General features: G+C 42.0%; 11 protein-coding genes across 26 annotated transcripts in view; 4 read left to right on the forward strand and 7 right to left on the reverse strand.

Annotated features, from left to right (window-relative positions):
• The window catches only part of LOC129193976 (uncharacterized), a 4,053-nt gene extending 54 nt beyond the window's left edge, over positions 1–3,999 (forward strand). The window contains exons 1-6 of the mRNA XM_054798824.1: positions 1–273; positions 566–688; positions 772–836; positions 905–1,011; positions 1,091–2,244; positions 3,415–3,999. The exon at positions 1–273 is cut by the window's left edge and continues 54 nt beyond it. Of these exons, the coding sequence (XP_054654799.1) occupies positions 108–273; positions 566–688; positions 772–836; positions 905–1,011; positions 1,091–2,244; positions 3,415–3,527 (1,728 nt within the window). The 5' untranslated portion in view covers positions 1–107 and the 3' untranslated portion in view covers positions 3,528–3,999. The remainder of the gene's footprint in view (positions 274–565; positions 689–771; positions 837–904; positions 1,012–1,090; positions 2,245–3,414) is intronic.
• A 69,256-nt stretch (positions 4,000–73,255) lies between these two features.
• Positions 73,256–74,818, reverse strand: c1d (C1D nuclear receptor corepressor). 2 transcript variants are annotated; one of them, XM_054798904.1, is made up of 5 exons: positions 74,698–74,765; positions 74,328–74,469; positions 74,034–74,100; positions 73,881–73,936; positions 73,256–73,801 (listed from the first exon to the last, which is right to left on the reverse strand). In XM_054798904.1, exons 2-5 carry the CDS (start codon positions 74,463–74,465, stop codon positions 73,601–73,603), a joined length of 462 nt encoding a protein of 153 aa, XP_054654879.1. In that variant the 5' UTR covers positions 74,466–74,469; positions 74,698–74,765; the 3' UTR covers positions 73,256–73,600. The 2 variants fall into 2 exon arrangements, with proteins under 2 accessions (XP_054654879.1, XP_054654878.1); XM_054798903.1 differs by having other exon boundaries at positions 73,269–73,801; positions 74,633–74,818.
• A 600-nt stretch (positions 74,819–75,418) lies between these two features.
• dnaaf10 (dynein axonemal assembly factor 10) lies at positions 75,419–80,624 on the reverse strand. 2 transcript variants are annotated; one of them, XM_054798761.1, is made up of 8 exons: positions 80,337–80,624; positions 78,543–78,643; positions 78,279–78,409; positions 77,260–77,361; positions 77,077–77,192; positions 76,753–76,887; positions 75,927–76,024; positions 75,419–75,802 (listed from the first exon to the last, which is right to left on the reverse strand). In XM_054798761.1, exons 1-8 carry the CDS (start codon positions 80,622–80,624, stop codon positions 75,595–75,597), a joined length of 1,179 nt encoding a protein of 392 aa, XP_054654736.1. In that variant the 3' UTR covers positions 75,419–75,594. The 2 variants fall into 2 exon arrangements, with proteins under 2 accessions (XP_054654736.1, XP_054654737.1); XM_054798762.1 differs by lacking the exon at positions 75,419–75,802 and having other exon boundaries at positions 75,926–76,024.
• Positions 80,625–80,844: 220 nt separating this feature from the next.
• On the forward strand, positions 80,845–86,103 carry pno1 (partner of NOB1 homolog). The gene is made up of 7 exons (XM_054799024.1): positions 80,845–81,116; positions 81,201–81,347; positions 81,455–81,538; positions 82,977–83,037; positions 83,133–83,250; positions 83,324–83,394; positions 83,923–86,103. The coding sequence occupies exons 1-7, from the start codon at positions 80,931–80,933 to the stop codon at positions 83,988–83,990; spliced, it is 735 nt and encodes a 244-aa protein (XP_054654999.1). The 5' UTR covers positions 80,845–80,930; the 3' UTR covers positions 83,991–86,103.
• ppp3r1a (protein phosphatase 3, regulatory subunit B, alpha a) lies at positions 84,727–107,389 on the reverse strand. The gene is made up of 6 exons (XM_054799025.1): positions 107,173–107,389; positions 98,227–98,266; positions 91,115–91,291; positions 90,013–90,072; positions 89,628–89,812; positions 84,727–86,243 (listed from the first exon to the last, which is right to left on the reverse strand). The coding sequence occupies exons 1-6, from the start codon at positions 107,173–107,175 to the stop codon at positions 86,196–86,198; spliced, it is 513 nt and encodes a 170-aa protein (XP_054655000.1). The 5' UTR covers positions 107,176–107,389; the 3' UTR covers positions 84,727–86,195.
• A 1,379-nt stretch (positions 107,390–108,768) lies between these two features.
• Positions 108,769–116,281, reverse strand: cnrip1b (cannabinoid receptor interacting protein 1b). Its single transcript, XM_054798684.1, has 4 exons — positions 116,262–116,281; positions 115,098–116,169; positions 113,493–113,637; positions 108,769–110,946 (listed from the first exon to the last, which is right to left on the reverse strand). The coding sequence occupies exons 2-4, from the start codon at positions 115,274–115,276 to the stop codon at positions 110,782–110,784; spliced, it is 489 nt and encodes a 162-aa protein (XP_054654659.1). The 5' UTR covers positions 115,277–116,169; positions 116,262–116,281; the 3' UTR covers positions 108,769–110,781.
• Positions 116,282–117,818: 1,537 nt separating this feature from the next.
• Positions 117,819–201,001, forward strand: LOC129193899 (potassium voltage-gated channel subfamily KQT member 5-like). 4 transcript variants are annotated; one of them, XM_054798683.1, is made up of 15 exons: positions 117,819–117,966; positions 118,079–118,752; positions 164,213–164,303; positions 164,637–164,763; positions 167,751–167,926; positions 168,072–168,197; positions 169,529–169,639; positions 170,561–170,656; positions 175,103–175,191; positions 177,115–177,141; positions 187,175–187,416; positions 188,186–188,294; positions 192,570–192,701; positions 196,432–196,558; positions 198,247–201,001. In XM_054798683.1, exons 2-15 carry the CDS (start codon positions 118,406–118,408, stop codon positions 199,240–199,242), a joined length of 2,796 nt encoding a protein of 931 aa, XP_054654658.1. In that variant the 5' UTR covers positions 117,819–117,966; positions 118,079–118,405; the 3' UTR covers positions 199,243–201,001. The 4 variants fall into 4 exon arrangements, with proteins under 4 accessions (XP_054654658.1, XP_054654654.1, XP_054654656.1 ...); XM_054798679.1 differs by lacking the exon at positions 175,103–175,191 and adding an exon at positions 175,471–175,565; XM_054798681.1 differs by lacking the exon at positions 175,103–175,191 and adding an exon at positions 175,471–175,565 and having other exon boundaries at positions 117,882–117,980.
• A 164-nt stretch (positions 201,002–201,165) lies between these two features.
• On the forward strand, positions 201,166–211,375 carry ddx43 (DEAD (Asp-Glu-Ala-Asp) box polypeptide 43). The gene is made up of 17 exons (XM_054798041.1): positions 201,166–201,532; positions 201,726–201,781; positions 203,491–203,608; positions 203,675–203,827; positions 204,089–204,170; positions 204,257–204,416; positions 205,882–206,000; positions 206,079–206,189; positions 206,276–206,417; positions 207,344–207,444; positions 207,510–207,597; positions 207,732–207,859; positions 208,047–208,156; positions 208,235–208,373; positions 208,441–208,528; positions 208,616–208,789; positions 209,674–211,375. Exons 1-16 carry the CDS (start codon positions 201,226–201,228, stop codon positions 208,769–208,771), a joined length of 2,058 nt encoding a protein of 685 aa, XP_054654016.1. The 5' UTR covers positions 201,166–201,225; the 3' UTR covers positions 208,772–208,789; positions 209,674–211,375.
• LOC129193645 (elongation factor 1-alpha 1) lies at positions 209,937–216,852 on the reverse strand. Of its 4 annotated transcripts, none has more exons than XM_054798053.1 (8): positions 216,728–216,852; positions 214,363–214,521; positions 214,049–214,228; positions 213,656–213,952; positions 213,413–213,563; positions 211,669–211,925; positions 211,322–211,556; positions 209,937–210,727 (listed from the first exon to the last, which is right to left on the reverse strand). In XM_054798053.1, exons 2-8 carry the CDS (start codon positions 214,504–214,506, stop codon positions 210,603–210,605), a joined length of 1,389 nt encoding a protein of 462 aa, XP_054654028.1. In that variant the 5' UTR covers positions 214,507–214,521; positions 216,728–216,852; the 3' UTR covers positions 209,937–210,602. The 4 variants fall into 4 exon arrangements, with proteins under 4 accessions (XP_054654028.1, XP_054654029.1, XP_054654026.1 ...); XM_054798054.1 differs by having other exon boundaries at positions 214,363–214,548; positions 216,728–216,839; XM_054798051.1 differs by having other exon boundaries at positions 214,363–214,554; positions 216,728–216,816.
• A 1,436-nt stretch (positions 216,853–218,288) lies between these two features.
• On the reverse strand, positions 218,289–230,855 carry slc17a5 (solute carrier family 17 member 5). Of its 4 annotated transcripts, XM_054798048.1 has the most exons (12): positions 230,827–230,844; positions 230,285–230,406; positions 228,441–228,637; positions 228,109–228,342; positions 227,744–227,831; positions 227,557–227,643; positions 226,382–226,500; positions 224,866–225,030; positions 222,645–222,777; positions 222,403–222,550; positions 222,151–222,241; positions 218,289–220,958 (listed from the first exon to the last, which is right to left on the reverse strand). In XM_054798048.1, the coding sequence occupies exons 2-12, from the start codon at positions 230,367–230,369 to the stop codon at positions 220,824–220,826; spliced, it is 1,482 nt and encodes a 493-aa protein (XP_054654023.1). In that variant the 5' UTR covers positions 230,370–230,406; positions 230,827–230,844; the 3' UTR covers positions 218,289–220,823. The 4 variants fall into 4 exon arrangements, 3 of the variants coding, with proteins under 3 accessions (XP_054654023.1, XP_054654025.1, XP_054654024.1); XM_054798050.1 differs by lacking the exon at positions 228,441–228,637 and having other exon boundaries at positions 230,827–230,855; XR_008573580.1 differs by lacking the exon at positions 230,827–230,844 and having other exon boundaries at positions 220,944–220,958; positions 222,367–222,550; positions 230,285–230,451.
• Positions 230,856–231,549: 694 nt separating this feature from the next.
• LOC129193643 (protein FAM161A-like) lies at positions 231,550–242,478 on the reverse strand. Of its 5 annotated transcripts, none has more exons than XM_054798043.1 (8): positions 242,349–242,478; positions 242,201–242,251; positions 240,929–241,037; positions 239,705–239,758; positions 239,236–239,452; positions 238,043–238,284; positions 237,593–237,757; positions 231,550–236,663 (listed from the first exon to the last, which is right to left on the reverse strand). In XM_054798043.1, exons 3-8 carry the CDS (start codon positions 241,018–241,020, stop codon positions 235,949–235,951), a joined length of 1,485 nt encoding a protein of 494 aa, XP_054654018.1. In that variant the 5' UTR covers positions 241,021–241,037; positions 242,201–242,251; positions 242,349–242,478; the 3' UTR covers positions 231,550–235,948. The 5 variants fall into 5 exon arrangements, with proteins under 5 accessions (XP_054654018.1, XP_054654021.1, XP_054654020.1 ...); XM_054798046.1 differs by having other exon boundaries at positions 240,629–241,037; XM_054798045.1 differs by having other exon boundaries at positions 240,480–241,037.
• Positions 242,479–243,793: the final 1,315 nt, after the last annotated feature.

The following is a 243,793-nucleotide window of genomic DNA, read 5'->3' on the forward strand; positions in this document are numbered from 1 at the left end:
GCAGGGACACATTGATCTCGCTGAGCTTTAGCTTTTGAGTTTCGACGAGGCTACGAATAAAATAATGGTGAGCGGAAGTCGTGCCGCTTGCACTGTTTTAATCGAACATGTCCAAGCCGAGGACGCACTCGATTGCTGCTGCTGCTGCTTCTTCTTCTTCTGGGTCTCCTGCCTTCGCTGAGCTGTGGAGGTCTGTTTCGAAAGCCTGCAAACCACAAGACAAGAACACGACGCGACAGGACGCAGAGACGCCATCAGGGACCGTTTCCAAAGGTGACAATTTTGATGAACGTGTTTGTTCGTTATAAGGACATTTAAACTGGAGAATGAGCTGGATGAACAGGGGTGGGGGGAGGGGTCTGCTGACGTGCACATTCGTTGCAAAAAGTTACTCAAATTTTGTGACTCACTAAAATCATAGGTCTGAATTACTTCATTTGCAAAAACAATATTCACAAACACGAGTCGCCTTGGCAATTGTCTCAGACATCGTTTTTGGGGGGGGGGGGGCCCTGTCGTTCAAGTTAGCATACAAAGTTAGTAAAACTATGTTCTCTTACCACAGAGCTGCACAGTCCTCAGTGCAGAGGCTACAGCAGATTCTTTGGGCTGAACCATGGAGACTCTCCAAGTGATATGGAGCCTTCTCAGGACATCATCTGGGATTCCACGTCGCCCCCTAAAGCGGGTAAATAACTTTTACGCTCAGCACAAAAGCAATGTACTATTAAATAAATAACTTACTTACAAAAGTTGCTTACTTGTTGTCAGGGATGGACCCCAGGAATGTCAGATCAGTGGAAATATCCGACATTGTTAATCGCATCGCACCAAAGGTCAGTAGTTTTTTTCCACAGAAACATTAGTGTTGCCGCCTGGTGCTGACGTTGTGCTTGTCTCACAGGACGTGAAACTACGAGGGCCTCGGTCTCCCATGTGGCAGTGGATCGGTGATAGCACCACTTTGACCCCCGAGATGCCAAAACCAAGAGTGAGGAAGAAGTCCATTCGGTGAGTATAATTAAAAAAAAAAAAAAACGTACTTACACTTACTGGAGTGGAAATGTCTTGTGATCTTTCGCTTCTACAGGAAGAACAGCGTGGATGACCTCATGATGTTAGCCCGGAAGTTTGATGAGAACATGCAGCAGGACAAGGAGGCCTCGGAGCATCTAAACACAAACGACAACAACAACGAGTGTGACACAACAAAAACGCAGAAGTCTTCATTGAATCGGACAGAGGCGGAGCTGCACGCCCTTTTTGACTCTTCCACCCAAGGAGTCAGTGGCGGGCTCAGCCCAATCTCATCCAGACCGTCTCCTTCCCAGGGAGGAAGCAGTCAAGCAGAGGGACCACAACCATACAAGCTGAAGTCAGCGGGTACTTCAGCTACTGTAAGTGTAAGCAAGTGTGATGACTTTGACGACGACTGGGAGAATGACGACCTCCTTAATGACTCATTTGTACTGGCTATGACGCAGAACCCGGACAGCTTTAAAACGCCCTTGGCGTCAAACGCTAAACAATCTGTATGCCAGCGCACTGCCTCCAAAAAGCCTTCAGAGCCCGCTCGGTTACTCCAGTCCAAGCCGGACATCAGCACTCTTCAGCGACTGTGTCCCCAAGTCAGGACCACCAACAGACGCACTTTCAAGTTAGAGCCTAACCCTCACTTCCAAACATCCACTGAAGGTGCATCCAAGTCCAGCGACACTTCAATGCAACAGAAATTACAGGCATCGGAGAAAAAACCTGCAGCCTCAAAGACTATTTACACCAAAATCGCAGACCAAAAGCAGCCTTGTGTTGCTGCAGACGCGCGAAAGGACGTTTTATGGGACGACTGGGACGAGGACGACGCTCTCTTCTACCAGGTGTGCGACACCGTGGAGTGGCTCTCCAACAGCCAGCCTGAGCAGGAGAAACCAGCTGAGGCCACTGACCGACCGGCAAAGACAACCTCTGCGCCTCTGCCAATCGACAAAACACTTCCAACAAACACCAACAAATCACCTCGCGCTTTTGTCCGGTCTAACTCGCTACCTGAAGGACGGCGCGGTGCAGTGAAGGGCTGGACCAGCAGACCAGGAATGTCTCAGAGCCTACCAGAAGGCCAAAAAAGCAGTGATTCCTCTGGAAGTCATGTTGACGTGAAAACACGTACAGTGACTGCTGGTCTGCAGCCCTCCAAGGCTGCCTTCAAGAGGAGCGTATGTGACTCAGCAGCGAAAAGCAACAAAGGTAACGTATAATGTCACACAAACGTACAGCCGTCACATTCCTGACGAGAAACAATACTATGGAATGCGGATATACTTTATAGAGTAGTCAATGTGCAGCTTTGTACAGCAGTATAGATTTCCTATCCAATGAAAACAACAACAACACGCAGCCATTATTGTCTAAATAGCTGGTGAGTGCTAACACAAGTGAGTACTACCATAGCATGGTGGTGGTAGTGTAGTCGATAGAAAAGTATCTATCCATCTAGTGTCACAGTCTTGGACCGCACAAGTGCTGCCGGCACAGGTGAGCTGCGGCCCGTTGAGGGAAAGATGAAGCCCAAACGGAACTGTTGATAACATGATATAAGTCAAAACAATTCATCTGGCAACACAACCTCACAGTGAATATGTCCAAATTGTGTCCTTGGTGTGAATATTTAGTGTGAGCACCATTGTTATCCAGCACTAACCTTAATCCTCTTGGTCATGAAATGGCCAAAGCTGCACATGTTTTTACTGGAATCCTCTTCCACTCCTCCATAATGACATCACTGTAGAAGATGGTGGATGTTAGACACCTTGCGGTTCTCCACCTTCCTTCCTTCTGCTTGAGGATGCCCCACAGGTGCTCAATGGGGGTGTCATGCTCCGCTTCACAATGTCACAGCACATGTTGGAATTCACGTTCCCACACAACTCCCACAGTGCCGGCAGCACTCGTGGCAGCCCTGGATTGTGACAGTCAAGAAACAATTATTTTGCTACTCGCGTATGTTGCCAGCTATACAATGATGGCTGTGTGTTGACTCATCTATACTGCTGTACAATTTGTACATTGACTACTCTAAAGTACCGTGGCTGGCAGGGACCAATGAGGTAGAGCAGGTTGTGCAGAAACCAGTGGGCTGGCAGTTTGAACCCAGTTCCTTCCATCCCAGTCACTGCTGTTGCAGCTATATCACTATATAAATCCAATCCATTATTATTATTATTATTATTATTATTATTATTATTATTACAGGCTACCTAAAGGGAGGTAGACACAGTGCAGTGTGTTGACCAGATTGGCGTAAAAACACAAAAACCAAAATAATTTAGCCTTCTACAGTGTCCAGTGGTGTGTATATGCTACCAAAACGTCCAGGATGCACTCTCACCATCCTGTCATTTCCTCGCTCCCCTCCAGTGTTTGTCACCAGCCAGATGACGAGAAAGTGCTCGGCGGCCGAAATTGAGAGGAAGAAACAAGAAGCTTTGGCCAGGAGGCGGCAGAGAATGCAGGACATACAAAAACCATAGAAAGCAAAGACTGGATGATAGTGCCTTTTGTTGCAAGAGTGAAAAAACCGAGCAGAAAGACAAGTTTGCTGCTTGTGTGACACCAAAAGGACAATCGGAGAGATTAAACTTCATTCTGTCACACTTTGTTTGGTCTAAGTTGTTCTGATGTCTGACTGAATGCAAAAGATACTGTAGGCAGCTGATGAATACTTGAACATGTTGATACGTGGTTTACGTTAACTGTGACAGTGTTGTTCACCCATGCAAACACACGTCTTACATTGTTTTTGCTTTGTATGTCTTTAGGTTTTATCATCAGATTTGTTTTTGTTTTTTCAACGGCCCACTTTGATTCCTGTAGCAACAGAACGTCCATGCATGCTGTGCACTTTTGGAGGACCGTTTTAGTGACAATACGAGAATCTTGACAGCAGAGCTGAAGGACTTCTGTCATGATGTCTTTTTCTGACTACTAGGAGAAATAAACACATTTTGTAGGCATTTCATGCTGCACTATTGTTGTATTTTGCCGTTTAGGGGCACAATTATTTGGCAGGTTATACACCAGTTGTACAACTGTCCATCTAAAATGTTAAAGCTCAAAGTTCAATATTTAAGACATTTAGTGCACACATTTTTACTGCAACTACATTTAAAAAATCTACATTTTTCATGTTCCTTGCAACCCTACTGACCGTTTGCAAGAAAATGTTTGATATTTTGGTGACGAGACAAATACGCATCAGCAGATGTGCTTCCATCCAATAAGCATTTTCAACTTTATCCAGCTCGGACTGGGATCATCATGTGCTCTAAATACTCACTTGACTCATCATTGTGAATGATGGAGTCCTTCTGCTGCATTAATGGTGCTACTGTTGTGTTACACCTGGCACCTGTTCTATTTGGGGACTGTTGACAGCCTGAGCGGACATTTTTTTCAATTCATTGCTTTTTATCAAGGCTGCAGTTTGGAAAAAAAGATGATCATGTCATTGTTGTTGAGACGTGATGAATTATTTTCATTTGGGGTCTAATTTGTCTCCTGGCCTCCCTTATCAGTGCACTCAGCTGCCCGACTGAAAGCACAATGTTGCTTTTGTGATCCTCCTTAGGTTTTGAGTCCACCCCTGAGACTTCCCAGGTGTACAGTATGTGTGCTGAGTGCCAAATCTTCCACCAAAAGCTGCCCCATCAAGGCCGGGTTACATGAGCATGATTATGGTTATATTCCACCTATCTGATGGAGCCAGCAGCTGTCCTGGAGGCCCAATATGGCGCTCGCTGAAGGATTCCCCTGAAAATGTCACGCAGATGCAAATATGTGCAGATTGATTGTGATTATTGGACGACGATATCTATTTGTGGAGCGGAGTTGTTGCTTTTCATGATGTCAGGAAGAAAAAAAACTCGATCCTCATGGACGCCCACCATATCACAAAAAAAGCAGGCTTCACTACACATCTTAAAATGGCACCTGGCGCTCTGCCAATTATCTGTCAGTCAGCTCCAGACATGGGAGCTGTAGGGTTGTTTTTGTATTGTTTTTGTTCAACAACAAAAGCTAGCCTAGCATGACGTTGCTGTTCAAATGTGGCTGCAATTTAGCACAAAGCTAGTGTTGCTAACGTTTGCTGCTGTGTATATGTAAAACACTACTGTGGGACTTCTGACTCTTTTTACAAATTGGCGAAAAATACCATAATATGGGACCTTTAAGACGTCTCCCGGATGACCTCCCACTGAATGACGTCAGCTTCTTTTCTGCACAACAGTGTTTGTCTCTTCTCATGCTAGCACATGCACACACACACACACGCGAGCGGCAGCATGCTGTCAGCAGCGTCAATGACCCGTGGAGAGTTTCACGGTGCGTGTCATTAGGCGGCTTTAGATTTGTTTCAACAGCGCTTTACCTGAGGATTCCATTCATGGACCCCCAGGTATGACGCGCCCCCCCGCCGCACCCCCCACTCTGATCCTCACCAAATTCCCCTGCTCACCCACCTCCACACCCCCCACCCTCTCCCTGCGGAAGACAGCGATGAACAAGTTGGTGCAAAGCAGTAAAAAAAACAGTTTTGTTTGAACAGTTTCATGAAGCATCGTCATCAATAACGGTCCTTTTAAAAGTTGAAAAGTACTGATTGAACATGTTCTACTTCGCAGAACTCACTAGACCTAACCTGGTGGCTGTTACTTTATAACAGTGCTTCTCGAAAGGCGGGACGGGACCCCCAGGGGGGGCGCAGTGAACTGTCAGGCACAGTTGCCAACTTGGCGACTTTGTTGCAAAATCTGGCGACATTCCCAAACCCTCTCGGCGACATATTTTCTCAAAAGCGCCGAGCGACAAATCTAGCTGCTTTTTCTGGCGTCGTTGGCGAGATTTCTGGTATTTGGGGACTTAAATGTTGATATGCAGTTTGTGTTCTCAGCAGCGGGTGCTCCTGAGGCGTCCCCCCGCCCTCAAAGCAGGCACAAGCCGTCAGTGCACAGCTCAGTGAAGCTCCACGCGTCCGTGAAGCAAAGCATCGGCTTCAAGGTGTGCTGCTTGTGGACTGTCACGGCGAGCGGACTCGCTGCCGCCAGCACACGGGGTTCAAACTCATTACACTTTGCAGAGAAACAAGCCCACAAATGTTGCTCAGATTGAAGTTACAAAACGTCCGCCATCTCCTCGTGGAAAATAGTAACTGCATGAGGCATCACATTTGTCTCTACGGCTTGTCGCAATTTTGCGACTTTGGCGCTTAAAGGGTTGAAATTATTTTATTTTGATGAATTAATCAAATGTATTTGTAGTTCTAAATGTAATTAAGGTGTTTTTACTCACTTTTTTGTCTCTCCTACGAGGTTCTGCTTTTTTCCTACCGTATCAGTTACCACATCATGTGCAAATAATATGCTAATTATCTGATGACGTCATCTGGCAACTTCTAGGACAGTCAGTAGCTCCTTTTCTTACTGAGGAGTTGGCAACAGTTGCCAACATGTACAAATTTATGGTACTCAACATGCAACGTGACCCTTGACTACGCTTGTATGCTTCACAGCTCTCCCGTTGTTGCATTTTCCTGGTTTCAATTTCGAGTCCGGTCTGTGCCGGACAGATAAATAAATGGATATTATCAGCTCCTCAATAGTGTTTTGACGTGGGATTATTGAGAAGGCATGTGTTGTATGTAACTTTATTTTGTTTTTGTATACAAGTTGAGAACCTCCAGCACAGATTTCAATATCAACATTGTTGACCTGGCTATAGATGCTAACTAGCACATGGCAAGCCGGCCAAAAAGCAGTTAATCGGCCATTTAACACAATCTCCGCCACTAAATTATCCACAAAGTTCATTTTGATTTTGTGTGTAGATCCTGTAACAAACATCAACAAATCACCTGTAACAATGCTGTAACATCAGCATTGTTACATGGCGAGCAGCACGCGACAAGCTACAGTAGCTAAAAAGCAGTTAAATTGCTCTTTCATACATTCTACTACACAAAATTGCCTTAAAAGGGAATCTACAGTATGTTTCTATGAATTGTGTATGTGTGTTTGTAATTATTTGACAATAAATTGCACAAACTTCAATATTAACATTGCTTACCTGGCTAGTCGCAGACTAGCATTGGACATGTTAGTTAACAAGCTGTTAAGCTGTAGTTTTAAACACATTCTACTTCACTAAATTGTCTTCAAAAATGCTGTCATTGATAACTCTGTATCTGGGACCAATGGACCAATGGACCAGTGTATGTTTGTTTTGAGAAATTTGTCAATAGGAATTAGGTTAAATGCAACTACCTCAACTTCCAGCTTTGTGACGCAATGTCAGGGTTTATTTGCGGGGTCAGCAGCTAACTAGCATGTGGCTAGTTAGCTAACGAGCAGGTAATCAGAAAGAGAAAAGAACATTTGGTGGACAGTGTTTACAAACCGGCGCAAACTGTAAACTGTCCTTTTAAAAAACATCCACTGGTTTTGAAATGTTATCATTTTTAGACAAAAACAATCAACCCCTGCGGTTTTCATCATTTTAAGCAAAAACCTCTGAAAAAATAAGTTATGTGGAGGAGTTAGCACTAGCTTGCTAGTTTTCCTGATGAAAGCTACATTCATGCAGACAAAATTCATACTACATTATTAAAAGCGATCTTAAGAGTTGAGGATTTGGGAAAATGTTATGTTGCTGACTTGAGTAAGGTCATGTGAAGGTCAAAGTCACCCAGACGAAAGTGTTGACCGCCCCCCACCCCAAAAACGTGTTATTACAATTGAAACCAGGGCTTTGGAATGGAGGGAATAGCAGAAAAACATCTCTTTGGGAAGGATTTATGACGCCGAGTGAACCTATTCCACCGTACCACGTCTTGTTGGACGGCTAAGCTCCAGAGTGATGCCGCGTTGCTCTCCAGGCATTGCTGCGCTTTATTAAGCACGCTGATAAGGCCGTGTCGACTCGGGCCGTGTTTGGAGAAGCAAGACTAGCCAACAAACATCCCAGTTAGCGCATTCCTCCAGCTTATATCTGCCAACACCTTTGCGCTACAATGGCTTTGGCCCTAATGCACCCCCCCTCCACCCCTTCATCCTCCACCCCATAATAGTCAGCGTGGGACGTAATGGTCTGTTGACAGGTTTAGGCTGAGGTCATGCTCTTGCCGGGCTCTACGGCGACATGTCCAATCTTTCCCCGAGGACGAATGAGCAACAGATGCAGACCAGGCTAAATGTTAGCCATTTGTTGGCTAAAAATAGACGTACAGTACAAGCTGGCGCTAATGGCCGCTTTGTTTTGCAGGGAGACAATCTAAATGTTCAAAAGCGGCGCACGAGCTCCTGTCGGTTGTACACTCTCTAGTTAAAACACCCTCCCACTGTGCTGGGACACAGTTCATTATTTGCAGCAGGATTGCATGAAGGAGGAGTGGAAGTCCAGCTGTACAGCACACACACACACACGCACACACACGCACACTCATGCAAAACCACAAACAAGGCCTGAGGGGTTCCTTCAGCAATGTGGAAAGCACATCAACACACAAACACTTGCTAGCTGACCATCACAAACAAAGACAGTCCCAACATGCTGTAATGTATCAAACTGACTACAAATATACTGTATAAATGTGTTTTTTCTTGTATATAGCGCTTTTTTCTTGCAAATGTAGTGCAACAACATGCAGACTACTCCATCATTTAACTGAACCTTTAGTTAGAGACTCATAATAATTCAAATGCCATTTGTCTTGACCCTCAAGGTGACTCAGAGACAGTCAAACCTTTAAAACTGAATATTGGGCCGCTTTATTGTGCTGATCAATATCGTCAACGCTTTGTTTCCTGAAAGAAATCTGCTTGTTATGACTTGAAAGTGGGTCTCGACTTAACGACCATGGGGGCCAGTTGAAATGGGGGGACGAAAGTCAATCAAGTGAGTAAATAAAAGGATTCCGTAAACGAACGAAGGAATTCCAAAATAGTCGTTCAGCAGCATAGAATATAAAAATATTTCACCGTAATGTTCGCTAATGTTTGCTATCAGTTGCCCGCAAACGTGACGACGGTGCCAACGAGGAGACACAAACACAAAGAAAGACAGACGTTCCAAACGGGCAGCGTTTGCAAACACCATCCACAGCCCTCCCAGGCACAGCAGAAATCCCCAGTCAAATAAGATGCAATGATGCACTGTCAAATCCACCAAGCAGCTACAGATGCTGCTCCTTTTAGCTGCTATCTGTTGGGAGGGAAAGGAAAATTAAACATTTCCATCAAAGACGTTGCTCACAGGGCTGCTGGTGTGCTTTGGTTTCACACTAAAGTGCTCAAAAAGTCCATTTTCAACACTTATGTTACCAAACTTAGTTCCTTTCGACAAGGGACTACGCAGCACAGACACCACAGGCATCATCAATAACGACTTTTCCCGCAATTTCCGTCAACATGCCTCGATTGCAACGACGTTATTTCAATTTTTGTATTTGGTGCTGTCAGGGAACAGTTGGAGTAATCACATTGAAGGGAATAATACCCCAGTGTAGCTCAGGTTCATCAACTCTACATAACGACAAGTCTTGTCGTGGATGCCAACTCACAGGAGATTGCTGGAATGTTGCAAATTGTTCCAACACGGTAAGAAAAAAAATACCTTGTTAGTCAAAAATAAGCATCGTAAATCTTCCAATTAGCAAAAAAAAAACTGCATCTCAGCTTTGTGATTATAGGTGAAAAATCCTATTACTGGTGTGAAGTTTGGTCGTTTTTGGCCAATTTTGCTGGTGCTTTTTTTTTTTAATTTCCAAATATTTCAATTTTTTCATAAATTATCTTTGTAATGTTGTTTTTTGTCGTAATTTCTTTATTTCCATAATATTTTGATTTTATTCCTAATTAACCAAATTTTCCAAAATTTACAACTTTATTTTGTTTTGTTTCTCATAATATTACGACTTAAAAAATATATAAAAAATTCTTTAATATTTGAACTTTATGCTGCCAGAATGACATTATTTTTCCTCTTAATATTACACCTATATATAATATCATTATTCTTATTACTTTTTCTCATTAGAATACAACTTTTTCTCTTAATATTTTGACTTTATACTCATAATTTTTTTTCCACTTCTGCTGTGTGTGTTTTTTTTTTTATTTTCCAACTATTTCAACTTTCATCTTCTAAGTTTTCTTTCCGCAATATAAGAGTTGGCTTATGAATGAAAAAGCGACAAACTAGGGGCGCTGCCGGGACAAATACCGTGATAGTTGTTGGTGTTGCTAAAATATCACTTCAGTTGTGAGGCTTTGTAACGAAAACACGACTGATCTGTTAACAGCACATCAAACCGAACGAGGGAGTGCTGTAGTGCAGCGTAGATAATAGTGCATTGTGGTTGTGCTGAAGGAAGATATAGATTCAAATATAGAATTGAACCCGATACCCTCCACGTATTGCACAGCAAGTCAAGTGCGTACAGCAGAAGTCAACACACGCTGATGTTTATCACCTGTCAAACACATCTGAATGCATCAAGTTTGTCATGACCTGCCAGGAGAGCTAATTGGCAGCTGAACGCGTTAACACCTGCAAACAGCCCACGTCTTGTATCCATGCGGCCAGGCTGCATTCTCCCTGTACACACACACACACACACACACACACACACATTAAAAACAAAGGGCGAGCAGTGAAGCAGAAGAAAAGTGAGAAGCGGCGGTGGTGGGGGGGGGGAAGAGGCGAGGCTGACAAGCAATGATTGATGTTCGCCCATCACGCTAGGCCTTGTGTGTGTGCGCTGCAGACTAAAAGCAGCCATTCAATCAATAAATGGAGGCTGTGTGAATCAACGGGGCTGCAGCCAGATTGCTGACGAGACATGAGAAGAGGCGCAAGGGAGCATATTTCTCATGTAGATTACAATCCTGGCGTGATAACCTTTAGCGTGTATGCGCACACATACGGTGTGTGTGTGTGTGTGTGTGTGTGTGTGTGTGGCTGCATGTAAACAGGCCTTCTATGTCAAAGTGCTGTGTGTGACCTATGTTTCCATGCTATTGATAGACAGCAAGAGGCTGACTTACAATGACATGAAGGGCAACTGAAGAAAAAGTTGTAGTAGTACTAGTAGTAGTAGTAGAAGTGGGTATCTTTTGTATTTCCGGTATACTGTTCTAGAAAAGACAGAACAAAGCAGATGAAACACCTCTGGCTTCCTCTCATTCAGTCAATTCTGGAGCAAAGATGCTCTGTAAATAGCGAAATCTAAGCAATAATGAAATCAACATAAATACCAGAAATGCTCTAATTTACAGCTGGAACAGTTATATAGCTAAAGCGCAAAGAGGCTGGGTTAATTGGAAGCAGGTGATAATTGGAGAGAGGCTATTTATATGTAAGGAAAACTCATTATAATTCATATAATAAGTTCATTTGTATACTTTCATCATGATTTGGAATGCATGAGAAAGTGGAAAGGAAAACGTAGCTCGCCCTGACCACATGGTCATTTATTCACAAGTATATTGCACAAGACGGGGCGAGGTGGACTAGTGGCTAGCATGTTGGCCACACAGTGAAAAGATCGAGGGTTTGGGCATCTCTGTGTGGAGTTTCTCTGGGTACTCGTGCTTCCTTCCACAGTCCAAAAACATTCATGTTGGGTTAATTGAAGACTATAATTGTGTGTGTGTGATTGGCTGTCTACATCACCAGTCCAAAGTGTACCCCGCCTCTCGGCTCCAGCTCACCCGTGACCCTAATGAGGACAAGAAATATAAAAAATGGATGGATGGATTATACAACACAGCAGGAACAGAACCAATGTTGTAACAACGGTAAGAAGCAGACTACTCAGTCAACATTGGTGTGTAACACGCATGAGTTTCACGCTGACAGCTGAAGACCGCAGCAGACATTTAAAAGCGCATGCAGAGGGAGATAAAATAACAATATTTCAAATGCGGCTACTGCCATCTTATGTGGTGGTTCATTAACAAGTGTTTTGCACGACACGGCAGCAAGAGATCCAGTGTTACACTCAGCCAGTATAATCAGCGCTGCTTGCTTGCAATGCGTTCATTGCAAACAACAAGAGACACGCATGACTTTTGCACCAACAAATGTGTGAGCAGCAGCGCACGCAGAGGCAGATAAAGCTGCTGAATGCTGACCACTCTGACTGCCATCCTGTGGAGTTATTTAAAAAACATCAGGAGGTTGCCTACAGCCACAGCTGTTAATATTTTGTTGACCCGAGGCTAATGAGAAACCCTGGTGGCGATTTGCTTATGTAAACCACGCACCCGATGACTATATGAGACTCTGCGGTTAATTCAATGGAGGCGTTGATTTAGAGGTGTCCAAAGTGTGTTTGCGGCCCGTGGCTGTTTTTTTTGTTAGCCCACGGCACATACTAAAAATATTTACAACAAAACTAAAAAGACAACAACAGCCAAACTGGAAAAATCAGCAAGTATAAAGTCAAAATATTAAGAAAAAAGTTGTAATCTAACTGGAAAAAGTCGCAATTTCAAATATTAAAGAAAGTTATTTTTTTAAGCTGTAATATTATGAGAAACACACAAAACAAAATCAAGTTGTAATATTTGGAAAATTAGGCTGGGGAAAGAAATCACAATATATGGGAATAGTGTCAAATATTATACTTAACTTACAAGTCATTAATTCATATACTGTAAATGTATAAATTCAACTATTTCATCCATCCATCCATTTTTTATGCCGCTTAATCCTCATCAGGGTCGTGGGGGTATGCTGGAGCCTATCCCAGCTGGCTTTCGGCGAGAGGGGGGTACGCACTGGCCTGGTCACCAGCCAATCGCCAGCCAATCGCCAGCCAACCTATGGACAATTTACAATTAGGCGCACGGTGGCCAAGTGGGTATCATGTTGGCCACACAGGCAGAAGATCTGGGTTCAAATCTCCATTGGGCATCTCTGTGTGGAGTTTGCATGTTCTTCCCGTGCGTGCGTGTGGGTTTTGTCCGGGTACTCCGGTTTCCTCCCACATTCCTAAAACATGCATGTTAGGTTAGGTCAACTATTTCACGACAAATGTTTTTATTTTGTGATCTTTTGTATCATCTAATGATGTGTGTATTTTTTCAGTTGCACAAAGCATCCCTCCATATGAAATTATTTCAATTTTGATGCTACTCTGACATATTGCTTCATATTCCATAAGATAAATGACCTTCTATAAGTTCTATGTGTAACTTTTCTATGTATCATATTTTGTCGTGTTTAAAGGATCCACTTTCCAGAGCACTCCAGCTGGGATTGTAATGATTTATGAATGTTCCAGAGATTCATATATTTGTTGTTCATGTTTTGAGCCTCTAGCAGTCACTGCAAGCACGTTTTTTTCTCTTCATGTGCTGCCAAAGTCCTCCGTCCATCCGTCCGTCTATTTGAGTACCGTATATTGGTTAGCGAAAGAAGCCCATTGGGTCTTATTTGTAACAGGAGGGCTGCGGGTGGTTTCAATTACCGCTAGCTGGGATGACTGATGGCAAGCCAATGCGGCACACAGCTGCACCTTGATGCTGGAATACATGTGGGACTTTGTTCCATGGATACAAGACTCTTTATGTCTTCTCCATCTTTATGTGATTTCAAGAAGCACTCATTGAAATAATTGAGAAAGACACGACAATACTTCTTTGTTTCTATGTAGGGATATGATTATCCCATTGGTTGGTTAGCTAGTCTGTTAATTAGTGTAGTCAGTAAGGTGTTTGTTGCTTAGCGAGTTAGTCCTTGTCTTTAGTGTGCTAGCCAATCTGTTGGGGGGTCAGCAGGCTACTTGGTTAGTAGGAGTTGGTCCAATTAGTCAGTTATTTGGCTGGCTTCCAGTTTGGTTAGTTGCTCAGTAAATAATATAGTCAATTGGTAGTTAATTTGCTGCTTGGTGAGTTAGTCCTCTTTAGTTGGGTTGCCAGTTGGTTGGTAAGTAAGACAAGACATCTGGCTACTTGGTTAATTTGTAAGATGTTTACAATCAACGGTCAATGGTGGACAGTGTTTACAAACCAGTATTTTCGGCGCAAACTGTAAACCAGGGGTCACCAACGTGGTGCCCGCGGGCACCAGGTAGCCCCCCACGGCCACACGAGGTGCCCGCAAGCCTGATTTTCATTCAGGTTTTCAGTTAATAATGTGAGAACACTACAAAGAAAAGTATTCGTAAACATAAAATGTGAGTTGTGGATACCAGCATTTTGTGAATGTTTTGGTAAAACAAGCATATTTGATTTGTTTGGGTTGAAATAAGGTATAAAAATCATTTCTACAAAAATGAGTAGCTCGTGGCCATTTTCATTTTCTAAAAGTATCTCTCGCAAGAAAAAACGTTGGTGACCCCTGCTGTAAACTGTCCTTTTAGAAAACATCCACTTAGAATTTTTACACAAAAACAATCAACCCCTGCTGTTTTCATGCTAACCAACGGCCAAACGGACACAAACTTTGTACATTTTAAGTAGAAACCTCTGAAAAAATAAGTTATTTGGAGGAGTTAGCACTAGCTTGCTAGTTTTCCTGATGAAAGCTACATTCATGCAGACAAAAGTCATACCCCGTTATTAAAAGCAATCTTAAGAGTTGAGGACTTGGGAAAATGTTATGTTGCTGACGTGAGTAAGGTCATGTGAAGGTCAAAGTCGCCCAGATGAAAGCGTTGACCGCTCCCCCCCCACCTCAAAAACGTGTTATCACAATTGAAACCAGGGCTTTGGAAAGGACGGAATAGAAAAACTTCTCTTTGGGAAGGATTTATGATGCCGAGTAAGTAATGTAGTCAACTGGTAGTTAATTTGCTGCTTGGTGAGTTAGTCCTCGTTAGTTGGTTAGCCAGTTGGTTGATAAGTAAGACAAGACATCAGGCTACTTGGTTAATTAGTAAGATGTTTATTTGGTCCATTAGTTAGCCGGTTATTTGCCTGATTTCCAGTTTTGTCGGTTGGTCAGTGAGTTCTGTAGTTCATTGCTAGTTGAGTAGTTAGTTGCTAGAAAGTTAGATGCTAGTTGTTAGAAAGTTAAATGTATGCTTGTTTTTTGTGAGTTGTTTGGTTTGTTGGTCGGTGAGTCTTACAGATGCTGTACCTGTAACTATTAGTAAGTCGGTTGGTTGGCCAGTGGGTTAGTCATCATTGTTTGTTGGTGTGGTAGTCAGTCATTTAGTTAGAGTTGGGTTTGGTTATTTAATTAGTTAATTGCAAGTCAGTTTGTCTGTTAGTCTTTGTGTGTTTGTTGGTAAGTGATTCAGCAGTTGGTTAGTTAGTTAGCTATTTAGCCATTATTTTGGTTAGTTTTTTTGTTAATTGGTAGTTTGTTTGTTGGTCAGTGATTTAGTTACTGATCGATGTTGGCCGTGTAGTTAGTTAGATAATGGGTTAGTCAGTTAGTTGGTGAGTTAGTTGGCTGGTTAATCGGTTGGTGGTTTAGTCAGCATTCTGGCCTTGGTGGAGGTGTCCACTGCATGAACATCACAGTAGTTTGTGTACATTTTCAAGCCAAAACACTATTTTGTCATGATTATGATGTACCGTTGTTGGCTGATTGGCTTGGAGAAATCACATGGTTTACTGGCTCAATGCTGGAATGTGAAGGACCCACTTAGGTTAGCAAACATGGACCATTGATCAATAAAGGGCTACAACTTCACAGACTGGAAGACTCAATCAAATGCTATAGACAAGCGGATTCACTATGACTTTGTTGTGTGCAGCGATGTGAAGAAAGGCGTTCTTCCACTCCTCCATCATTGTACTTTAGACCACAGATGGAGCCTATGAATGATTCATAGCAGGTGATGTATTTCACAGCCAAGCAGCCACACGTCCAAGGTAATATCTGAATAATGAATTACCTTCTTGTCTGCCACTTTTAGGGCCCCTAAAGTGGGTAAAATTGCATAATCCGGAGCACAATTGTGCTTCTGTTTGGATAGTTTAGTTGATAAAAAGAAAAGTAGTATTTTTTGGTTAGTTTACAAAGCATGAAATGTAAACACATACTGCTTTGTGGTGGAGAAGGGACACATTAGAGCAGTATATTCTATATTTATGAGTGCAATGTAATGCATCACATTGACTCCATTTCCACTTAAAATATTAAAGGCACTCCTGTCTCGCTTGCTGCCAGTGCAACATAAGATTTTAAAGTGACAATAGAAAATATACAACACTATATGTTCTGTTTACACTTTCAGTTCTAAAGTTTAGAAACAATTATGTCGTTAAATGTAAAGTCCAAAGGAAGGGAAGGTCCCCACAGCTGCATAAGGGTTTGTTGTTTATCAAAAATGCATGCATTGTACTTCTTCTACATTCTTTACCTATAGATGGCCTGCAGGAAAAATGTATACATAATTAATAAATAATAGTTCATTTAGTATTCAGGTTGGTTCTTTCTGTTGTTTAAGTTACAACAGTGACCTCTAATGCTAAACTCTAAACTCCATGGCCCAAAAACAAGTAAAACAATATCATTCAATACAACTATTTCTATTTATGTGTGGTTTTGGGATGCATGGAAACAGTCACATGAATGTTAATGTTTCTGTTTTATTAAAATAAATTAATATATTTCAAATAATCAAATAAATATAAAATCTAATTATAGTAATATATGCATAAACCAGATACAAATATAGTTAAATAATGATGAATAACAATACCAATGCAGTGCAGTTGTACACCAGTGCAAACTACAATCACAATAACAATAATAAATATTGTTCAATTAAAATCACCTCATTAGATTGTGCAGGGATGAAGTATTGCAGAAGACACCATTAACAAACTACAACAAAAAATACCAGCTGACTTCGCACATACGTGCACGCTTATCTTCCGCCAGCAGCGAGCCCTTTAGCCTGGAGCGCCGTGCTATAAAATGCTGATGCAGCCACAAGGAGCCGTACTGGCCGTGGAGATTTACTAGAGCGCCTCCACATCCTGCAGGGGAACAACAGAGCCTGGATGCCATACTGGCTTTGCTCTACCAGGAGGAAAGATGCCAGCACTGCTTCTAAAGGCTACGGAAGCATTGAAAGACACCTTAAGTATGAAAGGACAAGTATTAGCAGGACAGCATGGCTTTATATTTAGCCTGCTATTGTCTACTGTGGGCACGTAAAAGCATACTGAGACAGGTGGAGCTGCACACTTACTGCTACCTCTACTGGTAGCAGTAGTGAATACAATAACAGACACATGCAACAGAGCACCGACAGATCTCTCTAATACACCACAAGGGCGCAGAACAGGATGCGCGCTGTTAAAAAAAATATATGCAAAATTGCAACTTAAAAATGCGTGAAACAGCGAATCCGTGAAAGGTGAACCGCTGTAATGCATGGCAGATGCAGGGCGCTACAGCCTAGCTAGTCATGTGTTGTTTACATGCACATTCCTTCACACGCATGAAGGTCTTCTAGTGACTCCAAAAGAGAAAGGTCATCTCTTCTCTGGCTGAACTGAATCACAGCCAGTGTCAGGAGAGCAGTGTAAACATCCAGGACCTCAGCTCGGTGGGCCCCCACCGGGCTTCAGCTGGCACGTTGCCCCAAACTCCCCTTCCTGCCGACCGCTTCGCTCCAAGAGCATAACAGTTGTCGCTTTGTTGGCCGGTGATTGATGACACACAGGAATTTCATTCATGGGCCGCCGCCGTGTTTTTGGGGTTACCGTGACGACCAGGTGAAAACACAGCACGCCGGGAGTATCGAGTTTCCCCGACCTTGATGGGGGGGGGGCATGAAGAGGGCGGGGAGGGGGGGAAAGGAGAAGCAAGAGCGAAGAGGTCACTGTTGACGTTAAACAGCCATCAACGTTATCTGGAAAGATAAACGCTGGGAATGTCGTTGTTGGTTTTTCACAGGTCCAGTCGATGCCGACGTTCCTCGTGTGTGTGATGACGCGCCACGGAACATTTCTTTATGGTTTCATCTTTACAAACAGAAGTCTTTGTTTGAGGATTAATATTTGCCACTGGAATAGACAAGTGACACACAAAGGGAAGCATTCTCATACTGTACGTATGCGCTAATGCTCATGAAGAAAAACTCATACGTGGATTTCTATTAAAGCTCCCCTGTTACGCAGAAGTGACTTTTTAACGTTCTAACACTTTTTGAGCACCAAAAATGAGGAAACTTACCTCCCTCGCTTGTTTGGAGAGGTGAGGCACTCAAACGCTCACTTTGGAAGTTGTGACTTTTCATGACGTCAACAGGCTTTGCTACACATCTTAAACTGACGACCTAAGCTCGTCGATCAGCTATAGATGTCGGCGCTGTGACTTTGATCATTTTGTTGTTCTTCAGCAAGTGGGCTAAGCTAGCATGACGTCGCTGTGAAAATGTGACAGTAATGTTAGCACAGTAGCACAGTTAGCACAAGGCTATGCTAGTGTTGCTCTTTAATGTTTACAACGTTGTTGTATGTGATGCAGAGGTGCTGTTCATCCACTCAACTAGCCTGCTGTCTGAAGGGAACCAGCAATGACATCAGCTATATAGAATGTGGCACTACATCCACGTTATGCTAACTCTTTGATACAACACGAGCACGAAAACAGGAGTTCAGAGCATTCAGAGATTTTCAATCGCATTAAAAACACTCACCTCTTGTTCATCGTGGTTAATTGGTTCCGTTCTGAGTCAGTTTCGGCCAAGTAGGTTTCCTTGTTTAGAAATGGAATATTTTTGCAGTTAGAGCAGAGAAAACCTGTTTACAACCTTCTAAATACGTTTTTTTTAACATTATTAGAGCCCTCTAGACATGACCTATGTCACCACACTCAGACAAAATAAGAGAAAATAAGTCATTTAAAACATGAAATAATACTCGTGCTCGTGTGTGTTGCTATAAATGTGTTCCCTATGGGAAGAGAGCGAGTGGCGGACAGGAAGTGACGTCGGGGGATCAGAGTTGTGTTTCAGCTTGCAGCTGCAACAGTAGCCCGTGTTTTCATTGGGGATTTTCATTTGATTTTTATTATTGTACCTGTTGTGATATAATTCAAACCTGCAATAAAAGCCTGTTGTTCTGGTCTGGTGTGTGTGTGTGTGTCTCACCAAACATCGAGTGAAGAATACTACGGCAACATGTTTGAATGCGCCTTGGCTAAGGGGAGTATATTGTGTGTGTTAGTTATGTTGTTTGTGAGACTTCAGTGTGTGAATCAGTTCTTTTTCAACATTTTGAGCCCATTCAACAATACGGTGATAATAATGACAACCAGGATCATTTTGGTCACAGTAATCGTGATATGACATTTTCATATGGTTACATCCCTAGGTTTAGGCCGTATTCAACCACGAATCAACAGCATGATTTATTGATAGATTTTTGAAAAACCGTGATAAAGTGAAGTCGCAAAATTCAAAGTGGCGAGGGACTGTATACGTAACATCAAAAATGAATAGGATAGGAAGAATTGGCATGCCTGTCACCTGTCAAGTATGGGGGGTCCCACCCTCTTACGGGCCCTCTCTTCTTGTTTCTCTGCTCAGGTGTTTCTAATCAGCTCTTATTACCTGCCATATATTTAAACATCATCGTGTTCTTCTTTTTTGCTATCTTGTTACTGAACTTTGCCTGCCCTTTTATCTTGTCTATTGCCTGTCGTTTATGCTTATGTTTTACATGTATGTCGATACTGCTGCCTTTTTGGACTGGCCCTGACTGTACATCAACCTAAACTTTCCGGAGATCTGCCTGCCATCTCTGCCTCTGAGTCCTCTTTCCTGAGTCCATTCATGACTGGCTGCCATCCTGATAGGTTTGCTACTTGGGCTAAAACACACACACACACACACACACACACATTTTGAGGCCTTTCATCAAGGCCGTGTTGACAACACGTCCCCTCCCTAAAGTGTACACACTGTATTTAAGCTATCATCATTCCAGGAACCGCAAGCGTTGGGCCTGCTATCACCTCCTCTCCTTTATCTGCAGCGACTCATCAAATGTTTGTTTTGCACACAGAACTCACTAATGCTCAGCAGAGGGAAGTAAAGTGACGTAGCGATGGATGCAATGGATGCATGATGACGGCTTTACCACGCCGTCAATTATGGAAGAAAGCTGCTACATTAACTACAGCACTATAGTAGTGTGTCTGATGGCTGCACCAACAGATTACGTTAAGAATCTTACGATTTGCATTTATTTATGAAAACATAAGACTACTCGTATGTTACATGTCATTCCTGCCTAGCTGTGATGCTATCAGGCCGAAAACGTTGCATCACGTTGCATGAAACATGCATGCAATCAACAGGGTCAACGCACTACTGACACGTTCCAGCCAAACTCATCCATCATGAGGGAAACCATCCACAGTGAGCACGACCCACCCGCCCTGAGCGCTCCATCACGCGCATGACTTCGGAATACGAGACGCAACGAGCTTTTGGATTTTTTTTTCCCATTGTTTTCATTCTTTCTTTTGTTTTTTTTCCTCACTGCGGCCTTGATGAGGTGCTGACTGAAACGTCAGCGGCTGTGACATTAATGCGACGTAGCGTAAAAAAGTCTCAAGGAACGGCTCCAATGTTCCGAAAGGAGGCTCATTTGATGTCTGACTCCTGTGAGCAGAGGCAAGAGCCAAGATACTTTTTATGAGCCCAAGTTGGACAAATAAATACATTTAAATAAGCGATTGTAGTTGGCCACACTCCAGCATGAAAGTCCATAAGAGTACCACGTACAAGACGACCCCACTTTTTCAAGACCTGTTTCTGGAATAATACATTTATTCGGCAAAATGGACTTTTTAGTGATGTTCTAGCTGTAACATGTGTCCCTTTAGCCCGTTTATGAGCACCAAACATGAGAAAAATCTATCATCTCCCTGGCTTTTGTGAGAAGAGGTGCTCTCATGCTCGCTTTTGTAGTTGCGGCTTTTCATGACGTCATGGAGGAAAAACAGCTTCCTTGTGGACATGAAGCCGCCTCCACCTGTACCATGTATACACCCACCACTCGACGGAGGACAGCTTAAAAAAAAGCAGGCTTTTCTACACATCTTAAAATGCACTGGAAAGAGAAAAAAAACAAAAACAGGCTTCGCTACACATCTTAAAACAAAACCTGGCACTAACAATCCGTGAGACATGGGAGCTGTAAGTTTGACCATTTTGTTTGTGTGTATAAGCTAGCCATGTTGCTGTTAGACTGTGACGTAGCCATGCTAACATTGAAAATGAACATCATAACTCCTCCTCTGCTGTTTGCTAACTTGCTAAACAACCTTTGAGACCCTTTTTTTTTGCAAGGGCGGCGCTGCGTCATGGCTGCATCTCTCGAGTCGCTGGTGTGGGTGTCTGTGAGTGACAGGAAGAAAAGCTCTGACTTTGACATGCTGTTGGTTTGCATGCATACATCTCTATCACATAAGGTGACATTTTTCTATTGGAAAAAAATCATCTTATTGATAAGTCAATATGGCACCAACAATTCCAGCAGCCAATAAAACAGTTTTGTGTCAAAGAGCAAAATTCCAGCAGTGCTCCTTTCATTCTTGTCTGCGTTGCGTTGCACAGGTAGAAGACAAAGTACGGTAAGTGGGGGCCGCCGATGCTCTCCAGCAAGCGACCCCTGCGTATTAGCAGCAGGAAGCGGAGCTGGCGCATGCGTTGCCCCCGGCTGACCCTCTTTAAATAGGATGTCTGGATGTGTTATGGGGGCTATTGTTTCCTATAAACATCTAGCACCAGGGCAATAACAACCGCATCAGGCCAAATGAAGTTATCCCGGAATGGAATTAAACTCGCCGTGACCCCCGCTGTCTGCTCGCCTCACAGGCCCTCCATTAATAACGTCTAATCTAATCAAGGCGCTCGGATGGATGGATGGCAGGGCTGGGGTGTGTGTGTGTTTGTGTGTGTGTCAGCACGGACATTTGTCTTCACTTAAGTTTGTGTTTCTTGCATCTGAACGTGCTTTTGCGCACATGCCTGCATATGCACTGTGTGTGAGTTGCACGTGAGCAGGCTCCACGCCAGAACAGCGTTCCTGTGTTTAGAACCCGACCAGCTGCGCTAACGAACGTGTGTGACGAAAGAGAGAGATGGTTTCATGCTATGTTATCTGGCTGGTGTAACTGATAGACTAATAACCTCCCTGTGGATGATAAGGCCTTGTTCCAGTATGGAAGGATGAAGGAGGCCGAAGAATGGAGTGGGAAGACAAGATGAAAGGAGAGCGCTAGAACAGATAGTCGAACTTGTTGCAAACATTCTTTCCATTAGCGTTTCTATTTCGTAATGTAGTCTAACAGTAAGTGTTTAGTTCATGTACTGCAAATCAGGTGGCGGAGTCACATTGCTCGCATGACTCAAATGCTTAACCCAAATATACACCGAGTCTAATTGTTGCTGTTTTTGAGCTTGGCGTTTGTGCGGCACAACTTATCGGAAATGCAAAGAAACAAAAACCAACATTATTTACTAGTTAGCTCCAGAACTCTCTCTCTTCAATTGCCATTGTTCACCAGCGATGGAAGCCAACAAGCTAAATGCTAAATGCACAATCCAGGTTTAAGACCTAAACATGCCTCACACACTTAAAGGGATAGTTGGGATTTTTTTGACAGGAAGTTGTATGACATCGCCATCGACTATGTCCATAGTGACTTACCCCCCCATTTGTCCAGTTCTGGTTGGATTTCCGTGACGAGGAACGTAGCTCTGCAATATGCGTTCAAGAGAAAACAATATGCGTTCAAGAGAGTAATACATTTGCATCATAAAAATGTATGTGTTCCACAGCGGAACACATAAATAAGATGCTCGTGGATGAAGATGCAAGCATCTTCATCACATACACACGAATGGGGAGGCGACAGTGTGCAGGGACACGGCGGGAGACAAATATAACGTTGAGCGATTTGTAAGGTCTGATTTTTTTGAGGAGGCATTTTTATGATGCAAATGTATCACTCTCTTGAACGCATATTGTTTTGAGAAGCCAAACTCTTTACTTCAATGACCCAGCAGCTAAGCCGAACTACATTCCTCGTCACGGAAACCTGACCAGAACTGGGCTCGTGGGACCAAATGGGGGGGTAAGTCAGTGCTGATATAGTCCACTGCTGGTGGGGATGTCATACACCTTCATGTCAAAAAATCCAAACTATCCCTTTAAACCCATTTTAAATGATAAAATGTGTAGGTACTCGCTACTAATGAATGATACTGATGATCAATAGAACTGATGAATCAGAGTCACGGGCTAGCTCAACAACCGTGCATATGTCTGTTGTGGGGCCGCCTCCCCCTCGCTCCGAAGCGACTAGCGGTAGTACGAGGCTCCCCTGCTCTGCAGGCTGATGGGTCGTCCCGGCTAGGTGCCGAAGAAAAATTGACAGGTTCGTAGTAGTTCGCTGTAGCAGCTGTTTTAAAACATATTATCTATAACGTGGTGACGAGCTGTGGTGAGATGTGGTGAACCGTGATCTTTATGTCTTTTGATACGGTCTGCAATAACATGGCATACGAAGAATAGTCAGTGAAACAATTCAACTAATGCTGCACATAAACATGATCATTATAAATAATGATTCCCGCAATCCCTACGACATGTGGCGTGCCCCGCTTTGGGATCCTCGACATCCGCAAGTGAACCAGGAAGTGGCATGCTGACAAACAAACACAGAAGCGTCACGCTACACTTCACGACTCCTCGTCATCTCCATAGTTTGGTCCCGTTCCATCGTGTCAGCGTCGACGCTGAACATCATGTAGACTGAAACTACAGTATTTGGGTTAGACGTTACTTTGCTTTGTGTTGGAGAACAATGGCTGACCTTCTTGTGGTCTTCATTTTTGACTTCATGGAAACAGCTGGCGCTCAAAGGAGGAGGCTAATGTGCAAGTTAAACAACTTTAAGGCCATGCTGGTTACTTCTGTAGAGAAGAACAGAGTGAGAGAAAGGCAAAGTGAAGGGACGGAGCAATAAAATAGAATTATGATTGGAAAAGAAGAGGGACTTAGAGAAAAGACAGACATACGGAGGGAGAAGGGGGAAGCGCAGACGTGTCCAAGAGCTCTTGGAAAGTTGATTCCATGCTAATAATAATAATCAGTTTCCTGCTCTAATGATGTAGAGAAGAATGCTTCCCAGCATCCAGACAGATGGGAGCGTCCAAATGAGAGCCAGGCCAGCTTGAAGTTCTTATAAAGTCCACTCCAAGTACTACTCACAAGGAGCGTCCACCACATGAAACAATGTTCACGCTCATAAAGAAATGCACTTTGGGAAAGATGGAGTCTCCACAGATGGTGGCACAATTTGGAAGAATTGGAGCAGAGTGCTTAAAGGTCCAATATAGTATTTTTCACTAATATTAAATAAGTCTCAGAGGTCCTACAATAGTGTATTGGAAGTGAAATCTAGCCTTCATGCTGAAATGTAGATCGTTTAAAAGTGCTTTTAGTAAGCTCCTGCTGTTTTGTGTGTCTGTAGCTTTAATGCTAATGAGCTGTGTGTCTCCAAGAAGCACTGTTGTGCACTTTTGACACATACCGTACTGTAACTCTGTGCTTGTCCAACGTAATAGACACCATGTATCTCATACAACAATGTAACATTAAGTCAAACTCAAGGCCCGGGGGCCACATTCATTTTATGTGGCCCTTGAAAGACACTTATTTTTTTGAATTACTATTACTTAATTTTATATTAATTATATTACCATTAATTAAATTATAACTTTTCAAAATATATTTGTATATATTTTAGAATTATTATAGGATTATTTAATTATTTTTTTAAATATATTACATTAAGTAAAAAATAAAATTAACAAATGGGGAAAAGAATTCTGTCAATTTTAATTTATATTTTATGGATTTTATTTATTTGTACTGCATGCAATTGGAGTTTTTGTTGTTGTTGTTGTCAAACCCCTTTTTTATATTAATTATTCAATAGTTGTATACTCAAATATTGACTTCTTCCATCCATCCATTTATCTATGCCGCCTCTTCTCATTGGGGTCGCGGGGGCATGCTGGAGCCTATCCCAGCTGACTTCGGCTTCGAGCCAATCGCAGGGCACATATAGACAAACAACCATTCCGGCCGCCAGCGAATGGCAATGTGTATAATATCATGAGTTGGTCATACATTTATGGTTTCACAGTTCCAGGCGGCCCTCGGAGGGTAACCACAACTGCCACGTGGCCCTCGGTGAAAATGAGTTTGACGCCCCTGCCTGAGTGGAACAGGAGGACACAAATGTTAGCAACACTAGCATAGCTAAGTCAGCTAAAGTGCTAACATTATAGTCATATTCTAGCCTATTTTGTTAGGAGACATTTAATTCTCATTCACTTCTATCGCATATTTGCGTGTCAAAATGTTCCGCATTAGTGCAAAGGCACAATGAAGGCTGGCGTTATTGCAGGTGTAGACGTAATAGACGTGAAGTCAACGACACATTAAATACTAGTGTTTACCTTTATGCTACTTCAGGTGTGTAAACCTTGGTAGTTTATATTTACAAGGCCTTACCTTCATATCTCCGCCCGTCTTTTTTTTTTTTTTTATGACATGGTTGGGAAGCATGGCAGGAGTCATTTCTCTTTTTTCCGTGAGAAATGATGCCCGACCACAACTAAGAAGTCAGACTTTATATGTCTTTTGTCTCTACTGGGGTTGAAATGACTTGTTACTATTCAATGTCAGTGCTGCTGTTATTTCTACTGCTTTTTTATTTATTTATTGATCAACTTTTGTTGAACTTTGGTTACATCCTGCTGTTAGATATTATAACATACGGTACTATTAAATAATTGCTGATCCTTTTTTCTTCTCTCCGTCTGTCCCCTTGGAGACAAACACTTGCAGGCAACCTTGTTGTGGCCGTCATTTTATTGTAATCCCTCGTTTATCACCATTATTTGGTTCCAGACCCGACCGTGAAAAGTGGATTTCCGCAAAGTAGGATTCCTTCATTATAAATGCAATATTTTTGTACTTATGGCATATAAAGCCTGCTTGCAATCTTCTAAATATGTTTTTTTTAACATTATTAGAGCCCTCTAGACATGAAATAACACCCCTATAGTCAACGTTACATTCGTATTACCCAATATAGTAGACAGAATCAGAGAAAATAAGCCATTTAAGACAAAAATAAAACTCACGCTCGTGTGTGTCTCGGTAAATGAGTTCCGGATGTGTGGAGGACAGGAAGTGACGCCGGGGTTCAGAGTTGAGTTTTAGCTTGTTTTGGGTTACGGCCACAACAGCCTGTTGTTCCGGTGAGCAAGTCTGGTTCTTTTAGCCATTTTTCTGCTTCAAAATACTTAATGCGGACAAAAAAAATACCTACAAAAAAAAAAAAGACAAGGAAAAAACTAATCGGCTCCCATTTGGCGCCCAACAACGCAAGCCGGCTTCTGACGTTCATTTCAAAGAGTCGGCTCTTGGAACCGATTCTTTCTGGACCGACACATCACTATTGTGTCCCATAGAGACCGACTTCTGTTTCTGTACCTAACTGTGTAGTGCAGTTGAGGCTTTGAAAGTGAAACTACACAATGAGGGAAAAAATGACATTTTTCAACAGGCTGAAGGCGCCATAGGTGAAGATACTGGAACAAAACAAAGCAATGAATGTGATACGATGTACAATAATACCAAAATAACCAAAAAACGTTTTTATTCTTAAAACAGTGATTTCCTGGCGGATAAGGAAGTTGATGCTGGCTAATTCCATGAGGGCGACATTCCACTCTGGCTGACGATAAGACGCTTGCGTTGGTCATCACGACATCAACAATCAGATCAACTGGACAACTAGCTTACCTTGCTCTTCCTTGTTCTGCACTTAGACAACACACACACACACACACACACACACACACACCCCATCCTCCCCTTCCCTTTTCTGACATAAACATCTATGTAATTTACGACCAATAATATCCTGATTCAATCACCCGATTGATTTTGGACTTGTGTCCACTAATAAATCTCAGCTCTTCCTCTCTTATTGAGTCCTCCATCGGATCTCCACTCGGACACACACCCACACACACACACACTCAGGGTCTAATGGTATTAGAAAATCAAAGTCTCTAATTTTGTCTCTGTGTATCCGCAGGGCCTCAGTAATAGATCCGGGTGTCCTTCTATCCGGAGATGAGGAGGACGTAAAGAAGAGTAAAAAGCGCCACAGTTATAGCGTGTGTGCGTGTGTGCGTGTGTGTGTGTGTGTGTGGATAATACACAGAATTAGGGGACAGGAAGAGTAAAGCACAATCTACAGTGGCGAGAAAGCCCCTTAAAGGCAGGAATAAACGCATAAACATGCATTTTCCGCTTGTCCGCGGGTGACGGGTAAGCTTGAGTCTATCCCAGCTGACTTTAGATGGGAGGCGGGGTACACCCCGGACTGGTCGCCAGCCAATCGCAGGGCACATATACACAAACAAAAATTCACTGCTATGATCATTTCCATTCTACAGCTAATCAAGCATGCGTGGTTTTGGGATATGGGAAGAAGCCGGCGTACCCGGAGAAAACCCACGCAACACGGATTAGTGTGTTAGCTTGTTAGAGGTCAGAGGTTATTGGGCTAATTCCCAACAAGCTTTCAAAATGCCCATTTGACATAATTAATAACGACGGGCGACCGTGCACGTCCGCCATCAATATAATGAAATTCAGCCACAAACTTTCCCTCTAAAGCTAATTAATGAGCGTGCTATTATTATTTAGCCGCGGCGAGGTTAATGGCGGCCATTAGTGACAAAAGGCCACGCGGCCCGGCGTCATCAGCCAAACTTGCATATTTGTTCCATTTTGCTTATTTACCGAGCGCAGAGACGGATGGCTCCCTCTAACAGCGCCAGACACTAATTAGCTCCTAAAACACAACACGCTCCATCACTGCCAGGGCCCCATGGAGCCAGCGCGCATGCAATCCCAGCATGCTTTGCTCACGACTCAACATATGAAGAAGGGAGAGGGTTTGAATAACAACATTCATCCTCAGCTCTAGTTTTCGTAAAGCTTGGCTTTCATTAACACGATAAATGACGTCGGATAAGCAAGTAAGTATTATTAGACTCCTGGAACACTTTTCAATATGCATTTATTAACAATAATGAAAATAATAGCAATATTTTAAAATTATATTATGTTTATATCATATTAGTCATTTTAAATTCACTGTTATTATTTTTATATCTAATGTTACTATTTTAATTATAAATATAATTTGTACTAAATAGTAAATTCATATTTGACATTGATATTTTAGTGTGGTTTCATTAGTGAATACATTTTTCTAATGGATATATTTTTTAAGCAATTACATTTAATACTTTGGTTGAATAAAACATCAAGTATAGTCAACAAATTGACCAATTTACTGCACAAAGAAATGAATTTGTTACAAATTTTGTTCAAATGTAAGACATGTAAATGAAACTAATTAGGCAAACTTGTGCATCCTATTATTTATTTTCAAGATAATATACTGTATACATAAATGTATATTTAGGACGGAATATATCATATCGAAATGATCATTTGCTTTATTTGAAGCGATACGTGCTTTTCAAATTGCATTTTGAAATTCAACACTTATTATTTTTGTTGAATTAATCTTAATTTGTTTTATTCGGTCTTTAATTCAGGTAGCCGTGCCAGATACATGCTCATGCTAGGTCCAACTACCACATACATGACATTCTAAACTAGCCATGTTATTGTTCTATTTATACATTATGATATGTCAAAACATATGATTTATTATAATGATCAATACAGACGTTAACATGCATATACAGACATGTCATTTTATGAAACTGGAAAACATGACGAGCGCCACAAAACAATCATTATTGGCAGCAACACTTTTAACACCTAAACACTTAACTGCGCTATTTTCACGGCCAGTTGTGATGCCGTCATTGAGGGAAGGTGGGGAACCGGGACCGGGGGGGTGGGGGGGTGTTGCCATGTCATATGAGTAATGTGCTCTCCAGTAAAGGTCATTGTAATGACATTGCAGGAATAACAAAAGTGATTGCCGAGCGCCGTGCGTGATTTTACGGCCACGCCATAAATGTTTATTAGCTTTTCTGCTGTTTAGAACTTCTCAGCGTCGGCCCGACTTAGTCCCCTTTTTTACATCAGAACCACTCAGGGTTGTTCGTGGTTACCTTCTTTTTGCACCTGTGTGATCGACACGAATATTCAAATGTGACTTGATGATGATGATCGCCACAGTTTCACCCCGGAACCTGTTTATTTACATTTCCATTATTTCCTATGGGGAACAGTTTTTACAAGTGGATCCGGAGTCCGGCTCCTGTGCTATTTGCAGCTCGTTTTTAACTAGCCCTCGGCACATTGTAAAAATACAAGAAAACAACAGAAAAAAATGGACAACAAAAGTTGAAACTACTGTATATAGCAAGGGATAGCCATCTTTTATTGGGTGTGCTTTTTCATCTTCTGTGGACCATGTATGTGTCTGAAATAAAAGGTTGATGATGACTAATGATAATAGAATTTGTCACCAACAAGACAAAACTGAGATGCAGGCTGTTTTTTTTTTTCCTGTGGGTGTTGCTAAAGTCTGGACACAAAGAAATATGGAGTTATTGCATCAAGTTACTGTCACGCTTTTATTTTGAAGCTTACTTTACGCTGAACAGGAAGTCACTGAGCGCACATTTTAATGCTCTGTAACTTGCCAATGGTCATGTTTCACGCTGCTCAGCGATAATGATGAAGTTAAATAGTAGGGGGGTCCCGATGCAGATATGGGGCCAGTATCAGCAAAAATTCGGATTATATCTACTGTATCTGTACCTATCATCTAAAATCTACGATACCGGCACTCCAATGCAAGCAGTCGATTCCAGACTCCGCGCCAGCAGTGGCTGGATGGAGCCTACATGATCATAACAACTGCATATGCTAGCGTGTTAAGCACGGAATTGGTGGTGGGCCGTGTCGACCGTGTGTATTTTTCGTTAAGGTCTGAAAAAGACGTCGCAGATGAGCACAACCTTGTCATGCACAAGTTTCCTGTGGTGGAACTTTAACACGACCAAACACATTGTGCATTTGAAGCCGCGTTACACCGGAAACTACCACGAGACGACAAGAAGTCATTAGCTGTAACAGAAATGATGACCATCCCCTGTCGGTGGTGAGTAAAGTCGCTGAACGCTGAATTGAGTACCTCAAACCTTTCTAGATTATGTCTGGCCGCCACTACATTGTTGATAAAACTGTATCCCAGATTAGGACTGAAATGGAATGGAATGGAAAAAATGATTAGACCATCCTTGTTTCTTCAGTTTATTGATCCATTTTAATGCCTGGTACAACTAAAGGTACATTTCTTTAGACAAATAGAAGGATGATAACAAATATAGCTCATAAGAGTTGAATTTAAGAGCTGATATCTAGCAGCACGGTGGCCAGGTGGTTAGAATGTTGGCCACACAGATCAGAAAGACCTGGGTTTGAATCTCTGGAATGTGTGGAGTTTGCATGAAAATGTGAAAAAATATGAAAATGGCCCCCGCATTCGTTAATTTTGCAGCCCTTGGTGGGAAAGGTTTGGACAGCCGTGCTTTAGAGGATCCGCTACACACCGATGGAAACCATTGCACCCTTGTTCAGTTTGCATGTTGCATCCCTCCCTCCTCCGTCTCCTAGTTGCCGTTAATCACTGGCTCAGCCTTTTAAGTGTGAGCCCGCAGAGGTGGAACTTCATGAAATCATGGCTTCACGGGCCTTCAGCGCAAGGGGAGAGCCCAAAATAAACAGCACTCTGGGAGAGACGGAAGGAGGAGAAGTCAAGAATGGACTCATCTCTCTCTCTCTGTCTCTGCGGGACAGATTTATGAGGGATGTGCATGACATGGCAGCCAATCCTCATCCCTGGTCTGATCCCAGGGCCACTGTTCCGTCCTACTTGCCCCACCTGCCCAAAGAGAAGCCCTCCATCACGGCTATAAGCACAAACACTTCCAAAAAGCTCTTAAAGGCACAACGCGGCACCTTTACACTCCAATGTAACTCATCCAGGATCAGACGTTGTGTTCCTGAAGTCCAAACATTACGGACTGAGAGGCGCCATGTTGGAACCATCTAATGTGCTGCGATCGCTGATGGCTATGTGCAACTCTCTGTCCACACAAAAGTATATTTTTCAGGGAGGTTTAATGGTCTTTTTTCCAGACTGTTTATATACAGCCATCATACTCAGTCAACCTTGCAATAAAATAAACAAAAATAAAGCTGTAAACATTACTAGTACATTGTATTGTATTAGCTTTATACATGTTAAGTACAGTAGTACTACTAATCAGAACAAAATGAACAAGAAATACATACGGTATGTAAATAACTATAATTACTTATTAATTATTAAATAGAAACAAAGATACAAATATATATATATATATATATATATATATATAAATATAACATATATAAATAAAACAGTAGACACTACTGCTACATACAATAGAATAATACAGGCTGCATTCAAGTCTGCACATATATTGTGCGGTTTTTTTTTACATTTTCAATTTAATGTACATAACATGAATACATAATATAAATATGTTCTTCTTTTTAACTTCATGTATTCATTTTAAGATATTTTTATAGGTTTATTATTGTAAATGTTTATTAAAGAATAAAATAATAATAAATAATAAAATTATAATAAAAAAATTAAATAAAATAATAAAAAAATTAAATAATGTAATTGTAATTATTTTTTAAATAATTCTTAAACTGATTATTTATTTATGAGTAATTAAATGTAACTTTTTTTAGTATAATGTAGGTATGTCTTACTTTGTGTGTATATTATATGTCTAGATTTTAAGGTTACTCTGAATATTATTCTATATTTTAGATAATTATATACTATACACGTATTTATTATTAAAAATAATCAGTATATTAATAAAAATACAGTATTAATATTAATATAAAACATTAGTAATGCATATGTACATAAAAAGAGTAACTATAAATTCATTCATTCATTCATTTTCTATGCTGCTTAATCCGCACTAGGGTCGTGGGGGTATGCTGGAGCCTATCCCAGCTGACTTTGGGCGTGAGGCGGGGTACACCCTGGACTGGTCGCCAGCCAATGGCAGGGCACATATAGACAAACAACCATTCACACTCACATTCATACCTATGGACAATTTAGAGTCACCAATTAACCTAACATGCATGTTTTTGGAATGTGGGAGGAAACCGGAGTACCCGGAAAAAAAAAAACCACGCGCACAAATGCAAATTCCACACAGAGATGTCCAACGCGAGATTCAAACCCAGATCTTCCAGATCTCCTGACTGTGCGGCCCGTTACTATAAATGATTACGAACTAATTATTATTATTATTATTCAGTTCTCCAGAGCTCGCTGAGAGTGTGCCACTGCCTCCCAGTGGGAGACCTCCTACAGTTAAAGTATGATGCAGTAAGAACGATGACGCTCTGAATAGAAGCATTAGACAGGTGCAACAGCGTCACACTCCCGTGTCTGACCTTCAATTACAGGCTCGTCATATCTGCTTCTGGCGCTACTCCGCTGTGTCACAGCCTATTTTGGACAAGCACACGGCAGGTTGGGACCGCATCGTTCACGGGTTGTTAAGTAGGTTATTAACACTTGATACAAGGTAATAATAACTTCTTGTGTTTGTGTGATGTCATCCAGCACACACTAACGAGACAAGTGTGCACTATGTGGTGAGTGCTGAAAAGCAACCAGTGTGTGTTTAAAGGGGCCCTCGCCTACATTTCCATACTGTGTGTACAGTATATGTTTGATATACTCTTGTTCTACATGTTGTGGAAGTGCCACGTCATGAGTTAGCCCTGGTTTCATTTTTATACCACTCATAAACTTTAGGAAGTCCGTGTAATACACTTCGACGCTTGCCTAGTAGGTGGGATCCGTGCATGTCGGTCAAGAGGAGAAGAATGCAGATTTACCCTGAACACAACTTGAGAGTTACGGAGTATTTTAGTTTCAAAAAAATCATTTTAAAAGCTTCTGAAAGGCACAGGAATACGACCCCTTTAAGCGATCTATCTAACTTTGGCTGATTGATTCACCTCTTTTTATTTTGAAGGGCCGCCAAAGCCAAGAACGAGGTCTGGAAGCTTGTGATCTGCCTGTGTGGTCGCATCACAGCACCAACATGGTATGGCACGGAGAGCAACATGAGGACGTGTGAAATATCCAGTTTTAAACCCAGTGGTGCTACATGGCCGTTGCACGTCAAGTTTGTATTTTAGCACGTGACAATGTTAGAGAACACATATAAAACTGGGAAATGATGAATACACTGTTGAACAATAGATGCAGTTGTGTCACAATTCACAAATACACTACAAAAAATGCCTAAGGTGTCCCTAATAAAGGGGCCACAAGTGTTAAAAGCTATTAGTGTACTTTTTAACACAGTAACACAGTTTTCTAAAGTTGAATAAAGTCATTCCAGCTTCAATCTTTTGGGTTATTAAAAAGTGTGCTGTGTGCATGCGTGTGCCTCTGCTGAGTCAGCACACTGGAAAGTGTTAAAGAGAGAAGCTTCCGTCGGCTACTTAGCGAGCTGCTGCAGGATTTGGGACGAACTCTAAGTAGCAACCTCGTCACAGGATGATGACTCAAGGTGGATATGTGGACATGTGGACATGTGACACGGAATTAAATGACGGGCATCCTTTTGGGTGTTATTTAAAGACACCGACTTACTGTTATGTCCACAGTGTTGCTCAAACACATTTTGTTTATCCAATGTAAGGTTCCCTATTATGCAAAAGTGACTTTTTAAAGATGTTCTAACAGTAATATGTGTCCTAAAAATCGATGGTCTGTCTCTCTTCCATTGTTAAAAGAAAACTGCACTTATTTAAAAATGTTGCCCATCATCCACAATCCTTAAGTGAAACATGAACACATATTTCTTTCCCTTTTCTGTGAGTTCTACCGAGAGAAAACGAGTTAGTATGAGCCAGCTAACAACGCACGTCATGGGAGGAACCTATTTGGACTATGAAGCCCCCTGAAAAAACCCTCTAACATCGTTTGATTGTTTTATATACGTGATGTGATCATGCAATAACAAGTACAGTGATGATAACATGTCATACGTACCGTATCTTGCCGTATTTTGATGATTTAAAACATTACGGAAAATTCTTTCCTAGGCGCATTAATTTCACATAGCCCATACAGCTAACGCTACGTCCGTCAACAACGGCAGCATAGAAACAGCGACGACATTTCATTTCATGTCTACAGGGCTGTAATAATGTTAAAACCTGTATTTAGAAAGACATAAACAAGTTTACTTTGCTGTAACCATGAAAATATTCCATGTATAAATAAGGAATCCTACTTAGCAGATATTCACTTATCACGGTCAGGTCTAGAACCGATTAACCGCGACAAACAAGGAATGACTGTAGTATAATATGGAACATTTAACTGAAGAAATACAATCCAGAAAAGTTTCTTTCAGCTCCACAAAAGACCTTTTCATTCCTTCTATCTCAACAGCCGTGAATCTCTAACGTTGTCATGTTTAAATGGACCCAGATTGGCTTTTAACAAGACATACATTCATTAAAAGTAAAGTTATGGGCTACTGTACGTGGCCTCTGTTGGTTGTGCTGCTATAAAAGTGGGTCTAAAGAGGTCTGGAAAGGTCAAGGGGCTGTTTGGGTACACGGAGTGCACTTGGCAACTCTTCTCTCACATTGATAATAAAAGATAAACAAATTAAAATGCTGTGTGCTGCTCTCCCAAGACGTGTGGCATTTACATGGTCTGCACTCGACCCACAAATATGACCTGCTAGAACCAGAATGGTACCGGTGTTTACACGGAGAGAGGTCAAATGAATCTCTGAGGACAAACCACAGGCCTAGCAGTAAAGTAAGAGGCCCGCCTCCGCCATGATAACTTTATGATGTGCCGTCTGTGTGGCTTTAAATTTGAATTGTCATCAAACTTTATTGACTATGAAAAGAAATGAAACACATGCTGAAAATATGACTGGGTAGAAAAAAATAAAATAAAGAGAAATAAACAATAGTGCTCCTGTGGCGCCATCATCTTCTAACAGCCCATTTGCTATTAAAGCAAGCATATGGTCATGTGCCATTAGCTTCATATGGACCCCCCCAAACACTCTGCTCATCATTCTGGTATCAGGCGGTGTCATTGCACGCCTCCTTGATCCGCTGATGGATGGCACATACACACAAACACACACACACACACACACAGGGCAGTAACACAACATCAGAATGCTAATAGAGACTCACAATGACTGGACGTCCACATATCCTCCCACAGGGGTGACCTCGCATGTGCCTGTTTATTTTTGTACCTAACGTTACGCTAGTGCAACACATGAAGCCTTACAGTGTTTTGTTAGGAACAAAGCAGGGCCACAAACTTTTCCCATAGAAAAGAATGCACAAGGAATGGATCCATTCCAGGGTCAAGCTGTCGCTAGCATAAAACCGTAATTAACGATACAGAAATGACATTTGTAACTGTCACACGTGTAAAAATAAGACCAAAAAACCATCAAGCAATGCACAAAAGTCTAAGAAGAAGTTAATCACCCTATCAGGTAAAAACTATGAAACAGTCTGCCTTAAAATTGCTGACCACCTGTCAAGTGATCAAGCACGCATGATGCTACTCTACTGTAAAGGCTATTTCTTATCTTCAGCCTTTGTTCCTGGTTCTTTGGACTGGAGGATCACACAAGGGTCACACAATTGAAAAGGTTTTCAAATTATATCGCGATATACAGAAATCCCTCGTTTATAGCGGATAATTGTTTCCAGACTCGACCGTGATAAGTGAATTCCCCCAAAGTATGATAAATACAATATTTTTGCAGTTAGAAAAAAACATAAAAACCTTTTTTGATCTTCTAGATTTGTTTTTTTTACATTATTAGGGCCATCTAGACATGAAATAACACCCATATAGTCACCTTTACATTCGTATCACCCAATAGAGTTGATATAATCATAGTAAATAAGCCATGTAAGACAGTTTACCTTGTAGGGGAGCAGACGCCATGGTGAACAGGAAGTGACATCGGGGGTTCCATGCCAAGTTTTAGCTTGTTGCGGGCTATGGCTGCAACAGTAACCCCGTAATGTTATTATTATTGCTGTGAGATAATTCAAACCTGCAATAAAAGCCGGTTGTTTAAGTCTGGTTCTTCGGTGGTGGTCTCACCGAACAATGACTGACACCTGGTGACCAATGTAGAAAACTACCTTCACATCTTGCTCATTATTTGTATTTTAGTGAATGTAGCCATTTTTATGCTTGAAAATGTTTCATTTGGGCAAAAACTATGTACAATTTGCATACTGTATGCATATTTTTGGAGTAATAATAGGCTGTAGTCAACCACGAAACATTAATGTTCCATTCCATTCCATTTTCCTCCGCTTATCCGGGTCCGGGTCGCGGGGGCAGCAGTCTCAGTAGGGAAGCCCAGACTTCCCGGTCCACGACCACCTCCTCCAGCTCCACCGGGAGGACACCGAGGCGTTCCCAGGCCAGCTGTGAGACATAATCCCTCCAGCGTGTCCTAGGTCTTCCCCGGGGCCTTCTCCCGGCTGGGCATGCCCGAAACACCTCACCAGGGAGGCGTCCGGGAGGCATCCGGACTAGATGCCCGAGCCACCTCAGCTGGCTCCTCTCGATGTGAAGGAGCAGCGGCTCTACTCTGAGCTCCTCTCGGATAACCGAGCTCCTCACCCTGTCTCTTAGGGTGAGTCCCGCTACCCTACGAAGAAAACTCATTTCAGCCGCTTGTATCCGCGATCTCGTTCTTTCGGTCATGACCCAAAGCTCATGGCCATAGGTGAGGGTGGGAACATAGATCGATCGGTAAATTGAGAGCTTTGCCTTCCGGCTCAACTCTCTCTTCACCACGACGGTCCGGTACAGCGACCGCATTACTGCAGACGCTGCGCCGATCCGCCTATCGACCTCACGCTCCAACCTTCCCTCACTCGTGAACAAGACCCCGAGATACTTGAACTCCTCCACCTGGGGCAGGACCTCATTCCCAACCCGGAGGGAGCAATCCACCCTTTTCCGACTGAGAACCATGGCCTCGGATTTGGAGGTGCTGAGTCTCATCCCAGAAGCTTCACACTCAGATGCAAACCGTCCCAGTAAACGCTGCAGGTCACAGCTCGATGAGGCCATCAGGACCACATCGTCTGCAAATAGCAGAGATGAGATCCTAGTGCCCCCGAACTGGACTCCCTCGACACCTTGGCTGCGCCTAGAAATTCTGTCCATGAAAATTATGAACAGAATCGGTGACAAAGGGCAGCCTTGGCGGAGGCCAACGTTCACCGGAAACAGGCTTGACTTACTACTGGCAATGCGAACCAGGCTCCTGCTCCGGTTGTACAAGGACTGAATGGCACGTAGTAGCGCGCCACCAATCCCATACTCCCGGAGCACCCCCCACAGGACACCGCGAGGGACACGGTCGAATGCCTTTTCCAGGTCCACAAAGCACATGTAGACCGGTTGGGCAAACTCCCAAGTACCCTCCAGGACCCTTGCAAGGGTGTAGAGCTGGTCCAGTGTTCCGCGACCAGGACGAAAACCACATTGCACCTCCTGTAGCCGAGGTTCGATTAACGGTCGTACCCTTCTCTCCAGCACCCTGGAATAGACTTTCCCAGGGAGGCTGAGGAGTGTGATCCCCCTATAGTTGGAACACACCCTCCGGTCACCCTTCTTGAAAAGGGGGACCACCACCCCAGTCTGCCAATCCAGAGGTACTGTTCCCGACTTCCACGCAATGTTGAAGAGACGTGTCAGCCAAGACAGTCCCGCAACATCCAAAGCCTTGAGGAATTCAGGGCGAAACTCGTCCACCCCCGGAGCTTTGCCACTGGGGAGCATTTTGACTACCCCAGATACCTCAGCCACGGTGATGGAACTGTCCGCGTTCGTATCCTCAGTCTCTGCTTCCTCTAGGGAAGGTATGTCAGTGGGATTGAGAAGGGCCTCAAAGTATTCCTTCCACCGCCCAACTATATCCTCAGTCGAGGTCAGCAGGCTCCCGTCCCCACTGTAAACAGTGTGGACCGGGCACTGCTTCCCCTTTCTGAGGCGCCGGACGGTTTGCCAGAACCTCTTCGAGGCCGACCGAAAGTCGTGTTCCATGGCCTCACCGAACTCCTCCCACACCCGAGTTTTTGCCTCGATCACCGCCGAAGCCGCGTGCCGCTTGTCCTGCCGGTACCCGTCAGCTGCTTCAGGAGTCCCACAAGCCATCCATGCTCGATAGGACTCCTTCTTCAGCTTGACGGCAGCCCTGACCTCTGGTGTCCACCATCGGGTTCGGGGCTTGCCGCCACGACTGGCACCGACCACCTTGCGGCCGCAGCTCCGATCGGCTGCCTCAGCAATGGAGGCACGGAATAGAGCCCATTCGGACTCGATATCCTCGTCCTCCCCCGGGATGCAGGAGAAGCTCTGCCGGAGGTGAGAGCTGAAGACTCGACGAACAGGAGACTCTGCCAAACGTTCCCAGCACACCCTCACTACACGTTTGGGTCTCCCGGGTCTGTCCGGCATCCTCCCCCGCCATCTAATCCAACTCATCACCAGGTGGTGATCAGTTGACAGCTCAGCCCCTCTCTTTACCCGTGTGTCCAAAACATGCGGACGCAGGTCTGATGATACGACTACAAAGTCGATCATAGACCTGCGGCCTAGGGTGTCCTGGTGCCATGTGCACTTATGGACATCCTTATGCTGGAACATGGTGTTTGTGATGGACAAACTGTGGTTCGCACAGAAGTCCAACAACATCACACCGCACGGGTTCAGATCGGGGAGGCCGTTCCTCCCAATCACGCCCCTCCAGGTCACACTGTCATTGCCCACATGGGCGTTGAAGTCTCCCAGCAAAACGACAGAGTCACCAGTTGGGGTGCTCTCCAGCACCCCTCTGATGGACTCCAGGAAGGCTGGGTACTCTGAACTGCCGTTTGGCGCGTACGCACAAACGACAGTCAGGACCCTTTCCCCAACCCGAAGGCGTAGGGAAATGACCCTCTCGTTTACCGGGGATGACTCCAACACAGAGGCACCGAGCCGGGGGGCTATTAATAAGCCCACACCAGCTCGCCGCCTCTCCCCTGCAGCAACTCCAGAGTAGAACAAGGTCCAACCCCTCTCGAGGAGTTTGGATCCAGAACCCAAACTGTGGGTCGAGGTGAGTCCGACTATATCTAGTCGGAATGTCTCAACCTCTCTCACAAGTTCGGGCTCCTTCCCCGCCAGAGAAGTGACGTTCCATGTCCCAAGAACCAGATTTGGCCGCCGAAGACCAGGTCGTCTAGGTGCCCGCCCTCGACCGCCACCCAAAACGCAAAACATTAATGTTTATTAATTAATTAATGTTTGTAAAGTGAGGGACGACTGTACTTGGTTGCAGCGTTGGATTCCATCGTCAATGAGGGATATTGAGGAAAGAGCTGAAAATGAAACTATTTACAGCAGTTGCCGCACCTCTCTAGAAAGTGAAACCTAAGCTTGTGTGCATGCACAGTGAACGTTAAGTTTGTGTAAAAGAGTTAAGCTGGTGTGAGTGAGAACAGCGCATCTATTATGTGTTACACTGTGTTTGTCCATGAGTCATATTTAAGTTTTGGGCAACTCTGATTGTGCTAGGTGAGTGTGTGTGTGTGTGTGTGTGTGTGTATCATGAAGGGTGAGTGTGTTGTTTGTAAAAAGCCTCTGTGAGAAGCAGACTGACATTGCACTGACCTATTAGGCTGTATAGTATCTAACCTATAAAATGCCTACTTTTTTGTGTTGTTGTGTAATTGTGTAAGTCTCTCTGCCCTTCCATGTATTTTTGGACAAATCAAGTTAAGTACAGTAATGCAATGGCCTTTAGCTTCCCTCCTACATGGTCAGCTGCTGCCCCCTAGAGTGCTGGCACACCTGCGTCTGCTACATGACACACTTACCCAGCTCCACTCCAAATAAGTCATGGCATGCATTCTTGCCCCACTTTTCCTTCAGTATGTTCACAGTAATGCATGAGGAATATCATGATGTGTCTCCATATGCAGCGTACGAGCAGCACTCCAATGACTCCAAAATACCATCATAGCAGTTTTTGCAGTTGCTGCAACATTAAAAGTAGCTCAAGTATCGCATGTACATCAGCGCTACAATTAAAGCCCTTTTAAAACATGACGGTGCCTGCGGTGAGGCCAGTCATCACCCTCTTCACCCCCCGTCCTTCTGCATAGCTATGCGCTGATGTCTCCATCAGGCAGACATGTAGCGAGCTGCTGCTGCCGCCGCCGTGATCCATCCCAAAGTCCCCTCAGGTGAGCCTCTGTCAAGGCTGCAGACAGATAAAGCTCTATGAAGAACAACAAAGCGGAAGAGAGTTCCTCCCGCAGGCGATGGGCTGGTTTATTTTTCCTCAGGAGCTGTCATATTGTGATGGAAGGCTGAAGAAGAGGAAGGCGGATAACACCCACAAAGATGATTGCGCAGACGTCCAGGTTATGACCTCTGTTATGTGGATATCGGTAGATCTCTAGAACTTTATAGGACTAAAGGAAGCATTTTTTGGTTACTTTAGGGCAGGGGTCGGGAGACTTTTTGCCTCAGAGAGCCATGAAAGCCAAATATTTTAAAATGCATTTCCGTGAGAACCATATCATATTTTTTTTACTTTGAATACAACTAAATGAGCGCATTTTTAAGCAAGACCATGAATTTTAAAGTATAATAAAGTCTCTGAATTGATTCTTTTTAATAAGGTTGTTATACTGACACTAACCAATAATAAATAATAGACTTATTACTACTGCTGCGTGGTTTTGCACCATACTCCTTGTCGTTCTTTCTTTTTGCCATCTTCTTCGTCAAAATAGGCTCTGCAGAATTAGCGAGGTGACTATTTAATGAAAGGAGGGAAGTTTACTTTTTGACCTCTCAATGACCCAGGTCGGCTACCGCATTATTCATTAAATAATCGACTTTTGGTGCCTAAAATATGGAAAGGCCAGCTGGCACTGGCTGTCCAACCAGCATCATCCAATACACAGCATCACCTCCCGACAAAAGGGCAGTTTCAGTGGCAGATTACTATCACTGCCCTCCTCCAGCGAAAGACTAAGCAGATCATTCATTGTTGAATGCACCAACCATTATGAGCTAAAGTGCTAACATTACAATCACATTTTAACAGCAACATATATATAGATATATATATATATACACAGTATATACCTTTATATACATATATACACAGTATATAGGCTGTCCAAAGCAACAGGTGGCGCTATAGCCCATCAAATTGATGCCATTTTAACCAATCATACACTAAGCATGAAAAGTAATTTCCGAAAAGGCATAATAACAACAACAGAGCAAAAGGTGCTATCATACTTGTGGACTCATACTGACGTGGACTAAATGTCAACTAAAAAACTAAATAACGTAAAGAAAAACAAACAAAGCACAGGCTGGAATATGTTTAAACTGGCTGCGGTTTCCAAAAAGTCAGAGATGTTTGCATGTCGTCAAAATGACAAACTTCATAGAAAAAGGTTGTTTTTTTAGAATAAAAGTTGTATAGTGTACACAGGATGTTCCTGAGTTTGTATGAGTTTGTTGTTGAACTGAAGGATTTAAAAATGGACAGTATTAATGGTGACGGTTGACACATTGTGGACTGAGTGACCATCCTGAGCGGGAGAGCTGTCAAGCGGCCCCTGGGGTCCTCGGGCCATCTGTTTGGCCGCCTATTTACCGACAGAGATGTGCGGCCGGCCGTTTTCTGCCTAATTAGGTCCGGTAAACAGGCGGCCATCAGAAAGCAGCTGCTAACATCACCATTAAGGCAAAACACACAGCAGGTCGTGAAAACAGAAGTACTGCACAGATTTAAAAAATGGCACATCAGTCGCCGATAAGGTGACGAGGAAGGTCAGGTCAGGGGGCGGAGCCTCGGTTGTTAAAGATGGCGCAGTTCCACGTTATCGTGCCAGTAAAAATGAGCGCGAGTCCCGACGATCAAAACCCTGCTGGCATCTTTGTGGAGTTTGGGGAATTGAAACCGAAAGAAAAGGCATAACGCTTGTTTGGGTTTTCGCACAACAAAGTAGTAAACTTGCGGCAAATAAAGTCAACCGCACTGGACCTTTGCCAAATTTCCACGGGGGCGTTAGCGAGCAGCCAACTGGCACAGGCTCATTAAAGAGCACAGAAACCTATAACCATTAAAAGGCCATTAGGCAGCATGTAATTTTGTGGAACTAAATGGCGAAGAGTAATCAAAAGCACATGAAGCCCAGCTGGGCGACTGACTGGGCAAACTGTTTGGATTAGCGAGGGATCCATCATTGGCAACGGCAGCTTTTTGGGGGGTCAATTTTCCCCCGTGTGCTCACTTCTAACACTTTGTGAACTGTGTGAAAGAGACCATTGACCACTTAGAAGTCCTGATGTACGATGGTGGCTTTCTTTAGATGTCTTTTGGGGTTTTTTCTTTAGATGATTTGGTTTTACTATAATGTTTGTGTCAAATTCAAACACGATATCTCCTACTTTTTAGTTGTTATACTTATAGTGATACAGTTATACTTGGAATGGTCAGCTTTATTGTTGGCTTAGGTTCGACAAGGTTAGCTTCTTGTAACAATGGATGACAATGTGCTATGTTTACAAAGTATAAAGTGTGTACAAAGCGTGTACAGGTAAACGAAGCCGCTAAAGTTGTGATCATCTATAGGGGGTGTTAGGAACGGAGTGAGCCGCAGGAGGGGATTCCAAGACGCGTGAGTCGACGTGAGGGTTGGAAATGGTTTACTCCAAGCCAAAAAAGGGATAACAAGGGCAGCAAAATACAAACAAGGATGCGGCAACAAAAGGTGACCCGAGTGCAGACGGGAAAAGGCTGAATAACTAAGAGAGCTACCAAAAGGTGTAGAGCAGGAACAAAAAGCGCTGCTGAGTGGTCAAGCAGGATAGTACTACACAATGCTTACGCTGCTGAATAATCCAAGCAGGGAAAAGAAACTAGCAAGGTCACTAGCACAGAGACAAATAGCATCAGAAGGTAGCAGGGAGCGCCTGGGTCGTGGATAGTGGATCAACGATCTGGCAACGGTGTCTGGAGATCTCGTGTCTTAAGACTGGTCTCGTTAATTATCTCCAGGTGTTGCCAATCCGCTCCTCATGATGGTGTGGCGAGTGCACTGCGAACATGAGCACAGGAGAGGGCAGCAACGCAGCACACAACACACCACAGTATCCCCCCCTCTTATAAAACGCCACCTGGCGGTATACCTGGCTTGGTAGGATGAGACGAGTGGAAGTCCACGAGAAGTTGAGGGTCCAGGACACAGGAGCGGGCGACCCAAGAGCGTTCCTCAGGCCCATAACCCTCCCAGTCAACCAAATACTGCACCCCCCTCCCCCTCTTTCTCGCGTCCAATATGGCTCTCACTGAGTATGCTGGCTGGCCATCGATGATGCGGGGCGGAGGTGGGGCCTTAGCCGGAGGGCACAGGGGGCTGGAGTTGACCGGCTTGAGACGGGAAACATGGAAGACTGGGTGTATCCTCAGTGTGGGGGGTAGCTTTAGTTTGACTGCTGACCTGTTAATTATGGAGTCTACCACGTAGGGGCCCACGAACCTTGGTCTCAACTTCCTGCGCGTGCCTGTGAGTGGCAAGTCCCGAGATGATAACCACACCTCTTGTCCTGGAATAAACGTGGGTGCCGGGATACGGTGCCGGTCCGCCAGTTGCTTGTTCCGAGCCGCTGTTCGACCCAAAGCTGTGCGGGTGTCCCGCCAAACGCGCCGGGCTCGCCTGAGGTGGGACTCCACTGTAGGAATGGCAATCTCCTTCTCCTGTGAGGGAAACAGGGGGGGTTGGTAGCCGTAGACAGTCTTAAAAGGGGACAACCCTGTGGCAGTGCTGGTGAGGGAGTTATGCGCATATTCCACCCATGGAAGGTGTGCGGCCCAGGAGGTGGGATGTAGGTGGCAAACGCAGCGAAGGGCTGCTTCCAGGTCTTGATTGGCCCGCTCTGTCTGGCCGTTGCTCTGGGGGTGATAACCCGACGACAGACTGACCTTGGCGCCCAGGGCTCGACAGAAGGCTCTCCACACCCGTGATGTGAATTGGGGACCCCGGTCCGACACGATATCCATGGGGATCCCATGGATGCGGAAGACATGTTTGACAAGTAAACGTGCCGTTTCAAGAGCTGATGGTAACCTTTGTAATGCGACGAAATGGGTCATCTTTGAGAAACGGTCTACAATGTTCAATATCACAGTATTACCCCGGGATGAAGGTAGTCCCGTGACAAAGTCCAGGGCGATGTGGGACCAGGGTCTGGGTGGGATCGGTAGCGGCTGGAGTAAGCCTGCGGGTGGGCGATGGGATGCCTTGCTCCTGGCGCAGACAGAGCAGGCTGCCACGTACTCCCTGGTGTTGGTAGCCATGGACGGCCACCAAAATCGCTGGGACACCAGGAATAGGGTGCGTCGAACGCCCGGATGACACGAGATCTTGGCTGTGTGGGCCCACTGCAGGACCTCGGACCTGAGGTTGGGAGGAACAAACAGCTTACCCCTGGGGCACCCCTTCGGCGCGTCGACTCCCTTCAATGCTTCGGACACTTGTTTCTCCACCTCCCATATGACCGCCCCCAGCACCTTGGCCCCCGGCACAATGTGCTCCGGACTCCTGGCCTCCTCCACTGTGCTGTGAATCCGGGAGAGTGCATCGGGTTTCGCGCTCCGGGAACCAGGTCTGTAAGTGATGGAAAATTCGAAACGAGTCAGAAACAGAGCCCAACGTGCCTGGCGAGAGTTCAATCTCTGAGCAGAGCGTATGTAGGAGAGGTTCTTGTGGTCCGTCATGACGAGGAACGGCTGGGTGGCGCCCTCCAGCCAGTGCCTCCACTCCCGCAGGGCAAGCACGATGGCCAGCAGCTCCCGATTCCCCACGTCATAATTCCTCTCAGGTGGTGTGAGGCGGCGCGAGAAGAATGCACACGGGTGCAGCCTCTGGTCGACTGGGGACCTCTGGGAGAGAACTGCGCCCACTCCTGTGTCCGAGGCATCAACCTCCACTAAGAACTGTAAAGACGGGTTAGGGTGCGTAAGAACCGGTGCTGAGGTAAACAATGTCTTAAGCTTGCTAAATGCTCTCTCCGCCTCCGGGGTCCATATAAAAGGTAGTTTAGTAGATGTCAGCCTCGTCAGAGGTTCCGCTTTAACACTAAAATCGCGAATGAACCTGCGGTAGAAGTTGGCGAAGCCCAAGAACCTCTGCAAGTGCTTCCTTGATCTAGGAGAGGGCCACTCGACCACCGCCTGTACTTTGGCGGGGTCGGCACGTAGCTTTCCCTTCTCCACTATGTACCCCAGGAAGGTGGTGGAGGCGGAGTGAAACTCGCACTTCTCGGACTTCACAAAAAGCTTATTCTCTAAGAGCCGCTGGAGGACCTCCCTTACATGCCGCACGTGCTCCTGTGGAGAGTTAGAAAAAATTAAAATGTCATCCAAATATACAAAGCAGCTCTGTCCGATCAAGTCACGTAAAACATCATTTATGAGAGATTGAAATACGGCGGGTGCGTTGGTAAGCCCGAACGGCATAACTAGATACTCGTAATGACCCATAGGAGTATTAAAAGCCGTCTTCCACTCGTCTCCCTCCCGAATGCGGACCAGGTGGTAGGCGGAGCGTAAGTCTAATTTAGTGAATATGCTCGCGGTGTGAAGGGAAGAGAACGCCGAGTCCATGAGAGGAAGAGGGTACTTATTCTTAATAGTAATATTGTTCAGACCTCTGTAGTCGATACAGGGGCGAAGGGAGCCGTCCTTCTTAGACACAAAAAAAAACCCGGCCCCCATAGGCGAGGAAGAAGGACGAATGAGCCCTGCGGCGAGAGATGACGAAATGTATTCCCTCAACGCTTGCTGTTCAGGTTGGGACACATGGTATAACCTAGAGCTGGGATAAGGGGCATCAGGAACTAGTGTTATGGCGCAGTCATATGGGCGATGAGGCGGTAAACTCAGTGCTGCATCCTTACTGAACACGGCTCTCAGATCATGATAAATAGGGGGAACTCCGACAAGTTTAATCCTTTCAGTGGGCTTCCTGGGTGGCGAATTCTTAGGGAACGCGGAGCATAAACACCGCGCGTAACAATTCCCTCCCCAGTTAATAATTCTACCTGACTCCCAGTTGAAGATAGGGTTGTGAAGTCGCAGCCAAGGGAGGCCCAGGACGACAGGAGCCGACTGAGAAGGCATGATATAAAATCTAATGTTCTCATGGTGATTACCGGAGAGCTGTAAGGATAGAGATTCGGTTTGGTGAGTTATGATTGCTAGTAACCTCCCGTCCAGGGAATGTACCTCCTTGGGGTTAGGCAGCCTAATCTTAACCAACCCGTGCTTCTTAACCAAGTTAGCATCTAAAAAGTTATCGTCGGCACCCGAGTCGACAAGCGCGACTACGGCTATGTGTATGCCCTGTCCTGTTAAAGTCCCAGCCAATTGGAGCCGTCGTTGGCCCGGGGGAGCTGTCCTATTGGACGACTCCCTCGCCGCATACTCACAAGCCGAAGGGTGAGAACGATCCCCTCCGGGGGGTCGATCCTGAAGTGATACCGGTTTCTCGGAAGTCTCTGAACTGGTTGGAGACCTGGGACGTCGTCTGGGCCGGTTGGGACATCTCGACAGCTGATGGCCGGAACCAGCACAGTACAGGCAAAGATGAAGACGCCGCCGGCGAGAGCGTTCCGTGGACGAGAGCCGTCCTCCTCCTAGTTGCATGGGTTCGTCGAGGGATGACGAATCCCAGCCCGAGTCCGCGTTGCTCCGGGTGTGCCCCTCGGAGAGGGACGTCTGGTTCCGACGTGGAGTCTCCCTAGTTGCCCCGCCATGGTTGGCTCGCTCCCGGTGAACGCGATCTCTTTCCCTCAGTCGATCATCCAGGCGGATAGCGAGGTCGATAAGTTGGTCGAGTGTGGTGGTATCGTCACGGACGGTAACCTCATCCATGACACGAACCTGAAGCCCCTTGCGGAAAACGGCTCGGAGGGCGGGTTCGTTGAAACCGCTCGCTGCCGCTAGTACACGGAATTCGACAGAAAAGGTGGCGACGGACTGGTTGCCCTGCCTGAGGTCCAATAGTCGGCTTCCAGCCTCGCGATCCCCCACGGGATGCTCAAAAACCTTGCGTAATTCGGTCAAAAAAAGTGGCAAGGAGGTGCGAATGGCCGGGTTGGATTTACTTAAGGCGATGGCCCAGGCAGCTGCTTTATCGACCAGTAGGCTCATGACAAACGCCACTTTGGCTGAGTCCGAGTCGTACGTGTGGGGCTGCTGGTCAAACACCAACGAGCACTGATGAATAAACTGTTCGCATGAGCTCTCGCTACCCGAGAAGCGGGGTGGAGGCGGTATGCTGGGCTCACGGCGTGTGGTGGGGGGTGAGTGAGAGGCTTGCGACTCACCGGTGGGGCTTCGGTCGGAGGGGGGGTTGGCGCCGGTGGCGCCGCTGGCGGCGAGCACCTGCTCCATCCTTGAGTCCAATGATTGAAAGTTTGTGGACATGGAGGACAGCGCTTCCATGATCTCCCGTAGAGTACGGGAATGTTCGCCAACAAGTGCGCCCTGGTGTGCTAGGGCGGAGCGAACCCGGTCGAACTCCGCGGAATCCATGTCTTTTGGCCAGATCGTTCTGTTAGGAACGGAGTGAGCCGCAGGAGGGGATTCCAAGACGCGTGAGTCGACGTGAGGGTTGGAAATGGTTTACTCCAAGCCAAAAAAGGGATAACAAGGGCAGCAAAATACAAACAAGGATGCGGCAACAAAAGGTGACCCGAGTGCAGACGGGAAAAGGCTGAATAACTAAGAGAGCTACCAAAAGGTGTAGAGCAGGAACAAAAAGCGCTGCTGAGTGGTCAAGCAGGATAGTACTACACAATGCTTACGCTGCTGAATAATCCAAGCAGGGAAAAGAAACTAGCAAGGTCACTAGCACAGAGACAAATAGCATCAGAAGGTAGCAGGGAGCGCCTGGGTCGTGGATAGTGGATCAACGATCTGGCAACGGTGTCTGGAGATCTCGTGTCTTAAGACTGGTCTCGTTAATTATCTCCAGGTGTTGCCAATCCGCTCCTCATGATGGTGTGGCGAGTGCACTGCGAACATGAGCACAGGAGAGGGCAGCAACGCAGCACACAACACACCACAGGGGGGGTGTCCACAGTGCGGCCCGGGGGCCATTTGCAGCCCATAGCTGTTTTTTTATTGGCCCGCGACGCATTCTAAAAATATAATTTAACAAGAAAACAGCCAAAGAGAAGAAAAAGCTGTAATCTAACGAGAAAAAGGTTGTCATTTTACGAGAACAATGTTGCAATGTTATGAAATATTACAGAAGAAAATGTCACAATATTATGAGAAGCAAACAAAACCATGGATAAAGTTGTAAATTGTGGAACGTTAGGTTGCGCAAAAAGTTATAATGTTAGGAGAATGAAGTCAAAATATGAGAATAAAGTCAGAATTACGAGAAGAAAATTTACAAGAAGAGAAGTTGAACTAGTTAGAAAAAAAAAAAACAGCTGTAATCCTACAAGAATAAAAGGAAAAATTCTGTTAGAATATTATGAGAAACAAAATAAAGTTGTAATTTTTGGAAAATTAGTTTGGGAAAAGTTGTATTAGTAATATTACGTGATGAAAGTCAAAGTATTATGGGAATGAAGTCATAATATTGGAAAAAAGTACAAAGGTTATTTATGAAAAACAGTTGAAATATTTGGAAAATTAAATAAAACAGCTTCTTAGCATACGTTACAAAATATCAACGTGGCCCTTGCATCCTTTCGTTTCTCAGGATGCGGCCCTCGCTGGAAAATGTTTGGACACCTCTCATGTAGAGTGCAAAAGGGGAGAATGAGGAAAGCAGATGACCTCATGGATGGAGGGGAAATGGAGGCTTTCTTCTTTCAACACCTCGTTTAGTGGCGCTCCACATCTGTCTGTTTAGGCAGCAGCAGCACGTTAAGAAAAACCTCAGGGCGTCACACGCGGCTCATTCCTCAAAAATTGAGACCGCGAGGCGGGGGGGGGAGAAAGGGAATCCCAAATCCTGACAGGAAGCACAGTTCTGTTCCATTCCCTGTGCTCCACAAGTGGAGAAAGAAGGCTTTAAACATGTTGAACTGTACAATTCTATTTCCTCCCTTTAGGATAAAAGCTAGCATGCTAGCTAAAATGTACGTAAATGTCTTTTCACGCTGGACAGTCGAGTGCCAGAGGACATTTTTTAATACCAAATGTAAATGTGTCCACTAGGCGGGTTTTTTGTTCACTCAATCTCGTACAGCAGGGGTGTCCATACTTTTTCCACCGAGGGCCACATGAAGAAACCTGAAAGGATGCAAGGGCAGCGTTGATATTTTGTAATGCTATGCTAAAAAAACTGCAACTCAGCTTTGATTCAGGTGAAAAAGCCCGTTATTAGTACGAATTAGTATGAACTTTGTCCTGCTCTTTTTTCCAATTTTTGTCGTTTTGTTTTTCAATTTTCCAAATATTTTGACTTTCTTCTTAAATAATCTTTATAAATGTTCTTTTTGTAATATTATGACTTCATTCCCCTAATATTATAATAACTTTATTTTTGCTTTGTTTTGTTGTCATAATATTCGGACGTAAAAAAAAAAAAAGCATACAGCATTTTTTCATGAATATTTCAACTCTATGCTACTAAAACGTTATTTTTCGAGTTTTCTCGTAAAATTGTGACTTTTTTCTTGTTAGACTGCGACCTTTTTCCTCATCATTTTTTTACTTTATTCTCGTCAAATTGTAGCTTTTTTCCCCCATTTCTGTTGGGGTTCTTTTGCAACTACTCCAACTTCTTCTAAATTGTCTTCTTGTAATCATGACTTCATTTCCATAATATTTGGACTTTATTCTCACAGCATAACTTTTTCCAGAACCTACTTTTTCAAAAATGACAACTTTATTCATGATTTCAAAAAAAAAAACAGCATCTTTTTTCTTTGATATTTCAACTTTATGCAACTAAAATGTTATTTTTTCTTAAACTATTACATAAGTTATTGTTGTAAAATTATGATATTACAACTTTTATATTTAGTTACTCTTGTAAAATTACTGCTGTTTTTTCCTTTTTTTGGTAGTTATTTTGTTAAATAATATTTTTAGAATGTGCTGCAGGCCAACAAAAAAAAACAGCCAAGGGCGGCAAATAGCCACCGTGCCACACTTGGGACACTCCTGTGTCCATCAAAGCAAGAAATTGCATTTGCACAATAAAAAAAATCATTCTAATCTTTCAAACCTTGTGAAAACGCATCCAACTTTGAAATATAAACAATGTTTTATATATTTAACAACACAAGTTGGCAAACCAGAAGTCCATTGAAGCTAATGCTAACATTGCATCTTCATCTTCTCACTATGAACCTTCTCGGACAGGATGAAAGCCCTTCAAGGAGGCTTGCAGCGTCCGCAGGCACAATCAAGTGATGCAACGCGTGATAAAAAGCGCTCCACGAAAGCCCGCTCATTATTTCGCTTGTTTCGCAGGTCATAAAGGGCGCCTCGTCGGGCTGCAAACAGCAGCTGTGAGCTTGTAATCGACTCCACGTTTCTGACTCTCTTCGTTTGAAGCGAGGGACGAAACGTGGCGAGTTTGAGTAATTTCAAGCCGGAGACCATCACACGTTCTACTGTCGAACTTTGACTGCTTAACACTTGTCAAGTCCAACACTTGACGGTGTTTAAAAAATAAAGTGTCCAGTCAGCATCATTTTTAACTCACGGGCCACACTGGGTTCAGAAATGTGCCAGATGAAATATCACTCTCCTGCAGAACGTCTCTGTGCCTCTCCGTCACGCAGGTTCACGCTGTAAAGCCTCTACACAGACCCCCACCCATTTGGTCGCTATGATTATCGTAATGACTGGAAAGCGCACACCCTCTAGCTTCAGGAACTAGTGGAATTATTTCCATAGTTCACAATTGACACTCATTTCAAAACATCATTCCAAATCCTATTGCCAGCTAAATAAATATAAATAAAAAATATTCCAATAAAATGAATAATGAATGAATGTTAAATCAAAAATTTGGCAGCCAAATAAAAAGCTTAAAAGGCTGTAAAAGGCCTGCGGGCCATCGTGTGCCATGTTTGCTCTGGTGTCTCAGTCTACCGTGTGAAGCTTCTGACTGTGAGGGTGGGCGATGGTGATAAGGTGTCGGAGGTCTCATCGCACCTACTACATCATCCACTCGCCCAATATGTCAGATTCCATGCGGTTTCACACAGACACCCCCTTAACCAAAAGCCACTTGTGGTTTCGGGGGGCACATGATTCACTGAGCAGGGACGTGTAATCTATTACTAATCTACAATCTGCAAGACGACTACGATGATGAAGAGGCTGTTTTCCTTGGTTTCATAACAGTCATGACTTTCAGTCCAAAAGGTTCCATATTATAGTATTTTTCATCAATTTTACTGTAAATGCGTCTCAAAGGCGCCACAGTAGGGTATTGCAGGGGTGTCCAAAGTGCGGCCAGGGGGCCATTTGCGTCCCGCGGCTGATTTTTTATTGGCCCATGGCACAGTCTAAAAGTATAATTTAAAAGTCAAAATGGAAAAAATCAGCAGTATTTTTTCAAGAATAAAAATTGTAAACTAACAAGAAAAAGTTGTAATTTTACAAGAATAACGTTGTACTATTATGTTGAGAAATATTAATATCATTTTAGTAGCATAAAGTTGAAATATTAAAGAAAGACTTTATTCTTTACAAGTCATATTATTATGAAAAACAAACAAAACAATGAATAAAGTTGTAATTTTAGGAAAATTAGCTTGCGTTAAATTCAGGGGTCACCAACTTGTCGATCGATAGCGACTGGTCCATCCTTGGGACTTTGCCGGTCAATCGCGAGGATGTTAGAAAAAAAAAATGTATTATTAAATTAGCGCCCTCCCCTCCCGGGGAGTGGCCAACATGCGTGCAACATGCAGTTTGCGACAAGTCGTAAATTTACGACTTGAAATCTCAGATAGCTGACTGACGGACAGTTTATTTTAAGATGCGTAGCAAAGCTTGTTTTTTTAGAACGTGGGGGGCGTACACATGGGGCGGGTTCATCCAGCTAAGGGTGGGTAGACGAGTGAGGGAGCCGATAGGTTTTTCTTACATTTGGTGTTCATAAACAGGCCCGAGGGACACATACAACTGTTAGAACATCATTCAAATGTCACTTTTGCATTTTAGGGCTACCTTTAAGGCAAAAGATAATTGGCTGACTGGTAAGTGGAATTCCTTTGCAGGGTGGGACCAACATACAGTATCTGTACTAATAATAATAATAATGGATTAGATTTTATAACGCTTTTCAAGGCACCCAAAGCGCTTCAAAATGAAGTGACCCCATTATTCATTCACTCTTCAGTCACGCAGTGGTGGTGGTAAACTACATCTGTGGACACATCTGCCCTGGGTTAGTCTGATGGAAACCTGGCTGCCAATTTGCACCTACAACCTCTCCGACCACCACGAAAACACACTCATTCGCTCGAGGATCGAGCCGCCAACCTTCCGGTTTCTGGGCATCCTGAGCCACAGCCGCCCCCAAATAAAAACCATTGAAATTACCCCTCTCAGGTTCACTCTGGAAGCCTCACAGGTCAAGACGTTTTTTCAAAGTCTTTTCTTACTGGCTGTAGTCCTCAGAACGCTAAAAAACAATAAACGGGCCACTGAGAAAGCTAATATTTAGTGAGGCAGGCAGTCACGTTACACACTACATCATCAAAAAGTGCTTTGTCGCTCTTCACCTTTTAAGTCGGCCCTTGTTCAAATAAATATGGAAAATGAGCTGAGGCTTTAAAAAATTACACACAGATGATGTGGGCGGGACACACACACACACACACACACACACACACACACACACACACTGTGAGAGTCCAGGAAAAGAAACACAGCTTTTAATTGATCCTGACTCGGCTGTTTGGGTCGGGTCAAGCCGTTTAGAGAGATTGTACGATTGAACGAGTGAAGGATTGTGCGCGTCAAACAGCACATCGCTCTACACGGTTTAGTCGATGTATTCCTTCCACGGAAAAACCTGGACTTTTTGGAACATTCCGAGGCCAGGGTGAAGCTTTTCTAAGATAGTGTGTAACGTCACAGTTTACAACTGTATCACGTTTATTTCTTGTTGTCACATTCTTCTGTAGTTTATCTGTGTTCTTATATGAATAGCACCCGCTTGGGGTGCATTTTATATTTTGATATATTAATATTGTTGTCTCTTACTGTCTGATATGCTCTTTTTAATTCAAATTTTAGGTTTTAAGGTTTTAAATGACCACATAAAATTCATTAAATAGTGTTCACTCTTAACAACTAAAACACATTATGAATGTTTCATTTATTTATGTTATTAGTAGTAGTAGTAGTATTACTATTATTATTGATAAACAAACACAAACTATGTTTTTTCATCTTAAAAATTAAAACAAAAACAGTTAAAAAAATCAAATTTAAATGAACATGAAAACTCTCCAGCAGATACAGTGTTGCTCCATTTTGCTGTTTTCCGTCACACATGGGGTCGGGTATGGTCTAGGTATTATCGGATACGAGTGCCAAATGGGTACTTTTGCTTGAACCAGGGGTGTCCAAACTTTTTCCACCAAGGGCAACATACTGAAAAATGAAAGGATGCAAGGGCCGCTTTTATATATGCTAAGAAGTGAAGTATAATTCAAGAAAAAACTGCATCTCAGCGTTGTGGTACAGATGAAGCCTATTCTTAGTATGAACTTCTGTCTTTGCTCTTTTTTCCCATTTTTGCTGGGGGTTTTTCCCAAATATTTCTCTTATTAAGTAATCTTCAGAAATGTTCCTTTCATAATATTGTGACTTTGTTCCCATAATATTTTGACTTTATTCCAATAATTATAACTTTTCCACAACCTAATTTTCCAAAAATGACTTTATTTAGTTTTGTTTGTTTCTCATAACAATACAACTTTTAAAAAAAAACAAACATAAATGACATAATTTTTTTCCCGTAATAGTTTAATCTGGTAAAATTGCGACTTTTTTCTTGTAATATTTGGACTTTATTTTCATAAAATTACAGCTGTTTTTTTTCCAATTTCTGCTGTTTTTTTATTTTCCGACTATTTCAACTTTCTTCTCGTAATGATGACTTTATTCCCATAATATTTTGACTTTATTCTCGTAAATTATCCATTTTCCACATTTTTACAAAATGTTCAAAAAATTACAACTTTATTCATTTTTTGTTTGTTTCTCTTATTACTACTTTACAATACTTTTTAGACTTTTTTCTTTAATATTTAAACTTTATGCTACTAAAACACTATTTTTCGTCATACCATTACAAAGTTATTCTTGTAAAATTGACTTTTTCTTGTCAGATTACAACTTTTTTCTCTTAATACTTTGGCTTTATTCTTTTACACTAATGCTGATTTTTCCATTTTTTTCCCAGTTTTTTTTTGTTTGTTTGTTTGTTTTTCGATTCCTTGTTAAGGTATATTTTTAGAATGTGCCGCGGGCCAACAAAAAAACAAATGCAAATGGCCGCCGAGCTGGACACCCCTGGCGTAAATGATGCCCCGCCTCCCATAAAAAAGCAACTAAAAGCAACCAAATATACTGAAAAAGGTCCACAGCTTCACTTCTTTTGACTGGTGACCATGACAAGTCCAACATGTAGAGGAACGTTTCCAAGTGATGCTCCACTCCCTGCTTTATTAAAAGTAGCACGGTGCATTTATTTACACCTCACCTGTTTACAATGCACTCTTATTAGAAATAATGAGCTCCCTCAGGTTGCTGCTGTTGCTCCCAGGTGGCCTGCAGAGCTACACTGAGCCACTGTATGTGTGGACATACAGTAGGTGTGCAGGAAGGACGTGCAGGTGTGTGCTGGTGTTCATGCCTCAGGGCCAGATAGAGCATGCATGTGTGACAGTGTTTGCAATGCACATATTTACATTAACACTAAGTGTGTGCGTGTGTGTGTGTGTGTGGGTGTGTGTGTGTGCAAAGAAGGTGGACAGCTGCTGAGGTACCTTGCAGCAACAATCTCAAGCAGCGTGTGTGCGTGTGTGTGTGTGTGTGTCAGCACGAGAACAGTCATTTTTCGGTGTTTAAATTTGGATGTGTTTTGCGGTCGTGCACGGCGAGAAGCTTCAATTCCTGCATCAACATCATCATAATCAGGTGTGTCGTCATATCATATATGGTTACTATACATACGTGCACACGTGTACCAGCACATGCTGGTTTAGTCGGCTTGTGTAATCCTGAAGCTTTCATGTATTTTGTGATGTGTCAAGTTTTTCTTAGAATGAATGTTTAAAAATACTTCACTGGCAGTAGTGGCCTTTATTTATCATCATTACGTTATTACGCTTACATTTGTTGTCAAGAAAATGACATCCGCGAGCAGTTCTTCAAGTGAACACCTTCCCATTGCTCAAATAAGGACGTAACACCGCAGCGTCGATCCGATAAAGAGACAGAAAATTAAAATGTTTAATTTTAAGTGGCGTTTCAGCTCCAGGAACTCAACTATGACTACAAAGATGTATTTTATCACTAATATCACATTACAGGTGGTCCTTGGGTTACGACATTCCGTGTCACTACGTTTCATGGCTGCGAATGCACCCCCAGAAATGATCAATACTGTACAAAAAGAAAAAGAGAATTAGTGACGTGCATGAGGGGAAAAACGTGTAGTTGCGTGCATCGCTACATTGTTTAGTTAACAAATTTTTAGGGCTGTCAAAAATAATGCGGGTAACTAATTTATTTTATTAATTACATTAAAATTTTTAACATCATTAGCGCATGTTTGTTACGTTGTGTATCTCACTACAACTCTGATACAAACGCTGTTGTCCTAAAATGGCACCCACGGCCCACTATGCATTGCACGATCAAGAATCGCGACATTTCGTCTTGTGCGCGTGATCCAAGATGACGGCCTAAACAAACTGGACGATATTTTGGATGCTGAACAAGCGAGTGGACGCGAGCCAAGGCGAAATGTTTTGCAAAAATTTTGGTTGTTAACCAAAACACGCGCTAACCGAGGCGGACGTTAACCGAGGTACCGCGGTATATATAATTGTGTCCTGTCATTTCTCTGTCTGTTCATCAAGTACAGCAAAAATGGCATATTTCACACATAGTGGTAAATGGTGATTAACACTTTCAAAACCAAAGACGTATTTATACCTTTTTATAATCCCAAACGCCAGATCCCAACTATGTATTTTAGAAGTCTTTTATGTTTTTTTGCGCAAGAGGCAAAAAGAGGTGATGACGTAACTCTCCTTAATGCATTCAACTTCAGAGCACTTTTAAGCCATAAAAATGGCCACAAGGTGGCAGAGGTGCATTTGATAAGAGCTCGGCATGGATTGAGTGAAGGGAAAATCACATGACAGGAAGGAGGAAGTGACACAGAGTGGAGGAGTGTAGCGTGCAGGAGGTTACGCATTGTAGGGACATTTTTTGTGTGTGCATTTTTTGTGCACACACATACTAAATAGTAAATAGTTCATGGCGTTATATTTGTACATAAATTGTTATTTTGATGTAAAACAACCCCTTCTTTGTGTTGTTTATGTTGTAGTATAGTTGTTTAGATATTGGAGCTGTCACAAAAGCAAAACATACTTGTGTCAAAGTGAAAGTTATGCTTGAAATATTTGTTTTCACAGAAAGCTGGTTTTCTCCCTTTTCTAGTCAGGAACTGATATTTTCCTGAAACTGACCAATGTTCTACTGCTGATTGCTAAACAACGGAAAAAGGCAGAAACAAACTTTTTTTCTCTGATGAAAGACAGGAGTCTAATCTTTCTTTTGGTAGGTTTACATAGCCATAGAACACAATATTTTGTGCTAGATCAGTAAAAATGGTCTAAAATGGCCAGTACCGAAGGGGTTGTCTTTTGAAAAATGGCTGGGATTGAATGAGTTAATCATTATTAATTCATTTGAAAACTGTGATTAATTTGAATCAAATTTTTAATCATTTGACAGCCCTAATTTTTTTTCCCCCTTATTATGTCTCCCAAGTGAGACTGACTTCTTGCAAAAAGACATACACATACACACACACACACACACACACACACACACACACACACACACACACACACACACACACACACACACACAAACTATAATTGCATGTTACAAACATTACAAAGCCACATTTGCAGTCACATTGACTGCCTCCCACTATTGCCACGAAATGACAAACTTGTAGAAAGACAAACACACACACACACACACACACACACACACACACACACACACACACACGCCAGTCTGTTTGACATTAAAGCTTCAGCAGAAGGCCATTGTTAATGTCGACATAAACAACCGCTGTAATTAGCCCATATGTAGCCCTCCAAAAACAATGACACTCAATGGTGGCGATTTAATGGCTCGCACGCACACACACACACGCACACACACACACACACACACACGTGACTTCTCATTTATCACAGACCGACAAATATAAAATGACTTTGCCTCTTTTCTCCTCCGGTAATAAGCTCAATATGTCAAGTATTTTTCATGGCAGCATTTAGTTCCAATCAACTACTGCACTTCTATGGTTGAAGTCTTCGAACAGTGAAGAAAAATAAGAATATTTTACGCAAACAGGTGTGCTCTCCTGCTGAATGTGTGGGTGGTCGCACGCCCTCTTCCTTAAATGAACAAACTTCATCACTAATGATCACATTGTCTATAAATAGCACCTCATCAAACTATAGAGACTAAAGATCGGATTTCTAGTTGAACTCTGGAAACTTAATTCCATAGAGCAACACCAATGAAGCCCTTATATTAACTTACATGCACTTAAATGCATATTTCTCTGTTTTTTCTACATTATATTCAAACTGCATCATCATTGCCGTCATTATAATTGCCATATTACCACACCTGGAACAGAAATACGCACGTTTAAACATCTAAATGGGTTAGTATGCATGGGATTCACATTTTATTTATTAGCGTACTGAATAAACACTCACACGTAGTTGTACGGGTGTACACGCTCACAGGCCACAACATTACGTACGGTCTACAACAGTGTGTCCTTAGTTTGCAATTGGGTAGAACGGGACTGCGTCACATTGGGAGTTGTTCCTAATATTCTAACCACAATAATAAAACATACAGTGTACCTCTCTGACAGTTCTTATTTGAAATACAGCTCTTGCATTGGATGCCACTTGCAAGTGTGCATAATATTATGGCCCATAATATGCTCATTTAATATTATATTTATACAAGGTAATATATATATATATATATATATATATACACACTCTATATATACTGTATAAATATATGCTTCTGATTAAATAATGTTCTGATTATCTATATGCTATATAAATATCATATAGGCCAATACATTTTTTAGTGGCTTTATTTTTGAAAAAGTCATATATAGTAGTAGATGATGGATTATTTTTCTACAATTTGAAAAAATGATCATAATTACTACCAAATGTATTTTTAAAGGCACTTAAAATTGTAGATAAGAGACTTTTTTTTTTAGAGTCGTTTTAGTTTCAATGTTATTAAAATTATTCCTCAATGTCCAAAACAAGGTCAATTATTTATTTATTTATTTATTTATTTATTTATTTATTTATTTATTTATTTATTTATCCATCCATTTTCTATACCGCTTCATCCTCATTAGGGTCGCGGGTTATTTATTTATTTATTTATTTATTTATTTATTTACGTTTGCTTGTAAGTTTTTTAATGTTTTATTTTCAGTGTGGCCCTAATCATCCTTGGTAATGTTCTGATGCAGGCCGTGTTTAATGTTATTTGTCTTTAAATACGCCGCAGGCCAATAAAAAACAAACTGAGGGCAGCGAATGGACGCGCTGGCCTACGAGGTATGTGCATGAATGTTTGCACACCTGAACAGTGTGGCCAGGTTCACACAGTTCACCGGTGTGTTTAAGTGAGAGCGAGACAATGTCACTGTTGTTATTTCAAGCGCCGCCCCGCCCCGTCCTCAGCAACTCCTCTAGAACCTTATGCTATCCTCAACTACTGTCGGAGGAAGTAAAAGTGCATGACAGGGTCTCAAACTCAACTTACCTGTGGGGTCGCTGCAGGTAAGAGTCTTATTGAGGCTGGGCCGCGTCAGGTATACTAAACTGTGACCACAAAATATGGCACTATAGGCCACAAATGGCCCACGGGCCGCAGGTTTGAGTGGTCGGGAGACACAAAACAAGACCTCTCTAAATGCCAGGAAGCCAATGCGTCGGGAGCTGATATCAGTTGCTTAGAAGTAGCCCTGTAGCTAAGCTAACATGGTTCTCTCCACCACAGTTTCCAGCAGCACTTCCTGCACGAGGCCAAACTGAGAAGTATAATACAGCCCGGCGGCGTGTTTCATTAAGGAGCACAGGTGGTTTTGATCGTGTGCTCGAGCTGGAAAAACACACGGCGACATACAAAATGCAAACTGTGAAAAGCTACAAGTTTATCTTGCATGAAGGTGAACAGTCAGTGGCTCGTCAAACACACTGGGGGTGGGGGGGGGGGGGGGGGATGGGGGGTACTTCCTGCTTTAAGCTTCATAGGAAGACATGACTTTGTCACTGTATAATCTTGCTAATGTACATACCTATTGATAAATGTAGACACTAAGACACAGACAGGAAGCCACTCCATATCTCAGTATCTTCATAGTAAGTCCACTGTTGGACACTGTAAACATTTCAGTCACTAGTTTGACCAGTGGTTCGATACGCCGCTTGGGTGTCCACCCCATCGATTTATCACCTGCCTGCCTCGTTCACCTTGACCCCTTTGACGGGCCCCGCTTCAGAAGGAGCACATTAATTAAACAAACATTTGATAACATGCATTCATTGGCAGATAACGGTGCTGTCAAAGTCATTTCAAACTATTTTCACACAGGAAACAATGGAAATACAAGTAGAAGCGGTCTGTTCCAGGGCCATCATAAAAGCTTCACTAAGTGAACAAACCACATTTCAACATTCATATCTGTCATACAAATGCGAGAAGAAGTTAACCCTTGTTGCAATTAGAACGTAAAAAGAAAAGAGAAGAAGAAGTAAAGCCTAATGTGAAGGTGACTTATAGGCATTTCCATGTCCAGTCATCCCTCCTTTATCGTGGGTAATTGGTTCCAGACCTGACCGCGGAAAGTGAATTTCCGCCAAGTACAATTCAATATGAATAAATGGAATACTTTTGCAGTTAGAGCATAGAAAAACCTGCTTATGGCCTTCTGAAAACATTTATTTAACATTAGTAGAGCCCTGTGAACATGAAATAACACCCCTATATTCGCCTTTACACTTGTATTTTAAGTAATAAAATAATACTAATTCACCTTTAACACTGGGAAAGTTCCTTGTTGTTGTAGTATCAGAAACGTAATGTATGTCGATCGCGCATGGCGTTCTAAAAAAGATGGCTGGCCATCAGCCTATCATCCACCCTCACTATGTTTGTCATTAGACTGATACATTCATGCCAGTCTCACACGAATCTGCCATACATGGACGTACACTCCGACAGCACTGCTAGCTTTCTTTACATCACATTGCACACCGCTTGAGCACAGGATACGGCATCGCTAAAGTGACAGCCGCCGCCTTAAGCATAGCAATATACCGAGCTAACTGGTTAACCTCCAATTTATTTATCCTAAACATAAGAATGGGTCTGAGACTGAGTGAGGAAGAAGGACAAACTAAGCAAAATCGTACCACTTCCACACTGAATAAAAGGCCATAGTCAACTACCAAACAGCGATCATTTATTCAATAATTAATTTTTGAAAACCCGGAAGGGTGGAGGGATATTCGAACGAGGGACAACTATCAACATTATGTCTGTGTAGATTCTCAGTCAGACAGGTCATGCTAGGTCAACCATCATTCTTACAATCCTCGTAAAAAGTGTACAAAACGAGTTAGCCACTGGTAATATTAAGAAGTAAACACAAACCAGAACAAAACAGTCTTAACTCTAATGATGAAGGCACAATGTGAACGCCACATCTCATTTTTCAAACATTCTTAATTGCTACACAAGTGTAAAAAGAAGTTAAGCTTTGTTCATTTTAAGGGGATCAAATAAGAAAACGTTTCAAACACACCTATCTTCACTCTGATTGCAAGCGAGAACGCTGGAGGACGCTTTCTTCACATAACTTCCTGTATATGTTCTTCTTCGAGTAACAATAACAGCTACAATGCATTTAGCTTTAATTGTGAATGTGGTCCGTTTTTGCTTTATTTGGCAACAATGTAGTTCCTACTCATGTATGCAGTGTTCCAGGTCCATGTATGTGGACCAGGCGGTGGGAACCGGGTCACACCTGCAGGGTCTGGCAGGGTGATGAATGATGTTGCTTTAAACTTTGGAGGCCATCATTTTTGGCAGCCACCATTGAAGTCAAATGGCGGCCTTTGAAGAGCACAGCGTGTCTGCTGCTTTGTTTTGGGCAAGAGGACAAACTAGTCAGTTAATGACACTTTCTGCTTCTCATAGGACAAGAAGTCCTCTTCTCTCAGACAAACAACAGCACGCTACAGTGTGGTCGTCATCCATCACGCCGCCGCAGCGCGACAGGAAGCGTCCGCAAACATGACGCGCGTCATTTAAAGCGTTGTTCTTCTCCGCTGTGATAAGAGGGAAGGAAGGCCAAACTCTGCCTCATGATCTTCGCTAATGCGAGCAGCAGCAGACCTCAGCCTGTCAATCAAAGCGCTGCAGCACAGATGGTAAAGCTGTGTTGGACTGACCCCCAGTGGCTGTTGGTGAGAACTACAGTCCAGCCGTGCATTGAGTTCAACTTCCGTTCTTTCAATGCGTCCTGCTTTAAAAAGAACAAATATGTCATTTCTCAGCGGATTTGTGCACAATGATGCTAGTTTTTTTTTAAATAAAAAACTAAAGAAAGACAATAGATCAAGGCAAAAAATATAAAAATGCTTTAACTGGGAAGAATAAATAAATATGTAAATATATAAAATCAATACATAATAAATAATAATAATAATATTACACTTTTATTTGTTTGCACCTCATTATTTGTTTATTTATTTGTTACCTCCTGTCCTCATGTTGAATTATTACTGTTAGTAAATAAAATGTAATAAAATGCATTTATCTAAATAAAGTTCAGCTGGACGAGAAGGATTTTCCTCACATTTACGTGCATGCAAATATGATAACTATACAGTATGTGATTATACTTAAATTAATTGATTGAAAAAAGAAAAAAATCATTGTTTTTACATGTATATTTATATATATATTTACATGTATATATATATGAAGTAATGATATACATATACTGTATATTTAAATTAACTGAGTGATTAAATAAATGGAAAAACAATGCATTTTTTTTCTTTTTTCAATAAATTATTTTCATTTTCAATATATATATTTTTCCAGCTAAACTGAACTGTTAAATTCATTTTTTGAAGTGTTTTTTTTTGGGTTTTTTTATCTCTCGGTCTCATTTTTGTCTAAAAACAGCAGCATGTTACATGGAGGTGATGACTTTTTGTATCGCGTTGCCTCTGCTATAACCGTCACGTCATGTTCTGGCACATTTCTTCAATTTGGTTCCCAGAACGTGCTTATTTTGGTCATGGAACAAAGTGAAACGTGTGCAATGAGCTGCTTAGGAGAAGGCATCAGGCAAGAGCAAAGACACTTTGGCAACGGTAAAGCATAAAGAACATGTTCCTCCACACTGTATACGTATATGAATAAGCTCATAGTGTTTTTTTCCTGCAGGCTCCATCATTCACATCATGCTCGTAAAAGTGGAGGCCCTTCACGGCTTTACGGTACCCTACACTGCCGTTACAGCAGCTCTCACGTGATGGAGGCCTGCAGGCTGCCAGTAAAGTTGGAGGCAAACGAGGGATGAGAGGCCTTATTGATGTGCAATAAAACTCTGGATTGTGTTTTGTTTTATATTAGCAGGAGAAAACGGTGTGTGTGTGTGTGTGTGTGTGTGTGTGTGTCTATTTCCAGCAGGTATGTCTTAACTTTATACGTGATCTGCTTTGCTTGTTTGCTTTAAACCAGAGTCGCATGACCGGCAACAAGCACACGAGCCATATGTGAAATTTGGACAAGGCAAGGAATTACTGCATTCATTCCATGCAAATGCGGCAACAAGCACAGAAGTTACATATGAAATTTGGACGAGGCAAGCAATTACAACATTCATTCCATGAAACATTTTAAAAATTGCAAGACACTTTCATATTTACAGTTTTTTTATCTGTTCATGTGCTTAGAGTTAATTTGTTAGTTGTCTTTTATATAGGTCATTTATTTTTATCCCCGGTGGTGTAAAGGTACACACCTCTGCCTTTCATGGCAGAAGGCATGGGTTTGAATCCTGGCCGGGGATGGGTCAGGAAGGGCATCGAGGCCAAAAACATTTGTGCAATTGACTCGCTGTGGCAGCCCATGACAGGGAAAAGCCGAAAGTGAAAAATGAAGAAATCCATATACATATTTATTTTATTTTATCTACGGCATTTATTAAAAACAATTAAAAACATATACGTATATTTATTTGCATTCATTATTTTCAGAAATAGATTAAATACACAGAAAAACACATTTCACTGCATTGTATATTAAATACGTGAAAATAAAATATCTTATTCCTGTTTTCCAGTTTTTTGGGGAAAAAAGAAGTCTCAAGAGAAATATGACCTCAGCTTTCAGCAGTAAATCTGACAGTGTTATAGTAGTTGAACATGCAACTGATTAAAAACAAATCACAAAGGACATACGATACTTTTCCTGTACTCTGAAAAAATACAACAAATGCGGATGCAATTTTATCCATTTGAAATATTTCTAAATATATAAGTAAATATAATATAATATATATAATAATATATATAATGTATATATTATATAATATATATAATATATATATATATATATATATATATATATAATATATATATACTGTATATAATATAATAATAATATATATAAGTAAAAATGGATCTGACTGTGAATTCTGCCTAGCGCTGGGTTACATTAACAAGCACAAAAGCGCAACTCATACAGCCTGAATGGCACACACACACACACGCACACACCCACACACACGCACACAGCCGCATTAGCATGCTCTGTTAAACCCAGCTACCTTATACTGGCTATTGCTGTATGTGAGCTCATGCTCACGTTCGATGGCCAGTAAGAGTATGAACGTTTTTTCGCCGACTTAGCCGATGTTTCCGGTTGCCGCCTCAACATGTTTAGTTCAGGAGAGGTCTGGTTAGTGTTTGTGAGGACATGAATGAGTGCTGTGAATGAGCGGTGCGCTGAGGAAATATTTCCACACACTCTTCCTGTGCAAGCTCCCCGCACCATGAGAGAGCAGTCTGGGGGAACAGTGGGTGGGAACTACAGTACCACTGTTGCTACGGAGCCGAATATCCAACTGCCAACATGAAACTAACTTCACCAATGTGCAGAGTGAACCCTCTTGTCATCCAGCCTGTGTGGTAAAGAGAGAGGAGAGGAGAGGAAAACAAACACGCATGCACGTGTCAATTTATTGAGGCCAGCAAAATGACCGACTTCATTTCATCGTTCGATTAATCGATTATCGTGACAGTTCGACATAACAGTATAATTGTAAGAGAAATTGGAGTACACCAGACAAGAAGAGGCAGTTTTCCTGGTCTGTCTATTTAAGTGGTGAGTCCCCATACCGTTTTTTGCCACCAATGCAACCTGCAACACTCTTCTTCCTCACCACTTGTGCACAAAGGCCTTCAACGTGTCTTTTCACACACACGTGTCCATAAAAACACACAAACAGTCCCCTGGGCGGCCATTTGTCAACTGGGGAGGAATCTACAGTCACGCTCTTTAAGCCTGAGTCTCCAACTTGAGGCATTCCTGTGGAAAATTTATGTCCAAACAGCTGTGGTCTCATCCGCCCCTGTGTGGACCTTGAAGACAACACTGTCCCAAGATTACGAGGGGGGATTTAATCCATTACACACCTCAAGTGAGTCCACTGGAGAATGGTGAGCATCTCCGTGCGTTGTCGGTATGCTAGCAGCTGCACGACAGTTAAACACAAGTGCTACAGCCTCAAAAAAAAAAGAGTCAGAGATGGTTTTGTGCTTGTTTCTTTGATGGCTTATACAGTTCAGGATATAAAAAGGTGAACCATCACAATCCTTGCCCTAGCTCACATTTAAGGGTGCGTTTACGTGACAACAACCTTGTAAAATCACCAGTTTTATCAACCAGTTCACACACACCTGCAAAAACAACAGAAACCACTGTAATGTGCATGCCAGGCCACTAGTCGGCGATGTCACTTTGTCTGTAATACACTTCATTGGGGCATACAGTGGACCCAAAAGCTGAACGTTCCAAAAGTGGGGATCAACCAACATCAATGTGCCTCTAAAGACAAACAACACCAACAAAAACAAACGCGAAGCTCGACGTCTGCAAATCCCGTGAAACTTCAGTTCAGTTAGCATCTAAAGGATTAACTCCACCAGTGACTTTTGCTTTTTCTTTGGCTTTTTTTAAATTTCAATTCCAAGACACCCAGTGAATGGGGAAAAAAAACACAAATAATGCACAACCATAAAAAGCCCTAAAAATACCTATTTTTGATACTCAAAATCAGGGGTGTCCAAAGCTCGGCCCGGGGGCCATTTTGGCCAGCATTTTTTTGGGGGGAATATGGCACATTCTAAAAGTGCAATTAAACAAGCAAACGACAGCAAAAATGGAACAAAAACAGCAGAATAAAGTCTAAATATGAGGAGAATAAAGTCATAATATTACGACAAAAAATTATCATTTATGGGGAAAAAAGTGATAATTTTATGAGATAAAGTAATAGTATTATTAGGAAAAACATGTAATTTTTAGAAGCATAAAGTAGATTTTTTTTATATATATATTTGTTTATTGAGTTTTAAGACATATACAATTTCAATAGGACAATTCTTTTTCCTCTCCTCCAAAAAAAACCAAAAAAACAGACAAGACAGAACCAGCAACAACAAAACACCAGTCAAATTAGTCTGACTCAGTCCATCAGCATGTAGCCACAGACAACCATATTTCAATCCACTTCATGCCCTCAAAAACAAATAAATGAATTACCGTATTACGAGAGACAAAACAAAGTTGCAAATTTTGGAAATTCGGGTTGGGAAAAAGTTATAATATTACGAGATTAAAGTCAAAATATTATGGGAATAAAGTCATTACAAGCAAAATAAAATGCAAATGTTGAAATATTTGGGGGAGGAAAAAAAAAACAGAAATGGAAGAACGAACCAAAAAAAAAAAAAAAGAGAAAAAGTTCATAGTACTTCTATGCTTTTTCACCTACATCACAAAGCTGAGATGCAGGCTGTTTCTTTCTTTAAATAGATATAACTTGTTTGCATATCTAAATGTAAAACATCAAAGTGGCCCGTCCGGTTTGGACACCCCTGCTCTAAACCCCAAGTGCAGTGACACAACATCACGTTTTACTCCTAAATTAATCTAACAGTGTAATCTCCAGTATAGAGTTCTTCTTACCCTGCGAGAGAGCCATAAATTAAACAAACTGACAGGGATGGAGGTACCACAAGTTGATGGAAAGCCAATGAAGTGTGTTGACGATGTGATGTGTTTTAAGTGAGGAGAGGAGAAGGGTTCAAGGCGTGGGCTTGCGCATGTTTTCAGCATGGCGTCACCTCTGTGGAAGAGGAGGAGGAGGCCAAACCTCACTGGGATGTGCAGCCGTGCATTGTTGGAGTCTTGGAAAGTCCGATGATGTTGCCCACACACATGCTGACACTTTTTTAATGGTTGTTGCAAAAATCAAGAGGTGAAATCATGAAATCTAAATGTTTAAAAAGGAGAAAGACCAACAGTAATGACGACCGGACCTCCGCCAAGGCTGAACCAAAGCTGCTGTGTTTGCCAGCAGTTCACTTGCTGGTGCTCAGGATGACGTAAGAAAAGAAGAAAGCCGACCAATACTATCCGCCGATATTGGCAAAACATGACATCATATTGGTATTGTTTTTTTCTGATGATAATGATATTGCCACGCTAATGAGACTATATCAAACTCCACCGTTCGTATTGTAAATATGCAATTTACAATGACTGTTAAGCGCTGGGGAGTCATGAGTCTTCCTTCCTTAGAAGTCTTGCTTCAGTACTTCTAATCTAATACCACACCTCAGGACAAATCACTCAGGCGTACATGCAACGATGCAGCGCTTTCATATTGCAGTATTTGCCTTATTTTGCACTGTTTGGTTTGGTTTGGTTTGGTTTGGTTTAGTTTATTTGAACATGAAGGTTACAATGGAATACATCTCGTGAATCATTCTTTGACAGTTCCACATGTCCAAAAGGAGTAGGAAGAAGCAAAGCTTATTTAATCCTACCCCCCATCCATTCTACATCTAGTACAGTACATGTAGTTCACTTCCTGCATTCCATGTCATGTTTTCAGTGATAGTCAGGATAACACATAATAGATAACGGTGGGATAACCCTCCCCCCCAAAAAAAGGAGAGAACATTCATAATAATTATAATAATGATGACAATACTAAATAAATAAATAAATAAATAAGAACAAAGCTTTTTTTTTTATTTTTTTTTAAACACAACAAAGAAAATTATTTTAAAAAAAAATAAATAAATAAATAAATAAAAATAAAATTTAATTAAATAAATAAAAAATAAAATAAAATAAAATAAAATAAAATAGAAAATAAAAAAATAAATAAAATAAAATAACAAACCTGACAGAACAATCAGGACTCTTCTGCCTTGTATTTAGCAAACATCAACTGCTTGTATTGTTTTTTGAATTTGCTCATCTCTGTACATTGTTTGAGTTCTTTACTCAATCCGTTCCATAATTTAATTCCACACACGGAAATGCTGTGGGTTTTCAGCGTTGTTCTCGCATATAAATGTTTTAGGTTTAATTTTCCTCTAAGATCATATTTCTCCTCTCTGATTGAGAAATACTTGATTAGATTTTTGGGTAACGAGTTATTATTAACTTTATACATTATTCTAGAGATTTGAAAGTGTACTAAATCTGCGAATTTTAATATCTGTGATTTTAAAAATAAAAGGGTTTGTATGTTCTCTATACTTGGCATTATGAATTATCCTCACAGATCTTTTTTGCAGTACAGTGAGTGAGTGAAGATTGCTTTTGTAATTATTTCCCCATATCTCCACACAATACGTTAGATATGGTAATACTAAGTGTTTATTTGTGAAATGCATCCAGTGGCATCACAGTAAAAGAAGCATCATGTGTTCATTACTCGGGGTGTCACAAGATCGTGCAGGATTTAAACTTGACAAGAGTTCTCGTTCAGAAAAAAAATGTCTCATGGGCACTAGGCCTGGGACGATAATAAAAAAATGTATTGAAAAATGAAAATGAACTTGATCATTTTACCAGTTTTAATATATTGCCATGTGCATGCGTGTCTGCTTTCCTCGTCTCTCGCCGCCTCCAAACAGGCGGGACGAGAGTTCACTCTGTGCATTGGTTTCACTACCTTGACATGTTTGTTCCATAGAGCAATGGCATGAACGGAGTGAGCCCTTTTGTCAGTCATACAGATTATTTGTCTCGGTGGGTGGAGGCAGGGCCGTTAGCATACACACAGGGTGCAGAAGAGTTTAACTGTTATATCAGGAAAAAGCTGCTGCCTATGTCAGTACCGGTTGGTATCGGAAATGCAAGTTCTGGACAATATCAGAAAGCGGTAAGAAAACCAATATCGAGCATCTGTAGTAATGATACAACCCGACCACGTGTCACGAGACACCCAACCCACGAGACAAGATTATACACGAGATTGGGTCCACAAGAATGAGACGAAATGAGATTTTAAAATTAATTTTAAGAAAAATTACAATGAAAAAAGGTGACTGAACAAACTTTTTTATATAACGGCGTCACAAAACAATGCAGGCGCATTTTGAGATGTTTATGGTCCCACAAACTGATGCTGAACAATATAAACCAAATAAACCACTAATGTTATGATGATATATAATAAAAAGAATAATAATAATAATAATAATATATCAAAATAATCCAGTATTTTTACTCTGTAAAGTGGTGGAATTGCCGATTTTTTTTTCAAGAAATGCTGGCTTATCAACCGTGTTAACGAGCAGCATTTCTTTGGCGATGTATTGAACGACACTCTCTGTGATGTATACCATTTTGAGCTGTTCCCTTTCAAGCTGTTGTGTTTATTTTACCGATCAAACCTTTCAGTGATGACTGCCAGTGTGTAGTTTTTTTTCCCAGGTGGGAAAAATGTGGTGATTTATTTTATTTTTTTTTTCAAGGGGCCCAGAATTCCTAGCGGCGTCCCTGATTGGAGCATCCCTAGTTTAAACACAAATAGAAACTTTTGCCATCACGGTTCATCTGCAGATGAACACACAACTGGCACAAAAGACCGCATGATGAAATAAAAGCGACATGTCCATCTTTCACTCACTCTTCATTCGACTGACTTTGTTGAGGGCAAAAACTTGTTCCAGGTTACTTTCCTACAGTTTGCAGGGCCAAAGTCAGCTTTGAAGACCCATTCCAAGTTTGTAAATATCAGAAATGTCCTGGCTCGGGATTGGCTTTATAAGCGATGTCATTGATTGATGATTGGGAAAAGTCACAGACCATTGAAATTTATTTTATTGTATTTTTTCAGATGGTACTTAATACAGTGTAGTGTAGTTTTATATTCCAACAATTTTCTTACCAATTTAATATTAACTGCTTGTTGGAAAAAGTCCGAGGCTCAGAGCTAAATATGTTGACATGAAAATACACATTAACTGTAACCAATACTGATTCTTGTTGAGAAATACTGTATGAGCATGTCAAAGTTGGTATCAAAGATGCTAGCATCACCGGTCTGGGGAACCTGACTCCATACACGTCCAACTACGTAATGTTTTGTTGTAATTTAGGATCATACGATATAAACGTCCTCACCCACACAATCAGTGCAAACAAACATGTTATGTGCAGCACATGCAGAGTTGAGATTGAAGGCTAAATGCAGGAAATGAGAGGAAAAATCAAACCTTTCTCCAAAAAAAGCCACACGCCAAAGTCTGACACGTCTTAGGGCCGAGTTAAGAACAACAAATGGGTGGAAAAAGTCAGAGGAAAGAGATGCCGGGCGGTTTGGCAGAACAAACGTCATCTTTGGACGCTGCAGCAGAAGGGAGGGATGATGAAAGGAATGAAAAGATCAATTCCTGAGAGTGGAGCTCAGCGCTTGCTTGCTTCCTGACCGTGATTAAAGGCATGCAGAGGCTGGTGGGCGCGTTGAGATAAAGATCTTGGCTTTCCAGAAGGAATCACACAAAGGAAGCAACGTGTGCGTCTTTATTAAATGTGACATTTCTTCTTAAAAAGTGAAGTCTCATTACTGCCTCACAGCTACACTGTATTGGACTATTTCCTAATCACATGTTTGACCCCCTCCAGGGCCCATCCAAATTGTTACCATGCGTGCAGCTTTCAGTGAGCAATTTTCTGCCTGATTTACAGCCACCACATTATTAGGTACACCAACAAATATAACGGCTATATAAAAGAAAACTGCTTTTACAAAAATAACCAAGCTTAGTTTGTCAGAGATGTATATAATATGTTTATTATTGTGCTGGTAGTTCTGCATCATATTGTGAAATGTCTGATATTTTGGTTACCTAAAGCTATGCAGATAGAATACATTTATTTTTAATATTAATTGAATGGGGAAATTACAGTTTTTTCATACTGCTCTTGTATTCGATCTAATGAGATTATACAAAACCTCACAAAATACTGACGTTAACACTACTGAAAACGTTATGATGTCATACAGAATTTACAGAAGAGTGTAAAAAGATATATCTCAGGGACAAATAAACTGGCATAATGAAATTTTAAAAAATCATATATATTAAAAACTCCACGAAATACATATTTAACATTTTAATTAATGTATCAGAATGTTGCAAACGTACATTTTGCTGCAAATAGTTATCACAAAGCTATTTGTATAAGCGCCCATGTCATATACGTCATCATGCTTGATTGGTTCCTATTCAGACAAGGGCGTGACGTCATCGTGTCAATTCGGGCGAGCAAATTAAATGGGAGTTTAGTTTTTCTGCAGTTCAAATGTGATTATTCGCACATAAATGTGACGTCGTGCTAAGAATCAGGAACATTTCTGATACTTGCCTTCAGCAGAAGAATGTGTGGCTGTTCTCCAAGTGTCCGAGCACCTTGAGCTTTTTTGGCGAGGCGCCGTCATCGACGTTCGGGTTACCTGATTGACGGAAAGTGTCATCATTAATGGATGAAATCAATAAATGTAGTTGTTTAGTGGATACATTTCATATTTAAACTTTTTTTTAGTTTTCTTACGGATTATAATGTAGTTTAACAGACTGTTCTTAAAACATTGACTTCCTGTTTTCCTCAGTCAATCCCCGGATGTTGGCTTCCTATACTTTAGCAATATGCACTCGTCTATTAGCCGGTTGTCATAGTAATAACTTTTTATCTAAATGGATCCAGTAAAAACGGCATATTAAAAATAAAACAGACGAGTATTCATTTGAACACTAGTTTCATTATTGTGCTTTTAGTGATATAAATATTGCATCAATGCTTTTATGTGCTCTTTGATATTATACTCAACAAAAACAAACGCAACACTTTTGTTTTTGCTCCCATTTTTCATGAGCTGAAAGATGTAGAACTTTTTCTATGAACACAAAAGGCCTAGCACTCTCAAATATTGTTCACAAATCTGTCTTAAATCTGTGTTAGTGAGCATTCATCATTCATAATCTATCCACCTCACAGGTGTAGCATATCAAGATGCTGATGACAGCATGATTATTTTACAGGTGTGCCTTAGGTTGGCAACAATAAAAGGCCACTCCAAAATGTGAAGTTTAAATGTATTGGGGGGTGTTCCGGAGGGGTCCAAAAACCTGTCAGTATCTGATGTGACCACCACTTGCCTCAAATACCATATACAGTACACCTATCCAGAGCATCCCACACATGCTCACTAACTTCAAAATGCCATCAATAGAACACACGTGTTTGTTGCCAATAAAATACGTGCCTGCCCATGCCAAGACCCCCCTGCCACCACGGGCCACTCCATCCACAATACATTTTACTGTATTGATAGCATTTTGAATGCACAGAGATACTGTGACGAGAACCTGAGGTCTATTGTTGTGTCATTCATCCACAAACACCACCTCATGTTGCAGCATGAAAATGCACGGCCCCATTTTCCAAGGACCTGTACACAATTCCTGGTAGCTGGAAACATCCCATTGCTTGCATGGCCATCATACTCAGCTGACGTATTACCCATTGAGTACATGATATTTGAGACAAATGGTGGTCATAGCAGATACCGAATGGTTTTCGGACCCCGCCAGACCATCCCCAATACAGTTAAACTGCACATTTTGGAGGGCCTTTTATTGTGGCCAACCGAAGGCACACTTAAACATCTTGCTATTCCACACCTATGGATAGATTATAAATCATGGATGGATGCTTACCAACACATTTGTGTACAATATTTGAAATAGGCAGGCCTTTTGTACACATAAAAAATGACAGCAAAATCATAAGTGTTGCATTTATATTTTTGTTGTGTAAGGAATATGTAGCCTTTTAAAATAAGTATTTCTGTCTTTGCAAAACCACTTTTGATATAGCAGTTGTATTCAATCTACTTATAAATTGTTTAAACCCCAGACATGGGATACATTGAATTTATGACACAAATGTTAGTGAGCCCTACAAAAAAAGCCATGTTTTTATATGAAGTGTCAATCCTTGAGAAACTCCCTGATTGTAGGTCTCCCTGAATTTAGGTATGACCACAGCAAAAAAAAAAAAAAAAATGGATTCACAGAATCACTTTAATAACAGAGAAATCATATCATTTCTCATTTGGACATCAGAAAAAAATAGCATTAAGATTACACAGATTACAACTAATTTTAAAACTTACTAGGACTAGTTTTAAAACTTACTACATACTAATAAACATTTGAAATTTAAATCATCACAGCTTTCCAAAAGCTTGCTTTTGAGGTCATTTAACAAAACTATTACTATGATATTTTACATTGTTATATTTTGGCGCAGCTGTACATCAAATTAATCAATAGCGGTGATGTCTCATCTCTTCTTTGCACGCTTCAATGGTGTCGCATCTGAGGTTTTGTTGGACGCTGCTGCTGCTTTTTTCCTGGAGCCTTTCTCATTCGGATCATAGAGGGCATTCCTTAGAAAGCGGCCGGCGGCTCCTTTATCCAGACGAGCCGCTTTCTTCTTGTCCGTGATCTCCTTCACTCTGTTCATGTATGTCCTTATACGTTCCTAAGCAGCCACACAAACGCTACACAGTGGAAAAAAAACACATAATAATGCTGGAAAAAGCTTACAAAATTATACGTACAAGTTCCTGTTTGACTCCATGATCTCTGGGATTGACACCTTGTGTTACCAAGTACACTGCAAAAGACAACAGAGTAAAACTAAAAATTTAAAAAAAAACATCCCTCAGAGTGGAAGCTTGAGCACTGATATTAGTGATGAGGAAAAAACTTACTCCAGAATAAAGAATTGAGGGTGTAAACCGACATTAGATCCAGCTTGGCTTGGTCCAGAGGGTCCAGCTGTTAAAATGTTTACACATGAGCACACGTACGGTATGTACTAAGACATTACTGGACGGTGGGATGCGTTTCATTACACTGCCATGAAGCTAAGTGTGTCATAATGCAACGTATGCATGCATGCAATGTATCTCAATGCTTGAAATGCCTGTCAGTTCAGCCTGATAGAATTGTAGTTGTAATTATTTTTAATTTGTATGTGCTGAAAGATGTTTAAACAGTGTTACCTTTTGCAGTTGATCACTCCTGGGTACTGACATCAGTTTGTCCAACATGGTTTTAACAGTAGAAACAGACGAATCGAACCCTTTCAGCTGCTCATCTATCTCGTAAGGGTAATCGTCCGTTTTGCCATCAGCTGCCATCGTTCTGTATGATAAAAAAAGATTAATATATAACTTGTTTCATTGCCATTCAGTGTTAATATGCTATGCCGCAGCTGAAAATGAGCATTTTACAAACGGAGGCGATCAATATATAATCAACGTATGGAAATTTAGTAAGTTAGGGCGCATGTGTTACTTATACTTACCTATGAAGACACGAGCTGATGTAAGTTATAGTTCATTCAGAAACAAATTTTAAGTTTATATTTACCTTTAACTATGCTAGTATGCTAACTCGCTGCTTTCCACCACACGCCACGCTGAATCAGGCCGGAAATGACGTTTAAGAAAGGAAGGAAGCATTTTACTTTGGCTATACTGCCCCCTGTCGTTGGGAAGAATGGTTTGTTCATTACTTTTTCGTTCTTTTAACCCCCCCCCCCCCCCCCCCCCCCCCGGTTTGTCTTGCTGACTTGCTAATCAAAATAAAAAATGCTGTCTCTTAAATAAACATACTTAAAAAAAAAAAAACTTGAGCCGTGTTCTATAGTTAGAATTTCCTTGTAAAACCATGGCGGATATCACGATGTGTCCAGCAGATGGCAGTAACGAATAGGTGGAATGGCGGGTTGACTGCATGTCTCCAGTTTTACATTTACTTTGCAGCTATTTATACCTTAAAGTTAAAGTTCTAAATTGTACTGTTTTTTATAGTTTTAAAAGGCTTTACTAGTTTTTTTTGTCGCCATGACACGTTTTATCCTCTCAATTCGTTCACAGTGATGCTCACTGACCAATGTTAAGTGCCTCTGAGTGCCTTTTATGAACATGTGCACTAGTGAGTGGCCATAGAAAATGACAAAATACAAGGATGTGACAGTGTAGGCGTCAGGATGTCCCTTGCTGAACGTCCAAATGGGCCCACAGGGCACCAGGAGGGAAAAGTCAGCAAGATATCAAACCCAAGCCATCTCGGTGGCAATCGTTGGCCATTGACGTTTCTCATCCTTTATTTAAAAGTCAGTTCAAAGAAACTAAATGCAGGTCACGTGCCACATTTTTGTATGTAAAAAAAAGAGAAAACAAATCAATCGAAAGGTCCAGTTCAGTTCAATGGTATGGTTTGGAAGTATAAATCCTGGTTTGGCATGTGTGTAGGCGAGATTTGTCACACCAAATTGAGTTTAGTGACAATGAGCACGCGCACAGACTGGTCAAAGCCGGCACACACACACAAGCCTTGCTTGTCGGGGCTCCAGTCCAGACTGGCGATTGGCTGGGTGGACAGCGTGACGTTTTGTAAGAGGTTAACCGTCCCGGCCACGCCCACACTGGTGCCGTCTGAATCTGGCTTGCTTCTCTGAGCAGGATACTCGCTGGGGGATGACATCGTAAGATACGCTTTAGATAAATTCAATAAATTCAATAAATTCAAGAAAATGAGCATACAAAATTGTCAATAGGTTAACAAGAGGAGTAAATTAAAAACTCAGGACTCACTATTTCCATAGATGAAGGCTGCCTGATCCACCTGTGGTCAGAAAGATCTCTCTGTTCTGAGGTAAATGTCTCACCTGCCAGATGGTCGATTTATGAGCCTGAAGTCACATCAAACACGAAAAGACAACAAACTGCTCAGTTTTCTGTTTGAACTTTCTTCATGTTTTAGCGACGACAGTGGCGACTGGCGGTCACTGCAGAGAGGGACCACCCTTTGTTGAGCAAAAGAACTTTTTACGTGCCACCATGTCTTGCCAGTTACTGGAAACATATTTTTTTAAAAAGCTCAATAAATATATATATAACAGACATTTAAAATATAATACATAACATGTTTTTGTATGGTTATTGTAGTTTGCAGTGATAAAGACATGCACTACAGAGACTATTTGGGAAAAAAAAATATACTGTACAATTTATAAAATGAATACATATTTGTAATTGGTTCCAGACCTTTGGGTGATAAGTGAATTTCTGTGACCTCGGTGTAATTAAGTAGTGAAGGAACATGGCATTCTGTGCCAGTGTGCACCATTTTCCGTCACAAATTGCGCGCCAAGTGTGTGACTTATGCGTAAAGAGTGCGCAAAAGAGTCATCGCGCTTTTCTGGCGTGCCATCTAAATGACACGCATTGCCACGGCGAGTTACAGTACAATGCGGAGGCAAATTGCTATACACTTGCAGCTTTGAACGTCGTCCGTGTGACGTATGCCAACATTTCCCTTGGAACTCCGCAAAGGTTGAAACAACACCCGCTTTATGTTTCCTGCACTCGTGAGCCAGGAACGCGTCAGGAGTTTCAGGTCCGCCCCTGAGTCAATTACCTTTTCGGAAACGGAGGCAAAGCCTTTGCTGGGGTGCTGAGTCCTCATGTCGAAGACGTGGAATTTCCCCTCCAGCGAGGTGGCCACCAGCTTGTTCATGTTGATGTCTTTCCTGTCAAACTCCATGCAGCAAACCTGAGAGGCGGGAGAGGGAATTGGTAAACATCTTCTGCTTGTGTTGGTTCACTGACAGCCCTAATACTTGTAGCTGAAACATGTCAGGGTGGAAATATCATTGAAACATTCCAGGAACGTGTGCACCGACCCTAACAGGATAGGCTGCATAAATGTCCACAAGTGATTCATTTAAAATGTCCACCTCACCCCATTCTTGATGTTGGTCTCCCACCGCAAGGACATATTCCGCAGGTCAAACAGTTTGATGTCCCCGTTGTCGTAGCCGGCGCATACACATCGGTCCTGGTCATTGAAGGCGTGACCTGTAGTGAAGTTCACGTAGTAGAGGTTAAACAATTTCTAGAGACATACATTCGATACTGGACGCACCAAATGCGACAGTCCAGCAGTCCCTCTTGGCGTCTCCTTCAACGGGTTGCATGTTGGCCACGGGTGAGTCCCGCTGACGAGGGTCCCAAACTTTGACTGTGCCTGTAACACGCACAGAGGGCGACTTGTCATATCTCTTCTTATGGTATGGTATTATTGAATTATTATGATTAAATGAAGCCATGTCCACAAGAGCATTTTATTTGTAACCTTTTAAAAGAAAGGAACCATATTTGGTAACGTTGGGAGTCAAAATGGATGCCACTGTTCACTTTGAGGCAGTAAAAGCGTGTGATTTCTCCCAGCCAATGAGTAAAGTCAGCTAAATACATGTAATAATATTACATCACATTTATATGGCACTTTTCTAGAGACTCAAAGATGCTTCAATGTAATCCCATTAAAATAAGTACATAAACATATTAGTGCTGTCAAATGTTTAACATTTGTAATCAGATTAATGACAGGTTTTCAAACTAATGAATCATGATTAATCAATCTGAAATATGCCAATTTTGACTGTATTTTATTGAAAGAAAGATAAATGACAGTGCAGGACATTTGTATGTATTAACTGCACCAAATTAACTGAAATTTAAATCAAGCTAAGAGATGGCACACGTCTGAAAGTCTGAAATTACCTAACACTTTTAATAGCAGAATATTTCAATCACACTTTAACTGTGTTATTATAAGCAATGAGGAGTTGCGTTCAAAGACAACACGTCATTTAAGTTGAATTCACATGTTTTGAGTGAATTTTCTGGGATTTCCGAGCACACTTAAAAGCACTTCCGCATTTACAAAGTTACAAAGTGAGTGATAAGAATATCCACTTACTGATTTTCATTGCATTTCTGTTTATTTAGACCACACATACACCCATAGTAAAGACGTTGTTGTGATGTTCGGAGTGTCGGTAAATTCAACTCGCGGTCTGTCTAGTGACAAATGAGGAAGTTTCGTTGAAATGACGAATGGGCTAGAGACATGTTTGTTTGGAGCTGGAGTTGGTTTACCATCTCTGCTTCCAGTGACAATCTCAGGCGCACCGTCACCGATCCCCAGGCCCCCGACGCCATCGATAGCATTCACTATCTCTTTGTGGGCCTTCACTGTGTACACCGGCACGTCAGGCACTTCCAGGTTCCTGTGAGCATTGAGAATATTTGCACTGAATGAACCAATACACTACAAGTAGGCCTCCTTGGTTCTGCAGCCGATTAAAATAAAAAAACAATGATAGCCGGGACATGAATGTGTTTTTGTTTGAAAAAGATTACCATATATTTAAATGTCCGTCAAAATCTCCCGTTGCTATGTGTCTTTGTCGGAGAGATGTGGCCCCAAATGTGCCGCACTTTATGGGTTTGGGCTTCTCTACCTGAAAGACAAAAACAGATAGAAGGCAATACTATACTGCACAATTAGGCCACAAGTCCCTATTACAGGGGTGTCCAAAGAGTGAGGCCATTTGTGGCCTGCAGCTCCATTTTTATTGGCCCCCATAGAATATTCTATACATTAAACTTACCATGAAACATTATGGAGGAGAATTAGGGCCACATTGACAAGAGAAAAAGTTTAAATAATGAATGTTTGACAGTAACAATTATTGAAATATATATATATATAACATCTTAGCACAGTGGTTAGCAACATGTGGCTGCTCAGCCTCATTGTTGCGGCTCCCATGTCGAGCTCTGGGATTTTTTTTAACACCGAAGTTTGCGTTTTTCGAGAAGAGTATGAAATATCCCACGCACCACAAATCCACAAATGCATCTACACTGCCTTTTGACTGCTGATTGATTATCGATCCATCCATTTTCTATACCGCTTCTCCTCATTAGGGTCGCGGGGGCATGCTGGAGCCTATCCCAGCTGACTTCGGGCGACAGGCGGGGTACACCCTGGACTGGTCGCCAGCCAATAGCAGGGCACATATAGAAAAAACAACCATTCACACTCACGTTCATACCTATGGACAATTTAGAGTCACCAATTAACCTCACCTACATGTTTTTGGAATGTGGGAGGAAGCCGGAGAAAACCCACGCGCACACGGGGAGAACATGCAAACTCCACGCAGAAATGCCCAAGGAAGAATCGACTCAGGTCTTCCCGATCTCCAGGCTGTTACAGTGTTGGCCAACGTGCTAACCACTAGACCACTGTGCGGCCCGCTGATTGATTATGATTATGATTATTCATTTACAGCCTTGACACATCCAATAAGGCGGCAACGTTGACATAATGTCGCAGTGGACAACCCCACTCGATGTGGCGTCTATCTCTATGTTTGGCGGTTCCAGACCATTTTTCTTTACTGGAACAGGAGGCAAAATAGCTCTTTTGAAACTAAAGGTTGCCGACCCCTGGCTTAGCATATCTTCATGTACACTAGAGTGGCTTTAGCGTTTTTAATAAAAAAAAAAAAAAAAGAAATACAAGTGATTAATATCAAAGTGCCCCCACAGCTTTTAATTTTTCTGTATGTGGCCCTTAGGACACTACTGCTCTTTTACATTCCTATTTGAATGTGAAAGAGTACCTAACATACTGACCTGTGAGCATGGGGGGGTGGGGGTGGACAATTCCAAAGGCCCAAAAGCTGTAATTATGTATGTAATTATGCTGTAATTAAAAAATAAAAAGTGGGGGCCCCAGCATGATTTTTTTTTCATGGGGCCTAGAATTCCTGGCGGCACCTCTGAGTGTATCCATATTACTTTTTGTCCTTGTCATTAAGTTAAGCGGGTGTTCAATGCCACAACTACATTTCAAATAATTAAATAATACACCTGTACGGGGGGGGGTTATATGTTAGCAATATCAAAATTGGTCATATTATGCCTTATTATACCAGTAGTCCATACAGCATTACATTATGATGTAGCAGAATTCCGAAGTATAACTACGATTTGTACATATATTTGATATACGCTGTTTATTTCAGGTCTAAAAGAATTATAGTACTGCGTCACCTGTTGCTATGGAGACGGGGGACAAAGAGGAATGTTCTCGAAGCCCCCCCCAAACCTTTTATTTTAAAAGTATGCTTTTAAAGTGTTTACCTCTTTGAGAAGCTGAGCCTCCCCATGCTGCATTTCATAGATTTGCATCACTCCAGTTCCTCTTGGAAAGTTGCCCATACAAACGAACTTGGAACTACACGGGATCCATTTACAGTCAAACACGGTGTAGTTTAAACTTTTTTGGATGTGCGCGATGATTTGGGGCTTCGACAGAGGCGACGACATCTTCTTTGTTCCAGTAATTAGTCCAAATAACACGGAAAATGTGGAACATGTACTGGTAAGGTCCTCAAACGTAGACGTCCATGTCCACACACGTGACGTCATGACAGGACCCTCTTCTTTCCAGCTGTATGTCCAAAGATATGCCTGATGAAATGTAGTCTCATAAGTAAAGATATTCCCCATTTATGAGCAAATGATATTAAGTTTGTTTATAAGATGTGATGTAAACATATATAATTGTGGTTTTGTCGTTTAGAATGGTTGTTTCGTTGTGTCATTTTATTCAGGCGATATCGATGTGGTTGTTCGGGTCTTTCCGATTACACGAGGATAGCCACATACCTGTGTTCACATTCTCGATAAGTTTTTCCCCATTTTATTTGGTCTTTTTGAGTTAATTTTGACAAAATGGAAACGGCGACAACTACAGAAATGGACGCTAGCACAGATATACAGAATGACGCCGACTCCTTTGTTAAAGTGAAGTCTAAAAAGAGCCAAAAGCGGAAACGTGATCCAGCAGACATGGACACAGAAGGACCAGCTGCTCGCAAGAGGCCACAGTTTCCACCTATTTCTGCAGAAAAACTAAGGGTAAGCACAACCCATAACTTCTTATTATGTGTTATATGCAATATGCTGCGTTACAGTAATTGGCTATTATAATTTTTTTCCCAGGGGGCGGATCAGATGCGTAAGGTGGCTGTCCCTGCCCACAGGTACACCCCACTGAAGGACAACTGGATGAAGATCTACTCCCCCATCGTGGAAAACCTGCATCTTCAAGTTAGATTTAACCTCAAAACACGACATGTTGAAATTAAAGTGAGTTGCTATGGCAAATTGAGGCTGTGTGGGGCATGCTTTCATTTTTCAACCTGATGCCTTTAACATCTATCGTGCCATCTAATGTAAATGTAATTATTTTTCAGACATGCAAAGAGACACAGGACATCAGCTCACTCACCAAAGCAGCAGATTTTGTTAAAGCCTTCGTTCTGGGATTCCAGGTAGAAGTAAGTATGTCACGTATTGACAACAAACAGAAACAATAATGTGTATTGTGCGTTTGGAAAGTATTCACAGCGCTTCACTTTCTTATACATTTTGTTATGTTATTCCAAAGTGGAATAAATGTACTTTTCTGCTCAAAATTCTGCACACAACGCCCCAACCCGGAGTAAATATTAAACGAAACATGGCAAAATGGTGCGCGTTCACAGTGTCGCACGCCACATTGCAAAAGAAATGCAACCTTTCGATACGTTTGAAAAGCCAATAGTAGAAATTGCCTGGGAGATATCAGCGACATTGCATTTTATCTCCCTGCCTTGTCTGTTTTTATCCACCTGTTGCGTTGCTGTGTGTAGTTCTTTGACACCATGAGTAAGGATTGGTCTGTGACGTGATGACGTCCCGCGATTCCTGAGTGTTCTAGTAGGCGGCTTCTGTCATGCTTGAGTGCCATCTAGTGGCGCGAATGTGACATGACAAAATTATCATTGAATAATAATAATAAACCAAATGAAATTTTAGCACAGTTATCGACCAGCAAAATATTTATCGTGACAGGCTTACAGGAAAATGCTTTCATGCTTTCATGCATTTTTTTCCGTTCAAATTCACATGCCGAGCTCTTATCAAATGCACTTCTTCCATCTCGTGGTCGTTTTTTTATGGCTTAAAACTGCTCTAAAAGTGACATCCATTCATGTGCAGTTGCGTCATCACCTGTTTTTGCCCTCAGCGCAAAAAAACGTGAAAGACGTATAAATGTGTCTTTGGGATCTGGCGTTCAGGTTTCTGAAAACGTATAAATACGTCTTTGGTATGGTATGAGTAAAAAAAACAAAACAAAAAAAAAAACCTCCCGTGCCGAAAGAAAAGGTCCTGATGCACCGGCCCAAACAAAGGACAGTGAGGTGAGCAGGCCAACCCTATAGAGGGCCGTCATCCTGTCATGTCACCGCTATCCCTAAACAAACTTCGCTATGTAAACAAACTCAAAAAACAGGACGGCCGATCACACCAGGACAAACAGGAACAAAATTGTAACGGATGAAAACAAACCCAGGCTGCTGCTTAGCGTCCTGCCAACAGTCAGCACGAAGCAGCTGAGTGGCCCTGCAGCATGACGAGGCGAAAACGAGCCTGCAGCGAGAGCAGACAGCGAGCAAAGCACACCTGTCCACATTTAGATAGATAGATAGGTAGATAGATAGATTATTAGTATGTGGATGTTGTGTGTAGAATTTTGACGGTGGAAAATAATTGATTCTACTTTGGAATAAGGCTGTAACATAACAAAATATGTATGTGAACACCTTCGGGGTGCACTGTATGTTATGTTGATGTTACAGCCATAACGTAACAAGAACCCCCTGAAGCAATAAGTGTTTTCTTCTGTTTTTACATTTGCATGTGTTGCATAACACCACTATTGCCTCTTCCCAGGATGCGCTGGCCCTCATCAGACTAGACGAGCTCTTTCTCGAAACCTTTGATGTCACAGACGGTAAGAATTCATTTTATGGTTTTTTTGGGGGGGGTAGGGTCCCAAATGCACATCAACTGTGACGACTGTTCATTTCTGGTGTTTGTGGGCTGTAGTGAAACCACTGAAAGGAGACCACTTGTCCAGAGCCATTGGAAGAATCGCAGGCAAAGGAGGAAAAACTAAATTCACCATCGAGAACGTCACAAAGACTCGCATCGTCTTGGCAGAAACGTGAGTTAAAACATAATCAGCGATGCTTTTGAATAGAAGAATAGAATTAATGGCCGCATTGATCTTTCAACAGAAAAGTGCACATATTGGGCTCTTTTCAAAACATCAAGATGGCCCGAACAGCCATTTGTAACCTCATCCTAGGTAAGTTAGTTTGTTGTGTACATTCTCAACAGAAATAGAAACGTAACACTTTTGCTTTTGCTCCCATTTTTTTAATGAGATGAACACAAAGATCTAAAACTTTTTCTCTGTGCACAAAAGACCCATCATCTCCCTCATACATTGCTCACATATTTGTCTAAATCTGTGCTAATGAGCATTCATAATTCATCCAAAATGTGCAGTTTAGCTGTATTTAACGGTATTTGAGGCAAATGGTGCTCACATCAGATGCTTACTAGTTTTTTGACCCCCCCAAATACAGTTAAACTGCACATTTTCGAGTGGCCTTTTATTGTGGCCAGCAATAATCATGTCTAGTCAGCATCTTGACTTGCCACACCTGTGAGATGGTTGAACTATGGATGCTCACTAACAGATTTGTGAATAATATTTGAGAGGGATAGGCCTTTTGTGTACATAGAAAAAGTTCATCTCATGAAGAATGGAGCGTATAAATATGAACATGTATTTGTGGATTCATACAATTAAATTGTCTCCCCACTGCAGGAAGTCCGCCTTCTAAGGTCTACGGCAACATCAGAGTGGTCGCTAGTCGAGCTGCTGAGAGATTCTGAAGTGTGATTGGTTGCAGTGTTTTAATGTCCTCCATCATTGGCTGATGAAGTTCATACTGTTGATTATTGAGGGCATAACGCCAGATGAGGGATTGATCAACATTCTGTGTGATTTTTGTGTAAATATGATAAATACAAATCATCACTAGAGTGTTTTGTTTGAGAAGTGCCTCATGTTGGTATAATATTAGAAACAGTTATGAGTAAGATACAACACAGCCGAATTACCAGCCTATAATAAACACAGTGTTAAATGAATAGTTCGCACAGGTCGATGAACAGTGAGCGCTGTGTTTTCCTAAAGACAAGTCATTTCTGTGTGGGGCTTTGGATCAGAGGTGTCTGAACTTCTTCCATGCAAGGGCCACTTTGTTTTTTTTATAAAGCTAAGACTTTTCCAAAAATTACAACTTAGTTTTTCATACTAAGATTTTTCCTCATAACATGTTTGTCTTGCTACACTACAACTTTTTTCTCTCCATGTTTTGACTTTACTCTTGTAAAATCACTCTTGATTTTTCCATTTTTGCTGGGGTAAAATTTTTTTTTTTTTGTTACATTGTACTTTTAGAATTTGCTACGTTCCCCAAACAGCCTCTGGGCCGCACTTTGGACACCCCTGCTTTAGGTCACAGTGCAAGTGTCCCTAAAGAGTGGCCCACACCCGAAACCAACAATTTTTTTGCATTTTGCTAAAAAAACAAAACAAAAAAAAAAAAAAACACAAAGGCACAACTAACCTCAACAAGTTTATTTAAATTGTATTTCATTATTTTCATACAGTATCAAGTTTCCAACAGTCCCACAGCATAATATGCAGCATGCAGAAAAAGAGGGGGGTAAAAACCTTAAATATACCATCTGATAAACTTCCCCCCCCATACACACACAAACAAAAAAGAACCCAAGTCCCTCAGAAAAAGAAGCACTTACAAACTAAAGCGCAGTCTGAACTATAGAGAACAGCTGCATAGAAAATATACAAAACAATAAAATAAAAACTGTCCCCTTTAATAAGCTTGAGTACTGTGTGTGTGTGGCCATCTGAGACAGGATCAGATATGCAACTGTTTGAAATAGAAGCATGTGGCTGACCCGGCAAGAGGAATACAAAATAAAAATTACTACACATAAGTTGAGTTCATTTGGATTACCTCTCATGTACATTGACCAAACGTTTGGCAACATCCGTCGTGTGGACCAGTAAATTCTTAAATATATTCACATCACCATTCATGTGTAAACAAGAGGATTAGTTCAAACATGTTGATCTACATGCACAACAAAAAAAAAATTGAATAAAATAAAAAATTCCATGTCATGCAAGCACAGGGAGGCCAAAGCCGTGCAGTGCAGAGCTTTGGGAGTTTGGGACAAAGGTGGAGGGGTGGGGGGTGTTCCAGTTTCACATCCCGACTGAAAAAAAGTCCTGTTGAGAGCAGCAGCGGTGGTCCGCCTCTATCTTCTCAAGTAGGAAGCGCTTTTCCCTTGCAAGACTAAAAATGTCTTTTTTTTGTTTGTTTGTTTGTTTTCTCCCTGCTTGCTCATCGCCGGATGAAGTGATGGGAAGTTTCAAAAATGAAATGCCAAGACTTTAAAAACAGCATCCAGCCTATGCCATCCAGATTTGTGAAAAGGTTCCAAAACACTGCCAGCAAGAAGTCTGCTTCACGGCTAAATACTCATTCCAGTGACGACAAAACCCTTAAAATTGTGTTATGTGCATGCTTGCGTATTTCGAAGCTAGTTTGTTCCAAGAAAAAGAGTCGAATAAAGCTCTCGATGGAGCATGGTGGGTGGTAACTTTATGTGTGTGTGGATATGTTCTGCTTGGCACTTCATACCCTAAGTAGCTAGTTCTGCACTGTCAAGTCAGGTGTGAATGAATGTAAAAAAAAAACAAAATAAATATCAAACAAACAAAACAAAAAAGAGCTCATCTTCTCCTCATCCAAAATGTCTTTCAGGTCCGTTTTAATATTTTTTTTGTTTTTTTAAAAGTGACTGGTAGCTCTTCACTTAACACTTGAGCAAGGCTATTCCCAGTCGCAGGGCAACAGAAAGAGAGAGATCATTCTTCTGCCGATGGAATATGAAGCGTTTTTTTGTTGAGCAGATCTTCAGAGATGGAGGAGGAAGCGACTGGAGGGGGGCGGGGACTCGAGCGAGTGCGAGGAGGAGGAGGAGGACGACGACGAGGAGTGCTCACACGTCCACCACCATCTTTTTGTGTATATCCAGACCGCCGACCACCTGGAGGAGAAACGGCAAAAGAAATGTGCTCAATTATACAAGTGGGTGGAGTGTCAAAGCACAACTCTTCCACACCGAACTCATCCAAGCACGCTGGAACAAAAAAGGGCCCTCCCCCACAAAGTTGGAAGCATACAATCGTCCAAAATGTCTTGCTCAGATGAAGGATTCAGGGAGTAGAACTAGGAGAGCTAGAGTTCTAGTCAACACTCGAGCAGCAGCATTCTGGACCTTACAATAAAAGTAGAAGGGGTGCCCAAACATACTGAAAAATTAAAAAGGATGCAGGGCGGCCACTTTGCTACATTTTGTACATTGAAGATGCTTATTCATGCTAAGCCTGGGGTGTCTACATTTTTCCTCTGAGGGCCACATAGTAAAAAAGGAAAGGATGCATGGTCCACCTTGATTGATTGATTTTTTTTTAAAACCAACACATTTAAATATGCTAAGACGTTATATTGTGTATATTTCAAGAAAAAAAGCTTTGTAATATACAGTAGGTGACAAAGCTTTTCCAAGGTCCCAAAAAACGTGGACATGAGGACAGCAGCACCGCGACTGTCAGTGTCAGCCGAGGAGAACGCAGTAGATGAAGCTGAGAGTGACGCTTTTCATCACAAAGATGTGAAGCCGTGAACTATATTAAATGTTCCTTAACGTTCCTACTATCAATTACAGTAAAAGCGTTGAGATGACTCGCTTGTTAGGTAATAATAATCCCCCAGGAGGGTTTTAAGGACTTTATCTAGTTCAGGAAATAGGAGAATTTTCTCATATTGACACTTAGAAGATGATAAACATTAATATTTCAAATTGTTTTCGGTGGGTTTGTAAACATGACTACGTAACTAGCAACTGAAGCTGACAGATAACTAACAGATTGAAAAAAGCAGGAAAAAATGGCCTACATTACATACTCGCATTTTGTAAAAATGTAAACAAAATAAAATAAGGATGTGAAGGGCCCCAACGACTAGGTTTGCCTTGGGCCCACAAATGACTAAACACGCCCCTTGTTATAGGTGACCAAGCAAATTAGTGTAATATCTAAACCTATAGCTCATTAATATTCAATTCATTATTTTCACAATATGCAGAGGGTCAAAAACAAAACAAAACAAACAAAAAAAAAGAGCTACAAGCTGAAAATGGCCGCACTTTGGACACCCCTGTCTAGTATCAGGGAATGACGTAATGCCAGGCCGGGGGTTAGAAGTTGAACACCTCACACTCACTTTTGCCGCCCTGCCGACATGTAACTTATACACGGCGCCAGACACTTTGAGACATGACCTAATTGTGGGACGCTGTGTTATGCGAAGCCGCTGTTTTCTGTGTAAACAAAGATACTGTAAATGTTGGATCTACTGTGAGGGCTCTGGTTTAAGTACTGTGTTATGTAGAAAAAGGCAACTAATCCGGCCTTGACGTCACAGTGCTTGCTGTAGTTTTTCTGCATCACTGTATTCTAACACTTTTCCCCAGTTTTCATTGAAAAAAGTCTCCTAAATTCTGCCTCAGGTTTAGTACAGTATTGCATGTACGGTAACAAATTAGTCCGTTTGTCCTGTACTGTATCGTCAAGTGTCCAAACAAAGCACCCTGTGTGTTGCTGACTCACATTTTGTATTGAGTACGACTTCTAAATAACCCGCCATGGGGCCAAAGACGGTTGCGGGTGCCACTTTGATAAAAACACTATTGAATTTCCTATGGCCAGGATGTACGGGAAGCTTGCAGCAGCAACAATAACTTCCATCCATTCATCATTTTGCATTATTTTGCATTGTAAAAGTATAATTATTCTCTATAAAATGTATTTTTGCTCAATTTTTTGGGTGTCTGGAACAAATTGATTGGATTTACATCATTTCCTGTCGGGAAAATCGCCTCGGCTTTCACACATTTTGGTTTTCTTCAAACCTTTTGGAACGAATTGACGAAAACTGAGTGACCACTGTAGTTTTACTTTTTATTTGAGAAAAAAAAGGCATTAAAGCTTTTTACGTAAAAGCTAGGCAGCTTTATGTTGCACATTTTGTTCCCTTACTATACCCAAAAAGAACCGAACAGTGACCTGAAGGCTTATGGTTTGCGTTACACCCCAATCTAACACATATTTAGTTCATCACACATGGGAATGACGCTAATTCTAAGCTAATGATGCTCTTTAATGTAACAACATTTTCATTACGGAGGTTGGTTCGGTGATGATATTCCTAAGAGGCTCCATAGTCAACTTGATGACACACTTTTATCTGACTACAATCATCAGGAGCTATTTATAATACTTTTTTTTTGTTGTTTTACAGGCAAGTTTTAGCCCCCTTTGTTACAGCCTTGCATCATCCAGCAAACTGTTCTAATAACAATTGTGGTACACGAACAAGAACGTAGAGACGTATATAGACATTCAAAGGCAACATCATTACGTGTACCTGCAAACTCCAATGATATATCATTTGTGCTTCAATGTTTCACGACTGTATTTCCTTAGACTGAACGCTGGTTGTAATATTTTGGTAATTTATGGACATGACAGCTCTGAGGTTGCCAACACAAAAACACAAGAACAAACATATTGTTAAATTAACAGAAAAAACTCAGCATTACAGTAATCCCTCACCACATTGCGCTCCAGATTTTGCGCCTTCAAAAATATATCCATTAATAAGCCATGCTGTCTCTTGGTTGAAGACCGTTATTATGCGAATTTGACATATTTTTGTATACATTAAGCATTTTGAAACTAAAATATAAACCTAAGGCATTCAGAAGACGCATTCAAGATGTTGTGATCGTATGTAGTATACTCCACTGGTCACAAGGTGTCAGTAATGTTACATTTATTTGACAATAGCCACCACAGGAAGTACTGTATTGAACAGGAAGTGAAAAAAAAAAACTAACAAGGAACTTTGCCAGTGCTAACATATATGTCTTATTTGTTATATCTTATTTACGTGTTATTTTCTGTAATTATGTCTAATATATTGGGTAATAGGAGTGTAAAGGTGACTGTAGGGGTGTTATTTCACTAATTTAGTTTTCACTAAAACTGTATTTAGAAGTTTGTACACAGGTTTTCTATGCTCTGACTACAAAAATATTCCATTTATAAATAAGGAATCCTACTTCACAGACATTCCCTTATGGTCGGGTGTTTATCAATTAGCCGCGATAAACGGGGGATTACTGTATTATCTTCGTAAAGGCAGACGTTTGATTGGATCTCGTAAGCAGGTGTACCTAATGTTGTGTCCAGTGAGTCATACATGTTAGCTCACTTGTGCTTACAAAGCACAAATGTCAGAGACCACACATGCTGCGTCAGCACAAACGTCAACATAAAAATAAAATATAAAAACAAAAACAACTTACAGCGCAGAATTCTTCAAAGGATATCCTGCCATCGCCGTCCTTGTCAGCGTTGATGATGGTCTTGTCCACGATCTGCTGGAGCTGCGTGTCCTTCAGGTTGTTTCCCACCATCATCTTCAGCACCTGGAAGAGCTCGCCGTTGGAGATGTAGCCGTCCTTGTCCATGTCGTAGATCCGGAAGGCGACTGCGTGGGGCGGGGAGCACGGACCAAAAGACGTTACGTCACTCGCCATGACAGCTACCTTGTTTACGTGTTCCTAACAAGTCGGAAAAGGCGCGATTCTAACAGGGAGCATAGCGCCACCTGTGGTAGCGGAGGTGGATATACACTATTTCCTGTACATTACACTGTTGTGGTCCAGTCTGGGCTAACTGTGGACTTACATCGAAGTTTCTGTTCCTTGTCGCCTTTAACGCTGAACTGCGACACGCCCTCGATGAACTCTGTGGCGGCAGACAGTGACAATCAGTGGTGACAATTGATTACACACAACACAGCATATCAATGTTACTATTGGAGCAGTGGATGTGGTCAAGGTGTGGTGTCTTCTACATGTGTGGCTTCCAATTGTCAAGTATTCTGTTCTATAGTGCTTGCGTGGCTTATTGTACATTTCCTACTGCCCGTGTGGCTTACATTTGTGTAGTATTCTGTTCCTTGCAACCTGTGTGGCTTATTATTGGTTTCCTACAGCCTCTATGGCAGTGGTCACCAACCTATATATATTTATTTATTTATTTCGTATAAAGAATAAAAATAAACCCATCTTTGTATTATTTTCCTTGTCGCCTGTGTGGCTTATTATTGGTTTCCTACTACCTGTGTGAGCCACCTTTGTATTCTTTTCCCTACAGCCTATGTGGCCTATTATTGGTTACCAAATATTTTACAAATGTAAGTTGCAGAGGTAGTAGAAAACAAGGAACAGAATGCTTTATACCCTCGTCACACTGGCGGCAGAATGAGCCAGAATGTCGTCGGAATTAAAATTTGTGGTTTATTCCTGAATATTCTAAGTGCATTCTAAAAATTCTAACTGCATTCTGAATGCATTCCAAATATTAGGCCCATTCTTGTGGCCGGCCCGAATGTTCTGAGCATGCTAAAAACGTTGGAGATGGATTTGAAGGGGAAAAATATCAAACGACATTCAAAAGGTACTCTAACTGCATTCCATGGCATGGAGCCAAGCTCTACTGCCGGCAGCCGGCACATCATGCCATGCCGCCAAGGAAAAAAGGAGCCAAGCTTGCAAATTTCAAATCCTCTTCAGAATGTGGCGGAAATTTTGAAACTTTTTCATTCCGACTGGTTTTGCTTGATTTGTGCTGATTTATGCTTAGTGTGACTTGGGCTTTACAAATTAAAGCCACATTTACAAAGTACTCTTTTCCTTACTACCTGTGTGTCTTCCATCTGTCGAGTTTATGTTCCTTACTGCCGATATGGCATATTATTGGTTTCTTCTAGCTATGTGGCACCCACCTTTGAAGTCCACTTCCCCGTTGCCATCGGTGTCGAAGATGTCGATGACCCTCTGCACCAGAGGGTTCTGTTGCAGTTCTGGCAGCGACATGAACTCCTCCACGCTGAGCGAGCCCGAGTTATCGAGGTCGAGTTTCTTAAAGCGCTTCCCTAGCCGCTTAATCTCGTCAGCATCGACTGGGTGGGAAAAAGGGGGAAAAGGACAGAGAAGATGGGAGTTGAGACACACATACGTCTTATCTGCACCTGGTTCTAATTACACAAGCAAGACACAAAGAGTGCACTAACCAGTTGAGTCGACATGAGCATATGAGTCGTTGCACTTTCAAGGTTGATACAACAGGAAATAAAACAATAACAGCAAAAAAGAAACCAGGACTAGTCCTTGCTGGCACATGAATGAGCTGTCGCCAGGACGCCTCCACTTCCAACTAGGTCAAGGACAAGACCTCCATACTGCATGGCAGCAAGCTACAGATGGTACACCGCGTCCTGGTCCAACACGGGTGCAACCATTTTATTAGTGATCCTTCCTCCTCTAGACATGAAAAAACACCCCTATAGTAACCTTTACACTCCTACCACCAAATATAGTAGACATAAGAGTAAATAAGCCATCTAAGAAATAAATAAGACACGTGCGTGTTACTATAAATGTGTTCCCTAGGGGAGCTGAGATGCAGGTAGACAGGAAGTGAGGTTTTAGCTTGGCGTGGGTTACGCCCGCAACAATTGCTTTTTCAAAAATTATTACTAGGGATTTTTTTGGGGGATTATTGTGCCTGTTGTGACATCACTCAATCCTGCAATAAAAGCCTGTTTTTCCCGCTATCAAGTCTGGTGTTTGTATCTCACCAAACATTACAGTAACATTACTGACACCTAGTGATGACTAGTGTGAAATGCTACAATGTAACGTAGTAGAAACTAAATTAGTAGATTGCAATATATTGTCATATTTTTAAATATTTTGTCCCATTTTACTTTTCTTAAAAGTAATGTTAAAATCTTGTCATTCTCGTAGACCCAATCTCTTTTATCGTCTCGTGAAGTGAGTGTCTCGTAACACCCCTATTATAAACAGTAGGTGTGAAAAAAGAAAACAAAATTTAACATTATGGAAACCTCAAGGGAAAAAAGTCAAACAGGTGAACAGAGAATGAAACAATGCATACAAACGACACATGATGCACTTTTGGATGTTGGGGTCCTGGAGAGGAATCACAATTCTAATGATTCATTTACATGTAAAGGGCAACCCTAGCCTACAAAATGATCCAAACTTATTATTGCCCCGACTTGGACGTCATTAGAACATGAACTACCCCTTATTTAATTTAAACTGCAAAGTGTAATCATACGCAGCAATAACAAAGCCAGCTGTTATTTACTATACAAGCCCATCCACAAGTGGTCACATTACCGTGGCGGCCAAACCCAAAGGACAATGTGCTGTAATCTGAGCTCCCCGAGTGACTCCAGCTATCTAGTCATCATTATACTGCAGCTTCACTAGGCTTCGGCTTGCGTGGTTTCTTGCTGACCCACATGAGGGCAGCCTTGTCGGAAGCACTGATAAGAACTGTGATGTGTGCCAACTGTCATGGCCGCACAGAAGCAGAGAGTGAGATGTTCTCACAACGACGCAGAGACGAGAGACGGGCGTGGGTTGTGTTTATGGGTTTCGACGCCCGGACAGGCTGTGCTGCATCAGCTCGATGACTAATGACCGCATCGGGAAGATGGACGGAGAGGCCACATCAAAGGAGCACTGACCAGTTGAATAAACTGGTCCAAATAAGCCGTTAAATCAGAAACCATTCAATATATGCATATTTCATTGCTCAAAACAGCACACAACAGCTCTTTTGCAGATGCTGTTTCCTGTTTGAGTTGCAGTTTGATGCACAAAAAATTTTTTTTTAGGTCTGATGTACTTCCAATATAAAAAAAACTCATAAGCTGAAGCTAAAGAGCAATTTCATCATACCTTTTGAATACATACTGCAAAAGCTACATAAATACTGACGTAGATGTTCCATTCATTCATTCATTTATTCCATTTCTATGCCGCTTAATCCTCATTAGTGTTGCGAGGTATGCTAGATCTTTTTCCAGATGTTTCAATGAATGCCTATTTAATTAGCCATAAAAAACAATGCATTTCGATCGCTTTCATTACAAGCAGAGAACACATGCAGTGAACATTCACACAGGAGCTGCTGTCGGCCACTATCTACACTGCTAACCTGCTGCTATAGCACTAAGCTATAGTCAACTGTAGCAAGCTGACGTCACACGTCACTTCCCAGGCCGCAATTCTTAAAAGGCGCACACAACAAGTCATAGATATTGTATTACACGTTATGTCACGTCTTCTGAATGCTTTACAGTTGTATTTTCGTTCATTTTGCCATTTTTAGGTTTGGAAATGCTTAATTTGGGCCAAGAAGACATACAATTTGCTTAAATATGCATGTTTTTTTTTTTTTTTTTTACTAATAATGGGCTGCATTCAACCACGAAACAGCAATCATTTATGAATTAATTTTTGAAAAGCCACAATGGAGTGAGGGGAGGATGTTCAAACCGCAATATAGCAAGGGCCGACTGTACAGTGGTTAACTTCTTTTTACACTTGTATGACAAGTTCAAATACAAACTCTAAATGTACAGTGGAACATTGCTAACCTCGCTCCAGTTAGCGTGTTTTCCCCATTAATGTAAAAAAAAAAAAAAAACACGCCACAATTTTGCCTCGGTTTGCGTGCATTGTCCGGTTATGGTACAATATGGCCTGCGTCTTGTCATGTTATAATACACTGAGAGTCCATTTGTATTCTTAATATATTTTTTCCATCAGGAAACATCCTTGTTAGCATCCTATTAGCTAGCGAACAAAACGGCAACCTGGAAGCACCTGTTGTTGCTTGGTTGTTTCTCCGTAAACCGGAAGAAAATGGATGGACGGATGGATCTAATAAACGCTACATGTACCCACATCTGTGTTTCTAGGCAACTGGAACCCATCCGTCCCCCACCTGGTAACCAACATAAGTCCTTAAGCTGTTCCTTATGAGTCCTCATTTGTTGATGACAGTACAAGAGTAAATTAAATAGAATTTGCTGACATCAGAAAGAAATGCATGTAAAACATGCTTGCATGCAACATGGCTACATAAACAGGAGTCTATTCATGACTACAACCTACAACCTGCTAATTACAGTGCCACCTTTCGTCTAAACACACAAAAGGTAAGCTTAACTAGACTTATATACCCGGCAAATATGAGTTGGACACATAACACGCAAGCTAAGCATTGAGTGTTGAGCCACAACGTAGGTGAAGAAAAAAAAGCTAGTTACATAATACGGAAAGGTAGAGTGTGACATTTTAACCACTACAGTCCAAGCTTTCTGAAGAGGAGATAAAGAACCTTGGAACGTACAGGAAAAAATGTGTGTATGTGTTGCAGCACATTTGCAATTACAGTGAATCCTCAAACACCTCACACGAGTTAATATGAATAAAGTATTGCCTTATTCAAATTAATTCGAGAGTGGCAGTTACTTCTCAAATTTGTCGAACAACTTAAGTTTTTGGCTTTGATAATTGTTTGGAGTGTATGAAAAAGTGGATAGGTAAAGCATAGCTCTCTTTGACCACATGGTCATTTATTATAGTATAAGTACTGGACATGGCACAACACAGCAGCAACAGAACCAATGTTGTAATAACAGCTCAGATAGCATTAATCGCACTGATGAGTTCATTGTAAAAAACAGCTGGGTACATGTACCAACATTTTAAAGCTCATGCTGACGTAGATAATGCTGCTGGACGCTGACCACTCATGATACTTCAAATGCAGCTTTGCCACAGCCACAGCTGTACCTTTTCAGACCACAGTGCTAATTAGAGACCCAAGAAGTTATTTCCTTTTGTGGACCACGCACCAGCCCACTATAGGGAGACTCAGTGGTTAATTGAATAAAAGGCATTAATGGAGCATGACAGTGCTTTTAAAGCAAGCAAGCAGATCAGTCAGTGCCGGGCTTGTGTCCTACTGCCCAACCTTTTACAAATACAGTGGATCCCCGCATATTGGTGGTCTAGCATTCAGTCCCTGCAGAAAACACGTCACATTCCCCCTAAGTCTGCAATAATTCATAAATCTGTTTAATAAAGCATACGGGTCAAACTCAGGCCCGCGCCGCACTGTAATTTGTTGGGAAAATACTATTACCTTGATTACGCGATCTGCATAATCAAGTAATTGCACCGGTGTAAACTACTCCTCTGGCGCTACAAATTTAAACTTGGCAACAGTATTATACACTACTGGTCAAAAGTTTTAGAACACTCCAATTTCTCTGGAGGAAAAACCTACATTTTTAAGTGTTAAGGTGGTCTGTCTTCACACAAAAATTGCCTTTTTTGTTGCCATTTCCGTAGCAACAAATTACTTTCTCCAGTTCAATACTGTTCAACTGATGCTCTTGAGGGTATAGTACCGCAGTGTGTTCCAAACACTACTTTTATGCAGACAGAGGAGGTAGTAAGTAATCCAGAACTTGGAACACCTGTAGGAATTAGTAGCACCAACTGCCAAGGCTTGATCCACCTCCATTTCTGCAGAACAGCTTTAAATTGTTTACCCATTTTGTGGTACCTGAAAACAGGCATTTTTGTATAATTCTGAAATATAATCATTTTTCATTTTTGGGTAACCTTACCCTTTTTTTAACCACTTACTACTGTATCATTTCAAATTATTCATTGGACTTGAAAGACATGAATTTCTCTAAAAACTTGTAAAACTTTTGACTGGTAAGTGTATATAGCATGAAATTCACAACCATAGTTACTATGGGTGCCAGATTCAGACCAAAAGTAACAATAATTGAACTGTACACAACTAAAAACTAGTGGTCGACAGATTATCGGCCAGGCCGATATATGGAATTTTGACGTATATCGATATTGGCCTTTATTTAAATCCGCAAGCGGGCGTAGCGTACGGTGGCTCCTCGATGCAGGATCATAGTCCAGGCTTTATTAGAGTGTCAAAAATACAGATCTTTATGGGCGTCTCAATTACTCATGTTCATTTGCTATTCGCAAGACTTTAAAGATCTCAAAGAGAGGCTCCCAAAAATATAGCAGGCATAGAAGTGCAATCGTTTTTCCACTCTCCATACTGTGTGAAACTAGTGCATTGCTTCACTTGTGAAAGTGTGCCAGTGGAAGATGGTTTCTGTGTGCTGTTCAGGAAATCGGGTCGTTTCTAGAACTAAAAAAGGAAATGCACACATTTACGACTCGGCTCGCACACACCGCTTTTGAGTGTGCTCGCTGTGGAGGTGAGTGCAGCCACTTCGTGCATTAGGCTGACTGCTCTCGTAATGTATAGCTCAGCCTGCTTGTTGACAATGCAGCACCCGAGCTGGGCAGCGCATGGTGTTATTTATAGCTACGCAGTCATTAGAATTTCCCTGACAACTCCCCACCACGGCGGCTGTCACCACTTTCAGTGGCTCCCACCCTCAGGGAAATCCCTTAGCAACAAGGAAGTCCGAGCCGGTCGCCCCTGCAGGCTGCTCCAAACAGGCTAAGGTGAAACAGCGGCTATAATGACGGGGCATATTCATGGTAATGGTAAAGTACTACACCATCCAAACGCCATGTGGGGGCGGTGGTTTGTGGGTCTATTTGCGCAAGCTCCCACAAGTGGGCCATTAAATCTGATCCAAGCTCAGCTAAACTGACGATAGTGCCACTCTGCATTGACAGGTGCGGGGATAGAAGCCTTCAGAAAAAAAGTAACGACCCGCCTAATCCATAATGTAGTAGCAGCCACTCAAGATGTGGGTCAAACACAACCAAAATGTAATAGCTTGAAATGAAAGAGCGTAGCCAAACTACCAACAATATGTTATACATGGTGAAATCTTAAAAGGTCCCTTATTTTGCTAAATTGACTTTTAATGATGTTCTAACCCTAATATGTGTCCCTAGAGCCTGTCCCTCACTTGTTTGCTCCACTTTTGAGAGAAGAGGCGTCAAATGCTCGCTTATGAGTCCCACTGCGTATACACCCACCACTTAGCAAAAAAAAAAAAAAAGCAGGCTTTGCTACACATCCTGAAGTCATCTATTAGAGAATCACACAATGATGCTGCTTGGAGACGCTCACTCTGTGGAAAACAGACTTGGACAAACACAGCTCATTAGCATTAAAGCTACAGTATGAGAGATAAATGACACGTTGCCGGTAGGGCTCACTGAAACACTTTAAACTGTCTAAATTTGCAGCTGATGGGGTTAAACTAAGAGTGGCCGTAAATATCCCTGACTGAGGTCCTTGATGGGTTCAGCTCGTGGTCATTCATCATCCAACCCCTCCACCGTGGCATCATGCCTGGGGAGAAATGCTTGGATGGCCTGCAGTCTAAATATGGACGATGTGCTTATTTATCGTTATTTGGAATATGTCTAGGTCTTGCTTGGGCAACTATAACATACTGTATAAAATGGCAACTCTCAACCCTTATGTAAGGTAGCTTATTGCTGGAGCAACTGTTACTATGATATACTGTTTTGGGGGATCTCTGTGTGAAAGAGACTATCCCTCACGGCAGATTTGATTGGCAGTTAGCAAACAGTCACTAATGTGTTTACCGCCTCCCAGAACACTCGAGTGGAATAGTATTGGCTTGCTATCGAGTTCACAGTCACAGTGAGTTGTAATTTCTCATAAATTCACAAGGTTGGCACTTAAACACAAATCATCAACTCTTGAGCTCAATTGTCAGACTCATTAATCAGGCATAATTGCAATGAGGTCATCCTTTCAGTCCCTGAGCTAGATCTTCAAATTACAGAACGTCCCATTGGCATCCTTGCCTGTAGTAGGCCCATTTTTAGCCCTGCCCCTGTCCTCACTGTGTGTTAAATGTGCCAACAACACCACAGCTTGATGAGAATTTAAGTGTGTGACGGCTCGACACCAACCTGAGATCATCACCAGGTGGACAAAGTGAAGTTCGACCACGCGAGGCATTTATTTATTTATTTGTTGCTGTTGGGACTTTAAAAAGCAAATACTTACAATGCGAGCACATCTCCAAGGGGTAACTGGCTTCGTTTCCCTGAGGAGAGACAGAACAAAAAGAGGTTATTGATATTGGTATGAGTGAGTCAAGTCTTGTTCACAAAAATAACTCCCATAGGAGTCACCGAGGGGGCAATGACGATGATGGTGGTGATGAAACTGAGCCAGCGATTGATCGCCGTGCAGCTTCATCAACAGCTAGCTTTATTGTATTGTCCCACGTGGCGCAATTCATCTTCATTTTGACAGGGTTCCCATGGATTTGACATTTGTAAATTCCTTACTTTTTCCAGACTTTAGACATAGTAAATACTGTAGATGTGTATCATTACAGCTGCAACAATGAATCAATGATTAAGCAATTATCCAGTTAATCAAAACAATTTTGGTATTTGATGAATAGTTTTTTGCTTTAAGAATGCTGCGACAGGCTGGCGGACCAGTCCAGGGTGTACCCCACCTCTCGCCCAAAGTCAGCTGGGATAGGCCCCCACGACCCTAATATCCTTTAATTTCAAATGCGAACCGGACCAAACCACTAACTGTTTGTGTTTGGTTCATATTGATTTGGTCCATCTAAGGCCTGACCGATTATTCGATTAATCAAAACAACAAGCTTCAGATTTAATCGACCAAGAACACAATTGTTAGCTGCAGCCCTAGTATTATGAAAGTAAAGCATGGAATTAAATGTTTGTTTCATTAGTCTGAATATGGCTACCTGTTAATTACAGTTTAAAATTCGTCTTTTGGCTTTTAAAATCGCTGAATGGTCTAGCTCCTTCGTATTTGTCTGACTTATTGTCTGTTGTGTTCCTGTTAGAACAATGACGTCCAGCTCACAGTTTCTTTTAACCGCTCCAAGATCTAATAGTGACAGGGCTTTTCCTGTTGCAGGTCCTTGACTTTGGAATAGCCTGCCCCTAAACATTAGATCTGCATAAACGCTGGAGTGTTTTAAAACCTTATTGGAGTCTTACCTTAATGGACTGGCTTGTAACACAGGTTAATCTGGGCATTGTCTATACTGATTTATTATTTTTCATTATCGAGTTATCATTTGTTGTGTGTTGTCTTACTGTTTTTTTATTGTCCTGTTTGATTGTTGGGTATGTTTATTGTGCAGTTTTTGTGTTTTATTGGTTGTTGTACAGCACTTTGAGCATTTGAAAATGTGCTATATGAATCAATGTGACCTTTACCTTGAATATGCATGCCATTGTGTCACCATACAATTTCCAGGGGATGATAGCTAGGTAATGTAGCTCATACAAAGGGTTGGAGGATGATAAGAGCAAAGGGCTGGCCATTCAACTTGTCGATCTTTCTAAATGTTTTCTGGAAGGCGTCGACCACTGTGTGCCCTCACACAAACATCTTAGCTAGCCTAGCAAGCGCCTTAGAAAAACAGAGCTATTTTTTTTAAGTTATTCATAGTTTTATCTTAGAAAACAGAACAGTGGTAACAGTCTTGGAAACATGAATATTTTTCCATACTAGAGTTTCCATTGTCCATACTTCTCCAGACCTGGAAATGTATAAAATCACATTCCATACTTTTCATACTTGGGTAGGAGCCCTGTGATAAGTGCCTGAAGAACTGAATCCTAGAGGTGGAATCCTTCGACAAGCTGAAATGACTCGGTTGTTGCAAAGGTGATGCAATCCTCGCAGACTAATCTACTTCCACTTGTTTGCTGTCAGCTACAAAGACACAACCCATTGCCGCAACACTACGCTAAGACACAATGATATCCAATACAATAGCTGCAGTGTTTCCCATACATTCATTTATGTGTGGCGGCCTGCCACAAACAAACTTGGACCGCCACAAATACAAACATTGAGCTGCACTAAAAGTCTGCCTCTTCAGGGAAAATGATGACTGTAAATGTGGTCATTGTAGTCAAAATGCTTTGGAAGACATGCTAGCATACGTGTAACACACACATTCCCAAAGTTTTGCAGTCATTAGACAACCGATCAATGACTTATGGATAATTATTTGCCAAGTCTTGCCCGTATCCCTGCAAAGACGTTTGCCTTGTTTTTTTCCAACCACTGCAGCTCAAAGTGCTTGTCAGTCCCCTGAAGGCGTGTACCAAATTCTGTGGCAAAACACCCTAATGTAACAGTCGGTTTTAAAACTTTGGGGTTTTATGATAGTACCACATTTGTGGTGGTACATTTGTCAGAAAATACTAGCACAGGCAACACAGTAGGAGTTCGGGTTGTCCTGATCCAATACTTAATCATGAATATCAGCAAAAAAAAAACGAGTGATACCACTTGATCTATCCTATACAAACATTCCACACTACAAAAAAAGTAATAAATGTATGTATGATTCATATTAATATCGTATCAGATTGATATCAGTATCAGCTGATACTCAAGCTGCAATATGGGTATTGTATTGGAAGTGAAATCAAGACACCCCTAAGAGGCATGCATGTTGTGACAAATTTCGGGAGTAGAATTAACTTAGGCAAACAAATACTGATACTCTTGTATTGGGTCTCATTAGATTGTGTACCTGTAGGTATACCTAATGTTGTGGCCTTAAATTATGCCTCAAATGACACAACACACAAAGTGGGCCCAGAGCCACTTATGTCATCTGGCTTACGGCCTTGCAGACTTACCTCAGAGAGGTTTGTGGTATTTTAAGACAGCAAGGAGACAGAAGTGACGCGGAATTAAGTCATGGGAGCGACTTAGCTTTTGACACAGATTTCTAGACTACAACCAACAGCGCTTCGCAGTACACGCAGAACGACAGGCCGGCCGCGGTTGACAATAAAAGGGGTTGAATTTCAGCATAGCACACGACTACACCACCACTGAGTGCGGGTGTGCAGTCACCCGTAGTGACAATATGATACCTTTTAGAACACTATAGGACAATACACAGAGGCTGTAAACCACAATTCATTCAGAAAACAGAAAAAGTCCTGAGGCTCAGAGCTACGGGTCTTCACATAATACACAAGCCAAGAGTAACAACCTAAAGTATGCCCAGCCTGCTGATGCTTGTTTAAAAATATGATAAGCTACCAAAGTTGATGGGGAACTAATGCTAACGTCTAACGTCTCCAACTTGGGAACCTCACTCCATTGTTGTAGGTGTACACAGGACTGCTGTATTTACAACAAACTTCAGCATTTTTGGCCACAATTAGGAAGTATGGGTGATTCAATTCAATTCTTAATAGGCAATATTACAGAATATTTACTATACTGGATTGTTCATTCACTTAAGTCATCTTTGATTTTTTCGCCCGAAGTCAGCTGGGATGGGCTCCAGCATGCCCCCGCGACCCTAATGAGGAGAAGCGGTATCGAAAATGGATGGATGGATGAAACAAATGCAGTGCACATGTGCCGTTAGCGGCCAGCTAGCGCGAGCCCCTGTGGATGTAAGGAGACTTCCAGCAAAGCAGATTTGGTGTGGAGGATTACAGGAAGTACAGGAGTAACTCCAGCCACTTCCTCTGCAACAGGCTAACAGGCTCACCGAGCACCTCTGTGAGTACAAGACGGAATAAAAACAGCGAAGAAGCTGACAGAGAGGCAGCCTGGTGCAGTCTCATCAATAATGGATGCCTTATTCACAATCAATCAAGCCTTTGGAAACACAAAAGACATTTTGCATATGGAAGAGGATGGCTGGCAGCAACACTATGGCCAACTCCGAAAAACGCTCCTAATTATAGACCTTCAGCACCCAGTCACCAACGTGAAAGACGTGATGAGGGGGTGCAACACATATGCAGTAACACATTCTACTCTAGCATGTGTAATTCTTGCTAAACAAAATACTGTTATTTTTAGGGATTGGCTTTTTTGCCGATAACCGATATTGTCCAACTCTCAATTTTCGATTGTCATATCAACCGATACCAATATGTGTAACATCATACATCTCCTGTCATAGAATTAACACATTGTGGTGACCCACAATATTGTTTTAGACTTTCTCTTTGAGATTAATAAAGTATCTATCTATCCATCTATCTACCAAGTGTTCTTCCGTTTCTGGGTCATGAGGTTGTTGTAGCCACTTAGCTATTGCTAAAGAATGGTTGCTTGTTGCTTGAGTTGAGTGGAGAGTAAACTGATTGGTGTCGCCTACCTTGACACCTGTCTCATTGTGAATCGCATCTCCACATTTGGTTGACCCTCGACGTGGGTAAAAACGTCGACTGACGACAGAGACAACGAGACCGTGCCTTCGCCGCTACAAGCTAACGAGTTAGCTAACGTCGGTGCTATCTGCGGCACACCCACACCCGTGGTTTCAACATATCAAGCCCAGTTGCACCTGCGAGGAATAACACAAGATGTGACACAAGTAACAAGTACACAAGTATTTCCACGTATTGGTGCTGCTGGATGCCTCGATGCCAGCAAATACGGGAGCCCATAGGCCTATGTATACACAGCAGTTTTTTATTATAGGGAAAAACATGATACCAATATTACATTTTCATGCCAATATTGGGACGATATTATCAGATATCCCTAGTTATTTTATTCACATTTGTTAAATTGGCGATGTCTGATGACAAACCATGAGTCCCAATATTGATGTGAAGATGTGACAACGTGACTTGTTCTATTAGTGTAGCTCAACAACCAATGAAAACATGTTTTACAACACCACGCTTATATCATGTACTTCTTGTCCATATACTTCTCCTGTTAACTATGTTTGGAAGACAAGACTTGCAACATGGAAGAAATGAGACGATTGAAGCGTTCAGGTCAAAATCGTGTTGCTAAATTTGCTATTAAACGATGAATTTTGCTTTCCAACACCAGGGGTCAAATTTTGACAAACTCCTCCCAGGACTTTGACCAAATGAGCCCAAATCAAAATCATGTTTACCAGACAGACGGTCGACGATAATTTGCGAAGCATTTAAGCGTACGTCATAGGGCGTGGGTGGGGCATGGATACAGACTTTTATGGTCAGTCTGACGATGAGCCACAAAAATGTAAACGTTAATGACTCAGCTCTATAAAATCACAACTGACGAGTATGACGAAGATGACATCATGAAGCTATGTATTGGTCAAAGCACCGCCAAGTGGTAACAGGCAGTCCCAAAAATGCTCATGCGCGCAGCTTTAATTGGTATAAAATCTATCCAAAAGCAGTCGCTTGTGGTGTGCTTTCATCAAGTACTTGAGAGCGATAATGGCTGCAGCATCCGCTCATGAAGGCAGTACGCCTGCATCACTCCCGGCAGCACGTCAGTGTATTGAACACCAGGATGGATGGACAGCCAAAGTGAGAGCAGGACTGATTCATCTATCGTGCAGGGAGGCAAACACCCAGTTTGAACTCCAGAAGTCCTGTAAATTCTTTTTTTTTTTAAGCCTAGAATGCACAATGTAGGCTCAATTATTTGGGGAATTGTCTTAGGCGAAGAATGATAAGTGCTTTATTTACACACAAATGTATCGGACCATACAACCGAGCTTTATGGTACAGAATGCAAAGCCATGGCATTCGGGTTCGGGTCTGTAAATAGATTGCAGGCCATCTTTCACCCCACCTAGACAAATAAGCATCAGGCTAAATGCTACAAAAATAACCTGCTAACTCCAGACACACAAAAAAGGATGCAGTAAAAAGCATCACTTATTTGACTATACAATCCTATGTTTGTATGTGTGTGTCACGTGTAATCCTCTCCGCCACTTCTATCTCTACAAAAGGTTCTGAAGGCCTCATAATGCATGTTAACTAACATCTTATGCGTTAAACCCAGCAACACTCCATGCACTTCTTACCCCATTTCAGCTGATGTGTGCCCTCATGAGGCTTATTCACAGTAAACATCTGCAATGTACACTAATATTCTTTCATTAAAAGTCATTTAAAACAATGTCACCAAGACCAATTGGCATGGGATGTTCAAAAGTATTGGGACGTGCCTCTTAAGCAATTAATGAATCCGCTTTGAAAGACTGGACGAGAGTATGAATCCTAATTCATGAGTCCATCTTTGCGGGAAAAGCTTAGGTTAGGCCATTTATTGCTCCAGAATGCACATAAAAGCATGCTTGGATAGGTTTGGTGTGGACGAGTGCCCATTCAACACTATTGAGATGAAGTAGAACGGAGATGACGAGTCAGCAATGGTCTATGACCTCTCAAATGGACAAAAACTGTCCACAGACACTTCTTACCAAAAGACTGGAAGCTACTGAAGCTGCACATTATGTGGAATAGCCACATATCCAAATACTCATACAGTATTGTATATACAGTGAACAGTTGTTGCCTCAACTACAAATGCACAGATTCAACAGCGTTTGGCTGACCACAACCACTGGTACAGGTATTGGCACTGGTGCCAACAACCGCAGCGATGCACTTTGAGAATAAACGCAGATTGAGTGGGATGCTGGATTTGTGCAAGTGCAGCTCTTATCTCTCCGGAGTCGAGCTTGATTGCGCTGCAGCATATGGCCTCCATGGATCAATCCGCTATACTGTACGTGCCACTGCAAATGTGCACCCAACACTCCCTCAACCCCCCTCACTCACACACATACACACACACACACATATACATACACACTTCTACCTCAGGGTGCTCAATATTGTCATTGGACAGGCTGCAAGTTGGCACGCCATGTGCAGTATATTATGTATATGTGCTGTATTCTGCATAGAAAAGCCATGTAATATTATGTAGTAATATTATGTATTATGTGTATTATGTTGTAGTAGTTGCAATTTTTGCACGCGGTATTTTACGGAACTACACAAACAGCAAAGTTATCTACATAAATAAGCTCAGTTGTGACATAATCTTCCTGCTTTTTAACCCATTTCAGTACCCTAAAGGCGTCTTTTTAGGTGTGGATCACTTACACAGACATACACCATACAAAGCAACACTATTTAACATACACTAATTTAGAGTACTGTCTTGCTGGACCACGTAGTCCCCTTTAGTTTAGTTATTACTGAGCATTTGTTATTTTTATGTCAGCAAATCACTCTGAGCGCACAGGCACCATCTTTAATTGAATGAAAAATAGTCTTGTTCGACAAGTGTTGTAAAATTTGGTGAAAATATGTCTCTTAAGAAAAAAAACTTTGGACATTGAGCCGCCGTTATGCACGTCGTCATTCAAGACGGCAGCAAATCTTACAGTAGTTTCGTTAAGCGAGCGCTGAAGGAATGATTCAATATGTGCGTTTTGTTTTTTTTCCCTGGCAAAACCCATCACTTTTAAAGATTAAGTGGACTAACATTGAAAGACTCTAGCGACACCATAAAGGTTACTCACTTGCTAGCAAAATTAACAGACCGTTTTACTACTTTTACCTTTTGCAGTGCTGAACTTATTTTTACATGTTTGTGAAGACAAAAAAAATCCCGCCTCTGCCTATTCTTACATTTCTCTTCCTTATTGAAATGGTAAATAACTAGTTTTTTAGGGTAATTAAAATTGAAAGTGGTCTGATGCTGCTATCTGCAGAGGAGTGCTGCAGCAAGAAATCCAGCAGAGGGCGCAAGTCAATTCACTCAAAATGTTCCCAGCAGGAAGATACTTTGACAAGATGTAATATTGCGTAACTGCACCTTTTGTAACCGCAATACAGTATAATCTAGACCTGTGATTGTTTCTTAATGTGTAAAACTGAATTTTGAATGTTTAATAACTGTGAGAGGGTTTAAAGCATCAAAACTAGTCATTTTTAGGGCTTTTGATGGATGCATCCGTTATTCAGTTTGCTGGTGGTCTTAGAACGTAACCGGTATGAATAGCTAAACTCTAATAATAATAATAATAATAATAATAATAATAATAATGTATTGGGTTTATATAGCGCATCCACTGGATGCAAGGTAGGTGAAGTGTCTTGCCCAATGGCACAACAGCAGTGACTGGGATGGAGGAAGCAGGCTTTGAACTACCAACATTTCGGTTTTTGGCAGGCCTGCTACACCCTGAGCCACTGTCACCTCTGTACTGTAGTTCTGCTTCCAAAATCTCCAGCAACGAACTTATTTTTTTAATCCAAATAAATGTAGGATTTGGAAATGTAGGATCACGTAGGACCTTAGATGCACCAGCAGTGAACCACAACCTCAGTCAACGTCGAAATTTTGACGTAACAAGAAAATTGAACATGCATTTGTTTGCATCACGAGATGCACTCAATCATCTCAATATGTCAGCTTAATCAATACAGCAAGTCTTTGCTGTGTATCTGTCCAGTAAGATTGAGTTTTTTTAAAAGACAATTTAATGTTCTTTTGCAGGACTACATTATCACCACACCTAATAATGACAGTGACTGTTGGGGCTCAAGATGACAGTTGAAAATGTCAATCCCAGTTCTAATCCTGTTCTGTTCTGGACAATCTGATGGTCACTCCACTGATGCCTTGTGGTTACTAGGCAACCTCAACTTCACTTATTTAATACATAATGAGCAGCCAGTACGATGCAATCGAGTGGCCTGCTAGGGCGGTTTGCTTATGAGTCTTGCATTGCAAACGTAACATTTGGCCATTATGCTAACTGCATTGTTGCAAATGTCAACACATATATTTCACAACGATGAGTCTGCACAAAAACACATGACGTTCTTGTCTGCAGTCTGGCTGGCTTTCCCGTCTGTATTTGTGTCACCAAAACTAAAAAAAAGCAGTGACAGTTCAGCCGAGAAGGGATCAAGAGAAGCGAATGTGGGCCAAAGGCTTCAGGGTGCTGCTGACAGCCTCCGGGTATCGCACAGAGGAGCCAACAGTGGCAGCGAAAGCATGATCCTCACCTCGGGTACTCGTTGTGGTCGGCTTTTAACCCAAATAATCAAAAACAGTTGCTTACTCGATGTAAAAAGACGCGGGCCTGCTAACTATGGAGGAGTGTTTACCAGGCGCAGGGTGAAAACAGTAGCCGCTTACCATGGTGCTGCTCTGATGATCAAATCCAGGCGACGTGGACGGAGATTCCGCAGTGGGTGTCGGTGGGTTGCCGTGCGGGGGCGAGGAACGCTCAACACACCACCACTGTGGAAGGAGGGGGTGTCACTTCTCGGCTTTTACAGCCAGCTTTGGGGCTCTCTTTTCAGGCTCGCTCGCCTTCGCCGGAGCGGTGACTGCAGCGGCGGGAAAGAGAGGGAGAGCCGCTGGGCGGGGACAGTAAGGCGGAGTAGAAGGCTCGTTTTGATACGCTGGCGGTGGCAGAGGGGCGGAGACAGGATAAGTCGAAGGAGTGGGGGGTGTTACTCTACATCCTTGGAGTCTGCGTTTTAATGATGTATTTACAAGACACCCAAACCTCTTCATTTAATTTATATCTAACAAAAATGCAATTTATGGAAAACATGCAAAAATATTAACAAACGTATAACATGATTGGTATGTTTTTACATGTTCGTGTGCTGTAAATCAGATCGCGATTAAATTCTATCACTCGTCTATGCAATTATTTTGTATAACACAATATTGCATACGTTATATATATACAATGTTATATATATACATTTTATAGGCTAACATGACCATATTTAAACGTAAGTATATACACTTGTACTTTACTTTGTGTATTTTGTATATTACACTACTTCTCGATTACTGTAAATGCTGTTGCTGTTTGTTTAAAAATATGATTATTTTTATCGAGGCGCTTCTTTTATGACGTCACATAGGTTCGTTTAAACGCGGAAGTGAGTCGCTTATCCACTTTACAGTGCTTGTGTTCACATATAAACAGTAAGGCTCACACTTTCTTTCACAAACGACACAGTATCTGCCACATACCTTCTCAAAGTATATTTTATGAAACGCTAAGTGACATTTTCAAATGAATGTTTTTTGCCATATATTTTTTGCTACATTGTGACATGTCGTTTAAGGTAAGCTAATAAACCTTTTGCTTTTCGCCCCTGCCCTTAAATCTTACATCGTTAGAAGCCTCTAATAACTAACATTTAAGTGAACTTACTTTGCACCCCCTGGCGTACACAAACAAAAACAGTGTTTTTTGTAGTACTGTATTGACAATTGAGTATGCTAGCAAGGGTTTCCCCTCCCACGATTGTGCTCCCCCTGGTGGCGGTGAAACTCCACTTCACCGTGTGACGCCCCCAATCTTTTCATTAAAGTGGATTGTACCATTGAACCCTGACGTCTCCAAAGTACATATAGATGGATTCTATTCTATGTAATCCTCTAAGGCTGTCCATCAATAGTACAAAGATTGTCTCACGCACACACTTTAAATCCATGCTGAACATTCTAAGCCTTGGTTAAATTTTAAGTGGCTTAAAGATAAAGCAAAGCTGTCCAGAAAGGCACCTCTAAAGAGAAACTAATATTGCGGCATGCGTGCTACTAGTTGTGTGTCGATGTGTCTTAAACGATGTTAGCTACTCTAAATCACACAAGTAACTTAACAATACATTACTTTTGGAACTGCAAATGTTAGATGGTTTATATTAATGCAATAACTACCAATAGAGCTGAAGAAATGAAAACGACAATCCTAAAGTGCACTTTTCAGGTGTTTATTTTTTTTTTCTTGCATAGGTCGATTCAAAGAAAATAGTATATCAGAACATATATATCGGTCCAAAATATACACACATTTCAATTCATTTTCACTTGTACAAAAAATACACCATTTACAACACAGAATAGAAAAAAACCCTGAATGTTAAAACTGAATATTTAACATGTTTCTATCCTTTCATACAGTATTACATCCATTGGAAGAGGTAGACACAACTTAAACACCAACAACAGGAGCATATCATCACAACAGTGCCAACAAACTGAGACCCAAAACAGAATAGTTCAATTTTTGTAGGTTCTTTTTTCAGGCACAGGTCACACGAGTTCACGCAAGACGCTACCTTGACTGTGCCGTTTCATCATCATAATAATAGCTTTACAAAAACATAACGCAACATTATAACCGGGAGAGGCCTGATTGTCTCTTTGTTGAGGGTTGATTGTTCAATTGGACTTGCGCCTATGTCAGCATATACAATATACTGTAATGATAAAAACGCAATTAAGTAACTGTCAAGCAACACAGTAAAAAGTAGGACTCCATTACCCTTTATAGCTCACTTAACAGGCAATTGCAGAATCAGCAAGTGTAGGTAGGTACACAGCATGTTCACAACAAAGAGAGGTAGTTGTGTTTTACAGAATACACCCTACATAGCTACATAACGTAACCAAAATATTGGAAACAACCCTCAATAAGATGCAGTGCAGTTGTACACCGCTGAAAACCACATCCACAATTAAAAACTGAGCATTATTATATTTGTGAAGGCAGAATTTTGGATACAGCTCTTGTCTGAATACATAAAAGCATATGTATTGATGGAAAAGTAGTTATTGTTTCTTGGGTTTAACTTTACTGTGGACCATCTTCCCTGGTGGAGGTATTTCATTCCCCCCACACACACACAAAGCACCATTTACAGTATAAAAACAGTACACACGCGTGCTATCCTAAAACAGTCACATACTTCTGTCACGGAGGCTGTGTTCACACTTGCGATTCGGCACTCTTCTATGGACCAAAACAATTTTGATGACTTTGGACTCGACAATATCATCAAAGACTTGCAACTCGACTTGGACTTTTTAACTTTAGTCTGACGGCTTGAAAATACTCGAGCTTTTCAGTGGGTGTGTTGAGTAAAACGTGTCCCCATTCAAAGTATTCAACTCACGAGACGATGTCATTCCAAGCAAGACACCAAATTTTTCCACAGAATCTGCCTCATTGAATGCATCGATTGATGTCCAATCAGGTTTAAGAACAAACAACAAGGGTGTGGCTTACATTTCTGTGCACTCCCGACTTCTGGAGGCAAGGAGGCAGTGATTGACAGTGGGATGTGTCAACATGCTACCCAGGATAATTTCATTTGAGAATTGACTCGGACTTGTGTCTTTAGTTGAGATTTGAGATTAAAGACTTGAGACCTGCAAAACATCGACTTTCTCCCACCGCTGGCATTTTTGACCAAAGGTTGTGCAGTAAAGAACATATGCATAAAGTAATGACTTGATTGGGCAGCTTTTATGACATTTTACATAACTCACACATTCCAAACAGATAAGAGCGGCGTTGTCTCTCTCTCTCTCACACACACACACCCACACACACACACACACACACACACACACACACAGAGGGACAATACTTCCAATGCATTTTCTCTGGCACTTGTGTTGCCATGTTAACACTGATCTGAGTCTTTGGTCCGCTTAGCGTTCACACTTGAACTTAAGTGAACCACACTGCACCAGACTTCATTTGCAAGCGGACTGAGACCCATCTCTCAAGCGGTCTCCGTCCGCTTGTTCGGGGCACACTTTTTAACCCAACCAAACACGACAAGTGTGAACTCACCCTTACACACATCATCAGTCAACTTGAACATGAAATATATATTCAGGTAAACTCGGTAGAGGGCTCAAATTGTTTGGGAAGGGGCATGGTAGGAACACACACACGCAGTGGGTTTTTACCCACCTCCCCACCCCTCACATAAACGTCTCTTTATTGACCCACATGAGCGTGCGCGTGTCGTTGGGTTTGCACTCGTACTCGATGCTGTTGAAGCTGTTCCCCCACTGGCAGTGGTCCCGCTTGTTGTAGTTGTAGTACTTCACCTGCCACACCGTCTCAAACATGCCCGCCTCCGTGAACTGACACACGACATAAAGGATTTAATAGGACACAGACGGACACATTCAGAGGGCAAACATATGACTAAAGATGCTTTAAGTGGACACGCGTGATGAACACAATGTTGTTTGTCATTACCTTGATCAGGGTGTTGCCTATAGTGGCACCTAGTGATCGCAACCTGAACGAAAATCACCACCATACAAGTGCTATAGCAAAATACATATGCAGGATCTTTGACTTGCCTCCTTTGCAGCAAGGCCTTAAAAGCAGCAGAGCGCTCCTGTCATATAGAGGATCTTTGGCCAGTGTTTTTTGCAATATGTTCTCAAAGGTGTCTGCCTTGGTTAAGTACAGCATGCTTGTAGTCAGGTAATGATAGCGATTTGGCAGAGTTTAGCTACTAACGCCTGCTATCATTGAACGTATAGCCTATGATAACCACACAATGACTCCAAATTGTTGCTCGCTTTTCTGAGACTGCCTGTGTGCATGTGCACGCACGATGGAGATGAATGCGTGTACGAGACAGCGTATTTTATTCGGATGAAACAACATTTTTACAAAATTTAACTTCAAAATGTGACACATATACATACATTTTTTTGTAGTTGGGAGCCAAAGAAACAGCAGAGCGATCCCGTCATATTAGATGATCTTTGACTAGTGTTGTTTCACAGTAAGTCCTTTCACTTGGAGATTAATTAAGTACCTGCATAAGACAGCAGCGTATTCCTGTCATACGGGGAGATTCTTCGACTAACATTTTTGGCAGTATGACCTTAAAAAAGGAGAGTGGTCCTGTCACATGGAGGATCTTTGACTAGCCTTTCTTTCAGCAAGTCTCAGAAAATAGCAGAGTGGTCCTGTCGTACAGAGCAGTGGTCCACAACCTTTTTTAGCCCACGGGCTGTTTGACAAATTAAAAGCACAAAATGAATACAGACTAACCATCAGGGACAGGCAGTGTGTTTTTAACGTACACTCATTAACATGGACACAACCTTAGTTCAAGTAGCTGCTGTCATTATTTCAGTTTCTTTCTAGACCCATTATATCCCCATTATTCCCCACAGAGTAGCTGAGTAGTAATCTGTCACATTGTTTTCAGCATCCTTAGTGAGAACGCGACCTTGTTACCTTGGTTTCATTTTCGTAGACTGCTGGCAGTGATCACGAGAGCCCAACTCTGATGTCAGAGTAAAATAAATGTCTCTGTGTATTATTTTTTAAACAAAATAATCACAGTCATTTCCAGAGTTGATATGCATTTACATAACATTTGATGTAGTAATTAACAATATAGTTCTTGTCAATATATAGAAGAAGTCCAATCGATCCGGCGTCTCCCAGCTGCAAACAAACGTTTTTACGTAGCCAGACAGCCAGGCTTCCCAACCTTTGGGCCGCATTTGTAATGATTTGAGAGGCAATGATAAAAAGAAAAATATATATAGAGGGTGGGCCAATAAAATGTTATCACTTTTTAATCATATACAAGTTTTTGAAGTGGGAACTAATGCAAAGATTGTATTTACACATTTGTAACTGAAACATCAAATTAACATTTGATACCAAAGGTTTCCCACTTTGTCTGTTGTTTTCTACACAGTTCAATAGTTGATGACATGTTCAATCCACGCTCCTCTTCTGTGGATCACAGCTGCAACACGCACATTGACGTTTGCGATGACATTGCCACACATCTCAAGAGGGATTCTCCGAATTTCCTGACAGATGTTGGTCTTTGGTGCCTCAGTGGTCTCTGTGGGTTGTTGCAGTACACTCTCTCCTTCAGGTATCCCCACAGAATGTGTGGCAATGTCATCACAAACTTAAATGTGCTTGTTGCAGCTCTAATCCACAGAAGAGGAGCGTGGTTTGAACATGTCATCAAAACTCAAAAACTTCTAACAAATCATTAGAAATGCGGCCCAAAGGTTGGGAAGCCTGGCTGTCTGGCTACGTAAAACCATTTGTTTGCAGCTGGGAGACGCCGGTTCGACTGGACTTCTACTTTTTGTACATTTAAAAGTTGTTGTGTCTTCTAGTAGTATGCTTAGTTGTTTGCCTGACATCCAGCCTGGCCCTCTGCTCTTCTTTGTTGTCTCACATTAAGTTTCACGGTGCTTTGTTTCTGTTAAGTTGTTCCGCACCATCACCTGTGGTTTCTGCTGCTTCCTTTGTTGACTTTGTTTCACTCTGATTAAGAGGCTGTTTTTCAGCCTCATGCCTCTCCATCTGGGGTCCAGACCGACACAGCATATAACAATTATATATATTTTGTATGTATTTTTTGTATTTCATTCAAAAATATATATACTGCATATATAGAGAGAGAGAGTGAGAGGCGCTTTGCCGAACATTTTTTGCAGTACGTCCTTAAAAACAGTAGAACGCTCTTTTCGTATGGAGGATCTTATAGAGGACTGGTGTAAACATACAGTATTGTGTCCCACCTCTGTTATGACTCTGATACTACCTCGGAAGCCTGAAAATCGGAGGGCTGACGGTGTGATACTGGTACATGCAATGTTTTGTCTTGTTTGCATTATTTTAAGTGTACCTGTATTTCTATCTGAACAGGTTGCCTCTCCCCACTCTTGGTGTGCGTCACCCCCTCAGTGTTGTAGAGGGCTGTATAGACGACCGACTGGGGATCTTTGGACTGCTGTTCCAGAGCGAAGGTAACACCCCCTATGCTCATCGACCTGCAGGGAGGACCACCAAACAATGCCTATTAGGAACTCACAAGGTTCTGCACCTATGTCATCCAATGATTTCAGGAAATAGAACACTAGTTAGGACACTAGTTACTACATCATAGCATTGAATCATTGCAATCCCCGGATGCACCGTAGTGGCGGTGAGCGTATTTAGTTCTTTATAAGTTAACATCTGCTTGACAATTATGATGCTGCTATTAAACAAGAAGAAGAAGAAGAAAAAAAACAGTATCCTAACGAAAAATACATTCAATTGATAGTGATTTTTTTTTAAGTTACTTTTTTTTTGGTTAAGATCACAAAAATATTTTATTTAATTTGACTTGACTATCAATAGCACCTGACCAGGTATACTACATATACATCTGCAGAATCCAAAATGATTGGAGGGTGCCTGATGGCATACATTGTGGTCATCTACGACCATGCATTTCTCAATATCGTAACAGCAACAAAGCAAAATGTTGATTCTTAGCACTTACATACCATACAGTGCCTATCAATGAAGTACATGTGGCTAAAACCATATAGCATCAGTTCATTGGTGCAAAGCACTATTTTTTTCCCCTCCACGTCACATCATGTGATTCTTGCCATGCCAACACAGCTGTGCTCATGCCCCAAATTCTCCCATGTGCATCATGCCATGTGTGACCTATTTTCATGCACTGCTTCATCAGGCGGATATTTCACAGCCTGCGTGATAAATATCAAAATCAGCAAGAAATCTTATTTAAATAAATGAAAAAATACATATAAATATTTAAGTACATCATTGTGAGCTATGGGCAAAACTACATGATGGCAGCATCCTAATCTCTGGGCTGTCTTGCAGCCAATTGGGTTTTATGCTGCTTTCGAGTGCTGCTCGTAAAATCCGCCTTCCGGGATTAATTTAGCAACAGGAGCTCAAGTGCTTCTTCACCTTTGACCTGACATAGAACAAAACCACTTTTGCCATTTGTTTGACACACTAACACAACATGTTCACATGATATTTTATTGTTAACAATTAGGTGGGGTTTTTTGGCAGCTACACTGAACTCACATTGAGATAAATCACGATTAATTCAACAATATAGTATAGCTACTGAATTAATCGTCACCACATTTGCACAGTCCCTACCTCTACTTTTACATGATATGTTATCACTCAATGTTGGAAGCCCTATTTAACTGCTTTCCCTTGAATGCATCTTTGCAAACAGTCACCTGTTTTAAGGTCACCAATCAGGGCCTGCAAGGTCTTTAGCCCTAATTCCCAAACCGAAACGCAACATGAATAGAAATGCATGAATGCAATAGAATATAATACCGAGAAGATATGTATGCTTTCGTGGTATTGAGCGATGATGATAATTTGGGGTGCCCCTGATTGGCTATTGCACACTAATCGACACGTCTCCCAAAAATAAATCACATAAAAAAACTAGAGGTCTACCTACGTGGCCTCGACCGCACCGGGTTTAACCACCACCTCGATCTTGTACTTGGACCCGGTCAGCAGCTTGATGGTCCGGGTTTGCCCGAACCTGGCGCCGTCAGATTTGAAATAGACGGCGGTGTTGCTGGGAAGCATCTTAAGCGAAATCCCGATTTTGACGAGCTGCGGAACGTCGGCCATGTCCACACAAGAAAACAGCTGTGCGGATCCAGACTGCGGGATGAGGATGTGCAGAACGTGGTCGAATCGTCTCAGGTGGCCGTCGGTCCACACGCAAGGAGGGTGGTGCGTGCGCAGCCTGGACTGGAGCGCTCACAAATCCTGTGTACCGGTCTAATCCCATCCCTCAACCACTGAGCTCTCTCTCTCTCTCTCCATGAGCTAAAATATTCACTATCTCCTTCACCTTTATCTCAGCCATCACTGTCAGAGGTTCTGAAGTTTTGCCAGTTCGACTCTTAAATAATCCTCTAATGAGCCACCGAAACACACAACATACTTAACACCACGAAAAAAGACCTATTTCAATGATAGCAACATTGACAGAAAAAACTGGAATGCAAAATGAGCAGTTCAACAATAATTAAAAATAAAAACATCATCTTGCAAACAGAGCTACTTCATGTAATGGCAAGGTGACGCCACTAGAGGTCAGGGTTGGACCATAGTAAGTTTATGAAAAGGGATCGGATGCAACTCGCTCCAAAATGTCTACATTTTTCCACAGTAATCTGTTGATATTCACATACATGTAAACCGGTCTCAGAGAGCCGAACAACAATTACGAAATTGCTATCATTAGCTGACAACAAACATAATATAGCACGTGTGTGCGTGTGTTACGTCAGCGTAGTCAAAGCAGGAAGTGTTTGGATGTAATGCTAGCAGTACATTCACATTTCGATGCCTTCGAGGCATCTGGAGGAACCCGCAGCGTACAGTCCCGTAAAAAGAAAGTGTGGCACAGAGTGGCTCCCCTGAAAATTGATTTTCTGGTTTTCTGCTCCTGTGACCCAAATGAGGACAAGCTTTATAGAAGATGGATGGATGGGTTTTCTTGCTCACTGTAGGAACTAAAGATAAATTGACTTTGCTGTGAAATCAAGCTACCTTCATTTTGATGAAAACGTTTTTCTTAATTTTTCTCAAGTTGCTGCGCCCTTACCTCAGAAGTCTTCTGGAGCCTCCCAGGTGTAGCCCGACTCACAGATAGCTGCAGTAATAAATAAATAGCTGTTAGCAGAGGTTTGCAAAATTGTCAAATCCTAACTTTCCAAACGAATATGTGTTTTTTTTCTTTTTTGGCTAAATGATGTTACAACTACGGATCTTGAGCTAATTGTTCAGGTTCAAAAACAGTTTTCATTTGTTAAACGTCTTCCCCACTGCACATTTACTAAGGTGGAATTAAAGTAAAACATTGATATTCACCGTTTTGGGTCCACAGGTAGCAAAGCCGTGATGTCCCTGGCATCACATGGTCAGTCAACCAGGAAATGGATGTCTCAGCCGTTAATGAACAATTAAGCAGCCAGGTAGATTATTGTTTAATCATTAGCTGTTAGAAGAGGATTTCCAATGTGGAAAAATTAATAATACAAACAAGTCTGTGTTTTGTCTCTGCTTTTGCTTAAATAAAGATGCAATTAGATAAAGCTTCTTGTCAAATACAGTAGTACCTCGCATAACGTAAACCTCCTTTTACGTAAATTCCACTGAACGTAAAGAATTTATGTAAAGTGTTTTCATCGTATTACAATATTAGAAATTCCATATAAGTAAAGCGTCTTTTTTTTCAATCAACTTTATTAATGCCTTACAAATTACACTAACAGTGCATCAAACCATGCGCATTGAAAAATAACAGTTGGATAACAAAAACACATAAAAAAAATCACACAGAAATCGAGATTAAATAAATAAAAATGTAACAGAAAAGTGATAAATAAAAAAATAAAATAAAGATAATAATAATAATAATAATAATAATAATTAAAGTAAGTTACACCAGGGGACAATGAAAATTAAATTGAATTAAGGATATTGAAGTGGGAGCACAGATTTAGAGTCTTGATAGCTTTCTTGTTATTAACAAAGGATATTGATTTGAAGTACAGCTTCAGTTCTTTCATGAAAACGTAAAAAATGGGTTTCAGTTTTATTCATTTACAGTAATCTTATTTATTACCTTATTTTATATTGGAATGTTACTCTACTATGTTTATGCTAATGTTTTCTTATATTTTCCCACCATATTTGGTGGACTTTGAATATTTTGAAGGGCCAAAGGGGTGAGTTTGGGAAGATCTTGGAACGGAGTAGGCTATTTACATGTATTTTACGCTTCGTATAACATAAAAACCATATAACATAAACGTTCTCGGAACGGATTATTTACGTTGTAGGGGCGTCTACTGTACACAGTAAGGAAGGTTTCCCTGTACAATGCTTTCCACAACGAATGGCAGTAACACAAAAAACAATATAAATGGTATAAACTTGATAAATAGACACTAAAAGAGGCAGCACTATGAAAGTCAAACAATAAAAACTGCAATAAAAATGAACATAGAAATAGTTACCACTGTGAAGCTAAAGTCGGTCATTCTGCTTTAGATACACATTTAATCTGTTTAATGTCATCCTCATCGCACATTGCCTGTAGTGAATTCAAATAAAACATTTTTAATAAATGAATTTACCAGTTGGGTCCACAGGTAGCACAGCCGTGACGTCAGTGCAGCCCTGGGGTCACATGGTCTGTCAACCAGGAAGTGGGTGTTGGCGCAAATCAAACAAATTGGGAGGAAAAGACAACAGCCTGGTTTAGAGCTTGACATTCAAAATGAATGAATCGTCAATGCAGCTAGGTAGATTATTTAAGGTACTTGTGTATATATAAACACATTCGCACAACGTGCGTTTGTTGACGTGTTCCCTCCAAAAAGTGACAAATGTGGGTTTTTGTGGTACTTATGTTAGGTAAAACTGAGGAGCAGCCACATTGAAGACCTGCGAATTGGCTGTGGTTGAGAAGAGAAATGAGATGGGGGTGAGTGGTGAGAACACATACACCCCCACCCCTTTCAACACAAATGTCTCCATGGGTCCACTTCTTCATAACCCAACTCTTCTGCCGCTGTGCGCACATGCTCAAAGGAGGAGTGTTTGGACCGGACACTCAATATGCAAGATGAGAGCAGATTAGCCATTTCAGTTTTGTCCAATTAAAAAGTCTCCACACACACCTTCTTGTATGCGAACGTCCACCGGTCTACCGGCGCCCTGCACGCCAGCGCTGGTGATGCCATGCCGCGGGGTCACGGCGGCGACGACAGCGCTGGTGGTATCGGTGGTGGTGGTTTCGGCTCCGGACTCTGGCTGAATACTTCCCCTGGACGCCTGGCGCAGGACTTCCCCCTCAGGGATGTGGAGTGCGGACAGAGGATGATGAACAACGCGGTTCGGATCGGGGACGGGCTGGGGCCGCCCGGTGCCGACATGAAGCAGGGCGCTCGGCTCAGCCTACTGGGCAAGCCGCTGACGTACAGCGCGCAGGGCGGCCGCAGGAACGCGCGCTACCGCTGGCTCCAGAACTACCTGTACAACGTCCTGGAGAGACCCAGGGAGTGGGCGTTCGTCTACCATGCCTTTGTGTGAGTACACTTTTTTTGTGTCATTAACACAGTAAACTTCGTTGCATTCACTTCCAACATACAACCAGGGCCGGTTGCAGGGGGGGGGGGGGCGTTTTAGGGATTCTCAGCCCCCAAACATGTTAAGCAAACAGTGCCTTTTAATATGCACTAATAAAATAATCTATGATAATTATTATGAACACGGTTACCTGTGACAAGCTTTTTCGGTTCATGTTTGGTTTAATATATTCAGGAATGTTGTATGTTGTGTAGACTGCACTGGTTCAATTCCCAACCCAGGCAGTGGCAGAGCTGCATGGTGGCCAACGATGGCTGTGGCCACCATTGGTCACTCCGGCCACCTCACTGGCCAGCTAGACATTTCAGGTGTCAACTTATTGCCACCCCTATGTGAGTAATGGTCTCACCTTGGCCACCCCAATGAAAAATGTCTGGCTCCGCCACTGAACCCAGGCCACCCAAGCACTGGAGATGTCCGGTGCCGTCTCAAACCCAGAAGGGTTCCGTCAGGAAGGGCATCCTGGCATAAAAACATTCGACTGAATCGCTGTGGCGACACCTCATGGGAAAAGCCGAAAGAGGAAAATAAGTGACGTTTATTTAAAGGAGTGGGGTCTAAAAAATACAATTAAAAAAAAAAAAAAAAAAGCATAATGTAATGAGATAAACTTGAAATTATGTTACTAATAACACAAAGATGACTTGCATACTGACAAATTTCAGCCTTTTTTTTTTTTTTTTTTTTACAACAGGTGCTTTGGCTCACCTTTACTATATATATATATATATATATATATATATATATATATATATAGTATATGAAAACCAGAAGACAAACACAGCACCTGTGATGCTAGGAATTTTCCAAATAAAGTTAAACACCAATTTGTTGTAAAGCATTCACCTGGAGGGGGTGGCGAAAGCAAAGTGGTTAAAGATTAGCTTTTTTATGCCAAAGTTTTCCACTTCACATAAACCTGACGTGTATTATTGTGCAGGCTTGGCACACATAACTGGGGACATGCCACCTCGTTGACTATCTAAATGATGAGCAAAGGGCGTTAAGCAAAACAACCTGTGTGAGCGAACATATTGGATGATTCCTAAGAAGGTGTGTTTTAAATCTTCACTGTCCACCGCTTCTCCACAAAGTTGGGTTTGTCCTGCATTAAGGAGAGAATCTGACGTACTGCTCTACTCACGTCACACTTGTTTCCCCTTGTGATTGATGAAGCCACACATCGCTCAACTGTTGCCATGTCGGACCTCTTGTCAGCTGAGCACCTGTTACCCGGGGGGCTTTTAAATGATTGCTTAGCGCTTGGAATTTATTTATTAGACCTGTGTGAGAGAGACAGACCATGTCAAGCATAACGCCATTGATGACGTGTTGCCGGTGTAGCACTACCTTTTAATTTTGTAACTTTTTCTTCAAGTGAGGTACCATAGCAAGCAGCATATCATGCACTGTCTTGGATAAAAAAAGCTTATTCCCATTCCATCCCATCCCATCCCATCCCATCTCATTCCATTCCATTCCCTTTATGTCCGCTTATCCGGGTCCGGGTCGCAGGGGCAGCAGTCTCAGTAGGGAAGTCCAGACTTCCTGGTCCCGGGCCGCTTCTTCCAGTTCCACCGGGAGGACACCAAGGCGTTCCCAGGCCAGCTTTGAGACTTAATCCCTCCAGCGTGTCCCAGGTCTGCACCGGGGCCTTTTCCCAACTGGGCATGCCCGGAAGACCTCACCAGGGAGGTGTCTGGGAAGCATCTGGACTCGATGCCCGAGCCACCTCAACTCGCTCCTCTTGATGTGAAGGAGCAGTGGCTCTACTCTGAGGTCCTCCTGAATGACCCTATCTCTTAGGGTGAGTCCAGCCACCTTGCAGGGGTATGCTGGAGCCTATCCCAGCTGACTTTGGACGAGAGGCGGGGTACACCCTGGACTGGTCTCCAGCCAATCGCAGGGTTTGGAGAACATGTCATATATATTTATATACTGTATACAGTGGAACCTTGGTTCGCTCCAGAAGGTCCAACTCTAACGAAAACGGACACTAAAAGACATTTTCTGATGAAAAAAAATAAAAATTGCGCACGACGGAATGCACACAAACCAAGACAAAACTGTGGCAGAAATTTTTGACGTTAACCGAAAAACATGCTAACCGGGGTGGACACTATCCACGGTTCCACTGTACGTATAATTGAGAATATATTGCAAGCTCACCTGTCCCCAAACGAAACACATATTTTGCTCTTTGGCGTGATTAAAAATGAGTAAAATAGTCTGGAAGACCTCCACCAAGGCTTAAACTTTAATAAAATGGTCTGAACCGTGACACTGGTTTGACTTGACAACTAACAAGTCATTTTCAAATTGGGTAAGTTTAACAGAGAAATGGATTTATAACATATGTCCATTATAAAAAATATACATGTGGTTCTTGGGTTACGGCGACGCGCTGCCATAAATGAAATAAAAATTTAATTCTGATCCGTAAACACAAGAGTCACTTGAGAAGTAGTTACAGCGGAAGAATACACAATGTGCGGCTTTTAAACAAACAAACCCTCTGGAAAAACATAACAGTTGAATAAATGAACGACCAGACACTATTTGAGAGAATCCAGTAATTGATATCAAATGATTGTGGTGGCTGTACACACACAAACAAGAAAACAGACATTAAGTTGCTATTAAAAAAACATTATCACCCACCTTGCCCTAGGTAGAGGTCATTAAAAAAATGATCTCATCTCACAACATTTAGACAATTCTCAAGGGAAGATTGGCCTCCACAGTGTCCAACATTTGGGCCCGGGGTGTCTTATGTAAGACTGGAAGCCCACAGCAGCACATGTGGAGGGGCTCTTAGAGAAGGTCAACAAGCTGTCAGCTGCACAGGCTGAATGAAACATTAAGCCTCGCGTGAGTAAGCCAGTCTTTCACAGGCCTGAGACTTGGACCATCGAGGCCCTGTGGGAAAAGTCCTGCAGCGGAGATGGCTCGAGCTTGGTGTGAAAGTGTCTGATTTGGATTGTGCGTGAGTCTGCGAGAGGAAAAACAATACTCACTTTCTTTTAAGCAGTTCGTCAAGTCACGACAGATGGGATTTGTGCCTTGATGCTTGTAAACATGTCAAACATGAGCTGATATACACTCATGCAGTCATACTCCTTTGTGTGTGCCCTCATATCCCCACCACACACATTCACATACAGGGCATCCAGGAAGTAGTCACACTTCTTCCCTTTTTTTTTTTTTAACCATTTGTTATATTGCAGCCTGATTCCAAAATGGAATAAATGCACCTTTTTACTCTAAACTCCACACTAAATATATCTTATTGACAGCGATCATTTATTAATTAATTACAGTAATTTCCGGTTTATAAGGCGCAGCTTTTTTCTTAAACCTTGAACGCTGCAGTTTATATAGCTGTCCGGCTAATTTATGACTAAGTTCTAATCTCGTGGCTTTCCCTTCACTTCAGACTTTCTATGCGACTTGGCCTTCAATAAAATGCTTTGCTCAGGCACAATGCATTATGGGAGAACTTTAAAATAGTTGTTTTTGTTTCATTTGAAACTTGTTTTGGTACTTGTTTGTATTTCCTAGGTACACCTTTTAAGTGTTAAGTTGCTGTGTGATGACTTTAGTGTTCTTTGTGAGATGACACCATGAGTCAGACTGTTGTATTGAAAAGCACAGTATTTAAACCATTAGTAGTAGTTCTTGTACGATGTGGACATGTGCGGCTTATATATGTACAAATCTTTTTTTTCCTCTAAATTTTATTGGTGCGGCTTATACACCAGAATTTATGGTCATTTAAAAAAAAAAAAAACACGATAGCGTGAGGGAGCAATGTTTGAACTGTGATGTGGCGAGGGACGACTGTATAGAGCTTCTATTTTGACCGGTGCATCTTTTGTAGATTTGGTGATTTTATTAGCCCAGGAAAAGTACTCAGCCAAATCTGTGACATGGAAGAGCAAGTGAGACATACAGGAAAAGAAGATAGAAACGAGTGGTAGACATTGATTAAGAGGACAGCGAGACAAGTGAAAGTTACAGGGAAAGAAGACAGATATGTCCCCCCGCTGCCCGCTTGCTACTTCCTCCCTCCCTCGCCCTGGCCACCGGCAATGGTAGAGAAGTGACGGGACTGGACCCGATCGTAGCATCGCTTAAATTTTCTGTACTCTGAAAAATATCCATATTTATTAGCTTTGCCTGTACAACATAGCCTATGACCACATTACCCTCATTTCACCAACGCGCCATATTTGATCTTGTCTGATTGCATGTTATTATTCTTACCCATGCTGTGAATCAGCGCTTAAAGCTAGCGTGTTTACATGCACAGATGTAGCAATCAAATGTATCTACTGTATGTCAGAGCGTCAGGAAAAGGCCAAGCTGTCAGGAGGAGGGGCTGCAATGCCGGATGTGGACATTTTATTTGCTCAGGCAGGACAGCTGAGGTCGCCAGGGGTTAAGTTGTTACATCTGCTCACCCCGCCGGCTCCCACATTTGTAGTCTCCATCAGCTGGATGCTGGAAGTCTGAATTAGAGTGTAGGATACAGGGCGTGTGTGTTTCTCATGTATTTGAATGTAAAGAATAGGTGTTCATCACACCAAGAGCTTTTTCTGACGTTTTGACCATCTTATGTGGCTAAATAAGGTAAGCAAAGTACTAGTTAGAAACAGCTCTCACACACTTTGTGTGGCATGATGATGATGATGATGATGTTGAGGATGACGTACAAGCAGCGCGCTTTGTTCTCATTGACTTATATGATACACTTGTTGATTTGCAGCAAGACATTTGCATCCTCTTCTGCTTCTTTCCTATTTATACTCTTTATTTATGTATTCATAATACAATGTTTATATCAGTAGGAGAAGCAATCGCATCAATTAATTGACTTTTCTTTTGACTTGTCTTTATTACATGCATGAATCTTGAATGTAATGTGGAGTGAGTGAGCGTGCCATGTTTTTGACTTCTTTTTTTCCCCCCAGTCTTTCTACCGTATTCATTTTCTATCAAGAAAGTCCCACATCAACTGTCGTTCCGGAAAGTCCCATGAAGAACGGCAGAGTAACCATTGGAAGTTTGGTTAAAGCACAACAAGACAAGGAGGAGTCTAATAATAATGATTAGGGCTGCAGCTATCGACTATTTTAGTAATCGAGTATTCTACAGAAAATGTTTTTGATTAATCGAGTAATGGCAAAAACGTATTTTTCTTGGTTAAAGTGCAATTATAAATACACAAGAGAAAATAAAACATTTCACTTCATGAAATATCAAAAGTATCAATCAGTGGAAACAAAACATGACAATAGTGTCGCTGTATAAATCCTAATGCAAGATAAAAAAAAATGGAAAAAAAGGATGGCTGAAGCCACATTTACCTAAGACCCCAAAAAACAAGGACGCTATATGTATATACACAATATGCGAGGGAAGAAGTAAGCAACGTGCACTGTACTTGCAGTACAATAGCATATGAAAAAACCTTAGACATAATTACTGCAGCAACTCTGCTCGATAAAGAGTGTAAAGTACCATCTGAAAACGCATGAATTTTAATACAAATACAGTGGAACCTTGGTTAGTGTCATTGATTTGTTCCAGAAGGTCCAACGTGGCCAGAAACGAATGCTAACCTAATCAGTTTTTACTATAAGAAATAACGTAGTCATTGACTAAGGATTTACATAGTTCAATCAGAAGTATTAGATTTTGTTCAGTCGACTCATAGTCGAATATCTACTGTACAGAGGAAAAAATGAACGTGGTAGGTGTGCAACAATGCAACAACAGTACTTTATTTATTTAGTGACACAGAAAACAGGAAGCAGTTCACATAGATGCACTGCCCTCCGCCTCTCATCCTGCCTGTTTCAGCCGCTGTTATATCAGCGCGAAGTGTGTGGCGGTCGGCTAGCTCAATAGCATTGTCGGGTACTCCGCTGTTTAGTCATGTCTCGGTGAAAATGATGATGTTGCAGTGCAAAAGTCTCTTACTATGGGTGATGTGGAATCGTAACTCCTTCATTTATAACACAAACGAGGCTAAGTGTGTCTCACAATAGGCTCTTTATAATAAAAACAGACATTCTATATAAAGATGTATGCTCAGCCGCAGCCGTAGGTACCTCCATGTAGTCAGAATGGTGCAGTCTTGATCACATGACATTTTCATATGATTTGACGGTGAGATTGATTGTCGAATCACACTCCAAATCAAATCGTCAAATAGTGGACTAGTCTAAAATACCCCGATGTTTACCTTCAATGAAGACATGGTCCTTGGCGTGACTGTTCCCAAAGACACAGTGTGGCAGCGAGTCACCACCTTCCTGTTTCTTGAATTCAGTGGTGTTTCTTACCGCAATACTGTAACCCACAGTGGAGCCAAAGAAAGTTGCACGTGGCAAAACTTTGATTAAGAAGGTGAGAAACATTATTGGATTCAAGAAATAACTCATGACAAAACAGGAAGTTGGTGTCCGTGTGGCGTCTCGCTGCCACATCGTGTCATTGGGAACAGTCACGTCTTCAATGGAGGTAAAAGTAACCATAAATGGTTATTTATCCCTTTCATTTGTCATTTATATGCATTTAGAATTGTTTTAGGCATGTAAAACTATAATTGTAAAGCTCTAAAAAGGTGTTTTGTGTTAACATTTTATGACACCGTAGACGGGCGATGTAGCTGCCTTGCATGGGATTATCCCAGCACTGTACATATTAGTGCGCAAAGTTGTGGTAGATGTGAATGAATGAATCTACTGTACATGCCGGGGCTGTGATGCATGTATATAAATCTGACGAGCTACACGAGCTGTTACGTAGCCAGCGAGTCGATGCAGGTGCGTGCCACGTTCGGGATCTTTCAGATGTTGGAGAACCGTTTCCAGTAACAATCAAACATTTTTTCAACTTAAAAAAAAAAAGACGCCCATAGTCAGATGCTACACACATGTGTCACCCTCTCACGGAGACGCACACAAACACAAGAAAGTATGTGATTTATGAAAGAAATATTCACTTTGATCATTCGCTTGTGTTGAAACAGATGCAGGCTGTGTGTGTGGCTTGCGTGTGTGTGCGTGTGTGTCTTCTTAATCCACAGTGTTAAATGCATGCTTCTCCATATCGCTAGAATCCTCAGTGGGCTTCTGATAACTGCTGATGAGCTGAATGCTACGCATCTGGGTCTGCTTCCCGCCTGCCAAATAGTGCACGCTTTCGGAAACACTGCTAGCGTTAGCATCCAGCTGATGAGATGGCGTGTTAAAAAATGTGTGTGGGACAAATCACATTCACGGAAATGACTTCCAGCCACAAGTCCTCACTCAAGATGATGCACACTTTTCTAACACAAGCTTTCACTCACATTGTACGAGTGATTCAGTTCAGAGGCAAAGGGCCTACATTTCATCCATCCATCCATTTTTTTATACCGCTTCATCCTCATTAGGGTCGCGGGGGCATGCTGGAGCCTATCCCAGCTGACTTCGGGCGACAGGCGGGGTACACCCTGGACTGGTCGCCAGCCAATCACAGGGCACATATAGACAAACAACCATTCACACTCACAGTCATACCTGTGGACAATTTAGAGTCGCCAATTAACCTCACCTGCGGAGTGCCCGGAGAAAACCCACGCGCACAAAGGGAGAACATGCAAACTCCACACAGAAATGCCCAGGGGAGAATCAAACCCAGGTCTTCCCGATCTCCAGGCTGTTCCTGTATTGGCCAACGTGCTAACCACTAGACCACCGTGCGGCCCCCTACATTTCATACATTTTCAAATTTCCTGCAAAAACAGGCATCTTCATTTTTTTACAAATTCAGCCGCCCACCGCCCTGCATGGCGTTTTCTTTGTCTTTTTTCTGTAAAATATGATGATGACGACGCCCTGGTTGATCAGTACAATATGATATGGAAAGAGACTCGCCACCCAGGCACACATTCAGAGTAAGTTTGCGATTTATAGTTTTTTATTACACCGCTGGTTAACTTCTTTTCACACTTGTACCATAGTTAAGAATGTTAAAAAGCGCAACTGCCTTCAGCGACTCTCCAAATACGTTACGTGCCAGTCAACAGCCGTGTAGCTTTGTTTTGTTTTTCTTTTCTTATTCATCGTTGATCTTATTTTTACACTTGTGAGGCCGCGAATGGTACTTAAAGTATTGCCTGTACAGATACTAAAGCTTTAATGATGAATGACGACAGTTGGAACCCTGGAACAGATTATTTCTACTTATATTATTTCGACCAGCGCCCTGTAACGTACTGCGTTCGACCTGTGAGGTTCCACTGCATGCGGTTGCTTCGGTGCTTTGTGTGCAGGGCACAGAGTGGGGCCATGGAACCGCCAGGTGCATCAACAGCATTCCGCCTGATGATGTTGTTACCTTGAGGCGTAAAACAACCTTGTGTAAACGTCCAGCTTCACTGCCCTGTTTAGTGGGTTGCGTGTGTGTATGTGTGTAGGGCAGAGGTGTTGTAAGTGGCCAATTTGATAGTCTTCACATTTGTGAAGTGATAACAAAAAATATGTGAGCCTACGGCAGCTTGATGACAAGGTTTTCCTCCATTCGTCGATTTTCAGATGATATTTAGCATGGTGGGTATTGTGTATGCTTCTGAGGTGTGATTCAGGGGTTGGGCTACAGGGGGAGCCAGCCCAAGAGAGAACAGCTTCCGAGCCACGTTGACCGCATTAAGGCGTGGAGTGCATCTTGCCGTAAGTATACAGTGCTGTTTTGTAGATGCCGATAATTGCCTGCTTTGTGATTTGGGGTTTGTGAGTCATCCTGCCTCATGGCCATTCCGCCAACATTAGTGTTTCATACTCTTATCCAACAGAGCTGTAGCGATAATTTTGTTGTATGTTTTGACTACAATGACAATAAACCTTTTTCCGTATGTAAATCTTTCTTTCAGTGGCTAACAATCTTGAAAAACAATAAATGTATACAGAATCCCGGTTAATAATGCCATACTTTTATTCTGAAGCTGATTTTGCACGGAACAGGAAGTCACTGTGTGCACATTTTAGTGCTGTGTAAGTAGACAGTAGTTGTATTGCTTTTGTTTCATGCAGCTTAGCGATAACGATGGAGTGAACAATCCTACAACACTTGTCGACATAATCAGAGCCATTTTTCATAGGACCCCTTTGAGGCTCAAATAGACGGTTTGTCGCCACAAAGGGCCCCCGGGCCTGACTTACATGGCTATGCATCTTTTAAGCAGCACTGACACTGATGAGCCTATGTGAATGGGCTTAGCACCAGATTCTGAGCCCCCATTTAGGATGCACGATATATTTTTTTCAAGCCGTCACCAATACAGATAACTTCCTGCTTCTCAAGGCTGGTACGGATAACTTTTTTTATTTTCAAATTTACATTTAGATATAATTTGTGCACACCTGGAGATAAGAACAAGGCCTACAAAGATGGATTTGACAAACTGTATCTGTAGATTTGTCCTTACCGAATGTCATGACATCACTACTTTTAACAAAACATAACAAAATTGTGTACAAACTGTGGCTCCATGGGGTTTCTTAAGCCGGTATATTCAACGATAGTAAAGGGCTGGTCATCCAGCGCCATCATGTCCATGATGAAATCAGATCATTTTAGCCCACGGGTTGTCTCTGGTAAACTTTTTTTTGTTGTACTTTTCAATCGTAGCGGTGCTTGAGTATCCGGTGATTGATAAGGTTTGAAATGTTGATGATGATGTGTTTTTTTTCCCCTCATCGCGGAATGTGTGCAGAGCTTTTGGCGAAATGTCTTCCTCCTGAAACAATGAGAAGTCCCACAAGATTGACACCCAGTTTGTTTACAAGTGAGGTTACGACATGCCGTTTGCGGCACGTCACACGCTAACCCACCCACAGCACCTCACCCAACCTAACCAATCGGTTATCAGATTTATCGGTACAACGTCGTAATTCCCCACATTGGCCCGATAATGATCGTGCACTCCTAGCCCCCATACATACAGGCATACGTCAATCTTTTAGTTGTTTTACTATGGTTTGTGAATGGTGTTGTTTTAAGTTTGAGGTCACAGTATTTGATATCAAAAAGCAGGCCTATTGGTGGCCCCAAAGTAGTCTATAACACAACAATTTTAATTTCCTTCCTACAGTTTACTTCAAAGATATTGCTGAGGCTACTACACAATAATATAGACGCGCACAAGACACAGCAGTCTGTCAAGTTTTACTTTGAAAAGAAATGTAAACAGGTTTCAGTGTTACAACTCTGCATCTATAATGCACCTATTAACAACAGAGCAAAGGAAAGTGCGATGAAAAGTGACAACATACAGCAAAGGCTAATGTTAGCACACACTCCCTAATGCCGAATTTACATGAAACTTGGGAGGTCTGATTAAACCACGGCATTTCATTAATCATGATGTGCCTTAATATAGCATCTGGCTTACTTTTAGCTTTCTTTCCCTCTCCTGTCTCACCTTTCTCTTCTGGCAGCCTGATTTTATTCTTTGCGGGGGACGTGATGCTGTGTCACTCAGAGTGATCACTGTGTTCGAATGAGTCGCTTAGCAATAGGCTGCAATAGCACCCTTTAAAGCAACTTTTACCGTTTTGTGAGTCCCACCAGGTGGAATGAAACATTTTGTGTATTTGCTTTCACAGCAACATGGATTTTATCTTAACATTTGTGTTGGTTTTTATAACTGACATATTTAAATAAAGCAAAAAAACGTCTTGCCGCCCCTGCCTCTGTAACAATAAAATGAACCGTATCTTTACTTCTCATGTCGCTGTAATTCAAAATAATACCAATCCAAATCTCAGGTTTATCATTACAAATCAACTGTAATCAACGCAAATGCCCTCCTGTCATTTTAATACATCCCATGTATTGGATTGTGCAAGTGTACCTAATGTTGTGGGACTCGCAAAGAGTGCACTTTTTTCGTGATGTGAGACACCTGAGCCCTTAAATGAGTCTCTGTTGGGGCTCAGTGACACTTCCAGGTAGGGGGTAGGAGGTGAATGGTGGGGCGATGTTGGCCGGCCTCCAATGGAAAAAGCTGCAAAATGCAAGATAGCATGAAGACGGCGAGTGGCGTTTGTGTGTATAAATACTGTCCGCATGTCTTATGCATGAGTTGCTAGCTACCCTGTTAAAGGAGAGTTATGGAAGTAAGGGGGGGAGTTGTCTGTAGGGAGCGTAGCACGTTACATTAAACCACACAGATGGTGGCGTTTCATCCGCTACTCTCAATTATGGTTTTGTGCACGAGTTGAAGCGCTTCCCTTAAATGTGGTGAAACACACGTGACCTAAATGATGTTCAGACCACAGATTCTTTCCATCGCTACTTTCCAACGCAAAGCACGAGTTTTGAAAATCAGTAACATGCTTGAGAAAGGTGCAGCTCCTCGAGGTCTCAGTGCAGCAATTTGTGATTTTTTTTCTTAGTCATCCCCAAAGAGCCTTTCTCATCTTCACATTAACGCTGAGTGGAGCGAGCAATGTATCATCCGAACTGATAATTAATGCATGAATCAGTGCAACATCAAGAAAATACTTTTTATTACACTTGGCTGACTCAATTCAAGTCCACCCATTGTTATTTATGAAGGGTCAAATGGCAACAAACGTTTTCTCAATGTACTTCATATTAGGCCGAGAGGTGGACTAAACCCTGACCGGTCAATCACAGGACAGGTACGGTAAGAACTATTTGATTGTATTTTCAAGTAATTTCACCAACGGGAATTAATAACAATCAAATGAAACCATTCCGGATGCTGATCTTTTGTCCAAATGTAACCGCAAATGACCACAAATAATGGACTCACCCATAAAAAGCCCAAAGAATGCCTATTTTTGGCTTACTCACCAACCAGGTAGCCCCCCCACGACCACATGAGGCACCCGCAAGCCTGCTTTTCATTCAGGTTTTTAGTTAATAATGTGAGAACGCTGGAAAAGACTGCATTCTGAAATACAAAATGTGAGTTGTGGATACCAGCACTTTGCTAACGTTCTGGTAAAACAAGCATATTCAGGTTGTTGGGTTAAAATAAGCTATGAAAATAAATGTCACAAAAATTTGTAGTTCTCGGCCATTTTTGTTTTGAAAAAGTAGCTCTCACAAGAATAAAACATTGATGACCCCTGCTGTAAACCCCATAACAGGGGTGTCCATAGTGCCATTTGCAGCAGTTTTTTTATTGTCCCGTGGCACATTTTAATATTCATCCATCCATCCAACCATTTTCAATGCCACTTCTCCTCATTAGGGTCGTGGGGGTATGCTGGAGCCTGTCCCAGCTGACTTCGGGCGACAGGCGGGGTACACCCTGGACTGGACATTTTAATATACAGAAAGGAAATACAAAAAAACCCAGGAAAAAAAAAACCCACAGTAATTTCACGAAAATAAAGTTGAATTATAATTTATAATAATTATATAATTTATAACAATATATACATTATAATAATTATCAATTAGAAATAAAATGTATTTAATTTAAAGTTGAAATATTAAATAAAAAATATGCGGTTTTATAAAGTCATATTATGTGAAGAAAACAAAAGAAAGAATAAAGTTGAAATTCTGGAAAAATTACTGTAGGTTAGGAAAACGTGATATTATGAGAATAAAGTCAGAATGTTATGGAAATAAAATCAGAACATTACAAGAAAATGTAAATGTTGAAATGGAAAAACAAGCAAAAAAAAGTCAGATGGAAGCTGTTTTTCTTTAAATATATACGATTTGGTTGGTGTACAAAATGTAAAATATCAAAGTAGCCCGTCCACCCTTGATTTTTCAGTATGCGGTCTTTGATGACATAAGTTTGGACACCCCTAGCCTATAATATGCTTCTCACCGTTATTAAATACATTTTAAATTCAGTTTTTCACATTAAGAAACAATTACAGACACACAGTATAGGTGTTGTACTTACAAAACATGCAGTTACACAACATCACGTCTTGTCAAAGCCTCTTTGTGACGGAAAATGTTGAGTGAATTGACTTGTGAGACAGCGCCCTCTTCTGGATTCATAGCTGCAGCACCGTTTTCTTGCAGGGAGCGCTATCATACCACTTTCCAATTAAGTTGCCATTAAAAAATCCTAATTATTTCCTATTTAAAGCAGAGAAAAGCGATCTGCAAAAATGCATCGGTGCGAATGCTGAATTGGGAAGACTACTACTGTACTGTAGGTTTTTAAGTCTGTGGTCATCATTGCCATTTTCTTCTTTGACATCATTCTATAATTCTATCATTGATACCCTGTCAAAAGCTAGTTTCACATTTTTCTTAAAATTTGAAGTTAAATTCAGAGTTTTTCAATCAGTCAAACCACTCCTAACCTGAGCAACTAAATTCTTTGTTGTTTTTTTAAAGTTTGCTCCTGCATATACTGTATAAAGAATGTCTGGTGGCGGTGAAGTTTCTACTCACTTTAGTTCTGTTTTACTTCCTGGTCTGCTGTCGCAATGATCCGTGCAAGTGTTTTCATTGCGTTAGATTGCGTGCTTGTCGATTAAGTGTGTTCACCAAGGTGTCAGAGCCTTCGAGCCTCATCTGAGAAGCAGACGGAGACATCAGTCAGAAGTCAGTGGTGAGAATGTGCGACATTGGGAGGGATGAGGATGACGAATGTGCTGTGACATGCGGGCAGGTCACGCAATAAGTGTGCTGTGTTTGTGTGAAAGAGTGGAAAACTTCTTTTTTACGACTCCTCTCTTTTAGATATTAACTAGTAAGTCTCGGTAGCCAATTGCACAACACAAGTTTTAAAGGTCCCATATTATATTTGTGTGTCAGAGGTGCCACAATAGTGTATTGTAAGTGTGTTGTCCAAAATCTAGAATGAGTAATAGTTTCCGTATATCCCATACAACAATGTCATATTAAGGTGTGAGACAGGAGAACACAAACATTACCACTGCTAGGGAAGATCTCTGCTGGCCAACATTGCTGATGCCAACCACCCTCTGCACGCCGTCATTAACGCAAAGAGAAGCCTCTTCAGCGACAGGCTGCTCCTCCGCAGGAGCAAAACCAGCCGACTTAAAAACTCCTTTGTTCCCCGTGCCACCAAACTGTATAACCCCTCACTACAATGTGTAATAATTCGGCTTTTGCCTCATATTATTAAGTAGTGGATCTCCAAACTATCACTATTCAGCATTGACAGTGCTGCAAATTGGGAAATTTTTGTCCAAAAAAAAAAAAGTTATCAGAAAATATACCGTTTTTTTCGCAGAAAACAATCTCACTCACCAAGCCGACACTTTTATTTGATGTTTTTTTTATTTTTATGTTTTTTGTCAAGTGCTGAAATTTTGCACTTTGTTCAGCGGTCCTTGAAGGCACCAGGGTGCACAAGGGTTGCGGTGAGACGCAAAAGTGAAACTTACATATACTGTAACCTCTACACCGTGACACAGTTTCAATCCGTTCATCGATCATCTTACATATTACTTATCGTTCATTAGTGGTGAGTACCTATCCATTTTTTTTATACTTTAAAATATGTTTAATAAGTGTGAGAGTTCTGGAGCTGAATCCAATCTAATAAGTACAACAGTCACTCTTATTGCAAATGTTGATCTGAAAGGGGGAGGGGCAGAGAGCCATGTGTCAAAAATAGACATTTTTATAGGTATCTCAGTTACTCACTGACTTGAACAGCATAGCTATGTGAGCTACAGTGCTAACATCACAGTCACATTTTAACAGCACATCATGTTAAGTTAGCCCAGGGTTCTGCAACCCGCCCCCCAGAGTCACATTTATTTTGCTGCTGTGACTTCAGCTGGTTTATGCTTCTGTGTAGTTACTGTGCCGCCCCTTCTGAAGCCGTCAAGCGCTTTTCAAAGTTCTGCATCACAGTTGAGTGCATGCCATGCAATTCTGCTAGTGCTCGTGCTGGGGGTGGTGTTTTCTGGTGAGTCATCTCGGTGATAAATCATGATGCTGCTCAACTGCTGAGCTTGGTAGCTTTCTGTGTCGCCAATGAACAATGGCAACTACCAAGAGTGGTACCGTAACGGGAACTAATCAGCGTGTTACCACACTTTTATTGCAAATGTTGATGTTAAATTGGCGGAGAAGGTGTTTGCGAAGGTGGGCTGTACCTGGGCTGAATGAGTCATATCAGCACAGGAAATAATGTACTAAAAGCTGACCAATTACACCAGCCATTACGGTCCGCAATGCAAGGTTAGGCAAGAATGTTTGTAGGGGGAGGGCAGAGCTTCCCTCGACACGGCAGCATAGATAGAGCAAAAATATTGAAAATAGGAGCAAAATGGTGAAGGAGGAGGTGTGTGCCAACACTACAGCTCAGGAGAGAATAATCCTGCACCAAACTGATGAAAAGGGCATCTTAAGAAACATAACTAATTACCAGGTGGTAACAGGTGTGTTTTGTCACTCAGTCGGGAGGAACAGGAAGACAGAAAAGGAACGTGACAATACGTTTAGGGAAACAATACGTGTAGCGTTACCTTCAATTTAGTGCTCAGATAGGTTTTGTGGCTCCAAGTGGGTGATATTGACAGGCGGATTGGAGTGGCGTCTGCAGTGATGAAGACTCTGCATCATTCCGTTGTGGTCATGAGCTTTGGGTGGTGACCAAAAGGACAAGATTGTGGGTACAAGCGGCTCAAATGAGTTTTCTCCGCAGGGTGGCTGGGCTCTCCCTTAGAGATAAGGTGAGAAGCACTGTCGTCCGGGAGAAACCGCTGTTCCTCCACATTGAGAGGAGCAAGATGATGTGGCTTGGGCATCTGGTAAGGACGCCTCCCAGACACCTCCCCGAGGAGGTGTTGAGGGCATGTCCGACCAGTAGGATGCCCCGGGGAAAACCCAGGACACGTTGGAGAGACTATGTCTCTCAACTCTCCTGGGAATACCTGGAGCCGGACCAAGTAGCCGGGGAGAGGGAAGTCTGGGCTTCCCTGCTTAGGCTGCTGCAAGCTTACATGACTGTAGCAGGCTGACGGATAGTTTGACAGCGCTTTGCTTTAATATGCACAGTGAAGCCTGTTTTACGTTATTGTTAACTAGGCCTCTAAAGTCTCACAAAACGTCCCGGGTTCGAACCACTGCCGTGAAGGACGAACCACAAGTCAGCTCAGGGAGTTTTTGAAAAGGATAGCGTTTTGATTTCATTTGTGTTTGTAACTTTTGTCCATTATACATCGCATGTGCTCATTATTGTTTACAAAGTAATATTGCCAACTAGTGGCCAGGCATACGTATCAAAGTGTTATTTTTGCAAATACAAAGTTGTCCTGTCCCCATGACGTGAAAATCTTTTGACAGACAATGACAGTTATTCATGCAGCAATATGTTTATTATTGAGGTAGTGGTCTGCATTTTGATAGCATCAGGCCAGTCTCTATGTATTGCTTTAGCATTGAGCTCAGTTAGAGGATTAGCTTAACCACGAGGGATGAGAGTTTGAATATTTCAGTAGGGTGTGTGTGTGTGAGTGAGTGAGTGTGTGTGTATGTGTTCCAAAAACACATATTGCAGCAAAAACATACAAGGCAGCCCATCCCAACACTGTGTGAATAATTTAGCAGTGGTATTTTTTCCCAGGTGGCGCTCTACTGATGTGGAGGCTTGCTGACCCGATACTGTTTGCTTTCGTAGGAGAGAGGTGGACCTCCTGACACTGCACATAATAGAAGCTGACGTCGTTTTTTGCCATTGCAGACTTTCTCGCTGCATGCTTTTGATAGGAAAGTTATTTTTGTTTCTGAAATAATGAATGTATTTATACTAGTTTAGTAAAAGCTATTAAGGAGCCAACTTGATGGCTGTCAACAGTCGTCCTTGCCCCTGGCAACCAGCGCTTTGACTACTCATGGACACGAGTGTGTACATCCAAGGAGGGAGAATGTCCTTGTGAATGAAAGTGTGTGTGTGTGTGTGTGTGTGGGAGACACTTTCTCTGGCCGTGTCTGTGTGTAGGCGTTGGGCCCAGTCCATTGACGGCAGTCCGTCTAATGTGGAGTGAGGCTCTGTTTTGTCAAAGTAAGCCTTCCCCCCCAGGCCTGCAGCCAACAGAGCAAGCAGCCTGACACAACAGGACAGCTGGCTGTTTGGATAGCATCACACTGCATCCCATGTCTCTCTCTCTCTTTGTATATGTGTGTGTGTGTGTGTGTGTGTGTGTGTGTGTGTGAAGCTTGTAAACTTTGATTAAACCAAAATAGAAGCTGACGAGCGGTCACCATTATCGTTTTTGTACACGCAGTGATATTGCTCTTTGTGTGTCGCGCAACATGAGTGCTCACTGGTCCACACGTCCTGTTATGTGGCACAGGGAAGAGGACAAGTCTTTCGTTGCACACTTCCTAAATGTCCCCAAGGGTGTCACATGACATGGTGTTATAATGTGGAGGCAGAAGGCGGCTTCCCTTCACTTCCTGGTCCAAGTGGCTTTTTGTCCTCTGTGTGTTGCAGTCTTGCAGGACCACCAGCTGCAGAAATGAAAAACACATTAGCGCTCAGTCTGAGTTAAACAGACCGGTTCATGCGTCATATTGCCGGTGGAGTGCTTTTATACACCTTTGTGGCCAATCCCGTTACTGGAAAGGTTCGGCAACGCCCCTTGACGTCCATTGTTCAGAATCTACACAGAGCAGGCTCCAGCACAGGACTAAAATGCTAATATAATTTGTTTGTTTGGACCCGATTCTGCTTTTAGAGAGGCGTTCGCTGTTGCTGTGGCACTCTGCTGATTTGATACACTGTAGAGTGTTCATTTTTCATTACTCGTGTAGTCCAACCGATGCTGAGTGCCACCCTGCCGTAAAATAAACACAAACACTCAGTCATGCAGAGAAGGACTTTCATCTCCAATAGCAACAGTGCAGATGGACCGCTATTACCATTTCAATGAGAATTCCATGGAAAGTTCAGTTGGACACTTTCCATAAGGAATTAAAGGTTGTTTGAAATCATTTAGACAGTGTTCTTTGTGCTTTTAAGCAATCTCAACTGGGAACACGCCTTTTTGTGTGTCTGTAGGTTTAATGGTCTGTGTTTGTCCACGTCTGCCTTCGACCACGTTTTTGTCTCCAAGAAGCGCTATTGTGCATCTTATCCACCTTCTACATATACAGTCGTCCCTCGCTACATCGTGGTTTGAACATCACTCCCTTGCTCTTTCACGGTTGTTCAAAAATGAATGAATTAATAAATGATTGCTGTTTCGTGGTTGAGTATGGCCTATTATTAGCCAAAAAATATTCAAAGAAAAAAGTTCTCCTTCCATTCTGTGTGGAAGTGGTATGTTTTTGGCTTATTTGTCCTTCTTCCTCACTCCATTTGAAACACTTTAAGTTTAGAACAAATTAATTGAAGGCTAACTAGTTAGCTCGCAAACTTGCTATATGCTATGAATGCCATCCATCTCTTATGTCTCTGCAGTGATCCCGTAGCCTGGGCAGTAGTGTTGCCCAACGTGGGTGTAAACAAAGATTAATAGGAGTGTAAAGGTGACTTTAGTGATGTTATTTTCTATCTACAGGACTCTCATGATGGTAAAAAAATGTATGTCGAAAGTCATAAACAGGTTTTCTATGCTTTAACTACAAAAATATTTTGGTAATTAATATTGAATCTTACTTTGCGGAAATTCAACCAGTTAACAAGTGCAGAGTTACAGTGTGCAGTCGTCCCCCGTAACTCTGCACTTGTCCAACATAAGAGATGCCTTACATTAGAACATTAAGGAGGGGGACAGGACACAAATGTTCACTAGCATAGCAATAAGAACTACAGTACAGACTTTCGCTACAGTTACAGTCACATTTTAACAGCTACATCATGCTAGGTTAGCGTATTTGCTGGAGAGAAAGAAAACGATCAAACTTAAGCCCCCACGTCTGCAGCTGACTGACTCATATTTGGCAGAACTGCATTTTAAGATGGGTATTGAAGCCCAGAACTTCAAACCCGACCGTTTGAGCGCGTCTTCTCTTGAAAGTAGAGATTTTTTTCACGTTTGGAGCTCATATGTGCACATATTCCTGTTAAAACATCATTAAAAAGTTGCTTTTGCATTGCCAGGTCCATTAAGGCATGCTTGGATGAGTTTGTTCGAGACCTCACAAAAGAACAAATAATTCTCACAGACATACTCAAGAAATCTTGCAGAAAGTCTTCCCAGGAGTGTAGAAGCTTTTATATCTGCAAAGAAGGGGAAAGGCGATTTCAATTTGTGTTGGTGTAATTGTGTCAATTATTACAAACACAATTTCACAGAAAATGGCATCCTCTAAAATTGACACATAAACACGTGAGGTCAAAATGAGTTCGACATGATAGATTTTCCATAATGGCAGAGCCAGAAACACAAGTAATGCAAATAGACACGGTGACAGCCAAGTGACAAATGTCTCCTCCATCCCTCGTCTCCTGACCTTCTTAAGTAAAGCCAGCAGCTTGAGGAGGAGAAGAGTTTCAGTGATTCATGAAAGACGGGAGGCCAGAGACCGAACACGAGACCTGTTCTTCAGACCTGGCTCTGAGTCAAACCTGGAGAGTTATGGATGGTCCTAGTCATCACGTCTGGCTGGATTGCACCAATGGACTCCCCGCTTCATGTGGAGTCTATTTATGGCTGGAGTTCTCTTTTCATCAGCTATTTCCTCTCTTGCTAATGATGCTGCTCCTAAAAACTGACCACGGACGCCTCCTGCTAGTTGACGCTGAACTACATGTCGAGCACAGACCTCCGTCAAGGCCAAAAGAACCAAGTTAGCGATTAGATCACTTTGTGTATTCTGCTAACACACAAATACACAAAGCCTTTAACGTGCCCGTCTGCATGCGTCATATATGATAACAATATGATGATGATGATGATAAGGGGGAGGTCCTTCCTGCTTATTACGCATGTGGCTTATTATGGAGACCGCCCCACGACGCTGCTGGTTTCCGAAGCTCATGCTCAGCCGCGACATGCAAACTGTCCGTCCCTCGTGGCCGATAGCAGTCGCCCCTCAGGTTGCCACGACAACAAGCAACACTTTCGCAAATGGCGCCCTTCTTGTTCAAGAGGGCTCTGGATTGATTAGTGCGTGGCGGGTGTGAGTGTGTGAGTGTGTGTGTGTGTGTGTGTGTGTGAGTACAAAGCAGAGCAAACAAAGCAATGCTTGGATCAATGCGAAGGCAAATACATCGCCAACACATATCCTCAAGTTTTATTTTATTTGCTTATAACAACCCCCCCCCCTCCCCCCCCCCCCCCCCCCCCTCTCTCTCTCTCTCGCTCTCTCCCCTTATTGTGCTTATAGGCCAACATGCCTTCACTCATTTCATTGTTTGTACATATTGACATTCTGGAGAGATAATGACCTCCTCCAGGGAGGAAATGCGTGTGTATGCGTGCTGTTTACAAGTATAATAAAAATAATAATTATTATGTATATGTCGAAGGTTACACAGGTATGCTGAAATCTCGGCTGTGTTTTATATCACAACGTTTAGACTCCACAACAGGCTCCAATGTGTTTTACATTTAGAGTGATTTGTACCCTCCACCTGCTCCACTTATTGGGTTGCACTTCCTGCTTTAAAAATACTCCTCCTCTCCGCTATCACCACTATCATACACTGTACTGTAAACAAGTACATTTACATCCATGTTGGCTGCGATGAGTCTTTATATTTGTATTTGGCTGAAAGTGAAGAGAACTAGAATGTCATGTCCAACACCAAGGTTGACGTGTTAAGTGTGAAGGATGGCATAAGATGACAGGAACGTACCATTATTGATTGTGGGACGGGTCGAGGGAGGGAGGTGATTCACTTGTGACTCAAAGAGGAAAAAACAAAAGATTTTTAAAAAGTGTTTGTTGAGGGGATTAGACTCAAAGCACAGAAAGGCAAAACAATTGCTATAACAAAAGTGAAAAGTGGTGTGGCAACATTTGTTTTCATTTCTCTGCCTACTAGCAGGTTAGATTGTACCATTTTTGTTTCTTGTACAGGGGAATACTCGTATATTTAGAGAAAATACAATTATGTTACAAAAATATAATATGTTACAAAAAATAAGTCAGCTGGGATAGGCTCCAGCGTACCCCGGCGATCCTAATGAGGAGAAGCGGCATATAAAATGGATGGATGGATGGATGGTCTTCTGGACGTGTGGAGAGGAAGTGACATCGGGGATTCAGATTTGAGGTTTAGCTGGAGTACAGCCTCAACGGTATGATTATTATTATAATTATAATTATTGTGTTATTATTGTGACTGCTGTTTGATCATTCAAACTTGCAATAAAAGCCTGTTGTTTCGGCGATCAAGTCGTCAAGTGTTACTAGTGACACCTAGTGGCTAGTTTAGGCTACAGTTCATCAACGGCTTTTAATCCCTTGAACTTTGTTAGCATTTTTACTTCATTTATCCATTTTAATTGGGTATGACATTGGGAATAGATGGACAGGACCATTTGCATTTAATAAAAGTGCAAGAAGTATGGGCGCAGCTAGTTGACTTAAGATGGAATAGACGGAAGGAATAGGAATAGAAGGAATAGACAGATTTGTATTGTGGGAATCTAATGTTCTTTTTGTTTCCACAAAGGTTTTGCATAATCCTGCAAAGAAAGGCAACAGGTTGTACTGGTGCTTTTTTTTCATCCATCTTTCCTGCTGTGAATAACAGTGGCATGTCCACATCTCCGCTTTGCAGTCGAGTACATCCAAGCCTCAGCGTGCCTTATCGTCTATCTCTGAGCTTGTTTCGCCTAATCCTTTACTTGGCTCAGCTGGTTGTTGTTTCCCCAGTCGCTCTCTGGGGTTTGGATTTTCTTTTAATTAGATCTCTCCTGTTCGCGAAATAAGCCAAATGACACAATTGGTTATTTGTTGTGCAATAAAAGCAGAGCCAAACATTCTCAAAGATCTACAAGAATTTGCATCATGGACGTCAGCGGCCTTTTCCACTGTGTCGTATGTTGGTCCATGAGGGAATTGGGTGATCCTAATCTACTAGACTATTTTGAGAAGCTTGTGAAATAGCACACCTGTGTTTTTAGTCAGTGTGGAAGTTAAGTGTGGTTGTGCCTGGATGCGAATTGTCATCAGTACGGTTCAACGATGCAGCGGGGCCACTTTTTCACTCATTAGATGGAGTCGTCTGACCTTCACAGTGCGCTCTTGAAATGTTAATTGTATAATTGACATCTGCTACGGTTAATGATACCAACATCACACCAATAAGCAGCTTTTAAGAGGTGTTATTAACTGGCTGGGAGAGGCTAACGCGCATCATCATTGAGCAGGATTTTATTTTATTTTTTACCACTGTCAGCTTTATAAATACTCTTTCAAATACACTAGAAAAATGGCAACCCTGTTCATCCCAGAAATATAGTGGACCTTTGGAAGACAAGCAGTTGTATAAATTAGTTGAGAAGCTTCCTAATAGGAACTCATGTAAAGCTGAGGCCCAAAGCTTTTCATTTGGCCCACCAAACAGCACCCAAATACAGTGGAACCTCAGATAGCGTCCGCCCCGGTTAGCATGTTTTTCGGTTAACATAAAAAATTTATGCCACAATTTTACCTCGGTTTGCGTGCATTCTCCGGATAGCGTACAATGTGGCGCTTGTTTTGTCGTGTTGTTAATTCACTGCGTGAGTATGGGTTTTTTTTTGCGGTTTTTTGGGGGGCGGGGGTTGCACAAAACGTCCTTCCTTGGTAACATCCTATTAGCTAGCCAAACAAAATAGCAACCGGAACAGGAAGTTACGTCACCCATCTGTGATGTCATCAGAAGTTGACAAATGTCAACGCAAAACACGTTCTTACAGTTTTAAATGCAGAAAACATTTCTAAATGCATAGAAATGAGGAATGAAAGGGATAAATGAACATTTAAGGCTACTTTTACCTTCACTGAAGACGTGATTCTTGATGCGACCATTCCCAAAAACGCGGCAGCGAGATCCACCGCCACTACCTTTCTGTTTCTGTCCCGTCTTCCCGAATCACGTCTTCCATAAAGGTAAAAGTAACCTTAAATGTAAATTGATCCTTTTCATTCATCATTTATACGTATTTGCAGTATATGCATTTTGAATTGTTTTCTGCATGTAAAGTGATACTAAAAATAGAAAAACATGTTTTGATTGACATGATTATGGGAAATTTGGATTCAGTTAGACATTCTGGAAGGAATTAATGACGCAAGGTTCCACTGTAATGCAAACCATTCCGCCTAATTCTCATTCTCAGCTCATTCATGCAGTACTTCCGGTCCCGGTTCCTGTTTCCATGTATTAGCAACCTAATAGGCTGCTAACAAGGACGTTATGTGATTAAAAAAACAAACAAACAAAAAAAAAAATTAAGAACACAGTTGGACTCATGCAGTGTATTAATAACACAACAGGACACGCACCATATTGTACACTAACCGTAAGAACCAAGGGAAATTTTTCACCATTAACCAAAAACACACGAACCGGAGGTTCCACTGTATATATGTCTCCACTGAAATCCTTTATTTTATTCGATTTTTTTTAACAACATCATCTGGCCCTCACAGTGTCTGCGGAGAAAAGTTCTGGCCTTTGGACATGTAGCTGAAGACTCCTAAAGTGACATTTGTCATGCAAGCAATGCAAGTAACTGTTGGAGTTTAAAATGTTTAGGAACAAATGAAACACAAAGCATAGCATTGCCTTGGGTGATAACTTATTTATTTAATTCTACTGTCTGTACCATTTTTATCTTTGGCTTATCACTGATATTACAAAAAAAAAAAAAGAAAGATTAGCCACTTTGTCCCATCTTTCACGAGTTCCATAAGATCTTTTCGGACCACACTTTGTCTTTGAATTTTTTTTAATCAAATTCCAACCTGTTCGAAAGCTAAAACAGTCAACTTCCAGGGGTCGACTGTCATGCGTTACATACTGTATATCCACCACTATATGGCATCGTACTAAAATGTTTAAATTGTTGAATTGTTAATGCTAAAAAGGTAATTGTTAAACAGATTGTTTTTTGGTCTTTGCACCATGCAAGAATTTTGGAGTTAGGAGTCAGAATGGGTCTAGAGTGGTTCAAGGAGTCGGACCCACAGTAACCACATCTGGAAACAGACCTTCTGGTCTCTGGTGCACTGGAGTACTGTTGCCTTGACCTCAACTGCTGCTGGACTAACGAGCATCTTGTCATTAAGGAGAGAGTGGTTTGATTGTGCGTGTAGCAGCATCATCCAATATAATCAAGGCTTGGATAGACAAGAGTGATGCAGCATTTAAAGGCCTTCCTCTGTACTTATTGGGAATTTAATGTCCTCACTCTATCTGGCTGACATCATGGCTGACCGGGACTGGATGTGCTTTTAGGAAGATTACTGCGGCCCAAGATCGGTCTTCGGTAACACAAAGCGGTCTCGCTAAGCATCGCAACACTGCTACCACTAGGGGGGTAACAGTACGCTATAATCACCGTTCGGTATGTACCACAGTTTTAATCTTTTGCTTTAGTTCATTTTGGGTCAGCTAAGGGAACAAAACACAAAACATGAAATTGCTTAGCTTTTGTATACAGTGTTCCCTCGTTTATCACGGGGGATAGGTTCCCAAAATTGCCTGCAATAAGTCAAATCTGCAATTTTTTTTTTATTTATTTATTTTTTTATAACAATTCTTATGTTTTAAGGCTGCTCAACCCCTCACCATCCACTTTGTACCCTTTATCTCAGACAGGCATGAACATTTTCTCACATTTCTCTCTTGTTTAAACACTCTCAAAAAAGTTCAAACCTTTGTTTGAATTTGAATGATCAACCTACAAGGTTGGACACAAGAAATCATGAAGTGACTCACGCGTATTTCATTCCTCTGACAGTGCCCTTTCGTCCTGGCGCCATTCTGCTGTACTGTAGCGTTTTTGTATCCTTGTTAAAAAACATATTGCTGCAGTACTCCTGTTGCAGTCCTCCTCCCTGAACCGAAGATTCACTTATTCCATAAAGGCGCCCTACAGCCACGTAAATTTTACATTCCTTCAGCATGTCCAGACATCCAACTTTTTGAGCGATGGTTGGCATCCTCCTCTGCCTTTTGGGCGCAGAACGTTTCGCCGACATTGTGGGTTTTGTCAGGGAGAAACTTGCAAACATGCAAAGACTGCAAGCTCGCAAGCAAGCTAGCAATGATGACACAGGAGACACAGCAGGGCGGCAGAAAGGAGATTAATTGACAATGGTCTACAGCCAATCAGGAAGCAGAAGACAATGAATGGGCTGTGCAGACAGTCGAGAGAGAGAGGAGAGAGAGACATCTAGCTAAAGCAGAGAACTACAAAACTCAACTTCCCACAATGCAATTCTTCTTAAAGGGCCAGGCTCGGCATATAATTGCGTTCATACGCTGTAAAACAAAAAAAGAATTGCCCAAAAAAACCCTGCAAAACAGTCCACGAAAGGAGCGAGGGAACACTGTAATAATAATTTTTCAAATGAAACATAAAAATCTGTGGCACACTGCTTTTGTCTGATCCACTTGTCTTTGTCAATTTACATACTGTATTTCGCCAGGAAGGCCACGAGTTCTCAAACAGTAGGCTTTAACAACGGAAGAGGGTTTTCAAGCACGGGCTTCTGCGTGGCAGCATCGCTAGCCATGCCTCCCCCCGTAGTCACCACAAACGTATAACATGTATACAGCAATTTGACTTTGGTGACCAAAATAATAGAGTCGTGGGCCGCACGGTGGCCTAGTGGTTAGCATGGTGGCTGCACACAGTGTTCTAATCTCCATTCAGGCATCTCTGTGTGGAGTTTGCATGTTCTCCCCGTGCGTGCGTGGGTTTTCTCAGTCCTGGATGTACCCCGCCTCTCACCTGAAGTCAGCTGGGATGGGCTCCAGTTTACCCGTGTTGCGAATGAGGACAAGCGGTCTAGAAAATGAATGACTTAATAACGATCTTTAAGCATGTACGCATTATACCTCAAAAGTAGTACAGGAAAATCAAAAACTACATGCAGCATTCAAACAGCTTGTACAAGGTCCAGTTGAAGTACAAGGCATTTCACGATCCATTTGCAAAGTTTTCCAGTACATTACACCTCTCAGGAAATGATACACCCATGCACATTTCTTCAAGTAGAGGGAGAAGGCATGAGGAGTTGAAAGAAAACGGTTTGGCAGCCACCAAACAAGCACATACCCGAAAGAAAATTGTCATTAATAACTTTGAATCATATCAAATTGAAATCTGAATAGTATATTTTATGAAAAATGTAAAAATAGCAAAGAAAATGCTACAATTTTACTGGATCCAGACTCTGCAAGCACCCTGTGAATTATGAATGAAACCAAAGTCAAAAGCGTTCCCCTGGGGATTAATAAATGTCTTTCTGTCTAGCTATCTATGAAAAATCTGTACATTTTTCCTTGTGACAGCACTTGGATCAATTGATCAACCTGCTCCAACCTTTGGAGATTCCCGCTGTAAAAGCAAACATATGCATAGGATGAAAGGTCATATTGGTAGGTAACGTTAACATTCAACAAATGTAGTTTAAAGAATAAATAAGTTAATTTCACACCATTTCACTCCATTTTGACTGTTATAGTTAGGGATGTCCGATAATATCGTCTGCTCAGTATTATTATATAACGCCCTCACTCAATCATGTTTTTTCAAAAATTTATTAATTAATAACTGATCAATGTTTTGTGGTTGAATAAGGCTTATTATTAGTTTTTTAAAAAAAAGACTAGATTTAAGAAAATTGTACTTACTCTTGTCCTAAATTAAGCATTTTCAAGCATAGAAATGGCTAAATGAACTAACTGAATTAACTGTAGTATTGTACATTGGCCACTAGGTGTCAGTAATTGTTCTGTGAGACAAGGGTGAGATGTGATCACCAGAACAGGCATTTATTACAGGTTTACATTATCTCACAACAGGAACAATAATAACAACAGAATAATCCTAATAACGCAGCCTAATGTAGGGGCGATAACTCACGACAAGCTAAAACTCAAGTCTGAACCTGCAATATCACGTCATGTTCTTCACACATCTGTCCGCCCACCATTAAGGTCCCCTGGGGGACACATTTACTGTGACACACACACGAGCGGGAGTTTTATTTCTGTCTTAAACGGCTTATTTACTCATACTATGTGTACTATATTGGGTAATACAAGTGTAAAGCTGCCATTGATGAGACAATAGCCACCACAGGAAGTATGCTGTCCAGAAAAAAACAAAAAGGAACTGCTAACGTGAGTCTGTTATCTTATTTATGTCTAATATGTCTTATTTTCTCTGATTATGTCTGATAAATTGGGTAATACAAATATAAAGGTGATAATGTGGGTATGATTTCAGGTCGAGAGGGCTATAATCATTTTAAAAGCCGTATTTAGAAGATCCTAACCTGGTTTTCTATGCCATAACTACGAAATTATTCAATTTATTAATATTGAATCCTACTTCGCGGAAATTCACGTATGGCGGTCCAGTCTGGAACCAATTAATGTGATTTTTACTCACTATTTGGTTACTTACATTTCATATTGCAGTATTTGTCATATTTTGCACGTACAGTGTTTCTTTGTGAAATGCATCCAGTGGCATTACAGCAAAAGAAGCGTAATGTGGTCATTTATTACACAAGATGTGACCTGACATTAGTATGAGGAAACAGCTTCAACCAGTATCGGTATCAGTAATGAAGTGCTGGACAATATCAGTGTATCAGATATTGGTAAAAAGCCCACATGGAGCATCTCTAGTTATAATGGATAATCTGCAGAGGCCATATCGTTATTAAAACTTGTCCATGTTGTGTTTCTTAGTCCTCCTTCACTCATGAAACCTGCTTCCTGTTTTATATTCTTGTGACCAATACGTGATACAGTTTGATTTGCTTGGATTATTTTATTTTTAGGGGAGAAAAGAAACAGAACCGGGCGAACATGCGAAAACTAGACCAGAGAAAGCAAACAATGGGTGTTTCCCTTGGACAGCATGTTTGCCGCTACATGCCACCTTGAGGCGGCTGTGCGTAACCCAATCTGATCCGCGTCTTTTGGACCTGGCCCGACTCTAAATATATACCCCTGGAGGGAGGATCCAGTGTAGCATGAGCACAGCAAGGGGGGGACCAGAGGAGGAAAACCGATCACTTGACATGGTAAACAAGTGGAGGGTGGAAAAACAACCTTGGCGTCAGAAAGATGCCCGCTGAGATTTTGGCGACACAGAAGCCAGGAACTTGTGGCGATAGTGGGACTCGTTTATCAACGTAATATTCTTATCATGATGATGAATGAGTGTGAGCGAGAGAGAGAGGCTAACCTCAGGAAAGATGAGCTGCTTAATGAATTTTCCAATCAATCTTCTTGGGTCTCTGCATCAGGATTTCACTTGTTATCATTATGTGTGTGTGTGTGTGTGTGTGTGTGTGTGTGTGTGTGTGTGTGAGAGAGAGAGAGAGAGAAATGCCGATTAGAGCAGCTTCCAGCAAACCGTGCAGGAAGAAGAAACCCTCCATCAGAGCCATTATGATCATTCAGGTCAACATTTATGAGTATTGATGGTTTTATTTCAGCGTCATTGGCTTCAGAGCGGAACAAGCTGCACTCCAAGCTAGTACATCTTTAATATTAGATTAGCTCAAGACTTTTTGTTGAGTTTTTTTTTTTTTCATTTCATCGAATTTTAACTTTGCATTCCATCGCTCCAAGAAACAAATTGATTCCACGCGACCTTTTCCCGTGGTAAACAAAACACACAATTATGTGATTAATTTGCAGTATTGACCCAAGTGCTCACTCATGCATTTACTCGCCTCTAGATTCAACCGCGCTCGTGACTGAGACGTTGGCACACTCGTGAAAGTTGTAATTTGCTGACAGTGTGTGGGAGATGCTCCGGGTAAACCTGCAGGACTGCAGCCTCGTAGCATTAATAGTTTTCGTTGCTGTGTGTTTATTTGGCAGGATAGCGGAAATTGTACTTCAGCCACTGTCACATAACTTTGTCGAGAGATGGGGCATGAAACAAAACATGAAAAAGGATCACATATTACGGTATTACGGTGTTTCTCCACACCTGTCTCTGACTGTGTCTCCCTTTATCCACTTTTAACGTATACAGTTGTGCCTCGCAATGTCGCGGTTTAGTTATTGCTCCCTTGCTATATCCCCCGCGGTTTTAAGGAAATGAAGTAATTCATAAGAAATGATGGCTGTTTCGTGGTAGACTATAGTCGATTATTAGTCAAAACATATTGAAATACAAGTGATATGTAGCATTCTGGTCACTAGGCGGCAGTAATGACACAAAACATTTATGAGACATTACCTTACATTACATTACCTCAGTGGGTCTCAGTTATTTTCTGTCATGCCCCCCCCCCCCAGGGGACCAAAATGTTTTCACGCCACCCCATTTTGAAATACTGTTGAGAAACTGATAATATCTATTTATTTATGTGTAATGTACAGACTGAACTCGAAACTCAAACCAGCGAAATGCAACAAAATGGAGAGCAGTGAAGCACACAAGCGTATTCATTAGTCAAATTGCATGTTGAGTAAGATTCATTTTGTACATGTTGGCAGGTCTGCAGTAACTTTTGAAAGTACTCCGGGCCTCTCACGCCTCCTCGACAGTTCACCGCGTCCCCCCGAGGGGGACCCGTCCCACTATTTGAGAAGCACTGCATTACCGTAACACTGCATGAAGTCATGAGGTCAGCCATGGCAAGTCCGACATGATAGAGTGAAACAAAGTTCTCCTCCCATTCCGTGAGGAAGATTTTGGCTTCTTAAGAAATAAATTAATAAATAGCTCACTAACATGCTAGCTTGTTAGCTCGATAGCTTGCTACAGTTGTCCCTCGCGCTATCGCGGTCTTCAATCCATCTATTTTCTATACCGCTTATCCTAATATATATATGCTGGAGCCTATCCCAGCTGACTTCGGGCAACAGGCGGGGTGCACCCGGGACTGGTTGCGAGCCAATCGCAGGGCACATATAGACAAACAATCATTCACGCTCACATTCATACCTATGGACAATATGGAGTCTCCAATTAACCTAACATGCATGTTTTTTGGAATGTGGGAGGAAACCGGAGTACTCGGAGAAAACAGAAAACTCCACACAGAGATGCCCAACAGACATTTGAACCCAGGTCTTCCCGATCACGTGACTGTGTGGCCAACATGCTAACCACATGGCCACACTTGGCCATGTTCACCAGGAAAGTAAACTAATGTCTTGGACTAACTATCGGTAACAATCACAGCCTCCTATAATGACTCACTCATCTGTTTGGCTGAGTGATGCATGAGGCCTCTTCCGCTTATTACAGAAGTCACAATCCAATTAGCCTCCGCTATAAGTGACTTTATCATCTGTCAGCTCATCCCCGTGGTCCCATTGTCTGACAAACTAGTATATCACACGTGTCATCACCCTCACCCAGTTTGGATGCTGGGTTTTTTTTGGACTTAAAGTTCAAATCAAATCACATTGCTGTTGCCTAACACTCATACCCACTCAAAATAGCATAGCATCACTCCTAATTCATTGTTATTTAAACTAGATTAGCATTTCCTCAAAGCCAGACAATAATACCAAGTAATAGGATTCCTGATATTTTTGACATTGACATCTTTAACATTTCTTCCTCTTAGCTAAGTGGCTAGTTTTATATGAACTGATACATGTGAACACGTTCCTCTGTTTTTGTTTCTTTTTTCACTTTTTTTTTTTTTTTTTACAGTGGAACCTCTGTTAGCGTCCGCACCGGTTAGCATGTCTTTTGGTTGACGTCGAAAATTTACGCCACAATTTTGCAGTTTGCGTGCGTCTTGTTGTGTTGTTAATATATTGCGTGAGTCCATCTGTACGGCCCCTCGTTTATCGCGGTTAATCGGTTCCAGACCCGACTGCGAGAAATGAAGTTCCTTGATATGGGATTCAATTAGGCCTGTCATGATAATCATTAAATCAATCAATCGCACGATAAATAAAAACAAGCTTGACAATTTTGCCTGCCTCAATAAATTGACACGTTTTTTTGTTATGATTTGTATTGAAGTGTTATTTTTGATCCTTTTTATTTTTATGGGGTTTTTTTCCTCACAGACTGGAGCGAGTCACAATATGCCGTTTTATGACGTGGACATTAAATCTGTTTTTCTCTCTAAATTTAGTGGGTGCGGCTTAAACACCAGTGCGTCTTGTACTGAAATTACAGTAACAAATAATTGCCTAAAATACACTTTTATATGTTTTACTTTTAAACACATCTAAAATAATAAATAAAAAGAGATGCCTAAAGACAGGTGAAAATATTTATTAGGGTTATTATTCCTCTGCAGAGTCCAAAGTCCTGCTCACGGCTGGCGCTGAAGTGTAATGAGGCTGGCCTGCAGAACCGGAAAAAAAAGAAAAAGCAGCCATATAAACTGCCTCGTTGACAAGACAAATCTTCTCATTTAGCGCCGCGCTCACCCGAGGGGCTTATGTTAATTTCAGCGGTCACCATGGCGGGATGACCAAAAATAGATGCCGGAGTCAGAACTGCAGAGTGGTCCACCATGGCCTGGTTACAGAAAATGCAGCTACGGCAGAAATTAGCGCTGTTTGTTGTCATCTTCCTGCAGAGGAAGAAAGCGACTAAACTAGTGACGTCATCATCAGCTTGCATCATTTGTAACGTCACCTTCTGCCTGATGCATGCTCCAACCAACACCCCCCTCCCACACACACACATTTGTCCAGTCATGTCTGCCACCGACATTTCCAAAGTTCAGCAGCTTCCTACATAAAAGCCACAGACGCTTCCTAAAATAACATCACTGTCTGAATAGGTTGTATCAAACAATTGCGTTTGATGCAAGCTGCACATCGGGAGGTAAAGTTACTCTAAATTGCATGTGTGCATTTTTTTACTACAGCATGCGATGGTGGCCACCCACCGCTTCTGTATAAACTGCTGAGTCTACTTTGAAGGGAAATTGGATGGGAATGACAAACATTAGCATCTACTGCAGGGGTCAATAACGTTTTTTCTTGCGAGAGCTACTTTTAGAAAATGAAAATGGCCACGAGCTACTCATTTTTGTAAAAATGATTTTCATACCTTATTTCAACCCAAACAGATCAAATATGCTTGTTTTACCAAAACAGTCACAAAATGCTGGTATCCACAACTCACATTTTATGTTTCAGAATACTTTTCTTTCCAGTGTTCTCACATAGCTGCACACAACTGAAAACCTGAATGAAAAGCAGACTTGCGGGCACCTTATGTGGTCGTGGGGGGCTACCTGGTGCCCGTGGGCACCACGTTGGTGACCCCTGATCTAATGTCATCAGCGTGCATGCACAAACTCTGTCCACAGCTTGCCACCGTAGCTTGGTGAAATCAAAGACGGGTTGACCATCTAAGAAAATTGATGTCCAAAATGCAGCCTGGGGGCCATTTTTGGACAGCTGCTTATTTTTCATCTATTGTGAAAATAAAATAAATTCATGATTAATGAGAAATGTTATTAAATTGAATTTGCTTGCCTATAACACAAACCTAAGAAGTGGATGTCTTCTTCAGATAACATATATTGACCTACAGTGGATTGGTTTTAGCATCTCCTTTAATGTACAACATGTATCAAACGTGCGCCGCTTCCGGAAATCAGACTGAGCTGTGAGCTAGTTTGTCATGGCTGGTGCTATGAACTATAAATGTAATTTTTGAGAATTTACTCTTTGCTTTCAAAAATTGAACAACATAATTACAACCAAATTGTATGATATTTAAGCAAAGTTGATGAATTATGTCAGGGACCCTTTAAACAGTAAAGTACAATCACTAAAGTCGTTGTCTTCAGCGTCAGAATTGAACAGTGTCATAAGTCCTTCGTCACACACTTTGTCAGTCACTCTGTCTCTTTTGTTGTCACTCTCTGTGTCACTTTCATCTATAGGCAAATTAGCCTTGCTGTGCTCTTCGTCACGCAGTTCTTTTGAAACCTGTTGGCGATAGTGGATTTTTTGACATACTATAAACCTTACAATCCTACCTCCGCTTGATGTTCCCAGCATCACTCATTAGCTTCAATGATGAGACGTGAGACACTTTTTTTTCATCGGAGCTGTCCAAGCAGTTCAAACAGAAGCTGTAAATTTTTTACACTTGATCAAACTTACTTATTAATATTTGTCAGATCAACACACGATCGCTGCATAAGACGTCAACACTTGATTAGCGTCCACTTCATGCATGCAATTCAGTACTCACTGGTTCTGCACTCTGTTTTTTTAGCCGTAAATTAGCCACCACTGTTTAAGCCACAGGGTTCAAAGCATGAGAAAACGTAGCGGCTTATACACCAGAAATTACAGTACAGTAACACACAAGAGCATGAGTCTTATTTATGTCTTAAATGGCGTATTTACTCTTAGATATTGAGTATTACAACAGTTAACTTTACTATAAGGGTGTTATTTCATGTCTAGAGGGCTCTAATAATGTTTAAAAAACATTTAGAAGGTCATAAACAGCCTTTCTATGCTTTAACTATGAAAATATTCTATTTATAATATAATATGGCATCCTACTTTGCGGAAATCTACTTTCATGGTCAGGTCTGGAACCAATTCACCGCAATAAATGAGGGATTACTGTACTGTATGTTCTGTAGCATGTCTTCCAAAGCCTTTTGACCACAACCCAGGGGGGGCGCCACAAATACTGTAGATCGAAACAGGAAGTTGAGCACATGATTTCAGCGTGCCTCAACATTTGTGCAGTGTCGTCTTCATCAAATGTATGTGACCAGAGATGTGCAGCAGGAGTCCAAGTGGAGGATGCGGTCGTCGTGGATACGGACAGTGGAGTGTTAGCATCACTGTAGGATTTATGGAGCAGATTGAGCAGACCCGCTGTGGAAAATTCCTGTCGCACACATACACAGCCAGCTTGAGCTCACACGGCAATGAGGATAAATCAACAAAGAAAACACACAGGAAGAGCTTCTGCATGTTCAGTTATAAACGGCGAGTGACTCCTTACAGAAGCTTGACAGTGTGCGGTTCGCTCAAATGCCGCATTTTTACTAGCATCTCCTTGTTTGCTAACACGTTTTGTGGTTTGCCAACAAACAATATGTGCGCCATCGCTCTGGCTTGTTGAGTCACTTTGTTTCTGTTTACTGGGCACAGTGAGACCTCATTAGTGGATCTTTGGCTCGTTTGCAGCTCGTGTGTTTTCACCAGAATGTGAACACCTGCATGCAGCAGTCTAATCTCACCCCTCAGTGATGCAATGCCCCCTCTTTGACCCCCATCTTAAGTTAGGGAGCTAGGGCCGTGACCCAAGCTGGCCTGCCTGTTCGTGGGTGCGTCTGTGGGGGCACAGCTCGGGCCAAGCGCCCCCCCACTCTCCTCTGGGGCTCTTAAACACTGAGAGCTGGGGGCCGGGAACACCATAGATGTCCATGCATCCTGCCGGTGATGGCTCTACCATAAACGGTGGTGAAGTGGGAATAGGTTCCAGATGCTGTTGGGGGAACGAGCACACGCACACACACACGCACACAGAGGAACTGTAAGACCTTAAAGGAAAAGGAGCCTCACTCTCTGAATGATTGTTGTCCCCTGGGAAGAGAGGCTCTTAGTCTGTAAAGAGATGCAAGTTCAAAGGTGAAAGACCACATGATTTAATGGTCATCACTCATATCCAGACGGCATTTTGCTTGCTTGTGTGTGTGTGTGTGTGTGTGTGTGTGTGTGTGTGTGTGTAGAGGGAATGTAGGGCAGTTAAAAAGGGAAGGTGTATCCTTTACCATCAGCAGCAGCGCGCCCGTCCTCCTCCACATGCCTGATGGGAGAGGCTGATAGTCCCAGGCAGCTGCCAAGATGCCACTTGAGCTCGTCAAGCAGCTGATAATCACCTCTTCATAGGGGATTCCGCTTTATTTTTTCATATCAGTCACTGAAGGAATCCCTAAATTGTGCAAGTTTAAGCTCTTTCTAATGGTCTTGGTGGACAGCGAGTCACACACTCAAATTATCTGGCACGCATCATTATTTATACTGTCTATAAAGCTGCATGTCATTCTATATGCTCACTATGTATAGACACCGCTTTCATTCTTTCTCCTTTTTTAATCTGCTGGGGTCAACTTGCCAATTAAAACGAACAGTGGACCCCTTAAGGTCAAACACAACATGTCACGATATATTTTCCCCATAGGAAATAATGGAAATAGAAATAATCTGGTCCAGGGTCATACTCCAGCCATCATAAATCACAAGTTACTTGTGACTTTGTCCATAGTCATATGAAGTCATAAGAGGTGAGTGATAATGAAGGATTTTTTGAAACTACAGTAGTTTGCTGACATGGTTTTCCTCCATTTGTGCTTATTTTTATTTTATTTAGATTTTTGTGCATTTCAGATGTTTTAGACTCTGACCTAACAGAGCTGATTGCGGTGATCCCTTTCTTCCCATGGCTGCCAATCTAAAACGAAATAATAAATGTGTGTATATTGTTAGTCGCTGTGGTATAATCCAACTTAATACTGCCATGCTTACTTTGCACTGAACAGGAAGCCATTCTGCACGTTTTAATGCTGCGTAACTAGTTTTACTTGCTGTGGTCGTTTCACACCGTTTAGCGATAATACTGTAATGACGTTAACAATCTTAACATGTCGTCACGACCCATTTTTCATGGAAATGATGCCTTGGGTTGGTTGACATAAAAGGGTCGTCTACATGAGCGGGCCCGACTTGAGTGGGGTCCATTGTAGTCTTAACTTTAATAATGCATAATGCATTATTAAACGTCTCAAATGAGCCTCACCTCTCTTTTTTTGTTGTTTACATTGTTAATTGTAGCGTGTAAGTATAATAAGAAGTTAACCAATGTTGTTTTTGAAAGATAAAAACAATAAAATAGCATTTGTTAACTTTGATAACCAGTGATGACATTGGAGTCTTACTGCTTTGAATGGGAGTTTGTTTACTTCACATAACTTACGGCCTATGTTTTTTTTCCTGTCTTTTGGAATAAGTGTCTCAAAAAGACAAAGAAAAAGCAAAACACCCTTTGATGCCCAATGAACTGAAGACTTGTGAGGCACGCTGATGGCTTGGCACAATGTCCATCATGCCTGTGACTGGAAGGACAAAGTTTTGTGTGATAGTTATAGTTTTGAGTTATAGTTTTCCCAAAATGTTTACATTTTGAATTGCACAAGCTTCAACTTGACGGTCCTTATAATGTGTTTGTTTGTTGTGCTTGCTATTTTGTTCCAAAGTACACTATTAAGTCTTGAGACACAGCTCTTAGTCAAGTAATAAGTGGATCAGAAGTTGGACAAGAGTCTTCATTTTTGCAAGACATTTTGAACAACTGTATTGACTTTGGGGAAGGCCCTTTTTGGTTCCCAGTGCACAAAGCAAGGTCCTTAAAGGCATGCTTGGAGGAGTTTGCTGTGGAAGAACCCATCGGGACACTCCAAACTCTTGTAGAAAATCTTCACAGAAGTAGTGGAAGTTGTTATGTCAGCTCCCAACTCCACATTTTCCTCACTTCCTGGATGTGGAATGGGTCGCTTTTGTTCGTATGTTTGTGATAATCCCGGCGTTGACTTCCATTTTAGCACTGAACTCATCAAGTGTTGTCCTCTCATGTCCAGCTTGAGTGACTGTGGGCTCGCCACAATAGGAGAGTAAAACAAACCGTTTTACACGGCCGTCGCACGCTTCCTTTTGTGTCTTTTGAAGAAGCCTTTGAACTGTGTATAACCCAGACACCACAGTGTGGACCACAGCTAGTGATTCTGTCCAGACCGCAGTGTGTGTCTGTGTGTGTGTGTGTGTGTGATACTGCATGAAATGAAACATAGCAGCAGCAGTAGTAAACCAGACACAAGAGTCACTAATATTCCATTACGTCGTGGCCTTTTCCAGCAGCTGGCTGCAGACAGTCACATCATGCAACTCCCATTAAACTGCAGATTAGCTGCTCTGGAGGAGGGGAGGTTGGTGGCGGTGGGACGGTGATTACAATTGCTTTATGTTTTAGGAATGAAAAGCATCCTTCTTGTTGTTCAAAGTAGCTCACATCAGGCTCCATGTGTGTTTTTGTTTAGTTTGGTTATATTCAGGGGAATCGCAACAACATCTACACTCCATGCTGCGGCATTTGCGCTGTTCACGGTGTTAGCACGTCGAGCAATGGCTCCCAGGAAATGTTTGTTCGGGTGTGCCTTAAGAGGCAAGCATTAGGCAGAAGTAGTTGGAGCTGCTGATTCCCGGCCAGCAAGAGAAAAATATGCGCATCTGTCAACGACACTCCAATGGAACTCTTTTGTGAACATGGGCCAATACGAAACTGGACTATTCGCAAAGCTGTTGCTGAAGTCCGACACCTTTCCAACGTTACTTGGATGTGTTGAAGAGTCAGAAGAGCAAGCTGTAAGTAACAATTTATCAGTGTCCTAACTATGTTTATTTTGTGTAAGTAATCGGACAAAAGGGGTTCGGCAGCTGTCCGGAAGTCCTCGGGAGCACTTGGGAGTGTGAGGAGAAACACTGCAGGAAGAGGTGCAGAGTCTGGAAGATCTAGAAAGCTTTCTGTGCGGGTTATTGTGTGTAGCTGCTCTATAAGAGTCCAGAACTCAATACAAAGGCCCGAAAATGAGTATGATAGGTCCCATTTAAGTAGAAATCTGCTCAACTTAAAACTAGGGCTGTCAAAAATAATGTATTAATGGCGGTAACTAATTTATTTCATTGATTATGTTAAAAAAAAATTGTGTAATTAACACGCCTCTCTGTTATGACAGCAAACGGAAGCACACATAGTCACACAGAGTCTGCCGCTCTTTTACAACTTCATTCTGACCTGAACACATCAACAGCGATTCCAACACCATATAGGGTATGCATCTCCAACTCACACACGTCTCTAGTCCGTTCATCCTGAACGACACTTCCTCATTCTCATTACAAGAACTCGAGATGCATTCCGGGACACTCACAAAAATGGCTTTATAATGTGTGTTTGTGTGTGTGTGTGTGTGTGTGTGTGTGTGGGTAAATAAACAGGAACACAAAGAAAAACATAAAGTGGATATTCTTATCACTCACTTTGTAAATCTTCATTCGATCAGAGCGTCTCGAATTGAAATGAACTGCTTTGCCTCTCTGAGATACCAGAAAATTTTTTAAAAATCTCAAAAAGCATTTCACAGTTAAAAAGGAGAGGAAAAGAAGAAGCGATTAAATATCGCCATCGTCATTTCCGGCAAGTGCACATTGACAGTAATGAATTTGCACATTCAGGAACTCAGGAAGTACACAGTGTACACAGCACTGTAGTGTACTGACAGAAGTCAGTACACTTACTTCCATTTGAGACACAGCAATTGTCCAACATGAGCATTTTATTCCCTTCTTTCTGGAGATAAATGTGTTTTTCATAAGACAGCTTGTATATGAGAAGCTGATATATGTAGCAGAATGGACGTGATTCATCACTTGGACATGAGAGTATAAAATCCATCCTCAAGAAGGAGACCGACTTAATAAAAACAGCCGAGGTGCGAGTGGAGCATCTCACACGGAGGCACAATCTTAGAAACAGATGTAGAGCCCTTTGCGTGTGTGTGTGTGTGTGTGTGTGTTTGTGTGTGTGCACGTGCTTGCAAGTGTGTGTGTGTTAATATATGCCCGTCTCCTAGACAGATGCTTTCCATCATAAAGCCATATGTCACGCATTCAGGCACACTCACGTTCGATCCCCAACCAGTCGGACATCAAACAATCTCCCAGCGAGAATGTTTGTTTGAAACAGAAATAAAAGCTGTCATGACTGCACACGTTTCTCTCATGCCACTATCAGCCAAGCACATTACATCATTGCCACAATTCCATCTTTTCCTGAATGAATGGATTTTCTCAAGCTTGTAGCTTGTTTCATATCTATTATTTGAGTTTATGATGCCTTATTGAAGCTGAAGTACTTTCATTTTTTTATTAGTCTTCAGGCCGATGCGTCTCATCTCCACCAGCCTGGAAGTAGAAAACATGAACATCACATGATTTACCTGCTACAGCAGTTGTTCAAACAAGGTTCTGGAAGTCTTGTTTTCAAAAAACTAAGGATCGCAAGGGCCAGACTTCACCCTTCAGTTATTCTTATTTTGGATAAACAGTAATGGCAATGCAAGGCTCTGTCATAGTTTAAAATTCTTCATTCATCAAGTAGATAATACACCATTTATCGCGGTTAATTGGTACCAGGCCCGACCATGATCAGGGAATTTCGGCAAAGTAGGATTCATTATTTATGAATGAAATATTTTTTTAGTTAGAGGATAGAAAACTTCTTTACGATTTTCTAACTATGGTTTTTAACTTTATTAGAGCCCTCTAAACAGGAAATAACACCCCTATAGTCACCTTTATGTATGTATGTGTGTGGATGTACTTTATTTATCCCACAGCGGGGAAATTTACTTGTTACAGCAGCAAGCAAGCAAGATACGCAAGTAAAGAGAACAGTGTAAAGAAAGCATAGTGACTACAACATGGTTCAGGTGGTGCAGGTGTTGTAGAGCCTGACAGCGGTCAGTATGAAGGACCTGCGGAACCTCTCCTTCTTACACCGTGGGTGTAGCAGTCTGCTGCTGAAGGAGCTGCCCAGGGAAACAACAGTGTCATGTAGCGGGTGAGAGGTGTTGTTCATGATGGACGTCAGCTTAGCCAACATCCTTCTCTCCCCCACTTCCTCCACGGAGTCCAGAGGACCGTCCAGGACAGAGCTCGCTCTCCTGATCAGCCTATTGATCCTGCTCCTGTCCCTGTCCATATTACACTCATATTATGCAATATGCTGTAGAAGACATAGGAAGAGAAAATAAGACATTTAAGACATAAATTACAGTACACTCTTGCTCGTGTGTGTTGCAGTAAATGTCTTCCAGACAAGTGACCTAGTGGACTGTGACGTTCACATTGCAGCCTCCATGTTGGTGTTTACAGAAAACCCACACACACACTGGCCAATAACTACTTTTTGATTCACACCACCCACTGGAACACAAACCGGGGGTTATCAGAACCCTGCAACACAGAGTTGATAATGTTACCACCAACCCACAGGCCAAAGAGAAAGAGCATTAGCACCTGAGGGATGCCCTCAAAACGTGTGGTGCGTCCCACCTAGGCTTTGAGCATTAACTGATGAAGCCTGCGTGCGTGCAAGGCGAAACGTCTTCAAAGACAACCTGAACATCCCAGTGGCGATTGATTGAATGCCATGTTCCTATGTTACTGAAAGCACATTTAACCTAAATTGCAGCAACAAAGCAAGATTTTAGACAACGCACTTCCATATGCAATTGTGGTGAAAAAGACCATGATATGGGGTGTTTAAAGCACCCCGTTTAAAATGTGCCACAGTCACAACAAACAAGCAGAGTGCACAGATTGGGCGATGCATGTTCTTGACAAAGCCACATGTGTACACGCACACATTGAGTCAGCCTCTCTGCTGTCCCAACACCTCAGTTGGTAAATCGGTGCGACCATCTGTGTTCCTCATGAACTGCTTCACCCTTCACACTCCATCCCCATGCCTGTGCTCTTTTACAACATGCCGAACTCACACACACAGGACTTCATTGCCATCATCATTCACGGTTGTTGTTAATGAAGAAGAGGAAGTCGTGTGTGCAAGCAGCCGTCGGTTCTGTTTAGAGCAGTAGTTGCTTAGAAATAAAAAGACAAATTGCTTAGCGCTGCCGTCATCACTCCGGGAGATAAACATGATGGCCGTTAATAGAAAGTCTGTACTTGTTCTCTTCTTGCGCCTTATCTGTCATTCATCACCTGTGAATGAATGGACCTCATCCTCCTTTCTCGATTTGTTGTCGTTGTTAATGTTTTCTTCATCTTTCGTCATCCTTTGTTCATCTTTTTGGCATCTTTGTTCGTGGTATCTTCATCTTTGTGCGTCCTTTCTTAATCTTTTTCTTGTCTTTGTTAATGTTTTTTTCATCTTTGTTTTTTGCTCTTTGTTTACCATCTTTGTTATCTTCTTGTTGTCTTGTTGAACCTTTTGTTTGTATTAAGAATACATTTTATTTATAAAGCACTTACCTCTCAAGAAACAGTATAGGTCAAAATTAACAACAAAAGGACAATGGATAAAAACTAACATTTACTGTACTTTTATTCATCCTTTGTTCATCTTTGTCCATCTTTCCTTAGTCAAGTTGTTTCATCTTTGTTCATCTTTTAGCATTTTTGGAGTGAGCCCTTTTGTCAGTCATAAAGTCTCTGTCTCGGTGGGTGGAGGCGGGGCCGCTACCATACACACAGAGTGCAGAAGAGTGTAACATAGTAGAAATTAAATGAGTAGATTGCAATATGTTGTCATATATTTTTTAGTATTTTTTTTCATTGTTCTTTTCTTAAAAGTAAAGTTAAAAGCTCGCCTTGTCTCGTTCTTGTAGACCCAATTTCGTGTATCTTGTCTTGTGACAGTCTTTTGTCTTCTATTTTTATTTGCAAATGTTTGTATTTTACACTTTTGATTTTTATTATCTTTGTCCACCAGTGGACTTGTTTTCTTCATATTTAAACATCTTTGTTCATTTTTAGTGATCTTCGTTCATCTTTGATTTCTTTTCTATGGAGGTTTTTGTGACAATAATTAAAGATTATATTCACACAGTTTCCTTTATAGATTTTTTTTTTAAATACTTTTGGTTTTCTTTGGTAGTTCATCTCTTACTTTCTTGTTTTTTCTGTGATGTTCTGGTCAGTTGGGTTCTGTATCACAAGCACATTATGGTTTCATTGAGTTCAAACTGCCCTCCATTCACTCCCTTTCATATTTTCCCTTTGTGTCTTTATGCGCTGAAGGAGCCTCTTAATATTTCACCACATCTTCAAGTGTGTTTTATTCAAAGTAAATCTCATCTGGCACTGCTTTTGTCTTTCTTCTTTCCATCTTCGCCTCATCCTCGTCCTCCAGCCTCCATCCTTTTCTTTTTTGTTTCCATTCGCTCTCTCGCTGCCTTGATTGGAAAGTTCTGCATGCTTGGCACGGTCACGTACTGTAGATGATGGTACCAGGGAATAATGGGTGGAAAACTTTCACCTCTGACATATACCACATCCTCCTCTTTCACGCACACACACACACACACACACACACACACACACACACACACACACACACACACACACACACGCAGAAGCATTTTATTCCTGCCTAGATGATTTATCGACTTGTGTAAGGAAGCTCTTAACACGCTTTACACCTTTACAAAGTGTGTCTGCGGCCTAGTTGACATGTTTTCTTTAGCGCCAAGATTCCTCGTTTTGTGACGACCGCCGCTGTCGGTCAAACATTATTTTCAATCAATTTTTACTGTCGTACAAACGGAAAAGAAAGCAGTGAATAATCATGTTTTAAAAGCAGCTTGTAGGGTGGCTGACAAGGGCAAACGCGTAACAACGCAGAGATGATCCAAAACCAAAAACACTTAGTTTTTTGTTTTTTTGCAAAAGACCAGGCTTTGTAATTGTAATATATTTGGGTTCTTCTTTTATGAACTCTTATAGGGACCCGGACACCAAGGTGGATGTTCCTCCGGGTTTAATCTTAGCGCAGTGGTACTCAAATATTTTTTGTCATGACTCCTCAGAATTATTATTTTTTTTTTCCAGCCTGAATTTTACTCAGTATCAAATCGGAAAAGAAATCAGTAGTATCGCACATCACTAATGATGAGGGCGTGAGCAGGAAGCGCGAAACGGCTGCTTCAAAGCACACCAAATGTTTCTAGCCGCATCACTGTATAAAGCCGCAGGGTTCAAAGCGTGAGAAACAAGTAGCTGCTTATACACCGGAAATTACGGTAGTTGCCCCCAAAGGGGGAGGGGGGGAGGCGCCCTGCTATTTGAAAATCACTGTCCTAACATTGATTCATTGCAAACAAAGCACTCATTATACATAACACAAATAAATAGCAGCAAATGTGAACAGCCCATGTCCACCGACTACTGGGAGGCAATTTAACAGGATCGCGATCGTGTTGTTTCCAACAATAGTGTTTATATGCGACACACCCACGGAATAAAAGCGCAGCAAAAATGATGAAGGGCACATAGAAATATGTGTTCGTGCACACTGGTTTGGTGTAACGATAGGTTGATGTTAGAAGTGTTGTTTTCATCTGCAACCGTCGTTATGTCTGACGCAGATAAACATTCACCCCTGTTTGATTGCCTTGCACACTCACACCTTTGGAGCTAATCTTTTGAACGACATAAAGCCTGGGCTTTAGGATCGTCCCTTTCAGGTTTGTGTGTGACTGTGTGAAATGTTAATTTGTTTCAAGTTTTGTTTTCTGAAGTGTAAGTTTGTTTTCTGATACGTTAAAGTGTTTTCACAGTTAACGTGTTTTGCACTTCCCGGCCACCATATTTATTTGATTGCAGCATTTTTAATTTGCAGGATTTTCCCATTGCATGTGCTTTGTGGTGTTTGTATGTTTTGGTTTTGGATCATTCCGTGTTTGCAGTATTTGCACGTTGATGATGCACGTTGTCCCCTGTTGCCCAGCGTATGTTTGTGCCCCGCTGCAACCACATTGATAACAATTAACATATTGTTAATTATCAAAAATGAGTGTTATTACCGTTTGTAATGGCTGTTCCTAATGCTCCGTATCCTGAACTATTCTTGCAATCATTCCATGTTTTGGAAGCATCTGATGTCATCTGATCAAATATGACCATACAGGCACAAAGTGGTGTTATTTCTCATATTGGTCATATTTCAACCACTTAGCATGCTTTCATGTTGGTGGGGGCGGGGGTGGAGGGGCGGGGGATGTATAATGACGAGAGGAGAAACAAGCAGCATCAAAGATTAAAGCTACGAGCAGTTCAGCGACGCCAAGGTTGTAAACATGCAAGAGGCAGATGGCGTCCTCCGCCAAGACTTCTAGCGCATGCATATGTTGCCTGGAAGCTCCCTTATGAATTTTAATTTGCCTTTGCTTATTAAGCCAGTTACCATATGACACATAGGAGAGGAGAGGTGCATTCTGGGTCGCCGTGTTCACATTTTAATTGAATCTGCTTTTTTATTCGGTGTGCTTTGCTGTTCCACCCATAACATGCAATTGACTATGTTTCAGTGGTGGATAGCGTCAGAAATAACCAGTATGGTCAATTTAAGCATAGCGAGACTACATCTAAATTGTTTATGCAGCGATATGATGATATCAAGGGTTTCCGAATAAGTTTATTTTTGTGTCTTAGAGCAGAGTTCTGAACACAAAAATCCCCGATATTTCATGTCAAATTTTATTAGCAGATACACAAATTAATTTGGCTTACAAATGAAAAGTAATGATAGCCATGATGAAAGTGTTTTTATAAAATAAAAAAGTTACTGCAAAACAAAAAACAATTGAATATATTTTTATGTGTGCTGTACTTGTATATGTATAATATATTTTTTTGGAATATAATAATAAACTGGAATATTATTGGAAATAAATAAATACATCTAAATTGGAATATATAATAAACTAATTTTAAAATGTATTTCTCAGAATAATGTTTAAAATGTGGTTTGTATTATTGTATTTTAAAATCTAAAAATGAATAAAATGTATTTTTGATTAATTTTTACATTTGTCATGAAATGAAAAAAAGTATTTTAAATATTAAAAAAATTAAATGAAAAGTATTGGTATTGTCACATTTAAAGATTTTAGAATTTATTAAATTGGTTTTGAAATTATTTGAGAATATAATTGTAATGAAATTTAATTTTTTTGGGGGGGGGCATTATTGTGCTGTTTGAAATTGTTACATGTATTTTTTTTTTCCACATGTCTATTAAAACCGAGTAATCCTATATTTTAAACTAACTATTAAGTGTTTTTTAAATCCATTTTTAAATGTCTGTAAACATTCTGTATTGTGCATGTCTTTGACAGACCACTATCAGCCAATCAATGAACAGAATGTTTGTTTTTTGAAGGGATTGTAGACGTTTCATCGTAAACAACACAAACATATACTAAACAGTGATACTAGCATTATGTCTGTTTTTCCATGCACATGCTGTGGTAAGCAGGAGCGTCACCACGGCAACAACAATTTAATGAAACTAATCTGAGCTTTTGGTGGCTCACGGTTGTGCACAATGATACCTGCTGGAGTAGACATCATAACATCATTGTGCAGGACACCTGACATAATGAGACTGACCTTCGCGTTTTTATTTGTTGAATGAACTAATTGCGCACATGTTTGTGTCTCCACAGGTTCATCCTGGTGTTTGGATGTTTGGTTCTGTCTGTGTTTTCCACCATCCCTGCTCACCAGGAAATCTCTTCACACTGTCTGCTCATCCTGGTCGGACACATGCACACACACACACGCACACACCTGCAATTATCTGCAATAAAGGCATGTGTTTTTGACTGAAACTGTGATTAAAAACAGTGAGAGTGACGTCTCATCATTCACAAGCCGTCATTGGCTAGCACTTAAACCAGCACTACAGTATTGTTGTGTGACCTCACACAAACTTAGCTGTCTAGTAAGTAGAATAGCATCACTGGTGTTGTCATGGTGACTCTGCAGTATGTAATAGTGGCGGACCAGCCAGGACACATCTTACTGGTAGACAGTGTCATAACATAATGTTTTGTTTAGTGTGTGTGTGTGTGTGTGTGTGTTGTGCAGGAGTTTGTGATGATTGTGGTGTTTGGTCTGGAGTACATCATCAGAATATGGAGCGCCGGTTGCTGCTGCCGTTACCGAGGCTGGCAGGGACGCCTCCGCTTCGCCAGGAAACCTTTTTGTGTCATAGGTAAATCTATGTGTAGGTGTGTGTACCTTCATGTGTGACTGTGTGTATGACCAGGTGTGCTACTTGATATACCTGTGTTTTGTCCTGCAGGTGCTTATGTGTGTGTAATGTGTGCACATTTATGCGTTTTTTTTTTCATGCCGTTATCTATACAGATAACTTCCGATACCGATCTAAACTGTAGTTTGTGTGCGTACCTGGAGGTAAGGACTCAAACTTATTCAAACTTACCCTTATTTTCACGACCATTAAGCGTACGTATTAAAAGGCGCAGTCTCAGCTACAGGTGCTATTTTTGTATTAACACATACACAGGGCGCACCGTGCTATTGGCCGCAGGTATGCACGGTAGCATATACCGACTTATCAAGCCCACTTGAAATCAGGATGGTCATCACTCAACACAACAGTCTAAGTCATGGTACACAGCAACGCAAAAACAGACAAGACATTACCTCTATTTTTGCAGAACAATAACTAACAACTATGTATCTCAAACATGTAACTTTAAGAGCATTTGCACCAAAACACTACCGCAAAGCACGCTGGGGAACAGGAAGTGCTCCCCAGCGACGCGACAATACGCTAGCATGCTTGCTATTGTATGTTTTTAAAAAGCCAGCGAGAGCAAAACTAAGTTGGGTTGTACTTTATTGAAGTATTTAACAATGTACTCACGTTATTTTTGATAAATCCTCATCCACAAATCCATCAAAGTCCTCATCTTTTATATCCCAAATGAAGAGCGGGGCAAGTTCTCCATCAAACACGCCAGGTTCCCTGTCGTCGTTGTCAGTCAGTGTCGTTGCCGTGCGGCGCCTCAGAAATGATGCTGGCTTTTGTGAAAGCTCGAACTGTGCATCAGACACGTTAGCCCAAGCATCCACAATCCATTAGTGAAGCTGTGTTCGCTGGCTGTCATCCATCGCTCCCACGCCGCTCGCAACGTAACTTTAAACGCCATGTTTACATCCATTCACAAATTATAGCCAAACAACAGGGCGATGCCTTCCATTGTTAGTGAAGCTGTGTTCGCTAGCTGTCATCTATCGCTCCCACGGCGCTCGCAATGTAACTTTAAACGGCATGTTTACACCGATGTCCAGCGGTTGGAGTTCCCTCGTCAAGCCTCCTGGAATTATGTTAAGCTCCAAGTTCATTTGCTTAATTTGTGGTGACGTGTGTGAAGAAAACATCCGGTCTCTTTCCGTACACGTCACTCAGCCATTTTGTAATCGTCCTTCCAGCCCCTTTGGTCCGGCTGGAAACTTTTCTTTAGGCAGCGTCAGCGTCTACCACAGGTAGAAGTTTCTGTCCATTACCATAGCAACCAAGCACAACAGTAAAAGCCGACTTCTCGTGTCCAGTTCTGTGTATCGCTACCGTGCTGGTCTTCTCTACGGTGTGGTTCACCAGGATGTGGAAAGTGAGCGGCACGTCGTCCATGTTGGTGATGTAGTTGGGTATTAGTTGGATGGATAGATGGCGCCATTTCATAAAATATACTTATATAACTACTGGGGCGTGCCTTTAGCGTCATCAGTCACGTCCACCTTTCCTTTCCTCTATACAAGCAGCGTGTCGGCAGGCTCCCAGTCAGTCGAGCGGAGCGCTCATGGAAGTCACGCAGCAACACTTACACATTTTGGAACTTGGTACACACATACAGCGCTCCGCATTATAAGGCGCCCCGCCCATTTTGGACAAAATTTAAGACTTTTAAGTGCGCCTTATGGTCGTGAAAATACGTTACTCAAACTACCTGTAGATTTGTCCTAACCAGATATCATGACATCACTACTACAAGTATTAACAAAACATTTAAAAAAAAATAGTGGCGGCTTTGAAGTACAAACTGTGGCTCGGAGGGCCGGTGTTTTTGGAAGTGGTGGATGACGCCACAGTCTAGCAGGGAGTAGTTCTTTGCAGCTAGCTTTAGGGCAGCTTCTCTGACAGGTGTGGCCGCCTTTTTTGCCTTTCGAGGCACCAGACTGGCAATGCTGACGTTTCGGGTGACCGATGGGGTATGGTGTGTTGTTTTTTTCCTCTCGTCACAAAGTATTTGTGGAGTGTGTAGTTGGCGTTTGGTGTCTGACGAAGTGAGGAGGTCCCACACGATCAACGCGCACATCACAAGTAGGAGAAAAGGAGCGCTTGATTTGCCCACACTGACCCACCTACGGCACTGTTCGCCTCATTGCAGCATATTTTTGTAATTATCTGAGTTATTTTTTAATGTTATTGGTATGACATCATAACTCCTCATATTGGGCCGATATTTATTGTACACCTGTAGTTTATGCACTTGCATGCATGGGTGCACGTACCAGTGCAGACAGTGTACGTGTGTACCCAAATAAGTTTGTGTACCTTTATGAACGTGTGGGTATTTAGCCGGTTAGCTTCTTCTTCTTCTATTGTTTATTGGCGGTGATCAAGCAGCTCACGCATTTAGCTGGTGTGCGGGTTCTCCCTTAGCCAATAAGGACTGTTGTGGCTCAACATTTGGCCGGCTATTGCCTACTGTGGGTTCCTAATATGCTGGTACAGGCAAGTAAACACACAAAGACCAGGTCTTCAACATGAGTATACAACACCCTCTACAGGTAGCAATAGTAAGTACAATAACGGACATATACAACGGAGCACTGATAGATCGCTCTAATACACCACAGCTCAGTACACAGAACACAATGCGCGTCCATACGCTGTTAAAAAAAAATGCAAACCCGCGAAACAGCGACTCCGCAAAAAATGAACCACAATGTGGCGAGGGAACACTGTATACAGTACATGGTATAATAATTACAATTATTTTTTATATAATTTGTGAGATATAATCTTCTGCTGGTCAAACATTGGAGCAAATACTGAAACCGTAAAATGTGATACATTTAAAGGTGACACACAGAGGTAAAGATTAAAAAAAAAAAACAGTTATAAAGATGACAACTTGAGGATGCTCAGTCTGCTTTTGTCACACCCAGACATTATCGTACTCATCGCCTCCGTCGCCGTGGTTTCGGCCGGTAGCCAGGGCAACATTTTTGCCGCTTCTGCCCTGCGCAGTCTTCGCTTCCTGCAGATCGTGCGCATGGTGCGCATGGACCGAAGAGGAGGGACCTGGAAGCTGCTGGGATCTGTGGTCTATGCACACAGTAAGGTACGAGCCATGGAACCTCTAATAGCTAAAAAAAAAATATTCCAACCGCTGCTTCCTTAAACCTAATGTACCTCATTCAGACAGTTGTTGGTCAGTATGTTGATATTATTTTTCTATACCATAATTTTTTTTTTACCATATACAGGAGCTGGTGACAGCCTGGTACATTGGCTTCCTTGTGCTCATCTTTTCCTCCTTCCTGGTTTACCTGGTGGAGAAGGAAGAAAACAAAGATTTTGCCACCTATGCTGACGCTCTGTGGTGGGGCACGGTGAGCGGAGCAAACACACATTTTGAGCCTCTTTTCTGGCGTATCTCTGTGCCCTTTAAAAGAGTATTTTCTCGGGTTTTTAAGGCATTTTTTTGTGATTTTTGCTGTAGCCTAATGTGATGCCGTTTTTACATACCAGGACTGACAATATATTTCCATTTCCGGTGTCTTTGTGACCTTAATGACACCCACACTTTCCAGCCACACTCAGCCGGTTCCCTTTATCGTCATCCCAAGCCCATTATACTGTGATGCTCCATCAAAACTCGAAATGGACCAATCAATACATTCAATTTACTGCTGCTGCCAGGTGCAGCCAGCTTGTTACTGTATGCCACTTGTGGGAATGACAGTGGCTGCCGTAACTTTGGAGCTGGTAGATAATATCCTCATTCAATCACATGTATTTGCACACACACAAAATAAATCAATCAAAAGTTTATATATATATATATATATATATATATGTATATATATATATATATGTATATATATATATATATATGTATATATATATATATATGTATATATATATATATATATGTATGTATATATATATATATGTATATATATATGTATATATGTATGTATATATATATATATGTATATATGTATGTATATATATATATGTATGTATATATATATGTGTATATATATATATGTATATATATGTATATATATATATATATGTATATGTATATATATGTATATGTATGTATATGTGTATATATATATGTATATGTATATATATATGTATATATATATGTATATATATATATGTATATGTATATATGCTGAAATAAATAAAATGTACAGAAGTGTGCAGTGATACAAATGGAGAGACTTTTTTGCGGAAACGTTTTTGTGATGCAAAAGTGGTACTTTTTTGAACGCATATTGTTTTGAGAAGCAAAACGCTTTGCTTTTTTGACCCCCAAGCCAACGAGCCCGAGCTACTTTCTTCCACACCAAAAAACGACCACAACTCTGACAAAATAGGGGAAAAGTCATTGTGGACGATGTCGTACAACTTCATGTCAAAAAATCCAAACAGTCCCTTCAAATGTCAATATAAAGAACACTAACAAAAATATGCTTTGTCATTGATAACACAAAACAGCTGGTTGTTAAATATATATACTGTAACTTCTTAGCATATCTGCTTTGGTTGGTTTTAGCCTGTTTAATTGTCGAACTGGCCCCTGAAGTTTGGACACCTGCCTTACACATTTATGTTCAATGTAATGTGTCACAATCATTTATGGATTGCTGATGCCTTGTGTCCTCTATGGTAGTGAACCAGTAAGAGATTTCACACTCTGACCTTTCAGATCACCTTGACAACCATCGGCTATGGTGACAAGACCCCGCAGACTTGGACGGGGAGGTTGCTGTCTGCCGGATTTGCTCTTTTGGGAATCTCCTTCTTTGCTCTGCCAGCTGTAAGACACACACAATGGTGATGTTGTGTAGAAGGTCGCGTGGTATGCCATGTTTCACCAAGTGCCAGGTTTCACAGGAGTGGATTGGAAGCGTGTTATCCAAAATGTTAAATTCATTTAGACAATTTAAAAGTGCTTTTAGTAAGCCCGACTGGGATCACGATGTGTGCCTGTAGCATTAATGCCAATGAACTGTTTGTCCACGCCTGTCTCCGACAGTGTGTGTGTCTCCAAGAAGCACTCTTGTGCACTTTATCCACAGTTTACATATACACTAACTCTGCACTTCTCCAACGTAATAGATGCCATATATCAGATACAACAACGTAACATTCAGGCTGTAAGAAGTAAAATACATTTAAAAGTCACCTAAATCTTGTAGTCAGAGCTGACTTGGACGTGTCCTGGGTCATCTCTTAGCTGTAGGCCTAGACCACCTGGGGTCTCCAAAGCTTCCCTTTCCCCTTCTTTGTTTGTTTGTCTTTCCTGTGTCTATTTCTCAGTCTGCTAATACGAACCATTAATGCCATTGCTGTCATCGTGAGACTATTACTGTTGTTGATATGGCTGTTGTTACGCCCATCTCTTGTCCCTCCACCGGTTCCTAAATCCCTCTGTCCTGTTTTCTTTATCTATCTACTATCTGCTCCTCTACTGTTTTTCTACCTCAACCCAACCGGTTGAGACAGACAGCCGCCCCACAGAGCCTGGTTTCTGTATGAGGCTTCTTCCTCTGAGGGAGTTTTTCCTTGCCTCCATCCCCAAGTGCTTGCTCATGTTGGCTTCAGTTGGGTCCCTTTAATGTATGAGGAGTGTTCGGGACTTGTTCCATGTATAAAGTGCCTTGAGATAACTTTTGCTTGTATTGGCGCTATATAAATAAAATTGACTCGCCATGGCTTGACTTCAGGCGTCTTTCAGGGCATCCTGGGCTCAGGTTTCGCCCTGAAGGTACAGGAACAACATCGCCAGAAGCATTTTGAAAAGAGGAGGAACCCAGCAGCCAGCCTCATCCAGGTAACACACACAAGCACACACTGCATTCGCCTGTCTTGCAGCAGCTGAGGAACAGAGTGGAATCAAACCGCATGCGTCTGATGTCACACTGTTGTCGTGCAACGCAAGATGTTTGGGTGCGTGCTCTCAGCACCGCTCATCCAATCAGAGTGCATGATGAAGAGTGATGTATGCCTGTGTGCGTCGTCTGGTGGATGTATAGCTGGTAATTAATTACGCCAGGCAGGCTGCGGTCCGAAAACCGAGGCAGCTTGATGGGTTGGTGAGCCGCTACCATGGTGATCACTCCCAGGACATACAGGCTGGGCGACTTTTGAGAATGATGCATCACATGCAGTAAGCTCTGTGTGTGTTTTGTTTTTTTTGCTCATAAAGTCAATGCCAAAGTGCATTTGTGCATCAACGGTGAGGTCGGCTATAAATGTGTTTTGGTGCACAATATAATATTGTAAATTCTATCTGTAATAATACATAAATATTGCTATATGTTATGCCATACTAGTGTGTAGAGTAGATCCCTGCTTATTGTGGGAGTGACAATCCAGAGCAACATTGTCAATAAAAGTGGCTTTTGGAATTATTAGATTAGATTCAGCTACAGAACACTCTCTCTTCACGTACCATTGTTCACTTGTGAGTTAACAAAAGCTAAAAGCAGATTTAAGCACTAAATACAGTCGTCCCTTGCTACATCGTGGTTCGAACATCGCTCCCTCACTCTATCGCGTTTTTAAAAAAATGTATTAACTAATAAATGATCGCTGTTTCATGGTTGAATATGGCCTATTATCAAGCAAATTGTACTTCTTGGTTTAGATTTTAGCCTTTTTAAGCATAAAATGGCTAAATGAAGAAGAAGCATTCTAATTGTGAATATTGTACTGTATACTACATTGACTACGAGGTGTCAGTAATTGTTCGGTGAGACAGGCACTAGACTCGTCACTAAGGTTCCCTTACTGTGACACTGCTCAAGCAGGAATTTTATTTACGTCTTAGATGGCTTATTTACTCTTATTTTGCCTACCATGTCGGTTAACGCGAGTGTCGGTATTTAAAGCCGCCATAGATGTATCGTAATGGCAGAAGCATGCTAGAAGTAAGCTGTCCAGAAAACAACAACAAGGACCTGTTAACGTGTGAGTCTGTTATCTTATTTATGTCTAATATGTCCTATTTTCTCTGATTATATTTACTATATTGGGTAATACAAATGTAAAGGTGATTATATGAGTGTTATTTCATATCTAGATGGCTCTAATAATGTTAAAACTTCTATTTAGAAGATCATTAACAGGTTTTTTTATGCCATAAGTACAAAAATATTCCATTTATTAATAGTGAATTCAACTTAGCGGAAATTCACGTATCGCGGGTCTGCAATTAACTGCGATAAATGAGGGACAACTGTATGCCTCGCTCACTTATTAAACGCATTTTAAAAGATAAAACGTATTTGTAGTCACTACAAATGAATAACAATGACGTTCGATAAAACAGATGTATGGGAGTCACGAGCTAGCGCAACACCCGCTCTTAGGTTTTTTGTGGGGCCGCCTCCACCTCACTCTGAAGCAGCTGGCGGTAGTGCAAGGCTCCCATGCTCTGCAGGCCGCTGGGTCGTCCTGGCTGGCTGTCGGAGAAGGCGTTTATGTGAGAACGACTTACACTCATATACAGGTAGTCCTCGGTTTACGGTGATACGGTGTTTTGTGGTTACAAACGCCATCCCATAAATGAATTAAAAACGTAATTTTGGTTCGTAAACACTCGACTCGTTCGAAAACTAGTTGGAGCCTGCCCAGCCGATGAGTACATTCTGTGCATAGCACGAAGATATCGTGTATGCCTCGTTTCCTGTAAGGAAGACAAGGAGGTGGTCAATCAACAACGTCTTCATTGAAACGAAACGGGTTACAGTCATCGACAACCCCCAGGAAATAACATACACAAGCTTAACTGTCTTCACAACATGCAGCCATTCCCTCCCCCACACCCACCGGCTCTCCCTCACTGACCCATGCCTACCTTGCTCATCCAATCACCACTCACAAAAGGTGGGAAATTATACAACTCTCTCTACAATACGTATACAGAGCAATACGTCGTAGCGCATCGCTACAGTGAGGAAGGACAACGTCACTTTTGCTCTTTTTAACTTTAACCTCTGTGATGTCTCCCAAGCGTAAGACAGATACTTTTGGTTGCAGAGCCTGGGGGAAAAAAAGGACAGTAAAAGTGAAGTTAAATTAGACATCATAAAATGCTCGATGGAGCAGCGTAGTGGTTTCATTATTTCCTCCTTTCAATAAGCGTGTCTCTCCGTGTGCAAGACAATCGTAGGGATAAAACTAAGGAGTTGTTCATTTTTTATTACTGTTTGATTTAATTATTGTATTCAGTCTTTTTATTGTAGTTTATGTGTTCGTCACGTGTTCTGTGTAAGTGACATAGGAGTTACTTTAAGTATAAGATCCAACTTACAATAAAACTCGACTTACATCACAGTCTAGGAAGGGAACTTGTTCGTAACCCAAGGATCACCTGTGTGAGTAGTAGTAGTAGTATTATACTAGTAATACTATTTGTGATAACTGTGGTTTAGGCCTTTTAAATGAGTGAATCAGATGATTTGCGTCGATGGTTGAGATATGAAAATAACCAAATGTTTATTTTAACAGTGTGTCACATTCAGTGTGTGTGTTTACGCATGTGTGTGTGTGTCGTCCTCTGCCTCTTCTTCTCTTCCATTTCTCCTTCAAGCTCCAGTGTTGCCAACTCGGCGACTTTGTCGCTAAATCTGGCTAGACGCTGAGAAGCGTTGGCCGAGATTGAATATTAAAATGATTTTATTTTGATGCAGTGATGGCCAATTTTCATCAAGTTTATTTGGAGTTCTAAACTTAAGGTGTTTTTACTCCCTTATTTGTCTCTCCTACGAAGTTATGCTTTTCTCCTCCAACATCTGTTGCAATGCCATATGCAAATGATATGCAAATTAGCAGATCCAATAGCTATGTTTCTTACTGAGGAGTTGGCAACAGTTGGCAAGCTCATAAACCTTCTCCCCAGCAGGTGAAAGAAATCTTGAGAGCAGACGTATTGTGTTTAAATGTGATTATGCTGCTCACCTGTCACTCCTTCATCCCACACATCTCTCCATACCGCCACACTCGGTGTGTTTAGGCACATTGTGTGCCGCAGGGGCGGGAAATTACCACCGTCAGCACGTCGCCACCGCTGGTCCATTCTGACTAATTGGCCGTCAGCAGTAGCTTTTAAAACAAGATGATGTGAAACCTAAATGACTCTCAAGTGGCATCCAAAGTGACCTGCTCCTGTCAGGTGATTGGTGGTAGTGTTCCCCCAACCCCCACCCCCCTTGTCATGTTTCTGTGAGGGCTTTCTGGACTTGTCACTCGCCTGGCACCATTAGCGGGTGTTCACACATGATGCAAAGTGCAGACAGTGTGAGGCCACACAATACGAGTGAGGAGGCGGGTTGCCTGAATGGCCTGCAGATGTTGGATTCCCATTTGGAGCCATTTATCAGAATTGTTGTGTTTTCACTGCCGATTGCGTGTTTATTTGTTAGGTAGCAGGATTACACAAAAACTACTTAAACAATTTCAGCAAAACCTGGTGGAGAATGACTGCGAGACCTTGTTTACTGGAAAATTTACAAAAAAGTGACTTTTGGCTGGCATTACAATGCTGGTCTGGACCCTTAAAAAAATAGAAAAAGTGAAATATTATGGAAAGGATTTTTTTTTTTTAATTCATGGAAACGTTGAAAATGGTCATCAACTAACGTGTCCAAGGGAGCCACATTACTTACACACCTTAAATTCTTAAAGGGATAGTTTTGATTTTTTCACATGAAGTTGTATGACATCCTCATCAGCAGTGTAGTCCATCAACGGTGACTTACCCCCCCACTTTGTTTTTCCGTGAGCGGAGTTCTGGTCGGATTTCGGTGAAGAGGAACGTAGTTCCGGTTAGTTGCTGGGTTCACTTAAGTAAAGAGTTTGGCTTCTCATGTGTACCATGTGCGCCAACTGAAAGGCAGTTGGTACACACAGTGACATCGCCATCTACTGGCCTGGCATGCTTCATGCATATTCCAGTGTGTGCAGTTGTTTTTGCTGTTCCGTGTGCTGCTCCAACCACTTTTTGTACATTTTCCAACTAAGCAGTGTGGCCACTCACGCCTCTGTCGATGTTTAAAGCTTTTTAACTATGGAAAGTGAGGTAAAGACTACACGACCTCCAACATGGCTGCCAGGTGGTGACACGCTCAGGACGCCGTGTTTACGTCACATGATCACATATTTCACATTCCCTTTTGCCTCACCACCTCTGTGCCATTGCCCCTCTGTGTCGTCTTTTTGTCTGTTTGTGTGTGTTTGTGTTTGTGTTTGTGTGTGTTATGTGGTCCTCCACCAGGCGGCTTGGCGTCTGTACTCCACTGACGGTGCTCGTCCCTACCTCCGAGCCACCTGGCATCACTACCAAAGTGCCCTCCCCCCCTTCAGGCATGTATCCTCCCCGCAGTCCGCTCTCCACCCACGACCACCACCACCGCCTCCTTCCAACAACCCACCCCTCTCCCACACAGTGCATCTACAGTACTCCCATCCCAAAATAACCTAATCAGCTTTTTCTCTTTGTTCCTCCTCTCACTACTTTAACTCCATCACCTTGTGACCCCCTCCCTTCCTCCCTCCCTCCTTCCACCTTCTCTCCTTTCCTACTCTGGCCTTTGTTTACATTTTCAATCATGACCTCATCCCTCCTCTTGACTCTGCACGTAGTGTGTCTGGCGTAGTTACGCTGCCGATGAGAACTCGGTTTCCATTGCTACCTGGAAGCCTCATTTGAAGGCGTTGCATACCTGCAGCCCCGCCAAGTAGGTGACCTCACTTACTGACCTACAAACATGGCCACTGCTGCTCAAAGCCCTTCGCCTCACGTCTGCTCCTCAGCTGCCGCCACCCGGCGCAGCCTCGACACGTCTTCCTACCTCCATCTTTTCACCTAGCGACGACTATGTCGGTGCACGAGACTCTCTTCATCCTTCCCGGTCTGGCATGTTTAGCCAAGCATGTGTCCTTCTTACCACCCTTTCGCCACGGGCGCCATTCGCACGTACGATAACACCGGTCACAACATTAGGAACACCTGCATGTTCTTCTAAGAGCTATTAGAGTCATGCTCATTTTTGAGGTATCGGTTGAACAAAACGTCGTCGTTGTGATTGTTGTGTGTATACTGCATTATACTGGGACCTGTTTCTCATATTTTGGCTAACTTATATAGTATATCTAACATGGGAGGGACAAAATAGTTGAAACAGAACAGAACACATACTATATACATGTGCTGTATAGTATACACATCCAACAGCCACAATCGAGACCAACAAGAGTTTGATTGAAAAAATGAAAGAAAAAACATTTTGATGTTCATAAAATTAATAGGACTTGAATTAATAATTATTTTATAGTAAGTACTACAACCTGAGTTAATATTAACAGTAATAATGATAATATGACAACAATAATTTGGTCGATATGTTTTTAATTGTCAGTTATGGTGAAAAATAAATACATTAAAAAAATAATAACAATAACAAAGTCACAGTGTTATTATTATTTTGTCGATAAACACATATCGACAACATTTTTATTGTTATCATTTGTTTGAATCGTGTATACTGTACAGTATACCCGTATATTTATGATGCCCTGATTCATACTGAGAGCTTTTTCTAATAGTCTGACTCATGCATGTATCTAAATAAGGTAACCAAGATATTAGGAACATCTCTCAGCATGTTACGGTGCATTTCTACATCACTGCAAACTCTACATGAACATTAAGAATAGCCATATTGTTACATTTCTTTAACAGTTTGACTCAAAAGTGAGCATTGTTATCTTTTTAAAGGCAGATTGTTTTTTTTTTTTTTTAAACCTCTTGAGCATGTGTACCTTATAAAGTGCCCAATGTAGTAAGTTAAGTCAGACCATAAGCGAGAACACAAGACTAAAGAGTTCATGCATTGACACGATGTCCCTGGGCTTTATTGAATAGAAGTTAATTTGCAGTTGGTGTTTTTAGGAAGAGCCAAGATCAACACATTGAATTTGCGAGACGTCCTTTGCTTTGGCGCTTCTTTTGTTGTTTTAGATGTTTTGCCAGCAAACGTTCCACGCAAGGCCTCATCCGCATGCCACATACACGTCCTTATACCTTCGCCGGTTCCCACGCCTTTACACATTGTCTTCTTCTTCTTGTGGTTCTTGTGCACGGTTCACAGCTTGCATGCGTTACTTTCTTGGCCTCCTTAGTGGAATGTTCTCTTGTAGAGGCTATTTTTAATCCTCTGGAAGACTGACTTCTCTCCCTTTGTCTCCTCCTCCTCCTCCCTCTCCTCATCGCACTAACCTTCGAAGGAAAGAGCAGGGCGAGGCCGCTTACAGGTTTGTATGATTCGCCGCCCCTCCATTCCTACATGCACACTTACACACATAAAACCACAATGGATGACCGTGTTCTGCTGCCAAATGAAATGTGCAACCAGATTCAGTTGACGTTTTGGTTCAGCCTTCAATGATTTACTTGTGTGTTGTTGCCTAGCGGGTCGTGCATGACTGTGACCGATTGATTGTTGTATTTGGTCCAAGGCTGAGGCTGTATTGATCAGTTGCCACGCATACTTGCTGGTCACAGTACTAGGTACACCAACAGTATACCTGCCAATACCGGAGATGCGTGCTTAAAAGTGAGTACAACCCGCACGTTTAGGAAGCGTTTTTATGATGCTACTGTCGTCTTGTCAATGGACAATACTGTAGAAGGAAAATTTCTACTACGGCTTGTATAGCAGTATAGCTTGCATGTCTTATTCACATGAATGGGTTAACTTTTCCACCACCTCTTGGAGCAAGTCGGGGGGATTTCTCAAGTAATTTCTGTAGCCTCTTGGATCTTTCTTGTGAATTACTGTTAATAAGTGATCATAATACCCAAAGCGATGTCTTCTAGTTAGCAGTTCCCTTTCCCACATTGTCCGTGCCTCCTTTTTTGTAGTTTGTGCCTCCTTCCTACACTTTCCGCATTCTCTTTCTGCAGCTGCAAGATAATATAGACTTACCTTTCTTTTCTGCATGAGCTTCTTCTCATCTTGTAGGTCCCTTGCAAATAGAGGAATTCATGAAGCTAGGTGGGGATGCCTGATGTTGCGCAGCATCATGCGAGTCACAGCGGGACCAAATAATGCCACGACTGCTTCACGTATGCAGGAAGTGGTGGTGACAACGCATATCCATGACGCACCAAGTGTAAATAAGTCATGCGGGAGTGTGATCATTTTGTGCCAGTACTCACCATTTTCGGGGACTAATGGCATACTAAATGCTTACAGTAAGCAAATGGAATGCAAGCAGTGCGCACACCAGTCTTTACACTTTTCAGGCGTGCCATAAATAAATAAATAAATGACGGGCATTGCTGCAGCAAATGGCCGGACAATGCGGTGTCAAAAACGATTTTGAGTGCATTTTACTTTCATCCTGAAATTTCACCCAAGATCTGTACAGGAGATCCCGCTTTTTGTGAGTAGTGAAAGCAGTGCAAACTAAAGTCATTGAGGGGAAACAAACTCCAACATGTACTTGTGCATTGTACATAACAATGGTGCTCACACTAAATATTGACACTTTCGGACATGCTCACTGTGGACTCGCCTGTGTTGACGGCTATCTTTTTTCTGTGGTTGTAAAGTCTTGTTGGGTGTTTTGGAAAGGAGCTAATAGATAAAATATGTTATTGTTTTAAGAGCCCTGTTTTGTAAGCAAAGGTAGATGATGAAAGAACCCCATTTCCATTCAAATAACTGCACTTCTTCAAAAGTAAACGTAAGACATATCACCCTTGTCAAAAGGTGAATGCTGTGTGGTATTTACATACATTTGTGAGCCACATGTCACTCTGAAGGTCTCATATTCCCACATGAATGCCATAAAAAGCAAAGCAAGGTTTTCCCTTATTTGTGTCATGTCATGATAATATCGTTTGGTAAGCCCCAGCTTGTATTCCCCACACTCAAAGATTGAAAGTATTTTGGCAGCCTTGTGTTGATCCAGGGCCGCACGGTGGCCTAGGGGTTTGCATGTTGATTGCACAGTCAGGAGCTCGAGGGTTCAAATCTCTGCTTGGGCATCTCTGTGTGGAGTTTGCCTGGTCTTACACGTGTGTGTGGGTGTCCTCCTACATCCCGAAAAGCGTAATTGGAAACTCTAGATTGTCCGTAAGTATGAATGTGAGCGTAAATGTTTGTTTATATGTGCCCTGCGATTGAGTGGCAACCAGTCCAGGGTTTACCCTGCCTTTAGCCAGAAGTCACCTGGGATAGGCTCCATCGTACCCTAATGAGAACAAGTGCTGTAGAAAGAAATCTTGGAAATGTTGGGATGTTGATGTTTCAACTTTTTTTGTGCACTCTAGTTAAGACAAACATGTTCGTCATCCTCAAAGCAGACATTTAATTAAGTCCGCCAGTGTGCGCATCCAATATTCCTAGCCCGCATAAATCCTTACCTTTTTAATTAGAAATTTATTTCTTCGAGCCCAATTTGCACTCATCAAATCACATTTTTACACACCTTTTATGGTGCGGTTTGTTAGCTTTGCAGGCCGTCGGCAAAATAGCTAGTAGCTTTTATTTGAGCAGATGTATAAACATCAACTGCGGTGTTTATTTAAGCCACTAAACTATTTAGTTTCATTTAGATTAAAGTGCCCGAAACAACTACGGCTGTCATATTTCAGCAAGCATATTATTCTGTCTCGTCATGGAACACAACGATAGAAAGTATACTTGTATGTACTTTAGAGTAGCCAGTGTAAAGCTTGTATAACAGTATACTGTAGATTTACTGTCCATTGAAAATGAGTCAACACACAAGTGAGTAGCAAGATAATTATGCCATGTCAACCGTCAAGCATGGTGGTGGTAGCGTCACACTCCGGGGCTGCTCGAGTGCTCCTGGCACTGGGGGAGCTGCGGAAGGGAAACATGATTTCCAACATGGACCGTGACATAACAATGGTGCTCACCAGTGAAAATTTAAATATTTATAACAATAATAATAATTTAAAGGAATACAGCTCCCAATTCGTCCAGAGTCCAGAGGAAACAGAAAAGCACACACAATACCATACCAAAGAAGCATATGACACTTCCCTCAGCTCATGCCCACAAAACTACAACCAACTGAAAAATGTGGGCTTATTTCCCCACTTTTCCTGAAGACAAGCCAACACACAAAGGCAAGACAAAGCGACAAAGACAAAAAAAAAATGTTGCTCAAAAATTCTTCTTAATCCCATTTAAAACATTTTTATTAAACTGAAAACCATTTTATAAAACTGCAAACATTGTATTTGCAACATGCTGACAAAGAAAAACACACACACATCATCCAGCCCAGTTTACAAAAGATTGCACACTCAGGGTAGGCTCGCCTCATGCAGCCTTATTGCAGGATTCTTCCTGTAATTGTGCAAATGTGACAGGTGAGGCTCACTATGGACGTAATTTGGACATGTTCACTGTGGGCTCACTTGTGTTGACAGCTGTTTTTTTTTCTGTGGTTTCCTAGGGTCTAATAAATACAACGTATTACTGTTAGAGGAAACCTGTTTTGGTGAGAGAACACTATTTTCATTCAAATAACTATGCTTCTTCAGAAGTAAATATCTCTCATGTCGCATGTGAACGTATATTTACATACATTTGTGAGACACATGAATGCCGTACAAATCAAACCAAGGTTTTTCCCTGATTTGTGTCCTATAGCTTTTTTTCCCACACACCCATACATTGAAAGTAACAGCAGGAGGTAATATTATATATTCTTTTTGGATGTTATATTTGTGAATTTGTCCTCATCTTCTTACTGCCAGCTTCCTAAATATTTGAATGTTTATGAATGTGCTGGTTTTAAGGGAGGTGGCTAGAGCAAGAAGACAGAATTGTGCCAGTTTAATTAAGGTTATTCACGTTTTGTGCTTTGACAACAATTGGCAGCCTTAAAGTAGATCCCGGCGTTTCAAGTTATTCTCACTCTGGTTCAAGACAACAAACGTGCTCATCATCCTCAAAGCAAACATTTAATTAGGCCCACCAGCATCCGCATCCAGCATTCCTAGCCCGCATAAATCCCTCACTTTAATTAGGCTTTCCTTTCTTAGAAACTGGTGTGGCGCAAAGCCCAATTCGCACTCCTCAAATGACACTTTTGCACACCTTTTATGTCGCTGTTTCTTAGCTTCGCAGGCTGCCGGCTGCTCTGCGCACGCTAAATAGCTGACTGCTTTTGTTTGAGCAGACATGTAAACATCAACAGTGCCATTAAAGTATTTTGTATTTGGATTAAGGAACAACACTATGTAAAGTAAACTTGTATCTACTTTAGAGTAGTCGGCATACAGCTTGTATCGCGGTTGTGTTTACTATCCACTGAAAATGAGTCGACACAGCCATTATTGTCTAAATAGCTGCCAACACAAGTGAGTACATTATTTAGCTTGAACACCATTGTTATCCAGCACTGCCTTAATCCTCATGGGTGCGGAATTGACCAGAGCTGCACAGGTTGGTACAGGAGTCCTCTTTCACTCCTTCGTAATGACATAACTGGTGGAGCTGGTGGATGTTAGACACCTTGCACTCCTCCACCTACCTTCCTTCCTCTTGAGGATGCCCCACATGTGCTCAATTGGCTTCAGGTGTGGAGGAGACATACTCCGCCACTCCACCACCTTCAGCTTCCTCAGTAAGGCACTTACCCCTTCAAGGTGTGTTTGGGCTCCTTAGCATTTTGGAAAATTCCTGCTTCACAATGTCACAGTCATCTTTCCCCTCAACGAACCGCAGCTCCCCACTGTCGGCAGCACTCGTGCATCCTACCACCTCCAGCATGCCTGACTGTAGGAAGGACACAATTATCTTGCTACTCACTTGCGTTTTCAGTGAATAGTAAATCTGTGCTGCTATACAAGCTGTACACTGACTACTCTAAAGTGTATCTATGTTTACTTTCGATGATTATATTATACAGGCTACTATAATAATATGCTATAATAAAAAGTGCCAGGCATCCCAGCTTCCCTAGGTAGGGGCTCATGCACTGCTTCACAATGTCACAGTACATGTTGGAATTCGTGTTTGCCCTCAATGAACTGCAGTTCCCCAGTGTCGGCAGCACTCGTGCACGCTACCAATTCCATCATGCTTGACTGTAGGAAGGACACAATTATCTTGCTACTCACTTGCGTTTTCAGTGAATAGTAAATCTATACTGCTATACAAGCTGTACACTGACGACTCTAAAGTGTATCCAAGTTTACTTTCTATGATATATATTATCTACTACAGTATAACAATATACGAGAATAAAAAGTGCCGGGCAGCCCAGCTTCCCAAGGGAGGGGATCATGCACTGCTTCACAATGTCACAGTACATGTTGGAATTTATGTTTGCCCTCAATGAACCACGGCTCTCCAATGCCAGCAGCACTTGTGCAGCCACATGCAGACCATGACACTCTGCCCTGACCAGTCTGTTCATACCGTGCCCTCTCTTGGCACAGTGGATGATCTTGTTGATAGCAAAGTTGTTACGATCGCACTTTGCAGAAGATCTTGAATTCTGTTCATGATGATTGCTGCCATGAGCCCCATCAAAGAATTGTTTGCAGACGGGAACAGGAAATACTGTAGGTCACACGTGTCAAACTCAAGCCCGGGGGCCAAATCTGGCCCGTGCTGCAATTTCATCTGGCCCGCGGAACTGTTTGGAAAATAGTTTGAGTTGGTCAGCAAGGCGGGCAAGTGCAAAATAACACCTTAAACTGGCATAAGACAGTCAAAGGTGGTCATTTTAACTACAGCAAAGCATACTGGGAAATGCGTAATCAGCCCATTCCACAGCTGCAAACTCTTCCAGGTTACACATCTCACGGATTGTGATGTTTCTATGTTGTGGTCGATCAACAATCACGTTATTGAAATGAACAACCACGCCAAAGAAAATAAAAACATAGTCGTATATCCTCAGAAAGTAGAAACGGACACAAAAAAAACACCCAAAAAATGTAATGAGACATTTTCTCAAAATCTGACCATACTAACTACTATTTTTTCAGCCTGGATTATTGGGGCATCTCCTGTCATGTTGGCAACTTCAAACGAGCATCTGTCCGTGTGCTCTGATGATGCATATGAGTGACACGAAGGTTTTAAGACGGTTTTAAGGTTTAGTAAAGTTAGTACTTTCAATATGCATGAATTATACAAGTGTTGGAAATTTTAGGATAAATAATGACAAAGATACAAAGTTGGGGGGCGGGGTGGGGTGGGGTCAATGTCCAGTTCGGCCCACAACCTAAAGTAGCCTTTGTGCGATTGAGTTTGACACCCCTACTGTCGGTGAAGCTTGTCCCTGCTGCCGACACCATCACTGGCTGTATCAGTGTGCACACTGAGGCCGACCAATAATAACCTTGTGGCTTGCTGCTGGGAGTCGTGTTTATTAAAATGGAGCCCTGCAGTGCACGTTGAAGAGGAAATGATTTCCCTCACGGCTGAAAAACCAAACACAGTGAATCACAGTGTGGACGCTTAGTCACAACACAACAACGTCATCTATACATCGCCTTCATCATTCTTCTAGCAAATATGTACCCTTCCTTTACTTTGTGTACTCTGCACCAATATTGTGTGTGTGGCTGAGGATTGCTCCTCATCTTTTAATATCCGTCGTCCTCTACCTCCTCTTCCCTCCCTCCTTCCTTCACTCTAGTAAGAGTCACGGGAAGTTCTTCCGAAGGTATACTAGGAAATACAGGAGGTACTTCCCAACATCCTCTTTACGCTCCAAGCTATGGGAATGACTGACTAATAGCATGGAGGACAACATATACAGTCGTCCCTCGATTATCACAGTTGATTACGGTGTATAAACAGCTACTTATTTCTGAAACTTTGAACCCTGCGACTTATACTGTGGTGCGGCTAATGTATGGCTATGTTCTAATCTTGTGACCTCTCCTTTGCTAATCGTTTAAATACTCTGCCGCTCGCAAGTGAGTGAGGAAAGGGTAGCTCTTTCTTTGGCAGGAGCTAATCACAAGCTACAAGCTTTTCATTCAGCTGCCTCTGTTCACCAGAGGAACCGGAGGCCGGAGGCTCCTCTGGCGGTAGTTCCACTTCCGCGAGAAGTGAATTTCCACTAAGTAGGATTCATTATTAATGAATTGAATATTTTCATAGAGCATAGAAAACTTGTTCATGACCTTCTAAAAACGATTTATAACATTATTAGACCCCTGGAAACATGAAATAACACCCCTATTGTCACCTTTGTACTCATTAATATCGTAGACATGATAAGCAATAATAAGACATAATAACTCACCGTTAGCATAGGGAAAGCTCCTTGTTGTCACTTGATTGATTGATATATCCATGCCAGTTTGACATGAATCTGGCGTACGTAGGCGTACACTCGGACACTACTACTAGCTTTGTTTACATCGTTAGCGGCAGTGGCTCGGGAGGTCATTCTGAAACCGGAAGGTTGGCGGTTCGATCCTGGCTCTCTCCGTCCTGTCACTGTGTTTGTGTTCCTGGCCAAGACACTTCACCCACCTTGTCTTCACTGCTGCCCACACTGACGTATGAATGTTTGGTGGTCAGAGAGCCTGTAGGGGTGAATTGGCAGTCACATTCCCGTCAGTCTACCCCAGGGCAGCTGTGGCTACATACTGTATGTGCAGTAGATCACCACCGCCAGTGTGTGACTGAGGAGTGAGTGAATAATGGGTTCACTTCAATGTGACAGGCAGCCGCCACTTTAAAACAATATATACCAAGCTAATTAGTTGGCCTCCAATTTATTTATTCTTAACGTAAGAATGAGTTTGAAATTGAGTGAGAAAGAAGTACAAAATAAGCAGGCAAAAACGTAGAACTTCCACAGGGAATAACACACCATAGTCAACCACGAAACAGCGATCATTTATGAATTTGGTTTTTTTTTTAAACGGCATAAAGTGAGGGACCGATATTCAAACCGTAATAGTGAGGGACGACTGTATTTCGTCTGTTTTATTCAATAAAGAGTGAGCCGACACGAGCAAACTTACAGCAATGTCAAATGCTCCAAACACAGAAATTACCCAAAACCAAAAACATAACAAAACACATGCGGCGGGAAAATGCTGCAAATTAAAAATGCTGAAATCGCATAAATATTGCAAGATCAAAAACAAATGCAGAATAAAAATTCAGCAAATGCCAAAAACACACAAACGTCAAAAAACAACCACATTAGAGAAACGCTGTAATTTTACGAACAAATTGGAAGGCAACGTTCCAGACCTGAGGGATATCTGTCTTTAACTCATTCAATACCAAAGACGTACTTATATGTTTTTATAAACCTGAATGCCTGATCTTTTGTAGTTTTTCTACGTGAGGCTAAAGCAGGTGATGATGCAACTCCTCACCAATGGATTAGGCTTGAGAGCAATTTTAATGCCATGGAAACAGCCACTAGATGGTAGAAGCCCTTGCATAAAGGCACATGCACACGCACGCACGTGCACACACATAGTTCATTTCTAACTCAGTTCCTAATGTGAAAATTGTAAATAGTTCATGGTGTTATATTTGTAAATAAATTGTTATTTTTATGTAAAAAAAATCTGAGCTGTCACAAAAACAAAAAATATTTGTGTCATAGTGAAAGTTATGCTTGAAATATTGTACAGCATACAGACCAACCATTTTTTATGGCCAACTGTTCAGAAAAAAAAATCAAGAAAAATGTACCTTTTCATTCCACCAACTTTTTTCCTGGCGTCCCGCTCATGTCTTTAAAGAGGGTCATGCCTCAGGTGTGAAGCCCCTACCTGGCTAGTTTCTGTTTTGTTCAATAATCGTACAGCATTTATCTTTTTGGGGGGTTGTGTGTGTTTTTAGCATTTACTTTTGCATTTGTTTTGGATATTGCAGCATTTTTTGTGACTGCAGCATTTTTAATTTTAGTGCGTCTTGGGTTTTACGTGGACCATTTCCGCATTTGGATGCTGCTGTACATTTGCCCGTTAGCCACCGTCCTATGTACATTCAAAACCCAGTGAAATATGCATACACGTTTTAGTCAACTCACAAAGAGTGCTGAAATGTGAGAATTTTTTAGCAAACATCCCAACAATGTCTTTTTTTGAAAAGGGTTTCCGTTGAAATCGTTTTCATTTTGCTGCATGCCTGTTCTCACAGGAATTTAGTAGGATGTACAAAAAGTGCATTGCAATTAGCAGAAATCTGACATTTTGGGTGATGAGTTGAAAATGATCATTTTGATGCACCCTAACTGCAAGCATTTTTATTGCAGCATGTCAGCCATTTTTTTCCTGTTTTTTACTTCTGTTACTTGTCGTGCATCGCTGTGCAGGTTTGAGCATGTTGCAGGAGAGCTAGCCTGTTTTGGTGTAATATTGAGTTTTTTACGGAAAAACGAGCTAGCGTGTTCTGAAATGCAATGTTTTAAGAACAAGATGTTTGGATGGAAAGATTCGAGAGTTGAGCCAGTGCTGTGAACGTTGCTAAATTGCATCCTTAAATAGGAAATTGTTTAAATTTGTGCACGATGAAAGATGAGAAACACGCGGTCAACTGCATTGGTCCCTCCGCCCCCGGCCTGCTGCAGTGCATGCTGGTCCCTTTTTGATTCAGTCGCATAAAGCTTGTTTTTTGGTTTTGGACTGTCTGCATCTGCAGCTAAAGACTTTTTTGCATTTTCACGTATTTTAGGGCTGGTTTCTGTCGTCTCTTGGTGTTTTGTATAGCGGGCAAATGGTAATATGGCAGTTTTTGGCATCATTAGTTAAGCTGTAACACATTTTTCTGTTGCGGTTGTGAAAACGGGAATCACGGCTAGCAATGGTGCCAAGAAGATGCCAGAGCTTGAAAACCCTTTTCCGTCGTTAGTCTTCTGGAACACTGATACACCTTTTATTGTAGAATTATCTGCTTGCAGTTTGCACTTTTTTATTTTAAATATCATTAATTTATACTAAAGCTAGGCAGCTTTGTTTTTTGTTCATTTTGTTCCCATACTGTACCCAAAATGAACCGAACACTAAACCCGAGTACATACCGAACCGTGATTATGGCGTGCTGTTCCACCCTTACTATGGTGTGTCGAGGACTTGGCAGGCAAGCTGGCTTTTGCACTTTTGTTTTGGGCATGTCAGCTGGATGGTGTTTGGTTTGAGGGAACACTCTCGAACAGGCCCTAAGTTTGTCCATTCTTCTCTTCTCCTCATGTGTCTTGTCTATCAAAACTCACAAATCCACCTGAAATCACTTCCCCTAATTCCCCCACTGCCTCCCAACCTCCATTTGACCTTCACCGCCCGCCGTTCCTTTTAACCACGCAGCCAAAAGTTGAGCTTTAAGGAGCGAGTCCGCATGGCGAGTCCCCGGGGACAGAGCATGAAGAGCAGGCAGTCGTCCATCAACGACCGACAGCGCTGTTCCCCCGGCAACGAGGTGGCAAGCGGCGCCGAGCTGATGAGTGGGAGCCCGGCCAAAGTGCAGAAGAGCTGGAGCTTCAACGACCGGACCAGGTTCAGACCCTCCCTGAGGCTGAAGAGCCAGTCGCGGACCGTTGCCTCAGACGGTGAGCAGCACTGACTGCGTGTGTGTGTGTGTGTGTGTGTGTGTGTGTGTGTGTGTGTGTGTGTGTGTGAGTGTGTGTGTGTGTGTGTGTATACATACGTACTTTTGGGGTCGCCACCTTGCATGTCCTGCGCTAATAACTCATTCAATACCAAAGACGTATTTATGTTTTGTAAACCCTAACACCCGATCCCTATACCCTATACGTTGTTTACGTATAGGTGATGACGAAACTGCACGCTAATAGATGTCACTTTTACAGCAGTTTTAAGCCATAAAAATGGTCACAAGCTGGCATAAGTGCATTGGAAAAGAGCTCGGCATGAATCACACTTGACAGCAAGGAGGAAGTGGAAGAGCATGGAGGAGTTTAGCGTGCAGAAAGTTGTGTGTTGTAGGGTAATTTTCACACACACGAGCGCATGCGCGCGCACACAGATTTGTTCCATCCATCCATTTTCTATGCCCTTTATCCTATGCTGGAGCCTATCCCAGCTGTCTTTGGGCGAGAGGCGGGGTACACAATATTCTGTGTGCCTTGAGAAATTTGTCAAAATCATCTAAAAGGGCTGGTACCAAAGGCTGGGATTGAATTAGTTAAATCTATACGTGTGTGTGTGTGTGTGTGTGTGTGTGTGTGTGTGTGTGTGTGTGTGTGTGTGTGTGTGTGTGTGTCAGAAAAGTGGTGATCTTATTGCATGGTCCTTCATCTGTCGCCGCAAAATGCTAAAAAGACAAGCATTTCTATAGTGTGTGTCTTTTTTCCTCAGTGGACGCAGGCATGACCACAGAGGATTCTCAAGACGAGAGAGGCTGCCATTGTGACATCACCGTGGAGGATCTGTCCGCTCCTCTCAAGGCAGTCATCAGAGCTGTCAGGTGAGAGCCTCACCTTAGACCAGGTGAGGGCAAACTACGGCCCGGGGGCCACATCCGGCCCACCAAGCATTTGAATCCGGCCCGCCAGTAGCTTCCAAAGTATTTAAACTTACAACATGCAAGGTGGCAACATGACTGACAAGTAGACAGAGTCAGTCAAGCTGAGACAACCTTTTGATACTGTAAGTAACTTTTCGCATGCAGTGATCCAGACAACTACCTCACCCATGGTGGCAAACAAACACAAGCTATGTGACACGCAACTTAACCTACCCACTGCACTGTGTGGCAAGTAAAAAAGGAGGGATGTTCACATACATACATATCGTTCATATTGTACTGTAAATCACACATCCTTTATTCATGTACTGTATATTCCGGATGTCTTATTCAGTAAAAACTGTCGTAATTTCTACCCGCTCCTTCACTATTCCTTTTTGTTTGACCCACATCGAGTGGTTTGATCACGTTTGAGCAGCATCGGGGCGCGAGTATCCGGCCTATACAGGGCGCCCATCTGCCACACATACCTTGACTTGATGAGGAAATGAGCGCTGAGCATAAATAAATAGTTGTTGTTTTTTTTTTCCTCTTTCCGCCTCGTGGCACCCCTTAGGGAATGCCGCCCTGGGCAATTGGCCATGTGGCCCACAGATAGAACCGCCACTGCCTCAGGGCCACACTTTGGACACCCCTGTCCTAAATGCACACAACCTCCCAGACTAACCATCTTTTCAATTGCTTTGCCATCCACTGATACTGGATGTATGTATTTTAAATTATGATTATAATTAATTGAGTGATATCATTTCAATACCCGTTAATGCCTGTGTGCCTGCTGTGTGCTAAGATTTTCCATGAATACAAGGTGTGACACCAGGAAACAAGAACAAGGATGGAGTGTGTATGAGTGCGGTGTTTTTCAAGTATATATTTCCTCCTTTCTTTGTGTTTTTGAGAGGATTCACGCTGTTTGCACAGTTGTGTTGTTGAGTGAAGGGACAAACAAACGTACTTGAGCGCTGCCCCTTTTCATTGCAGTGGCACCCTGGTGGGACAGGGTTTGTCCTCCTCCTGCTCCTCCTCTTCCTCTTCTTCTTCATTATCATTCAGTTCTCATTACAAAGAACAAAGTGCAAGCAAGCCCATATATTGTTCACATCTGATTTCCTCCGTTGCAGAAGTATTTGGACACATGCTGGAGCATGTCCATTTGGCTCGTCATCTCCATTCTAGTTCATCCCAGATGTGTTCTTCCACTCCAAACTCATCCAATCACGCCTGGCTTTGTGCACTGGGGCACTCAAGCAACGTCCAAACAAAGAAATTATGCAAAAACACAAACACCATATAACAAATGCAACGGGAAAATGCTGTAAATTAAAACTGCTTGGATTATATAAACGCTGCAGGGTCAAAAACAAATCCAAAATTAAAATGCTGCATTTGCAAAAACACACACAAACCCCAAAAACAACCGCATGAGAGATATTGCGCAAGGAAAAAAAAACAAACGATGGAGCCAGACCTACGTTACGCTAACATTAGCTACGTATCGAGGAAAAGGCTTCTTGAGACGTCATCTGTACTTCTGTGAAGAAGGTGTCGGACGCATTAGCTACGTACATCAGTTGCTCTATAAAACTGTGAAATGTTAGAGCCAACTATTTAATATACATTTTCATTCCGCCTTTTCAAAAGTCAGCCAACTTACTTGAAATGTCTTTAAAGATATCCCTCAGGTCTAGCTAACTTTCTGGTAGCCTGGCTAACTTCCGTTTAGATCCGTGAACTTACAGCATTTCTCTCATTCATTTGTTTTTGGGGTTTGTGTGTGTTTTGGGCATTTGCAGCATTTTTTCTTTTGCATTTGTTTTGGATCCTGCAGGTTTTGTGACTGCAGCACTGTGCATCTGAGCACAAAGTTGGAAGCATGCAATTGTCCGCAACGTCTTGCTGAGATGAAGAATTAAGACTCAGGGACAGCTAAGGACTCTGGGCAAATCTCTGTTTGTTTCATTAATAAATTCATTCAGGCAGGGGTGTCCAGAGTGCAGCCCAGGGGCCATTTTCGGTGTGCAGTTAGTTTATTTTAATAGTGCCTCGGCATATTCTAAAATGTTTGTTATTATTGAGATATTAGATATTACATTGCCTTAGCGCCTGTGACACAAAGCAAAGGTGTGGATGCTTTTACTCAGATACCTTAGCATATATTGACTTACATTGGATTGGTTTTAGCATTTTTTACGTACAAAATGTGTCAAAGTGGCCCCCTGATATTCTTAGATTTTTCTGTATGTGACCTGCAGTGGAAAACGTTTGGACACTGCTGTATTAAGAGGTCTGTTTTGATACCTGTGTAGTCAATAGCCCATGCAGTAAGCTCCAATATATAGTTGTAATGTTGTCCTAGCAAGGGTTTGAGAAGGGCTGATGGGGTACCAGCCCCACCCAGCCTGCCCACCCACCAGGCCTCCATGCCTCCATGGGCAGCCAGAGCTCAGGCCTTTCCCAGGGTGTCGGGTTGAGGCTGAGGTAGCTTCTCCCCCAGTAGGAACTGTTATAACAGAGGGTCATCTGTCGCCGCTGTTTTCACTCAGGCAGTGGGAAAGGCAGACAACTGTGGGGAAGCGCCACCCACCGGGGATGGGTGACGACCAAGTGCGTAGATCAGCTTACCTGCATCAATATTATTCACGCAGGAAATACGACACACGTTTGGATGCTGGGGATCTGACAAGAAGTACCAGGGAGCTTTAGTTTCTTCTTTGACACTCATGGAGTTATCTGATATTGCAACAATGTTTGCTTTGTTCCACTCCAACACTGATGGCTCAAGTCTGATTGAGACACCCACCCACCCCCCACCACCACCACCACCACCACCACCGTCGCTTTTGAAATGTTGTTGCTGCCCTCTCGTGGTTGCTCGTTGTCCATGCATCTTCAGCTCTATGTTACTGATGTGCATAAATACACCGGATTTGTTGATTTCTTCCACAGTCAGTCTATTCAGGCAATGTTTTCAGTAAAATTGTAGCCTTTTTAATTGTAAAAAGAAGTTAACCGCTCTTTAATGACGTTATACACAACTAATATTAGGGACGCTCCGATCAGGGTTTGATGCTGCCAGTTTCCATACCGATCATCCATGAGTGAAATCGGTCGATACCAATCACATGGCTTAATTATACGTTTTTCCATTTATTTATGATGTGTGCTATTGGGGCCCGCACGTTAGCATGTTGGCCACACAGTCAGGAGATCGGGAAGACCTGGGTGTGAATCTCCGCTTGGGCATCTCTCTGTGGAGTTTGCATGTTCTCCCCGTACGGTGCGTGCGTGGATTTTCTCCGGGCACTCCGGTTTCCTCCCATGTTTGGTTAATTGGCGACTCTAAATTGTCCATAGGTATGAAACGTGTGAATGGTTGTTTGTCTATTGGTTGTTTGTCAGCTGGCATAGGCTCCAGCATACCCTCGCTACCCTAATTAGGATAAGCGGCATAGAAAATAGATGGATGGAGTGCTATTGGCCGCATAGAGGGGAAAAGTCAGGACAATTGCAAGGTCCCCTGACTGCCATGGGGCCCAAAAAAATAGGTAATTACTAATAAAAAAATTATTAATAATGAAATAATAAAGGGGAGGCAAGGTGATTTTTTTTCATGGAGACCAGAATTCCTGGCTGCAGCCCTGCTATTTACTATACTGTATATGAAGAAAGGAACCATAAAATCACCTTTTCTACGCTAAGATATTCGACTTATTTTTTCAAGAGAGCTTATATCACTCTCAGAAAGTCTTTGAAAACTTACAGAGGATGAGATCACTCGTGAAACTTACAGAGGATGGGGAGGACTTCTTTAAGGAGACTTTGGATGTGAGAGTACATTGGTGGAGCCCGAGCAGGACTTCCGGGTAGCACTTTGGTGGGCTATGAGAGAGCGGTTACCTATAAACTCAAATAAATTAAAACTATTGTTTGTTTTAAGCAGCTTAAAGGAGTGGATAGGGAAGATTGCTGGAGAGAAGTTGACTTCACATGTATTGTGCTTTTTAACGTTCATCACATACATGTAAAAAGAGATGAAAAAGAAGTTTACCGCTTGCACTGAACGAAGAACTCGCAGTGGACGGTGCTGCTTGAGGAATGAATTGTCCTGGACCTTTTCTGGCACAACTCATGTGCAAACATTTTTGTCACGTTTCACTTCCTGGAGGTGGAATACTTGTGTCCATGTGGTGTACCTACTATTTGTTTGTTGTGCAGGATCATGAGGTTCCACGTGGCGAAGAAGAAGTTCAAGGAGACGCTGCGTCCGTACGACGTAAAGGACGTCATAGAGCAGTACTCTGCGGGACACTTGGACATGCTGTGTCGCATCAAGAGCCTTCAGACCAGGTCAGAACTCTCCGAAACATTCATAGGTCTTCTATTTTTGTTTATCTTCTTCACCACTGGATGTCCTCGCCTCGACATTTTCATTGACGTGAAGCCACTTTTCATGCACTTTTTTTGTGGTACATGTCTTTCTCTCTCGCCTCAGACTGGACACTGTAGTCGGGCCCGCTCCGAGGCCGCTCAACAGGCGTGTCAAGACCTTTTCCTCTCCATCGCTGCATTTATATTACAGTCAGGCATGGAGGAAGTCCTCAGCACCGGGGTTAGACCCGCCCCGCCCTGCTCGTTCACTCGCTGCTCCCCTGAAACTAACATGAGACTAATGTCAACATAGTGTTCCAATGCTTTACTTGTTGCAGCGTTTGGTGCACATGCACAATCGAATGAGATCTCAATTGGACAACCTAATAGATGATAACTTTAGCTGGATGGGACAAAATACAGTGTTCCCTTGCTGCATCACGGTTTACCTCGCTGTTTCACGGATTTTTTAAAGTGCAATTTGTTTTGTTTTTATATAGCGCTTGAATGCGCATTGCGTTCCGTGTCCTTGTGATGTATTAGAGCGATCTATTGGTGCGCTGTTGTATGTGTTTGTCATTGTATTTACTACTGCTACCAGTAGAGGGTGTTGTATACGTGCCGTACAAGCATATTAGGAACCCACAGTAGACAATAGCCGGCTAAATATAGAGCCACAACAGTCCTTATTGGCTAAGGGAGAACCCGCCCATTGTGTTCTGCGTCCTGCTGGCTGTAGACCATTGTCAGTCAATCGCCTTCGTTCTGCATGAGCCTCTTGCTAACCGCCAGTAAACAATAGAAGAAGCAGCAGCAGCTAACCGGCTAAATGAATCTTTGGTTCAAGGAGAAGGACGAGGGCGACGGCAGGAGCAACATGTTTTAACAAGGATACATAAACGCTACAGCCGAGCGGCACCGTCAGAGGGGTGAATATGCGTGAGTTATTGTGTCCAATCCAGTAGATTGGTCGTTAAAATTCTAACGACATTTTAACTTTGAGTGTGTTTAAAATGTGTGAAAATGTTAATGCCTGTCTGAGAAAAGTTTATAAAGCGTATTGTGAGGTGGTTTATAGCCTTAAAACAAATATAATAATTGTTAAAGTTGATAAAGTTGGCTACTTCGTGGATTTCACTTATTGCAGGCTATTTTGGGAACCTATCCGCCGCTATAAACAAGGGAACACTGTAAAACTATAATTCTCTAAAGTTTGTTTTGTGTTTATATTTTTGGGTGTCTGGAATGGATTCATTGGATTTATTTATTGGTTTTCCATATGCTTCAATTTACGTTGGGCCTTTTGGAACAGATTAATGACGAAAACGAACATTCCACTGTACATTTGTGGTATGAAGCAGAGGAAGGTGTCAGGTTTAGTTGTTTTCAAATAAAGAATACATTTACTGTGAACAGTGCAACGTATGTAACATCACACATCTTTGACATGAATTGAACATGTCGCATTTTAGAAAACAAGGTGTGTTCCATCCCCCCATCAGTTTACTTGAAGCACGAATGGGTCTGGTTTCTTATGGGTCAAATAAGGGTTATAAGAAGATAAAGAAGGGCTTCTTCCTACTTCTTTTAGCACATGTTAAATCATATAACTGTACATACATGATTTTCCCTAATGTCCATAACAAGTAAACCAAGACCAAGACCAATAATAAGTAAAAGAATTGTATTGGATCTCATTTTATTGTGCAACGGTGCCTCATAAGGTGGCTGGTGTCTCTTAACAAATACCAAACAGTACCAGGTAGTTCTTTTTTAGGTAGTTTATCCCTCTCATCAAATGCTTTGGCGCAATAAGCATTGTATGTGTGTGTTTCGTGACAATTGGATTTGATTTGTTCAAAGTCGTGCATCTGACTCGGTCTTTCTCCTGTCTCCAGACTAGCCAGTGCTGCAGGCTCTGCCCCCGGCATGAGTAGTCGACTCAGGAACATGTCCTCTCCCACCCTGCATTACTATTACAGCAACAGGAAGAAGAGCTCAGGCTCAGGGTTGACTTTTATTTTTTATTATACTTCTTTTTTTGGATTTGCTAGCTTTGTTCACCCCACCCCCCCGTCTTGACCGTTTAGCCCCTCTGCAGTCGGATCGCGGATGCAACTCAGTGATGACCTATTAACCGCCCTACCAGATGGTTGCAGTTTGCATCTGCATGAACACTGTGTCACCGAACAGCAGAGATTGATGGCAATGTTGCATTTCAAGTGTGGAAACGATACGGTTGGCGGTTCCTGTTCAACTCCAACCACCTGGGGAGGCTTTCGTTGTTTTGCCCTGACATTGATTATTGTCATTTATACTAACATGCACAAAGATCCCGCTTGCTGCATTAGATTGTCTCCACGATTACGGTCCTATAGGTCGTGTTTGAATGCTGCTCAGTTGTGTGTATGTCTCGTCAGTCTTTAAAGGTCCCGTATTATACAAATGTGACTTTTTAATGATGTTCTAACGTACTGTATGTCCAAAGAGCCTGTTTATGAGCATCACATGTGAGAAAACGCTTACCATCTCCCTCACTTGTTTGTTTCACTTTTTTCAAGAAGTGGCACTCAAACTCTCAGTTTTGTGGGGTTTTTTTGGATGACGTCATGGAGGAAACACTTTCTTCCTGCACACGATACCGCCCCTGACCCGCCCCTAGCTAGATGAGCCCAGCACTTGACAGAGGACACCTTAGTAAGGGGAAAAAAAGCAGACTTTGCTCCACATCTCTAAAGTACTAAAGATAATTGTGTGAAACTTGACAATGATTCATTCTTTACCGTTGTGAACCATTTGTCTCCATTCGACTGACAAGAACCACAGATTTTTGACACAGTGTAATCCTGACGTAGTATAACGCTTTACTCATGAGTACCTCATGACTACCAAATAAATCTTAGCAGCAATCTATGCCCACCAAGTAAAAAGTAAGCTTCGCTACACATCTTAAAACATTATGACATTCAGCTACAGACGTTGGAGCTGTAAGAGTTTGATCATGTTGCTTTTCTTCAGCGAATGGGCTAACCTAGCATGATGTTGCTGTTAAAATGTGAGTCTAATGTTAGCACTGTCGCTCACATAACTATGCTAGTGTTGCTAACATTTGTGTCCTCCTATTCCACTCCTTAATGATACATTGTTGTGCAGAATTACAGTGTACTGTATATGTAACAAGTGGGCAAAGTGCATAATAGCGCTTCTTTGAGATCTACACTCTGTTAGAGACAGGCGTGGACGAACACCGCTCATTAGCATTAAAGCTACAGACACACAAAACGGCATGGTTCCATTCGGGCTTACTAAAAGCACTTTTAAACTGTCTAAATTCCAGGATAAAGGCTAGATTGTGGACAACACACTTCCAATGTACTAGTGTGGGATCTCAGACTTATTTCAAAAGTAAAATACAATAATACGGGATCTTTAAATTAAGCTACCCGTTTCTTGTGTCATTTAAACCAAGCACATTGTTTGCTCTGTCTCCTAAACAGGATACTATTGTCAAATTGTGTTGTATTAGTGTAAAAAGCATTCAACTCATCTTTGTGTCACCTAAATTGTATTATTTTTTTTACTAATCCTAACATCCTACTTCAGGTGTGCTCTTCAACCTGACAGAAAGTGGCATGCCACCTACTTCCATTACCAGTTTTAAGTTTTGTGTTAAGACCAATGTGTGTGTGTGTGTTTCTGTGTGCTCCAGGGTGGATCAGATCCTCGGAAAAGGCCAAATTCCCGTGGATAAGAAGCTGAGGGACAAACTGAACCCAGACGGAGATCCTCACGAGGGTATAAGCATGCTGGGCCGTGTGTGTAAGGTGGAGAGGCAGGTGAGGAAGAAAAACATCTACACTGGAACGCCCAACACCCCACATTTTTTAGATGAATATCAACAAAACGTACGTCCGTGAGACTTCAATTCAGTGAACATCAAGGATTGATAGGATTTCGTTATTATGTTGTTAGTTGTCCTCGGAGTTAGACAGGACTGTAATTTGTTTTTACGATGGTTAACTTCTTTTTACACTTAAAAAATAGTTTAGATGTGCGTACACCAATTGTTTTAAGCCACTTTAACATTGAAATATTACTGCGCTTAACTTACTGAGCCCCTCAAAGAGATTTTTTGTTGCCTTTTTTGTGTGTGTGTCTTTCTGTAATGCCACCACAATAGGGGACAAGTGTGATGATAATCATAGAGCCAAAAATTAAAAATATGCTCAATACTGTATGAGCAGTGCAATTACAAATGACCAAGCAGATGCTAACATAGAATGGAAGTGACGCTAGAAACCACATAAATGACAATGTGTTCTTAATGTGTTCCGGAAGTGACATCATCGTGGTGACACCTCTCAGCTAAAGCAGAGTAAACCAACGCTTCTTGAGCTAGACTGTCTACTTGGATCAGTATATTTTTCATCAAAATAGTCGTCATGCCAAAATGTTGTGTTGCTGCTGGATGTTCATAGAATCCGAGTGACGCTGTAAGTTTGTTTTGTTTTCCAAAAGAGGAACAGACGAAGCCAGTGCAGAGGACAAGAGACAGATTGACGCCCACCTCGAGTTTTGTTCTTTGCAGTGGTCATTTCATTGACGACTGGTTCGAAGGAACACATTTCCAAGAAGCGTTTGGTTTGAAAGTACAGCATTTTGAAAAAGGATGCTATTCCACTGGTACACAGGAAAAAAAATGACGACGAAGAGCAACCACTACGTCAAAATTTGCACAAGAGAGTCAGTCTTGTTTTGTTTAAGGCTGCAAAGCATTATACACGTTATATAAACAACTTTTGACAGTGATACGTTTTCTGTTGGGGGTGGCAACGGTGGCGAACATTTATCCATTCATGTGCAGCCACATGTACAGTAAAGAAGGCTATAAAAAAAAAAACCTTTACGCTCATTAAGAAGCCGTTTTAAAATAAGAATTGAAGAATAAGCAGAGTAATTTCCACTTACCATTCTGTGTTTTGAAGGCGACCAATCTTCATCTCCATGTCTTAAGGCTTAGGTCCATGTTCTCTATTTCATCTCCAAATATTTCTTCCTCCTCGAAAACTATTGACACATCTCTCAAACCTTGGCTGTAATCACTGGAAACATCCTCTGTCTCGTACACCGCCATGTTTGTTTACCTGAGCGATAGTACCCCGATGGTCTCACTTCCGGAAATGAGGCGAGAACTGCGAGAGCTAGTTCATCATGGCTGGCGCCATGAACTGTAAATGTCATTTTTTACGAATTTACTGTTTGCTTTCAAAAAATTGAACAATGTACATCATAATTACAAACAATATGTAACGTATTTAAGCAAAGCTAATGAATCCTGTCAGGGACCCTTTAAGTTGCCTGCCAATAGACTTTATAAAGCCTTTGGATTCCAGCAATACCTACTGTATATAACGACACTAGGTGACAGTATGGCTGTCCAAACACATCCCTCAGACAGACGAGTTTTATTTTGTTTTATTTTTATTTTGCAGTGTTCATGAATGTTGAGACATTTTGCTTGCAGGTGTCCTCTATCGAGTCCAAGTTGGATTCTTTGCTGGATGTTTACCGCCAAGTCCTACAGAAAGGTCCCTCTGCTCTCGCTCTCTCCTCGCTGCCGCTTTTTGAACTGGACCAGCACCACGGCTGTGACTACCAGACCTCCATCATGAACAGGGACCCGCCCTCCCCTCAAGGAAGCGGGGGCGACACCAGCGCAAACCCCAGAGGACTGAGGCTCATCTTAGCGCCCGCTGACGACGACGGCCCCCCGGATTCGGCCCCTCCATCTTACCCGCCGTCCACTGCCTCGCTCTCCCCATCGCCTCTGCTGCCACCCGACAGCCCCTACCCCACCCTGGTCACACCTAACAGCACCAGGAGGGCGCACTTCCCTGACCTGCCTCCTCCGCCTCCTCCCTCAGGGGGGTTTACCCTCCAATTGCCTCCTGTGATGCACCCCTCCCACCTGCGCTGCCCTGCTGACCCCGTCCCAGATGATATAACAGATGGAGTGCTGGCACACAGGGGGTGTCCAGGTCCCTCTGTTTTTGTGGGACCCGGTGCTGAAGCGGACAGCCAGTCAGGCTTCGGCCAAGGGAGCGCTCAACTCCGGGAGAAGCCCGGCGCCAAATCCGAGGCAGCGTGGAGGCGACACATGAGCCTGGAGGTGGACCCCCTGCTGCTGCTGTCACCGAGCCCCGACGGGGCACCCCCAGACTTGGGGGGCACCCTCGGGAAGTCCCTCTCCATGCACAATCTTAGTCAGCCTTCTAGCAACCGGGCCGCCGGCCACAGTAGCGAACACGCTCGCTGTGACCTCAGCGACTGGGATGCGAGAGAACTCTTCATCAGTGAGCGCAAACTTCAGGGGGACGCCCCCGAACAGCATTTGGACTTCCTGGCCCAGGACCCTGGCAAGCGGCCAACGCACCTGTCGCACACTGTGGACGAGGCTGCTGCTCTCCCCAAGGGAACGTCAGACTTCCTCAGTCAATCGCCACATGTCCAACTGACCTGACCCCACACACACACACACACACACACACACACACACACACACACACAGTCACTGTATGCCATGTATGAGGAGGCCACTTTAAAACAGGAAATGAACTTGTTTGCCTTGAATGTACAACTTTTTCATCATATTTCACCAGGTTTGCTTCATGCAGTAGATTTTCTGAGTGGTACTATAACGACTACATACATATATAAAAATAATACACAAGAAATCTGAAAGTCAGGCGAAAAAAAACATAGATTCATTAACGTATTTACGATAAGTTTAGATCAAAACTAGATGAGAAAAAATGTCACTTGTGCCACGTATTTAAAGTGGCTTCATTAACATCACGGCGGCATTCATCAGCTTATATTCTCGTCTTTTTACCAAATTGTGATGAGATAAAAAAAAATGAATGCATGAATCATAATAAATAATAATAATTGTTATTGATATAATTATTATTATAGATGACCTGTAGAGGCCTGTTGTGGTGGGAAGTAAGAAAATAATCATGGACGCATGTCACAATCATCTCAGTGTGTTTGTTTACCGCCATTTGCTTTGAGACAAAATCAGCCTCAAGCAATCGCACAAGAGAAAAAAACGCTCACCTTTGATGGGTAATGCACGGAGGATGCTGCATGTCTGTTACTTGCCTAAAGAGAGCGTTCTGCATGTTGGCCCCAGCATTATATTCTTATTTTCTTCATTTGATAGCAGATAAAACCACCACTAGCGAGAACTGAATTTCACGACAAAGCTTTTTGGACAACCCCTATATTGGGTGCTGCTAGCACCATGTGCATAATATATTATATTACAATAATAATATGATGTGTTGCAGGGGACTGAATGCAATGAAACAAGACGATGCTTGCATCAGTTGGATATCATGTCTAAATTTGACATGCTGACACAATAACGGCAAATTAAACACAGTACAACTCACTTTTTTAGCTTTTTATGCGATTCTTGCCATTTGCTACACAGCAAATACTTAACACAAATTCTGATTGGAAGAAAAAAACTTATCAAGGATGAAATGTTGCCCTTTTTGTTGGAAAAACTGTCTTGTCAAAATTGTCCTGAATTTTCACTGCAAGGCTGCTGCTTGTGTGTGTGTTTTTTTTTAAATAATTTTGACAGATTTCATATGAAGTGGTTTGCCATCACGATAGTCTTAAATGTATTTTTAAAAGTGTCACAACCATTATGTTGTCTTGTTCTGAGCAATGCTTAACACTAACTTGCCACAGGATACGTTATTTTCCAGCAGGTCAGCGTTGGCATGATTTTAATGAAATACTCTATTTACAACCCAAGCTTGATTTATTGTGGTACGATGCAATATAAAAGCACAGTGAGAGCCTGAGGGGCCTGAAAATGTGACGCAGTATAGTTAATTGTTTCTTTAATGTTACGGTAGGATTAATGTTGTTGCCGATTGATGACTTTGGATTCATATGATAAGAGGTCAGCTAAAAACTGAAGCAGGAGGCTCATTAAGTAATAATGTAATTAATGCATTAATGATTGTGTTTAGATTTTGTTTGTTTAGTTGTATATCACTTTACTAATTTGGGCATAAGGTGTCAATCCGAATTAACACACAAAGTTCTCACGCCACTGACTTTTTCTTTATTCTAATAATGCATTTCTGCTCTCTGCTGCTTGAAAGTAATTTATTACACAACAGGCCTTAAAAACGCTTGTCCATGTTAACACTCTTTTTACGTTGAAATTAATTTATTACAAGTGCATATTATATATATTCTCTGGATGAGAAAAGCAAAATGATATTTGTTATTCTTTAATAAAATTAAAACTGTAAATGGATGTTGATTCTGTAGTTGTCTTTTTTTGTGTTTTTGCCAATAAATAGATATGTGGGATTTCCAAGGCCCATTGAAGGCATCATCTTGATTGACGGCTAACCCCCTACAGGTGCATTAGCTACCTAGCTAGCTAGCTAGCGTCTTCAGAATTTAATGTAAAATGTCGGATTGGGAGGAGGATGACACCGAGCACGCAGCAAAACTGGTTCCGACTAAATGGAAGCCTCCGACTGACGTTCCTCAAATTGGAAATGTTTCGTTCGGTGTACGAAATAGAAACAAATTCGGAGCTTGGACGCAGAATGGAGATGACCATGGCGGCGGGAGGTTTGGCTGCCAAAGTCGGCTAAATGAAGGCCGCTCTTTTACCCGGCGTTCCGAGCAAGGAAACCCGGGACGGCGCTCTTTTGGGGACTCATCACCTGTCACCATCGCCGTGGAAAATGGCTTGGTGGGAAGAGTCATTGGTATGTTTTTTGTTTTTTTTCACGAAAATTACCTGAATTTACATGAAAGCTGAAGCCCAATTTTACTCTGAAATGGTGACCGGCTAGGCAAATTAGCTTGGCCTAATCTTTGCTAGCTTGGTTATTTCCGGTTTTTTCTTCGCATTTACAAACTAAAAAATTCCAGTTCTCATTTGTTTTAATTGTCTTGAAGGTCGTGGAGGAGCCAAAATCCGTGAACTAGAGAAGACAACTGGTGCAAGTATAAAGGCAAGTTAACAAGTTCTTGTTTCACAAGTAGGTCTGGGCGGATCGATCCAAATGTCGGCCTCTTTTTTTTACATAGATACCCAAAGGGGTCATTTCTATGAACGATGGGTCCGTTTATGACCCTGAGTGGCACACACACAGCCGCACTAGCATGCGCCGCTAAACTAAGCTAACCCAGCCCACTTACACTAGCTATTGCTGTACGTGAGCTCATGTAACAGTTTTAAAGTTTTTTTAGCCGATGTTTCCGGTTGCCGCCTCGACATGTTTATTTCGGGAGGGCGCTGGTTAGCGTTTGTGAGGACATGCTTCCACGAATGAGAGGTACGCTGGGGAAATTTTTCCCCACAATAACGTTTCTTCTCACGCTTACAGCATTTCATTCCCACTGTCAATTTCCGCGAGATCCCGCATTTATCAGTAGATTTCGTTTTTATTGGCCAATTCCGTTAACGCGGAAATTCGAGGGCCCTACACAACAACAGTCTAGTTACACAGCATATGCATACAGTGACTTCCTGTTCAGTGCAAAGTAGCCTCAAACTAAATGGCAATATTAACCTGGGTTGTACCACAGCAACTAAAGCAGGACTTGCATCCTGACGTATGTGTTACCACACGCCCGGGCTCTGCAATTTTGGGGAAATTTGTTGGCCATGGCCAGTAAGTAAAGGAGGTATCAGAGGGGTTTCAAGTGTGTCGTACTTATGGAACAAGTTATTTGTGACACCCACGTGCTTGCCGCTCGCCCTCTGTTGGTAGCTTTTAGATCATGAGAGCGGCGTACGACTCTTGTGCTAGGTGTGCTTCCTGCAAGGCTGTCGTACGTTTCACTCACTGGGGACGTACCGTGTGTGGGCATCGTACAAGGCTTGTGAAGTCCACTCACTTCGATTGCAAGATGGACGCACTGGCTGCCTACGGCTATTGTGACCGGGAGAACCAGAGTGTTGGCCCGGAGAAGCCGCCGGGGTTCAGGTTCAAAACTCCGTCATTTATCACCCATTCTCATTATGTCTTTGGCAGAAGTCACAAGTAAATGTGCAAGCAATGGCTAGGTTCGGTTTCAGTCATGGTGACAACCGCTTATGTCTATCAGCCAGTCTGAGTTGCGATGACATAAACAGGTTCCACTGTATTAATCGCTATAATGCAAAAAAAACCTGAACAAAAGTTGTTTTCTACTTATAACACAAGGTTTAAATGTGGGTTGTTTATATATATATGTGTGTGTGTATATGTATATGTATATATATATATGTGTGTATATATATATATATATATATATATATATATGTGTATATATGTGTATATATATATGTGTATATATATATATATATGTATATATGTGTATGTATATGTATATATATGTATATATGTATATATGTATATATATATATATGTATATATGTGTATATATATATATGTATATATATATATATGTATATATATATATATGTATATATATATGTATATATGTATGTATATATATATATACACATATATACATATATACATATTTAAATTTAACTGATTAGCATATCATGAGCTACATTAGAGTGGTTTTAGCACAGCAGTGTCCAAAGTGTGGACCCGGTGGGCCATTTGCAGTCACCATTTTCTTTTTGCTATTTAATTGTTCTGCAAGAAAGGTAAATGATTGCATTCAAAAGCTTACAGTATAAACTTGTCCAATGTTGATGTTGTAGATTAATAAGGGGGAGTATGCAGGCGAGGTGGTCATCTTTGGATCTCCTGTTGCCCAGCAGAAGGCCAAAGAGATGATAGAAGAGCTGGTGGCAGACGGCAACTCTCGATTCCACAGTGGTGAGTTTTATAAACCAGAGTACTATATGGTTTGTTATGAAGTGTAATCGTGAATGTGGCTCCTAGCTTCCTCAAGAGGAGGAGGTGGAGGCAGAAGGGCTGGTTCCGTCTGGTCCAGTTCACAATTAGAGGCTTCAGCTGTGGCCCCGCCACGTGTGTCCATAGACTGGAGCAGCATTCGAGAGAACAAGCAGAAGTATGAAGAGCTGAAGTGGAAAGGTGCATTATTTTGGTGTCTTTCTCTAAAGGTGGAAGTTATTAAATGTAACTGTAGAGGAGCGATCACAATATATTTGGCTACGCTACGTGCGTGCATTTGTGCGCATGTTTTGTTTGTGTGCTCGTCAGCTACCCATGGTGCACCAATATGGTGCATATACAGTGTCTTAAACAGTTACAAGATGCCTGGTATGATACATTGTGGTTGTCTTTGACCATACATTGCAATTTTTTTTTTCTCTCTTTTTAATATTCTTCCAGACTTGCCACCCATGAAGAAAAAATTTTATGCAGAGGCTGAGAGCGTTTCCCTCCTCACATCAGAAGAAGTTAGTAACTGGAGGTGATGTTCATAATCATCATCATATTCAAGTGTTGGATGACAGCCCCCCGCCCCTCCAACAAACATTAAACACTGTTTCTCCACAGGAAGGAGAACAACAATATTTTTGTAGATGACCTAACAGACAGCGGGAAGAAGCGCTCTATCCCCAATCCCTGTCGGACATTTCTGGAGGCCTTTGAGCTTTATCCAGAGATCATGGCGAACATCGAGCGGGTTGGCTTCATCAAGCCAACCCCCATTCAGGTATCAAGTCATTTTCCCCATAGGAAAATGGGGTCAAACTGTCGTAAAACCTTCACTAACTGTACAGGAAAGGTTTTATGTCTTTTTTTTTTTTTATTCATACAAGAGTTTAAAAATAATAATAATAAACTGAGGTAAAACTACTCACACTTTAAAGATGCCTGACAGACACTAATGGGGAGGGAAACAGGGGGTGTAAGAAGATAAGAAATCCACCTAGTGATGTGGGGTTTTTTTTTTTTGCACAATTGCCAGAATGGATAGTCTTGGAAATTACAGAGGCAGCCAGAGCCTTTTCTGTGTTGCGGTCAAACATGATGAAATCATGAAACTCAATGGATCTTACTTCTCAAGTATCAGACCAGCCAAAAAAGTAGGAGACCCAACTGTACATGATTTGTGGGTTCTTCAATTTAGTCCTGATGCCAAGGGCCAGTACAAGCTATCCTCTGAGAACTCTGAGTTGGTTTCAAAAACTTTGAAAATATGACACAGACCATTATTTTAATAAGGTGGTGATATTACTGTTTTATTCTTAATTCACACGTTTAAAACTACATTAAAATGCGTAATCTAACATGATCGTTTCAACCGCTCCCCGTCCCTTCGCATGTGATGGACTATTGTTACTGCGCATGCGCATATTGATTCCGGAAGACGGGAGTGAAACAAACTTATTGGCGCGGTTTGGAGAAAAACGAAGCGGAGTCTCCCCAGTGTAGCGGAGAAGGCGAGAGGAAAACAGATGTTATCCAAACTATCGAAGGTGTGAACATTTTTTTTTTACAGTCACAACAAACGTAGGTATACCAAGTCAGCTGCACCGCACCTGTCAGTGTCAGCCAAGGAAAATGCAGTTTTAGCGATGAAGCTGAATGATGCTTTTCGTCACTAAATTTTGCTTATTGTTCTTACCAATTACAGTAAAAGCTTTGATAATTCACTTCTTAGTAGATGATAAATAATATTTTAAAACCTTTTTTTGGGAGGTGTATGTAAACATGGAATGTAACTTGCAACTTAAGCTGACAGATAACAGGACAGATTTCAAAAGCATGAAAAAAGTGGCCTAAATTACACACTCACATTTTGTAAAAATTTAAAAATTTGGACGGCCGCAATGACTGGGTTTGCAATGGGCCCCCAAATGACTAAATACGCCTGTAGTTGCTGTAAGCGCTGCCATTTTTTTTTTGTATGGTTATCACATTTTTTCTGTTTGCCATCGCAGGTATTCTTCTGTGGTGGCATACATTCAATAATCTGCTACTAACATGAATAAAATGAAAAACATTTTGTTTCATATAGGCGTACTAACATGCCTTTTTTAATGTGATAAAGTGGAATAAGTATTTAGGTTGGGTGCAAATGTACAGTAAGTATGTATTTTAAAGTGCTGTAAAAGCTTGAATTGGAACTTTTAAAAAGTGTTATTGTTTATGTATTTTACGACTGCTCTCATCAGTCTCAGGCGTGGCCAGTGCTGCTGAGCGGGGAGGACCTGATCGCAATCGCTCAGACAGGAACGGGGAAGACTTTGGCCTACCTGCTGCCGGGATTCATCCACATGGATGGACAGCCCGTGTGAGTACCTGAAGTGTTTGTCATTTGTTGAGACGGAGCTTTATTGCTGTAAAGTCCTCGTGTGTTTTTTCTTCCTAGTCCTTGCTGTGAGCGGGAGGGCCCAGGCATGTTGGTGCTGACTCCCACCAGAGAGCTGGCCCTACAGATTGAAGAGGAGTGCAGCAAGTATCGCTACAAAGGCTACAAGAGGTCACCATGCTAATGTTGACGTACAGCACCTCACTGTAAACTATTGATGTGCTATTAAAATACCTCAAGCTGCTCTCTTTTCCCAGCATCTGCATCTATGGCGGTGGAGACAGGAGGGGTCAAATAGATCTGGTGAAAGGCGGCGTGGACATTGTGATAGCCACGCCAGGACGACTAAACGATCTACAAATGAATGAGCTCATCAGTCTTCACTCCATCACCTACTTGGTTCGCTGTGTGTGTCTGTCTGGTCAATGTGCTGCTGTTTAAATACACTATCACAATTATTTTTACATATTACAGCACAAATATGTAAGCATATGTAAACAATTTTAATATCTACCCTCTTGCTAGCTGATCCTGCTTGGGTCATAGTCACAGTTTGTATACTACTAGAGTGCAGGAACTATAATATCAAACTATGCAGGGGACTATTTTGACGTTTTTAATTTTTTGATGTAAAAAGGCTTTTTTAGTACAGTGATCCCTCGTTTATCCCGGTTAATTGCTTCCAGACCCGAATGTGATAAGTGAATTTCTGGGATGTAGGATTCAATATTATTAAACAGAATATGTTTGTAGTGAGAGCATAGAAAACCTGTTTCTGACTTTCTAAATACAATTTTTACCATTATTAGAGCCCTTAAGATAGGAAATGTCACCTTTACACTTATATTACCCAATATAGTAGATATAATCATAGAAAATAATGCGTTTTAAGACGGAAATAAGCCTTGAGTGTGTTTCAGTAAATGTCTTGTGGATGTGTGGAGTTGAGGTTTAGCTGGAATACGGCAACAACAGTAGCCTGTGTTATTGTGATGACCATTATTGTTTATTGTGTCTGTCTGGCGATCAAGTCTGGTGCCTGTTACTAGTGACACTGAGTGGCCAATGTAGACTACAGTTCATCAACGTCTTGTATTGCTCTAAACTGTATTTGTATTTTAGTTAATTTAGAACGCTTTTATGCTTGAAAATGCTGAAGTTAGTCCAAGAATACTTAACATTTCTCTACTCTACCCGGTCGCTCACTTTAGGAACTTAAAATTGGTCTTTTGACTTTTCTGGCTAGATTGAGTTAATGTAGCAGATTTATTTTAACAAGCTTTGTATACTATATGTTTAATTATTCTAATGGTTTGGGAACAAAGGTTCTGGACGAAGCAGACCGTATGCTCGACATGGGGTTCGAACCCCAGATTATGAAGATTCTGCTTGACATTCGTCCTGACCGACAAACGGTGATGACCAGGTATAAAATATGCCAGGTTACCCGTATTTTCATCCCATTCGCCTGCCTATTGTGACTTATTTCAGTGCCACATGGCCCACCAGTGTGAGACGTCTGGCCAAATCCTACCTCAAAAATCCCATGATGGTGTATGTTGGCACCTTGGATTTGGCTGTGAGTAAAGATGATGTTGAAAAAACAAGTGCACATTTGCAGGATTTTTGCAAACAAACTAGAATTCAATAAGAGTGTGAATTTCAAATACCTTTGAAATGTTTTATTATTTCTGTGTGTGGGGACTTACCCAGGCTGTAGGCACTGTGCAGCAGACAGTGCTGGTTGTCCATGAAGAAGATAAAAAGTCATACCTGTTTGGCTTCATCAGAAACATGCTGCCCGAGGACAAAGTCCTAGTCTTTGTTGGCAAGAAGCTCATGTAAGTGTGGCGCACAGGTTATGTTGCACGCACAGAACACTGCAGGTACACTGGACACCATAAATGCTCAAGCAAGTTCATTTTATTCTGCATAAATTCACTGATATTTGTTTTGAATGCACTTCAGACGACTTGTAGAGTGGTAAAGGAATAACATGCTTAGCCTTTTGTTTGTGTGCAATCTCAGATGTGATGACCTGTCCAGTGACATGTGTCTACATGGTCTGGCTGTGCAAAGTCTCCATGGCGACCGTGAGCAGTGGGATCGGGAGGAGGCACTCAAGGACTTTAAAGAGGGTAAACGACCAGAAAGTAAATTGTTGCTATGCCTCTTAGCACAAAATAATGGTATTTATTAATATTTTTGCTCGCCAGGTCGCGTTCGTATCCTGGTAGCAACAGACTTGGCATCCCGAGGGTTGGACGTCCACGACATCACGCATGTCTTCAACTTTGACTTTCCGCGTAACATTGAGGAGTATGTGCACCGCGTAGGCCGCACTGGACGAGCAGGGTGAGTGTGGGTTGTAATATTCATTTGCTGCTTTTTTGCAAGATTTCATCATGTTTTTATTATCCAGACGCTCTGGAGCTGCTGTTACCTTGGTAACAAGAGACAACTGGAGGATGGCACCTGAGCTGATTCCCATCCTGGAGCGGTCGGGGCAGGTCGGCAAACTTACAATGCTAAAACTTAAGCTGCTCTTATAATGCAACACTATGACTTTGACACAAATATGTGTAATGTCCTTGCAGGAGGTCCCAGTAGAACTGGTTCAAATGGCAGATAGATATGAGAAGCACAAGAGGGAGAAGGAGATGTACAGTCCGAGGGATGGAGGTGGTAGAGGACGAGGAGGCAGAGATGGAGGACGAGGTGGCAGAGACTGCAGCCATAATTGGGGATTGTAACCCATCTTCCTTTTCAAAGTAAGTCATCTCATTCTGCTCATCCTGCAAGCACAGACAGGTTTATGATACACTATACAGTTGAATCTCTGTTTTCGTACACCTCGTTTGTGTAGGATTTGTTTTTTGACAAAAAATATGCCTCAGGTTTTATACACTGTCTGTTATTGTACTGTCAAACTGTGCGCCTAACAAACTATTTGAGTGCCCAAACAAAGCATCCATGCGTTAGTGGCTCAGTCTCTATGAAGAATGGTGGTTCTTTTAAGAATTGGGACACACTAGACAGATTCCGGCCAGGGAATCCTTCAATCATCATTATTTTGTGTGCATTCGTTCGTGTAGTTTTTCATAATTGAACGCACCCAGAATGATGAACTTGTATCTGTCTCCGTCCTTCCTCCTCGTAATCACGCTGATGAGGTGTTCAGGTGCACTGCATATTTCTGACTCTTTTTTTTTTTTTATTATTAAATACAGCTGCAAAGCTGTGACAAACACTGTTGAATTCAAGAAAGAACTCATTGTGTCTGCTACAATAAGATGGTAATGTAAAGGTGGGAAATCATAACACAGGTTGTAGGGGGTTTAGTTAAATTTGTAACAGACTAGCATGTTCCCAACAAGTCTTCAATGAAGGTAAAATGATGTTAAATGTTTATTCAACTGTTTCATTTGTCATATGTATTTTCCTTTGTTTTTGTATGTATAACAATAATTATTATTGGAAGGGATTAATGATGAAAACCGAGGTTCCACTGTATAGATGTATGTTGGATGATCACAACCATTGAAAATGCACTTTGGCTTTAAGAGAAACACAGCCATTGACCTGCATAACGTAGTTGTAGTTGTAGTTGTTATAGACAAGCAGTAAATCGCCATTACTTTGGTTTTCTCAACAGAACGTGACAGAAACTGAAGCCTGACGTCCGAATTTGTGTTCAATTTGCACCTTATATTTGTCTTTTTGACTCACAAGCTCATTTTGTTAGCGGCCATTATGTTGGCATCCAGCATGTTTAAGCTGCACAGGTTTCTGTCTGTATACATTTACTAGTTTACGTCCCCATATTATTCTGTTTAATAAAGACACCTTTTATTATGTACGGACTGTGGACTCAGTAATCATGGCGTAACACTCAGAAAATGACCACAGCTCAACATGTTGAGTGGAATCGTGTTTAATGTTGCAAAGCGGCTTGTGCCATTCTACAGTAAGGTGCATTTGCGTATCCATTTTTTTTAAATTATCTCCACAGCAAGTGCAAAGTTAGCAAAGTGCCAATGAAAGTGCTTAAAGAATTAGGTGGCCTATTTAGAGCCACTTAGGAAGGACACATTTTGCCATTTGTTTAAAATGCTTTGTTAAAGCTGAACCACACATAACATGACGTTCTACTCGTCTACTTACTGCTCAGAAAAACATACAGTAGTCTTTATCTGCTTATGCGCAGCGTCATGTAAAAACAGAAAAGCGACACTAATAAAAGACAACATTCATCATGTAAACACACCAGTACCTGTATTTGAGAACTATAGAGAGGTGCTAGATTGGAATACCCCTAATTGTACACTATCACAGAATGGTTTTGTCATGAATCAAATCAACAGTGCACACTTAAAACTATGTGATATTACATTATACTGTATGTCATGGTAATCCAACTAGAATAGGATCTGAATGTTTTTCTTTTCTTCGGATGGTTTTGCGATGCATCGTGATGATTAACCAGTCTTTGGTTATTAAGTTGAAGCAGCCAATCGTATGATGGAGTCGGATGACTGATGTCCTGCCCTGGGAGACCCTGGGGTCGGCAGCGAAGCACAACATTCATTTGTTCCTCTGGGCCTTCTGGGCAGATTTGGTGATTTTTCCAGTGGTGGAGGCCTTCTTCTCCACACCCTTGATGACGCCCACAGCCACTGTCTGGCGCATGTCACGCACTGCGAAACGACCTGCAATTCAGAAGCATTAAATAAGGCAATTGGGTTATGAATGAATGCCATCCAAAGCTGATGAGTGTCAAGACAATACTGAATATGGACCCAAGGTATTGTGGAACATCTAGTAATCAGTTGATCACTCATGAGTGTTGCAAGACCCCTTGGTCTTTGTCTTTAACTATTTTGTGGCCAAAACATCTTTCAATCACAAAGTTCAGTTCTTTATGGACTTGGAATACAAAGGCCAGCGGGCAACTAGATCTACAAGCAGCTGCTACTACTACTACTACTACTACTACATCTACAACTTTTTTTGCATGACTCTTTCCCCAGTGAAAACTGCAAAGTCCAAAAACAGCTTTCAGGTGAGGTAATTTCTCAAGTTCTTCAACACCAAACTGCTTAGAGATGAGCGAGAACAGAGATGGCGAGCGAGAAAAGAGATGGCAAGCCAGCAGGCCCTCTCAGGTCACTTCTACAAAGTCTTCTGAGAAGAATGGAAGCAGTTATAATGGCAAAGAGGAGACTAACTCCACACTGCTGTGAGCTGGAGGGGGTCTTGTGTCAAAATACTTCAGTTCACGTATCAGTTTTGCTTGGACTTACCCAGTGGAGGATACTCAGAGAAGCTTTCAACACACATGGGCTTGCCAGGAGTCATGTCCACGATGGCAGCGTCTCCGGACTTCAGGGATTTGGGGTTGTCCTCCAATTTCTTGCCGGAGCGGCGGTCAATCTTCTCCTTGAGCTCAGCAAACTTGCAGGCGATGTGAGCTGTGTGACAGTCCAGCACAGGAGCATAGCCGGCACTGATCTGGCCCGGGTGGTTCAGGATGATGACCTGCAAACAAAATGGACAGTTGGCATGTTGTGATTTGTCTCTGCCCAAACTGAAAACTTTTAAGAGCAGAGTGCAGGAAATCATAGAGCTGCTAAAGAAAATTCCAGGCGACCTGAGCAGTGAAGCTGGCTGCTTCCTGCGGCGGATCGGTCTTGCTGTCGCCAGCCACGTTTCCACGACGGATGTCCTTGACTGACACGTTTTTAACGTTGAAGCCCACATTGTCACCAGGCAGGGCCTCGGACAGGGCTTCATGGTGCATCTCCACTGATTTCACCTCGGTAGTTATGTTGACAGGGGCAAAAGTCACTACCATGCCAGGCTTTAGGATGCCTGTTTCCACGCGGCCTACAGGCACGGTTCCAATACCTGAGTATAGACAGCACTGGGTGAAAAAGTAGTTCAGTGCAGATTTGATTTTCTTGTAATTCTTAAATGCTGTTTGCACCACAAAGACCACCACCACCAGCTAACATGTTACCATTAGTGGTTTACAAGAACAGACTGGAGGTAAAAAAAATAAAATAAAAAAATTAAAGGCTATTTTTCACAATTACAAATTAAATAAATATAAATTGTCGTTCTGCCAGAATAAGATGACTGGCTTTTACGGCTGTCATTCACCACAGTCTTGTTGACACGCACATGCCCGTAACATGCACACAGACACTAAAGTAGTCCCAGGGAAGTTATATTAACTTTAGTTTACTGATGTTGTCCTTGTTCTTTGCCTTGCATATAAAAAACACAAGAAGGGTTTTCTGACATCTACACTTTCACATCGCCAGCCCTTGGCAAAGGCTCCTGTGTGTGTGTGTGTGTGTGTGTGTGTGTGTGTTGCATGCTCTGAGCAAGAAGAGTGGGGAGATATAATGCTTGCACGTTAGGTAGTGCCTTTACGCAGCCCAGCCATGTAAGTGTTACAAACAATCCCTTTTAATCTTTACTACTCTACTTCTGGAAGACGCAGTACAAGGCCACCAGTGTATGCTGACCAAAAATTGACATTTTCAGTGCCGTAGAATAAATTAGGTTAGGTAGACACTTTATGGATCCTGAAGGAAATTCTGGAAGTGGTCATAAATGTTATGATCCAGGTGGGCACTTTATGTTACAAGGTATTCCTTTTGACAAACATATTGGGACACCGAACCGTCACTAAAGGATGTTTAAAAGGGAAGACTTGTTGGTAGGAAGAAAAAAAACTGTGGTAAGATTAATAAAATCCATAGATATTGGTTCTACGCCAATACTTGACTGATTAATTTAATTAATAAAGTCCCGTAGCGAACCCATGGCTCTTTTGATGACTGCATGGTTCTCAGACATGTTTGAACACGATAACATTAACATTTTTTTCATTGACATTTTAGTTTAAAGTAAAACATAACAGAAATCGGTTTTAAAATAACTTTCAAAATATAAGGCTTACTTATGCATTTTAATCCACCCATCCATTTTCTACTGCGATGCAGGCGGCCAGAGCCAATGCCAGCTGTCCTTTCAATATTTTCTGGGTCAGACACCAAAACCTGATTACTGGATGCCAACCTGGGTCATTGGGAGGCCAAGAAGTAAACTTCCCTCCTTTTAATCAAATAGTCAGCTAGCTAATTCTGCAGAGCCAACCCTTTTTGATGAAGATGGCAAAAAGAAAGAAGGATGCAGAGTATGGTGCAAAACCATGCGACGCCAGAAGTCGCATTAATGCTCTCACGAAAATACATTTTAAAATATGTGGTTTTCATGGCTATCTTTGCCAAAAAGGTTACTGGCTTCTGCCCTAGGTCTTAGTCCGTTGGGTGTATATCTCAGTGACACTGTCTGCAATGCTTGAAGTTGAGGACTTCACATACCTCCAATCTTGTAGACATCCTGAAGGGGCAGACGAAGAGGTTTGTCAGTTGGCCGCGTGGGTGGTTGAATCGCGTCTAAAGCTTCCAGCAGTGTGGTCCCCGATGCATTGCCATCCTTTCTATTGATCTTCCACCCCTTAAACCATTGCATCTAGGACAGTACGTTCAGCTGAATTTGAATCACCAACAACTGAGTAAAAGCCAACACATTTTTCAAGATATGAAGTGAAGGCTGTTTCTTACATTGGGGCTGGCGTCAAGCATGTTGTCACCATTCCAGCCAGAGATGGGCACAAAGGGAACCGTGTCTGGATTGTAGCCAATCTTCTTAATGTAGGTGCTAACTTCCTTCACAATTTCCTCGTAGCGCTTCTGGCTGTAGTTTGGCTCAGTGGAGTCCATCTTGTTGATGCCCACAATGAGTTGCTTCACACCCAGAGTGTAGGCCAACAGGGCATGCTCACGTGTCTGCCCGTTCTTCGAAATACCGGCCTCAAACTCGCCGACACCGGCGGCCACAATGAGCACGGCACAGTCGGCCTAAAAACCCAAATGACAAAAGTCCTGGCTAAGAGGAGGCCATTTGTAAGACCAGAGAGTTTTTTTCTACTTGCACTGCATCCTCATGTTACCTACCTGAGAGGTCCCAGTGATCATGTTCTTGATGAAGTCCCTGTGGCCTGGAGCATCGATGATGGTCACATAATACTTGGTGGTCTCAAACTTCCACAGAGAGATGTCAATGGTGATGCCACGCTCCCGCTCTGCCTTTAATTTGTCCAGCACCCAGGCGTACTTAAACGATCCCTTCCCCATCTGAGACAGATCATAGTCTGTGTTAGCTTGATCGTATCGGGCCTCAATTGAAAATATAGTTTCGCATCAATAATGATGTCCTCAGTCTTTTGGTGCATCAACTCAACACAGTCACTCATCAGCAGCATCCTTACCTCAGCAGCTTCCTTTTCAAACTTCTCTATGGTCCTTTTGTCGATGCCACCACACTTGTAGATGAGGTGGCCCGTGGTAGTGGACTTTCCTGAGTCCACATGGCCGATCACAACAATGTTGATGTGGACTTTCTCCTTTCCCATGACAACTGGCTCAGGCTGAAGTCAAGACACAGTCGGAAGTTTCTGGAACTGAGTCTCAGTTACTGTGGGGTTCGGATGGTTAATACAACAGCAACATGTTCAAGGTCGTGGACTTGGAAGCCAGCATGCTTGACGAGAACACTTTGTCTCAAGATTGTGGGCCAAAAAATTAGCTATGTAAAATCAACATGTCATAAGGAAAAATAATAGTACCAGGGGAGTGTCTAAAGTCTAAATTCAAGATTCCTTAGACCATGGTGCTAGTTGAGTAGGATTAACTATGTTTTGCTTTTTTGGGGTCTTATTTTGTGATCCTTATTCTAAATCAAGTAGCCTCTGCAACGGGTATGCGGAAGAATATACAGTACAGAGGAAGTTACCTGAGGTTGGCAGATTAACATTCAAAGCAATCGGACTCCAATGTCACCATACACATCTTAGCATAACACAGTGGCTGACGTAACTTATTTCGGTTAATACTTGTTTTCATCACCTCTGGCACCACCTCTGTTTTTTCTTTTCATTCTTGTCAGAAACTTCATCTCTCCTCCTCCGTCAGCTTTATACACCAGTTCTCCTGTGTACTTCTTGCACACCTACTTGTCAAACCCTCCCATTTTTACCGGGAAACGACTGTATTTTGCCCTTTTTTCTCAGCACCTTGCTGTTTGAAAATTTTTGTGCTGGTGGAAATTCTGGTCTTTCCCTCATTTTCCGGAAAATTTCCCTTATTTTCCAAATGCAAATGGTGATGTGTATGCTTCTACTGGGTTGAACAGGCTGCCTGTTTATTAGTTGGAGCCCTGCTGCCACCTAGCTGGAGGCTCGTGTATCATGCAACCATGAATAAGGACACTAAAAGTCCGTCCACCCCCACTTCTCTCTTGACTTTGTGACGCGCCCCACTATTTGAGAAGTACTGGACTATTCATAGACGTGAATGAAACTCACCTTGAAGCCTCACAGTATCCCAAATGCACATAAATATCTGACAAATGACGTCTTGTCACGTTGGCAATGATCCAGTAATTGTAAATAGTCCACGCAAAGCCATACATCCAGAAAGACACAAAGACCGCTGCTGCACACTCTCAATATAACATTGATATGCTGGTTGATGGGTGGGCTTTTGTCATAAAAGCAAGCAACTGCTTCATTTGGAGGACAGGAAAACGTAACTGCGCGTCAACAGTGCATCAATGTTGCACCTTTTTGTAGTTTTCTTTTTCTGTCATGATTTTACAATCATGACACATTGGTCTTCAAAGAGAGGATACAAGTGAAGCTCTTCACTTAAGTCGACTGACCTAATGTGACCTCTTAGGACGCAAGCTATGCCCCATTGTGGTTTCCAGTCCATACATCCTAAACTAGTTATTTTAAAGGCACATTTTCGGGGGGGGATAGGCCAACTTAAAAGTGCAAAGCCATGCCTCTACCCCAAATGGTTTAATGACAGATTTATATTTACTTTGGGTATGACTGAATGCTAAGAGTCCCTGAATGCTAAGGGGTTAAGATACATCCCTTTTTCAAATGACTTGTTTAGGGTATATTAGCTATGTGAGTGCTAAACTGTCAATAGATGGATTTTTCCACCTTTCCTCCATGTCCCTGTGGGCACACACCCTGGCAGTGCTGTTTGACACCACTGTTACTCCACAAAACCCCAAATCACCACCATTTTCACATGCTAGTGCAGCAGCGTCTGTCTCTGCATTGCAATGAAGTCAGGTTGAAGCACAGCACAGTGCAGTGCAGGATGAAAGATAATGATAAAGATGGTGATGGATTTATGGAAGTAAAGCATTAGTGGTGTATGCTAATTAACATGAATCCTCCCTTGAATGACATGAATGTTGTAAACAGATCCAGGACAGCTCATAATCATCATCATCATGCTGCTGCTGCTTCTTTAGGAGCGTCACTGCAGTTGCCGCAGTGCGCTCTCGTTGACAAACACCCCCCTAAAAAAACTGCGCCAACTCCGCCAAAAGGCCCAGATCATCTTAACGGTGGAGGGATGTTGATAGACACCTCACGTCTCCGCCATGTTCTGGCATCATCCCTTTTTCCATTAACCCAGCAGCAGCATCATCACATTCTCCGGGCAGTGCCCGTGCTGTCTGCCGCTACGAGGAGCGAAAGCAAAGCACGCACTTTGCTGCACGTGGACTTTTAGAGACGTATAAAGACGTCGTGCGGTGAAGAGCTGGCTTACCTTAGCAGGGAGCAACCGGTCACTGCAAGTCGTCTCACTGCGGGCGCGCGCACACGCTTGAGGGCAGACGCTGCTGATCCTCCGCGGGAGCGAGCAAACTGGCGGGAGGGGAGGGTTGCATAATTTGCGCGCACACGAAACTGGATAGCGTCACAACGCAGGATCGGTGCAATACCCAGTGAAAGAAAAACAGTTCAGAACCTGATGCGTGACAGAATCAGCCCTGTTCTTCTCTGATGCGCACATATGTTTTATTTGTTGCTATTTTATATGTTTTGAAGAACACAATTTTGTGACTCAAACTCCGGAGTAGCAGCAGGGGGCGCACTATACTGGAACGTTCCAATGCAAGAAGCTACTTCATTAGGTACACTTGCACATGAACTTCAGTGAGTGAATACTAAAATAAGGAATTTGACACGGTCAGAGAGGATTGCATTACCGTCCTTTTAATGTATGTTTCTAATATTTGAACCCTCCTCAAGTAGCTAAACAAGGTTACCAGAATATTAGAAACTCAAAACAGTATAATTTTTATATAAATGTTTTTTTTATATCAACAGTGTAATTTTTAATTTATCAAATAAATATGCTAGAATTTTACTGAATACATTTTTATGATTTATTTTTAATAGACACATTAAAAATGTTTGATTTATTTTGTATGTATGTATTATTATTTTTTTTTATATATATAATGCCTTTTATGTTCAGACTTTAGGGACACCCTGTAGAATTCATTTGGATCTCAGGTGCAAGTGTACCTAGTAGTGTGGCAGCCTCTGAGTGTATATAGTTTTTATGATGTCAGATATTAGTAGGTAAAAGATGTTAGAATTTGGGCTGTCAAAAATGGCGTGTCAACGGGTGTAATTAATTTATTTCTTTAATTACGTTGAAATGTTAAGCGTTATTAACGCATGCACATCATCTCAAGCCAAACCTCTCTGTTATGACGACAGATGGAAGCATAGTGCAGTGTCCCCACACAGTCACACAAAGTCTGACGCTCTTTTATAACTTTATTCTGACCTGAAAACATCAACAGCAGTGCAATCCCAACACCACATATACATCGGAACGACACTTCCTCACTGTCATGAGATGGTCACGAGATGCATTCATGGACACTCCGAAAATCACAAGAATGTCTTAATTATGCGCGCGTGTGTGGTCTAAATAAACAGAAAGACAAAGAAAAACAACAACGATATTATCACTCAAGTACAATTTGATGCATTTAGGTATGCTCGGAAATCCAAGGAAATACATCTTCACTCAACGTGAATTCAACTTAAATTACTTGGTGTCTTTGAAGGCAAATCTTCATGGCTAATTACACGGTTAAAGTGTGATTCAAATGTTGTGCTACTATTAAAGAGACTATTGTTCGGCATAGATTGTGCTATCCTTTAGCTTGAGTTAGTTATTTTCAATTCATTCGGAGCTGTTAATACATAAATATATCTGTAATTGTGTCCTGTCATTTGTCCTTTTGAGCATTTATCTTTGTGTTCATAAAATACAGTAAAAATGGGCATATTTCTCACAGTTGCACATGGTGATTAATAATGATTATGTGGAAAACTGATTAATTTGAGTAAACATTTTCAGCATTAATATCAGACTATGGACAGTGTGCTGCAGAGACCAGCAAGTCATGGTTGTGGAACTTGGGAGGGGTAGAGCAAAGGATGTTCAAATTCACTGTTGGTCAGCTTTCATTCAGTTCTATTGGAAATGGTGCAGAGAGAGTAATTGCATCAAGGTTGTCCAAGTTTTGATATATTTTGTACATTAAATATGCTAAAACCAATCTAATGTTGGTAATTATATGTGAAGATAAGATGGAAAAAAACATCTTAGCTTTGTTTGAGGCGACAAAGCAAATAAGTGTGATATCTTATTGTGAATATGTTGGGGGCCAGTAAAAAAATGTGGGCTGAAAATGGCCCCCAAAGTGCACTTAGGACACCCCTGATTTACATGATGCATGGTTTCATGATAGTGTTGCGTAATAATAACGCATACTGTGAGCTTAGTTGTGCTCTGATGATTCAATATTTATCATAGACAAATCAACCGAGACACCTTTACAGGAACTGTTTCCACAGGAGATGACAATTTATGTACATTAGGGGAAAAAAACAAACACAAAAACAAGTCCCTTCATTTCCTCAAGGTTTTTTGCGTAAATAAGGCACAAGTGCAATGCTTACAGTACAGTACTTGTTGATAAGGAGTGCAAACTGGATCTTACTGACAACAGACTGTATGTGTTAAAATTATCCCTGTTATCCCTGTGTGTTTTGTCTACAGTTCATATAAACCTCGTGTGTTAGATTCATTTTTAAAAAGTAAGAAAAGTATCTCTTTGAATCCCTTTTTATGACGCCCGAGCATTGACATGTGGCCAACAGGAATAATAAAATTACATCACTTAAAGTTGCAGCTTAGTGTCAAATACAGCACAGACTCAAAAGCACCATTGTAAAAAGCTATTCATGCTGGCGTAACACCAGGAAAATAAAAACATTACAAGAAGATGGAAGTCATTTTGTATATAAAAAAAACAGAATTAACAGAATTAATGAGATGAAATGTAATAGTTTAGTCAGAATTGATTCACATCCTGGCAACATGGTTGATTTGTTGAATGGCTGGAAATGACACTAGAACGTGGCTAGAAGATGACATACCAATGAAAAATATTCACCATTTCCGTCCATTTATTTATTTTAAATTCATATCGCTGATCTTGTTGGACAATTTTGAGAAAATGCAATCTTTGTCACCATTCTAAAAGGTTACTGTTAACTTGTAGCATATCCTACAGAACACACTCCCCAAACTCAAGGTAGCTGGACAGTTTTTATAGCGTGAAATGGTGCATAATCGTTTTATAGATTATGAAGACGAGCCTATCGCCTATTGTGTTCTTTATTATTAGTTTATGTACGGTAGATGTCCAGTTGTGGCAATACAGTAATCCAGTTGAAATTTTGCGGCTTCTATCACGGTCTTTCAAAATTTTATTAATAAATCATGCTGTTTTGTGGTTGAACACGACCTATTATTAGTTTTAAAAAACTGCATATTAAAGCAAATTGTAAATATTTTTTGCCTAAATTAAGCATTGTCAAGAATAAAAATGGCTAAATGAACTATAATACAAATAAAAGGCATTCAAAGACGCTGTGAATGACATGTAGTATTCTGCACTGGTCACTAGGTGTCAGTAATGTTACTGTCACTTCGGTGAGACACACACACCAGACTTGATCACCGGAACAGCAGGCTTTTATTGCAGGTTTTATTTACCTCACAACAGGCACAATAATCCTTTAATAAAAATCCCTCATAAAATGTACTACTGTTGCGGCCGTAACCCACACCAAGTTAAAACGCAACTCTGAACCCCTGACGTCACTTCCTGTCTGCCATTTATAGCAACACACACAAGCACGAATCTTATTTATGTCTGAAATGGCTTATTTACTCTTATGGTGTCAACTACATTGAGTAATATGCGTGTAAAGGTGACTATAGCGGTGATGTTACAAACCGTACATACTGTATGTAGAAGGTTGTAAACATGTTTTCTATGCTTAACTACAAAAAAGGAATCCTAATTCCCAGAAAGTCAGGTCCGGAACAAATTAACCCAGAAAAATGATGTATTTTTATGCTACTACAGTAATTCGGGTCTTGACCTGAACAGGTTTGGGGAAAGGCTTTTCTATACATTCACAACATTAGACATGCATGCATAGATAGGCTATGGAATTGTCAAAAAGTTTTTAAAAAATCTATAAAAAAAGAGCCAATCTTTTTCCTTAGTAAACATCTTTGCCACTTCCATGTGTCATTATCAGCTAAAGAACACTCATTGATTTTGAGGCAGATATGACCGTTGCAGTGTGGTTAGCAATCAACCTAACGACTTTTGCACTTTGAATTGGCCTCATGGCCTCACTTCTGCCCACAACACACATCACAACCAGGAGGTGACTTGGGCTCATACTCACTGGAAACCAGTCATCATCAGCTTTAATTAAGTCTGGTCCAAGACTGGCGGGTGACTGACTTGATGTGGTTATTCTCCTCTGTGGGGCATTTGGATGGCCCAGGGCTGCACTGTCCCCTGTCCAAAGAGCGTGTAGGTGGTGGCTCCAATCAGGTTGATGGCGGCAGAGATGTAGAAGACTGTCTGCCATTCTTCTATGGTATTCTAGAAGAAGAAAGCAGCCAGTTGGCGTCACGTCATTTTGTGCATTTGTTGGCCAGACTGTTGGTTCATGGGGAAACAGTGGTTCAGGTTTTCAGTCTGTCGGTTCTCAATGCAAACGATAGAAGTTGGAATGCTCTAGAACTTTTTTAGCCCTCCCTTAGATAATTTATCGTGATACTAATTGGGAATTGCTTTACAGCATTTTTATTTTAAGTGTTAATAGTGCTAAGTAATAATAAGTAAATAGTTTTCCTAACTAGTGTTCCCTCGCTCTATCGCGGTTCACCTTTCGCAGATTCTCCAAATTTTTTTGTGCTTTTTTTTTTACCATTATTATTACAGCGTATGAACGCTGTTACAGGCCGAGCCTGGCCCTTTAAGAACAATTGCATTGTGGGAAGTTGAGTGTCTGTCTCTCTTCCAACCATTGTTTTCTGCCTGATTGGCTGAAGATCATCGTCAATCAGTCTCCTTCGTGCTGCCCTGCTGTGTCATCGCTAGCTTGCTAGCTTGTAAATTAATCTTCGGTTCGAAGGAGGATGACTGCAGCAATGTGTTTTAACAAGGACACAAAAACGCTACAGTACAGTGGAACGGCGCCAGGACGAAAAGGCACTGTCACGGGAGTGAAATACGCGTGAGTGACTTAATCATTTCTTGTGTCCGTCCTGGAGGTTGATCATTAAATTTCAAACATAGGTTTGAACTTTGAGAGTGTTTAAACGAGAGAAATGTGTGAAAATGTTATGTCCTGTCTGAGAAAAGTGTATAAAGTGAATGGTGTTTTACAGCCTAAAAACATATATAATCATTGTAAAGAAAACAATGAAGTACGCTACTTTGCAGATTTCACTTATTACGGGCTATTTTGGGAGCCTATCCCCTGCGATAAACCTGGGAACACTAATTGTATTGAAAATGAATTTGCTCCCGACTTTTTGGCACCCCCTGGAGGCCATGGCGCTCTTACCATCTGCCTATATTGCCTAATGGGCCAGCCATTACTTTTAATCCTTTGCACCAAGCTTTGTTTTGGAATGAATGGTGCAAAAACATTCAATAGCCACAAAATTGTCCAACAAGGCCAAATAAATAAATAAATAAACTGTGAAAACAGTCAAATCAATTTCATTATGTCTAACAGCATTCGTATATGAATGAAATGCACACAAGAGGAGAAAAACCTTCTTACGTTTGTAGTGAGGCTTCTTGCAATGACCGGTCCCACCATGCCAGGAATGGTGGCAAAGGTGTTGGTGATGCCCAGCAGGATGCCGGCGTACCTGCCAGGACGACAACATCCACGCTTGTTCAAAGACAACACGTGTGTAGTTAATCCTTTAGATGTTCACTAAGCTGGAGTATCATCAAGTGTGGCTCAAAAGGTTGGCTGAACTTCAAATGGTACCACTTTTGGAGACGGCGCTGAGAGAGGAGGTCTTACGAGGGAGCGATGTCAAGGTGGTTGATGTTGAAGCCCGAGGATGACACTCCGCCCAGCGAGGAGGAGATGGTGAGGAAGGCGATGGCCAAGATGTAGTTGCAGCCCGTGTTGCCGGCCGCCACCAGGAACACAGCTGGGCCGGTCATACCTGCACGCACGCACACACACACACACCTCTGAATTGTCTCACACAGGACAAGTCCTCGGGCCTGAGGCGGGAGTCACACAGCAGAAGGACTTACCGACGATGGTTAAGGCCTTCCTGACTACGACAGTAGAGTAGAAGCACTTTTCCTGCAGGTAGTCGGACAGCTGAGCGCTCAGAAAGGCAGTCACAGCACTGCCCAAGTAAGGCAGCGCGGACAACCAGCCGTTCTGATGTGGAACAACAGTGTGCTTAGGTAGGCACCACACTCTTCCCATTTACACCCTGTTTCCATTTCTACAGCAGCCAGTATAAGTAATAACACTCATGGCGCCCTCTGCTGGCTGACGTCAAGTAGTAGAGGTTACCATGACACCATTAATCAATTACACGAGTTCAATTTAACACGCGGAAGCGACTAGCATTGTTTCAGTATATCCTTAAAAAGAAAGAAGCGCTCCTGTTGTATAGAGGATCTTTGACGAGTGGGTTTTTTTTGGTTCGTTTTTGTTTAGTTTCTTTGGCAGTTGGTCGTTAAAGAACAGAAATGTGCTGTTGTCATATAAAGGATCTTTGACTAGCGTCTGTTTGATGTTCGTTTTGTTTTATGGAGTTGGTCGTTAAAAATGGCAAAATACAGCAAAGCGCTTTTGTCATATAGATCTTTGACCACCATTGTTTTGAAGTAGGACCTAAAAAAATGGCAGAAGGCTTCTGTCATATGGAGGATCTTTGAGTAGAGTTTTAAAATTATTTGTGTAGTTTTTTGTTTTTTTTTTAATTCATTCAATTCAACCTTATAAATAGCCAAGTCCTCCTGTCATATGGGAGATCTTTGACTAGCGGTTTTTGTCTGTTGATTTCTTGCAGTTGGCTGTTAACAACAAAGTACTCCTGTCGTAAAGAGGTTCTTTGACTAGCACTGTTTAAGTATGCCCTAAGCAACAGCAGAGCGCACGTGTCATAGAGGATGTTTGACTAGTGTGTTGGGTTTTTGTTGCAGTAGGTCCTTGAAATGAGCAGCGCTTTAACTAGCATTGTTTTGAAGTAGGTCCTTTAAAAACAGCAGGGCGTTACTGTCATATAGAGCAGTGGTCCCCAACCCCCGGGCTGTGGGTCATTTGGTACCGGGCCGCACAGAAAGAAAAAATTATTTCCATTATTTCATTTTTTGTTATGTTTTACTTTGAAAAGTGTCCAGATTCTCTCTGTTACATCCGTCTCACTTGACGCATGTCCATTGTGCGTGTGCAAACTTTACCTTATGCCGCACAGATAGACTACTACTGTGTTTTTACCATTTTTCTTTCACCTCATATTTGGTCTCAAATGCTGATACTATGTGGGAATGCATGAAGGTAAGTTTTGATGACTTATTGAGTGCTAATGTGCACATTTGTTTCAAGTTAATTCATGCTAGCGCACTGCCTTTACCACACATGTCAAACAGCCATGTAATCATCTCTCTGGAAAAACTTGGCTGGAACTTGAACTGGTGGATGGTGGGTCGGCATTCATTTTGTGCTTTTAATTTGATGTTATTCATGTCTTAGTTTTACAAAATACATAATAAATAAGATAAATTAGATTGCTATAATGTACGAATAGTGTATAATGTACGAGACTGGTCGCCAGCCAATCACAGGGCACATATAGACAAACAACCATTCACACTCACATTCATACTTCTGGACAATTTGGAGCAGGGGTCACCAACGTGGTGCCCGCGGGCACCAGGTAGCCCCCCACGACCACATGAGCCTGCTTTTCATTCAGGTTTTCAGTTAATAATGAAAGAACAGTAGAAATAAATGCATTCTGAAATACAAAATGTGAGTTGTGGACACCAGCAATTTGTTAATGTTCTGGTAAAACAAGCATATTTGCTTTGTTTGTTTGCCGAGACACTGCAGGTTTTCTTTCCAGCCAGTCACTAAAGCAGGTGATTTTAATGATCAGCACCTTCAGTTTGAGGGAAGGAGCTCATCAATTAAATCACCTGCTGCAGAAACTGGTTGGAGCGAAAACCTGCAGCGTCTCGGCCCTATAGGCGAGTTTGACACATGTGCACTAAGGGTTCGCATACTCCTGGTTGGGAATCACTGACATAGAGAATCGTTAACAGTGTCTTGTTTTATGCAGTAGGTCCCTAAAAACAGCTGAGCACTCCTGTCATATAGAGGCTCTTTGACTAACGAACATATTGCTTGTGTTTTATTCGGCATGTGTTGAGGTAAAAATGTGTTAAGACAGAGCCTGGCGTTGACGTGATATACAAAATAAGATTCAGTCATTCAGTGGTTGCGTGTGGTCCTGACCTCCTGGATGCTGAAGCCCAGTATGTCGTTCATGTAGGTCGGCAGCAGGGTGAGGAGCGTGTAGAAGGTCCAGTTGTAAGAGAAGTGGGCCACCATGATGGCCAGAAGCGGGCGAGACGTCAGCATGGCTCGCCAGGGGATGTCTCTGTGTGAGGGGGGGGCCAGCTGGGAAAAAGCAGAATGGAGAACACATTTTAAAAACAAGTTTCCAGTAAGTCAATCAAGCCTGGTGCGTCCATCTCGTGATGATTGTGACAACTAACAGCTGATTGTGTAACGTTAAGTGTTAGCTAAGAGCCTGTTTGGCTGGTGCTACACACATTAGGTAGCAAGGTAGGGCTGCATGAAAAATTGCTAAAAATGACAATCTGGAGAGCGTGGAATGTAATTTCAAAATCTTTCCATGTGACTTGCTATGATGGCTGACGCTTCCTCCTCGCTCTCGCCTGGCCAGGCCAAATTGTGGCTGCTACCATTAATCAACTGGTGGCAGGAGTGATTGCATTACTGAGTTGATGTATTTTTCAACACATGCATGAATGTAATGTGAATGAGAAAAGCAGTCAGTCCCCTGTGAGCTGTCCTTCCAGAACCTCCCATGCTTTCTTTAAAGCAGAACAAGACAGTAGCCTTAATTTAAAAAAAAAAAAAAGTAAACATACGCTTTCTTTGAAACAGAAGCACGCGGGCATGAAGCTATGTGTGCATAAAAAGAGAAAAACTGGTTTTATTTTACATATTTAAAGTAGATTTAAAATCAAGCCAACTTCATTTTTTGTTTACATATTAGTTAAAGATGCTAGCAAGGACGTTTTGTGATTAAAAATGCATTAAGAACACAGTTGGATTCACGCAGCGTATTAGTAACACGACAAGACACATGCCATACTGTAAGCTAACCGGAAAATGTATGCAAGCCGAGACAAAATGTTGGCGTAAATTTTCAGCGCTACACGCTAACCGGGCTGGACGCTAACAGAGGTTCCACTGCATTCCTAACTTGTCCCGTCCAGAAGACGACTTTAGATATGACTGGATTTTGTTTCTGTCAACATTTTTGTCTTGTTTTTCCTCAACTCAATGCGCAATTGTTTTGCTTAGTTATTGTCACGTTTTGCGTCGAGGGACAAAAAGGTTGTTAGCAAAAACTGACAACAAATTAACACTGACGCTAAACCCAATCCAATGTACATCAATATACGGCAAGCCTACCTGAACAAAATGTCTACATCTAAGCTTTGGACACCCATTGTTTATGGTAACAGTTTAGTTGCTTTTCTTTGTCGAAATGTTTGCGCTCCCTTAGGAGATATATCGTGTCAACAAAAGGCAAAGCAACCAATATTTGATTTGCAATGCGCGTCACACTGGATCCATGCAGGCGTTCTACTGTTTGCTGTCCAAGTCAAATTGTTATTTTAGAGGATGGCGGTGTCTTCTGGCACAGAGAATCAAAGTCTGCTGGTATTTACTTTACAAGCGAGCGTAGAGCCTTTCTATTTCCACATCGCATCACCTCGTTCTCTAGTGCGCCAACGATGTAGAGTTTCTCTCGCTCCGAGATCCACCGGTGAGTGTTTGGACTCTCAAAGACCAGGCCAGCCCACAGCACAAACCACAAGAGGCCCACAGCACCTTAACACACACACACACACACACACACATTAGCTCATACAGCACAAGTCAAATGTGGGCAACATGCTAACAGCACTATATAAAGAGGAACAAATAAGACGCCGTAATCAGCTCATCTGAAGACTGAATCAAAGGCCAAGTCATATGACATCTTGAAACCTACCATAACCCACAAAGTGATATATGTGTCATATGCTGTCAGTGAGCCATTCACTTAAGTGTGTTTATTATTGTGCATCACCCGAGTTAGCGCTTTTTACAATAGCTCTAATTGCCCCATCAGAGCCATATCAGAAGATACGGCTTCTGCCCCTCCTACACGGAAGCCAGCAAAGCGGCATACTTCCCCAACTGTGCGCGCTCATCAGATTAGCATGCGATGACTGCGGCCAATGCTTTTAACAGCAATGGCTTTGTCAACTCATTGCTTGCCTGCACCATTTCATATAGAAAAGCATCGTCACGGGGAAAAAAAGGTGGACAAGAGGGTGGAACTTTTTTTCTGCTAATACTTTGATTTTGTTCGTGTAAAACAGGGGTCATCAACGTTTTTTCTTGCGAGAGCTACTTTTAGAAAATGAAAATGGCCACGAGCTACTCATTTTTGTAGAAATGATTTTCATACCTTATTTCAACCCAAACAGATCAAATATGCTTGATTTACCAAAACATTCACAAATGTTATGTTTCAGAATACTTTTCTTTCCAGTGTTCTGACATTATTAACTGAAAACCTGAATGAAAAGCAGGGCTACCTGGTGCCCGCGGGCACTGTGTTGATGACCCCAGGTGTAAAATAACTGCAAATGTTTACATTTTTTGCTGTTGTATTTATTTTTTTTGTTGCCCACTTTGGACACCCCCGAACTGCACCATAACCAAAATATTAGCTGATGTTACAGCTACATATGATGTATATCATATACAGTATATTATAAATTATATATGATGCAGCACAGTTGGACAAGCGCAATAATAAACATTTTGAAAATGAGCATTATTACTTTATTATTACATGCCGTTAGCGTTATTTCGGGTAGGAGTTAGTGTAGTTACCAAAGATATAGAAGACGTAGGTCCAGTCAAAGTAGAAGCAGATTTCACCAGACAGGGGGAGGGACAACACCGTCCCAATTTGGGCTCCTGTGAGACATAGTTGCTTAGAAAACAGCAGCTCATGCAAATGAACTCGATTTGTTTTGACCACATTTTGCTACATTGTCTTGTTGCTTATTCATCTCACCGATGTAGGCAATGCTGGCAAGACGGCTCCTCTCCGTGGGCGGCGCCCACACTGCCCACATGTTGTACATGGCGGGGAAAGTGACGCCCTGCAGGCAGACACAAGAACTATCATGCATCATGGTCACGCTGCGCTCAAGGTTCATGATAAATACACAAGGTCACACCAGTGCTTTTGATTGTACTTGACAAAACGTTATGGGTGAATGCTGAGAGGCGAGCAGTGACGGTGATATTTTATGTCAAAGCAAATATTGTGCCAATGCTGAGTGCCCAACTTCTGGGGGAACTACTATAAGTCTATTTTCTTTGTTGTTGCAGTTGATCAAACGCCAAACTCCTTCTGCAGGCGTTAAGTCGGCCTACCTCCCCGATCCCTTCCAGGATTCTGATGCCGATGAGGTAACTGGCACCGAGGTCGGCCACCACAGGAGTGAGCAACGTGAACACGACGGTAACCAGGATTCCAAAACCCAACAGCCACTTAGACCCAAAGCGACCGGCCAGGTAACCTCCGGGGACTTGCGTGAAGATGTAGCCGTAGAAGAAAGAACCTAGGATCCAGCCCTGCGTCTCAGTGTCCCAGTCGTACACGCTGGCCTGGGGGGGAGCGACACGGGGTGGGGGTCATATTTCTGAACATTACCACTAAATGACAACGAGACTTGGCAGCTTGGAGAGAGGGTGTGGAAAATCACCGAGTGGTTGCGTTTGGGCCGTGCGGGGCTGATGTGAGGGGGGCACACGGAGCTGCTGTGGTTGGTGTTGGGCTGGTGGTTGGTGTTGAGCATGTCCACCATGGCCACGCTCAGGTTGACCCGCAAGGCGTAGACCACAAAGAAGGCGTAGCAGCAAAAAAAGGCCAGGCTGCAACGGGCCGAGCAGCAAACCGGTGCTGGGAGACCAGAGAGAAGTCACAAAAAACACCTTTTTTTTACAACCCTTTTAACTAAGGGTGCAACAATCTGTGTATCTGTATCGAACCGTGCAATACACATGTGTACCGAACCGTGATCCCTGTATCGGACAATACGCAGTTTTATATTTATTTGGCGATTTCAATCAAATTCAAATTAAAGGTCAGGAAATTTATTTTTTGTATCAAGCCGTAACACAAACGTATCGAACCGAGTATTACCCCTACTTTCAACACGTGCGCGTGTATCGCCAACAGATGACGGAATTACAGAAAAGTTGGCGAGCTGCGAGAAGCACCTTACCTGGCTCAGTGGCCATTCTGTGTTTTACACTTCATACACTTTTCTCCTCACGTTGTTTGCAATGAACCCCTTCGCCTGAATCTGTTTGACTTCCTGTTTCCTTCAGCACAGTGGACGTGAATGTGACCATTCTTTTGTTGGCATGTGGGGCAGTTATGATTGACCCCTGTCCACTCTGCCTAACAAGTGGCCTTGCAACCTCAAATATACTTTTCTTTTTTTTTTTACTGGTTAAGTAGGTTTTTACGACTGAGTATTAGGGCCACATTAAAAAAAAAAGAATAATTTGAGAAAAAATTTTGGAGAAAAAAGTCGTTGTAATATTAGTCGTCATACGTGTCAGAGGGAAAATGGAGCATACTGGAGCTCTTAAGGAAGGAAGGAAACTTTCCTCGTGCTTTAGTCAAGCTTTTATTCATAACGTGGCAGCAAAACAGAGCAGTTGAGCACAAACAGATTAGCATGTCTGGCCCTTCTCGCTTCTGCCTTCCTTACCCAGCCCCCTCCATATGACCAAACATCACATAAGTTTCCCCCCCCCCCCCCCCCTTTATATAGCTGTCTCAGGCAATGCCTGTAACATTAAGTTATTTAGGCATAAATTTACAACTTTATTGTCAAAATGTCTGATTATTTTAATACTCTGTCGTAACAGGCGTTGCCTGAGACAGCTATGAAAAAGGGGACCTTAGGTGACTTTCGGCTTTGTGCAAAGGTAATATGACTTTTTTCCCAGTAAATTTATGCCTTTTTTTTCCTCTTGTAAATTTACAACTCTATTCTCGAAAGTTCTGATTTTTTTTCAATGTGGCCCTAATACTCCGTCGTAGTTTTTGCTATATGTGTGACTTGAAGTACAAAACGTGACACTATGCACTTTTGAATAGTATTGCACCTTGTACCAACAATATTGATGCTAAACAAACATCATGCGTTTGGTTTAACTGTGGAAATAATGCTGTCTTTCTTCAACCTTGGCAAAGACATTGGAACCGTTCTGAACCCACATATGCCCCCACAGTTTTGATAATGTGCAAAAACAACCACAACAATTAATAGCGTGTCTACTTAACAATAATAATACACCAAATCCAGGTGGATTCTCACCAGCACAATTAAAGTGCGCCATATGCTCTGTCCACAGCAGCAAACTTGTGACCGGGGCGGCGAAGGCTTTAAAAAGTGTTTGCCAGCCTGGAGCACCGCTGTCGTGTAAACATTACATTTGGGTGTGTTAATGCGTAATGTGACAGTTTTATTCCGCGGTGGAGCACCAAATGTTAGACGGACAAATGTAGCGGACGTCAAACGTCAAGTCTCACCGCTCTGGACTTTGCTCTTGTATCCCCGATGAAGAAGAGGCGTTTGCTGCTCCTCTCCATCCGTGTCCGAGCCATGCGACTCCATTTTGGTAGACTTTGTTGGCGGCGGCGGCGTTTTTCTGCTGAATGACAAACTGCAAGTATTTGTAAGCAGAAGCAGGAAGTGGGCTGTGTAAGCCCCGCCCACAGTTGACGACGTCACCGACGTTCAAGCTATAGGTTCAAGCTCGTGATGGGAATTTCGTCTTTTTTGAGAGAGCCGGCTCTTTCGCCTGTCAAATGGCTCCTCTAGATTTGTTACAATACATTTCTAGAGTAAAAATAGGATTAATAAAATGTTTATTATATATATGCTCAAAATGGAACAGACTGCTACCAAAAATGATACAACTGAAAAACAAAGACCCATCTTAATTAGACAAAAAGGTCCAATCTTTTTTTGTACATTTCCAATGGCTTTTACAGTGAAACAACAAAACATTAGACAACAAAATATACATAAGATGTATAAAACTAAAAGAAAGTCTTTTGAAAATTCTCACCTTACCGCGCTCTCAAATTTTGTAGCAACGTTCTTTCACTCCCTGTCGTGTCCTCCCGCCTATTTTCAAGCTCACTCACGGCTGCTGTCGTTGTCAACACTAAGCACCGGCTCTAACAGCCGGATCGTTCGCGAACGACCCAACACGAGACCGTACAAACGCTTCTAAGCAACTGCCGTCTGAAACTATAGTTTCAGTCGGTTCAGTTTCTGTTAAAATAATAACCACAATAAAGTGGCTGACTGGGAAACAAAGGAAAAAGAACAATGTGGTCATTTTTACTTGCCATTTATTTAATGCATAAGTCATCAATAAAGTGGCTGACTGGGAAACAAAGGAAAAAGAACAATGTGGTAATTTTTACTTGCCATTTATTTAATGCATAAGTCATCAGCATCTATTTTACAATTATTTTTACAATATCTGCACATAGCAGTAGCAAATAAACGCGAGTCAGAGATGCCCATAAAATATTTTAGCATTTTAAAACATATTTTGACACTCTAATAAATCCTGGATTGCTTTAACATGGACAGAACATTACATGAAAAAGCGACAAAACCGCATAGTTCAACTCATCTACAATATATCCAACTATTCATTCATGCATTGTCTTTGTCACTTGCATTAACCTAAAATAGCAAAGCTGCACATACAAATATACAGATTTCTTCTAAAAATTTCCTGTTGAAAATCATTGTATTTACCATGTTTCATCCCACATTTGTCTTCACATAACAAAGTGCAATACTTTATGGTAAGATTTCATTTAGAATGACTGGCTTTCTATTGTTCTATTCTACTTCAATGAGCGATCTGGCCTGTAATGCAATAGAAAAACAAATAAAACCCTCAGAGGAAGCTTGATTAATAAAGCGTACCGTAATGACCATCATGATTGAGTGTTCGCTGCTCATTGATCTGCTGGCTCACTGGCAGCGTAGGAAGGTGAAGAGCACATGTGCTTCCCAATGTCATGCTTAGTTGGTACGATGTTTAAAGGAAATTTTACTTGTGGAATTTTGCGCATCATCCACAATCCTTATGTGAAACATGAGTACACGTCTTTCCATTTTCTGTGTATTCTAAAGAGAGATAATGAGAGAGAGAGACTGCTAGCATGAGGGAGCTAACAATGCACGTTATGGGACACGCCTATTTTGACTATAAACCCCTCTAAAAAACCTCTAACAACGTTTTATGGTTTTATATACATGCTGTGACCATGCACTAACATGTACATTCATGATAACATGCAATACTTGGAGTATTTTGCCATATATTGATCATTTCAAACAGTACGAGAACTTCTTTCCTTCTTTCCAAGTAGTTTGCGGGCTGAAAAAGTGTGAGCAACCCAGTGTGAGCACCCCTGCTCTAGAGCTTCCAGACCACACTTATTCTGCACTGCATGTTTATGGACAGGACAATTATATTATTGTGTAGCGTGCATAACTGAACACACTCTGAATGTTCGTCATATGTCATCCTGTTCATATCCTTCATAATACGTTGTTTTATAGTTAAACATGTAACATTTAACTATGCAGCTGTTAGTACACAGATGTACACTGCACCAATACCTTGTTTTTTCCCCTCAAACTACCAATTTCTCTATCACACAGGAGCCAAAAATCAAGGGCAACTCAGTGTCTCTCAAGACGGACATTCTGTAAGGGCTTCAATGATTGTTCCAGTTTGGATGTCATCTGCAACAAACCCACACAAGAAAAATGCTATCCTGTCTATGCTTTATTAGACACACAGTGACACAACAGGTGAGTGAATTGCAAGCTGAAGTTTCACCTGTTACACTTTGACTCACAACAGTGATGGAGAAAAATGCAGGAGTAAATAGTGGGAGGGTTTCTGGTCAAACAGTGGAGCCCAAATTATTGATGAAATTCGGCCCCTCCTTAACATCGAAGTAGGCCTCCGAGCAGGCTATAAAAGTTCCACAACACTAGCACTCAGACAAGTGGTTCTAGGGAAAAACAATGAGCCTTGTGCTGTTCAAACTGACCTATGATGGAGCACTGTAGGCAGTTCAAGACGGGTGGAGCAAACATTCTTTATCATGTTGCTGTAAAGGAGATCCCTCCTTTAAAGGAAAACTGCACTTTTGAAATTTTACCCATCATCCACAATCCTTATGTTAGACATGAACACATATGTCTCTTTTCTGTGCGTTCTAAAGGAATAAAAACAGCTAAAAAGACTTAGCTAAGAATACACGCAATGGGAAACATTTATTCTGCCATTAAAGCCTTCTGAAAAAAAACTCCAAAAAGCGCCAACAACACAATCGATGGAACTCCGCTGCCAGCGTATTGACACCTTGCCACACCACACCGGCCAGCTTCATCTGTTCGGTTGAATTTGGCTTATTTGAGAATACGTTGTTAAAAAGAAGCGTGACTATACGCGTACTCATCAAAGAGCATGACAATTTTTATGTTTTAAGTATGATGCTAAAAGTGCGTGTCTTTCAAACCCCTGATACAAATTATGATGGCAATTATGATGACTTGTTCAATACCTATGTGACATAACTATGATACGCATTATATGATACTAGGTGATGGTACAAAGTATACTGTACAATTGGGAACTCCAGCAGACAACAGAAAGTACAACAAAGACTATTCAAATGATTGTAACCGGAAGACGGGATAGACCACTGGTATGTAAGAACTATTATTGTTCCTAAGTCACAACTGTGTCGTAATTTGATGCTGTTCCTCTTTGATTCAAAGGTTAGCCACCTAATCTGTCCTCTTGTAAATAGTTCAAATCAACTGGAGTCGAGTTGATAAAGCGTCCTCTAGTGTCTTCTCAGCCTTTTCAAGTGCAGGCTGGCATAAGTCCTAAAGAACTTGGATATCAAGTGTCAAGTTCTTTTGGACTTATGCCAGCCTGCACTTGCCAGCCAGCGTCGCACTCACAGTGCCTCAAGTCACTACCAAAAGGTAACGCTACATATTGGAGCTGCTGCTGCTGTGTTTTTATTTTTGAGTTTGGAAAAGGTTTCTATGTTGCTATGCGCACAGGAAGGTTGTTCCGGTAATGCTTAAAAGGGCCAAAATACAGTACTGTTACATGTTATCATGACTGTACCTGTTGCTACATGGTCACAGCATGTATATAAAACCATGTTGGAGGTTTTTGGGGGTGTTTTAATCACGGTCTGTTGGCGTAATAGATGTATCCCATTACATGCAGTAACAAGCTGTCTTGTGACAGAAAGGTATATGTGCTCATTTCTCACATAAGGATCGTGGATGATGGGCAAAACTCCATCGAATGCAATCCCTGTATTTGAGAAGGACTTAATTGACATCAATGAAAGTGACAAAAAGGTCTGTCTAGAGGATGTCATCTTCCTTGACGCTCTCAAGGAAGGAATAAAGGTAAATGAAAAGGAACAAGACAAGAGCACGGTGGGAGGGGCGGAGAAAGGACCTCGTCAACCTGGACCAAGTACATGTAACGCATGTGACAACGTCAACCAGGGGCTGTCACATGTCTTCAGTCAGCTGGCGTTCCCTCATGATTTGCTGTCACCGCTCCGTGGCAACGATGAAATCCCAGCAGGTGCAAGCAATCAGCCGGCTCCTGTTGTGTCTGGTGGCAGACGATGACTCAAGCGGCATACAAGAACCACATCTTCCACCCTTTTCTGAATTCCAGATAAAACCACCCTGCTGTAAAATGCATACCCCGTGTACAATAGTCACCATCGTATTTTCAGCTGATAGTCAATGCCCTAGTATATTGATAGTTAATGATCAATATACTAGGTTGGACACAACAAATTAAGTGACTCATGCGTGACCGTGCTTCGTCCTGGTGCCGTTCGGCAGTAGCGTTTTTGTATCCTTGTTAAAACATATTGCTCTTGCCGTTATCATCTTCGTCCTACTCCTCGAACGGAAGATTAATTTAGCCGGTCTGCTGCTGCTGCTTCTATTGGTTATTGGTGGTTAGCAAGCAGCTCACGCAGTTAGCTAGCGACAACATGTTGCTCCTGCCGTCGCCCTCATCCTTTTCCTTGAACCAAAGAGTCATTTAGCCGGTTAGCTGCTGCTGCTTCTATTGTTTATTGCCGGTTAGCAAGAGGCTCATGCAGAACAAAGGAGATTGATTGACAGTGGTCTACAGCCAATCAGGACACAGAAAATGGGCGGGTTCTCCCTTGGCCAATAAGGATTGTTGTGGCTCTATTTAGCTGGCTATTGTATACTATCTGTTCCTAATATGCTGGTACAGACACGTAAACACAGACAGGCGGAGCTGCACACGTCTTCAACACCCTCTACTGGTAGCAGTAGTAAATACAATAACAGACACACAACATAGCACTGATCGATCGTTCTAATACGCCACAGGGACGCAGAACGCAATGTACATTCAAACGCTGTTAAAAAAATGCAAAACTGCACTTTAAAAAAATCTGAAACAGCGATTCCGCAAAAGGTGACTACAATGTAGCGAGAGAACACTGTATTCTCATTAATGAGAAAAAAGTTGTACATTTACGACTTCATTCTCCTGAATATGACTTGTAAATTTTTGCAGTCGCAGCTATCTTCATCACACAACAATAGACGGGAGATAGCGTGCGTCAATACGAATGGAAAGTAACGCCGAGCGATTTGTGAGGTGTGATTTTTTTCCGAGGAGACATTTTTGTGTTGCAAATGCCTTACTCTTTTGAATGCATATTGTTTTAAAAAGCCAAACTCTTAAATGACCCCAGCAACTAATCAGAACTACGTTCCTCATCACCCAAATCCGACCAGAACTGGGCTCACGGGACCAAGTGGGGAGTAAGTCACTGTTGGGGATGTCATACAACTTTGTTAACTACCCTTTAAGGTTTTGTTATGTACTCGGTATATATGTAGCATATTTGGCGTGGGTATAGCATTTTGACTTGATCATTTTAATAGAAGCTTGCAAGTTATGTATGTTTCATTTCTAAAATATTGAGAAGATATCATGAAATGCTGAAATGTGAGGACTGTTTACTTTTGGGAGATACTCTATTTGGACCACATGCCAACACGGGTGACTTCTTCCTTGACAAATGCCCCGTCGTGTCCTCCATCCACATAGACACTCACATACTGCTAGTCAGACCGTGGCAAGGTGTTCTGCCTTTGATGTCCTCTTTGGCCCCTGGGGGGTCAATGTAGGACCACTCGCTCTCTTTGACCAGCTCAATTGACAGCTCGATCTGCTTCTTCACTGCCTTGGACGACTGAGGCCTGGAGGGATTTGACCCGCCTCGCACATCTGGAACAAGGGGGGTCAGAGTGCAGTCGGCAGGAGACTGTTGACTTTCCCCGTGTCTGGCCGCATACACCGAGCCGGGCACGGGCCGGGCCTTGAATGAATGGCGCTCCTCTTGTGGACTGACGATGGCCAGCTCCGCCAACATCTGGGCTTCCTTCTTCCTCCTGTCTCGCTCCAGGAAGTGGAAGGGTGGCAGGGAGCGGGCAGATCCCGGGCGCCACTTGTCACGCGAGCGACGTCTGATGATGTCGTAGAGAGGCAGGTGTACGTGCGCCGGTGCTGGGGAGGCCCGAAAGTTTTTCTGGCACTCCTTGAGCTCTTCCAGCTCCTGTCGAAGCAGCGTGTTCTCAAGCTCGATCTCGGAGCGAGTGCGCACTTGGTGCCTCTTGCGCTCCTCCTCTCTCAGCGTCATCTGGAAAGGTCTGGGCACCGTGACCTTGGACTTGGATCTTGGCTTTGACCCTGTTTGACATGGCAGCCTTCGCTGGAACCTGAAGTGCTTCTGGATCATCAGGTCATCTGGGCTTAGCAGCGTGTCTCTATTGAGAAGTGGAGGATATTGACTTATTACCCTCAAACAAAGCTGGTAAGTGATCTTTTAAAGCCCTCCCCTCGCTACAGTTTAGCCCCTTTCACACAGAGATCCATCAAAATGTCCAAATCTGTAGTAGAAGCTCCAAATGTATCTACCTGTATCTTTTGTACACAAGCCAGTGAAGCCTAACTGCGCTTTCACACAAGGAGCCTTGTGGAAGCGGTGTCTCTATCCTCTTTAACACTGCCTCTTGAAAGCTATCATTTCTTGCGGTGCTGTTTTGTTTCAAGCGCACCGTCACGGAATGCGGGCCGGTACAGTTTTCAGCCTTTGCGGTAGTAAACGCTACCCCTGAATGAATCTGTACGTCATACCAGACGCTGGTACATCTAATCTGATTCCGGGATAGGGTGTCGCTGTGTGGAAGTGCACACAGCCACACTTCACTGGCTTCAGCTCTATTTTGCTTGGCTCTCTGGGCTTCCAAAATCCCCCCTAACGCAAAAGCAAAATAGCCGACTGATACATCTCCAGTCCTTTGCGCACTGCCTATAAAGCTGTCATTCTGCTCTGTATTAATATGGCCATCAAGGAATCGGAGCGACCAGGCAATTTTCAGCCTTTGGCGATAGTATGAGTCCTAACAGGCGGGAAATCAATTGTTTTTCTTGGCAACATTGCAGGTTACAGGATGCCATGTCGCTGTACAAAGCGAGCACAGCCTCGCTTCACTAAGTTCTGTCCAAAAAGGCACAGGAGAATACATTTTGGACATTCACTTCCAGCTCTGAAGCAGCAGTTTTGTGTCATGTCCGTGTGCAAAGGTTTGATACCACCTCCAAAGCCGCAAAATTGCGGGTCAACTTTTTGCGGGCCGTCATTCAGGAAACGTCGTCAGTCATCTATGAACATTGTAGGTAAGCATTTACATGCCTCTGTTCTTTCACCACTCGGATCAGAGTCCTCCTCGGACCGTTGTGCACCATATCCTTCATATTGTCGTCTCCAGAGAGCTCAGAATGGTCAGACCCACTTGATGTCTCGTGGAAGTCCAACTCCTCCTGGGAATTGATCCTCTGGAGCTTCCTGGAGGCAACCCTAAGAAGACAGGAAGAAGGAAAGTTACCTAAGGTTAACGTTGCTCGTCTGTCGATACAACAGCACCACTTTGTGGCCACTGATTGTCATCTGGCTAAGGCAAAAGCACGTGTCACAGCCATTATAAAGATGATATACAATCAATTGGCTTATTTTCTCAATGTTAATTAAAATGAGAAAAAAATTAAACATTTCACGGCCATATCATACAAGAGGTTGACCAAAGATACAATTTTTGAGGACTCAATAACCAAAGCTTCCTAACTGGCATGGAGACATTCCAACCTGATGGGCCCTTTGTCGCTCTCTCTCTCCAGCCAGCCGCCATCTTCCTCCCTGCCGCCCGGGCTGATGTACATCCTCTCCAGCTCGGCCATGTTCCTTAGGTGAGTGTTCTTGAGCTCCTCCAGCCTCCTGTAGTACTCCAGGTTGGAGAAGTGAACCCGCTGCTCCCTCTGTAGGCCGTAGATCTCCAGGGAGGGGGATTTGCGGAACCCCCTGCTACAGTCTGGCTCCGGCTCTCCAACCTGTGAGGTGGGCAACCATGAAGATCTCAGCAGGCATTTATTTTTGCTCTGTGTTTAAATGTTACATAAAGCACTGTGCACTAGCCACCTCTAGCGTTATTGACCTTAAAGCACTTGTGTTCGACCTCTTTGGAGGTCAGCTCTGTATGCTCCAAAGGTCAAACAAAATTTCATCAAACTCATTAACACCATGTTTTCTTTTTTGATATACAGCACTTATTCATCCCAGCAGTACTAGCAAAACACCTCTAGGTGACAGTAATGCTCAGCAAACCTCCCTCTCCCGTGACTTGTCCGTCAGGCAGGTGAGCATTTTTACTTTTATACCATGGTTAACCTCTCTTTACACTTGTATGGCACTTAATCAGGTTAAAGGCTTTAGGATGGTGATAGTTCAAAACAGGAACAGGTACATTAGCTGTACAATATTTATTTTCCTCCTGAAAACGTCTAAAGCATTCACAGTTGAACACCACATGTTTTTCTTCGTTTTGATAGACGTACAGTGTATTAATCCCAGCAGTACCAGAGAAGCACCACCAGGGGACAGTAATGCTCTGCAAACGCCTTCCTGGTCCCCCTCTCCGTACCTGTTTGCCAGGTGACTGTCTTCAAAGGATGAGTATTTTTCACTTTTATTACACCACGGTTAACACTCGTATGTCAGTGAAATGTGACTTAAAACCTCACGAAAATAAAGGCTTTTCATTTTTTTTTCCAAAAGAGGGAGATTATTTTGAAGCCCGATTGTGTCGACTTTTGTAAGTTCCGGTATGCACTGCTTTAAACAACCATGGTGCCTTAAAACTTTTGCGCACTACTATATTTTAAAAAATATATATATTTAAATGAACGTAAAGCAATGGTAATGGATTGAGAAAACAGTGAACAGTCTCCCGCAAATAGTGTCCCGGTGAGGACCAAAAAGAGCCATAATGTCTGAGTCCTCACCTTGCCGCCGCTGTCTTCATCTCTGAAGAAAATGCCTGGCCTTTCCCTTTCATACGGAGCACACATCACTTGCTCGTTTTGCAGAGAGTTGGAGCGACACCTCACCGCCATGCAGAGTCGCGAAGGAAAGACGCAAAATAAAAAATGCGAACGTGCAGCTTCTGCGTCCGAGCGGGGCGTCAGTCTCGTCCGTCTGCACACTGGTCTGCTGGTTGGACTGTTATTAAAACACACATGCACACGCACACACACCGAGCCTTATCCTCTTAGTTGTGATGTTACATTTGTCAGGGGTGTCGCTGGCCAGATGGTCAACAAACATTAATGGCTCTTCACTGGAGGGCGTGATTGCAAGTGAGATGGACAATCTGATTTACAGATTAGCTTTCTTAAACATTTGTTGACCTGTCCAGGTGCACCCTGCACCTGTCGCCAAGATTTGGCATATGCTGTGTGTCAAGTGGAATACCTTTTGTCAGTGGAGTTCAGTAAGCTTTTCTTCAGGGTTACCGTGTCAGACCACCTGCAAATGGCAAAAATGTGAGTAACGAGACGCCCATAAAAATGCCTTTTTTCACACATTAACAAACGAACAGGAGGTCATCAAACCAAATGCCTCGCTCGCTCACAGAGCAAACAATAACACAATATGTGGAACACACAAAGTAACTGCACCACGTACACAGACGATCTCAGAGCAGGTATCAACATGAACACTTACATACGAATACACACTAATACAAACGCAAAACAGTACCATTTTTATAAGCATTAATAACCAGCAAGGCATGCTGGGTAACTTCCCGTTGGGGAAGCACATGCATGGGCTTCCCAGCATGCCTTGCGGGTTAAAAATGAGTGTAGAATAGTATTGTTTTGCATTAATATTAGTGTGTGTGTGATACCCACATGGCCTGTGTGGTACAATTACATTGTGTGTTCTACATGTTTTAGGTTTTTGGGTTGATAAGCTGTAAGGGTGTAAATAAGCTGATTTGCTGCATGTAAAGAAAACCTCAAGCACGATGATGTTTGCGTCTGACTACTTTCTGTGCAAATCAAGCTTCATCAATTGGGTGCAAATGACACATGAGTATGTGGGGATCTGCTGTATTATGTATGCTGTGACTGTCTCAAATGGAATATGACAATAAGTCTACTGTGTACATTGTGTTCCTGAGTGTGCACATTTTGACAAGTTTAGTGCTGTCCCAAATCCACGATGACTGTCATTGTGCGCTTACCAGAAATGCTGAGAGCAACATTTCCCCACTTTTTCTGTTCACTACTTTCCACCACCGGGTTGTTCCTCAGCTGGCCATTATTTCAAGTTAGTCCCTCCCCCAAAAGGGAGACTATTGAGGGCGGTAAGCGTCTAGCACTGCACACTCACCATTTTGAGCCTTTGAGTGTAACATCCGGGTACTGACAGTGCACTGCATTTTGCCGTACTTCTCACTGTGAACGCGCTTATGCACTCAAAAAGACTTAAGTGTAAGTACAGAAGTGAACCATTGGTCCACTGGCACACACGGGCAGCTTTCAAAGGAAGCTTTAATCCACGGAGGTCACATGACAATGAGCTCTGGCCTCACTACTGCGTTTTAGAATTCACCCGGCAGAAAAAGCGTCTTTAATCCTTTCACTCGCGTCCTCGTCACTGTCATGGTCTCGTGCCCCTCGTCCTCTTTACCATCTGCCCCCTGTCTCCCTCCATTCCATCGCCTGTCCGCCTACTTGACACACATCGTGTGGCGTTTGGATCAACACAAGTGTGCACTTCATGTCTTCCAGTTGTCATCCTGAATGGAGAACATATACAGCAGATTTGTTCCAAGTGCACTTACTACAAATCTAAGCTAAAGAAACAACAGTATCTTAGCATATATTGACCCAACAATGGATGAAACAACAGTGTCTTAGCATATATTGACCCAACAATGGATTGCTTTTGGCCTCTTTAATGTAGAAAATGAATCCATAAAGGTCACAATGCAACATTTTCTTTAAAAAAAATATATATATTTCGGTAACTGTCCAAAGGGTGGTGCTGCTGTGCTTTATTTCTGAGTTACAGGCTCAAATTCTACACCCGTGGTTCTTAACCTTGTTGGAGGTACCGAACCCCACCAATTTCAGATGCCTATTCACCGAAACCTTCAGTGAAAAATAATTTTTTATTTTCAAATTCAAGACATAAGTATATGTTTACTGGTGCACAAAATGAGACAGGACAGACAGGACACTCACTCCATCACGGTCCGTGATACATGTGAATCCATGCTGTACATATTCGTCCGACCACTTTTTTTGCTCGACATAGTATTGATTAAAATATTAAGAACGAAATCACACGACGTACTACCACAACAGTTACACGTTGACTACTTGTTGGTGCGTTTCATTTGTAATTGGAACTGGGAAGTCGGAGTGAGAGTGACGTGATCTCCGAGTTAAAAGCGTTCCAGTTGCCAAGTCAGAAAAACTTAACACAATAGCAATATTTTACAATAGCAATATTTTTTATAAAGTATGTATTGATTATTTACCGTTTACACACGAGGCAGCCATCATTGATTGTTAACTCAGAGGTGGTGTGCATGCTCTGACTTCCAAGTTGAACATTTCATACGGGCGTTCCCGCTAGGGACTCGGTAATTCCGACTTCCATGTAAAAATGGAACGCATCATGAGCGCCCTAAATTCTTTGCAGCACTAATAATCACAATGTGATTATCTGCAGCCAGTGATGGCTAAGCGAGGGCGTGTCATCACGAATTGACACGATGGGTCCGGTGAGTCTTAACCTCCGTGGCGGAGGCTCCGCCGAACCCCTAGGGTTCCATCGAACCCAGGTTAAGAAGCACTGTTCTACACACATGGGTGTGCATGTCCTATACATTTCCTTGCGATTTGACTAAACACTAGAATTAGCGTTCATTGAGCTTATGGGAAATTTACTCACTTTTCATGCATTAGTGAAGCTTTTTTCGACGTGCATGTATGCATGCGGTAACTGAAACACACAAAAAATGCAATTACTAACCATAAATGTACATTAGATATGATTAACACAAGTAGCTAGCCAAAACACAACTGATAACATCACTAACCGGTAACAGCACACCAACTTTGTACACCTGGATACTCCTAAATACAAAAGTTTCCCAAGGCTCAAACGTTTAGAGCAAATTCAGCGTGTTTATGAGCTTTTACAGACTTCGTTTCTTGGCTTCCTGTGCTTCACAGAGGACAAACGTCAAAGATGTCCAATGGCAAGATGAGCACTCACTCTTGCTGTCACTGAAACGTTACTTTTTGGAGGAGATGGCTCGCTTTAACATTTTAACCATTGCTTTTTACTTTTTTTTTTTACCATTTTAAACTTTTTAATTACCAACTATGAACGTATGTACAGATTTTGAACCAACCCAGAAATGACATGAAACCACTGCCTTTGACCCAAAGACACTACAAGTCAATATGACTTGCGGAGGGTCAACTTTGGTGTTTCATAACAGCGCTGCTGTGTGGTCTATTTGTCAGGAGAATTACAGCACAGGCAACACCGTATGGCTGCGTATTTTACAAATTTTCACCCTTTTGTGTGCAGCAGTTCAGGAGTAGAAGAGTTACTTCTTTTTTTTTTTCACATGACTGTACGGTTTGTTTGCGTATCAGCTGGTTCAAAAAGGGACATGAAGAAATCCTTATTGCCCCTAAAGAGGCCACATGTTTTGTACTGTCAAAGTGACCGGTTTCCAGTCCCGTGGGTCGCTGTTACTTTTGCAGTGGAGTTTTTCCGCCGGCGTGGGATGAATGGTGCGAGTGTTTGGTCAGAGTGGGCTGAGTAAACAGTCATCACAAGTAAACACCAAGAGTCTCCTGCAGGGTCAAAATGTCGTTACAAGGCTGACCTCTGGTCCAATTGTTTCATTTTTGTGCTGCAAATGTAAAAGCAGCCTCACCGTATTAAAGCATAAAATAAGCAAAACATGTCTTATTGGTGATATTTGACAGAGTGGAAACCAAGGCTTCAGACTATGCATTGAGTATCTGCAAACTGGTATCGGCTGTGATAAATACATTCCAGCGATCATTAGAGAATGGCTAGCGTGTTTGCTATGTCTGCTCTATCACTGCTTGGAATTTTAACCACATTTCCCACAATGCCCTCTGACCGTTTCACACACGAGTGGAAACATGCGCAGGATGGAGGGCGAAATGTGGCTGGAACGCATGCAGATTATCCAGCAATAAATAGGCCTCTTTATGCATTCCATTCAGGAAAAATTCACACAACGTTTAAAGGTCCCATATTATAGTATTTTTATTAAGTGTCAGAGGTTGGCACAATAGTATTGTCCAAAATTTGACCTTGATGCTGTAATTGAGATATTTTCAGAATTGACATAGACAAAAGTGTTTTTAGTAAGCCCCACCGGAAACGTCATTTTGTGTGCTTGTTATGTGCTGCTTGAGCTGCTCTGCTGCCGCCTGTCTGCTCTCACCCACCTGTGCACACCTGGGGGCAATCTTCTTCACTAGTCGCCAGACA

This window comes from Dunckerocampus dactyliophorus, chromosome 14 (genome assembly GCF_027744805.1).
Source record: "Dunckerocampus dactyliophorus isolate RoL2022-P2 chromosome 14, RoL_Ddac_1.1, whole genome shotgun sequence".
Lineage (NCBI taxonomy): Eukaryota > Metazoa > Chordata > Actinopteri > Syngnathiformes > Syngnathidae > Dunckerocampus > Dunckerocampus dactyliophorus.

Bases quoted from the DNA above. Each gene is read 5' to 3' on its own strand.
- ppp3r1a (XM_054799025.1), bottom strand. The intron at 89,813-90,012 runs GTAAGTCCACAG...CGCCCCACGCAG, and splicing joins CAAGGAACAGAAACTTCGAT to TCGCCTTCCGGATCTACGAC. The intron at 86,244-89,627 runs GTAAGTTGTTTT...TTTCTCCTCCAG, and splicing joins CCTTTGAAGAATTCTGCGCT to GTGGTCGGCGGTCTGGATAT.
- LOC129193899 (XM_054798679.1), top strand. From the start codon at position 118,406: ATGCCGCGGGGTCACGGCGGCGACGACAGCGCTGGTGGTATCGGTGGT. The intron at 175,566-177,114 runs GTAGGTGACCTC...TAACCTTCGAAG, and splicing joins CATACCTGCAGCCCCGCCAA to GAAAGAGCAGGGCGAGGCCG. The intron at 192,702-196,431 runs GTCAGAACTCTC...TGTGTGCTCCAG, and splicing joins ATCAAGAGCCTTCAGACCAG to GGTGGATCAGATCCTCGGAA.
- pno1 (XM_054799024.1), top strand. From the start codon at position 80,931: ATGGAAACGGCGACAACTACAGAAATGGACGCTAGCACAGATATACAG. The intron at 83,038-83,132 runs GTAAGAATTCAT...TGTGGGCTGTAG, and splicing joins AACCTTTGATGTCACAGACG to TGAAACCACTGAAAGGAGAC. The intron at 83,251-83,323 runs GTGAGTTAAAAC...ATCTTTCAACAG, and splicing joins CGCATCGTCTTGGCAGAAAC to AAAAGTGCACATATTGGGCT.
- LOC129193643 (XM_054798043.1), bottom strand. From the start codon at position 241,020: ATGAAGTGCACACTTGTGTTGATCCAAACGCCACACGATGTGTGTCAA. The intron at 239,759-240,928 runs GTAAAGAGGACG...TGCCATTTGCAG, and splicing joins AGGGAGACAGGGGGCAGATG to GTGGTCTGACACGGTAACCC. The intron at 236,664-237,592 runs GCATGTAAATGC...ACTTCTCAATAG, and splicing joins CGAGTGGTGAAAGAACAGAG to AGACACGCTGCTAAGCCCAG.
- dnaaf10 (XM_054798761.1), bottom strand. From the start codon at position 80,624: ATGACGTCACGTGTGTGGACATGGACGTCTACGTTTGAGGACCTTACC. The intron at 78,410-78,542 runs GTAATCTTTTTC...CAATGCTCACAG, and splicing joins GACGGACATTTAAATATATG to GAACCTGGAAGTGCCTGACG. The intron at 76,888-77,076 runs GTGAGGTGGACA...CCCGCCTCTCAG, and splicing joins AGACCAACATCAAGAATGGG to GTTTGCTGCATGGAGTTTGA.
- slc17a5 (XM_054798048.1), bottom strand. From the start codon at position 230,369: ATGGAGTCGCATGGCTCGGACACGGATGGAGAGGAGCAGCAAACGCCT. The intron at 228,638-230,284 runs GTGAGACTTGAC...CTGGTCTCCCAG, and splicing joins CAAGAGCAAAGTCCAGAGCG to CACCGGTTTGCTGCTCGGCC. The intron at 222,551-222,644 runs GTAAGTCCTTCT...GCGTGCGTGCAG, and splicing joins GAAGGCCTTAACCATCGTCG to GTATGACCGGCCCAGCTGTG.
- c1d (XM_054798904.1), bottom strand. From the start codon at position 74,465: ATGGCAGCTGATGGCAAAACGGACGATTACCCTTACGAGATAGATGAG. The intron at 74,101-74,327 runs GTAACACTGTTT...ACATTTTAACAG, and splicing joins GGAGTGATCAACTGCAAAAG to CTGGACCCTCTGGACCAAGC. The intron at 73,937-74,033 runs GTAAGTTTTTTC...TGTCTTTTGCAG, and splicing joins CCTCAATTCTTTATTCTGGA to TGTACTTGGTAACACAAGGT.
- LOC129193645 (XM_054798053.1), bottom strand. From the start codon at position 214,506: ATGGGAAAGGAGAAAGTCCACATCAACATTGTTGTGATCGGCCATGTG. The intron at 213,564-213,655 runs GTAAGAAACAGC...GTACTGTCCTAG, and splicing joins TGCTTGACGCCAGCCCCAAT to ATGCAATGGTTTAAGGGGTG. The intron at 211,557-211,668 runs GTCGCCTGGAAT...TTTTGTTTGCAG, and splicing joins CAGCCAGCTTCACTGCTCAG to GTCATCATCCTGAACCACCC.
- cnrip1b (XM_054798684.1), bottom strand. From the start codon at position 115,276: ATGGCCGACGTTCCGCAGCTCGTCAAAATCGGGATTTCGCTTAAGATG. The intron at 113,638-115,097 runs GTAGGTAGACCT...TCCTCCCTGCAG, and splicing joins CCCGGTGCGGTCGAGGCCAC to GTCGATGAGCATAGGGGGTG. The intron at 110,947-113,492 runs GTACACTTAAAA...GTCGTGTGTCAG, and splicing joins CTGTTCAGATAGAAATACAG to TTCACGGAGGCGGGCATGTT.
- ddx43 (XM_054798041.1), top strand. From the start codon at position 201,226: ATGTCGGATTGGGAGGAGGATGACACCGAGCACGCAGCAAAACTGGTT. The intron at 203,609-203,674 runs GTGAGTTTTATA...TGTGGCTCCTAG, and splicing joins CAACTCTCGATTCCACAGTG to CTTCCTCAAGAGGAGGAGGT. The intron at 203,828-204,088 runs GTGCATTATTTT...ATATTCTTCCAG, and splicing joins TGAAGAGCTGAAGTGGAAAG to ACTTGCCACCCATGAAGAAA.